A 288358-nucleotide genomic window follows, 5' to 3' on the forward strand; every position below is an offset into this window, starting at 1 on the left:
TTCCTATCCTGAGGTATCATGAACCAATTCACTATTCTAAGATATTCTCCATTATCTCTAACAAAAAGATGCAGAGATTGTTGTTGGATGGTCTGCTTTGTCTATTTAACATGCAACCTGGATCTGAATCTTCAACTTGTCCTGACGATGAACTACACTCGTTGGTTCGAAACTCGTCGACAAATGCATTCAAATGTGATTTACGTCCAAAAATCCTCTCAAAAAAACTTGATATGGATCACAAAAGCTTAAATTCAACAAATCAAAACATTTAATTAAATGTATTAATGATACATCTAATATTATTAAAAAAAACATCAAAACTAATTAATTTATAACTTTATTTTATTATTATTATTTTTACTATAAAATTAATTAATATATAAGTTAAATATATATACATTTAAAAAAACATAGAATACAATTTTTAATTATGATGGTTTACATTAATTTTGTTATGGAGATTATTAATTATTAAATATGTTTTGTTAGAGTACCATGGTTTATCAATACGACATACCCAAAAACCACAACTTATTTCATTTATATGGTTTTTTTTACTTAGTCAATTTAATTACAACTACCAACTACTTTAAAGATAAATTTCAATCTTTGATTTGTGTAACTACTAAGAATATTCTAGAATATTTCATAGATGTTAAAGCCCTTCCATTCATATAACAATTATTGATAATTAAATTAAAATTCAACCCCATTCGAAAATAGATATGCTTATTCACATAATTATAACTCTATTTAAAATCATCATTATTATTAATACTAATAAAAAATTGATAGATAATTTAAACATATATATCTTTTAAAAAACCCACTTCCACTTAATAATTTGACTACTAAATTTACCAAAATTTAGTAGAACAATTTCTATATTGCAATTTCATAATTTTAATCATTTTTTTTTTTTGTTTTTTTTTATATTTCCACTAGTGTGTAAGGTGAGAAATATTTGGAATTGACGTATGCTTGAGCTTGTTGATTGTTTTTATATTTGATGTTTCATCATAATATATGGTGGTTTTGGTAAGTTCAGCATTAACTATTTTGACTTAATTAATGTAGTTTATTTTTTTATCTATTATTTTGATTTCAATAATGCACTACCTCTATTGAAATCAATAACATATTTATTTTTAGGAAATATAAACTAATTCCTATCCTGAGGTACCGTGAACCAATTCACTATTCTAAGATATTTTCCATTATCTCTAACACTTCCCCTTAATGGAGAAGGGGTTCACAAATATGCCTAACATCTCCCTAAACATTTCAAACTTAATTTTGCCAAGAGGCTTGATGAAAATGTTTGCAACATTATCACATGTATTACAATATACAAAATGGATTTCTTTTGATTGCACTTTCTCCCTGACAAAGTGGAATTATGTATCGATGTGTTTAGTGTTCTTGTGAAACATCGGATTATTAGCAAGTTTGATTGAACTTTGATTTTCGCATCTGATTGTTGTTGCATCTTTCTGTTCTTCCCCAACATCCTGGAGAAGTCTCCACAACCAAACTGCCTCACATGTTGCTGCACACATGGCTTGATACTCTGCTTCTGCTGAAGACAAGGAAACTGTGTTTTGTTTCTTGCTGCTCCATGTAATCACCCCAGATCCAATGCTGAATGCATAGGCTGTTATGGATATGCCGTCGTCTACGTTTCCAACCCAGTCGAAATCTGTAAATCTTGTCAATCTAACATCAGAGGAATCAGTATAAATAATATCATAGTCTATAGTACCTTGTAGATACCTCAAAACACATTTTGCTACATTACAATGACTCTCAAGTGGCTTGGACATGTATTGACTTCGCACACTAACTGCATAAGCCAAATCTGGTTTAGTAGTGTTTAGGTAGATTAGGATACAACCAGTTGTCTATAAAGTGTCGCACCGGCCTCTTTAGAGCCATCCTCACTCTGCAGTTTGATGCTCTCTTGTAGTGGTACTGTTGTAGGCTTACACTAATCCATCCTGAATCTTTCCAATAGACCTTTGACATACTCACCCTGGGACAAAAATGTTTGCCCTGAATCTCTCCAGATCTCAAGACCCAAACAATATCTTAATTCACAAAGGTCTTTCATTTCAAACACCTATGACACTTGTTGCTTAATTTATTTGATTAGAGCAATAACATCAGCTGTAATAATTAAATCATCTACATACAAAGAAATCAACACTATTCTCCCCTTTTCATCTTGCATGGTATACAGATTAGGGTCGTTTTTACTTCTGTTGTAGCCAAGTTGCAGAAAAAATGAATCAATCTTTTCATACCCGGACCTGGGTGTTTGCTTTAGTCCATAAAGAGCTTTCTTTAATGTATAGACTAAATGATATTTCCCTTTTTGGACAAACCCCTCAGGTTGCTCTAAATAAACCTCCTCTTTCAATTCTCCATTTAAAAATGTAGACTTTACATCTAGTTGGTGAATCATCCAATGTTTCTTAGTAGCTAAAACAACAACATTTTGGTGGTATTTAGTTTATCTACGGGGTTAAAGGTTTCTTCGTAGTCAATGCCTTCTTTTTGTGAATACCCCTTTGCTACCAATCTAGCTTTTACTTTATCTATGGTTCCATCTGCATTAATCTTTGGTTTATACAACCATTTGCAACCTATGGTTTTTTTCCCTTTAGGAAGTTCAACCAGCTCCCAAATTTTGTTCCTGATTATAGATTCATATTCCTACTCCATAGTTTTTTTTCCATTTACTACATCCATTTGTTTCCTTATAAATAGAAGGTTCAACAACATTCGTCATACTAGTTATAAAAGCATTTTCCCTATATTTTGTAGGAAATTGAGCTTTCCTACCTGATCCCCTGAGTGGTGGGATAGCTTCAGACCTTGTCTGATCATCATTTTCTAGACTTGGCTTGATAGCTACATCATCTTCTTTTCCTTCCTTCTTTTGTTGTTGCCGCTGTTGTTGTTGTATCTGTTGCTGCTCATTTTCTGCCTTTGTCTGCTGATCCTGATTGTTTCATGTTTCTTCGCTTTCTTCCACCAAGAACGGAATATCCTATTCCTCATTGTGCTTATCAGATTCTTCATGATCCTTCTCATGGGATATGACATCTCTACCGACAAAAATCTTGTGAGTAGAAGGATTAAATAATCTATAAGGTTTACATTGTGAACAATACCCTATAAAGGTACATCTGATGGAATATGGGTAAATGCTTTAGACCCAAACACCCTTAAATGTTTTACTGCAGGTTTAAATCCATATAATGCTTCATAAGGAGTTTTAAACTCAAGATTCTTTGTAGAACTCCTATTTTTCAAATAAACTACAGTATTCAATGCTTCAACTCAAAAACCATTCGAAAGATCCTTACCTTTCAACATGCTCCTAGCACATTCTACCAATGTTCTGTTCTTTTTTTCTATTACTCCATTCTGCTGAGTATGGGGTACTGTGAATTGCTGTAATATCCCATGGTCTTTACAATACTTGATAAGCTCATCCTTCCTGTATTCTCCCCCTTGATTGGAGCGGAGAATTTTTATATGCTTTCCTCTTTGCTTTATAATCATGTTTCTAAACTGCGTAAAGTATTCAAATGTGTCACTCTTCTTACTCAAAAAATATACCAAAAAAAACTTTGTGCAGCCACCAATAAACAGTAAAAAATACAGTGCACCTCCTAATGACTTTGTTTGCATGGGTCCACAAAGATCTGTGTGCACTAATTCAAGTATGTCTCTATGTTTCTTCTCTACTCGAACATGGAATTCTTCTCTATGAATCTTTCCTGATGTACAAGCATCACAATCATCATGCACTTGTTTTAACATAGGAAGATCTCTTACCATTTCCTTTTTCTAAAGTAATAGCAAATCATTGTAGTTGATATGACCAAATCTTTGATGCCACAGCTCTTCTGTAGTCTGACTCATTGTTTTCAAAGCTCGAACTGGTGCTGGTCTTACATCCAATTTGTACATACCCCCTGTTTGAATTCATGTACCAATAGTCTTCATGCCATCTAATAGATCTTTGATATAACAGTTAGATTTAAAAAATTCAACTTTAAGATCTTGATCTGTAATCATGGATATAGAAATCAAGTTCTTTGTTATACCAGACACATACATGGCATTATGAATTTGTCTTATAGTACCATTAGGTAAAATGACAGAAATTTTCCCACACCCTTTGATCTTATGACTTCTATCATCACTTAGGTAAATTTGTCCTCCGTCGTCGATTTCTTTAAAATCTTCGAACCATTGCTTGTTCCACGTCATATGTGTTGATGCTCCCGAATCTACATACCAGATGTCTACATCAACATTCTCATCAAAGTCTGCCATGAACAATCTGAAGTTCTGCTCATGATTATCATTCGTGAGATGACTTGCATGTTGTTTCCACTTCTGTTGTTGTTCATGATATATCTTCTTACTGCACTCCTTAGCTATACGACCAAGTTTTATACAAGTTTTCTCTCTGCAGACCTCGGCCTCTAGGCAGCCTTCTCTCAGCAGCCACCGCCAAGACATAGCCCCTTCTTTTTGTTTGCATAGTCGGCGCGAGTTAGCACCATGGATCTGCGAAGGTCGTCGCGACTATCCAGGAGTATCCAGCAACGGTTGTCCAAAATGGAATGAACAGAAGGTCACAGTGGGATCGGCGTGATTAGCCCTCCAAACCACGCAAATATTTTGCCTTTTTCGCGCCTTTCAAATCCTTCACTCAGCGTTCAGGTTCCTCCGTCCTGTAGCTCTAATACCATGTTAAAAAGTGATTTTGGAATTAATAAAAAAGAATGCACTGGTCAGCTCTACGAAAGAGAGTCTGAACTAGGAGAGTCTGGCTCTGCAAAACACTCTACATTTTCCATGTACATTACACATTACATAGCAATCATAGATTTAGGGAAGTTAGAACCATACCCTAGGAAATAGAAACTAATTCCTATCCTGAGGTATCATGAACCAATTCACTATTCTAAGATATTCTCCATTATCTCTAACAAAAATATGCAGAGATTGTCGTTGGATGTTCTGCTTTGTCTATTTAACATGCAACCTGGATCTGAATCTTCAACTTGTCCTGACGATGAACTACACTCGTTGGTTCGAAACTCGTCGACAAGTGCAGTCAAATGTGATTTACGTCGAAAAATCCTCTCAAAAAAACTTGATATGGATCACAGAAGCTTAAATTCAACAAATGAAAACATTTAATTAAATGTATTAACGATACATCTAATATTATTAAAAAAACCATCAAAACTAATTAATTTATAACTTTATTTTATTATTATTATTTTTACTATAAAATTAATTAATATATAAGTTAAATATATATACATTTAAAAAAACATAGAATACAATTTTTAATTATGATGGTTTACCTTAATTTTGTTATGGAGATTATTAATTATTAAATATGTTTTGTTAGAGTACCATGGTTTATCAATACGACATACCCAAAAACCACAACTTATTTCATTTATATGGTTTTTTTTTACTTAGTCAATTTAATTACAACTACCAACTACTTTAAAGATAAATTTCAATCTTTGATTTGTGTAACTACTAAGAATATTCTAGAATATTTCATAGATGTTAAAACCCTTCCATTCATATAACAATTATTGATAATTAAATTAAAATTCAACCCCATTCGGAAATAGATATGCATATTCACATAATTATAATTCTATTTAAAACCATTATTATTATTAATACTAATAAAAAATTGATAGATAATTTAAACATATATATCTTTTAAAAAACCCACTTCCACTTAATAATTTGACTACTAAATTTACCAAAAGCATACATACTCACCTCTTAAAATGAAACACGTGCTCTTAACCATTAAGCCCACTCAAATTATATAAATAATAATAATAATAATATCAACCCATTCGAAAATAGATATCCCTATCCACATAATTATGACTCTATTTAAAATCATTATTATTATTAATACTAATAAAAAAATTGATAGATAATTTAAACATATATATCTTTTAAAAAACCCACCTCCACTTAATAATTTGACTACTAAATTTACCAAAAGCATACATACTCTCACCTCTTAAAAGGAAACACATGTTCTTAACCATTAAGCCCACTCAAATTATATAAATAATAATAATAATATCCATTTTTAAGGTCACAACGAAGCGAGACACCAATTGGTGTATGAGACCCCCTTGTTTGTGGGACAAGGGACCAGACACCAAATTGGTGTATGAGACCCCGTTGTTTGTGGGACAAGGGACCAGACACCAAATTGGTGTATGAGACTCCCTTGTTTGTGGGACAAGGGACCGACCTTGCGCAACTATTTGAGTGCTAAGTCTACGAAGGCATACATACTCTACCCCCTCTGATTTTGAGCCTGTGACCTTTTAAGAAGAAACACATACTCTTAACCATTAGGTCCACTCAAACTGTATATAATAAATACATCATAAAAATTAAATAAATTATAATTTCATTTTAAATTATTATTAGTAATTATAAAAAGAATTAACATGTAAATTAAATTTATACACTTATAAATATAAAAATAAAAATAAATATATACACCAAAATACCCTGGTCGTAATACTATAGTTGTTTGTCAAATCTATACACGGAATATACTCTTGTTTTTCCAAGACAGGCACGAAAAATGTCAGACTAGACCAACCACTCGGTCAAGCTTAGCGTTATCGAATCACAGCACGCCTTGCAGTTAAAGCAAGTCAAAGAGTGAGACGTGAGAAGAGGAGTGAGAAGAGGAGTTAAGTGGGGATCAGGGTCAGAGTTTCAGTAGCCGACAGTTAATCAAAAAAGCCGTTTATTAATTAGTTTAGTTGGAGGAATGGTTAGGAAAGTTATGGAAATTTCAGTCATATTTAGAAAAATTCGACTAGGATTTTTGTAAATCCAAGTTATTAAACTTCAAAATTTTAATTGTCTTAAACTTTTTTGATAGTGCTGAATCAATTTCCACCATCAAAAACACAATTCAAATACTGCCTTTATGAGATTTTTTGAAATTTTTTTACCCATATTCCTTAATAGAAACATCTCAGCACCACCTGTTGTGAGCGCAATAATTGAAACATCCACTTCTATGCTGGCTGACGAAGTCTTGGAAGAGGTATCTCTAATCACAGATTTCAAAAATAATTTTGAATTTCTGTGTGACGAACTCTTTTCTGTTAAATTACTATTGGACGAGGCGGAATAGAATAGTACCTCCCGTTCAATTTCTAATTGGCTAGAGAAACTTTTCTGATCGAAGCTATGGACATAGTGTGAAAATAATGCAGAAATAGATTTAGTTAGATTTAGTTATGAAGCAGTTGAACAGAATTAGTTATGAGCAGTTGAACAAGAATTAGTTGTGAGTGGTTAGGAATTGGTTGCATAAGTTTTCCTATATAAGTGTGATGTAATTAAGCAATTGAATTAATGAAGTGGTGTGTCTTTGATATAGTTTGTGTTTTTAAGTTGGTATCAGAGCGTCAGGCAAGCAGTGGATTGAGCTGCTATGCGTGTGAGGCCACTGAGTTAGGCGAGCGCTGTGTGCAGAGCTTGTTCCATTATAATTAACCAAACACAGTGTTTGTGAGATCTTACCTTTGTGTTTACGGTGGTGCAATCGGGCGTCTGCTGCCCTAGTAACAGTAAGGGACGCCGAAGGTGTTCGTTCCACAAGTTTGAAGGAATTTCAATCGTTGTTGGTACCGCTACAGAACCCACTCTGTGCTGTCAAGAAGCTGCCAGAACTGAGAACCGTCGTCGAGAAGCTGTCGAGAACCGGCGAGAAGCGAGATCTGCCGGTGCTGTCAAGAAGCTGCCAGAACTCCGTCGAGAAGCGTGCTGTCAAGGCTGCCAGCCATCCGTTGTGCGTCCAGAAAGGCTGCGTGGAGTCCCTGTCCAGAACGTTGCCTGGTGCTGTCGAAGACTGTCGAGAAGCTGTAGCTGTCGAGAATCGTTTGCTGGTGTTTGTGCAGACTGTCGAGAATCGTTTGCTGGTGTTTGTGCAGATTCTTCGATTTGCGGTGCTGCCAGAACTTTGCTGGTGTTTTTTGCAAGTTTCCGCCGCTGATACTACCGTGGTCATATTCTTTTTCAGTCGGCCCGGTTTTCTTTGTTTTGTTATAATCCCTGCAGCTATTTTCTTTGGTATTCTGTTGAAGCATTTCTCAGGCAGTGAGGCCTGCAGTATTATTGTAATTTGCAGAGTTGCATTTCTCAGGCAGTGAGGCCTGCAGTATTCTTGTAATTTGCAGAAGTTTTCTTGGTCCAGGGATTCTGTTTTGCCATTGAGGATTCTTTCTTTTCCTGAAAACCAGTATCGGTAGACACCTCAGTGAATGATGGATTTAAAAATCTTAAGTTATTTCTTTCTGATGCTGCATTGTCTGCTGAAACTGATGATGAGAATACTTGGTTTATAGATTCTGGTGCCTCGGCACACATGACTTGTAATAAAGAATGGTATGATAAATATTATGAGAAATCTGATGGTACACACATTTACCTAGGAGATGATAGGTCACTTAAAGTTCAAGGCTATGGCATAATAAATGTGTACTTACCTAATGGACAAATGCGACAGATTCATAATGTGATGTATGTCCCTACTCTCAAAAAGAATTTTCTATCTGTTTCCACTATCACTGATAATAATTTAAAAGTAGAATTTGGTAAACTGGGGTGTATAGTGAAAGATGTTCAGGACCACTACAAGGTTGTTTCTACAGGTACCAGGGTTGGAGGATTATACAGATTGGATGTGACAGTCAAGCGCCATGTTGCATTGACATCCCAAGAGACATCAACAGTAGAATTATGGCATCACAGGTATGGGCACCTAAATTACAATGATTTATCGTTGTTACAAAGGAAATCAATGGTTGAAGGTCTTCCTGTTATGAAGTGTGAACATTTACCATGTGAAGCTTGTGCACTTGGTAAGCAGCATAGAGAAGAGTTTCCTGTTCATACTGAGAAACAGAAGTATGATATTCTTGAATTAATTCACACTGATGTATGCGGACCTATGCAAACTAGGTCTCTTGGTGGTGCTTCATACTTTGTTATTTTTATTGATGATAGATCTAGATATACCTGGGTCTATTTTGTTAGAAGGAAAAGTGACATATTTGAGTATTTTAAAGAGTTTCGAAATATGGTTGAAAAACAAACAAGAAAGTGAATCAAAATACTCAGATCTGATCAAGGGGGTGAATATAAATCAAAAGCATTTAACACCTATTGTAAATCTAATGGAATTCAACAACAGTTCACAGTGCCACATACCCCTCAGCAAAATGGTGTTGCAGAGCGATGGAATAGAACCTTGGTGGAATCTGCTCGTAGTATGCTGCAAGGTAAGAACACCTCTAATGGTTTCTGGGCAGAAGCCATTAACACTGCTGTTTATCTGAAGAATCGATGTCCCACTAAGAAATTAGTTTTTCAAACTCCTTTCGAGGTTCTTTATGGTTATAAACCTGATGTGAGTCATTTCAAAGTCTTTGGATGTACTGCTTTTGCTCATATTCCTGAAGCTAACAGAAAAAAACTTGATGCCAAGTCCATCAAGTGTATTTTCATTGGATATTGTACGGATCAGAAAGCCTATAAATTGTTTGATCCAAGTTCCCATAAACTATTTGCAAGTCGTGATGTATTGTTTCATGAGCAGACTGATAAAAATAATACAAAGAATGATACATGGCATATTTCTAATGATGCGCATATCAAGCTTGATACTTTGATTAAGCAGGAACGGGAACAGGTCCAGGTACAGGTACAGGATCAGGATGATAGCAGCAGTACGAGCACATCTAGCAGCAATGAGTCATCACAAGGAGGTGATACACCTCAAAGCCAACGAATCATGGATGGAACACCCACACCAAGAAGGTCGTCCCGACAGACTCGGCCTCCTGCAAGGTATAGAGACTATGCCTTAATGTCTAATATAATGAATGTTGAAGAACCAATTGATTATGAGCAGGCTAAACAACATGAACCATGGATTAATGTTATGAATGATGAGTATGCTTCTATTATGAAAAATCAAACATGGGAATTAGTGGAACTTCCTCAAAATAAAGTTCCAATTGGAAGCAAATGGTTGTATAAAACAAAATTTAAAGCAAATGGTACAATTGATAAATTTAAGGCAAGATTAGTAGCAAAAGGATATGCTCAACAGGAGGGCATTGATTATGAAGACACTTTTGCACCAGTAGCTAAGTTGAATACAATTATATTACTGATTGCCTTAGCCACAAAACATAATTGGAATATACATCAAATGGATGTCAAATCTGCTTTTCTAAATGGTGATTTACAGGAAGAAGTTTATTTGGTTCAACCTGAAGGGTTTGTCAAACAGGGACAGGAGCATCTGGTTTGCAGGTTAAGAAAGGCATTGTATGGTTTGAAACAGGCACCAAGATCATGGTATGTAAATATTGATACTTTCTTTCTTCAGAATGGGTTTGTGAAAAGCAAAAATGATCCTAACTTGTATGTTAAGAAAGATGAAAAAGGACATGTTGCTTTAATATCTTTATATGTGGATGATCTCATTATAACTAGCAGTGCTCACAAGTTAATTGAAGAAATTAAAGTTCAGTTGTCACGGGTTTTTGAAATTAAAGATTTGGGTGAAATGCATTACTGTTTAGGCATTGAGCTATGGAGAGAAACTGGTAAAACATTGATCACTCAAAGCAAATATACAAAGGAAATTCTTAAAAATTTCAATATGACAGATTGTAAAGCTATGTCAACTCCCTTAGAACAGAATGCAAAGTTGTACAAAGAAGATGGTTCGAAAGAGGCAGATGGAACATTATATCGTCAGTTAGTGGGAAGTTTGAACTATCTCACCACTACCAGGCCAGACATTGCATACTCAGTCAGTATCCTTAGTCAATTCATGGCTAAGCCTTCAGGAAATCACTGGAATGCTGCAAAGAAAGTTCTCTGATACTTAAAGGGAACAGTGAATCTTGGTATTATGTATACTGATGTATCTGATGTTGCACTGACAGGTTTTTCTGATTCAGATTGGGCAGGAAATCCAGATGACAGACGATCTACCTCTGGCTATGCATTTCATATTGGATCAGGGGTCGTATCTTGGAGTAGTAAGAAACATCCAACTGTTTCTTTATCATCAACAGAATCAGAGTACAAAGCTTTGACCAATGCCACCTGTGAAGCTATTTGGTTGCGGAGAATTCTTGCAGATCTTGAAGAAGCGAAAAGTGGTGCAACATGTATCAATTGTGATAATCAGAGTGCTATCAAATTAGCACATAATCGAGTTTACCATGCTAGAACAAAACACGTTGAGTTACAATACCACTTTGTCCGTGAGAAAATTGAGTCAAATGAAATTGGATTGATATTTTGTAACACCAAGGATAATGTGGCTGATATATTTACTAAGCCCCTTGGTAAAATCAAATTTGAAGTTTTTAGAAGTCAGTTAGGTATTGTAGAGAATCCATTTCTCCATTAAGGGAGGATGTGAAAATAATGCAGAAATAGATTTAGTTAGATTTAGTTATGAAGCAGTTGAACAGAATTAGTTATGAGCAGTTGAACAAGAATTAGTTGTGAGTGGTTAGGAATTGGTTGCATAAGTTTTCCTATATAAGTGTGATGTAATTAAGCAATTGAATTAATGAAGTGGTGTGTCTTTGATATAGTTTGTGTTTTTAAGTCATAGGGGATGAATGACATGCAAGCAACTTTGGTAACTCGATCTTCTCCAACTTTGAAAAACTCATTTTCCATCATAAGATGGGCAAGCAACTTTGGTAACTCGATCTTCTCCAACTTTGAAAAACTCATTTTCCATCATAAGATGGGCAGTAGGATGAGGACATTAAGGAATAGAATCAACAACATTCATGGGAGCGCTAAATATTTGTAGCATCTCATGTCAGTCCTTCAAATTAATGCATTGAATGTCCATAATTTAGAAGATAAATCGGAAAGTGCTCCTCTCAAAGAATCACATATTGTTGCCATCAAAGATGACATTGCTGAGATTACTAAACTTATATTGACGGAAAACGACCCTCATGTCATTGTCATTGTGGGCATAGGAGGGATGGGCAAAAAGTGTGTTCAAAAGCCAAAAGGTCCAGGAAAGCTTTGATCATGTGGTTTGGCTAGCGGTCTCTCAGAATTTCGACGTGCAACCTCTGTTACATCAGATTGCAAGAAGGATGAAATTTCCACGGGCTAAAAATCAAAATGTGACCACTGAAGAGGCTAGTGTTTGAGATAACGAGATTAAAAAGAAAAATTATTGAAGATTTAGAAAGAAGTATGGTCTATTTGTTGTAGATGGACTATGGAAAAATGATTGGTGTAAAAATTGAGTGGCTATCAGTTGGTAAAACTAAGATTGTAGTCACTACACGTCATAAAAGTGTTGCAAACAGCTTGCAGCCAGGATCTCACGTTCACAGACTGTGTATGACTAAATTATCACAACAAGATAGCATTAAATTGTTCTGCCTCTATGCTTTCCCTGACATTGGAGATACACAAAAGAGTACTGAAGACACAGATATTAGCCTTCAAGACCAGCATTCAAAGGAGGTTACAAAACACAGTGTTGCAAACAGAAATAATGATTTTCCAAACTAGATTCCCGAAAGTCTCAGGAGTCTCACCGAACTCACCGAACAAATTGTACAAAAGTGTGATGGATTACCCTTGGCCCTTAAAACAATAGGAGGAGGAAGGACGCTTCTTAATGAATGTGAAAGGATCTTGGAAAGTCTAAATGAAGCACCAACAATGAGTGAGCAAGTCTGGCCTTCTCTGACATTAAGTTATCAGGCTTTGTCCAGTCATTTAAAGCTTTACTTTGATTATTGCTTTCTTTCCCTAAAAATACTCCAATAAAGTCCAAGTATATATCCAATATATACTCGGACTTTATTGCAGTATTTTTAGGAAAAGAAGAGCAATAATCAAAGAAAAGCTTCAAATAATAGGGCAAAACCTGATAACTTATCCTCAGAGAAGGCAAAACTTGGTCACTCTGCTTCATTTAGACTTTTCAAGATCGATTCCCAGTCCTTTTGTCATATACACTCCTATTGTTTTAAGGGCCAAAGGGTAATCTGCCACACACTTTTGTACAATGTGTTCTGTGAGACTCATGAAACTCTTTGGAAGCTGGTTCGGAAAACCAATATTTGTGTTTGCAGTACTGTGTTGTGTGACCTCCTTTGGATGCTGGTTTGGAAGACTAATATCTGTGTCTCCAGTATGCGTAACAATTTAATGTTATCTTCCTCTGATAAGCAAGTCATTTCGTGGATGTGAACCTGATAGGGTGACATGCTGTCTGCAACACTTCTGTGGCGTGTCGTGATTACAATCTTAGTTTTACCAAAGGCCACTGAATTTTAAAGAACTCATCTTTCCATGGTACATCTACAACAAATAGGCAGAAGTTTCATCTTTCCATAGTCCATCTACGACAAATAGGCAGCAGTTTTTTTCAGAATCTTCAGTAATTGTGCTTTTAATCTCCTCCTGAGATTATTTCGAACACTAGCCTCTTCATGGTCACATTTTGATTTTTAGCCCGTGGAAATTTCATCTTTCTTGCAATACGAAGTAACAGATGTTGCGACAAAAAGATCCAAACTTTGCTGAACCATTTGAGTTTTGAAACACACGTTCTACTAGGAAAGTTTGTCTGATCCCTCCCATGCCCACAATGGCAATGATGTGAGGGTAGTTTGCCGTCAACATAAGTTTAGTAATCTCAGCAATGTCATCTTTGATGCCCAAAATATGTGATTATTTGAGAGGACCACTTTGATATTTTCGGCTTAATTTCTATACTATGGATATGTTAAATTGTTAATTTGAACAGCACGGCGGTGGTTTTTGAAAACCATCCCGGTCTCCTCGCACCACTCTTGGCAAAGACTGTACGAGCAGGAGGAGGCTCCGAACACATTCACTCTCCGCCACGCGTCCCATGTACGAACGCCCCAAAACCACTTTCCCCGGATGGTAAAAGTCGTTTGGTTTGCCGAAGGAGGGTGTGCGAACCACGTTGGATCGGCTCAGCGATTTGATCGCGTGATCTCCGCCGTTGACTTCCAGAATGTGCTGTCCGCCCACGTCACATCAAATTTTGTCATTTTCTTGTTGACCGTCGTAGGTGGAAACTTATGGTTTTTAATGCCTGTCGTATTTTCTTTGGTGGAGGCTTCAATATTGTTATGGGCACGTATTTAATATTGTTATGGGCATGCTTTTAATTTTGGTTATGGGCATTGTCCCATATGACATACGATTTTTTTATATTTTTTTTGTATACGTTGTCATATGTTAAAAACAAGCCTACGTGCTGTAGTAGTAAAGTGTTTTTTTTTGTTTTTTGAGTGTAGTGTGTGGTGGTTACGCACGTGAGTGCGATTGTCTTTGTAAAAAGCACAGCAGTGCGTTATAGAATTGGGAATGTAATGTTTTTTTTTTATCCATTGAAGAACCGAGGATAATTTTTTGTAATATCCACAGCAATGGAAAATCTGTGAGAGCAGCAGAGTTTTTTTTTGTGATTCCCTCTTTGCACAGAGGAAGAAATATGTAACAGAATGCTTGTTTTAAATTAATAGAAATGCTTTGTGACTGTGTAATGCTGTGTTCTGAGTGAGTTTGTTCTTTAAGAGGTTGTCTGCAAAAGATCCTGGACAGAGTAAACAGAGCATTGTCTCTGTGGTGAATTTTTATTTGGTTTTTGGTATTTTCTCCATTTAAAAATACCCAACAGTGGTATCAGAGTAAGGCTTAGGCTCTTTAAAAAAAAGTTAAAGAAGCTGAAGGGAGAAGGTTGTTGCTGCAGTAAGACCTCTCAGGCAGATAGAAGACTCAGACAGCGAAGGATTCAGGTATTCCCCAAAAGCATTTCTCTTGTTATTGCTGAAGACAGTCAGTTGTTTTTTTTTTTTAAAAACACAGTCAAGGATTTAAAACCATAGTTCAAGATGCAAGGAATGGCAAGCACAAGCATGGGTATGTTCAACACCCAGCTCCCACACTTTAATGGGAAGAACTATGACTACTGGTCTATAACCATGAGAGCTTTGTTCATCTCTCAAGATATATGGGAACTAGTAGAATATGGGTTTGAGGAACCAGTAGATGAAACTGAGTTCAATGCATTAACTCAGGGAGAGAAGGATCAGCTGAAGCTCAATAGGAAGAAGGATGCAAAGGCCATTGTCTTGTTGTATCAAGCAGTGGACCAGAGTATATTCCCAAGGATAGCAGCAGCTACAACATCACATGAAGCATGGCAAACTCTCAAGACAGCCTATCAAGGCATGGAGAGAGTGAAGACAGCAAAATTGCAAATGCTGAGAAAGGATTTTGAAAACTTGAACATGAAGGAGTCAAATAACATTGACTCATTCTTCACTCATGTGATTGGTGTAATCACACAAATGAGAACTCATGGAGAAACAATTGAAGATAGAAGAATAGTGGAGAAAATATTGAGGGTCTTACCCTCAAGGTTCGATGCCATAGTCACCACCATTGAAGAGACAAAGGATCTCTCAAAATATTCAGTTGATGAGCTACATGCATCACTGATAACTCATGAGCAGAGGTTGAGTAGGAATGAAAACTCATCCCTTGAGCAAGCCTTCAAGACCCAGATGTCCCTTGGAAGAGGAAGAGGTCAAGGAAGAGGCAGAAGCCAGAACAGAGGTGGAAGGAACAGCCCATCAAATGCACAAGGAAGAGGCAGCAATCCAAATCAGAACCAAGGTCAAGGCAGCAGCCAACAAAGAGATCAGTATCATGCTCAAGGACAAAGGTATGATAAATCTAATGTTCAATGCTATTATTGCAAAAAGTATGGACATTATGCTAGTGATTGTAGAAAGAAACAGCATGATATGAACAGCAGACAAAGTGCAAATGTTACAAGAGAAAACAGCAGTCAAGAAAATGTCCTGTTAGCTTGTAACATGGCTGAGACACATAGTGAAGACATTTGGTTTTTAGAATCAGGTTGCAGCAACCATATGACAGGGAATATAGCCCTCTTTTCAGCCTTAAATCAGAACTTGAAATCAGAGGTCACACTAGGAACTGATAGTAAAGTGTCTGTTATGGGAAAAGGGGAGGTAAAAATATTTACAAAGCAAGGAGAAAGGAAAACCATAACAGATGTCTACTATGTCCCCGGAATGAGATGTAACCTATTGAGTGTTGGACAGCTTATCCAAAAGGGTTACAATGTTTACTTTGTAAATGATGTGTGCACCATCATGGACATGCCACCCAGCAAAAGATGCATTGCTGAAGTGAAGATGACAAGGAACAGGATGTTCCCTCTCCGGATCAGGGCAGACTTGAAGAACAAGAAGGAAATGGCAGCAGTCACCCAAGAGGCCTTCCAAAGCGTGCCAAAGGATGAGAACTGGTTATGGCACTTGAGATTCGGGCATCTAAATTTTGGAGGTCTAAACTTATTGAGCAGAAAAGGAATGGTAAAGGGATTACCATTGATAGAGAAACCGGACAGCCTATGTGAAGGTTGCATTTTGGGAAAACAACACAGAGAAAGTTTTCCATCAGGGAAAAGCATAAGGGCAAAGGCACCCTTAGAGATTATCCACTCAGATTTGTGTGGACCAATGCAAGCTCCATCATTAGCAGGCAGCCTATATTTCTTGACATTCATTGATGATTTTACAAGAAAGACTTGGATATATTTCCTCAAGAACAAAAGTGAAGTCTTTGAGAAATTCCAAAACTTCAAAGCACTTGTGGAGAACCAAAGCGGGATGCACATAAAAGTATTGAGAACTGATAGAGGAGGTGAGTATATCTCCAATGAATTCCTAAAGTTTTGTAGAGAAAATGGAATACATAAACAGTTCACAACTCGGTACACCCCACAGCAAAATGGAGTTGCTGAAAGGAAGAACAGAACCATCATGGAGATGGCAAGGAGCATGTTGAAGGCAAAGCATTTGCCAAATGAGTATTGGGCTGAAGCTGTACATTGTGCAGTGTATATTTTGAACAGGTGTCCTACAAAAGCAGTCATGAACAAAGTGCCAGAAGAGGCATGGAGTGGGAGAAAACAAGGAGTCACCCACATGAGAGTTTTTGGGTGTGTGGCCTATGCACACATTCCAGATAAACTAAGGAGGAAGTTGGACAGCAAAGGGGAGAAATGCATCTTCATTGGATACAGTGATGAATCCAAAGCCTACAAGCTGTACATTCCATCTACCAAGAAGTTCTTTGTCAGCAGGGATGTTCAATTCATTGAAGAGGAAGCTTGGGATGGAAGCATAGAGAAAACAGTGAACATTAAAAACTGTTTGTCTCATGATGAGGATGAAGAGGAGGTGGCTGAAATGAATCCCCAAACAGCAGCACCAACACAAGAACAGCAAGGTACACCATTGAGGATCAATGAGAGTGCTTCTCCAAGCACACCACAAGGAGGAAACTCAAGTGCATCTTCAAGCACTTGCACACCAAGTGAAAGAGGTAAGAAGTTTAGAAATCTAAGTGATATTTATGATGAAGGAATGAATTCCTTATTTTCCTTGTTTTGTCATGTTGATGATCCTATCCATTTTGAAGAAGCTATTAAAGATAGGAAATGGATAGAAGCTATGGATGAGGAGATGAATGCCATAGAGAGAAACAAAACATGGGATTTGGTTGAATTACCAAAAGGCAAAGAAGTCATTGGTGTGAAATGGGTCTACAAGACCAAGAGCAATGATGAAGGCAAGATTGAAAGGCATAAAGCAAGACTGGTTGTCAAAGGGTATAAGCAGCAGTATGGGAGAGATTATGAGGAGACTTTCGCCTCGGTTGCAAGAATGGAAACCGTGAGAGCAGTGCTGTCCATAGCAGCTCAAAACAAATGGAAAGTCTACCAAATGGATGTGAAATCAGCATTCCTAAATGGAGTGTTAAAGGAAGAGGTCTATGTGGAACAGCCTCTCGGATATGAGAAGAAAGGTGAAGAGCACAAAGTGTGCAAATTGAAGAAATCTCTTTATGGGCTGAAGCAAGCGCCTAGAGCATGGTACAGCAGGATAGATTCATATCTATTGGATAATGAATTTGACAAATGTGAAGGAGAACCCACAGTCTACATCAAGGAAAAGGATGGTAAAATTTTAATTGTTGTCTTGTATGTAGATGATGTTATTTTCACTGGAAATGATATTTATCTTATTGAGAATTTTAAATCAGCCATGAAGAATGAATTTGAAATGACTGACATGGGTTTGTTGAGATACTTCTTAGGCATAGAAGTAGATCAAAATGAAAAAGGAATTTTTATATCTCAAGCAAGATATGTAAATCAAGTTTTGGGCAGATTTAACACGCAAGAGTGCAAGGCAGCAATCACTCCCACAGTGATGGGATTAAAGCTCAGCAGAGAGGACAGCAGCAAGGATTTTGACCCTAGCTTGTATAAAAGCATTGTGGGCAGCCTTATGTACTTAACAGCAACTAGGCCTGATTTAATGTATGCTGTTAGTTTAATTTCCAGGTTCATGGAGAGGCCAAAGGAGGCACATTGGCAGGCAGCAAAGAGAATTTTGAGGTATGTCAAAGGCACTAAAATGTTTGGAATTCTATATCATGCCTCAGAACATTCAGATTTGGTTGGATACACTGACAGCGATTGGGCTGGAAGTGTAGATGATCGGAAGAGCACTTCCGGTTATGTTTTTAATATGGGTTCAGGAGCCATCTCATGGGCTTCTAAGAAGCAGTCCATTGTAGCATTGTCTACAGCAGAGGCTGAATATGTGGCAGCGACAGCAGCAGCATGCCAGGCAGTTTGGATGAGAAGGATGTTGAGAAGCTTAGGCCAAGAGCAGGCAAAAGCAACAGTGGTCTTTTGTGACAATAGCTCAGCTATTGCTTTGTCAAAGAATTCAGTGTTTCATAAGAGAACGAAACACATTGATACAAGGTTTCACTACATCAGAGAATTAGTGAACAATGGAGAAATTGTCCTAGAACATTGCAGGACCCAGGAACAGGTTGCAGACATCTTGACAAAGCCACTGGTTCAGAAGAGTTTCGAATTTTTGAGAAAATGTTTGGGAATGACCGAACGCGCAGCTGTTAAAATTAAAGGGGAGTGTTAAATTGTTAATTTGAACAGCACGGCTGTGGTTTTTGAAAACCATCCCGGTCTCCTCGCACCACTCTTGGCAAAGACTGTACGAGCAGGAGGAGGCTCCGAACACATTCACTCTCCGCCACGCGTCCCATGTACGAACGCCCCAAAACCACTTTCCCCGGGCAGTAAAAGTCGTTTGGTTTGCCGGAGGAGGGTGTGCGAACCACGTTGGATCGGCTCAGCGATTTGATCGCGTGATCTCCGCCGTTGACTTCCAGAATGTGCTGTCCGCCCACGTCACATCAAATTTTGTCATTTTCTTGTTGACCACCGTAGGTGGAAACTTATGGTTTTTAATGCCTGTCGTATTTTCTTTGGTGGAGGCTTCAATATTGTTATGGGCACGTATTTAATATTGTTATGGGCATGCTTTTAATTTTGGTTATGGGCATTGTCCCATATGACATACGATTTTTTTATATTTTTTTTGTATACGTTGTCATATGTTAAAAACAAGCCTACGTGCTGTAGTAGTAAAGTGTTTTTTTTTGTTTTTTGAGTGTAGTGTGTGGTGGTTATGCACGTGAGTGCGATTGTCTTTGTAAAAAGCACAGCAGTGCGTTATAGAATTGGGAATGTAATGTTTTGTTTTTAGCCATTGAAGAACCGAGGATAATTTTTTGTAATATCCACAGCAGTGGAAAATCTGTGAGAGCAGCAGAGTTTTTTTTTGTGATTCCCTCTTTGCACAGAGGAAGAAATATGTAACAGAATGCTTGTTTTAAATTAATAGAAATGCTTTGTGACTGTGTAATGTTGTGTTCTGAGTGAGTTTGTTCTTTAAGAGGTTGTCTACAAAAGATCCTGGACAGAGTAAACAGAGCATTGTCTCTGTGGTGAATTTTTATTTGGTTTTTGGTATTTTCTCCATTTAAAAATACCCAACAGATATTCAATACATTAATATGAGGACTCACATGAGATGCTTCACATAGTTAGCACTCCCATGAATGTCATTGATTTTCTCCTTAATGTCCTAATCCTAGTGCCCATCTATCTTATGACGGAAAATGAGTTTTTCAAAGTTGGAGAAGATGGAGTTACCAAACTTGCTAGTGGGACTTGCATCCACTATGTCCACAGCTCAATAAGAAGGTTTTTCTAGCCAGTTGAACATTGAACACGACATACTATTCTTCCACCTCGTCCAACGGTACTTTAACATTAAAGAGTTGGTCACAAAGAAATTCCAAAATCAATTTTGAAATTGGTGATTGATTAGCCATCTCTTCCAAGTCTTTGTTAGCCAGGATAGAAGTGAATGTTTTTCTCCACCTTTTGATTCCTCGCATGCACCTCTGATCCGGATGGCCACTTAACTCCCCTTTTCACCTGTTACTCTCCCACTCGCTTATCTGCAATGCGTGCTACGGGAGCAGGTAACAAGGTATTTAAGACGTGCCAAATCAAAAAATTGTCGCTCAAGGGTTGCCCATCTCCTTAGATAACTATAAGCTTGACTTCGTGGTTGGTCAAGTACGAAATATTTCACATCTCATGTGGAAAAACAAGGGTATATTCAGTGTACAGATTTGACTGGCACTCCAATGTTTTGTTTGTGATGTTTAATTAATTTAAATATTTACATAGTAGGTTTTTTTATATTTATAATTAGTATGACTAATATATTAATGAAAATTATTTTTATTTATTAGTACAATTACATTAGTAAATGTGGATGATATGTTTTGGTGTTATTTTTATAGTAAATGTGATTGATATGTTTTGGTGCTATTTTTATAGGTGGAGTGGCATATAAAGGTAAAAAATAATGTGAACCGGCATATATCAACCACATGTACTAATGTAGTTGTGCTAGTTGATGGTTAGAATGCATTGGGAGAAATAGGACATGATGGTTAACTATTGTTGACTATGCTTACTATGGTTAATCGAAGATGATCATGCTTACTCATGGTGAACTGAGATCAATAATGGTTGACCAAATACATGAATATGATCAACTATTATAAATCTTTGACAATCATGATCGATCATGCGTTGATTTTTGTTTATTACATTACTATATCAAATACTAAAAAAACCTTAAAACTTATTAAATATAAATATTAAACCTTATTCACAAACCATAATCGTTCTCAATCAATATAAAATTTATTAATATTAACACAATTAATTATTAATATTAACACAATTAATATTAATATACTCAGCCTTAATAACAATAATAGTAATATTCTTGGATTAATATTGCAAATTTAAGGATAAATTATAGGATGATAAGATGCTAGAGGGAAAAAGGAAGTTAAGGCATTATAAGGAGGCAATCAACCCCACTCTTGCTAACCATAATTACCTTTCTATCTTGACCAGTGCTAAGAAGAAAATGAGCATTGCAAAGATAAGAAGTAAGTCTCATGAGCTCTGAAGTGAAACCGAGTGTCAGTCGCTTCCCAAAACACCTTGGGATGAAAAAAATTGTGGTCTTTGCAATACTAACAAGGTTGAAGACGAAAACACTTTCTCTTGGATTGCCCGACTTTTACACACATTTGTTCTCTTTTCCCTAACATTTGGCACATTGACAACCTTCTTGACCTGCTAAGTTAACAAAACTATAGTGACCTGAAAACGCTTCTTTCCATTCATTTTTATCATAGAAATAAAAATGTAAAGCCTCAATTAATCTCTTTCTTAAAGTCCGATAAACCGCATTAGTCTTCGTGGACGTTAATCATCCCCGTTATCATCATTATTATTAATAATATATTTAGTCATATAAAAATAATAATAATGATAATATTATTATTAATAATAGTCAACTTTAATAATAATAATATAGGAGGGACTAAGTTTGATTATGATCAATTATTAATAACATGTTTAATCATATAATAATATAGTCAATTTTAATATTAATATTAATAGTAATAGTCAAATGATGATTTTTTGTTTGTTACAATGTGAGATTGATTTTTTGGTTGACACATTGCAACATTGATATTAATGTCATATTGCGGCATTTATTTTTGTTCATCAAAATGCAACGTGAAACATTTTCCTTTAATTATGTTTGAGTATGTTAGCATGTTGTGACATTGTTATTGGTTTGTTGTAATGTGGGATCATTTTTTTCATTGTCACATTCCAATGTTGACTTTGGTTCATTGTATTGAAATGTTGTTTTTTGTTTGTCGTGGTGCAGAGTTCAATTTTTGTGTGACATTGCAACATTTATTTTTTAGTTTTCATATTTCGATATGTATTTTTGTTCATGTGAATTTTTTGCCATGTTAGATACACTTTCATTGTTGAAAAAGATTATAAAAGTTATATTAAAAATAAATATTGAAAAGAATTAAACATTAATTAAACCTTAACTAATAAAAATCTTAAAACTTATTATATATAAAATTTAAACCTTATTCATAAACATTAATATTTAGTTGTGAAATAGGTCGTAAATCTAATGAATAGTACTTCAAATTGAGTGTGATATATAGAAATAGTAGATGATGGTCAATAATTCTTTAAACCTAATAAATCTAGGCCAACTAGTAAATTTAGGTTAACTTACTAACCCTAGGTCGAAGGTTGACTAAAGATAGTTGACTATAATTTGGATACAATAACATAGATTTACTATGGGTGAACATTATTAATCACGGTTATCAATATCTATTATTCTATAAATAGTGACTCATAGTATAATATGATCATGAGGCCGTTATTATTCTACACACACTTTTTTTACCTTCATTTATCCACCACCATGTAACTTATGTTTCTACCATGAGCAATATCCTCTACTACCATAACATTCCTACAAGGATTGTCACCTGCTACTCTTAGACCAATCTCTAAAAATTTCTTTATTGTATCTATCATCCCTCTGTCCTCCTTGCTACAAACTCACCATTCCTCTCCCAAAATTCAGCCTGCAACCAACACTTGGTTTTTCAAGAAAAAATGATGCGACTCACTTCCACCTTTGAAAGTGTCCATGCTCCTCCCTTTATTTGAAAACCTATCATCACATACCATTTCAACATAACATTGATACCTCAATTTAACTAGGAACCTATTGTACTACAAGGACGAACATCAATTTAACCATGAAGACTCATTCATTGACCATCTTATGGGCTTACTTCCATTTACCAAAATACATGAGTGTCATATGCTATACTTGTTAGTTATTTAGGGAAGTAGTCTAGATACATAATGTGTCCAACCTAGTCTTACATTCTCTTTGCACCTGCCAATCAAGACTTATAATGCACTACTAGACAAAGAGTTCACAAAAAAAAATCTCATAGCTAAAACACCATTCTTGCTCTATAACACTTCTTACATGTACACTAAGGAAGATCTTACATAACAAAACATAAACATTATAGCACTACAATACACCAAAATGAGATACATGACACAATCACAAAAATATCATTTTCTTTTGTAGCCATTCACATATTGAGCATTTTGATGTTTCATCTTGGGAATTTCCATTCAATCTTTGTCTCAGATACCCTGACTTCATCTATCATTGGTTAGAGTAGCTAATTCTAATAGAATAAACACATCTACATATTGAGTTACCTAGGATCAATATGTAAATTCAAGACAATATTACTAAAACAAAGTTCACCTCCTCCATGTTGTCCAAGGAACCATTTAATGCTTAACATAGACCTACAATTTGTGGGTCCCATCACTATAACTTTTGTTTGTTTTCCTCAAAGTGTATGATTTTGCCTCGACCTAATCAATTGATCCTCTCATCCTTCAAAGAAAACTCCACAAGACTTCCTCTATGGTAAAACATGGGTTGTCACAACGACAAGCTATGCTAGATGTTAAAAATGGGACACACCTAACTACCTCTTTGCACTTGGCATGCTTCTGTTGTGCAATCTAGCTTCATATATTTATTACAATGTGCCAATTATTTCCAACTTTCTCATCACCTTCACCTAAATTAAGGGCATGTCCCTCCAAGTCACCACGATTTTTCCTACTCTTATTTTCCCTACAATGGCAACTAGTGTGCTCCTTTCCCCTTAGGGAGTCAAACCCATACAAAGTTATTCATTGAAACACACAACCTATTCCCACAGACATATGACCCTACAACCCATTGAAAATCCCTCGTATTAATATCAAAAAACACTATATTGTGATTTTCACATCGATCATTGGGATCTATACCCTCAAATATCTGAAGAAATTGAACATAAGATATATGATCCCCTCCACAATCCATTATAAAGCACATTTCCTACCTCATAGCCATTGATTTGTAAATGTAGTGATCACAGTGAAGATTAAGGATAAATGGGTCATTGGAATTTATTAATGAAGACCATACAAGAAAATTCATTGCACTTTCTTTTTTGTTGAGATCAAATCCTAGATGTTTTTCACAAGATATAGATACCAACATAGGTAAATAGGTATCCACATCAATAAAGTTAATGAGTTTGGGATTTTCATTTCCTATTAGAGGCTCACAAGTAGGTTGTTTTAACATCACCTATATAAGTCTAGCATGATCTCCTTTTAAATGTTCTAGATTAATCGTTATCCAAGTTCTAGGCCAATGAGTGCCATTGGCCATCCATATGGCTTTTGAAACCTTTATAACTTTTGTTGGATTAGTGCCATTTTCCTTGACAAGTTTCATAGCCTTCATTTCTTCCTAGGCACTATAAGCACCTGATCTATGCTGAATTGAATCAGGAATTCCATTGAATATGATACCATCATATTCCCTTTTAGCCCTTCTACAGTCTCTAGACACAATTTGTTCTTAGTAGGGTCATGTGTACCATTGTTGACTTAGCCTCTTTGCAAGTTGTCTCATTTTTAAGACGTCATTTTCAATTGATGTCATCTCTCTCTAAAAATGATGGACAAACAACATATTCCAATACTTAGATTATCTATTCTACTCTCCCATATTTCCAGGCCTCCCATGAGGGACTCATCCCAAGCCTACTATGATACCAAATTAATATTTTACAAACACACTTTTCTTTTTTTAACAAGGTCGGGTAGTTTATATATTACCAAAAGCTTTGGTGGAGCAAGCTCCTATTACAAAATATTGTACCATGAAAAACCTCTAAGCCATGAGATAGGAACACAGTCTCTTCTCCTAGGCTTGTGTTCAGGACTTCATGAATTTTTATGTGAATTCTAGTGTACTGCCTAACAAACTAACCTACTAAAAAGAGAAATTTGCTTGTCATGGGCTCTCTGACAGCTTTTCAAGGCTTGTAGCCTGAATGCTCCTGATTTGACTGGTTCTTCTTGTCATAATTTTCAAAGTTCTCTCCTTCATTGGGTTGAATTCCATGTGATTTGTTTGCTTGTTTTGCCTTTGTCTCTACTTTCTGCTCCGAATTTCGTTGTGCATCTTTGATTTTGTGTTGCTTCTAGTGCTTCTTCTTTTGCTGCTGTTGTCAACTTTCCTTTTGGCATAAATGGGAACCATTGGACGTGTCAACATACGAGGTTGTCAAGAGATTAGCGATCAAGATTAGATCGCAAAGATTGGGATCAGGGGATGTACTGTGGGGGTTAACCAGAGGCGCAAGAGGAGACAGGAGGAGTCATCGCAACCGACGATGGTTGAGATCTACGATCATCGAGAGTGAACAAATCCGCATGTTAACCAAGGAGAAAGGTTGGATTAAAAGCGGAGATGGTATATCGGGCATGTTGTAAACCATAAGTGGTAAAAGGGAGGGGTCGCCCGATTCCATTGACCGAGTGACACGTAGCATCAGAGGAGAGAGATAAAACCGCTTTTCGGGCAGGTAATCTTTGTGCTTGTTGTCTGCCCGAAATCGGTGTAAGTCGTTCGATCCTATGTGTACAGATCAATGGTGGGGATGGCTCGTGCAGATTTGAAAGGTTAGGCTAAACAACGACCGTCGAATTGAGCACCCAATCAACGGTCCTGAATTGATCAGAGATCGGAGAGAGGAGGGAGCGGCGCTACAGAAAAGGTTTTGGACAACGGGCCCAACGATAATAATAGATTCAAATGAAATATTTTTTGAAATCTGGATAAGGGGCACGAGCGAGCTTTTCATTTGTAAACCGATAGAGTTAAAATCCTTGAGAATGACAAATTTGAAGGGGGGTCAATTTCTGGATATATCAATCAGGAAGGAGGGCTGATATAATGAAGGGTAAACACTGTTGGCTATTAGGGAGGTCAGGGAGGATCTTTGACACCAGAGAGTTACTATAATAACCTGGAAAATGGAGATTTCCTCATTGAAATTGCTGTTGCGATTTTTGTGAATGTACCCTTTGTTCTTATAGTGCTTTATCTCAGCCCGAAACCTGCCTTTGATGAGATAGATTGCAACGTAGTTCTTGTCTTCATTCCTGTTGTTTCTCATACAAGAGTCTGAAGTTTCATGCTTTTTCCTTTGCTTTCCCATGTTTTCCTAGTTGTTGCTGCAGTGTTGTGTCCTTTGTTGGTTTATAACTGTTGTTTTTGTATTTATTTCTTTTCTCATTGTGATGTTTCCCTTAGAATTGGCTAGATTGTAGCTTGTGGTTTTCGCTGGTTATTAAGGGACTGAGCTATGGTATTCCTCTTGATTTTCATGAACATGCCCTTCATTTTTTTCACTGCTTGGTTTGAAAAATAATCTGCCTGTTGATTGTGAATTCTCAAGACATGTCTGTAGATTACATCGCCAAAGCCTTCCAAGTTCTTCCTGATTCTTCTAAAGATTCTGTTCATGTGCTCATTGCTTGGTTTTTTGTTTCTTGCCATTGCCTCTATTATTATGGCTGAGTCTCCTATTATGATGGGATTTTGGATTTCTCTTTTTTTTATTATTCTTGTTCCCATCAACAAGCTGTATGCTTCTGCCTTATTATTTGAGATTTGTCCCAAGCCCCATTCATAAGTGACATTTTCTTTCCCATCAGGATCTAGGATTATTCCCCTGCCCCTGCCTTTCTCGAGTTATGCTTTGAAGCCCCATCAAAGTATAGACAATATCTATTCTAATTTTTCCTCCAATTTGTTAGTTCCTCTTCACTCATTCTTATTTTCCATATAACTCCTGTGCTTGTCTTCCTCTGTCCTCTTTGCCCAATATTATTTATTATGGCTTTGCTGAGCCAATCTCGCTCTTCCTGTTGAAGAATTTGATAGTTTGTTGGAGTTGTTCCTTTCACATTGAGTATTTCAAAGGTTAGACCCCATGTTTTTGAAAGGGTCTTCCCTATCCTTGGAATTTGATTTTTGAAAATGCACTTGTTTCTTGTCAACCAAATTTGCCAACATAGAACCACTGGAATGCATTTCCATATCCTCTGAATTGTGGCTTTTTTCTTTGTTGTGTATGGATAGGCTTTCTCTCAAAGGTATGAAGAAAATTCGACAAGGGCTTTTCGAAATTTATTCTTATTTCCAAAGGACTTATCAATTACTGCCACCATTCTTTGGCGAAGATACATTCTTGGAAAAGATAATGAATATTTTCTTCAACCTGCATGCATAATGGACATCGTATTGGACCTTGAAAGCCTTTTTTTCTTAAGTTCTCACTGCTCAATATTCTTCCTTTTAAAAGAGTCGAGATGAACATTTTTATCTTAGGCAAACTTTTTGATTTCCATGTTATTTTCCAAGAATCCCACTCTTGTTGATTTAGTTGTTCTTGAAGGATTTTATATTCAGTATTAACTGTATAATGTCCACCGCTTGGGTTCCATAGATATTCATCTTCCTCATCATGGTGGATTGGTGCTACCCCTTTTAAGTGCTGCCTGATTTTGCTCCATTGCCCTTCCATGTCTACTGGAATTGCTAAGATTTTCCAGTCTTGCCACTCCTTTTGGTTCCATAGAGAGATTGAGTGTAAAGTATTGAAACCTTTACCTTTCATCCACTCTTGTATGTCTTCAATTTCTGGATAAGTTTGAAGTGGTTCTTTTCCCATGATTCTGTCCTCCCATATTGAGATTGTTTTTCCATTGCCTTGGATTTTAGAAATGTATCTACTCATTAATGTAATTGTTTTTTTACAAGCTTCCAAACATGGGTACATTGTCTTATTGAGATATTTCCATTAAGCAATCTTTCCCTGGTGCCATCCATATATTTTGATAAAAGAGTCTTTTTCCACCAGCTCTCTTTTCCTATTATTAATCTCCATAGTATTTTCATTCCCAGTGTTGCATTCATGAGCCCAGGTATCTGAATTGATAGTCCTCCTTGTTCATAAGGGAGAACTACTTGCTCCCACATAACCAAGCTATATTTTTTGTTTTCTTGCTTCCCCCCCGCCACAAGAAACTTCTTAAGATTAACTCCATTTGTTTGTGGGCACTTGCTAGAGCCATGATTATTGCATATTGGTAGATAGGTAGAGCTGCAAGGAGTTATTTTGATTACTATTACCCTTCTTGCCATGTTCAGCCACATCATACCCTAGCTTTGTATTTTGTTTTTCATTTTTTCAATTTGTTTAGTCCCAGATAGAAGAAGTGTGTCCATTTTTCCTGTACATGGATGTCTAAGATTTGTGAGATCCTTTGCATAGTTATTGGGGGGTATTCCATCCATATATCCTGCATTTTGCATTATTTAATAGCCCTCCTGAAACTTGTAAAAATTCATCCATAAATTTTTTGAACCTCCTTGTTATTATTGTTGAAGCCCCTCCCAGCGGTAATGTATCATCAACAAATAGTGAGTGGTTTATTATTTTAACTCCTTTTGCTATTCTGATCCCCGTGATGTTTCTTTCCTTTCTTTGGTTTTCCAAAACCCTGCTTAAGGTTTCTGCCATTATAATATATAGGAAGGGAGAGAGAGGACAACCTTGCCTAAGGCCTCTTGTGCTTTGAAATAAGTCACTAGGCCTTCCATTTATGAGGGGGGCAATCCAAGGAGTAGAAATGCATTCTTGTATGACTTCCATTATATCTCTTGAGAAGCCAAGTTTCTGGAGGACAGCCATTAGATATGGATGGTTGACCCTGTCAAAAGCATTAGCCATATCTAGCTTGATTATGAGGCCTTTCTCTTACCTTAACATACTAGAGTGTACAACTTCCTGTACAATAATTACATTATCTATGATTTGCCTGTTGGGCACGAATCCTCCTTGGTTTTCAGATATGATTATTGGAAGTACTTCCTTGATTCTATTTGCAATTATTTTTGGTATTATCTTATAAGAAGAATTTCAAAGAGAGATAGGGTGAAATCTGTTGAAAGTTGAGGGGTTTGATTCCTTTGGGATTAGAGCAAGATAGGAAGATTTTGTGTTGCCTCCTATTTTTCTTTTGTTGGAGACATTCTTCACCATTCTTAAGAAATCTTTTCTGACAGTATACCAATGAGATCTGTAGAATGCTATTGTGAAACCATCTGGCCCTGGGGCTTTTCCTGGATGCAGGCTCCAAATGGTCACCACTACCTCTTCTTCTGTGGGATCCTTCCACATTGTAGCATTTTGTTCTTTTTTTTTATTTTTATTTTTTGTGTGCTTTAAGAAATCTTCACTCTCACCCATTTCTCCATTGGCTAAGAGAGTTTTTAAAGTGCTGATAGGCTGCTTTTTTAAGTTCCTCCGCACCTATGGCTTCTTAGCTTTCGACTTGAATTTTTTCTTTTTGGTTTCTTGCCCTTCTTATTTTCATTGTGTTGTGGAAGAAGGATGTGTTTTTGTTCGTTGTCTTGAGCCACAAACTTCTGGATTTCAATCTCGCCTCTTCTTCTTCTTTCCTATTTTCCCTATATATTTCCCAGAAGATTTCCTTCTCTCTTAGGTAATCTTGCTTGCCTTCTTCTCTGTTTTCTTTTTCAGTTTGCATGCTTTCCATTCTCTGCTGTAACTTTCTTCCTTTTTTTTTTTTAACTTCATTTGCTCTTGCCCTTTCCTTTAATTTGGTTCTTGCAGTTTTTAATTTTGTTTCCCAAATAAACTGAGGTGATCATGTTACTCTTGGCTCCCACGCTTCCTTGACTAGCTCGCTGATTTCTATGTTGTTGTCCCAAATTGAGTTGTATCTAAACAAGAGGGGACCCTAGTTTTCCATTTTGCCCATGATTATTGTCACCGGTTTATGGCTAGAAGCGGTGGTTTGCAAGATATTTTATTTTATGGAGCTATGCACTGCTACTATGTTTTCTTGTATCAGAATTCTATCCAGCCTTTCTTTTATGTTGCTTTTTCCCACTCTTTTATTGCTCCAAGAGTATTTCCCATTGCTTGGCGGGATGCCTATTAAATTGTGTTGTTCCATTATTTCTTCTAGAATATCCTTGGATGAGTCAGTGTGGTATATTCCTCCAAAATTTTCTTCTATACTTCTTACCAAATTTAAATCTCCTCCTAGAATTATTTTCCCAGCTTGTATTTCTTTTAGTGCTTCTTTTATGGTGGCCCAACATTGCTCTTTTTCTTTGTAGTGATTTGGGGCATATATATTTATAACACTGTACCTCTCTTTTGTGCTGATTTGCATTAGATCCGTTTGGATCCAATGCTGGTCTTTTTTGTATTTTATTAACTCCCAGGTTCCTTTTTTCCATATTGTGCAAATACCTCCAGATGCTCCTGTTGCCTGTATTGCTTCCCCTTCATAATTTCTAATTTTTTATTTTTTATTTTTTATTTTAATTTTTTAATTTTAATTTTAATTTTTTATTTATTTATTTATTATTATTATTATTTTTATATTTTTAGTTTCTTGATTGTTTGTTTTTGTCTCTTGAATCATAAGGATATCTGGATTTTCTTTTGTCAAAATGTCTCTTGTGGCATTTTCTTTGACGGATGATCCCATTCCTTTGCAATTCCAGGAGACCACTATCACTACTTACTTGGTGGGTGGTACATGGCTCCTTTCCCTCTTTGCTGGCTCTTTTCGTTGTTTCCTGTACTCCTTCCTAAGAAAGTTTCAATAGGTTTCTGCATTCTTAATGCCATTTCCTTTGCTGTTGCTTCATCCCTAATTTCTTTGTTTGTCTTTCTTCCGTTTTTTTTTTTTTTTCTACATTTGGGGGTGCTTCCTTTGACTGTTTTCTGGTTAGAATTATGTCTACTGAGGGGGAAGGAGGGGTGTGAGAGTTTAGAACCAAAGGGGATGAAGGTGGGTTAGGGGTATGTTGTGGAGATCTAGATCTTGGTCTAGGGGATGGGGGCGCTGAGGGATCTAGAGGCTCAAAAGGATTAAGGCTAGCAAGAGTATTATTATTTTCTTTGGGTGATGGAGCATGGAGATCAGAGGATGTGGAGGGCTACGAGGAAGATAGATTTGGTTGTTTGTGGAATGTCTTCTTTCTTTTAACCTGTTCCCATTTGTTTTCCGAATCTTCACTCTTTTCAATTTTATTTTCTTTTTATGTACATCTATTTGCAAAATGACCATATTCGTGACATACCTTGCATTTGAAGGGGATTTGTTCATAATCCAGCTATTGTATGTGCATCCATTGGTCCACTTTGATTTTAATAGCTTCTGATAGCCCTTTTCCAAGATCCACTTCTAGACATATTCAGGCGCATGCATGCATATTTTCCTTTGGCTCACATTTGTCTATATATTTCCCAACTGTGTTTCCTATGGCTTTGACTGAATCATCCCCCGAGCAGTGAAGGGGAAGGTGTGGCAATCTAACCCAGACGGGGACGGCATTGGGAACATCCATTTCTGGGTCGAAATCCAGCGTCCATATGTTTAGATACAAACCCCTTGTATCCATAAAATAAGGACCATTCCTGAAAATCAGATCTCGATCCTCCTTGGTTTCAAAATGAAAGGTATAGTAACCTCTTCCACAAAACCTGATTGAGATTTTTCCATCTATTGACGCGGTCCAGTTCCTTTCTACCCATTTTTGCACAGTTTTGGGCGATGGCCATAACCCCGTAAACTGCCCCACTAGTCCACGCTCTACCAAAGAAAGTGCTGCTTGACGGGGAAGGGTAGGAGGAAGTGAGATTTCAGGAATGTCTTCCAATCTTTTAACAAACTTGGTGACTGATGGTTTGTTCTTTGCTAGGCCCATTGCAGAGATGAGAGAGGCAAAAGCTTTTGTTGTTCCTTCATTTTCTTGTTGTTGATCTGAGAGAGGCTCTCCATCCTCTGATGCATCCATGGTGCTTAATCCCAGCAGCAGGAAGCCGTTGAGGCGCCGCTGTGAGCTTCTTGCGGTGTTCGCTGGCTAGGGCTGCGTATCTCCCTCAGCAAGCAGAGCGTGTTTTTTCCAATATTTTACAAGCACACTTTTATTAGTCAAATAATGTAACAATATAAATACATGAATGTCTTCAAATTAGAGAAATTATCTTGATTGCACAATCAACTAGTTGAGTAAATCTCTCAACCTCACACCAATGTAGGAATCTAGTTAATGAAGTTTATCTCTGATCCTAGCTAGATTTAACAACCTACTAAAGACTAAGAACAGGCTCTTTAGAAAGTATCACACCTAAAACAAGTAAGAGTCATATCTCTAACATCAAGTGCCTAAGAAATGTTTGAAGATGTTGAATTCCTTTGTGTATTCAAAATACATTTTAAACATTTTCACTTAACATTATATAATTAAAATCCAAGAAAAAAACATTTTCCAGAATATATTTTTTTAATCAATTTTCTTTTAAATTTGACAAAAATGAATTAAAAATATTAAACATTATAATTTACACAATTGAAATTTTTTTAAAATATTAAATACATTTATATAATTAAAATACATTTTAAATGATAAAAAATTATAATTTACAACCAAAAATAAAAGAATATATATATATATATATAATATCGGCGGAAAATGATGAAACACTGAGAAAAAGTTTGGCGTAAAATGCAAAAGGACAAATTTAAGTAACACTCTCAAAGAAAAACACAATGTACACAAAAGAGAATTTGTAAATGCCGTGGCAGCCGATGGGTAGAATGCATTTTGAACACTTTCCATATAAATTCCAGTTTATAGATATTGTAGTTAATACTACATCTTGCTTAAGGATCCGTGATTGCTAATAACACTAATACTAATAGAAAAGCAAATATGTTGACCATCAGTTCATCTCACTGGTATATAAGTCGAATAATGCATTCTTCAAAAACAAGAACCAAGAGAGAATATTTTCAGCTTTCTGTTCTCGCTGCAAGATTAAATAATCATCAAAGCACATCCACGACTCGGCTGCTATCCGATTTCTGCAAGATAATTAAACTTTTTTCTAATGCAACCTAGGATTTCCATCACAATATGACGAATCAGACGCATTTAAAACTGTTATGGAAAAGTCATTTAAAAATAGTTGAAACCTAAGAAAAAGTTGCATCGTAAATAACAACATTTGCTAGGTGACACCGAACAAACTTTTGGAATACAGAAAACATAAGCGTAAAAGTATGGTTTTGCTAATTTTCTAGAGCCAAAATAGCTAAACCTCTCGTCTGTACATTATGCAGCTGCAACTCTCACTTTATGATTGAAAATTGCCATTTAATTCTCGTGGTGACGAGACTTGTTCTTCATTCATCATGCCCGTGACGTTTGCCACCTTTTTCTGATGGGGCCAGCCCACGTGGTCCCGCCACTCCTAAGCTGATGTGTAACAATTCTATGAACCGGACAGTATACGTTTGATTTGGTATTAATTTCAGATTGATTTACAATCAACTTGGCATGTACTGGGGTGGTCTTATCGGTGGACAACTGTCCTCCTCGGGATCCTGGAAAGTTCTCGCTTGGGTTTTACCCTGTTCGCGCCCTTTGGGTTATTATTGTTACTTGGTGGTTTGGCTCTACAGTCTCTGCGATTTTTCCTTTGTATTTGTTGTATGGTCTGCGGTGAAACACAATGCGGTCCCTGCCTGCTCGGTTTACTGTATGGCAAACGTTTGGTTGCGGTTCTGTTGCTCCTGGTCCGGCTTGTATGCCTCGACGGTCTGGTGTCGCTTTGGTAAGTTTGCTACTGTTTCGTTTGTATGCTTGTCCCTCTGTCGTTTGGCGCTTCCCACTGGTGTTGTTGTTTGTCACGGTGTTGTCTGTTCATTTCTCTCAAGAGTCCATGGTTATTTGAGCATTATAAGTTAATGGCATTCTGGTTACATTCTCGGTTCGTCAGCCTCCAAGTTTGATGGATTTCGCGGCTTGCCCTGTTCGGCTCTCGGCTATTTCAACTGGTAAGCTCTCGTTCCCTGCCAGATTTCTTTACCACAGCTTATTTAGACTCTAATGGCTCGGCTCCTCTGTGAGCAGGGTTTGTTTGTTCGAGGGTTTTGCTTTGCAGTCGTGGCTCACCTTCAGGTATGGTTTCTTGTTCATGCTCTCTGCATTTTCCCTTTCAATTTCTCTGTTTTCCGCTTTTCTTCAAGGGTTGGAAATTAACCCTTCCTCCTTTCGTCCCTATGCAGGTGGAGCCGTTCACTGGGTCGAATGCATTGGGCTTCCGGCTATTCTGGATATCTTCCGGGTAGATTTGTTTTTGTTTCTTGTCTGTAATGGATTCTTGTATGGGTCGTTGGTTTGGTTGTTGGCTACTGTAGTGAATAGTTCTCGCCGCGGCTTTTGTTCTTGACCTTTGTCAAACCCTAGGCTTGTGAACTAGGTAGGGTTGAAGCTGCGTTGAACACTAATTCGTATGCTGAGATGGACTGTTAATATTTGTATTTATGCTGAGATGAATTGTTAGTTATATGCGGAAAGAAAACTTGTATCACCTTCAGTTTCGTTTGCATACCTTGTAACTGTATTTGTCTGGGCGCTGTAACTCGTGACCGGTGCTGGTTGGTGTCACCTCTCGTTTGGTTGTTTGTCCTTCTGCTGGTTCGAAGTCTGTCAAGAATTTATAATGGGTTTTGTACATGAAAGAAAAATGAAATATAAACACAGCATGGAATTGTACAGTCTCTATTTTTCTGAGGACGCACGTAAGAGTTGTTTGTGCACTGAAAAACAAGATGTATATATATTTATTTCTGTTCCTTCTTTTCTCTTCTTACTGCTGAACCCCTATGGGCTTGCTTTCCCTCGTTTTTGTACATTGTTTTCAGGCAGTTAGATAACTGCTGTCAGTTGTTCAATTATCAGTTACATCAGTTATTTCATATTTGACATTTATCCATGGCTAGCTTGTTTCCCTTTGTCTGTTTTTACAATAGTAAATAACTGTTCAACGACTAATGATTCTAACTAATATTAATGTTCCTAATTAGAACTCGTTACAGTATTCTAGGCATTTTAAACAGAAACAAAAAACAACAAATAATTAAAATAATTAAAAATAAAGACGAAACAGACATGCTGTCCGTTCTGCGAAACCATGTCATCCTTCTTTCTATCTTCGCCTGCTCCTGCATCATTTTCTCTTTGTTTTCATCCATCTGCTGTTGCTCACATTCAACGCTGCAAAAGAGGATAATCAAATATTTAACTTAGTAAAAAGTAAATGCGGCTGATATATTCAATAAGCCGGTTTAAATTTAATGAAGTCGATATATTCAATCAATGGAGAGCGTTCTAACTATCCCTGGTGAGACAAAGATGGAGCTAACGATATCTTGAATCAAACTTTTCTCCAGTACCAGAAATCCAGCAACGCAGAAACTGAAAGTTAGTGAGAATCCAGCAATATAGAAAGTGAAAGTTGCATGACTATAAAAACTTCAGTTGAATTTCGCTAAGTACTTTTTAACCATCCACATATGTTGACTATTTTCAAAATCAAATACTGCCTAAATTTCTACCCAATACTTGTAAAAATTATCATGACGAATAAAATTCATTTACTACAAAATTAGGTCCCAAAAGCACCTATTTAAAATAAAATCAAGGAATCAATCATAGAACCAGGAAGATACTACCATTTTTGGTGGCAAGGAGGTTTGGGATCCAACAACAAGGTAGAGATCACAGCTGCAAAGTGGTTAGACTATAGAGATTGAAGGTCTTTGGGGATGCCAAAGGCATTATTGACTGGGTAAAAGATTATACAAACTTCTCTCTTCTTGTCGAATTAGATGAAAAAATTCAAAACATTGATAAACACATGTCAGGACATTCAATTTCAACATATCTATAGGGAACAAAACTGGAAGCAGACCTTTTATCCAAGCGTGGCGTAACAAAAGAATCTGTTAAATTCTTCTTTAATACATTTGAACAAGGAGTTAAAGTTAATGCTAGAAGCAGAAACGAATTAGTAAAAGACCATCTTAGCACAAAGACACAGGACTCTGAGTCAGCATATAAAAGTTATAGGTAAAGTATTTTATGTATGAAAGAACAAAGAAGCCAACTAAAAGCAAAGTCAATTTTTGTTTTTTTAATCAACTGTTTCGTAAAAAGAAGTAACAGAAGATTTACGAAAAAAAATAACAGAGAAAGTAAGATTAGAATGAACATTCATAGACAGAATAGAGAATACAGAAAATGTTCTATCTTTATTTATTTTTTTAGGAAAAAAGAAATAAAAATAAAAATGAAGGAATCAATCCTATCTTGCACTTGAGCTTGAGAATCAGATCGCAGAGGACATTTAATGTTTCGAGCATGGCAGCAACTGACTGATCCGGCGGCTATGTCTTTGGCTGCAGCCTGACATTGCTTAAGCATATCTGCAAATTCCAACAGCTTCGAGATTTGCTACCCAGTAAAAACTCAAAGCTACATTGAGCTCATGCTTCTCCCTAGAATTGTTGCATATTTCTGGAATACAATCATTTAGTAAATGGCAATCATCTTTATAAGTTGTAAGTAAAATTATTAATTCTTCGATTAATAAACAAAAACATATAGTAAAACAATTAAACCAAATCTAGCCCAACCATAGTGGAAACCATTGGGTAAATACCTGATTGCAACCAATCAAGTATTTACCGAATGGTGCCAACTATGGTTTCGATTCAGTAAAATAAATATTTGACTGCAACCAATAATGTAGTATTTACTGAATGGTGTCAAGGTTTGGTTAGATTTGGTTTGCCAAATTTATGGTTATGGATGTTTTATTTACATTTATTCACAAGGTCCGTTGTATTATAACTTAACTTTCCATTTTCAGGGTCCCTTGTATTATCAACTTCCCTTTCCATTTTTCTCTGGATCGTTGGAAGTTTATAGATCTATTTATTAGTTTTGTATAGATGACCATATCACCTCTTTAATTTTTTGTCTGGAAGAATCTCATCGCTGTGGAATCCTGGCTTTCTGAGCAATAAGTTTCTATGTTTCTCTATCTAAGATTGAAGTTTCTCTTATTAACATAGTAACATACTCTGCTTTTAGTCGAAGTCCTGATACAAATTTTCTGTTGTAATCACTTTCTTTAATAGGAATAATTTTTTCTGATTGGAAAAAAAAAATTTACTGGATTGCAACATATAATTTACCGTCTCAAACGCCCATTATGCACCCACGATACTCTTCTTGGAGGGGAAAGAACTAGACTTACGCGGAGTCATTTTGGAGGGTCCTCTGTTCAACCACGCCTACTGCTGATGAGGTGCCGGCCTCCATGAAGAGAACCGCTGTTCGTTTGAAATTATCTGTGAATCTTGAATTCGTAACTTCATCTAATGCCCAGGAAACTGTATAGCCGTCTATTGTCAATTTGATGCGACGACCTTCCAAAAGTTGCCATGTATCCCTGTCCGTCCAGATGCCGAATTCCCATATTGGACATTTTTTCACCCTTATTTCTTCAATACTAGTCAGACTCTGCAATGCTTTGGTGATGTCTTTCAACCGTTGGCAGTACTTCATTTGGAAAGACTTCAACATTGGGAATGCTCCATCCTTCAAGGAGGGAAAGTTTTCCAAACTGTTAAAATGTTTGATGACGAAGTATTCCAACTTCGGAAATGCCCCATGTCCTCCAAACTCCTGTGGAAATTCAACGCACTTGTCGTTGCTCGATAATTTTAGCTTTCTCAAATTAGGAATACTTCGGAGCCTTATATAATCTGAAGTTGAGCCGTTATCCCCGTGTAACTCCAGCTCCATGAGGTTCTGAAGCCCAAAGATCCAGCCCTGGGCTACGCAACCTTTTAGATGAAGGATTTCAAGGCGGTGCATGACTTCAATGTCCCTGGGAAGCTCAAGGACGCTACCAGAACTTTTAGAATTAATATATTTGAACGACAGGAATCGCATATTTGTCATGCTCCCAAAAGTGCCCTCCTCCAGTCGAATAATACCTTCGGATGAAGTTGCCTCAAGTGTCAATGACAGGTGTTGGAGATGGGTCAATCGTTTCAGATCCCACCATTGCAAGGCCTTGGCATTTACTCTCTTTCCCCTTTTCAATTCAGCCCTCCATTCCAAGGCCTTTGCAGTGTATGATTTTTCCCTTTTGAATATAAACCCTTTCAACGTGTGTAAGTAGGTGAGCTTTGATATCCCCACAGGCAGCGACTCCAAATTGTCAGAGCCCTTCACATTCAAATGTATCATAGCTTTATGCTCACCTATTCCAGAATGCATCTCCCGTAGATCTTGGCACTGACTAACGTCCAGAAATTGGAGGCTTCTAAGTCCAGCCAATGACTTAGGAAGCTTTGTTATTTTTGTCTGGGACAAATTCAGGAGCTTCAGATGCTTTAATTGCCCTACAGTTTCGGGCAATAAAGTAATGGACGTCTTGCTTAAATCTAATACAGCGAGGTATTTCATATTTTCAAAAAAACTTGCGGAAATTGATTTAAGACAGACATTTTTCCATAGCAATAGACTGCGGAGTCCTGGACACTTGATGGGTTGCGTTATCGCTTCTATATTGTTTTCAATCAGTGAAATTCTAGGGAGGCCCACAGAGTCGCGCACGGGAAATTCATTCAATTCATTTCCGGGCTTTAATAAACATTTAGTTTTCTTGTGAGATTCTAAATTAGCTAACTCATGCAGTAAATCATGCATTTTGCAATACCGCACTCGTCCATCCCCACCAAGCTTTGAAACTTCCAGCAGGCAACGATCAATAAGTTAGTTAATGTAGGAGAGGCCTACATCGTATGGGTGTTCAGCTGTTCGTGGGATAAATCCTTCATCAATCCAAGCGTTCACTAGAAACTCGGATTTTATTGGAGTATTTATGGGAAAAACATGAGCAATAATCAAAGCAAAGCTTTAAATGATAGGGCAAAGCCTGATAACTGAACCTGAGAGAAGGCCAAACTTGGTCATTCATCGCTTGTGCTTCATTTAGATTTTTCAAGATCGATTCCCAATCATTAGGAAGCATCCTTACTCTTGCCAAAGACGCTCCTATTGTTTTAAGGGCCAAGGGTAAGCCGTCACACTTTTGTACAATTTGTTCTGCGAGACTCATGAGACTCTTTGGAACCTGGTTTGGAAAACCAATATTTATGTTTGCAGCACTGTTTTGTGTGACCTCCTTCGGATGCTGGTCTGGAAGACAAATATCTGTGTCTTCCTGTGTATCTCCAGAGGCAGGGAAAGCATAAAGGCAGAACAATTTAATGCTATTTTCCGGTGATAATTTACTCATATTCTTCTTGTAAACCTGAAGCCATGACGGAATGGTGTCTACAACACTCTCTTGACGTGTGGTGACTACAATCTTAGTTTTACCAGCTGATAGCCATTCAATTTTACGGAAATCATTTTTCCATAGTCCATCTACAACAAATAGACAGGAACTTTTTTCTAAATCTTCAATAATTCTGCTTTTAATCTCGTCCACCGGGGAATCTCGAACACTAGCCTCTTCAGTGGTCAAATTTTGATTTTTAGCCCGTGGAAATTTCATCTTTCTTGCAATCTGATGTATCAGAGGTTGCAAGTCGAAATTCTGAGAGACCGCTAGCCAAACCACATGATCGAAGCTTTCCTGGACCTTTTGGGTTTTGAACACACTCTGTACCAGAAGAGTTTTGCCGATCCCTCCCATGCCCACAACAGCAATCACTGGATCTTTCCCGCTTATCTTCTAAATTATGGACATTCAATGCATTAATTTGAAAGATAGACATGAGATGCTTCAGATATTTAGCACTGCCATGTATATGATTGATTCTCTGTCTTAATGTCCGAATCCTACGGCCCATCTTATAACGGAAAATGAGTTTTTGGAAGTTGGAGAAGATCGAGTTACCAAAGCTGCTTGCGCGACATTCATCCACCGTGCATCAATCAGAAAATATTCAAGTTTTTCCAGCCAATTAGACATTGAACGCGAGGTACTGTGCTGCCCCGCCTCGTCCAACAGTAATTTAACAGAAAAAAGCTCGTCACACAGAAATTCAAAATCATTTTTGAAATCGGTGATTAGAGATACCTCTTCCAAGACTTTGTCAGCGACCATAGAAGTGAATGTTTCAATTAGCGCGCTCACAACAGGGGGTTCTGACATGTTTTTCTCCTCCTCTTGATTCCTCTGCACCTCTGAGCCTGATGGCCACTCAACTCCTCTTTTCACCTCCCACTCTCCCACTTGTTTAACTGCAATGCCCGCTGTGGGAGCAGGTAACAAGGTATTTAAGATCAAGAAATTGTCTTCAGCATTCGAACCCCATTCGATAACTATAAGCTTGACTGGGTGGTTGGTCTAGTCCGACATTTTTCTGATATTTTCCGCGTTGTGGGGAAAAAGGGCATATTCAGTGTATATAGATCTGACATTTTTCTGATATTTTCCGCGTTGTGAAAAAAAGGGCATATTCAGTGTATAGATCTGACCAACATAAGCCGGACCGTCTGGCTCTTTCTGACATTTTTCGCGAGTTGACCAATACGCTTTAGGTATTTTTTTAATATAAAATTTAAATTATTTTATTATTATTTAAATGGTATGTTTTTCTATAATATTTGTTATTTATATAATTAGTATGATTCACCGCATTGCAATAAAAAATAATTATGATTATTCCACCATAATGCACTAAACATATGAATAAAACTTATCATCCTATTCAATATCCTTTCAAATTCTCAATTATTGAAGATGAACCTATGTGTAAATGGATTCATTTGTCCATCAAATTGAATGTTTAATTTAAATAAATGTTAATAATATTTTTTATATTTTAAAATAAAATTAAAATTATCAATACCTCACGAATAAATAATGAAATTATAATAACATGTTATTTTCTATTATTATTATTATTATTATTATTTTAACGTTGTTTTTTATTATTTCATATTAATATATTAAGTATTATATATTCAAAAGGGGTAGATAAGTTGGTTTGCTTGGGATTTAGTCTTTGTTAGGTCACAAGTTTAAATCTCATGGGAGGGGTTGAGGAATGGAAGCCAATTTGGGGTGATTAAACTTCTCAAGGGGCGTCTAGGCTTGACCAAAGCCTCACACAATCTTGATGATAAGTATCCTATTATGGGGTACAATTCTACTAATAAGCATCCCATTATGGGGCACAATTCTGGTAAGAAGCATCCCACTGTAGGTAGATCAGTCTTCTACATGTGAGCTAGTTTGATAGGGAAGTGGTCTCAACTTGCCCTACATGAAATCAGAGGTTTTTGACCACTTGTGTATATAAGAATTAGTCCAAATTTTCAAAAATATTAGCCACAAAATCATTACTAAAGTTTCCCAAACACAAAAATATCAACAACCATTAAACAACCTATGAATCTAAAGATGTAACCAGAGCGAGATCCAGAGCACTAGATCTCAGGGGAGCCGACGAAGCTGTGATACATGGAATATATCTCTCGATACAAGCTAAATGATCATTTATTCTCTCAAGGCATACTTTCTCATTTCTTTGAACCCACTTCACATATGCAAGGGTTGCGAATACATTATAATTCTCAGTGCGCTTCTCATTGAGAACTATGCCAAATAGATTTTCCATTTTCCAATACAAGATTGAGGCAAGGAAGCATTGCATTTTCTTTCCCCTGGTATGACTATGGTCAGGAACCCATTGACTAATACCCTCTAGAATCTCCAAGTCTAAGAAAGCTTTCCTTTCTCCAACTATCAAAGCTTCCATATGTCAAATTTCATTTTGGGTTTCTAGGGGGACAATCGAGAGAAAAGATTCAATGTCATCTCGGGCTTGCTATTGGGCCTAGTTTTGGCCTTGTGGACCTTGGCCTCCCCCACCCCCCCCCCCAACTATTGGGCATGTGTTGTTGTTGCATACTGCCAAACTGGAATCTCCACCAAGTAACCGCCCAAGGTTGACTAATGAAGGAGAGTGTAGATAAATGACAATCATGGACTCAAACAAAGAAGAGACCCAAGACAATAAACCTCAAAAGAGCGTGACCTTATTCTTGGAAATGAAAAGCCACATGCACCCAACCAATACAAATGAAACTTACAGGGCCTCACTATAAATGCTAAGGCAATTTTATGCCCTAGGCTTATAAACTTAGACTATCACCAATTAACCATAACAAATAGTGTACCCTTATTTTAAATTATTAATATACTACCATTTAAAAAAAAAATTAAAATTTTTTTATTGATAAGTATGTCTATTTTAAAATAGAGTTTTTGAAATTTTAATTTAATTATTCATAATTATTAAGTGGATGGTAAAAAATTAATCTCCATATAATATTCTAAAGATTTATCTCAAGAGTGGTTATGCCCTTTCTACCTGTCAATAGTAAATTCATGAATTAAAAAAAAATGCCATATAAATATGTGTCATATATGAGTTATCGTTTTTTAGGCATGTGGTAATAGTAAATCATGATAATTGAATTTAAGCTTATGTGATCCATAATCTGAGTTTATAGAAATATTTTCGGAAAAAATCACATCATAAAATCTTTGTCAACACCTTTCGAACCAACGAGTGTAAAAGGGCTAAATTAGACTCAAATGGACTCTGGTCATAATTGAACAAAAACAGTTATATGGGTCACACACACACACACATAGATATAATGCCATTTAATAATTATTGGTTTTAGAAAGCATGTTTATTTTGTTCATTTTCCATAGTGACATAGTTAAAGCATATGCAACAGCATCTACAATATGTAATTTTTCTTACTTAATGAAAAGTTACAGATTTTTCCAGGGGAAAAAAATATTGGTTTTAAAAACTAGTGGATATAATAATATTAATGTTTATTAAATTATAATCATTATCTAATAAGGTAATATTTTTATCCTTATAAATTATAAATCTAAATAATAATCTTATAATGAGTGATATTAACCCATTTAGTAAGTTATAATAAAGACAATTTGAATTATAATAATGTTATTAAGGAATATCATTAATGTTTAATATTATAATAGTCTTAAATATTATTATTATTAAAATATTATAATGTTATAGTAGTAATAAATTTCCTATTTAAATAATAATGTAATATTAACTCATTTTAGTTAGTTATGCCAATAGTAATCTTACTAGAATTATCAATGTATAACATTAATATAATTATTAATCTGAGTCAATATTAATAGTATTACTTTAATATTATCCTTAAATCATGACTAAGCATTGTTAAATTATTATTATCATATTATAATAGTAATATTTCATCTATAATGGTTCTGGGAAACATTTTAATGTAACCTATTCAATAAGAAATCAAAAGAGAACCAAACTAATTATTAAAAGGGCTTTCGGTGATCTTATTGCGCTTGCCTTTATATATAGGTCTGACTCCGATCCTTCTTTCCTTGGTGTCACATCAGCGGAATACTCTTATAGAGGGAAAGTGCATTTTTTTTTTTTTTTTTGACTCTGTTAGATTTTTCTTTAAAGCCCAGCTGAGTCTTAATTCTCATTTGTTGTTCAACGGAAGAGTAATTTAAAAAATTAATATTTCTATACACTCAGTAAATCATGATATTAGATTATATTATTGTAATAAAATTTATTTACAAGTTAAAATTTTATATAGTAAGTAAGTATGAATATTTATATTTAAAAATCTTCAAATATTTTTTTAATGTATATATGCTAAAAACATATTTTAACTATTTTCAATTTTTTTTAATAGTAATAATAAATTTAATTTAATTAATTTTATAGTGCTAATTTAGTTCTTAAAGTTTTTTGGACATGTTAAATTTGAAACATATACAATGAATCTTTCTTATTCATATTTTACCGAGAAAAAATATTGTCTGTCTATACTTTTTATTAAGATGTCTTGTCTGTCTATGCTTTTTATTAAGATGTCTTAATCGTTCAATAAATCATGATATTAGATTATATTATTGTAACAAAATTTATTTACAAGTTAAAATTTTATATAATAAGTAAGTATAAATATCTATATTTAAAATCTTCAAACATCTTTTTTTAAATGTATATATACTAAAAACATGTTTTAATTATTTTATTTTTTTAATAATAATAATAATAAACTTAATATTTTTTTAATAATAATAATAAACCACTTAATTTAATTAATTTTTATAGTGCTAATTTATTTCTTTTCGGACATGTTAAATTTGAAACACATACAATGAATCTTTCTTATGCATACTTCACCGAGAAAAAGTATTGTCTGTCTATGCTTTTTATTAAGATGTCTTAATCGTTCACGATGGTAAGAAATAATTAACAACTTTTCCTTATCAGTGGGTCTATGTGGTGGAACCCATATTTTTAAAGGTGTTTTGAGGTGAGACAAATGACTAATATATTATATTTTGAAATAGAAAGTTAACATTGGTTTACAATGGTATAATATTGATAATAATGTACAAGTGAGCTTTTTATGTTTATGTCTATTTTATATTTTAAGGATATTAATATTATCACTAGGTTTTTGAATTAGTAATATTAAGAATATTGTAAAATGCGTGTTTGTATTTTTCAATTAAAATTTTGTGAAATGTAAAATAATATGAGGTTAGATTTCAATGAAATTGTCGATGTATTTTGGGTGTAGTGTAATTATGGTTATTAAAATGTTTTATAATTACAAATTGATCATGATATAAAGGGAACTCTACTCATTTTGTACTCAGAATAATGTTATTGGTATTGGTTTTCTAAAATAATTTAAGTCAGCTTTGATTTGGTTTTTTTTATTATTTTTTAAATTGTTAGTTTAGAGTTGTAATTTTGTATTATAAGGATAATTTAATATTTAATTAGGTGTAATTATCAATTTATTATTATTTTTGTTGTGGTTAATTATGGGATTTAAATTTGAGGAAGTTGTAGAGCTATGAAGGATTTATTAGATGAATTTCCAAAGTAGGTCAAACTACAAGTTTTTGTTTTTGAATATTTAGTAAGAGTGTTTTACTTTTTTGAATAATTATGAAAGAATTCTTTTATTTGTAATACATCGAATGTAAAGTATATTTGGTTGTAACATATTGCATCACTTCAAATATTGATTTGTGGTGAAATATTATATTGAGCCAACGTTTATTTCTCTGAGATAAGTCAAACTCATTAAAAGGGTTATTTGGTTGCAACATATTGCATCACTCCAAATATTGATTTATGGTGAAATATTACATTTAGACAATGTTTATTTCCATGAGACATGTCAAACTCGTTAAAAAATTCCATCATTGCAATATAATGTGTATCATATCTAAAACACCTTTGGTGATCCAGGTGGTTATTAGTGGCCACCCGCCAAGTCCACTTGGACCCCACCATTGTTTATTTGAGCTTTTCAGTTTCCTTAATTGTAGCGTGGTTTACTATTTTTAGCATTATTTTCGGGTCCTAAACTTTCGAAGCTGTTTTGAGGCCCTAAACAACGTTTTTTGGGAAAACTAGGAGCAACATGGGTCCTTCGATCGATGTTGCTCTTCAGAAAGTTGTAGTTCTCGAATAGATCTTTCTAACGAGATATTTTGATCATCAAACGAAGATCGTATGCCAAAGTTACGACCCCGAGAAGTTAATGTACCAATTTACCCAAACAGGGTCCACAGTTTGGTGTTTCATATTCTGGGGTTAGATTTTTGGATGTTTAGGGTTTTCCATTGTTTCTCAACAATAAATAGGCCTTCGAACCTCATTATAACACAGTTCAGAGGCATGTAGCGGCCACATATCTTCTCAGAGATAAGCTACCATCGCCCTAGCTAGTTTATTTCCATTCCTATTTGTAAGCATATTTCAGTATTTTACAGTAATGAAATGAAGTATTATTTCTACTGCATCTCTATATGTATGGTTATATTTGTAATTTGTTGTGTTCCTGTTTAAATCCGGATCAGTAGTATCAGAGTGGTCTGTTCTTTCTCTGTCTTTCTTTGCATGTCCCCAACGAGGTCGGGATATAAGGAGTTAGGGCTTGAACTGGTCGAACCTTTGCAAGACCAGCCTCACAAATCCCGATGGCCTCCCATGGCGGATAAAAAGAAAGAAGAGGGGGAATGAGATCCTATCAAAATCTTGGTCGAAGAGACCCTCGAGCGACAAAGGAATGCGATGATGGACAACTTTTCCCAGATCCTTGAGCGGCTACCCAAGGGTGACACATCTACTTCCAACAGCTACTCTAGAAACGCCACACCCTTTAAGGTACAAATTAACTTTGACATTCCCATATTTGAGGGTCAGATAGATGCAGACACCATAGATAAATGGTTAAATCTGCTAGAAGGGTATTTTTTGTTCATGATTTTTCCGGCCGGGAAAAGATTACTTTCGCTCTTCTCAAAGCCACCCTCCATGTCAAAGACTGGTGGGAAACCTACTGCGAGCAGAAGGATGAAAGTACGGCCTCACTGTTTTCAACCGCACCCACTTGGAATTCATTCCAAATTGCCATCAAGGAGCAATACTACCCTGTCGGAAGCTATGAGGATCAATAGATAAAGTGGACCACGCTACAGCAGGGAAGAGACCAAGATGTGCCAGAGTTTACCAATATTTTCCATACCTTTCGCACAAAGTTGGGTATTAAGGATTCAGAGCAGCATTTGATACTCAAATACCGTGGCTGCCTGCATAGGTACATCCAGGAAGAAATATGACATCTCCTCACTTGGCATGGCATACTGATATGCCGTCAAAACCGAGCAAAAGTTTAAACAGAAGAACCGAGACTTTGGATCTGCGAATCCGAAGCAAGGGAAAGGTGCCCCAAAACTACAGAACAAAGGATAAAGCCAAGGCGGGGTGGCCCAAGACAATTTGCAAAAGTTGCAAGCAAAGAACAATGTCACAAAGCCGAAAAAGGACACGGGAAAGTGGTGTGAGTTTCATAAGAGCTCCACTCACAACACAGGTTAGTGTCGGGCCAAGCAGTCAGTAGTGGCCGAACTAAAGGTTTCAGAATCAGATGCATGTTCCAACTCTGAGTCAGAAGCCAACAAGAGGAATGACAAAGGGAAGCAGATTATCGATGCAGAGCCCAACTCCACCGTTGCCACCACAAAGATCCAGAAGGAGGAACTCGAAGATCCAGAGGAGGAGGAGCGTCTCTTCCACTCTCAGGTGTGGGTAAAGGGCTCCCCACTACAGTTCATTGTCGACAGCGGGAGCCAAAAAAACCTCATTTCGGCAGAGGTCATGAAGTGTTTGGGCTTACTGACCACAACACATCCACAATTGTACACCATCAGGTGGCTTCACCAAGGATGGGATCTTCATGTGAGCTAGCAGTGTCGCCTTCCATATAACATCAAGCCCTTCACGAATGAGGTATTGTGTGACGTTGCTCCCCTTGATGTTTGTGATGTATTATTAGGACAACCATACTTCTGGAAGTGAGGTTTTGTGTATGAATCAAGGCCCTGAGCTGTTATTGTTGCTTTGGGAAATAAGTTGTACAAGATACCGGAGGTAGCACTGCCTATTGCCATCTCTTTGGTTACTGCAAAACAATGCATTAAGCTCATTTCCAAAATGGGAAATTTGTTTTCCTGATGATATTCCCTCAAGAAAATAATAAGACGGTGGCCACGACCTCCAGACAGGGCCCCTCCGCACAACAACTATAGATGGACAAGGTTGTGGAGGAGTACAAGGACATCTTTACCTCCCCCGCAGGGGCTCCTCTGCATTATCAGGTCAAGCACTCCATTGATCTGACCCCAGGTGTGCCATTGCCCAATGGACCAATCTATCGGCGCTCCGTTCTGGAGAACGATGAAATCAAGAGGCAGATTTAGGAGCTACTACAGAAAGCTCACATCCGTTCGAGTTCATCACCCTGTGGGAGCCCAATCATGTTGGTACAGAAGAAGGATGGGACTTGGAGACTCTGTATTGACTATTGGGCGCTGAACAAGATCATTTTCTGTAATAGGTGCCCGATCCCACGGATTGGTGACCTCCTGGACCAACTAAAGGGGGCAAAATATTTCAGAAAGATTGATTTGAAGTCAGGATATCACCACGTACCAATCGAACCCTCTGATGTGTGGAAGACTGCCTTCAAAGCCAAGGAGGGCCTTTTTGAATGGTTGGTTATGCCTTTCAAATTGACGAATGCTCTTGGAACCTTCATGAGGCTAATGGATGACATCTTGCGGCCATTCACCAACTCATTTATAGTGGTATACTTGGATGACATCCTGATCTTCAGCCAGAGTTGGGAAGAGCACCTCCACCACATCTGACAGGTTCTACAAATACTGTGACAACACAAGTTATGTGCCAATTTGCAAAAATGCACTTTTGGCATGACCCAGGTTTAGTATCTGGGATATATTATTGATGAATGGGGGGTGCATGTGGATCTAGAAAAGATCCAAGTCATTCAGGATTGACCATATCCAACCACTCTGATAGAGTTCTGCAACTTTCTAGGTCTTGCCAACTTCTACCGCAGGTTCGTGTTGGGATTCTCTCATATCACTTGGCCCTTGAGTCAAGTCACCAAGGGAGGAGTGAAAGAAAAATTCTTTTGGTCTGAATCTCAATAGAAGGCATTCACAGAGTTGAAAGATCGCCTCTGCTCGACACCAATGCTCGCATTACCAGACTTGCAACAACCATTTGAGGTCAAGACAGATGCCTCTGACTATGCTATTGGGGTAGTCCTTACTCAACACGGGCATCCAGTGGCATATCACAGTGAGACACTTTCATACACAGTCTAGAAGTATCCCACTTACGACAAAGAGATGTATTCCATTGTGCAAGCTTCCCGACAATGGAAGCATTACATTTTGGGGAAGGAAACGATCATCCACACAGACCATTGACCCTTGCAGTTCATACAGACCCAAGGGAAATTGTAGAATGATCGCCATCAGAAGTGGTCCACATACCTGCAACAGTTCCATTTGAATATCAAGTATAAGAAGGGCAACACCAATAATGTTGCAGATTGCCTCAGTCGACCACCGATCATGGCGTTAACCACCGTGCTCAATTATTATGGGCATGAGACTTTTGATTGGCCACTTCTCTACAAAAGCAACCCAAAATTCAACCACACATACTAGACACTCTTGGAGGGTGAGCATGTTCCAGATTTCCACCTCCAGGATGCCCTGTTATGCCACCTAGGTCACCTTTGTGCTCCTTCAAGCGAGCATTCCAAGATGATTTGGGAAGCACACTACAGTCAAGCTGTTGGGCATTTCGAGTTCGAGAAAACAGTGGCAGTACTGCAGAAGTATTTCTATTGGCTGAATCTTCGACAGGATGTCGGGAAGTACATCAGATCATGCACTGCCTGCGCCATTAGCGAACCGAACAACAGGAAGTAAGGCCTCTATACCCTGCTACCTACCCCTAGTCGACCTTGGGAATCCATATCCATGGATTACATGTCAGGCCTTCCTTTTAATAAGCATGGAAATGATTGTGTTTTTGTGGTTGTCAACAGGTTCTCGAAGATGGCCATTATGGCGGCTTGCAAGAAGAATATCACAGCAAAAGCCACTTCTAAACTCTTCTTTGAATGAGTGTGGGTACACTTTGGGTCCCACAGTCTATCATCTCAGATTGGGACAGCAGGTTCCGTAGTACATTTTGGTCTAGTCTCTGGTTGATGCTTGACACCAAACTCACTATGTCCACAACCTTCTATCCTCAAACTAATGGGCAAACAGAGGTTGTCAACAGGATGATCATACACATTCTGCGCATGTACAACTCAAAGCATCCACACACATGGGATTAGAGCCTCCCTTATGTTCAACACAGCTACAACCGGGCTCTCCACAGCTCGACTAGCCACAACCATTTTCAGGTGGGCTTGGGATTCCAACCACTATGTCCCATTGATGTGGCCATGCCATTTGCAGCTACTCACACAAATTCAGCGCATGTCTAGCACGAAACAGATAAGGCAAACAGCTTCATTGAGCACATCCAACATATTCGCCAGCAGGTCCATGAAATTCTGGAGAAATCAAATGCCAAGTACAAGCAACGACATGATCAACATCAGGTACCACACAAGTTTCAAATGGGCGACAAAGTCTAGTTGCATTTGTAAAATGAACGCCTTACCGGAGCCTATCAGAAATTTAGACCACTCTGATATGGTCCTTACACCATTACCAAGGCTGTGGGAGATAATGCATTTGATCTCAACATTCCCCCATTCCTTGGCCTGCACCTAGTGTTCAATGTGAACTGCCTTCAGCCATACTTTCCACCAATACTAGACACATCCGACATTACAGAACAACTCACACCCATAGAGTTAAATCCAGATTGCAAGGAACAAGCTGCAACTGATCGGATCATGGACACACAGATCAAGCACACCGACCAGAAAAAATCCAAATATATTGAGTTGTTAAAGCATGCCAACTCCTTCACCAGGACAAGTGGCTCACCAGGGACCAAGTTCAGCATAATTTTCCTCATCTCTTGGAGGAACTCAACGCAATGGGGACCATTACTTCCTAAGGAGGGAGGAATGATCCAGGTGGATATTGGTGGCCACCTTCCAAGTCCACTTGGACCCCCACCATTGTTTCTTTCAGCTTTTCAGTTTCCTTAATTGTAGCACAATTTACTATTTCTAGCAGTTTTTCAAGTCCTGAACTTCTAGAGCCGCTTTGAGGCCCTAAACGAAGTTTTTTGGGAAAATTGGGACCAACGAGATATTTCTCGAATATATCTTTCTAATGACACATTGTGTGCATCAAACAGAGATCGCATGCCAAAGTTACGGCCCCAAGAAGTTGATGTACCAATTTACCTAAACGGGGCCCATAGTTTGGCATTTCATCTTCAAGGGTTAGGTTTTTGGATGTTTAGGGTTTTCCATTGTTTCTCAACAATAAATAGGCCTTCGAGCCTCATTGTAACATAGTTCAAAGGCACCCGCCACATCTCTTCTCAAATATTAGCTACCATCGCCCTAGCTAGTTTATTTCCATTCATGTTTGTAAGCATATTTCAGTATTTTACAGTAATGAAATGAAGTATTATTTCTGTTGCATCTCTATATGTATGGTTATATTTGTAATTTGTTGCATTCCTATTTAAATCTGGATCATTTAGTCACGAAAACCACATAACTCCAAAATTTCCTTTGTCACAACATATCACATTGTATTAAAGATTCTATATGTGGGAGACATCAAAATTTCTTGTGTTTTGATGTAATGCATATTAGACCTAAAATGTCATTGGGCATTAGATAGCACATCATTTCACCCTTGGTTTTGTCATAATATATTACATCATAGAAACATATCTTTCTACACATCACATTAAACTTTCAAGAACTTTCCTTGTGACATATCACATCACTTCAATGTTTTCATTGTCACCACATTCTACATCAAGATGAAATTTCTTTCCATGTGGAAGATCAAAGTTTCACAAGGTTTCCTTTAGCATATTACATAGTCCATGTCCCATCTAAAATGCCTTTGTTATGACATAGTGCAACATTCTAAACTTTTTGTTGTCACAATATATCACTTCAAGAAAAAGATTTTGTTTGTGCAACTCATTGTGCTTTCCCAAACTTTCCTTCAATATAATGAAAGGAAAATTTGAAAATGATATTAGTAAAGTGGTTTTAATTATAAGAGGAAACCAAGATCGTGAACTAATAACATCGGCCACTTTTTCATCCACAAGCCACCAAGATACATGAAAGTTTTTGGATAATCTTAGTTGTCACATTTTGGTAAACTTGCAAAGAGTCCAAGAGGAACTTTAATATATTGATGATCCAACAATTTGAGCTAGTGTAGTTCTTTAAGAAAGCTTTGAAAGATTATAGTATAAAGGAGCTCTTGATTTAAATGTATTTCATTGGCATGATTATTGAAGAGGATTTGTGTGGCATTTTTATTTGGATTTTTTGTCTTGCCTCGTACCTATTAATGGTCGTTCTAGTGGCATTTCATTATCACATCTCACATCCATAATTTTTCATCTCCCCTTTATCATATGTGTAACAAACCACCCCACCTTACTTTCCCAGTGGGATGGTTGTCTCTCCTTATCCAACCCCTCTGGTATATTTAGAGGAATGGGGTAAAATATACATTTTTTTTTTTTTGTTTTTTTTTCTTTCCTTTGGTTCACCATGTATTCTTAAGTCCTTCTTCTACTTGTCTTAATTAATTATTTAAGTCTCAACTCCTCCTCTTATACACATTCATGAGTATCTATATGTATAAATATTCACATAAGGTTCATGGACCCCCTTAGCTTGAGCTCGGTGCCCCTATATATATATATATATATATATATATATATATAATGTTATGCTCCATATAACTATATAATTGTGTTGAATTGGTCGATCACCAACAATGTACCCACGTGGAAAGGTCCCAAGCCTTGTTCCAATTTCTGGAGCCTATATCCATGTGTCATGTCGCCCCTTATGGTTTGGATCTGTCGAGGCAGATCAACGACTTGCGCGGGGGTTCAACCCCACATTGGCGTCACCAATGGGGTCGTGATGTGATACCAACCATTGATCATGAAATGTTGATCGATAATGTGCGTGGGGGGTCCCCTCCCCGCTGATGTCACCTAAGGGGGGAACATAAACCGTTGGATCACCAGTAGTGATTCTCCGATGTTGATCCATAGCTCCACCCAATACCACTTAGAGAGTGTGATCCATAGGTTCCCTAATACTAGGGGAACTTGCATGGAAGATAAAAGGCAGTGACCCCCCAGAATGAGCAGTAAAGGGATACCATCGATCCTCGAATCAATGGTCCATGATCATTCCGAGACCCCCCCACCATATTTTGAAAACCATAGAAGGTGGGTGTTAGAGGCAGTATTTGGTTTTCCAAACCTGTCGACGGCTTTGCCGATGATGCATGCCATCAGAAGCACCCCGTCCCTCTGACCACCATGTCATCCTATTGTGCTTTATCCCAATGCTTTCCATAACTTCCCCCATAACATCTATGTGGTGGGACCTCAAGGACACATAATCCTAGTCCCATATCCCCAGTGACTCACATTGCTGCTCCTTTTTAACCAGTCAGGTGGGACCCTCTGAGACACGTCATCTCCCTCGCAGTGCCCCAGTGACTCACCTTGTCGCTCCTCTTTAACCAGTCGGGCGAGACCCTCCGAAACATGTCACCCCGGTCCGTCACTCCAACACTTCCATACGTGGACCTTTCATCTTCCAAGAAAAATTCCCTGAGTCTACATGGACTAGAAGACTGCCCTTTTGTAGGGTCCTTATTACAAATCATTTTTTCACATCCACTCAAAAGGCCTGAAAACCTGGATCAATCAACATCCTTGACACCTTGTCATTATCCCTTTGTAAAGCCTTAATCATCATTTCTCCAAAAAGTTCGAGTTTCTAGGTCAATCAGTTTAAAAACTATGTTTTTAGCCCCAACAAACCTTGCACTCTAGCTTACCTATGTTGACCGCATGTTGCATAACTAATCACTTTCACTTATTAGTGCATGTTTCTATACTCTGCAGGTGCGATGATTCTAGAATTTCAAGAAAAATAAAAAATATTTATGAAACTTCTTCTTCCAAAATCTTCTAAGGTGGCTTTAGCCATTTACCATGGATAGAGATCTCAAATTCCTATCATATCCTATCTTGGATACCTTATCTATTATCCCTTGAGCTTATCCTCCTTCATATGTGGATCTTAAGCATGGATTGGTAAATCCCAAACTACCACTTTTACCTTATAAATTTACTACCTCCAATAAAGTCCGGTTGGATTTTGGAGATTATTAGTGCCTTCATGCTACTGCCTTGAGCTTAAAAGGTCATCAAATTCATCCATTAGGGTTGATATTGGAGGTTTTCTTAGTGGCAAGGAAGGACAAGACAATTGGGGAGACATCTACAAAGTCAAACGTTTATTAATGGTTGTAACTCTCTCCTTTATTTATCAATACAGAAATCACTTTGTTTTCCTATACCTGTGTCATGTTGATGCTTATGTATTTCAATGCCATTTGACTCGTTTATTAGAGATATTGGATTATATTATGTGTATGTTGTAGTTTCTTTGCTTGTTTTAGTCATTTGTGCAGGTTCTCGTTATAACACTTGGAGTTAGAGTTGGAGCTTATAAGAAAGGAGGAGAGGAAGGGTTACTACAGATTCCAGGTAGGTCTCTTTTCTGTATTCTAATCTCTCTAACGAAATCATTGATCTTTTTTCCCTTGTTGTTTCTAGATCATGCCACTAGATCTAGGGAGTTCATTTTTTTCTGTAGAAGTGAATTTTCCTCATAATAGTCAATAACTCCAAGTGGACCACTTGTTACAGAAACACATCATCTTGTGTTGAATCATCCTGATAGTTCCCCATTTTAACTAAATTTTACTACCAGGAAGAGACTTGTGGGCTAAGTTATGATGTGGGACCCACCCCGACCAGTGAGAATTCTCCTTACCTCCAGGCGGTGAGCACAACTACCCTGACACCCAATCTTCTTTTCGACTTCCTTCCGAATGAAAAAACATGCCCCTAGAGTGTGGCCTCTGGGCCACATCATCCTCCTTCCGCCCAATCCTAATAAGGTGGACTCTGGGCACCCAATCAAGAGCTTCCATGACTAGGGTTTCATCACTTTAATAACACAAGTTCCTCCAATTAAAATTTAAGACCACGTCCTCGACTAACCTTGTTGCAATGTAGATTTATGCTGAACTTCACCATTCGGCATGGATTTACTTACGTCCTGGTTGCACTATAACTACAGACATCTAGATCTGTACCAATGATCCATCATGGGCACTATGGATCACTAAGGCTCCTACAATGTTATCCTCCCGAGCTTACGACAGAGCTACTCCTATTGAGTCTACGAGAGTTATTAGATACCAAAAGGGTCGTGAGGAGTTCAGTACTCCTCCATGATTTGCAGGCACAAGAACTCCTTAAGGCTTGCAGTGTCGTGACCAAGAATTTTGTGTTGCTTGTCGAAGACCTCTAGGACTGCTGAAAATGTAATGTTGGAGTGTCTTCAAGTAAGGATCATAGATCGTTAAGATGAAGAGATGATGAATCCTCAACTTTGATACTATGCCACATCATTGTAATATGGCTTATAACCAATAGATGTACATAAACCTTGTATAATAGGATTTTCTTTTTTGTACCCATCTAATTGTAATAAAGGTTTCTTATGTTAAATATTGTGATGGTTGGTCTTGGTTCTCATCAACCATTCTAATGCACTTAGGCATTGCACATTTTATTACTCCTTATGTATGTTCACAACACAATCATGAATTTCATAAAGCATCCTACTTCAACCAACAATGTAGACACATGTTTATTATATTTATATACACCATTCTAGACTAGAAATGCAACGACATAATAGTTACAATCATCATTTCAACCCAAAAATGTAACCATGTATTCATTAACACTGTAAATAAATAGGAGTACTTATCTTGGAATGTTTGGGGAAATTGAGTTTGGGACGAAGACTCTCCACCCAACCATAGATAGTTGTAGCCAAGCAAACTTACAGTTATCACCCCTGAGGCAGATTCTAGTGACTGAGGGGCTTACTTCAGGGGATCAAAACACCAATTGCGAGCTTAAATAGGGACTCCATAGGATCTCCTTCATCCACCCACCAACTACTCTATAGTCAGATAAACATAAAAAATCTAGAGGCTAGTTGCGTCCACCCATAAATATCAAGGGAAAATAGAGAGTGGATCTCCACCCTTAAACCAAAACACAATGGTTCTATCCACTTAAGGGAATCCAAAACCCACTATAAATCTAATAACAGTAAGGTTTCATAGGTTACCCTCCAGGAATATAAGGAAACAATACTCTACCCACACCACCAAGGGAATCCATAGAAAACCATCTCCACCCTCTAGCTTTATAGGAACTCCAGAGGCATTACTCCTCACCAAGGAGAGACCATGCAAATATCAATCTTGTCCACCGAATTCCAATAATTTTCGCTACTTCTCCTCTCTTCTATCACTTCCTTTGTGTCTATTTCTAACATGAATTTCTAACTTCTTATTCTCTATTGCTACTGCTACATGAGTTCGAATGCCTTATTTTTATTCCTGTTGTCTACTTTTCTACCCATGCACTAGCTTCCCTATCCTTTCTATCAGCACAATCAGCTTTCATAAATTCTACCTGTCTTCCTTGTGAGTGTTTTTTATTAGGAAACATGGGCTTGCATACTTCCCTTATAGCCCAATCATTTCCTTCTCAATTCATTAACAACTCACCCACTAGCCTTTAATGGCTACCAACCAGTTCATATTTTCTGCACAACAAACTTCTACATCCCAAGCAAGCATCCTCCTCCTCAGCTCTGGAATTTGTGTCCCTTGATTCAATATCATTTTTTTTTTAATTGCTGTGCATTTTTATGAGAGAACCATGGTTGGGGCTATCACGAATCCCTCCCCTTTAGGGAACACCGCCCCTGATGTTCTTTATGCTCATATACATCACATAAAACAAAATACAATCACATACCATTTTTATGGAACTTTATATACACAAACCTTATACAGTATTCACAATCATATACATTTGATTCAACTAGAAAACAATGAAGGAAAAGTAGTCTTCATGGCATCAACCATTTCCCAAGTTTCCTCCTCTTTCCCAAAGTGCCTCCACTACACTTTGCCTTTCTCTATGGCTCGATTTTGGAGCATGAGACTCCTCTGATATAGAATGCACAATGGCTCTGTATGGAACTTGTGATATACCCTAGTGCAGACCCCAGCGCAGTGATATACTTGGCTACATTTTGATGAGATCAAAGGCAATGATGTGAAATTTCGGTCATAATAGTGACTGTTCAAATCTAGGCATACCTATTAATGAAGACATAAAGTCTTGATGGATATCATAGTATTCGGATCTGCCTCATAGTGATCTCGATATATATCTCATTACAACACTACTATAGTCTTGGCATATTTAAGAAGATTCAAGTGATATCTCTGTAGTGGTCTCGGTATAATGAGAAGCAGTGAAAATAATTACTGTCTCGACATAATAAGAAAAAGGGTGACAAGGATCATCTTAGTTTTGCAATACACTCTCGACATGATCACAATTACTGTGATGATAAGCTCAGCTAGAGTATAGTGATGGAGGTATGATGAATTAGTAATCATAGTGATTGTCACGATGAAGATCTAAACAAACCTCGTTGACATAATGAAGCAACAAGGATGATTGCAGTCTTGGTGCAAGCAGTGACCGAATTTAAATACTAGAAGTACATCTGAAATGTAATAAAGAAGGTCAAATTCATGTGATCTCAATTTGGAGATCTGAGAAAGATGATAGGAAGAAGTCATCCGGGACAAAGGAAGCATTTTCTAGATGGGGATATACAAGATCTTGAAGATTCACTGATGAAAACCTTAGTGGAGGATCCCCTAGTCAGGAAAGTCAACAAGTGTATGAGGTCATTGAATTCAATTGAAGAACTCTAAGAGCTCCTCGGAATGAAAGAAACGAGGATGAAAGAGATCATGAAACATGCAACCATGACGAAGGCAGTCAACATCCAAAGGACTAGGAAGACTTGACCATGAAACCTCCTAGAATGATGTATAGAATTTGATAGAAGTTTAAAAATATGAGGAACCTTGACAATATATATCATTGGGAGATGTGTCAACATGTATGTAGGATGATTGATACCTACAAGAAGATGTCACTGGAAGAAGGCCATCACCAAAAGGTAATATGTGATTTGTTTTTGGTGTCTGACATCTTGGAAAAGTTTGGGTATGTGTGCAGGATCAAGGAAAGGAGAGTTGTGAAGGATGTCACAACTATGTACCTTGTGATCCAGAGCAATCATTGTTGAAGAAAAGTGAAGACAGATGAGCTTATGAAGGAAGCCCCAGATGTAAATCCAAGGAGGATACTTTCTAGGAAATGAAGGAATGACATGACGAAGGAAAGTGATGGATGGTCGAGCCCTACATATGAAGGAATCGATGACATCGAAGTCTTATATCGTCAGTCAACTAGAAGACCCTATAAAGCACTGATGATAGAGTCCATGGGTAAGAGGGAGCTCTGGGAAGTTCCTATGAACAAAGGAACTCAAGAATTTTTCTAAGTAAAGAGAAACTTGGATTTCGTCCTTGATTAAGAGGGAGAGTTAGACATGACATTCTTATCTTCAGTCTGGATGAAAGAATGAATGGTTTTGTAATAATTTGGTATTTGACACTCTTTGAGGATGTGGTAGGGCATCCAAGACAAGAGTGGACAAAAGGACCCATATTCTTGACGGTTGGGAACCTAAGATGAGAATAGTCCTAGTAGAGCATACTCGAAGAACACCCAGGTGGGTATGGCCCTAAGAGAGACAATGATGATGTGTGTCTATTAGTCATTGATCTTGCCAACGTTGTGTGCTATGATCTATTTGAGAGATAGAGTTGTTAGTCAAGGCCTTGTTAAATGGAAACAATGTTGGTTTAAATGATGCTATAACAGATGGATTGCAAATCCGATCTTCTTATAAGAATTCTTCTGTGAACTTGAAAAATTGTCCAATGATCATGTATGTATGAATACCTCCCTAGTTAAGAGGGAGTGCTGAAGAAACTGTAACTAGGTTCGGTCTTCATAATGACACAAGTCAATGATGTAAAATATTTTTGTAAAATATGAATCATGGATTTCATGATCAAATGTATTTGTGTATGTAGCTCTCATTATGAGCAATAAGTCATAGGATTGTGTCATTAACCTTTACACATGAAATGTACAAATAAGACTCCAAGATCAAAGGTAGAATCATGTGACAAATCTCTCTCAAAGGAAAGATCAATGGGCTACTAAAGGATCCCTCTAAACGCATGCAATAAATGTATTTTTTGGCATAAAAATATATTTATAATTGAATGATCAAGTCGGCTGAAAGTCGGTTAATAGGTAGTTCATGTCGGCTTGAAATAGAGACCTCAAACACTATAAATAGCCCTCCTCCTCAAGCATTCAAAGATCATTATTTTTGGGTCTTCTCTCATATGCGAGAAAGTGCGAAGTGAGGGTCTATGGTTATGCGAAGAAGAGTGAAGGAAGGATATGCTTCTTATGCGAAGGCACCTATCTACAGTGCAAGATAAGGGTCTACTCAAGCAGCCACAGGCTGAGAAGTATGAGGACTGTCCAGTGAAGTTAGGGCATCATCATCACCTCGGAGAATAGTATTCGATCCTTAGTCTACTTGAAGGGCAGATACACTTGAAGAATAGAAACCTCTAGATCGAAGATCCAGTAAGCTAAAAGGGCCATGATTCTGTCACACATGCGAAGAGTATGTTCCTCATTAGGGTTGTAATGCAGTCCTAGTATATCTCTGTAGTAAGGGTTGACTCTAGACTTAAGAAGGTTTGGATATTGGTCTAGAAGGGGGCCACCACCATAGCGAAGTAAGAGAAGGAGTATAAGGTTAAGTTGTTCACTTACATGTGGAGAACCTACGGTATTTTTAGGACTGCAGTAAGGGTTTCTAGACAGTCACTTGAAGATATCAAATTATCCTTGCGTTGAAGTGCTCTTCTTGCCCAACAAAGTACCTTAGGCAATAGAAGTGTGGAGGAATGAAACAACGAGAGAAAGAAGCACGATCTTTCAAGGTTGGTAACAGATAAGATCCTTGTTGCAGTAGGCAATTGGACAACAGTAAGAGGAGATTCTTGCCTTTTATCTTGGAGTCATTTGGTCTCAAGGGTCTTGTATTGGTCTTGGAAATTTTGTCAAGAGAAGAAACTATAAGAAAAATTATCGTGGGTTTTCATCTCAGGTTTGGAGAGGTTTTTCCCTGGTTTCTGCCTATATCTTGTGTTATTGTTCTTTTGATTATTATGCATGGTAGCTGGTTGATGAAATTAATATTGACTAACATATAAAAGTTCATGTTTTGAATTATCTAAATATTGAAATCACTTCACAAGTGGTTATCAAGTTAGAGAAATCATTAACAAATCAGCCCTTAGATTTCTCAACAAAAACATGAAGATGAAGAAGAAGGGAATTTTTTATCAAGGAAATCGATTAGAGGACGATTGGTTCACTCACCTCAGTTGGAAAGAGAGAGATGTAAAGACCCTGATGAATATGATAATAATTAAAGTTTTCAGTGGATCTGCTTGTTCTAGAAACACATTGGTTCATGATTAAAAGGGCATGAAGTAAAATTTTGTCGACCTCAAACGGACAAAGTAGCAGAAATTTCCATGATAAATCACACACTTTGAATAGAGGTTATTATGATTTTGTAACTCAGATGTTAAAGATTTGTTTGGGATATAATTTGGCTCCTTAGAAAGACATTTTGTAGAAGTATGCGTAGAAAATAGAATGAGAGCTTGTTTGATGATAACAACTGTTTAATTCGTTTTGAGAGCACATGGATTGAGTGAACAAGCAATGATGGGGGGGGACAGAGTTGATATTTGGAAAGCTAATATGACTTATTGAAGATTATGAGGCAGAACTTTGTTATGAAGAAGATAAGGTATGTGATAACAACTGTTAGAAAGTTTGACTCCTTAAAGATGAGAGATGAACCATTTGATGATTGATAAGATCTGAGAAGTTTGAAGTCTGATATGCTATGATGTTGTTTAGGAGTCGAGAAACCTTGTCTTGAGACATTTGGTAGAAGTATGCGTAGAAAATGGAGTGACAACTTGTTTGATGATAACAATTGTTTAATTCATTTTGAGAGCACATGGATTGAGTGAACAAGCAATGATGATGGGGACTGAGTTGATATTTGGAAAGATAATATGACTTATTGAAGATTATGAGGCAGAACTCTATTATGAAGAAAATAAGGTATGTGATAACAATTGTTAGAAAGTTCGACTCCTTAAAGATGAGAGATGAACCATTTGATGATTGACAAGATCCAGGAAGTTTGAAGCTTGATATGATATGATGTTGTTTAGAAGTCGAGAAACCTTGTCTTGAAGATGAAATGTGAAAGAATTTATCTGCATAAAACGTTTGACATCCAAGAAAGTCGAAGCCTAGGTAAGATGCGAAAAGGGAGCTTTGCAGCTATAACTAGATATCCATGAAAGAACAAGTAACTAATGTATTAATGAAGTATGAGACCAACTAAGAATTGTAATGATGTCTCCATGACTGAGAGGGAGTAAGAAATCTCCTCCATGTTTAATAATGAGTAAGGACCTCCTCTATGATTGAGAGGAAGTGATGGTGGACACCATATTCTCCATGTGTGATGCAGTAGGCTAGGACTAACCGTCATACATCTAGTGAAGACACTAGGAGGGAGAATGGAGGATTAGATAAGAATTTGGGACTAGTACTTCGTGAGGATTGGGAATCTAAGATAGGATTAGTCTGGTAGACCAAGACTCTTTGAGGATTGAATAGGGTATCCAAGACAAGAAGGATCGAAAAGGACCGATATTCTTTGAGGATTGGGAATCCAAGATAATAATAGTCTTGGAAGGACATACCTGGTGAACATTCGAATGGGGTATGTGTCTTTAGAGACTATGATGGTGTCCATATGTATGCCTCCCAACATTATGCTCCAATATTGTGGAGAACTAGAGATTGTTAGTGAAGGCCTTGCTATGTTGTTATTTGACAATGTTGGTTATGATTTTGATACTTGAAGATGGCTTATTGATCTGACTTTTCTTATGTGAATATTTTAATTTGAGAGTGTCCTTGTACCGATTATGTAATTATGAATACCTCCCTAGTTAAGAGGGAGTGTTGGAAAATGTAACTAGGTGCAGTCTTCATAATTGTCATTATATTTATATCATTGTATATTTTATGTAAAAGCAAAAGAGAAAAAATAAAAAATTATTTTCAAGCATGGGTTTCGTGCTCAAGTCAATTTGATATTTAGGTTAAGTGTGTTCTTCATGCTTCCAGGTTTTATTAAGTCAAAGAGTCAAATTCATATTTGGACCTTTTGTAAAGAAAAAGAGAAAAATAATTTTTAAAATGTATTTTTTTGGATAAATCTATGTAAAGAAGCCAAGTCGACCCTTCTAGATGTCATGTAGGCTTAATGAAATGACATGTCTTTTCACATGTTGGAACAACTATATATTGGTATACATCCTACTCCAATTCAACCAAGCAATTCAATGCTTTTTTTACAATGACTTACAAGGTAAAAATGTGTGAAATTCTCGAGGCTATACTTTTGAGAAGAAACCTAAGCTTTCTTAGGTTGTGATCTGAAATAAGTGCGAGCTTCCATGGGTACAAAAGGTACAAAAGATTTGAAACAATGCAAGTCTCTTGGGTTACACAAGATGTGAAACATGTGAAAATTTTCTGTGAATTTTGGAGGGCTAAGTGTGAGCTTCCTAGGGTACAAAAGATTTGAAACAATGCAAGTCTCTTGGGTTACATAAGATGTGAAACATGTGCAAATTTTCTGTGAATTTTGAAGGGCTTGACTTGGCCTCTTAGAGGATGGATTTGGTTCTTGGATTTCTCATTTTTATTTGATTCTATAAGAAGAAGAGATTTTGCAGGTTTTTCCCTTTGGAGAGGTTTTGACTTGACTTGAAGCCTATATCTTGATCTTCATGCTTACATTTTGGTAATCATTAGATGAAAAAAGAACATAATAGATATTAATAAGAAGTCAACAAACTTTACAAGCAATTATAAAAAAAGACATCTAATTTAATTTGCAAACTTCATGATTTCTCAACACTTTCCACTAACCACATCATATATATATATATATATATATATATATATATATATATACTTGCAAAAAGATGTGTAATTGATTCAATTAATATGTAATATTTAAAGAGAAAATTACTATAAATTCATTACCATCTATCACTGAATAAAAAAATGCAATTTTGTTTGCATTTGTCTATAACGTGACTTTTTGAAAGTCTTTCTGGCGGGTTTTTCTAGTCCGGCAAGAATTTATTGGAATCGCAAGTTTGATAGCTAGTTTCTACACAATGAAAGCTTCCCAGGGGTTTTTCGTGCTGAATCCAAATATGCAATTAAAAAACCATTTTAACTGCAACAAATCAAGATTTAACCTCAATTTCTTACGCCTGATTCCTTCACCAGAATCTCCAAAAAGTCGCATTATAGACAACTCCATTTTATTTTACAATTAAAAAAAATAAGAAGAAAATTAATTCCTCTCATTAAATCCATAATTAAAATGAATTTATATTAATAAATATTACCTTATATATAAATATCATTATCGGTCAAGAATGGTTACGGCGGATGACTCTTTTGGTCGGAAATTTTTGTTTGTAGTGAAACGATACTATTGCATAGTCGATGTAAATATGTTGTAATTATTGCAAAGTCGACGTAAATATGTTGTAATTATTGCAAAGTCGTCGTAAATATGTTGTAATTATTGCAAAGTCGTCGTAAATATGTTGTAATTTGGACGTATGATAATTGAAGGAGAAAATTAGGTTAGTGACTTTTCATTATAATGCTTTACTTGACTCGGATATCCAAGAGCTATCGAGATACAAAAAACTTTCTTCACGTGCACGGCCTCTTTGTTAATAATTTTGAAGTGATAGCATGAGCAAGTTGAACCCAATCGGGAATCTAAAAAGTAAAAGCTATCGAGATACGACAAACTTTCTTCACGTTCACGGCCTCTTTGATAATAATTTTGAAGTGATAGCATGAGCAAGTTGAACCCTAAAATTTTGGATAGTTTCATTTAGAATTTGTGTCAAGCACCTGTCGAGATAGGTTATTTTTATTTCAGATCCTAGTGTAAAATAAATGTTACATGGGTTTGATATAACATTATATAACAGGCCGTTTGGGTAATGAGAGAGAAAAAAACACACCGCTTGTTATATGATGTTATATCAAACCTATATTAAGGGACATTTATTTTGCAATAAAATCTGAAATAAGAATAGCCATCAAAATATAGTTGAAAACATATGATTCGCCTAACACAACAATAAGACTCTTCTTCGATAATTATTACGCAACAATATTATTTCTTCTTTCAAGTAGAAGGAAGTTGTTAAGTGAGAGGGCTCTATCAGAAAATTTGTGGATCTTGTGATTTCACTCTCACATTGGGCGAGTAATGGCATTCTGCCAGAATATTTGACGTGATGGCATGGCCTACTGTGAAACATTTTGACCATTGTCCTTTCTATAACTTTTCAAGTGATAACAACGGGCAAGTGACAGGGTGTGCCAGAAAATTTTGAATGAAAGTTTAATGAGATGATATTTTCTGTTTTTTTTTCCTCTTGTCGTTTTTATTTGAGTATCTTTATTTGAGTAGATATTTTTTATTTTATAAACTTGTAATGTGTACAATTTCATATATATTTTTAAATGAATTTATTTTATATTAAAAATACAATTTAAATAATAAAATATTATAATTTTTTTCGGAATATTGTCATCAAATTTTAATTAAAAAATAAAAAATACAATTTGTAATAGCAGTATTGGGAATCATGATTGTCATTACACTAAAATCTAGTGGTGAGTAAATGGATGTATAGCAATAGTTAATGGATTCCTCAAAGATGGTTAAGCACATATCATGAAACACACGAAGAGCTGGTTTATCCAATGTGCAACAATCGCATTGGAATCTCCCTCTAGTGTGATTAGAATTCAGACCTTGACTACTTATTAGCAATCTTGATTATCATTATACCAAAATCCACAAGTGTTAATAAACTAACGCATGGCGAAAATTAATAAACCCACGAATGACAATTAAACATATTTCAGGAAACACACAAAATATACTAATTTATCCAATATCCAACCATTAAATTATGTTAATACTCATACACAGTACAAATAATAAAATTACCAAAACTTTTAAAATAACAACTTGGGGAATGAGTACTTTGTGAAGCAATTGTCTATAATGCGACTTTTTGGAAGCTTTTCTGGTGGGTTTTTCCGGTCAAAATCCGGCAGCAATTTATTGGAATCACAAGTTTGATAGCTAGTTTCTGCACAATCAAAGCATCCCAGGGGTTTTTCAGGGTGCTGAATCCAAATATGCAGTTAAAAAACCATTTTAACTGCAACAAATCAAGATTTAACATCAATTTCTTCCGCCGGATTCCGTCACCGGAATCTCCAAAAAGTCGCATTATAGACAACTCCCTTTGTGAAACGAATGTCCTTTCGCTCGCAAACAAAGAAAGACCGACCCACACTACCAACCCTTCATAATCAACCATAATGATTGTTACGGATTGAATTTCCATTGAGCAGTGTGTACTGAATGTGTCCAATAAGTTTGGACATCGACCTCTCTAAATTTTGATAGTGTCATCGACCCTACTTTTATGGATTTTTTTGTTTTTGTCCTTAATCATTCGTCTAGAGTTGAAATAGAATGGTTTTGAATTCAAAGGTGTGGTATAGATCTTTATTATGTTTGGTAAGAGGTGTGGATATTACAATAGTTGGTTAAATCTATATTAATTTAGATTTTATTATATATATATATATATATATATATATATATATATATATATATATATTTTGAAATATATGATTTTTTAAATATAATATAATTTATTTATATTTAATTTGATTGGCTATCAAATTAAACATGTTAATGCTTTTTGCCTTTATTAATGTGTCTATTACTTCTATCAATTAACCAGAAGTACATAGATCACATCAAGGTATGATGGTCATTTATGATACAATTTGTTTTGGGAAAGTGATAAAATTTTTGCCTATGCTAAAAGGATTATATGTCTCGAATTCCATATGCTAATGTAGTAGGGTGTTTAATGTATGTGATGGTGTGTACGCGACCAGATATTTCACATGCAGTTGGGGTTGTCAGCAGGTATATGGCAAATCCGGGTAAAGAACACTGGTCAACAGTGAAATGGGTGCTTCGGTATTTGAGAGGCACAATTAGTTATTGTATCACTTACAATAAGAGTAGTGAATTTGTTTGCGAATATGTTGATTCCGATTTTGCAGGTGATTTGGATAAGAGAAGGTCAACTTCAGGGTATGTCTTTACTCTTGCAGGTGGAGCTATAAGCTGGATGTCAAAGCTACAGAACATTGTTGCTTTATCCACTACTGAAGCAGAATACATTGCTGCTTCACATGCTTGCAAAGAGGCGGTTTGGTTGAAAGGTTTGCTTGGTGAGTTTGGTAGGTTACAGGACAACATCAGGTTACTTTGTGATAGTCAAAGCGCAATACATTTGGCTAAGAATCCGGCCTATCATAGTAAATCAAATCATATACCGATCAAGTACCATTTTGTAAGACAGGTTATCACTGAAAGGGGAGTCTCTCTTGAAAAGGTGCATACAAAGGAGAATTGTGCAGACATGTTCACGAAACCAGTTTTGTTAGAGAAGCTACGTTGGTGTTTGGATTCTCTTGGCTTGCAGAAAAGATAAAATAATAATAACAGGGCATCAGGCGAATTGTTGTCAAGGTGGAGATTTTTGAGATTTTCTGTTTTGAATAAAATAGGCAAAATCTCAGTAGATGACAACAATAGGAATTAGTCCCTAAATTAGCTCCAGTTTGTTGGGAGGGAGTTAATGCATCCTAAATTTGAGTTGAGAGGATTTATGAGGCAGTTAGATTCTCCTTGCTATATAACAGGTATCCATACGGATGGTTTGTGAGTAGTGTGAGAGTTTGTGAGGATTTGATTTATGTAATCTCCTATTTGATTAATAAGAATTGTCGATGCCTATGTTTGGTGGACGTAGCCCAGATTGGTTGGGTGAACCATGTTAAATTCCTCTGTGTTTTGTGCTTGATTTGTTTGCTGAGTATTTTAGTTAATTGTTGTGCATCTGATCTCCAACATATCCAACCAATAAATTATGTTAATACTCATACACTAAATTATGTTAATACTCATACACTATACAAATAATAAAATTACCAAAACTTTTAAAATAACAACTTGGAAAATGAGTACTTTGTGAAACGAATGTCCTTTCACTTGCAAACAAAGAAAGACCGGCCCACACTACCAACTCTTCATAATCAACCGTAATGATTGTTACGGATTGAATTTCCATTGAGCAGTGTGTACTGAATGTGTCCAATAAGTTTGGACATCGAGCTCTCTAAATTTTGATAGTGTCATCGACCCTACTTTTATGGATTTTTTTGTTTTTGTCCTCAATCATTCGTTTAGAGTTGAAATAGAATGGTTTTGAATTCAAAGGTGTGGTATAGATCTTTATTATGTTTGGTGAAAGGTGTGGATATTACAATAGTTGGCTAAATCTATATTAATTTAGATTTTATTAAAAAAATATTTTTTTTTTCTAACATTATATATTGGAATGTATGATTTTTTAAATATAATATAATTTATTTATATTTAATTTGATTGGCTATCAAATTAAACATGTTAATGCTTTTTGCCTTTATTAATGTGTCTATTACTTTTATCAATTAACTAGAAGTACATAGATCACATCAAGGTATGATGGTCATTTATGATACAATTTGTTTTGGCAAAGTGATAAAATTATTGCTAATGAGTATAATCATTTTATATTCCTATTTATAAAAATAGCTAATGATTAATATAATCTAATAAAAAATATATGATATAATTGACCTTTGATTTCTAAACAAGGGAACAACTCTACAACTTGAACTAGGGTTAGGGTTTTGACGTTGGGCACCATGGCGAGACGTGCAGAGGGGAGTGTTGCTCCCTCTTACAGTCAAGTAGTTATGGAAAGAAGCAAGGACGTGAGAAAGCAACGTTTCAAGAAGCCTCTGGAGAAGGTAACATGAGCAAGTAATATGGACATGTTGGGAGGAAACAAACCTCATGAACAAGAATATAAGCAGGAGGAAGCTAGGAAGGAAAAGGAGAAAGGGGATAGCAGTCAAAAACCTACTTCTGTAAGAACATATGGGGTCCACAAACCTAAGTCGAACACCATCCCTCGGGTCATCTTGAGCGACCGTGCGCTACAAGCGCATAGGGATCATATGACAGAACATGCGATTATCTGCAAATTCATAGGAATATGGCCAACAGAGAGGGCACTGCATGTCTGGATAAGAAGCCACTGGAAGCCAAAGGGGGAAATAACCCTTCATCTGGGATCCAAGGGCTTTTTCACAATAGTCTTCATAAGCTTAGAGGATAAAGACAGAGTATTTGAAGGAGGACCATATTTCTACATTGTTGCAGACCTCTACATGCGGCCTTGGATAATGAACTTTGTTTCGGAATGCGAGACATTTTCATTGGTACCAGTATGGATCAGACTAGACTACCTTCCTCTGGATTATTGGTTACCAAAATCACTGAAAACAATAGGCAACAAACTGGGGCATTTTCTAAAGGTCTCAGATGTGACTTTGAAAGGAAATACACCTCCTTTGCTCGGATCTGTGTGGAAATGGACTTATCTGGAGCACTCCCAAATGTGATAATTTTATAAGTATATGATGAAGAATGGGTACAGGCAGTGGACTATGAGCACATCCCATTTAGGTGCCGCAAATTCCATGAACATGGGCATCTATATAGAGATTGCTCAACAAACAACATCGAGAGAAATGTGAAAACCATTGTGGATAAATATCCTGAGGGTTTTACCAAGGTTGGGGGCAAAGGGAAAGGCGGAAAGAGGCTGCAAAAGAAGATCAATGAGGAAAAAAACCAAGCCACAATAGCTTTAATATCCTTGAAGAAGAAGAAGGAAACAAAGAAACGAACCAGGAAATGGAGAACATTATCACTGAGAAGGAAAGAGATGAAAGCATGGAAGAAATCATAGAAACCATGATGGAGATAAATAAGGACCATGAGATGACTCCAAGTGAGGCGGGAACGGAGGACCATGAACTGTAGGAGATTCTAGAGAGGGAAAATATAGATCTAGAAAAATTTCTGGAACAAGGAACGACCAAAGGAGTGGACTCCCTGCCAAAAGAGGAATATGACAGGGTTCAACAACTATTCCTATGGAGATCACAATCGAAAGGAAATGGAATCAAAATAAATCATGAAAGCCAGGAATACAGAGGGGTCAAAATGATGGAGGAGACACAAGCACTATCTCTGAAGAACCCAGGCAGGAAAAGAGGAAGAAAAAGACAGAAGGAGCTGTTGAACGAATGTGGAAAACTATTGATTAACTTAGGTAAGATGAAAGAGCTTACCAGCTACTCCTTTACTAATATTTCTTAATGAAGCTCACAACCTGGAATATTAGAGGCTTAGGAAGTAGAAGGAAACAAAGAAATCTCAGTAATAGAATAAAAGAAGAAAAACCAGATATGGTGTTTATTCAGGAGACAAAATGATCGATGGATAATATTAGAGAAATACATAATAAATTGCTAATCAAGTATGAATATATAGAGGTTAAAGCAAAAAACTCAGTGGTGGTGGGGGGGGGGGGATTCTCACGTTGTGGGATCCACAAAAATTTGGAATACTAGATGCCGAGGCATCTAGGAACTATCTTTCTTTGGTATGTCAACCTTTAGGGGATAAGGAGATATACATGATCACAAATGTATATGGCCCTCAAAAGCAAGAAGATAAATTCAAACTTCTTACCTCCCTTGAGGAACTAAGAGCAAGATACCCTAATATGCCTTGGATCGTTGAAGGTGACTTTAATATGATAAAATATCTTACAGAGAAAAAAGAGGGTAACAGGCAGCTAAGTAGAGACTCCACGGCTTTCCAAAACTTTATAATGAATATGGGGCTAGTGGACACGGAAACAGTAAATGGGACCTTCACCTGGAACAATAAGAGGGGAGGGGCTTCACAAGTTGCCTCTAAATTAGACAGATTTATTATCTTAGAGGAACGTTTTCTCTCCGGCCCGGCCATGACAACTTTTATTCTTCCCTTTGGAGGTTCGGATCATTGGCCTGTTCAACTGGAAGCCACTTTTATGGGCATATCAAAAAATAGGCCTTTCAGGTTTGAGAATGCCTGGCTCTCTCATCTTGAATTCAACAATAATATTGACAAATGGTGGAAAGAGGATCTAAACATTCAAGGCACCTAAATGTTCATGCTCCAACAGAAACTTAAACATATCAAAGCTAAGCTTAAAATCTAGAACAAAAAGGAATTTGGAAATATCTTCAAAGCCAAAAGAGAAGTTGAGCAGAAACTCTAGGAAATCAATAGGAACAACATCACAAAGGAATTTATCGAGGAGCGGAAAAAGCTAGCTGAAACTTTGCAGGAAGAATGGGAAGATCAGTGCTTACAAGAGGAGATTTTCTAGAGGCAGAAGTCAAGGATACAGTCGATAAAAGAGGGAGAAAGAAACACGAAGTTCTTCCACAAATCCACCATGGATCACAGGGCACACAACATAATTACAAAGCTCAAAGACTCTCAAGGGAGAGAAATTTTCTCTCACAAAGACATGGAATCTCTCCTTGTACAACACTTCCTCAGTATTGTAGAGGATCCCCTGGAGGACGGATCCAGGTTCATCAACCATTTCACACAGTACATCCCTCAGTTGGTCACCAGAGAAGATAACCACAGTCTTAAGAGGCCATTGTCGGAAGAGGAGGTCAGTGAGGTGATCAATAAAATGAAAAATGGAAAAGCTCTAGGCCCAGATGGGTTTAGTGTAGACTTCTTCAAATCATGTTGGAAAACAATCAAACAAGATATCCTTGAGGTGGTGGAAGACTCAAGAAGATCTAAGAGGGTACTGAGGGAATTTAATGTTTTCTTCATAGCTTTGATCCCAAAAAAGGAAAATTCCATGACTCCAGATGGCTTTAGACCCATATCCTTATGTAATGTGGTGTATAAAATTATTTCCAAGGTGATAGCCAATATACTCAAGCCACTTTTACCAGCTCTCATCTCAGAGGAGCAAACAGGATGTGGAAGGGAGACAAATCCTCAATAATATTATCCAAGCTCATGAGGTGGTACACTCTCTCAAAAGAAGCAAATAAGCTAGTATGCTCATTCAATTAGACAAGCTAAGTTGGTCTTATATAAGGGCAGTTCTAAAAGCCTATGGCTTTGACCACAATTGGATAAGATGGGTTATGGCACTAGTCACCACGACTAGTTTCTCCATACTGTATAATGGCGCTCCTTTAAGACTCTTCACACCCTCCAAAGGTCTCAGGCAAGGGGATCCGCTCTCACCCTTCCTCTTTTTTCTCATGATGGAAGGGCTTAGTAGAGCATTCAAAACAGCTAATGCTTAAGGAAGAATCCAAGGCATCAAACTCACCTTGGATGGAGCGGCAAATACACATCAACAATTTGTGGATGACACAATGCTGCAGGGCTTACCCACTATCAGCGAAGCCAAAACGATCAAACAAATTTTGAACGATTTTGCTATGGCTACTTGCACAGAGGTAAGCTCAACAAATCAAAAGTTTTTTCCTTTAACACTGACATTGCTATTCAACGTAATATCACTAGAATTCTTGGGTTTCAAAGGGACCAGATACCTTCGAAGTATCTGGGCATACCTCTCACAGATAAACCTCTCAGCAAGGAAGTGTGGGAGCCAATTGTAAATAGATTGTAGGACAAGATTCGAAAATGGACATGCAGGTCTTTAAATTTGGCAGGGTGCCTTGTGCTCACACAAGCTGTACTGCAGGCCATTCCCATATTTATGTTCTCAACTCTTCCTGCTCCTAAAGGAGTCAAGCAGTAGATTAGGAGCATAGAAAGGGACTTTCTATGGGGCAAAGGAGAGGTAAAAAAGAAATGGGCTTTAGTAGCATGGGACAAGATCTGTAAACCCAAGAGCCATGGTGGCTTGGGGCTTCATGATCCAAAAACCATTAGCAAGGTCTCGGGAGCCAAACTTTGGTGGAGATGGATCAAGGAATCGACTACTCCCTGGGCTAAGCTATGGAAGGAAAAATACACAAAGAATTGGCAGGAGAAATATCACATCAGAATGTCTAGGCGCATAAAGGGATCCCACATTTGGAACCATGCTTGGGACAATAAAAGTATTGTTCAGCAACATAGTTTCTGGGAAATTCGAGCTAGGAACCTAGCACGATTTTGGGAGTATAACTGGTAGTATGAACCCAACTTGTACAAGGATGAATTAGCAGCTATCAAGAATGACACAGATAACAAAGGTCTACTTATGGTAAAAGAATTTTGGGACCAGGAAAGGAACAATGGAAAATGGAGAACTTGGAAGGATCTAGGTCACAATGAAGAGTGTCCTATGAGGGCCCAGGCAGACTCTCTTACCCAGGATCTAGAGCATAGGAGAATTCTGGTATCTTCTTTGCGTGACCAACTAAGATGGGGAAATAACAACGAAGGAGACTTTAATCTCAAAGAAGCTAAACATGTAGTAACATGTTTTAACTATCCTAATCCTGATCAAGTTTGGAAGAATCTTTGGCAGAACCCCCATTGGATGAAAATAAAACTATTTATTTGGCTAGTTCATCATAGGAAAATCTTAACTTGGGAGAATCTCCTGAAAAAAGGATTCATTGGACCTTCCAAATGCTACCTTTGTGACTCACAAGAGGAGACGATGGATCACCTTCTTAACCTTTGCACGTTCACCTCCATCATGTGGGAATGGGTGGTCTCAATCTTTAAGAAAACTGATAGGGACAGATTCAGCATCTCCAATACTTTGAAGAATTGGAGGAAAAATTTCTCAGGTAATGAAATTATTAATAGAGCCTGGACCCTGGTTCCAGGATTTTTCATCTGGAATGTCTGGAAAGAGCGCAATAGTCGAATCTTCAAAAACAAAGCAAGCAAGCCACAATACATAATTGACCAATTTTTAAGGCAGCTCAAAGACATAGTCAACAACCTGTTGAGGACACTTCCTAAGGACCCTCCTTTGCCCCAAGATGCGAGTATTATTCTACATTTGGGTCTTCAATCCATAAGCCCATAGGGCATTATCAAGGGAGTGAGCCAAATAAATTCAGATATAAAAATTTGGAAGCCTCCTCCATATGGTTTCTTAAAGGTCAATATAGATGGAGCATTTAAGGGCAACCCAGGGTTAGCTGGTTTTGGGGGTGTTATAAGAGATGAACAGGGTCAAATTAAGAAAATATTTCATGGCCACTTGGGAAAGGAAACTAATAACATGGCAGAACTCATGGCCCTAGAGCAATGCTTGGAAATATTGATGGATTCAGATTCTCATAATGTCATCATTGAAGTAGATTCAGAACTGATTATCAGAGCAGCCAAAAATATGTAACGGTACATCACCAGATAAAGTGTCGAAACACTGGAGGCTCTCAAAAATATTTCATCGTATCTACTCCCACCTGCAAATCCTAAAAATTGTAAGCTTTGTCCATGTGAAAAGAAAAGCTAACATGGTAGCAGATTGTTTGGCGAATGAAGGTGTGATTAAAAAGGAAAGGGACAACTGGTACGTCTGAGAGCTGATACCCCCAGGCAAACTGTTAGAGCATTGTCTAGGTTAGGTTGTCAAAGATATGGAACCATGGGAAAGGTCGAGATTAGAGGAGGAAAAAAAAGGAAGCATAGGCGTAAGGACAGATCCTAGAAGTGTGGCAGGCTCGTCACAGTGATTCAATGGATTAGTGGATACAGAGTGATTCAACGAAAAGTAGAGAAAATGGGGTTTAAGCACAAATTCATCGTAAATCCATCCAAGGAGCAGGAAGCGTCCGAAGGGGGGATCGATGGTCATCGCTCGGTGGTAAAGCATGAAAGTCCTTTCGCGAGGAAGTGGTTTCCTATACCACAAGTGGTATTTCAGAAGGGGCATAAGCGAGAACTAGTATTCAGAGGATGGCTTCCGATTCCACTCGGAAAGCAACACGTAGGAGCGGGAAGGAAGAGGATACCACTTTTTGGACAGGAATTCCTCAAGCTACATGTCCACCCGAAATACGTGTAGATCGTTGGATCCACGAAAGGATGATCAACGGTGGAGGGTCAGATGCACCGAGAATGCGGACCCGCATTTTTATGGTCGCGAATGTAATTATTTTGAATTCTGAACTTTTAGGTAGTGGGGTCAGGTGTTTTTTATATTATTTTACCTGGGTTGGCCATATATACAGATTGTGGGGGTTGGTTCCAAGTGTTAAAGTTTCAAGCCAATTCTGCGTCAGTGAGGTCATGTGGGCCATTTTTTGGTAAACGCAAGGAAGTTTGGTTTACCTTGTAAAATATGTAATGTAACTATTTCAGTTAATAGATAGATCCACTCTTATTTGACCAATATATATATATATAATTTAAAATGATTATTTAAAATCACATATGTAATTTAAAAAGATTTATTAATGGTATGTGAGAGATATATTTTTATTTTTACATTATATTTTTAAGGGGTAGAGGTCACTTAGGTTTTTGAACGAACTTAACCATATATGATACATTTTACACTATTAATGAATGAATGATATTCAAAATAATAAGATGTTTGTAATATGAATAAATATAACATTTCCCATATTCACAAACCAAGGTATAATAGAAATTTATGATAAGACGGGTCTAATAATAAGATTTTCATAAGGCCATATCCACAAACTATAAAAAACAAATGTAAACTATTAGTAATTATTTCTATGTTGCAATACAAATAATGCTGATTTACAAAATTTATTTATGTATTTAATTATAAAGGACTCATTCCACCATACAATCACAAAAGATTTGAACAAAAGAATCATATATCATTATTGGTCAACATTGACCAACAAAGTCTTATTCAACTATACACATGCAAATTTTTGAACAAAGAATCATTTACCTTTTCTAAAATAATACCAAATATATATATATATATATATATATATATATATATATATATATATATAATTATTTATTTTTTATTTAAATAATACATTTTTTTAATTATCAATAAAAAATATCATATAATTTATTATATTATTTATCACCACTTCCCATAAATATATCGCTTAGCTATCATGTCAATCTTAAACGTATACCAAATAACTTGCTTAATAATATTGTTAAAAAAAAATTCATATTTTTCAAAGAAGAAAAGTTATTAACAAGGGCTATATAGTAATTAGTCCATGTCAGTTAGTTTAAATATAGCTAAATTAAAGTAGAAAACAATAAAAATACAAAAATTTAAAATGTTAAAATGCTATAATTAGATTAATTTTAAATTATAATTAAATACATAAATAAATTTTGTAAATCACCATTATTTGTATTGCATTATAGAAATAATTACTAATAGTTTACATTTTTTTTTTATAGTTTGTGGATATGGCCTTATGAAAATCTTATTATTAGACCCGTCTTATCATAAATTTCTATTATACCTTGGTTTGTGAATATGGGAAATGTTATATTTATTCATATTACAAACATCTTATTATTTTGAATATCATTCATTCATTAATAGTGTAAAATCTATCATATGTGGTTAAGTTTGCTCAAAAACCTAAGTGACCTGTACCCCTTAAAAATATAATGTAAAAATAAAAATATATTTCCCACATACCATTAATAAATCTTTTTAAATTAAATTATATCTCTCAAACATACCCTTAGTCATACCACCTCTTTATCTAGGTACTAGATAGTAATCTTCTCGAGTGTTATTCTCTGTGTCACTATAGTGGCCAAATGGTCCATGAGATTACTTGAGTCAAGTTTCAAGAAACCTGGAGGACCTCTAATATACCCAAGGTTATGTGGAAGTGAAATTCCATTTATAGGTGTTGTCTGATGTGGTACTACACAAAGGGGTAGAAAAATAGATTGCAAGGGTTTCCAACTAGGTGAAACCTCTTGTATTTCCTATGTGTATGGTTACCCTACAATATTTGTACACATTGGACAATAGATTAATGTGTTATTTATAGACACTAGAACACATTTCAAGATTGAAATTTTTTTTTCTCTAAAATATATTCTTAGGAATGTGCTTTGAAACCACCTAATGGTGTTCTTTATTAGCAAAGTTGAAATATACAGAGCAAAAATATTAGATTTTGACCATTTTTATAGTAGAAAAGATGGATTGTAACGATAAGAACCAAATAAAGAACCATATAGCAAAAACATATTATACCTTTACCACTATAAGCAATGTTCACATGCCTCTTGGAGTGGGAAACCCCCAAATGAGTAAAGCTCCAATTACAAATAACTTCACAAGACATATTTTACATTACTTCTACATCTTTATATAGTATTATCTACTTCTTAGAAACATTCTAAAGAAGGAGCTTTCTAGTAGGTAGAATTTTTTAGTAAATATTCTTACATTTATTGCTTCACACTACTACATGGACTTTATTTATTAGAGAATGTCTCCATACATAACAATACATAACAACATATCTATCCACATAGGGGGTTAAAGAGGTTAGGACCCTAACATTATCTCAATAAGCGATTGACATAAATTCTCCATAAAACTAGGTTTGGTTGAACCATTGAAAATTTTCAAGTTCCACTTATCCAGATTATCACTTCAAAATTTGCTCTGATTCTTGTAAAAGATAATTTTTTTGTTATATCTCATTAGATATTCCCTTTTTTATTATTAGTCTTACCATTCAAGTAAACTACTTCACATTATAATCTCAACCATTAAAACAGGGACTCAAGTAAGTTCATGGACCAGTTGGCCACTATAGTGACACACAGAATAAAACTCGAGAAGATTACTATCTAGTACCTAGATAAAGAGGTGGTATGACTAAGGGTATGTTTGAGCCTTCAGAAATTCGGTCAAGAACTACAATTGGAACTCACAGATATATTAAGGAGATATAGTAGCAAGCACTCCCTTCATCGAAGGACCTATGAAATGATATTCCTTTCTGCCAATCCTAGAAACTTATAGAAAAGGATTATTCTATCAGATATATGCATTTAGTCATTAGAAACCCTACTTCTTATGAACAATGAATGGAATTCCTACATGATCTACAATTTTAAGAAAATTTTGAGCATTTCGTTAGTGAAATGTTATTTATGTGCGAGCATTAAAAAATATTTGGGACTTGATCACACCCTTATTTGGGACATATCTATGTAGAGTCCTTGTGTCATACTAATTAATGTTGTACCACTTTCAAGTAAGCCTTTTTTTTTGGGTGAATCCACTCACCCCATTACTTGGTAACTATCTTGATAACCTCATAGAACCCCCTATTCACGATGTTACCAATGGTACCACTCTATAATAAGCCACTTTTGGTGAATTTTCTATCATCATTACCTAGCAATTATCTGAATAGCCTCAAAAACTAAAATTAAATACATTGGTACCCTTATATAATAACCTTTTTCTTGTACTCTCCCATAGCTATGACTACCAGAAAGCATAATATAACCAACCAAGTCAAAATCTTAGAAATTATGTATGAGGAGTTACAACACCAACTAAATTGTACCCACTCCTTCATCAAACACAACTTTTCTTCTATTAATTCTAAGAAATTAAATACATTGGTACCCTTATATAATAACCTTTTTCTTGTACTCTCCCATAGCTATGACTACCAGAAAGCATAATATAACCAACCAAGTCTCAATCTTATAACTTATGTATGAGGAGTTACAACACCAACTAAATTGTACCCACTCCTTCATCAAACACAACTTTTCTTCTATTAATTCTAAGCTCAAGAAATTGGAAATATTCCCAAAATATTGGCCCAACTCATGACAATGTACAATATTTTCAAGTTGCAATAATTCCAACCAGAGGAAGCTGAATCATCCAATCTAGTGGGGCCCAACTTTTACCATTTTATTAGTGATTTGAGACTCCCTAAAGTTGACCTAAACAAAGTTGGTTCCTCTAACCTCTGTTGATGTGTTTTCATGTCACACATCAAATAGAGTGATATTGAAACAAAAAGATTTTATCCTATATTTATATTCTTCATGCAAGGATAGCAAGGATGGTTTCCCCTTTTGAATAGAGAGAAGAAAATAAAATCCATCGAAAAGACGAAATTTTTTGATATTCATATTTTCATTTGATAAACCCTATTTCTCAACTTTGTATAGCATTTTGTAGAATAAAAAACAAATATCGTATGCCAAGATATCACCATTTTACCAAAACATATCCATTACTTACTCTTTTATCATTATTGCCATTATTAATGTCATTTATCTATTTTCCATTTTTCCAATTAAATGTTATTTTAGTGTGGAATTACCTTACCTCCTCTTCCATTTTTACTTATTCATTTTCCAAGTAATATACTCACACATATTATCCTTCTACACATAACCATCTACTATATTCCACACATACCTCACTTCCACAATATATTATTTCTCATATTATTTTATCCTTAGTTCCTTTGGCATATTTCCTTTCGACACTTGGAAACTAGCTAGACATATCATAGGGTGACACTTGGAAGGTATTGGTTGGACATAGATGATTGGGAAATAACTTGTCATGATGATGGGGAAATGATATGACAACCAAAAAATAAACTATGTGTGAGCTACACAGGGTCCTGTCATTCTTTCTACTTCACACACAAGTAATATGAGGAGCCCATTTCTCCATAAATTGTTGAGAATTCTCTCTCGTAATGCATGTGGGGTGAGTAGGAAGGAATTATAAATCAGAAAGGAAACATTTACGTGGAGTAGATCAATGGTTGCTGAGTCACTTCATGCAAATCAATGGTGGTTGAGTCACAAACTTTCGGAAACCATGAATTGAGTTCTCGATGTCTAATTTTGGAATATGAGAGCTTACTATAAATATAGAAGAATTAAGAACACATTGGGAGGGGTTTTCAATGAATCAAATCATCTCACATGCCCAAAAAATTAAAAAATAATTGTGAATATTTCAATCTTGGCAATGGTTTATATTTTGAAAATTAATTTATTAAAGGAATTTCTGAACTTCTAAAGTGTTGCCTAGTTTGGAGGATAAGTATCTAATTTCACATGTACCAAAATAATTTTAATTTTTACACAAATGGGTAGAAAACCTGACCCTAAAAATAGTCCAAGAAGATAAATAAATACTATAAAGGAGATGGCTAGCATATTGAAAGTAGCTCCTATTCTTGGCTCTCGAGTTTTTAATGTTAGATTTTCTGTAGGAAATATTTATCTTTCAAAGAATTTTGTGAATTATCTAGCTTGACTTTCCTTTCCATTATTTCTTCTCATATTTCTTCGCAATAGATTATTCTATGTATACTGAGCAACTATATTAATGTAGGTCTAATTATGGTTTTCCCATTCTTTTGAAACCTTTCATAGCATTTCAAGTTCAAAGGAAGAAAATCCATAACTTGCAAGAAAATGTAGTTTAATTATGGTTTATCTAATAGTCTCAAACATTGTTAAACTTATGACATCAAGATTTTATTGAAAGAACTACTTAAGCGTTGTCTTGCATTTTTTAATTGACATGGTGATATATCAATTGATTCTTATGTATGCAATTTTAAGGGTGATATTTTCTTTTTAAAGGAATTCCTTTTCCATCTTAATGAATTGTTTTATGTATTTATAAAGTCAATCCCTGACTACAATTTCTCTCATTCTTCTAGATTACTCTTATCATTTGGTTCACAAGAGTCCAATTCCAGTCCCTTGGCAACAAAGTTTGTAGTATTATTCTTTTACTCTCACAAAGATCTATTTCTAAGAGGACATGTCATTTGTTGTCTCTAGAACTTTTTTAAGCAGTGAAATCTCATGAATGTTTATCGATGCTCTTAAGATCTTTGAATGCATGAAATTATTTTAGAGTTATCTAACAAAATGGATCATCTCTTTACTTTATGTCCATTGTTTTGCGTCAAATATATCTCCTCATAAATGTAAAATGGATGTGTACCATGAAATGAATCATTGATTTAACATTTATTTTTGTTCATTAATGACCTATCCCTTTTAAATCTACTTTCTTCTTGTAGAGTCATAGTTGATTCTAGAATCACACTATTTAAAAGGAGGGGAAAAATATTTGTTGAAGGAAGACCTAGTAGATGAAAAATATTCATAATCATCTTTATTTGTATATATCTATTATTCCTGCACTTAAAATGAAAATATGCTATATGAGATACTTGTTGGAAGATTTGTTATGGTTTCTTATTTAACACTCATCCATTTCATTCATTAGAACGCATATAGAATAATCTTTCACATATTGAAAGAGAAGTACCACATTCATAAAAACGAGGAGAGTTTTTCTTGTTCCCGAAATTTTTTTCTCTTAATGTTGGTCTCTTTTCCCTTGATAGAAAAGGTGATCAACATTTTTGGTGAACATACCAAGGAAAATTAATTCTTAAGAAATCTAGTACATTATTTTAAGGATTAGATATTATTGAGAAACTATAATTTATCTAGTCCAAGCTCTAATAGTTAAAGATGAAGCGGATTCTTCAAAACTTTGTTCAAACGATATCAAATAGTCTTCAAGTTTTTGTATTTGGAGTTTTGGGCAAAAATTAATTATTGCAATTCAAGACACTCAAGCATAGTTGGAGTAAGAAGAGTTGGTTATGTACATGGCTCCATTGGAAGTCAACTTATACTTGAGAGTATCCCCTACTCTCCTAGTAAGTAAGTGTAGGAAAATTGTGTTTCTCAGATATATGATTTTTTTTTTCTTTCAATAAATTTTGTTTGACGAGCATTTTTTGGATTGAGATATTTCTTTGGGATGACCCCATGCCTAATGGAGAAGACAACTAGTCAGATTCTTATGTTCTCAACAACCCACAAGGAGTCATTGTCCCACAATTAGAGCCAAATGTTGTTATGTTTTCATATCACACATCAAATAGAGTAATTCTGAAACAACAAGTTTTTATCTGGTCTTAATCTTCTTCACACAAGACTAGCAATGATGGTTTCCCTTTTTGAATAATAGAAAAAAAATAAAATTATTTTAGATTTATCTAACAAAATGGATCATCTCTTTACTTTATGTCCATTTTTTTGCTTCAAATATATCTCCTCATAAATGTAAAATGGATGTGTACCATGAAATGAATCATTGAGTTAACATTTATTTTTGTTCATTAATGACCTATCCCTTTTAACTCTACTTTCTTCTTGTAAAGTCACAGTTGATTCTATAATCACATTATTTAAAAGGAGGGGAAAAATATTTGTTGAAGGAAAAACCAGTAGATGAAAATTATTCATAATCATCTTTATTTGTATATATCTATTATTCATGTGCTTAAAATGAAAATTTTCTATATGAGAGCCTTGTTGGAAGATTTGTTATGGTTTATTATTTAGCACTTACCCATTGCATTCATTATAACACATATAGAATAATCCTTCACATATTGAAAGAAAAGTACCACCTTCATAAGAATGGGGAGAGTATTTCTTGTTCCCAACAAAATTTTCTCTTAGTGTTGGTCTCTTTTCCCTAATAGAAAAAGTGATCAACATTTTTGGTGACCATACCAAGGAAAATTAATTCGTAAGAAATCTAGTACATTATTTTGATGATTAGATATTATTGAGAAACTATAATTTATTTGGTTCAAGCTCTAATATTTGAAGATGAAGTGGATTCTTCAAAACTTTGTTCAAAGAATATCAAATAGTCTTCAAGGTTTTTTATTTGGAGTTTTGGGCAAAAATTAGTTATCGAAATTCAAGATTCTCAAGCATAGTTGGAGCAAGAATAGTTGGTTATGTACATGGCTCCATTGGAAGTCAACTTATACTTGAGAGTAGCCTGAATCTCCTAGTAAGTTAGAGTAGGAAGATTTTGTTTTCTTAGATACATGATCTTGTTCTTTCAATAAAATTTATTTGACGATCATTTTTTGGATCGAGATAATTCTTTGGGATGACCCCATGCCTAATGGAGAAGACAACTAATCAGATTATCATGTTCTCAACAACCCACAAGGAGTCATTATCCCACAGTTAGAGCCAAATGTTGATATGTTTTCATATCACACATAAAATAGAGTGATTCTAAAACAACAAGATTTTATCTAGTCTTAATCTTCTTCACACAAGGCTAGCAATGATGGTTTCCATTTTTGAATAACAGAAGAAAATAAAAGACATCACATAGAATTGAATTGATCATGTTCATATTCTCATTTGATAGCTCTATTTCTCAGCTTCATCAAACATTTTGTAAAATTGAAAACAAATATCATATGCTAAAGATATCATCATTTTCCCCACATATCTCCATTAATTCCTCCTTTACTATTATTTCCATTTTTCATGTCATTTATATAATTTCCATTTTTCCAATTAATTCACATATTATAGTGCGGAATTATCTTACCTCCTCTTCCATTTTTACATAGTCGTTTTCCAATTATCCAAACTATCCCTACACACATAACCATCTACTATATTGCACACAATTTCACTCAACACATAGCCATGATCTACTATATTCTACAAAATGTTAACTTTCACACAAACCTTTTCTTCACACACTTCACATCCATTTTTTTTTAGTTAGTCATTTTTTTATCTTTTTACTTTCCTAAAATCCTACACCCCATTTCTCCATTATATTATTTTTCATATTAGTGTATCCTAATTTTGTTTGGCATATCACTTTATGACACATGGAAGCTAGCTAGTCATATCACACTGTGTCATTTGCAAGGTATATCACACTGTGTCATTTGCAAGGTATACCAAACTGTGTCATTTGCAAGGTATTGAGGTATATCACATTGTGTCATTTTCAAGGTATATCACACTATGTCATTGGCATATCACTTTATGACACATGGAAGCTAGCTAGTCATATCACACTGTGTCATTTGCAAGGTATATCACACTGTGTCATTTGCAAGGTATATCAAACTGTGTCATTTGCAAGGTATATCACACTATGTCATTTGCAAGGTATTGAGGTATATCACATTGTGTCATTTTCAAGGTATATTGTTATGAAACCAGCTCAAGAAAAGATAGAAAAGATAGATCAACGCCTTAGAATTCAGCCTCTTCGAGGGGGCAACCTCCTTTACATTACATAAATGAACAATTCTTGGATGCTTCAAATGAAAAAACCTCCTTTCTATATATAGGAGTCTAAGGAGTCACAATATAATCTAGCTGACCTAACAATAATAATATAAAGCCACAAAAATAACAATAGAGGGATTTTATGGGCACATTAATAACAATATGGGGGCAATGGGGGCACAACAATATCAATAAGGGGTATAACTACAATACTAATGGGGTAATCACTAGTATTATAGGGACCCAACATGCCCCTCTCCTTCAAAAAAGTGTTGTCCTCAACGCTTGAGTAGTTCTGGATATTTCTGCATAAAATTCTCATCCTCCCATGTGGAATCTTCAGCGGATAAGTTCTTCCACTTGATAAGGTACTCTGAAATTGATCGATTTCGTAGCTGTCGAGTTCTTGTTTCTATAACTGCTTCCGGTTCCAATATAATTTTTCCTTCCTCGTCAAGTTCTGGCAATATTGTTTGAACTGGGAGCTTGTCGCCTATAACCTTCTTTAAGCATGAAACATGGAAAACTGGGTGCAATCGAGAAGCTGCAAGAAGCTCCAATTTGTATGCCATAGTACCAATCTTTTGCAACACCTTGTACGGACCATAATACTTTTGTGATAATTTATTATCCTTCTTAGCTTGCTTGAGGGACATTTGCTTATATGGTTGTAGCCGTAGGAATACCCAATCACCTACATCAAAACTTCTTTCACTGCGATGTTGATCTGCCTGTTGTTTCATTCTATTATGTGCCAACACGAGGTTATCCTTTAAGAGTTGGAGGACTTGTTGTTGATGTTCGATGTGATGTTCCACTGCCTGAACCTTAGAATTTTCTCTTAAATATGATGTGATGGATGGTGGTTGATACCCATAAAGTGCCATAAATGGGGTCATTTTTGTTGCTGTATGAAAGGAAGTGTTATACCACCATTCAACCAGAGGCAACCATTTGACCCATTGTGTCTGTTTATCAGATACAAAGCAACAAAGATATCCTTCCAAACATTTGTTTACTATCTCAGTTTTCCCATCAGATTGAGGATGATAAGATGAGCTATGAGCTAACTGAGTACCAAGATGAGAAAATAATTTTGTCCAAAAATTTCCAGTGAAAATGGGATCTCTGTCACTTACAATAATCTTTGGGTTTCCATGTAGCTTTTGAATTGTTTCCATAAATGCAGTAGAAACTGTACTGGCTTTAAATGGATGTGATAATGCACCAAAGTGTGCATACTTGGTAAGTCTGTCAACTACCACCATGATGACACTCTTTCCCTCAGACTTGGGTAAACCTGTGATAAAATCCATTGATACCTCCTCCCAACGTTGGCTTGGAATGGATAAAGGTTGTAATAGACCCGGTTTCTTAATTGTTTCAACTTTATTTTGTTGGCAAACCAAACATTCTGCCACAAACTTTTGAATATCTGATTTAAGGCCATCCCAAAAAAATTCCTTCTTAACCTTGTGGTAAGTTTTTAAAAATCCTGAGTGCCCTCCTAAGGGAGATGTGTTCAATTCCATAAGAATCTTTTGTTTTAGCTGGGAATTATTACAGAGTTATAAGCGATTTTTGTACCATAACGAATCATTTTTCCAGCTAAATGTATCATACGTACTGGAATCTTGTTGTAGCTTTCGAATAAGTGCCCACACTTCTTCGTCATTCTTCCATTCCTCCCTTGCTTCATTTATCCAATCTGGTTGGATGATAGAAATAGTGCACAACAATGCTTCCACATCCTCATCCTTTCTTGAGAGTGCATCTGCCACCACATTTTGCTTCCCTTTTTTGTAGATGATTTCAAAGTCATAACCCAACATCTTTGTGACCCACTTTTGTTGCTCTTCAGAGGATAATCTTTGTTCTAAAAAGTATTTAAGGCTATCATGATCCGTTTTTACCTTGAAGTGTCTTCCCATTAGGTAGGGTCGTCATTTCTTAAGTGCATGGAGTATTGCCAACATTTCCTTCTCATAAATAGCTTTTCTTAGAAACTTTCCCTTGATTGGACGACTTTCAAAAGCAATGGGTCTTTCATCTTGCATTAGAACAACACCAATTCCATTTCCTGAAGCATCACATTCCACAATAAAGGTTTTTTTGAAGTCCGGTGTAGCTAAGACCGGTGCTTGGCACATTGCCTCTTTAAGATGTTCAAAGGCCTTTGTTGCTTCCAGAGTCCATGAAAATGCATCTTTCTTCAATAATGTTGTTAGAGGTGCTGCTATTCTCCCATAATTCTTAAAAAACTTGCGATAATACCCTGTCAACCCAAGAAATCCTCGCAAATGCTTTATGGATGTGGGGATTTTCCATTCCTTAATGGCTTTAATTTTGCTAGGGTCTACCTTAACTCCTTCATGAGATACAATATGACCCAAATATTCCACCTCCTGGACTCCAAAAAAACATTTGGATCTTTTGGCATATAATTGTTTCTCCTCCAATAGTTGTAGCACCCTGTCAACATGTTCAACATGATCCTTCCAAGACTTGTTGTAGATTAGTATATCATCAAAAAATACTAACACAAATTTTCTAAGGAATGGTTTGAAAATTGAATTCATCAAACCTTGAAATGTTGAAGGTGCATTGGTAAGGCCAAAAGGCATGACCAAAAATTCATAATGACCCTCATGAGTTCTAAATGCCGTTTTCGGAATGTCTTCAATCTTCATTCTGATTTGATGATATCCTGAACGAAGATCCAACTTGGTGAAGTAAATTGATCCATGCAATTCATCCAGTAATTCATCAATGACAGGAATGGGGAACTTATCTTTAATAGTGAGCTTGTTGAGCTCCCTATAATCCGGACACATGCGCCATGATCCATCCTTCTTGTGCACCAATACTACTGGAGCAGAGAAAGAACTTTGACTCGGTTGAATTATACCAGCCTCTAGCATTTCTGCAACCATACGTTCAATTTCACTTTTTTGGACATAGGGATATCTGTATGGCCTGATGTTTGGAGGAACACTTCCTGGAATCAGATGAATAGCATGATCATGATCACGCATAGGTGGGAGACCTTTGGGAGTCTCAAATACCTTGGAATGATTGTCCAGGACTTTTTGGAGATCTGGAGAAATAGATGATTCTAATGTGGAAAAATCTAGCGAACATAATTGTGCAATTACACCCCTTTGCTCCTTTTTTAGAAGCTTTGTCATACCATTAGAGCTGATTATCTTTCCTGGTTTCCCTGCAATACCCCTTAATTCAACTTCCTTTCCTTCCATAGAAAATTTGATGAAAAGTTCTTGAAAATTAAAAGCTATTGTACCCAAGGATTGTAGCCATTGGACTCCTAGTACAACATCAGCACCTCCCATTGGAATGGAAAGCATTGGGCTAGTCAATACATATTCTCCCATGGATAGCTTGATATTATGGCACTTTCCAGAGAAATTTATTGTTCCTCCATTTGCAATCATCACTTGACACTCTGGTGCTGGATATAGGAAGCAATTCAATTCTTTTGCTACCCTACAATGAATAAAATTGTGGGTGCTTCCTGAATCAATCAACACTATTACCTTTTTCTTCTTGATTTGTCCTTCTATCTTGATGGTTTGAGGAGTGGTAATTCCCGCCAATGCATTACAAGATATGGTCGGATTTATTTGTTCTTCATCTAGGCTTTGTTCCTGGAGCATATCATGTTCTTTTGACCTTTCTTGCTCCTTTTCTTCTTCCTCTTCACAATCTATGTAGAATAATTTCTTCTCAACACACTTATGACCTTTAGTGTATTTGCTATCACAACTATAACAAAGCCCTTTTGCTCTTTTTTCTTCCAATTTTTTTGGTGTCAACCTTATAGGTTGTGGAAGACTAGGGGCAACTGCACTTCCGTCTTTATAGTTGTGAGTGGTATGCTTCCTGGTTGCCATAATTTTGCTTTCCATTTTTCTTGCTAACCAGAATGTCTTCTCTAATGAATCAGGTTCTCAAAGTCGAACATCATGTTGGATATTATCCTTTAAAGACCCTATGAACACATCAATCCTATGCTCCTCTGGAATATCTTTTACCCTTATGTTCAATTTTTGGAACTCCTCAATGTGCTCCATTATTGAACCCTTTTGTTTGAGACTTATCAATTGGCTAAAAAAATTGTTGCTTTTTGTATCCTCATAATGTGCTATCAATTCTTCTGTAAAATTTTCCCAAGTGATAAATTGTTTACGAGAGCAAAGCCATTGATACCATACAAACCGATTTGGTTCCAAATATAAATTTTCCATACGTACCTTTTGTGTGTTTTGCACATTATTGAGATTGAAGAACTGCTCCATCTGTAATATCCATGTGGCGGGATCCTTGCCATCAAAATTCCTCATATCGATTTTTGGAATATGGTGGGCCTTCGATCCAACATTAGAGTCTATGGAATCATGATTAACATTTCTTTTGTTCACATCATGAGTTTACTTTACAACCTTTTCACCATTAGTAAGTGTTTCTTGTAGAAAATTTGTCAAATTTGTCTTCAAATCTGCCATGTCTGTCTTCAAATCTGTCCTCAAATCTGCCTTCAGATCATCCATCTTAGCTTCCATGCCCTTTATCTTAGATTCCACGCCATTTATCTTAGCATCTGTTAGCTTTTGTGAGCGTGACATTTGTTGCACTTGTTCTTGTAATTTTGATATATCATGTAGCATTTCTTCCTCTTCTTCATGAGTCATGCTAGAGCTTTCAGGTTCCTTACTAGGTGTTTGCATTTTCTTTCCTCGGGGCATCAGTTACCGATAATAATGCTTTACTATGCCCTTTTAATTCCTTCAAACCAAGCTTATGCAAAAATAAAAATAAAAACTACACACCTTTTTTTACTTTGTAGAAGCCTGATATTGAATCTGATGTACCTCTGTAATTTCGAATCATCCAGTTCTAAAATTGTGACCTGTAGTAGCCTTCTATGTCCTCTTTCCAATGCCACTAGTCTGATCCAAATTGGATTCTCCAAGAAAGCGTTATGCACAATCTCCCGCAGTGACCTGATTATAGACTAGTTCAGTAGAGTGAACTTATATGAAGTGCCACGTGTCACTGTTTCAACCTTTGACTCTAAAAAATATATAAAAGAAAACTACAGTCCGTCCTATTTCTGTACCTTCTTACGAAATTTCAATCCGATGCTCAGAAAGAAAGCTATGACGATTTTCTCCAGGTCACCTGTTTTGAGTGTAATTCAGGAGTCTGCAAAAAGACCAACTTCCTTAGATCATATCTCCGACAATATCACGCGAAAAGCTCTGAAATTCGAACCCAAGGTTCAACGCGATTTCTTCTCAAATAGGTTTTTTTTGCGACTTTTGAAACGTCACAGAAAAAAGTTATAACGAAAATGCCACGATGACCTGTTTGGAGCAGCGAAACCCTAGAATCCAAAGCTATGATACCAAATGTTATGAAACCAGCTCAAGAAAAGATAGAAAATATAGATCAATGCCTTAGAATTCAGCCTCTTCGAGGGGGAAACCTCCTTTACATTACATAAATGAACAATTCTTGGATGATTCAAATGACAAAACCTCCTTTCTATATATAGGAGTCTAAGGAGTCACAATATAATCCAGCAGACCTAACAAAAATAATATAAAGCCACAAAAATAACAATAGAGGGATTCTATGGGCACATTAATAACAATATGGGGGCAATGGGGGCACAACAATATCAATAAGGGGTATAACTACAATAGTAATGGGGTAAGCACTAGTATTATAGGGACCCAACATATATCACACTATGTCATTTGCAAGGTGTTGATTGGATACAAATGATTGGGCAATGATTCAGTATGATGATTGGGAAATGAAATTTCAACCAAAAACTACACTATGTGTGAGCTACACAAGGTCCTGTGACTCATTCTACTTCACACACAATTAATATGAGGAGCCCACTTCTTTATAAAGCATTCACAATTCCCTCCCACAATGCATGTGGGATAGTAAAGAAGAATTATAAATAAAAAATCTAATATTTATGTGGAGTAGATCAATGGTTGTTGAGTCATTTCATGCAGATTAACAACAACTAAGTCATGAACTTTTAGAGGCCATAACTTGAGTTCTCAATGTCCAATTTAGAAAATGAGAGTTGTTGGAAATCTAGAAGAATTAAGAACACATTAGGAGTGGTTTTTATGACCAAAATCATAGTTATCACACCAAAAAAATTAAAACATACTTGTGACTATTTCAATCTTGGCAACGATTTATATTTTGAAAAATGATTCATTAAAGGAGTTTTTAAACTTGCAAAGTGTCTCTCAATTTGGAGGATGAATATCTAATTTCACATTTACTAAACGAATTTTACTTTTTACACAAATGGGTAGAAAACCTAACCATAAAACAATACCAAGAATATAAATGAGATCCCGAGAATAATGAAAGTGGCTCTTATTCTTGGCTCCTAAGTCCTTAATGTTCAAGTTTATATTTGTGGGTTTTTTGTTGAAGGCAATCTTTTCCTTTCAAATAACTTTGTGAAGTATCTAGCTTGACTTTCCCTTTCATCTTTTCTTCTCATATTTCTTTTTGGTTGGTTATTCTATGTATGTTGAGCAATTGGATTAATCTAGGCCTTGTTATGTTTTTTCCATTCTTATGAAAAATATCATGACTTTTCAGGAACAAGGGATTAAAATAAATAGCTTGTAAAAAGAAAATGCAATTTAATGTCAATTTAATAGATAGTCTCACACATTGTTAAACTTGCCATATCAATATTTTATTGAAAGAACTATTTAAGTGTTAATTTTCATTTATGAATTTATATGGTGATGTATAAATGAATTCTTGTGTACACCTTCCTCCTACAATTTTGTGGATGTTAATTATTTTTTTATAAAGAAATTACCTTTCTCCTTCTTAGTCTCTTATCATCCAACTTTATGAATTGTCTTATATATTTAAAATCTAATCTTTGGTTGTATTTTCTCTCATTATTTAAGATAACTATTATCATTTGGTCCACAGGACTCCAATTCTAGTCCCTTAACGACAAATTTTATATTATTATTCTTTGACTCTCACAAAGTGTTATTTTGAGAGGGCATGTCATTTGTTGTTCCTAGACTTCTTTCCAAAGTAGTGAAATATCATGAATGTTCAGTGACACTTTTAAGATATTTGATTGCATGAAATTATTTTAGTGTTCTTTAACAATATGGATCATGTCTTTTCTTTTTGTTTATTGTTTTGCTTCACATATATCTCCTCATAAATATATGAATAGATTTGTATCATGAAATGAATCATTTAGTTAATATTTATTTCTATCCATTGTAACTCTATTTTATTCTTATAAACTCATAGCCAATTCTAGATTCACATTATCTAAAAGGAAGGGAAAATTATTTGTTTAAGGAAGACCCACTAGATGAAAATTCTTCACGTTCACATTTATTCGTACATGTCTACTCTTCATGTCCTTAAAAAGGAAAATTTCTATATGACAACCTTCTTGGAATATTTGTTGGGGTTTTCTATTTAGCACTCACCCATTTTATTCATCAAAATACATATAGAATAATCTTCCACATGTTGAAAGAGGAGTACCACCTCCATAAAAACAAGGAGTCTTTCTTGTTCCCCAAACTATTTTATCACAATGTTGGTCTCTTTTCCATTGACATAAAAATGATAAAAAACATCCTATCATAGGTAACTTAGATGGAAGACTATTTTCCTTTGCATGGAAATACTAATGATTTAATGAAACTTCATGTGGAATTCTTATACTTGGATCATGGTAATTGGAAATGTTGGAAATAACATAAGGGACTATATTTCTTGGACTCAATTTGTAGTGTATGTCTACGAATGTTTTGAACTATACACTCATTATTTAGGATGCTTGACCAAGATTAAACAATCAAGTACAATTGAAGATTTCGTCTCCTCTTTCGGGAAACTTGCTTTTTGCAAGAAAGTCATGTTAGAAACCTTCTCGAGAGAATGATTTATTAGTTGATTGAGGGAAAAGATACATTATGAAGCCCTAATGTCTCATCCTATTACTTTTCTTATAGCCTCTCCAAGAACTAGGGAAGCATAACAAGTTGTGAATTCCCAAATAAAAAAGCCATCATTTATTCCCCATCCCTGTCCCACCAATACCTCTCCTCCTTTAAAGATCCACAAATTATCCCACATTAAAATGTAAGAGTGACAACTTGTTGAAAATGCAACAAGAAAAACTCAGTTTGACTTTATTGACGCCAAACTAGAGAAAATTCGAATTTCCACACTAGCAGAAATATTGGAGGTAGATAACTAAGTTTACATGACACTTGTCACCCAGTTAACTCAGTTAATTCGAGTTGGAGAGCTTGAGTTCTGTTAAGCATGAGTGATTCCTAATTTGTAGAAATATATTGTATTAAGTTGTGTTCAGTTAAACTAGTTCCAACTATTGGAGGAACTAGTGGAAGGTCAGTTATATAGTGTGACTTCAGTCTAACTCAGTGATAATCTAGTTAATTGATCAATCAACCCAAAATATCTAATGCATGCAGATAATTTGATTTTCCTAGTTGAGGTGGAGATTCCAAGGTAATGTAACATCAGTTGTGGACTATTCTGGAGTGTATAGGTGTTGCATGCAACCTGATGATCAACCTGAAGAATTGCTCAATTCATTTTGGAGAAATTGCTAAATAATAGGGGTCTAATTTCTCAAGGAAGCATGCAAGGAAATATGGCCTCAAGAAGAGGAATAAATTGAATAATTTTGGATCATATCTTCTTATTGAGTAGAGAGATAGGTTGTTCACTTACATGGTGTGCTTAGTTGAGCAAATCAATTGTAATACATCTCTATTCATCAGATTAATGAAAGCAGACATAGGGGTTTTTAGTAGATTTCTTTCCCTGAGAAAAATATTGTGTTCATGTGTGTTATTCATGTTTGTAATTGATGTTCTAAATTGTGAATTAATTTCTGCAAAGCAGTAGAGTAGGTTTGTGTCTTGTGATTTTGATTAAAACTTATTGAGAAGTTGCAAATCTACATCAGAATTTCTACATGGTATCAGAGCAAGATTCACATTAGAGAAATAATTTTTAAGTTTTTTATGAGGAGGTTCTAATTTGCAGTTCAATTTAGCAGGATCTCTTCAGAGTTGGGAAGATGAGCTTCAACAGGTTGAGGCTAGAATGTGCCTTGGAAGGAAACTCTAATTTTCGCATTTAGGCAATATTGGATGACAATGGATTGCTAGAATACATCAATACAGATGTTGTAAGACCAATGAAATTTGATTCCCATAACCTAGCCCAATGGAACAAAGTTGTAGCCAAGGTGAGGAGAATAATATTGGAGGGAGTACGGGACCACATTGTCACCAATATCGAAAAGAAGGAAACTCCTTATGCAATGTGGTAGGAACTAATAGATATGTCCCAAGATAAAAATGACCATAGGAAACTAGCACTCAAGGATACACTTCAAAATATCAAGATGCAGAAGAATGACACTATTCAATAGTATTTGAGCAGGTTCACACAAGTTCGTGATGAGCTTGCAGGAGTTGGTGTTACTATTTCAGATGATGATTTGGTAAGCGTAGCCCTTCTAGGACTTCCCAAAAGTTGACATAACTTCCAAGATTCAATGAACAGGAGGAAGAAAAAACCGAATTGGGAACGTTTATGGTTTGATTTGGTACAAGAGGAAATAAGGCAGAATACTTGAGATGAAAGCCATCGCGATTGCCAAATAGCATACACGATGACCATGGAGGCAGATTTGAAGCCGAAATTATAAAGGAAAGAAGTTGCACCGGTTGATTACAGCTGGATCCAAAACGCAATCAACATTTAAAAACAAAAATAAAAAGGGAAGTCGCTCTAGGTTTCATTACTTTTGGTTTAACATGACTAATTATTTTCACTTTCGTTTTTAGTTAAAAATAGGTTGAATTTGATTTCTATTTCTGGTTGTTAAAGTAACTTATTTTGGTTTAATTTTAATTTTATTGGTAATTTAAAATTAGTTTAGGTTTTATTTTTATTTTAATTTATATTTAATTTTGTTATCCATTTTGACTTAATTTAGTTTGTGTTTAAATTAGAGTTAGGTTATTTTAATGTTGTACTTTAATTTAGTTTTTTTTTTTTTTTTTAATTTACTTGATAAGGATGTTTTAATTATGCTTTTATTAGTCCCTGCCATCTGGCATCCGGCAGGGACTATAGTAATCGATCGGGTCCGACTTAGCATTAGTTTCAAGTTTTAGTCCTGTGTTATACTGTGATTATTACAAAGTTTTCAAACGCTCTCAAATGCGCTGTGCCGGATAACCAAAGTTTTATTTGGAACTTAACTTTTGCCATCTTATTTGGCCTCTTCCCGAGGCGGAAGAGGCCCGACCATAGCTTAAAAGCAATAAGCCCGGTGCATTTTCGCTAACTGTCACCGGTGTGGTTTTAATGTTAACATTACTTTGATTGCTATTATCTGCCGGGGTATGCGAAGCTTTCCTAAGGTTTCCTGTTCGCTGTTACAGGGTTGTGCATTGGCAGCTGGTGCATGCGGTGGTTCAACAGCTGTTATTATAAGAGCGCCGTCCATCAAATATTACAGTTCAAGTCTGCCGGTTTCAGCAAAGGCGTAAAAGAGTAAAGGGTTAGTGCCCGGTAACAACCTGAACCTGGTCCTCTCGCTGCGCTGGAGTTTGAATGAAAACCAATGCTCTGTTTGCTATCACAGATGCGCTGCGGAATGAACGACAAGGCTGCTCTGTGGCTGGACTTGGAAGCTTTCTCCAGATATTCTCCTTGTGGTAGTATTTGGCCCTGCCTCGGTTTTCTGTCGGGGGAGCAGATCGGGGAGCTCGCACTCGGACTGGACGACAGCGGGCAGAGCGAAGCCCTCATGGTCCTTTTCTTCCGAACAACGGTAAAATAAAAAAGAATCAGTCTTATAGCATTTCAATTTTCTTTTCCTTTCATATATTGTCGAAAGCAATTTGGATAAACAAGCTGTATCGGGTGCTAATTGGTAGCCAGAAAACAGGGAAACAGAAGAATCACCTGCTTAATAGCGTCCTTCGATGACGTAGAATCGGCGTATATGTGTAATAGCAAAGCTTGAACCAGAGAAACGGCTGGATCAGGAAAACTGGTGCCCGTGTATCCGCTGTGCAGAGTCCTGAACTTCTCCCAATGGTAACAGCGTGAAAACAATGCATTGACGCCGACGGTGTCTACGCGTCTATGCCCTCTCGCCGTTATGTCGTGTTCCATCACAATTTCCCAGAGACATTCAATGGAAGAAGTCGAATCTTGATTGCAATTTCAGGCAGCAATTTTGCGCCCAATTTGACGGTTTCGCCAGATAGCAACGGCTTTGCCCTATTAATAGACAAGACATCACAACTGCACGTTTGGACATCCAGCTGAAGTTTAGTAGTTTTAGACAAAATTTGAGCTGGATGGAAAGGTCAGGGCTCCGGCAAAGTACCAGTAAAGTAGACGCCCTGGGCCATGCAGGATGACGAGGCGCCGGGATGAGTGAATTTATGTGAAAAAGGTAAATCCTAATCGTTTACATGCGACAATGGTGCGATGAGCGAATGTGCCTGAATCATTCGAGCTGTCGCCCGGTCTTGCGCAATGCTTCGGCGTCGGCTCAAGAACACCCAATTGTGCTCAAAGGACACACAAATTTGATCTGTTGATTTCTTTCTGTGTGATAGGAAACTTAGAAAATCTCTTACCTCTGAATTTTTTTAAGCAGGGTTCGAAACTAGCTGCTCCTCCTCAGAATCAACCAAATTATATTGCCATGCCAAATGTAGCATGTTGGACCATATCCAACCTACAATTTCTGCTACGCAGTGATCGTGTATAGTCTCGGATTTGCTAAAACAAACATATGGCATTTTCACTACGTAGAGGTACCTTTGTGGATTTGTTGAAACGAACAAATGGCAGTTTGACGTCATGACGGCTTGCCTGATATCTTCCCGTGAATTGCGTGATTCAAGGAAGTCTTCCCTCACTAAAAAGTGAAAAAAATATATTTTATAATATTTATCAAAGTCTTTTCTGTGTGGTGAAAACAGTGAAATCTTTACTAATAATTATATAACAGTATGTCAAGAAACATTATTAATTTAAGACGGGGTTCGGTGATGTCGCCATCGTTGTAATAAAGTTTGATAACTTTTGAAAGCAAGCGCCAAGTGGGTCTAGTGGCCTGTACAACTGGGTTTGGTTTCTAATTTGTTTTTAGTGAATTCTGAATAGGATTGATTTGCTGCCCATTTCTAGTCTTTGTCCTTTCATTCTGCTGCTGCCCAAGTGCTGAGAAACTTTTGGGCCTTCTGATTGTATCTGGCAACTAGAGGACAGTGTAATGAAAGGAAACTCTTTGTGGTTTTAGTTTTTTAAATGGTGGCTCTACGTCTTACTCTTGGGTCAAAGATTGGTTTCTCTGCAATCTAAGAGGTGAGTTTCAAGACCTTCCATAAAAAAATCTGTTTTGGTTTCATTTTTAGTGGTGTTTTCTTTCACATGATAGTTGTTTTACCCAGGAAGGGATATTCTGCTTTGTCTTGTTTGGCTTCACTTTGCTTTCTGCCTCTGCTCATGTTTGAGATGGGTTCATTTTTAAATATTTGGTTTTTTTTTTTTTTTTCATTGATGTTTTCTTCTGTGTGAAGGTCGAAGGGAAAATAGCTTTTATGTTGTGGGTTTCAGGATTAAAAATCTATATGTTTATAGACTTGAATCTAATTAGATTCCCCTGATTATTTTTTTGTGTTACATGACCTTAACATGGACTTTCTGTGTTCTTTTTGTTTTTTCTAGTGGTATTTTCTTGAAAATGCTTCAAGAAAACACACCTTGAAAGGTTGCTCTGCAAAGAATAGAAAATTTCTTCAAGACAACACATGTTCAGGGACTTCACTCGAGCTAGATTCCCCTGATTTTTTTTGTGTTACTTGACCTTAACATGGACTTTCTGTGTTCTGTTTTTTTTTTTCCTGGTGCTGTCTTGAAAATCTTCAAGAAGACACACCTTGAGAGGTTGCACTGCAAAGAATAGAACAATGCTTCAAGTAAATGCACCTTGAAATATTTCACTACAAAGAATATACTTTCTTTGGCGCTGAAGACATCTCACAGGTTAACTTTTCTGCCCAAATTGTTTGGTACTTCAGCTGAGCTTAATTCCTATGAAACTCATGTTGTACAGGTCGGGAGACCAAGGGAAATGGAACGCTGGTGGATTTCTTAATACTCTGTCAACCTCATGAGTGAACCAATGCCCACCTTATATGGCTTTTAAACTACTAGGATAATAATCTTGATACTACCTTTCCATGGGTTTTGTCATGTGCATGTCCTAACTTTCGAGACCTCCATTATTAAGGCATTGATATGCGTCGCAACACCATATTTATGAGAATGACGGATAGATAGGAATAATCTATTATTTGTAGGTTGTGGTATGAGTGAGATCCATTGGTTGGGGTTGCATCCTTTCTTGCATTTTGGAACTTCTTTCTCTCTATGTAAGTGCTCTGGGCCTTGGCTATCTCAAGGATGATTGTGTTGCGTTCTTCATGCCCGTAACCTATAGTGATACTAGTATGTTTCAACCGAACTCATTACTCATATAAAACACGTATTCTCCATATAGAGATGATATCATGACATATTAGTACTAATTCTGTTGTGATGATTACAAACACTGTTGACATGTACTATATTGCTAGCTGCTTGTATTTGCATAATGATTGAGTACCACTAATCACCACTTCTATTATATTGATTGCTATGAACTATTGTTTACAGAATACACTATTTTGAAATATGAACCTTATTTTATTACATAGAAAACGTGCTTAGTTGTGCCGATGATATTGGAACTAATCTGCCCTATTACTGATCTGATGGTATTGTATTGACATAATAAGTATGGACTCCAATGTGTATCATATCCAGTTTTATGCTATTGTTTATTCCCATAGTCAACACGACCACTGTTGAAAGATCAAGAACTTTCCACATCTGTCAGCCTCACGAAAAGTTTTGGTATTTATATGTTGAAGTGGGACTATATAGCAGATGTTTCATATGACATTGACAGTTTCGGTGATATTTTTGGGGATTCGGATGAAAGGAATAGAGATTTGAAATAATTTGAAGAGCTTGTAAGCTTCACCTGTTATTCATTGTCATATCAGTAAGCTTAGATTGCTATTATGGTTCCACATTCAGTGTTGACGGGTATTATATTCACCTAGAAAGAAACTGGTATGTCGTCTAAGATTTTGTGGTGCACAACAAAATTTTTGCTTTCACACAATAGCTGCAGTTTCCATCTGTTAGTCCTGTTTCATAAGGATTTCATGCGGTAACTACTCATTGTTTTTTAATGTCCAATTATAAAAAATGTTAATGCCAAGTTTGCTTCGTTTCCTTCATCAGGAAATTCATCAAGTATTAAGTACACATCCATGCCTGTTAGATGAACATTTTAGGGATAGCTTATTCTTTACTGGGCTAGTTTTTGGAGGTTTTCTATGAGATCATATTGGTGAATTACTTTTGGTCCCTAAGCTACATGGCAAGTGTAAAAATTTATGCCACTTTTACCAAAATTCTGTGCTATAATATGAAGCGTTTCATTTTTTTATATGAACTACTTGCTTTATAGATGTCTAGGGTGCATCTGTAGGTGAGACTGAATTCTAATCTCATTTTGTTATTGGTGGATTGAACTGATGGTATTGCCTTACTATATAAGGCCATTGTAATTAGTTATTGTTTTCTCTTTCTTAGGAGGAGAGATGCTTGCCTGGAACAAGCTAGAACCAAATTAGCAGAGGGAGATGTTAAAGGTGCTATACTCTTCCAGGTATTTTTTCTTATCAGAAACAAAAAATCTAGATTTGAAGTGCCTGTGAACCACATTCGTTTTATTGTCACTGTTTATGAAAACTATATCTTTCTTGTGCTGAAGTTATACTTCCCAGGAAACAGGAAACCTAGATTCTTCCATCAGAAAATAAGAGGAGACCAAGGGAAATGGAACGCTGGTGGATGTCTTAATACTCTGTCAACCTCACGAAAATCGCCATCAGAAAGTAAGATTTTTAGAGCACAATCAACAAAGTGAATATTTTTTTCGTGGTTTATAGAAGATTTTTTGTGCTGCTGGCATTCTTTTTCAAATAATTTGTGATTTCTTTCAGAGCATCATAATATTTTGGTCACTATTTCATTTGGGTGTTGAATTGCAGGAAAATCGAGAATTCACCAATTTTTTGATGGTTTTTGCAACATTGACCCCAAATATTCTATATTTCTTGGGTTTTGTTACACATGTGACATAGCGATTAAGGTTCCATACCCGCATAATTCATGCATCGATATGCATTGCAATGCCCAATTTCTGAGAATGAGGAATTTTGGTACTTATTTTCTGTATATATTAGTGCTTTGGCAATCTCTGGACTGCCTCTGTTGCATTGTTCATTCCATCGATCAAGTTATTAGGCTGTGAGAGACATCAGGTTTGATGAGAAACCTCGGGCTTAAGAGCTACATGTCAAAGGGTTCCAATCCGCCAATATTACCTTGGACTTGCTCTGGCATGTATGGCTGCACTGGCTCTGTAAGGCTATGATTGGCTGTGTCTGGCTGTACTCAGGCGTATGACCCTCAAAAGGCGAATTGCATATAACAAGTCTCGGAAGCTAAACGGGCTAGATAGAACTATGTCCATGTGTCTGGCTGTATGGCTATGTCAGTTACTTATGTGCATCTTGTATGACTCAAGCGTATGACCCTCAAAAGGTGAATTGCATATAACAAGTCTCGGAAGCTAAATGGGCTAGATAGAACTATGTGCAGGGACTAGCTGCTTCGCAGCCTTCCTTGTTTGATTTTGTTGTTTTTATTTTTATTTTCAATATCTTTACGGTTAGTCATTTGTTGTTGGATTGATTTCTATTTTATTAGATTTTAATTTGATGGGTTAGTTTTGTTTTAATTCTAATATAGATTCAATAAAATCATTTTAATATTTATTTATTTTCATTTAATTTTAATAATATGTTCTTAATTTTATATTGTTTAACATTTAGTTTATTGTATTTAAATTTTAATAGTTTAATTTTTATTTTTGTTTAACTTTTATTAAGATCAAAATTTTGTTTTTAATTTTAGTTTATATAGTTTTATTTTTTAATTAGATTTTTATGAGTTTTAATAAAAGTTTTTGGTTGAGATTTTGCAGAAATTTTTGGAAATAAAAAATCATGGAATCTGAAGATGAGGGATAATGGAGGAGTTGAAGTATGAAATATGGGAGACCAAACAAACTCAAAAGGTCTATAAAAAAAGTAGGGGTATACATGAAAACTGGATTCGAATTCCCGCTCCTAAAGGAGTCAAGCAACAGATTAGGAGCACACAAAGGGACTTTCTATGGGGCAAAGGAGAGGTAAAAAAGAAATGGCCTTTAGTAGCATGGGACAAGATCTGTAAACCCAAGAGCCATGGTGGCTTGGGGCTTCATGATCCGAAAACCATCAGCAAGGTCTCGGGAGCCAAAATTTGGTGGAGATGGATCAAGGAATCAACTACTCCCTGGGCTAAGCTATGGAAGGAAAAATACGCAAAGAATTGGCAGGATAAATATCACATTAGAATGTCCAGGCGCATAAAGGGATCCCACATTTGGAACCGTGCTTGGGACAATAAAAGTATTGTTCAGCAACATAGTTTCTGGGAAATTCGAGCTAGGAACCTAGCACGATTTTGGGAGGATAACTGGCAGTAGGAACCCAACTTGTACAAGGATGAATTAGCAGCTCTCAAGAATGACATAGATAACAAAGGTCTACTTATGGTAAAAGACTTTTGGGATCAGGAAAGGAACAATGGAAAATGGAGAACTTGGAAGGATCTAGGCCACAATAAAGCGAGTCCTATGAGGGCCTAGGCAGACTCTCTTACCCAGGATCTAGAGCATAGGAGAATTTTGGTATCTTCCTTGTTTGACCAGCTAAGATGGGGAAAGAACAACGAAGGAGACTTTAATCTCAAAGAAGCTAAACATGTAGTAATAGGATTTAACTATCCTAATCCTGATCAAGTTTGGAAGAATCTTTGGCAGAGCCCCCATTGGATGAAAATAAAACTATTTATTTGGCTAGTTCATCATAGGAAAATCTTAACTTGGGAGAATCTCCTCAAAAAAGGATTCATTGGACCTTCCAAATGCTACCTTTGTGACTCACAAGAGGAGACGATGGATCACCTTCTTAAGCTTTGCCCGTTCACCTCCATCATGTGGGAATGGGTGGTCTCAATCTTTAAGAAAACTAATAGCGACAGATTCAGCATCTCCAATACTTTGAAGAATTGGAGGAAAAGCGTCTCAGGGAATGAAATTATTAATAGAGCATGGACCTTGGTTCCAGGATTTTTCATCTGGAATGTCTGGAAAGAGCGCAATAGTCGAATCTTCAAGAACAAAGCAAGCAAGCCACAGTACATAATTGACCAAATTTTAAGGCAACTCAAAGACATAGTCAACAACCTGTTGAGGACACTTCCTAAGGACCCTCCTTTGCCCCAAGATGTGAGTATTATTCTTCATTTGGGTCTTCAATCCATAAGCCCATAGGGCATTATCAAGGGAGTGAGCCAAATAAATTCAGATATAAAAATTTGGAAGCCTCCTCCATATGGTTTCTTAAAGGTCAATATAGATGGAGCATTTAAGGGCAACCTAGGGTTAGCTGGTTTTGGGGGTGTTATAAGAGATGAACAAGGTCAAATTAAGAAAATATTTCATGGCCACTTGTGAAAGGCAACTAATAACATGGCAGAACTCATGGCCCTAGAGCAATTCTTGGAAATATTGATGGATTCAAATTCTCATAATGTCATCATTGAAGCAGATTCAGAACTGATTATCAGAGCAGCCAAAAAAAAATGTAATGGTACATCACCAGATAAAGTGTCGAAACACTGGAGGCTCTCGCAAATATTTCATCGTATCTACTCCCACCTGCAAATCCTAAAAATTGTAAGCTTTTTCCATGTGAAAAGAAAAGCTAACATGGTAGCAGATTGTTTGGCGAATGAAGGTGTGATTAAAAAGGAAAGGGACACCCGGTACGTCTGGGAGCTGATACCCCCAGGAAAACTGTTAGAGGATTGTCTAGGTCAGGCTGCCAAAGATATGGAACCATGGGAAAGGTCGAGATTAGAGGAGGAAAAAAAAAGAAGCATATGCGTAAGGTCAGATCCTGGAAGTGTGGCAGGCTCGTCACATTGATTCAATGGATTAGTGGATACATAGTGATTCAGTGAAAAGTAGAGAAAATGGGGTTTAAGCACAAATCCATCGTAAATCCATCCAAGGAGCAGTAAGCGTCTGAAGGGGGGATCGATGGTCATCGCTCAGCGGTAAAGCGTGAAAGTCCTTTCGCGAGGAAGTGGTTTCCTATACCACAAGTGGTATTTCGGAAGGGGCATAAGCGAGAACTAGTATTCAGAGGATGGCTTCCGATTCCACTCGGCAAGCAACACGTAGCAGTGGGAAGGAAGAGGATACCACTTTTTGGGCAGGAATTCCTCAAGCTACATGTCCACCCGAAATACATGTAGACCGTTGGATCCACGAAAGGATGATCAACAGTGGACGGTCAGATGCACCGGGAATGCGGACCCGCCTTTTTATGGTCGCGAATGTAATTATTTTGAATTCTGAACTTTTAGGTAGTGGGGTCAGGTGTTTTTTATATTATTTTGCCTGGGTTGGCCATATATACAGATTTTGGGGGTTGTTTCCAAGTGTTAAAGTTTCAAGCCAATTCTGCTTCAGTGAGGTCATGTGGGCCATTTTTTGGTAAACGCAAGGAAGTTTGGTTTACGTTGTAAAATATGTAATGTAACTATTTCGGTTAATAGATAGATCCACTCTTATTTGACCAATAAATATATATATATATATATATATAAAAAAAAATTAAAATGATTATTTAAAATCACATATGTAATTTAAAAAGATTTATTAATGGTATGTGAGAGATATATTTTTATTTTTACATTATATTTTTAAGGGGTAGAGGTCACTTAGGTTTTTGTGCGAACTTAACCACATATGATAGATTTTACACTATTAATGAATGAATGATATTCAAAATAATAAGATGTTTGTAATATGAATAAATATAAAATTTCCCATATTCACAAACCAAGGTATAATAGAAATTTATGATAAGACGAGTCTAATAATAATATTTTCATAAGGCAATATCCACAAACTATAAAAAAACAAATGTAAACTATTAGTAATTATTTCTATGTTGCAATACAAATAATGTTGATTTACAAAATTTATTTATGTATTTAATTATAAAGGACTCATTCCACCATACAAACACAAAAGATTTGAACAAAAGAATCATATATCATTATTGGTCAACATTGACCAACAAAGTCTTATTCAACTATACACATGCAAAATTTTGAACAAAGAATCATTTACCTTTTCTAAAATAATACCTAATATTTTTTTTTAATTATTTATTTTTTATTTAAATAATACATTTTTTTTTTAATTATCAATAAAAAATATCATATAATTTATTATATTATTTATCACCACTTCCCATAAAGATATCGCTTAATAAAAAATATCATATAATTTATTATATTATTTATCACCACTTCCCATAAAGATATCGCTTAGCTATCATGTCAATCTTAAATGTATACCAAATAACTTACTTAATAATATTGTTTAAAAAAAAATCGTATTTTTCAAAGAAGAAAAGTTATTAACAAGGGCTATATAGTAATTAGTCCATGTCAGTGAGTTTAAATATAGCTAAATTAAAGTAGAAAACAATAAAAATACAAAAATTTAAAATGTTTAAATGCTATAATTAGATTAATTTTAAACTATAATTAAATACATAAATAAATTTTGTAAATCAGCATTATTTGTATTGCAACATAGAAATAATTACTAATAGTTTACATTTGTTTTTTTATAGTTTGTGGATATGGCCTTATGAAAATCTTATTATTAGACCCGTCTTATCATAAATTTCTATTATACCTTGGTTTGTGAATATGGGAAATGTTATATTTATTCATATACAAACATCTTATTATTTTGAATATCATTCATTCATTAATAGTGTAAAATCTATCATATGTGGTTAAATTCGCTCAAAAACCTAAGTGACTTGTACCCCTTAAAAATATAATGTAAAAATAAAAATATATCTCTCGCATATCATTAATAAATCTTTTTAAATTAAATTACATCTCTCAAACATACCCTTAATCATACCACCTCTCTTTATCTAAATACTAGATAGTAATCTTCTCGAGTGTTATTCTCTGTGTCACTGTAGTGGCCAAATGGTCCATGAGCTTACTTGAGTCAAGTTTCAAGAAACCTGGAGGACAACTTTTCCATATCAGTGGGTCTATGTGGTGAAACCCACATTTTTAAAGGTGTTTTGAGGTGAGACAAATGACTAATATATTATATTTTGAAATGGAAAGTTAACATTGTTTTTCAATGGTATAATATTGATAACAATGTATAAGTGAGGTTATGAAAATTATCACTAGGTTTTTGAATTAGTAATATTAAGAATATTGTAAAATGCGTGTTTGTATTTTTCAATTAAATTTTTTTGAAATGTAAAATAGTATGAGGTTAGATTTTAATGAAATTGTTAATGTATTTTGGGTTTAGTGTAAATATGGTTATTAAAAAGTTTTTTAGATTACAGATTGATCATGATATAAAGGGAACTCTACTCCTAGTGTACCAAGAATAATGTTTTTGGTATTCGTTTTCTAAAATAATTTTAAGTTAGGTTTGATTTTTTTTTTTTTTCAATTGTTTGTTTAGATTTGTAATTTTGTATTATAAGGATAATTTAATATTTAATTAGGTGTAATTATGAGTTTATTATTATTTTGTTGTTGTTAATTATGGGATTTAAATTTGAGGAAGTTGTAGAGTTATTAAGGATTTATTAGATGAATTTCCAAAGTGGGTTGAGCTACAAGTTTTTTTTTGAATATTTAGTAAGGGTGTTTTATTTTTTTGAATAATTATGAAAGAACTCTTTTATTTGTAATACATCGAATGTAAAGTATATTTGGTTGCAACATATTGGATCACTCTAAATATTGATTTGTGGTGAGATATTATATTGAGCTAATGTTTATTTTTATGAGATACGTCAAACTCATTAAAAAAATTATTTGGTTGCAACATATTGCATCACTCCAAATATTGATTTTTGGTGAAATATTACATTGAGACAACGTTTATTTCCATAAGACACATCAAACTCGTTAAAAAATTCCATCATTGTGATATAATGTGTATCATACCTAAAACACCTTTGGTCACGAAAACCACATAACTCCAAAATGTCCTTTGTCACAACATATCACATTGCATTAAATATTCTATATGTGGGAGACATCAAAATTTCTTGTGTTTTGATGTAATGCATATTAGACCTAAAATGTCACTGGCCATTAGATAGCACATCACTTCAAACTTGGTTTTGTCCTAATATATTGCATCATAAAAACATATCTTTCTACACATCACATTAAAATTTCAAGAACTTTCCTTGTGACATATCACATTACTTCAATGTTTTCATTGTCACCACATTCTACATCATGATAAAATTTCTTTCCATGTGGCAGATCAAAGTTTCACAAGGTTTCCTTTAGCACATGACATAGTCCGTGTCCCATCTAAAATGCCTTTGTTATGACATAGTGCATCATTCTAAACTATTTTTTGTCATAATATATCGCTTCAAGGAAAAGTTTTTGTTTGTGCAACTCATTGTGCTTTCCCAAACTTTCCTTCAATATAATGAAAGAAAAATTTGAAAATGATATTAGTAAAGTGGTTTTAATTATAAGAGGAAACCAAGATCGTGTAAACTAATAACGTGGCCACTTTTTCATCCACAAGCCACCAAGATACATGAAAGTTTTTGGATAATTTCTCACATCCTGAAGATGAAACATCGTTGCTGGTTCGAAACGTCGATGGAAAAGAATCCTTATGCGATGGATCCGGAAGAGAATCTAAACAATAATCATAGTTGTCACATTTTGGTAAATTTGCAAAGAGTCCAAGAGGAACTTCAATATATTGATGATCCAACAATTTGAGCTAGTGTACTTCTTTAAGAAAGCTTTGAAAGATTATAGTATAAAGGAGCTCTTGATTTAAATGTATTTCATTCACATGATTATTGAAGAAGATTTGTGTGGCATTTTTATTTGGATTTTGTGTCTTTCCTCATACCTATTAACGGTCGTTCTAGTGTCATTTCATTATCACATCTCATATCCATAATTTTTCATCTTCCCTTTATCATATGTGTAACAAACCACCCCACCTTACTTTCCCAGTGGGATGGTTGTCTCTCCGTATCCAACCACTTTGGTATATTTAGAGGAATGGGGTAAAATACACTTTTTTTTTTTTGTTCACATGTATTCTTAAGTTCTTCTTCTACTTGTCTTAATTAATTATTTAAGTCTCGACTCCTCCTCTTACACACATACATGAGTATCTATATGTATGTCTATTCACATAAGGTTCATGGGCCCCCTTACCTTAGGTTGGGCGTCCCTATATATATATATATATATATATATATATATATATATATATATATATATATATAATGTCATGCCCAATATAACAAAGCAACGGAAAGAAAACACAGAACCAAGAGACAAAATCAAAAGACAAGAGAACAAAATGACTAAGAAAACATGATGTAGAATAAGAAAAGGAAACAAGGACATACTATGAAAGACAAGTGCAGAATGAGTGCAGGAAAGGGACATCTAATGATGCAACTAATCCTTCACCTAACCTAACAGCTAGAATGTCAGGGTTACGCGTAATTAAATTTCCAGTGAAGCCACTATAGTCGTTCTCGACATGCATCCAAAAAGATTTGAACAATAAAATAGATAAAAAGTGATGTGCAACATAAGATATAAGAACTTGCAAAACTTGCACAAGAAAAGGACGGTCTTGCCTGTGGGAAGAAAGATGGGTCACAACCACTACTTTCATCCAATTAACATGCTTACCTTCTTGATGAAAACCATTTTTCAACAAACCTTGGAAACCTCTTGTGAATGTGTCCTCATCTGCACCGAGCTTCTTGGCAAGCGCGACGAGTGATTGAAACATACTACCTGCAATAGAGCTTTCCAAGTAAGATTGTTCCATCCACTCAACAATTGAATCATAAGACTCATGATGGTCGTCCGGAAAACCTCATGATCTTTGAAAGGATGAATTTTCGATTTGAGAGACGGGATCATGCTCGGAATCTTGTATGGGAAAATGGATCTGATCATTCTCAACAATCATGCCAAGACAGTGAGGACCTGCCATAACCATCAGCGAAGGTCGAGTGCTTCGCCTGTTTGACGAAAATCTGAAGAGAGAGATGTTAAGAAATGAAGATCGGAGAGTGTGAAGCAACTGTCGTTGGATGTGCTGATGGGAAAATGATAAGTCGAATGACAGTCACCCAAGATAGAGAATTGCTTAGGTGAGCTGATTGAAAAAACAAATTCCTAGTTTGCAATGAACAAAGAAAAATAAGTTTGAACAATCTTTCGAGTTCTCTGAACAATCGAACCAAGTTCCTTGCGAGCCAGATATGATAGACCACCTTCCTGCAACTGGTGACCAATTGTACAAGCATTAGAGTCATCAAAAGAGTTCAAAAAGGATGTTAGCACTGTGAATGCATGAAACCAGTTGGGGTATGGTGAATGGAGAGGAACTTGATTTGTGTGACAACTTGTGTTTTCATCATCACACAGGGAGATTCTTGGTGTGATGGGCGAACAAATGTGCAGTACAAGATTCACAAGAGGACCAAGGAGCTGACCATTAAGGAGGAAATTCAATAAGTATGATTAAAGGAAAAGATAGACTTTGAGATGATCCACTTCAAAATTCCATGAATTCGTGAGAGATGGACATTCCCAACCCGAGTTTGACGTGAGAGATTTGCATGAAGATGGATTCACTGTAGTAGATTCGTGAATTCGGTCATAAGTGAAATTTTGAAAATTTGAGATATCACACACAGAATACCAAAAATTGTTTACACAGTAATTCACATCGAGTGAAACCATGCATATAGAAGGATTGTGCCAGAGAAACCATATTTGATCTAGTTCAGGGGGCTTACCAGAGTCGCAAGATCATGACATAACCATCAACCGAAGTTGAAGTGCCTTGACTCCCTCGCAGGTCCCAGAGCTTTCCATAATTGTAGAATCACATTTTGAAGCTTGAATCATATCATGCATGGTTTGAGGGTGGTTGCTATTGCTAATTTCAAAGCTACTCTCTAGATTTTTCATCTTCAACAACAATCATATTACTCAATTGAAGAGGCTCTTCTGATAGTGCATTCAAATATAAATGAATTTGTGATATCTCATGAGGAAGTTGATTTGAAGAGTTGTCTTCATGCAAAACAAGAGATGACGAGGGATGGGAAGGATACTCTATGATTAGACTATTTTCAACTTCATCATGGACAACCTCATTGCCTTGTGTCAATTGAGGAGATAGCTCATCAGATGAAGAAACAAAAGAGAATGGAGTATCTCTTCCGCATGTAGATGCATTGCGAATTGTAGGACACACGGGAAAGTGATGTGAAGAGGAAGTTTCGATATGTGAGTCTTGTTTGACCGAAGCATATTCTAGATCTAAATTAGAATCTTCACGAGAAACCAGAAGATCACATGATGTGCTTAGGTGTTTTTCACAACATACGGAAATAAAGTTATCATCAATGGGATGACTACCACCCAAGGCTGGGGGTTGATTGAAAGAATTGATTGTATAGGATGTTCCACCAAGACAAGAAGATTGAGAATTTTTCAAGAATGGAAACTCATTGTTTTGATGTGGAAAATTTTGAAACATAGAGGAAAATTTGACAGTGTCTTCACCTTTCTTCCCCTCTACCTACGTAATGTGATTGCGTTGCACCTGATCACAATTTGAGACAGCCGCTTGAGAATCAAGAGAATGTGAAAAAATGGCTGGTGAAGTAGATTGATCAAGCGATTCATGATGTGGAGAAGATAGAGGATGATAGAAATCTGAATCATTCTTGAGATTAGATTTATGAATGGTGACATCCTCTTGCGGAATGGAGGAGTGAGTCTTTGTTGTAGGCTTCCTTAGCCATTTTGGAATTTCCTCCATTAAAGCAGGAGATAGATTGGGGACTTGATGTGTAGATTTCTCACCTCCATGATCACCATAAGGGGGAACACACATCGGGACCAGAAAAGGAGGAGGACAAGGAACAAATGGGGTGGTGGGCTCCTCCTCTGTAATATAGGTGCCTCATGATCCGCAAGAGTTGGGGAGAAGGGAAATCAGGAGGTTCACCGTATTGGGAGACATGAACCAAGTGTCTAAACTCTTGTCTCAAGAAATCTGAGTTCAAAAGTTTGTCAGGAATTTCACAACAAATGTGAAGGAACTGATCAATAAAGTCCTCAATTGATTCATCAGGCTCCATTCTTAAACAACATATTTTTTCACAAACATCCCGGTGGCTATACTTATCGAAATCTTTAACCATCATCTCAGAAAGCTGGCTGAATGAACTGATAGAAGAAATGGGTATTATATGGCACCAATGTTTAACACAACCTTCGAATGTGATTGTGAGTAATATAGCCCAGACATCTTCAGACTTTATTTCATGATGATGGAAAAGAGTCGTAACTTGAAGCAGATGTACATGAAAAGGTGATTCACCCTCACCATTGAACTTCAACTCGGGTAGGTCATGAATAACTTTCACAGGGATGGTACAAATAATATTTTTAGAAAAACATATCGAGATTATGATTTCAGGAAGAGCCACTTTAAATAAGAGATTCAAACCAAACTCTACGAGCATATCCTATCGTCTGGTCCTCCTTCTAGCACCATTTTGTTGGCGATGATGGAAATCACTCAACCAAGGGGATCTCCCTGATATGAAGTCCCAACTAGACTTCACATCGTTTGGTGTAGGAGTCCCATCTAGTATAAAGGATCAATTGCCATATACTCAGAGACATACCTTGGCTCTAACTGTCAGTACATGAGTGTTACACTGGTATCTTCAAACAACAAGGTAAGTGTGCCTGGTGAGTGTATACTGTAGCTGTGACAGGGTTCTCTTACTAAAAAATGGGGAGAAAAGTGAGCCTCTAAGTGAGAGGTAATAGTACCACCCAGGAAGAGACACACGCGAACCAAGAATGGTTTGTCCAACATCCAGTGAAATAGTCCATAGAGGACGTGGCAGTCGTTAAAACCAAATTACAAGGGAAGATTCGTCCACCATCCAGTGGAGTAGTCCACAATGGATGTTACGGTAATTATAACTAGTAAGCGAGGAAAGTTTGTCTAATATCTTGCACAGTAGTCCATAAGGATGAGATAGCAATGATAACCAATACAACACATTCCAAAAAAGATAAGTACTAAAACAACCGAAATAGTTCAATTATCTTAGTACATGTGAAACGCACATGAATTACAAATTCGGAAAGAATAGTCTTACAAACATCTACTAAACATGCATGAAAACGTGCTGGCTTGAAAAAGCTTACAAACTAAGAAAAAGTTCCAAGAAACATATGTACATCATACATCACTAGCCCCAATAGTGGGACATTGGATCCACTCCTCGCTCCTCAAAGAACTAACTGAAAACTGTATGTGCTTCATGGGAGGAGACAAGGTGAAAAGTCCTTGGTCAAATAATGGGAGGGTTATATATAGCCAAGGGTAATTCTTGACCCTTGTGACTCTTGGACTACCCTCATGACTGTTCAACTTCCTATGACTTTTCAACTGACATGACTCTTCATCTTCATTATGTGTGCATTGGACTTTCACTTTACATTACATTCGGTTACAACAAATATGGCCCATGGTAGTGATGTGGCCTTGACAACTCATGACACAAATTGACATGACACTGCTGACATGGACTAGTTGGTTGTGGTGGCAATGTCAAATTGTTGTTGCTATTGAGTGATGGATGCTTTCTTGGATGTGCTCTGTCTTCTCCTCCGCATGGCTTGATGTTGCGGGGTCTTCAATGATCTTAGCCTTGCAAGATGGTTACATGCATATGTTCCTTTTGCTTGCTCTTTGATGAGCTTCTTTTGTCCATCCAGTTACAAGTGAGTCTTCTAGCATGTTCACTCCTTCTTCATCTCGTTTTTCTTCTCGATATGATCTATCAGTGTATCTGTTATTGCAATTCAGTCATGAAAAAACGACATCATATCCAAAAACCTCCTAGTCTAAGATGATGCATTGTTTTCCATGGATCGGGCTGAGAACAAATGACAAGCTAGAGAAGAGGGCCTAGTAAATTCGCACTACGCGATTCCAGGTGACAAGGAGGGAGAATAGTCACTGAGACTCTACAGAGCACATCTCAGGCTTGACTGAGGAACTCTGAGGCACAATCTTCATTGTCATGGAAAACTACGCAGTGGCCACTGGGAGGTAGGATTGTACAGTTGAGGTAACCAATGGTAGTTGCAAGGTGGGACCCTGGGGCACCTCTACATAGTTTTCTAAGGGAAGACAAGATAGGGTAGCAGAGGGACCAGAGAGGACGTTTTTGCGAAGTTTTTGGGAGCAGCCAGTCCTGGCTAAGGGAAGACACTAGGAGGACACCTTTGGGAAGTTCTGGGAGGAAACATAGGTTCAGGTCTCTGTGCATTGCAGGGTTCCAATAAGTAGGGAGCAGTCTAGATGAATGATCTTGCAAAGTTCACAATTCAAGTCAGGCTTTGAGGCATTTTCTACGCAATTCTGGGAAGGAAGGAAACCTGCTCACCTCTAGGATTGTGCAGTGCAATTGTCCTGGGGGGCAAGCTCAAACACTACACAATTCGAGGAAGCATAGCAGCATCATTGAGGGTCGAGACTGCATATTGTAGCTCAGTCAAGGTCCAGTGAATCGGAGTTGTCTGGTCAGAAGGATTTTTATGAAAATGGCTAAGTGTGGGAGGCAAGTGAACTCATGAGGAACTTGACATTGTGATCACACAATTAGCATACTTTGACAACACGACAACATAGACCACCGGATCGACAAGACAAATCATTACCCTCTGTGAGATTATCTAGAACTAAAAGCGACAAGTGTGATACTTGAGATAGACCTTGGGATGATTGTGATGACACTTGTGCGACAGTGCTTAAAACTTTGTGTATGAGTGTGATAGTTGTTTACATGGCTAGGACAACTCGTATACACAAATACCAACCTTCAAGGTGACGAGAAAGGTTCACAAACATGACATAATAACCAAACATGCCAAAAGATGACAATTGATCCAACAAGTGAAAGGGGGCAAGACACGTAGAGGAAAACCATGGAATGACTTTTAGTGCTTGCAACCATGCATGCCATTGAAGAAAGAAGTATATGACAATGTTAAGCAGTCCTTCAAGCTACACTAAGAGGTGTATATCAAAATATATGCTTTGTTTTCCATACCTACCCTCTGAAGGGTTACGCATCAAATGGAGTCTTCATGCGGTCCCGATCTTCTAACATACCTTGGGTTCCTTGGTCTACTTATCTTTCTCCTCAGCTCCTTGAGAGTCATCTAGCATGTCATCCTTCTTCGTGTCCCATGAGAGACAAAATTGCGGAGTTTCAACGGGTAGTGACTGTTCCGGGATGAGGCCATGGGAGGACACCTTTGCATAGTTTCAGGATGCAAGGCGAACTATGCCGCTGAAATCCGTGAGGGAAAAACTACGCAGTTTCTGGAGATAATGGGTTCCAGCTAAGGGAAGGACACTGGACAAAACCACTTCATAGTTTTGAATGCTTTGGGAGGCTGGGATTTCTATGCATTGCGCAGTTCCAGCATGCAAGGGAAAAACTTGAGTGTTAGATATGTGAAGTGCATAGTTTAGGAAAGCTAGACGAGGCTAGGTTGCTAGGGAAACTCTAGAGTTTGGCTAAGTGTGGGATCATTGGAACTGATGTGAACAGTGATAGAACTTGACTACAACCATACACTTGAACACTTAGTAATACAACATAGACCATCTAGAACATATAACACATACTTCGCTTAATGCAACAACCTTTGTGGCAACTTACGACAAATGCAGCTCCGATGATAGATTTTGGGAAGATAAAGCCGACACTTGTGTAAGAGTGTGTGAAATGAGTGTGAAACATGTCTATGTGGTGAGGACAATCATTATCAACATGTTGACATCCATTAAAAGAGACAACTATCCACCATAATTCATGGGTAACTCACTATTTCAATCATCGATCTACTAGGATGTCTTTCATGTACATGGTTCATTAAACCATCATATCTTCATACTTCTATATGTACTTTTACATTTAATTCCCCCTACCATCTTCATCATCTTGGGTTTCATTGGCTTACGCATAGCCATGTTATGGATTTTGTTGGCTTATGCTCAACCATGTTATTGATGTTCCTGCATTACACTCTCAAGGAAATAAAACAATCTACAAACATCCTTGTCCAGTTATTCCTTGTCTGTCACAAACTTCATCACATACACAAAGTGGTTTCGTCTTACCACAAACCTAAACTTACAAAGTAGTTTTTAGATCACCAATAACTACATAGAGGTACGCATGCCTTATCAATATTAAATCACTATTGATTCAAGTACATTCATTGGTAACTCCACTCATGGAGATACTAGGTACATACATACTCAAGGACCACTACGATGTGTGACTCGTAGTACAATATGATCATGAGTTTGTTATTATTCTACACACACACACACACACACACTTTATTTTACCTTCATTCGTCCACCACCATATAACATTCGTTGCTACCACAAGAAATATCCTCTACCGCCATAACATTCCTCCAAGGATTGTCACCTGCTACTCTTAGACCAATCTCTAAAAACATCTTTGTTGTATCTAGGATCCCTCTATCCTCCTTGCTACAAACTCACCATTCCTCTCCCAAAATTCAGCCTGCAACCAACACTTGATTTTTCAAATGAGAATGATGCAACTCACCTCCATCTTATAAAGTGTCCATGCTCCTCCCTTTTTCTAAAGAACTATCATCACATGCCATCTAAAAACCAGCATACCACTGATACCTCAATTTAACTAGTAACCTATTGTACTCCAAGGATGAACATCTATTTGATCATGAAGACTAATTCACTAACCATCCTATGGGCCTACTTCCATTGACCAAGATACATGAGTTTCATCCGCTATACTTGTTAGTTATTTAGGTAAGTAGTCTAGATATATAATGTGTCCAACTTAGTCTTACATTATCTTTGCACCTACCAATCAAGACTTATAATGCACTACTCAACAAGTAGTTCACAAAGCAAAAGATCATAGCTAAAACACCCTTCTAGCTCTACAACACTTCTTATATGTAGACTAAGGAAGATATTACATAACAAAACATAAACATTATAGCACTACAAAACACCAGCAAGAGATACATGAAACAATCACAAAAATATCATTTTCTTTTGTAGCCATTCACATATTGAGCATTTTGATTTTTCATCTTGGGAATTTCCATTCAATATTTGTCTCGGATACCCTCACTTCATCTATCATTTGTTAGAATATATAATTCTAACAAAATAACCACATCTACATATTGAGTTACATAGGATTGATATGTAAATCAAGACAATATTACTAAAACAAATTTCACCTCCTCCATGTTGTCCAAGACATCATTTAGTGCTTAACATAGACCTACAATTTGTTGGTCACATCACTACAACTCTTGTATATTATCCTCAAAGTGTATGATTTCCTCAACCTAATCAATTGAGCCTCTCATCCTTCAAATAAAACTCCACAAGATTTACTCTATGGTCAAACATGGGTTGTCACAACAACAAACTCTACTAGATGTTAAAAATGGGACACATCTAACTACCTCTTTGCACTTGGCATGATTCTACTATGCAATCTGGCTTCATATATTTAATTACAATGTACCAATTATTTCCAACTTTCTCATCACCTTCACCTAAATTAAGGGTATGAACCTCTAAGTCACCATGATTTTTCCTGCTCTTATTTTCCCTACCATAGAAACTAGTGTTCGCCTTTAACCTTAGATCGTCAAACCCAAAAAAAATAATTCATCAAAACAAACAAATTATTCCCACAACTATAGGACCCTACATCCCATCAAAATCCCTTGTATTAATGTTGAAATACACTATATTATGATTTGCATATCGATCACTGGAATCTATACCCTCAAATATCTGAAGAAATTGAACATAGGATATATGATCCCCTCCACAATCCATCATAAATAAAATTCCCTACCTCATAGCCAGTGAGTTGTAAATGTAGTGATCACAACCAAGATTGAGGATAAATGGGCGATTGGAATTTATTGATGAAGACAATAAAAGGACATTCATGACACTTTCTTTCTTATTGAGATCATATCGTAGACATTTTTCACAATATATAAATACCAACATAGGTAAAAAAAGTATCCACATCAGTAAACTTAATGAGTTTGGAATTTGCATTTCCTAGTAGAGGCTCACAACTAGGTTGTTTTAACATCATTTATATAATTCTAGCATGATCTCTTCTTAAATATTCTAGATCGAGCACTACCCAAGTTCCAGGCCAATGAGTTCCATTAGCCATCCATGTGGTTTTTGAAACCTTTATAGCTTTTATTGGATTAGTGGCATTTTCCTTGACAAGTGTCATAGCCTTCATTTCTTCCTAGGAATTATAAGAACCTTACGCTGAACTGAATCAGGAATTCTATTGAATCTAACACCATCATATTCCCTTTTAACCTGTTGACGTTGCTAGAAGTCCATCAACTAAGGGGATCTCCATGATATGAAGTCCTAACTAGACCTCACACCTTTTGGTGTAGGAGTCCCATCTAGTATAAAGGCCTAGTTGCCATATAATTAGAAATTTTCCTTTTCTCTAGTTGTCATCACATGAGAGTGTTACACTGGTATCTTTAAACAACAAGGTAAGTGCGCCTGGTGAGTGTGTAATGTAACTTTGTCAAGGTTATCTTACTGACAAAAGGGGGATAAAAGTGAGACTCTAGGTGAGAGGTAATATTACCGGGCCCGGGACAGATGACAGGTTGGGGAAGAGAGCCTAGTAACTACACATTACGCAGTTATAGGTGACAAGGAAGGAGATTGGTCACTGAGACTATGTAGATCACAACTCAGGCTTGATTGAGGAACTCTGGGGAAAAATCTTCACTATAAGGGAAAACTACACAATGGCCACTGGGAGGCAGGATTGCGCAGATGAGGTCACCAGTGGAAGCTGCAAGGTGGGTCCCTGGGGCACCTCTATGCCATTTTCTAAAGGAAGACAAGATAGGGCAATAGAGGGAACAAAGAGGACAATTATGTATAGTTTATGGGAGTAGTGAGTCTCGGCTAAGGGAAGAAATTAGGAGGACACCACTCTGCAGTTCTGGGAGCCAAATAAGGTTCATGTCTTTACACATTGCGAGGTTCTAGTAGGCAGGGAGGAGGATTGATGACTGATCTTGTGAAATGTGTAGTTCAGGTCGGGCTTTGAGGCAGTTTCTACTTAATTCTGGGAAGGAAGGCAAGTTGCTCACCTCTGGGATTGTGTAGTACAATTGTCCTAAGGGGCAAGCTCAAGCACAACGCAATTCCAGGAATCAAAGCAACATCACTAAGGGCTGAGACCGCGCAGTGCATCTTAGTCGGGGTCCGGTGAAGCAGAGTTGTCTGGTCAGGAAGGATTTTCAAGAAAAAGGCTAAGTGTGGAAGGCAAGTGAACTCGTGAGGAACTTGGCATTGTGATCACACACTTAGCATACTTCGACAACATGAAAATATAGACCACTGGATCGACAAGACAAAGCATTACACTCTATGAGACTGTCTAGAACTAAAAGTGACAAGTGTGATACTTGAGATAAACATTGGGACGACCGTGACGACACTTGTGCAACGGTGCTTAAAACTTTGTGTATGAGTGAAATAGGTGTTTACATGGCTAGCAAAACTCATATACACAAAGACCAGTCTTCGAGGTGACTAGAAAGGCTCGCAAACATGACATAACAACCAAACATGTCTAAAGACAACAATTGATCCAACAAGTGAAAGGGGGCAAGACACTTAGAGGAAACACATGGAATGACTTTTAGTGCTTGTAGCCATGCATGTCATTGAAGACAGAATTATATGACAATGATAATCATTCCTTCAAGCTACACTAATAAGTGTATTACAAAATATGTGCTTTGTTTTCCATGCCTACCCTCCAAAGGGTTATACATCAGATGGAGTCTTCATGTGGTCTCGATATTCTATCATACCTTGGGTTCCTTGGTCTGCTTATCTTTCTCCTCAAATCCTTGAGAGTCATCTAGAATGTCATCCTTCTTTGTGGCCCCTGAGAGACACAATTGCACAGTTTTAGCGGGTAGTGACTGTTGCAGGATGGGGCCTTGGGAGGACACCTCTGCACAGTTTCAAAATGCAATTCGAACTGGGCAGCTGAAATGCCTAAGTGACAAAACTGTGTGGTTTCTAGAGACAGTGGGTTCCTGTTGAGGGAAGGACACTTGAGGAAACTACTGTGTAGTTTTGAATTTTATGGGAATTCAGGCTTTCTATGCATTGCATAGTTCCAACAATCAAGGGAAAAGCTTGAGGGTTACATATGCGAAGTGCGTAGTTCAGGAAATTTGGATGAGGCTAGGTTGATATCGAAACTCCAAAGTTTGGATAAGTGTGGGATTAGTGTAGCTGATGTGAAAAGTGATAAAACTTGACTATGATCACACACTTGAACACTTAGTGATACAACATAGACCATCCAGAACATATAACACATACTTCGCTTAATGCAACAAACTTTGTGGTAGCTTACGGCAAGTGTGGCTAAGATGATAGACTATGGGAGGATAAAGGTGATACTTGTGTAAGAGTGTGTGAAATAAGTGTTAAACATGTCTATGTGGTGATGACAACCCATTCTCACAAAGATTTCCCCTTGAAGCAAACAAAACTTCCTTTTACACAACAAGTGATAATCCCCATGTCCAAAGATGACACATACTATATAAAGATAAAAGTGTGAGCGACTCTTAAGACCGAAGAGGGAAGCTTGAGGTCATGAGCTTACCAAATAAGTGACTAAGGAACGATCGATCACAGGATCCACAGTAGTCTCTGAAATTTAAGCATAGGCCAAAAGTTTGGAGGGTGTTACATCCACTACAACACTTGGGGACACACTGGTTGAATACCATCTTCTCTGTCTTGGTTCATTGTAGTGCAGGGCCTTGGTCCTTCAGGGAATATTGATTCAACTTTCATATTACTTGGGCTTCCCCACTCACCCCATGGGAAGACATGGTCCCCTTTGTACCTTCTCACTTGAACACAACATAAGGTTCATCCAGATCACAGTGTTTCGAATAGGGAAGGGTAGTTTAGATTGCAAGCTTAAGATTTTTAGAGTATAGTTTTTCATCTCTGGTGTTGCTCCACTACTAGCAGGCTTAGACAATACCTCGAAGGAGTCATGCAGGAACACAAGCATTTTTCCACTTTCAGCGAGCCTGGACAATACCCCGATGGAGTTTCCTGCTTCACCTTTCTCAGCATGAATCCTTTGTCTTCTTCTACCTTTGCTTATTTTTTAAAAAGAGAACCGTGCATTGAAACTTATTTATTTTGGGGTGGAAGAGGGATCCCGACTTATTGAGAGCAGGAGAGGTTGTTCCTTCAAATAAGCATATAAATACTTCTGATTTAGGTTTGCTCATTTATATTTTCCCCTTCTCCATTTCTACTAGATAGATAAGCTTGAAACACCGAAGCAGAAAACTAAGTATAGGCATGAGGTTTCCTAGCTTGGACATAGGTTCATGGTTTGACCAAAGCTCTCCTTACGGATGGATCGTATTTTCCGTCAAAACTTCATCAGCCAAAACATACAACCTATTCCAAGGAAGATGTACACAGGACTGGTCAAATGTTGAAGTGTCACAAGAACCTTTGAACTTCAACCACATACACACTTGGATGCCCAACAGGTCTAGGAACAACACTTATTCTCATAATGGAAACAAAAGGAAAACTCAGCAAGGAAGAAAACAAAGCAACAGAAAGAAAACACAGAACCAAGAGACAAAATCAAAAGAAAAGAGAACAAAATGACTAAGCAAACATGATGTAGAATAAGAAAAGGAAACAAGGGCATACTATGAAAGACAAGTGCAGAATAAGTGCAGGAAAGGGACAACTAACGATGCAACTAATCCTTCTCCTAACCTAATAGCTAGAAGGTTAGAGTTACATGTAATTAAATTTCCAGTGAAGCCACTGTAGTCGTTCTCGACATGCATCCACAAATATTTGAACGATTAAAAATAGATAAAAAGTGATATGCAACATAAGATATAAAAACTTGCAAAACTTGCACAAGAAAAGGATGGTCTTGCCTGTGGGCAGAAAGATGGGTCACAACCACTACTTTCATCCAATTAACATGCTTACCTTATTGATGAAAACCATTTTACAAAAAACCTCGGAAGCCTCTTGTGAATGTGTCCTCATCTACAACGAGCTTCTTGGCAAGCGCGACGAGTGATTGAAACCTACTGCCTGCAACAGAGCTTTCCAAGTAAGATTGTTCCATCCATTCAACGATTGGATCATAAGACTCATGATGGTCGTCTAGAAAACCTCGTGATCTTTGAAAGGATGGAATTTTGATTCGAGAAACAGGATCATGCTAGGAATCTTGTATGGGAAAATGGATCTGATAATTCTCAACAATCATGCCAAGACAATGAGGACCTGCCATAACCATCAGTGAAGGTCGAAGTGCCTCACCTGTTTGACGAAAATCTGAAGAGAGAGATGTTAAGCAATGAAGATCGGAGAGTCTGAAGCAACTGTCATTGGATGTGCTGATGGGAAAATGATAAGTCGAATGATAGTCACCCGAGATAGAGAATTGGTTAGATGAGCTGATTTAAACAACAAATTCCTAGTTTGCAATGAACAAAGAAAAATAAGTTTGAACAATCCTTTGAGTTCTTTGAACAATCGAACCAAGTTCCTTGCGAGCCAGATATGATAGACCACCTTCCTGCAATTGGTGACCAATTGTACAAGCATCAGAGTCATCAAAAGAGTTTAAAAAGGATGATAGCACCGTGAATGCATGAAACCAGTTGGGGCATGGTGAATGGAGAGGAACTTGATTTTTATGACAACTTTTGCGTTCATCATCACACTGGGAGATTTTTGGTGTGATAGGCGGACATATTTGCAATACAAGATTCACAAGAGGACCAAGGAGCTAACCATTAACGAGGAAATTCGATAAGTATGATTATAGGAAAAGATAGACTTTGAGATGAACCACTTCAAAATTCCATGACTTTGTGAGAGATGGACATTCCCAACTCGAGTTTGATGTGAGAGATTTGCATGAAGACGAATGCACTGTAATAGATTCGTGAATTCAGTCATAAGTGAAATTTTGAAAATTTGAGAGATCACACCCGGAATACCAAACATTTTTTACACGGGAATTCACATCGAGTGCAACCATGCATATAGATGGATTGTGCGAGAGAAACCATATTTGATTTAGTTCAAGGGGCTTACCAGAGTCGCGAGATCCTGACATAACCATCAATGGATGTTGAAGTGCCTTGACTCCCTGGCAGGTCCTGGAACTTTCCATAATTGTAGAATCACATTTTGAAGCTTGAACCAGATCATGCATGGTTTGAGGGTGGCTACTATTGCTAATTTCAAAGTTGCTCTCCAGATTTTTCAACTTCAACAATAATCATATTACTCAATTGAAGAGGCTCTTCTGATAGTGCATTCAAAGATAAATGAATTTGTGAGATCTCATGAGGAAGTTGATTTGAAGATTTGTCTTCATGCAAAACAAGAGACGAGGGGGGATGGGAGGGATACTCTATGATTAGACTATTTTCAACTTCATCATTGGACAAACTCATTGCCTTGTGTCAATTGAGGAGATAGCTCATCAGATGAAGAAACAAAAGAGAATGGAGTATCTCTGCGGCACGTAGATGCACTGCGAATGGTAGGACACACGGGAAATTGAGGTGAAGAGGAAGTTTCAATATGAGAATCTTGTTTGACCGAAGCATATTCTAGATCTAAATTAGAATCTTCACGAGAAACCAGAAGATCACATGATGTGCTTGGGCATTTGTCACAACATACGAAAATAAAGTTATCATCAATGGGATGACTACTGCCCAAGGCTAGGGGGTTGATTGAAATAATTGATTGTATAGGATGTTCCACCAAGATAAGAAGATTGAAAATCATTCAAGAATGGAAAATCATTGTTTTGATGCGGAAAATTTTGAAACGGAGAGGAAAATTCGATAGTGTCTTCACCTTTCTTCCCCTCTACCTACGTAATGTGACTGCCTTGCACCTGATCATAGTTTGAGCCAGCCGCTTGAGAATCAAGAGAATGTGAAAAGATGGCTGGTGAAGTAGATTGATTAAGCGAGTCATGATGTGGAGAAGATAGAGGATGATAGAAATCTGAATCATTCTTGAGATTAGATTTGTGAATGGTGACATCCTCTTGCGGAATGGAGGAGTGAGTCTTCGTTGTAGGCTTCCTGAGCCATTCTATAATTTCCTCCATTAAAGCGGGAGATAGATGCGAAGATGGATTGGGGACTTGATGTGCAGATTTCTCACCTCCATGATCACCACAAGGGGGCACACAGACATCGGGACCAGAAAAGGAGGAGGACAAGGATCAAACAGGGTGGTGGGCTCCTCCTCTATAATATGAGTTGCCTCATGATCTGTAAGAGTTGGGGAGAAGGGAAATCAGGAGGTTCACTGTATTGGGAGACATGAACCAAGTGTCTAAACTCTTGTCTGAAGAAATCTGAGTTCAAAAGTTTGTCAGGAATTTCGCAACAAATGTGAAGGAACTGTTCAAAAAAGTCCTCAATTGATTCATCAGGCTCCATGCGTAAACAACATATTTTTTCACAAACATCCCGGTGGTTATACTTATCGAAATCATCTCGGCAAGCTGGCCGAATGAACTGATAGAAGCAATGGGTATTGTACGACACCAATGTTTAACACGACCTTTGAATGTGATTGTGAGTAATATAGCCCAGACATCTTCAGACTTTATTTCATGATGATGGCAAAGAGTCGTAACTTGAAGCAGATGTACATGAAAAGGTGATTCACCCTCACCATTGAACTTCAACTCGAGTAGTTCATGAATAACTTCCGCAGTGATGGTACAAATAATTAGAAAAACATATCGAGATTATGATTTCAAGAAGAGCCACTTTAAATAAGAGATTCAAACAAAACTCTACGAGCATATCCTGTCATCTGGTCCTCCTTCTAGCACCATTTTGTTGACAGTGATGGAAATCCGTTAACCAAAGGGATCTCCCCAATATGAAGTCCCAACTAGACCTCTTACCATTTGGTGTAGGAGTCCCATCTGGTATAAAGGATCAATTTCCATATACTCAGAGATCTACCTTGGCTCTAGCTGTCAGTACATGAGAGTGTTACACTGGTATCTTCAAACAGCAAGGTAAGTGTGCTTGGTGAGTGTATAACGTAGCTGTGTCAAGGTTCTCTTACTGCAAAAGGGGGAGAAAAGTGAGCCTCTAAGTGAGAGGTAATAGTACCACCCAGGAAGAGACACACACAAACCAAGAATGGTTTGTCCAACATCCAGCGAGATAGTCCATAGAGGACATGGCAGTCGTTAAAACCAAATTACAAGGGAAGACTCGCCCACCATCCAATGGAGTAGTGCACAATGGATGTTACGATAATTATAACCAATAAGTGAGGAAGGTATGTCTAACATCCTGCGTAGTAGTCCACAAGGTTGAGATAGCAGTGATAACCAATACAACACATTCCCAAAAATGTAAGTACTAAAACAACCGAAATAGTTCAATTATATGAGTACATGTGAAACGCACATGAATTAAAAATTATGAAAGAATAGTCTTACAAATATCTACAAAACATGCATGAAAACGTGTTGGCTTGAAAAAGCTTACGAATTAAGAAAAAGTTCCAAGAAGCATATGTACATCATACATCACTAGCCCCAATAGTGGGACATTGGAGCCACTCCTCACTCCTCAAAGAACTGACTGAAAACTCTCTATGCTTCGTGGGAGGAGCCAAGGTGAAAAGTCCTTGCTCATACAATGGGAGGGTTATATATAGCCAAGGGTAATGCTTGACCCTTGTGACTCTTGGACTACCCTCATGACTGTTCAACTTCCTATGACTTTTCAACTGACATGACTCTTCATCTTCATTGTGTGTCCATTGGACTTTCACTTTACATTACATTCGGTTACAACAAATATGGCCCATGGTAGTGATGTGGCCTTGAAAACTCATGACACAACTTGATATGACACTACTGACATGGACTAGTTGGTTGTGGTGGCAATGTCAAATTTTTGTTGTTGCTGAGTGATGGATGTGCTTTGTCTTCTCCTCTGCATGGCTTGATGTTGCGGGGTCTTCAATTATCTTAGCATTGTAAGATGGTTACATGCATGTGTTCCTTTCGCTTGCTCTTTGATGAGCTTCTTTTGTCCATCCAGCTGCAAGTGAGTCTTCTAGCATGTTCACTCCTTCTTCATCTCCTTCGTCGTCTCGATATGATCTATTAGTGTACCTGTTACTGCAATTCACTCACAAAAGGATGACATCAAATCCAAAAACCTCCTAGTCTAAGATGATGCATTTTTTTCCATGGACCAGGCCGAGGACAGATGACAGGCTAGAGAAGAAGGCCTAGTAAATTTGCACTATGCGATTCTAGGTGACAAGGAGGGAGACTAGTCACTAAGACTCTACAGATCGCATCTCAGGCTTGACTGAGGAACTTTGGGGCACAATCTTCATTGTCATGGAAAAATGCACAGTGGCCACTAGGAGGCAGGATTGTGTAGTTGAGGTAACCAGTGGCAGCTGCAAGGTGGGACCCTGGGGCACCTCTCTGCAGTTTCCAAGGGAAGACAAGACAGGGTAGCAGAGGGACCAAAGAGGATGATTCTGCGAAGTTTCTGGGAGTAGTGAGTCTCAACTGAGGGAAGACACTAGGAGGACACCTATGGGAAGTTATGGGAGGAAACATAGGTTCAAGTCTCTGCGCATTGTGGGGTTCCAATAGGTAGGGAGTCTTGATGAATGATCTTGCAAAGTTCAAAATTCAGGTCAGGCTTTGAGGCATTTTCTACGCAATTATGGGAAGGAAGGAAACCTGCTCACCTCTAGGATTGTGCAGTGCAATTGTCCTGGGGGGAAAGCTCAAGAACTATGCAGTTCCAAGAAGCATAGTAGCATCATTGAGGGTTGAGACTGCATAGTGTAGCTCAGCCAAGGTCTGGTGAAGTGGAGTTGTCCGGTCAGAAGGATTTTCAGGAAAATGGCTAAGTGCGGGAAGCAAGTGAACTCATGAGGAACTTGACATTGTGATCACACAATTAGCATACTTTGATGACACGATAACATAGACCACCGGATCAACAAGACAAAGCATTACCCTTTGTGAGATCATCTAGAACTAAAAGCGACAAGTGCAATACTTGAGATAGACCTTGGGATGATTGTTATGAGACTTGTGCGACAGTGCTTAAAACTTTGTGTATGAGTGTGATAGGTGTTTTCGTGGCTAGGACAACTCGTATACACAAATACCAATCTTCAAGGTCACGAGAAAGGTTCACAAACATGACATTACAACCAAACATGCCAAAAGATGACAATTGATCCAACAAGTGAAAGGGGGCAAGACACTTAGAGGAAACACATGGAATGACTTTCAGTGCTTGCAACCATGCATGTCATTGAAGACAGAAGTATATGATAATGTTAAGTAGTCCTTCAAGCTACACTGAGAAGTGTATTCCAAACTATGTGCTTTGTTTTCCATACCTACCCTCCGAAGGGTTACAAATCAAATGGATTCTTCATGCGGTCCCGATCTTCTATCATACCTTGGGTTCCTTTGTCTACTTGTCTTTCTCCTCAGCTCCTTGAGAGTCATCTAGCATGTCATCCTTCTTCGTGGCCCCTGAGAGACAAAATTGTGTGGTTTTAGCGGGCAGTGAATATTCCGGGATGAGGACCTGGGAGGACACCTCTGCATAGTTTCAGGATGCAAGACGAACTATGCAGCTAAAATGCTTGAGGGACAAAACTGCGCAGTTTCTGGAGATAGTGGGTTCTCGCTGAGGGAAGGACACTAGAGGAAACCACTGCACAGTTTTGAATGCTTTGGGACGCTGGGATTTCTATGCATTGCATAGTTCCAGCAAGCAAGGGAAAAGCTTAAGTGTTAGATATTCGAAGTGCATAGTTTAGGAAAGCTAGATGAGGCTAGGTTGCTAGGGAAACTCTGGAGTTTGGCTAAGTGCGGGATCATGGGAACGGATGTGAACAGTGATAGATTTGACTACGATCAAACACTTGAACACTTAGTGATACAACATAGACCATCTAAAACATATAACACATACTTCACTTAATGCAACAACCTTTGTGGCAACTTACGACAAGTGCAACTCTGATGATAGACTTTGGGAGGATAAAGCCGACACTTGTGTAAGAGTGTGTGAAATGAGTGTGAAACATGTCTATGTGGTGAGGACAACCCATTCTCACAAATATTTCTTGTTGAAGCACAACACACTTCCCTTTGCATAACAAGCGATAATTCCCATGCCCAAATATAACACATACTATATAAAGATAAAAGTGTGAACAACTCTTAAGATCGAAGAGGGAATCTTGAGATCACCAGCTTACCAAATAAGTGATTAAGGAACAATCGATCATAGTATCCACAGTAGGCTATGAAATTTAAGTATAGGTCAACATTTTGGAGGGTGTTGCAGCCGCTACAACATAACCTTTCTACGATCTTTGAACACAATTTGGTCTTAGTAGGGTCATGTGTAATATTATTGGCTTAGCCTCTTTGCGAATTGTCTCATTTTTAAGACGTCGTTTTCAATTGATGCCATCTCTCTCTAAAAGTGATGTACAAACAACATACTCTAATACTTAAATTATCTATTCTACTCTCCCATATTTCTGGGTCTCCATGAGGGAGTCATCCCAAACCTACTCTGATACCAAATTAATATTTTATAAGCATACCTGTATTAATAAAATAATGTAACAATATAAATACATGAATGTCTTCAAACTAGAGAAATTATCTTGATCGCACAATCAACTAGTTGAGTAAATCTCGCAACCTCACACTAATGTAGGAATATAGTTAATAAAGTTTATCTATGATCCTAGTGAGATCTAACAACCTACTAAAGACTAGGAACAAGCTCCTTAGAAAGTATCACACCTAAAACAAGTAGGAGTCATATCTTTAACATTAAGTGTCTAAGAAATGTTTGAAGATGTTGAATTCCTTTATGTATTCAAAAATACATTTTAAACAATTTCACTTAAAATTATATGACTAAAATCCGAAGAAAAAAATATTTTCTAGAATATATTTTATAATTAATTTTGCTTTAAATTTGACAGAAATTAGTTAAAAAAATTAAACAGTGTAATTTACACAATTCAAAAAAAATTTAAATATTAAATACATTTATATAATTAAAATACATTTTAAATAATAAAACAATTATAATTTACCAAAAAAAAAGGATCATATGTATATATGTATATATATAAAATCTGCCACAAAGATGAAACACCGAGGAAAAGTTTGTCGTAAAATGCAGAAGGACAAATTTAACTCTCTCATAAAGCCAATCTCTGAAGATGAACTTCTAAAGGCCATCAAATCCTTCAAAAAGGATAAAAGCCCGGGGCCCGACGGCTGGCCAATTGAATTTTTCCTTCATTTCTATGACCTTTTCAAATCAGATCTGCTACGCATGGTTGAAGCATCCCGGATGTCTGGAAACATTCACTCGGCTACCACCTCAACCTTCATTGCGCTAATTCCAAAAAAGAATAGGTCTGAATCCTTTCACGATTTTCGGCCTATCTCACTCTGCAACATCATGTTTAAGATAATCTCAAAAATCATTGCGGAGAGAATGAAGCCTATTCTAAATTCCTATATTTCCAGAGACCAACATGCATTTTTAAAGGGTCGTTTCATCTTGGACGCGGTTGCCATGACACAAGAAAGTCTTTTTACAATGCTGTCAAAGAATATGGATGCGGCTATCCTCAAGATTGACTTGCAAAAAGCTTATGATTGTGTAGATTGGGGCTTTTTGAGAGTATTGTTGGCTAAGATAGGACTGAAGTCCCAAAGTGTCAATTGGGTCATGTCTTGTGTGGAGAATGTAAAATATTCGGTGATTGTAAATGGAATTCCCTCGGCTTTTTTCCAAGCAGAGAGAGGACTCCGACAGGGATGTCCCCTTTCCCCATTGCTGTTCATTCTGGTGATGAACTCTCTTAGTCTGCAGATAAACAAAGCAGTCAAGGATAAGAGATGCCGTCCGGTTAAGATTTGTAAGAACATCTCCATTTCACATAATCTTTTTGTCGATGATGTTCTCATCTTCGCTATGCTCTGCAGGGCCTCCTGGGCTTGCATAAACGATATCCTTTCAAAATTCCAGAAAGCTACAGGTTTGTTTATAAATAAGGAAAAATCTTCTCTGTTTCACAATGATGTGAATATGGAAATTGTTCATTGGATATCAGACCTGATGGGCATAACTCCTTTTTCAATTCAACAAGGGTTCAAATACCTGGGCTTTACTTTAAAGGCAAAAGGATACTCAAAAAGGGATTGGCAATGGCTATTGGACAGGTTTTATAAGAAGATTGCAGGGTGGGAATATAAATTTCTTTCTCTAGCTGGCAGACTTATTTTAGTTCAGGCTGTCCTATGCCAACTTTCAGTCTACTGGGCTCACATTTTCTTTCTTCCCAGCAGTATTATAAAACAGATGAACAGACTGGTTGCAAACTTTCTGTGGGGAGGTCACGCATATCAGAGCAAAATACATCTTGTCAAGATGGCCTCTATTACAAAACCAAAAAGGATGGGTGGATGGGGTTTGATAGACATTCGCACTTTTGGAAATGCCCTTCTCTGCAAGTCTCTCTATAGAGGAATATATGATGACGGGCCATGGAGCAAGATTGTAAAGACGAAATATCTAAAAGGAAAGAGCATAGAATTTTGGTACAGGAGGCGGTCTTTTGGCACCAGAAGCGGCTCGATGATATGGCAAAGCCTGAGAAAAGTCCATCCTTTTTTCATAAAAAACTTTTGCTAGAACCTTTATTCCGGATCAAATATTTGTATTGCTTTTGATTATATTTCACCTACCCGGGGTTTCTCGTTCCCCCATCCACTGTTATGCAATCTTCATAGGCTGGGAGTTTTTACGTGGGATAAGTTGATAAAAGAATGGTCTGGCTCTTCTCCGGTTTGGAAGGATGGGGAGGAGTTGCATTTACCCCTTTCGATGCTTCCTCTTTGGATGATGGTAAAAGCGAGACTTGATAGTTTGGGGATCACCCGAACGGGTTCAAAGGATCGTCTAGTATGGTCTCTCCATAAACCTGTGAGCGTAAAGCACATTTATGCTGATATGATTTCCGTTATTGCTGGAAGTCCTCCTTCGCATTTCCCTCTCTGTTTTTGGAAAGTTGCATGTCCGCTGAAGATGATTATTTTCTCTTGGCTGCTATTTGGGAACAAAAATCTCACATGGGAGATTCTTCAAAGGAGAAGCTGGCAGGGTCCAAGTAGATGTTCCATGTGCCTCAACGACACATAAACAAATTTGCATATGTTCTTTCAGTGCCCCTCATCCCTTATAATCTGGTACGCTTTGTCTACATATTTTGTTTACCCTCACAACATTTTTTCTTCTGTTCAGGAAGGTTTTATTTGGTGGAGTAGACAATCCTCATCTTGGAGATCGTTGTTCATTATCACATGCCGGTATATGTGGAACTGGAGGAACGCACACATTTTCCAAGACTCTAAGGAACCTCTCCAGGCTATTCTTTAGCGTATATTGGCTTGCTATGATTCCTATCATCAGAATGCCACTATGCCAAACATGTCTGCCATATGATGCTGCGGGGTTTTGCTCCTGCAAGAGGTTTTATCCCTCCAGATCGTCAGTATCTTGTCTGTTGGATCCTCTTCTCCAAGGCCGGGCGTATCTGCCCCTTCTTTCTTATATGTTTTTGTATGAATCTGTATATGGTACAGCCTCGTCAAGTATTGACATGTCTCTGTCGAGCTTTTTTTGAACATCTGGTCTTGTAGATGTATAGTATATGTCACTTCTCTCTTTTCTGTGTGTTTAGATCTGGTCTATCTGACATCTATCTTTTGCTAAGGATGATAGGCATATATTGCCTCTATGGATTATCTGTATGCTTTTTATGAAAGGGAGACTGGGCATTTCTATGCCTCATCAGTATCTCGAATTATGTATTGATGATCTTTATATACTCTTAATATAAAGCTATGTTGGTTTTTTTCTCTGAAAAAAAAAAGAAAAACACAATGTACACAAAAGAAAATTTGTAAATGTCGTGGCAGCCGATGGGTAGAATGCATTTTGAACAAAAGGGAAAGAAGACGACGCCGGGAAAGCTTTCCATATAAATTCCAGTTTATAGATATTGTAGTCCGAGTTTATAGCTTAAACTGAGAGTTTATAGATCAAGTTTTAAAGTTGGATTTTAGGTGCAGTCTTACTGTCATATGCTTTTGTTTTATTGATGGTAATTGAATGATATAATTTGTGTAATTATAACTTTTTATAATATATAAGTAAATTTAGTGTTTTAAAATTATATAGAGTATTAAAATTATCGTAAGATTCAAATTTATAATTAATATAGGATATTAAAATTATTAATATATAATATGAGTTTACAATATATTTATCGTTAATAATGTTTATAATATATTTATAATTAATAAAAAAATTAACAAAATTATATATATATATTAAAAAAAGTTATGGTAAAACTGAACACCTAATTAGTAGATGAAATATTTTTTTGGTAATAAAAAGTTTTTAACCTAGCTATTTCATTACCGATGTTTTTGACTTTATTACCTAATTTTAAATTTACAATTTTTTACAAATACATTTTTCATCTTCACTTATTTTAAATTTATAACCACTTAAAAATTCATAAATCACAAATCTCAATTTAACACTCGTTATAAATTCATAAACTACATACCTCAATTTAACATTGTTCTTTAATGGGTTGAAGTAGTCAACGTTACAAGCTTATTTACGAATATAAACCATAATTACCCAATACGTCCGTAAGAATGCTGAAATTCCATAAATTGATTCGTACATGGAATTATTCTTTAGGAAATCGAGTCGGAATTGGTAGTTTGTGCTTGGAATGGTAAGTGAATTGTCTTCTAAGGTAGTTTGCGTGCCTCTAATGGAGTCGGAAATGGTACTTTGTGCTTGGAGTGGTAACTGAATTGTTTTTTAATGATTGGTAGCTTGTGTGTTTGGAATGGTAATTGACTCCTTGGAAATTAATTGTGAATGGAAATTTCTTAATTTTAAATTTCAAAGTTTTTTCTTAAAGTTTTAAAAAAATAATAAAAAAGAAAGATCTGAACGTAGACCTTGAAATTAATAATAATAATAAAAGATTTAATCATAATCTTGAAATTTATAATAAGAAAAGAAAGGTTTGAACCTAAATTTTGAAATTTATAAAAAATAATTGAAGTGTAACTAATTTTATAAAAAAAATACTTTGAAATTTATAAAAAATAATTGAAGTGTAACCAATTTTATAAAAAAAAATATTTTAAATAAGTTTATATTCAAATGAATCTTGTAAAAATAAATTTTTAATATTTACTTTTTAAATATGTATTAATTAAAAAGATTTTAGATAATATTAATATTTTAAATATGTTTATATTTAGATGAATTTTATAAAAATAATTTTTATTTAAAAAGGTTTTAGATAATATTAATATTTTAAATATGTTTACATTTAGATGAGTTTTATAAAAATAATTTTTTAATATTTAATTTTTAACATGTATTAATTAAAAAAGATTTTAGATAATATTTGAAATTAGAAATTAGGAAGGGATCTAGTTTCAAATATCAAAAGATTTTAGATAAGATAAGATATGAAACTTGGGAGGGACATAGTTTTGAGTTTTGAAAAGCAGTGAGATTTGGAAATAACTAAATTTTTTTGTTTTAGTGAATTGCAATTTTAAAATTGTTATTAAAATTATTGAAAATTTTTTGAATTTTAGAATGAACCAGAAGAATATGAATAGAAAATATTATTGTTATAACAAAAACAATATATATGTTTAAGATGTATTCAAATTTGAATTTAGTAACTAGGATATAAACTACACCCAAATTCAAATCTACAAAAAAAATATTAGTTCGGTTCCGCCTTAACTTAAGTTGTGCAGATCAACACAACACCTTCAAACATGGGTAATTCTGGATAGCCCATCATGCAGACATGTGATATGGTTTATATTCTTTTAGCACCTCATCTTCGTGATATAGTTTATATTTTCCTGTCTTCTTGTACAGTGACAGATGCAGATGCAAAGGCATTCTTCTGGATATTGAATGAATATGCGTAAATCAATGGATTTTTTATTTTATTTCTCAAATTTGAAATAGCCATCATTGTATTCATCAAAAACATATAGGAGCACATCTCTCCTTTCATCTAACAACGAAGATTCTTCAGCCTCCATTTCAAATTATAAAATATAGAAAATCATAAATATAGCAAAACTTACAAAAATAACAAAGCTATATAAGTATAAAGATATGAAAACCATGGAATGAAATTCAACTAAGTATAAAAATAGGGAAACCATTACATGAAAGTCAATAATCCACGTTGCAACTAATACTACACTAATACAACAAGTTGCAACTAATACTACACGTTGGTGAATAAAGTTGCAACTCAGACTGGGGATCTTTGTAAAAGGAATAAATTGCAGTTAATACTACATCTTGATTAAGGATCTGCGATTGCTAATAACACTAATACTAATAGAAAAGCAAATATGTTGACCATCAGTATATAATGGATTCTTCAAAAACAAGAACCAAGAGAGAATATTTTCAGCTTTCTGTTCTCGCTGCAAGACTAAAGAATCATCAAAGCACATCCACGACTGGGCTGCTATCCGATTTCTGCAAGATAATTAAACTTTTTTGTAATGCAACCTAGGATTTCCATCACGATATGACGAATCAGACGCATTTAAAACTGTTATGGAAAAGTCTAAGAAAAAGTTGCATGGTAAATAACAACATTTGCTAGGTGAGGGCCGTCTACGCCCCTCACACCGAACAAACTTTTGGAATACAGAAAACATAAGCGTAAAAGTATAGTTTTGCTTATTTTCTAGAGCCAAAATAGCTAAACCTCTCGTCTGTTCATTATGCAGCTGCAACTCGCACTTTATGCTTGAAAATTGCCATTTAATAACGAGACTTGTTCTTCATTCATATGCTGTTACTCACATTCAACGCTGCAAAAAAGGATAATCAAATATTTAACTTAGTAAAAATTAAATGCGGCTGATATATTCAATCAAGCCAGTTTAAATTTAATGAGGTCGATATATTCAATCAATGGAGAGCGTTCTAACTATCCCTGGTGAGACAAAGATGGAGCTAACGATATCTTGAATCAAACTTTTCTCCAGTACCGGAAATCCAGCAACGCAGAAACTGAAAGTTAGTGAGAATCCAGCAATATAGAAAGTGAAAGTTGTATGACTATAAAAACTTCAGTTGAATTTCTGTAAGTATTTTTTAGCCATCCACATATGTCGACCATTTTCAAAATCTAACACTGCCTAAAATTTCTACCCAATACTTGTAAAAATTATTATGACAAATACAATTCATTTACTACAAAATTAGGTCCCAAAAACACCTATTTAAAATAAAATCAAGGAATCAATCATAGAACCAGGAAGATACTACCATTTTTGGTGGCAAGGAGGTTTGGGATCCAACAACAAGGTAGAGATCACAGCATTGTGGAGAGTCTTAATAGCTGCAAAGTGGCTAAGACTAGAGAGATTGAAGGTCTTTGGTGATGCGAAAAGCATTATTGAGTGGATAAAAAATTAAACAAACTTCTCTTCTCCTATTTTGTCGAATTAGATGAAAAAAATCAAAACATTAATAAACACATTTGAGGATATTCAATTTCAACGTATCTGTAAGGAACAAAACTGGAAGCAAATCTTTAATACACTAGCCTCTTCAGTGGTCAAATTTTGATTTTTAGACCGTGGAAATTTCATCTTTCTTGCAATCTGATGTAACAGAGGTTGCAAGTCGAAATTCTGAGAGACCGCTAGCCAAACCACATGATCGAAGCTTTCCTGGACCTTTTGGCTTTTGAACACACTCTGTACCAGAAGAGTTTTGCCCATCCCTCCCATGCCCACAACAGCAATCACTTGAGGGCCATTTTCCGTCCATATAAGTCTAGTAATCTCAGCAATGTCATCTTTGATGCCCACAATATGTGATTCTTTGAGAGGAGCACTGGATCTTTCCCGCTTATCTTCTAAATTATGGACATTCAATGCATTAATTTGAAAGATTGACATGAGAAGCTTCACATATTTAGCACTGCCATGTATATCATTGATTCTCTGTCTTAATGTCCGAATCCTACGGCCCATCTTATAACGGAAAATGAGTTTTTCGAAGTTGGAGAAGATCGAGTTACCAAAGCTGCTTGCGCGACATTCATCCACCATGTCCACAGCATCAATCAGAAAATATTCAAGTTTTTCCAGCCAATTAGATATTGAACGCGAGGTACTGTGCTGCCCCGCCTCGTCCAACAGTAATTTAACAGAAAAGAGCTCGTCACAGAGAAATTCAAAATCACTTTTGAAATGGGTGATTAGAGATGCCTCTTCCAAGACTTTGTCAGCGAGCATAGAAGTGAATGTTTCAATTGGTGCGCTCACAACAGGGGGTTCTGACATGTTTTTCTCCTCCTCTTGATTCCTCTGCACCTCTGAGCCTGATGGCCACTCAACTCCTCTTTTCACCTCCCACTCTCCCACTTGTGTAACTGCAACGCGCGCTGTGGGAGCAGGTAACAAGGTATTTAAGATCAAGAAATTGTACTCAGCATTCGAACCCCATTGGATAACTATAAGCTTGACTGGGTGCTTGGTCTAGTCTGACATTTTTCTGATATATTCCGCGTTGTGGGAAAAAGGGCATATTCAGTGTATAGATCTGACCAACATAAGAGCGACCGTCTGGTTAGGCTCTTCTGACATTTTTCGCGATTTGACCAATACTCTCAAGGTATTTTTTTAATATAAAATTTAAATTATTTTATTATTATTTAAATGGTATGTTTTTCTATAATATTTGTTATTTATACAATTAGTATGATTAATACATTAATCAAAATGAAAGTATATTTTTCTCGTTCAGTTGGGTTGATTCACTCACATTGCAAAAAAAATAATTATGATTATACCACCATAGTGCACTAAACATATGAATAAAACTTATCATCCTATTCAATATCCTTTCAAATTCTCAATTATGGAAGATGAACCTATGTGTAAATGGATTCATTTGTCCATCAAATTGAATGTTTTAAAATCTAAATAAAGGTTAATAATAACCTTTATATTTTAAAATAAAATTAAAATTATCGATATCTCATAAAAAGATAATGAAATTATAATAATATGTTATTTTATATTATTATTATTATTTTAAAGTTGTTTTTATTATTTCATATTATTATATTAAGTATTATATATTCAAAAGGTGTAGATAAGTTGGTTTGTTTGGGATTTAGTTTTTGTTAGGTTACAAGTTTAAATCTTATGAGAGAGGTTGAGGAATGGAAGCCATTTTGGGGTGATTAAATTTCTCAAGGGGCGTCTAGACTTGACCAAAGCCTCACACAATCTTGATGATAAGTATCATATTATGGTGTACAATTCTACTAATAAGAATCTCATTATAGGACACAATTCTGGTAAGAAGCATCCCACACTATAAGTAGATTAGTTTTCTACATGTGAACTAGTTTGATAGGGAGGTGGTCTCAACTTGCCCTACATGAAATTAGAGGACCACTTGTTTATATAAGAATTAGTCCAAATTTTCAAAAATATTAGCCACAAAAGCATTACTAAAGTTTCCCATAACACAAAAATATCAGCAACCATTAAACAACCTATGAATCTAAAGATGTAACTAGAGCGAGATCCTGAGCACTAGATCTCAAGGGAGCCAACGAGGCCGTGATACATGGAATATATCTCTCAATACAAGCTAAATGATCATTTATTCTCTCAAGGCATACTTACTCATTTCTTTGAACCCACTTCACATATGCAAGGGTTGCGAATACATTATAATTCTCGGTGTGCTTCTCATTGAGAAGTATGCCAAATAGATTTTCTATTTTCCAATACAAGATTGAGGCAAGGAAGCATTGCATTTTCTTTCCCCTGGTATGACTAAGCTCAGGAACCCATTGACTGATATCCTCTAGAATCTCCAAGTCTAAGAAAGCTTCCCTTTCTCCAACTATCAAAGCTTCCATATGTCAAATTTCATTCTGGGTTTCTCGGGGGACACTCGTGGGATAAGATTCAATGTCATCCTGGGCTTGCTATTGGGCTTAGTTTTGGCCTTATGGACCTTAGCCTCCCCCACCCCGCCTCACGACTACTGCGCATGTGTTGGTGTTGCATACTGCCAAACTAGAATCTCCACCAAGTAACCCCCGAAGGTTGACTAAGGAAGGAGAGTGCAAATAAATGACAATCATGGACTCAAACAAAGAAGAGACCCAAAACAATAAGTCTCAAAAGAGGGTGACCTTATTCTTGGAAATGAAAAGCCACTTGCAGCGAAACCGATACAAATGAAACTTACAAGGCCTCACTATACATGCTAAGGCAATTTTATGCCCTAGGCGTATAAACTTAGACTATCACCAATTAACCATAACAAATAGTGTACCTTTATTTTAAATTATTAATATATTTAATAAATTATATTAATAAATATGTCTATTTTAAAATAGGGTTTTTGAAATTTTAATTTAATTATTCATAATTATTAAGTAGATGGTAAAAAATTAATCTCCATATAATATTCTAAAATACTCTTAAAAGTAATCAAAGATTGAGATTTATCTTGAGAGTGGTTATGCCTTTTCTACTCTTCAATAGTAAATCTATGAATTAAAAAAAATGTCATATAAATATGTGTCATATATGAGTTATCGTTTTTTAAGCATATGATAATAGTAAATCATGATATTGAATTATATTATTGTAACAAAATCTATTTACATGTTAAGTTTTTATTTAAGTAAGTATGAATATCTATGTTTAAAAATCTTCAAACTTTTTAAAAATATATATATGCTAACTCATATTTTAATTTTTTTGGATTTTTTTTAATAATATTAATAATTAATTTAATTTAATTAATTTTTATAGTGGTAATTTATTTCTTATATGTTTTGAAGTTTTTCGAACGTTTTAAATTTGAAACACAGATAATATCACGTCTCTAGTCTGGATTCTGGAAACTTCACCCACTGTAATACTGAGCTGCGATTCCGTCCATATCACGTCTCGGTAGAAATACAATGAATCTTTCTTATGCATACTTCACTGAGAAAACGTATTGTCTGTCTATGCCTTTTATAAAAATGTCTTAATCGTTCATGATGATAAGAAATAATTAACAACTTTTCCGTATCAGTGGGTCCATGTGGTGGAACCCACATTTTTAAAGGTGTTTTGGGGTGAGACAAATGACTAATATAATATATTTTGAAATACAAAGTTAACATTGTTTTTCAATGGTATAATATTGATAATAATGTATAAGTGAGGTTTTTATGTTTATGGCTATTTTATATTTTAAGGATATTAAAATTATCATTAGGTTTTTGAATTAGTAATATTAAGAATATTGTAAAATGCGTGTTTGTATTTTTCAATTAAAATTTTGTGAAATGAAAATAATATGAGGTTAGATTTTAATGAAATTGTTAATGTATTTTGGCTCTAGTGTAATTATGGTTATCAAAAAGTTTTTGAGATTACAAATTGATCATGACATAAAGAGATCTCCACTCATATTGTACCAAGAATAATGTTTTTGTTTTTGGTATTCGTTTTTTAAAATAATTTTAAGTTAGGTTTGATTTGGTTTTTTTATTATTATTTTTCACATTGTTTGTTTAGATTTGTAATTTTGTATTATTATTTTTGTTGTTGCTAATTATGGGATTCAAATTTGAGGAAGTTGTAGAGTTATTATGAATTTAAATTTGAGGAAGTTGTAGAGTTATTATGAATTCATTAGATGAATTTTCAAAATGGGTTGAACTACAAGTTTTGTTTTTGAATATTTAGTAAAGGTATTTTACTTTTTTGAATAATTACGAAAGAATTCTTTTATTTGTAATACATTGAATGTAAAGTATATTTAGTTGCAACATATTGTATCACTCTAAATATTGATTTGTGGTGAAATATTATATTGAGCCAATGTTTATTTCTATGAGATACGTCAAACTCATTAAAAGAATTATTTGGTTGCAACAGATTGCATCACTCCAAATATTGATTTGTGGTCAAATATTACATTGAGACAATGTTTATTTCAACGAGACACATCAAACTCGTTAAAAAATTCCATCATTGCGATATAATGTATATCATACCTAAAACACCTTTACTCATGAAAAGCACATAACTCCAAAATTTCCTTTGTCACAATATATCACATTGCATTAAAGATTTTATATGTGGGAGACATCAAAATTTATTGTGTTTTGATGTAATGCATATTAGACCTAAAATGTCATTGGCCATTAGATAGCACATCACTTCAAACTTGGTTTTGTCATAATATATTGCATCATAAAAACATATCTTTGTACACATCACATTAAAATTTCAAGAACTTTCCTTGTGACATATCACATCACTTCAATGTTTTCATTGTCACCACATTCTACATCATGATGAATTTTCTTTCCATGTGGCAGATCAAAGTTTCACAAGGTTTCCATTAGCACATGACATAGTTCGTGTCCCATTTAAAACGCCTTTGTTATGACATAGTGCATCATTCTAAACTATTTTTTGTCACAATATATTGCTTCAAGGAAAAGTTTTTATTTGTGCAACTCATTGTGCTTTCCCAAACTTTCCTTCAATATAATGAAAGAAAATTTTGAAAATGATATTAGTAAAGTGGTTTTAATTATAAGAGGAAACCAAGATCGTGTAAACTAATAACATGGCCACTTTTTCATCCACAAGCCACCAAGATACATGAAAGTTTTTGGATAATCATAGTTGTCACATTTTGGTAAATTTGCAAAGATTCCAAGAGGAACTTCAATATATTGTGATCCAACAATTTGAGCTACTGTACTTCTTTAAGAAAGCTTTGAAAGATTATAGTATAAAGGAGCTCTTGATTTAAATGTATTTCATTAACATGATTATTGAAGAAGATTTGTGTGGCATTTTTATTTGGATTTTGTGTCTTTCCTCGTACCTATTAATGGTCGTTATAGTGTCATTTCATTATCACATCTCACATCCATAATTTTTCATCTTCCCTTTATCATATGTGTAACAAACCACCCCACCTTACTTGCCCAGTGGGATGGTTGTCTTTCTATATCCAACCCCTCTGGTATATTTAGAGGAATGGGGTAAAATACACATTTTTTTTTGTTTTTTTTCTTTCCTTTGGTTCGCCATGTATTCTTAAGTTCTTCTTCTACTTTTCTTAATTAATTATTTAAGTCTTGACTCCTCCTCTTACACACATACATGAGTATCTATATGTATATCTATTCACATAAGGTTCATGGACCCCCTTACCTTAGTCTCGGCGTCCCTATATATATATATATATATATATATATATATAATGTCATGCTCCACATAACTATATAACTGTGTTGAACTGGTCGATCACCGACAATGTGCCCACGTGGAAAGGTCTTAAGCCTTGTTCCAGTTTTTGGAGCCTATCTCCATGTGTCATGTCGCCCCTTATGGTTTGGATCTACCAAGGTAGATCAATGACTTGTGTGGGAGTTCAACCCCGTGTTTGCGTCACCAATGGGGGCGTGATGCGATACCAACCATTGATCATGAAATGTTGATCGACAGTGTGCGCAGGGGGTCCCCTCCTTGCTGATGTCACTTAAGGGGGGCACATAAACCGTTGGATCACCATTAGTGATTCTCCGACGTTGATCCATAGCTCCACCCAATACCACTTAAAGAGCGTGATCCATAGATTCCCCAATACCAGGGGAACTTGCATGGAATATAAAAGGCGGTGACCCCTCGGAATGAGTAGTAAAGGGATACCATCGATCATCAAATCAACGGTCCATGATCATTCTGAGACCCTCCCTCCATATTTTGAAAACCATAGAAGGTGGGTGTCAGAGGCAATATTTGGTTTTCAAAACCCATCGGCGACTTTGCCGATGGTGCATGACATCACAAGCGCCCCCTCCATCTGACCACCATGTCATCCTGTTGCACCTTATCTCGATGCTTTCAATAGCTGCCCTCCATAACATCTATGTGGTGGGACCTCAAGGATACATAATCATGGTCCCATATCCCCATTGACTCATATTGTCCCTACTTTTTAACCAATCAGGTGGGACACTTAGAGACACGTCATCTCGGTCGCAGTGCCCCGACGACTCACCTTGTCACTCCTCTTTAACCATTCAGGTGAAACCCTCTGAGACATGTCACCCCGATTCCGTCACCCCAGTCCTGTCACTCCAACACTTCCATACATGGACCTTTCAGCTTCCAAGAAAAAATCCCTGAGTCTACATGGACTAGCGGACCGCCCTTTTGCAGGGTCCTTATTACAAATCATTTTTTCACATCCACTCAAAAGGCCTGAAAACCAGATCAATCAACATCCTTGACACCTTGTCATTATCCCTTTACAAAGCCTTAAGCATCATTTCTCCAAATGTCTGAGTTTTTGGGTCAATCAGCTCAACAGCTATGTTTTCAGCCCCAACACATCTTGCACTCTAGCTTACATGTGTTGACCGCATGTTGCATAGCTAATCACTTGCACTTATGAGTGCATGTTGCTATACTCTGCAGGTGTGATGATTCTACAATTTTAGGAAAAATAAAAAAATATTTATGAAATTTCTTCTTCCAGAAGCTTCTAAGGTGGTTTTAACCATTTACCATGGATAGAGATCTCAAATTCCTATCCTATACTATCTTGGATACCTTATCTCTTATCCCTTGATCTTATCCTCCTTCATATGTGGATCTTAATCTGGATTGGTAAATCCTAAACTACCACTTTTACCCTATAAATTTATTGCCTCCCATATAGTCTGGGTTGGATTTTGGAGATTATTAGTGCCCTCATGCTACTGTCTTGAGCTTAAAGAGTCATCACATTCATCCATTAGGGTTGATATTGAAGGTTTTCATTGTGGCAAGGAAGGACAAGACAATTGGGGAGACATCTACAAAGTCAAACATTTATTAATGGTTGTAACTCCTCCTTTATTTAACAATACAAAAAGAACTTTGTTTTCCTATACTTGTGCCATGTTGGTGCTTATGTATTTCAATGCCATTTGACTCATTGATTAGAGATATTGGATTATACTATGTGGATGTTGTAGTTTCTTTGCTTGTTTTAGTCATTTATGCAGGTTCTAGTTATAACACTTGGAGCTAGAGTTGGAGCTTACAAGCAAGGAGGAGAGGAAGGCTTACTACAAATTCCAGGTAGGTCTATTTTTTGTATTCTAATCTCTCTAAGGAAAACAATGATATTTTTGCCCCTGTTTTTTTCTAGATCATGCCACTAGATCTAGGGAGTTCATTTTTGTCCGCATAAGTGAATTTTCCTCATAATAGTCCATACCTCCAATTGGACCATGTGTTACGGAAACACATCGTCATGTGTTGAATCATCCTGACACTTCCCCATTTTAATTCAATTTTACTACCAGGAAGAGACTTGTGGGCTAAGTTGTGATGTGGGCCCCACCTGGACCAATGAGAATGATCCCTACCTCTAGGTGGTGAGCACAGCTGGTCTAATAGCCAATCTTCCTTGACACTTCCTTTGGAATGAAAAAACAGGCCCTTGGAGCGTGGCCTCTGGGCAAAATCATCCTCCTTCCGCCCAATCCTAATAAGGTGGAATCTAGGCACCCAATCAGGAGCTTCCATGACTAGGGTTTCATCACTTTAATTACACAAGTTCCTCCAATTAAAATTTAAGGCCACGTCCTCAACTAACCTTGTTGCAGCGTAGCTCTATGTAAAACTTCACCATTCGACATGGATTTACTTACGTCCTAGTTGCACTAGATCTACAGACATTTGGATCTATGCCAATGATCCATCATGGGCACTATGGATCACTGAGGCTCCTACAATGTTATACTCCTAAGCTTACTATAGAGCTACTCCCATCGAGTCCACGAGAGTTGTTAAATACCAAAAGGGCCATGAGGAGTTCAATACTCCTCCATGATCTACAAGCCAAGGAACTCCTTAAGGCTTGCAGATCTGTGACCAAGAATGTTGTGGTGCTTGTCGAAGACCTCTAAGACTACTGAGTGTCTTCATGTAAGGATCATAGATCGTTAAGATGAAGAGAGGATGAATCCTCAACATTGATACAATGCCACATCACTGTAATATGGCTTATAACCATCAGATGTACATAAACCTTGTATAACATGATCTTCTTTTTGGTACCCATCTAATTGTAATAAAGGTTTCTTATGTTAAATATTGTCATGCTTGGTCTTGGTTCTCATCAACCATTCTAATGCACTTAGGCATTGCACATTTTATTACTCCTTATGTATGTTCACAACACAATAATGAATTTCATAAAGCATCCTACTTCAACCAACAATGTAGACACATGTTTATTATATTTATATACACCATTCCAGACTAGAAATGCAACCACATAATAGTTAGAATCATCATTGCAACCCAAAAATGTAACCATGTATTCATTAACACTATAAATAAATTGGAGTACTTATCTTGGAATGTTTGGGGAAATTAAGTTTGGGACGAAGACTCTCCACCCAACTATAGATAGTTGTAGCCAAGCTAACTTACAGTTATGACCCCCGAGGCAGATTCTAGTGACTGAGGGGCTTACTTCAGGGATCAAGACACCAACTGCAAGCTAAAATAGGGACTCCAAAGGATCTCCTTCCTCCACCCACCAACTAATCTATATTCAGATAAACATAGACAATCAAGAGGCTAGTTGCATCCACCCATAAACATCAAGGGAATACAGAGAGTGAATCTCCACCCATAAAACAAAACAAAATGGTTCCAGCCACGTAGGGGAATCCGGAACCCACTGTAAATCTAACAACATTAAGGTTTCATAGGTTACCCTCCAGGAATATAAGGAAACAATACTCCACCCACACCACCAAGGGAATCCATAGAAAACCATCTCCACCCTTTGGCTTTATAGGAACTCCAGAGGCATTACTCCTCACCAAGGAGATACCATGCACATATCAATCTTGTCCACCGAATTCCAATCATTGTCGCTACTTCTCCTCTCTTCTATCACTTCCTTTGTCTCTATTACTAGCATGAATTTCTAATTTCTTTTTCTCTATCACTACTGCTACATGACTTCGAATGCCTTCTTTTTCTTCCTGTTGTCTACTTTTCTACCCATGCACTGACTTCCCAATCCTTCTTGTCAGCACAATTAGCTTTCATAAATTCTACCTGTCTTCCTTGTGAGTTTTTTTTTTAGGAAAAATGGGCCTCTGTACTTCCCTTGTAGCCCAATCATTTCCTGCTCAATTCATTAACATCTCACCCACTAGCCTTTAATGGCTACCAACTAGTTCATATTTTCTGCACAAGAAACCTCAACATCCCAAGCAAGCATCCTCCTCCTCAACTCTAGAATTTATGTCCCTTGATTTAGTCCCCTTTTTTATTTTTATTTTTATTTCTGTAAAAATATTTACAATGCATTTTTATGAGAGAACCATGGTTGGGGCTATCACGAATCCCTCCCCTTTAGGGAACACCACCCTCGATGTTCTTTATGCTCGTATACATCACATAAAACAAAATACAATCACATACCATTTTTATGGAGCTTTATATACACAAATCTTATACAGTATTTACAATCATATACATTTGATTCAACTAGAAAACAAATAAGGAAAAGTAGTATTCATGGAATCAACCATTTCCCAAGTTTTCTCCTCTTTCCCAAAGTGCCTCAACTGCACTTTGACTTGCTCTATGGCTTGATTATGGAGCATGAGACTCCTCTGATCTAGAATGCATAATGGCTCTGTATGGAACTTGTTAGAACCCTATAAATTTCTCTAGGTTGAGGAGAGAAATCCCAGAGGTAACCAAAAACCTCTTTTAGGCTAAGGTCCAGCCCCTTAGCCTTAGAGAGGGCTCTCTCACTAGGTTTCTTCTATCAATCAACTAGATGACTAATAGGATCTAGATTTTAGGCTAGTTATGATGACCAGAGGATGATTTTGAGTTTTATTTACTGAAGGTGGGAGTAGAGGGCAAGATTACTTAAAATCATAGCACTGTTATAGGTCTGAATGAATCAGGGATATGGTGCAATCCACATAGGGGAAAGGTAGGAAGACCTATGGGTAATCGATCAAATTCGTTGTAGTAGTAGTATGAATGGAGTAAAGAGAATAATGACAACCTGAGCATCCATACAAGGATGAATTCAACTTGAAATGGAAGAAAAATTGCACACATATAATGATCAGTCGAATTTGTCAGAGAAACCCATGAATTTTGAGATTTTTTTCAAACTGAACATGAATAAATTTAAGATATGAATTAAAAAACTATAAGAAGATCTTAAAGAAACATATATAATGCAACAAGAGAAACAAGATACCAATAAGCCATATGCATGTATCATTGTCTAATTATGCACCTGCCTTCTTCAATTCATTCAACAAAAGATACAATACTTGCATAAATGTAGCCTAGCCTCTAACACTCTTAACGAGAACCATTTTAGATGTCTTTACCTCATTAAATACAATAAGTAATTCAAAATTACCACTCTAGGTGGTCAAATTCATTACAAAGAAGTCTAATAGGCTAGATACAATGTATCTGTAGAAAAATAGGTACTACCATATCGAAGCTACCACAATTTAGAAACATCCTTGATTTAAAACTTAAAATAGTTTAGAAACATCATGTCTGGAAACTAAAATAAACTAACTTATCCACACTTATCCGACCACTAAAATCGGTTCTAAAAGGTCCCAAAATATAGATTTGTAAAATCACCATGACTGATATACTTGCGCAACAGAGTGAAAGAGGTTTCCAACTCAGCATGGTTGCAGGTTGTACTGGATAAAACTGAGCATATGGGTGTGCTTGATATGATGTTGTGTTGGTGTAGAACCTCTGAGATACCCTCTTCAGCCTTTGCAAACCTCCCAACTAACTGGACGCAACTTGCACAACAAAAGTGAAATTATGAATTTGTATTGACAACTCCTGCTCCAAAATTATTATAATGGCCAGTCAACCATCTCATTCACTTTGCATTACCCAACATACTTCAAACCTTCCAAAACTTCAAATTTACAAATCGAATTTCAAAAAATTTCATAATTTTGTTAGCAAGAAATTGTGGAAAATGGGTCTCCAAGTGACACCTGTAATTCCCAAACCGTAATACCTACGCACAAACTGGGAGAGGTTTTGTTATTTGGCCTATGCTCACCAAAAACCTCTTTTAGTTTTGGAATAGGAAGAAAAATACAAAATTTATTTTTTGAAACATAGGCTTCCAAGAGCGTTTCATATCTCCAAAATATTTACACCTGTATAGAAACGGAAGGAGTTTTTTTTCTTTGGCCTGTTCTTGGAAAAAACATCTTTCATTTTTTAGAAATTATTTTCCATTTTGTCAAAAACCTCTTTTGAAAATGATGACCAAAACAATCGGTTTCGCAGCAAATTCGTAGCAGTGTGTAGCAAACCTCCATGGTTGATATGGTTGCAGATGTTTATGTGAAAATATTAGTATGTATATGTGCTTGAGATGACATGGTGATGATGTAGCACCCTCTGAGTGCTTCCCTCCATGCTTGCAGACCTCCAAAATGGTTGTTCTCAGTTTGCGCAACAGAAGTTGAAATTTGAACTTGTATTGAATTCCGCTGCTCCAAAATGATTATGAGTAACCAACAACCATCTATGTTCACCTTATATCACCCAACACACTTTCAACCTTCCAAAACATTCACACTTTCATCAAAACATGGCATCATGGAACTTTACATAGCACGCCCTTAGTTACACAGATTCAAACTTCAACAACATGGAGCAAAACATAGCATATAGGCAAAACTTAAAAAATGACAAAATGAGCATGTTTATAAACTATCTAAGACTCAAAAGGAACTAAAAATTGCATGGAAACCCAGGATATGGCAGAGTTGTATGAGTTTAAAAAAGTGGAAATTAAATGGATGTGCCATTATAGTTTGGCAATTTATCATGGACCTTTGTTCACATTATAATGATTCTCTCTCAGCTAAGGATGATTTATGTGAAACTTGTGATTCAATGGCTTCTGAAGTTGAGGGCAAATGACCATAAAGAAGAAAATCCATTCTCTTCTATATATGGAGATTTGAACTTGCTAACATAAGTTGAAAAATCTGCATCTTTGGATTTAGACATGTCCATCTCTTTAAATTTGTCACTGCTTTTAAAAGTTGCACTCCCATGGGACTGACTATGGGGGAGGAACATCACAATTTTGTAAATGTTCTGCACACTTCACATCAACAATAAAAGCCATCTCCATTTGATCAGATCTACGCCACATAATTCCACCCTTCTCATAAGATTTTGCATTTGTACAGTTCAGATAGTGGTTTATGGAACCTTCAAGCCCAATACCATCCATCAATTTATCCATTTTCCATGCTTGATCTTAAAAACCATCGAAAACAGAAGTTGCATGATCTTTACTTTCATTTACTTTTTTTTACTTTTTTAAAGTCAGAGTTTTCCTCATTCACTTCCCGAGGACAACATGTATCAGTTTTTCTTTGTCCACATGTTTGTACATTAGAACAATTACTCAAATTTGAGTCTGTACATGAGGGTAATTGAGACCTTCCTCATACAGACAAGGCATCACCATTTTGGCTCTCCATATTTTTCCGTCTCATCTCCTCCATCAGCAAGGATGAGACTATTTCATCAAACTGCAAGGCAGTTGCATTGCTACCTATTGCAACAACCAGAGTATCCCACAAATCTGGTAGAGAACACAACAAACTAATGGACTTATCTTCATCTGAAATTTTAATATCAATCGATAATAACTGCTTTACCACATTATTAAATGCGTTTAGATGCTCTGTCACTGAGTCTCCATCTTTCATCCTCAGGTTATACAAGTTTTTCCATAGGAACAATTTATTCACCAAAGACATAGATTGGTACAAAGAACCTAACTTGTCCCACAAAGCCTTTGCCGTAGCTTCCCCTGATACATTAAGCAATAATGAATCTGAGACACACAATCGTATTGTGCTTTTTTCCTTTCGATCTGACTGCTTCCAGTATTCATCGGATATTGTCGTTGGTTTAGTACCTGGATCTACCACAATCCACTGATCTTTATCCACCAACAGATCCTCCATCTTGAGTTTCCACAACTAAAAAATCTGACCAATAAATTTCTTGATCTCTATCTTTCCACTCCTCGTCATCTTCTTTCACCACAAGAATCGATCCCGTAAGTCTCCCACTAAACAAGGTCTACCATAGGCCCGATTAAAAACCCCTCAGCAACAAAGGCATCCCCTTGAAGCCAAAACAACTTTGATACCAAACGTAGGTTTTAACCGCGTACATAAATTACCCGCATATGAATTCTAAAAGCATAAAATAAAAAATGGCGAGAGAATAACACATAAAACAAATATACACAGAGAATTTCCCCAGGATCCCAAATCTAGGACTACTAGATTGATTTTTCATTATGTTCCTTTTAATGTTAAAATACATATATATACATGTTGAAGCATCCATAAACCCCAATCCATTATCCTTGGATTAGAATATAACTATAGTTCCCTTGATCGGATCTACAAAATACCATGGACCGAAAACCATTGCGCCCAAAACCATGTGCGAAATCCATGCAAAAAACCATAAGTAGGTTTGCCCACCTAATATAGGGTCCAAAAAAAAAAAAATCCCCGAGGCGCTGCCCCGGACCCTGTAGAAGGGGGCTACTGCCCCCCTATGGCCCCCCCACTGCACCTAGCACAACAAAGCGGGGGGCTCCACCCCCCTCTAACCCCTTGGTTTAACTACTGGGGCTAGTCATGGAAAGAATATAACACAACCCAACAGTGACACAAGTCATGCCACACAAGTTAACTACATCCAAGTTGTATGTTGATGTGGAAATCCGAATTTTCTCAATTTGACCAAGGCAAAATCAAATTGAGACTTTCTGGCTGCATTTTCAACACTCCCCCCTCTTAACAAGAAAGAGACTATCAACCACTCCTATCCTGCACCTGTGGAAACTGAACTTCCCTCTTGACAATGCCTTTGTCAAAATGTCAACATATTGTTCCCCTGTCAGAATGTATTTAACAACATTATCCACTTCTGCAGTCCCGTAAATGGTGATACTAGATATCTATATGTTTGGATCGATCGTGAAATATAGGATTCTCATAGAGCTTGATGCCAATTTGATTATCACAATAGATCACAGTTGGATCTTGTTAAAATTGGAAACTAGGGCCAAACTACATGTCGGTCATCTTATTTATGGCAGTTGATATCTTTCTTAGATTCCTCTCGTCGAGAGGTGTAGGATTGATCTAAAGATCATGCGATTCCAACATGTATTCATGAAGATATGAATTTATTTATGTTATGGGACAATTCGTCAAGGTCAGCCAACAACCAAATAACCCCCACTTGTCCTCCATGTTTTAGTATAAATAGAGATGCCTTGAAATTCATTTGTAACTCACCTCTTGTGATATCTTCTCTCCACTGTTTTTGGTTTTAGTGGAAGGGAAAGTCCCCAAGAGGATACGTTGTCTAGAAGAGGTTTGCGATGCCCTAAATTGAAAGGGACTAAGACACAGTCACACAAGGGACTAGGATGCAGTCAAGAAAGTGACTAGAATATGATGGTTACAATAGCCTTCAATGTTGAGATGAATCTTCCCTAAATGCAGTCATGGTGAAGACCTTATTCTAGTCTAGAAAAAGCCCTAAACATGGAAGGAAAAAGGGTCCTCTTGAAGATCCTACAACAACACTAATAGCAATCATAACGAAAGCTCGGAAATTTCCCTAACTGCAGCAAGAGAGGGAGGCTCTAAGACAGCGTGGAGGAGACCTAAGTTCCTCGTTGGGGTCGACTTAACTATTGGAGCAATAGTTTATTTTTGGGTCACTTTAATGGAGGCCAAGAGGCTGTCATGGATGCCACAGGCTATTCTTGAGGGCCGAAGGCATGAGGAGTTGTTTCATGGGATTAGAACCCTTGGAAACGGCTACTGCAACAAGGGATACGCTTTTTGTAGCAAGTCGCGGTCCTTTATACACCTACAGGTCTATTTTAAGGCCAAGAAGGAGGGCGTAAGGCCTGGTTGTGACTGGTGGGGTATGAAAAGCCAACATGGGGTTTAGGAGTGCTGGAGAAGGGTGACCGTAGCCTTAGGAGGGATGTTGCAAATGATGTGTGAGGGCTGGTAGGACTGTCATTGATGCCCTAACTAGTCCATGACCATATTGTGAAGGCTATCCAATCTGGTTAGAATGTTGTCCAGCAATGCAACAAACAAAGAATCCCCTAATAGTGAACTAATGTAGTGCAACAGCATGATATGTGTAGCATGATGTTGAATATTGTTACATGATGATGGGCATAGTGATGAAGTGTAGCATAGCATGATGTGTGCAACACAAGTGTAACAAAGTGCAGCATAATGATGATGAATGCTGCAATGAGATGCAGCATGATGGGCACAGTGAGGTGCAACATGATGATGCAGCACAATGAGGTGAAACATGATAATAAGGTGCAGCAGTATGATGGGTGCAACATAATAATTAGGTCCAGCATGATGATTGGGTGCAGCTCAGTGAGGTACAACACAGTGAGGTGCAACATGGTGATGGAGTCACCTTGGAGGATCAGTTGAAGCAATATGCCTTCACATGAGTTCAGATCAACTACCTCATGTGTTATCTTCATATAGAATATCTTTGCTCTTATTTTGATAAGTCAAAATGTTGACTTTTGATGTATACGTACTCTCTCTCTCTGCTGAACTATTGAAGAATATAGAAGAAGAATTGATCAAGGGTTTCCCCACATTGGGGTTTTTCCTTGGCTGGTGCCACATATTGTGTCCTCTTGTCTTGGCTTGTTTTCTGATGTTTATGTTTATGTTCTATCTGCAATTTACTATCATGCTGATGTGATTGCTAATGTGGAATTAATATTGAGCTAAATTAAAAATTGAAATAAATTACTCTAATCAATGAAAATACCAAAAATTAACATGGTATCGGAGCTGAGGTGAAGACAAAGCCCAAGCAAGAGTGAAAGAGAAATCACCAAAGATAGTTGGAAAGGACAAAAAGGCTCAATGGGTTCCTCATCCCTCGTTAAATTCACCAAGGGTGAAGTTGAAGCAAAGAAGATAATCAAGGTGGTGCAGTATGGTGGCCTACCTAAAGGTCACTTCAATGGGGAGTCAAGATCTAAGGATGAAAGGATAGATAGATTCCTTGCTTGCAATGAGTTTGGCCATTATGCGAAGGAGTGTCCGAATAGAAGGGACACATCACTTGATGATGATAACAATAATTCCAGGGGCATCTTCAATGATTAAAGGAATGATAGGTACAATGGCAAAGGAAAAGGGAATGTAGGTCATAAAGGAAATGACCGACTCTTCAAAGAAAGCAAGGAACTCTAGGTATGAAGAATCAAATTTTGTTTCTGATAAGCTAAAGAAGTATTATCTTATATTGGCTCTCTCCACTACTTCCCCGGACTCTTTTGGAATCTTGCTTATTGATTGTAGTGCTTCAAGGCACTTCATCGGATAGAAGGAAGCTCTCTCTAATTTGATAGAGAATGAGACAATCGTGGAGATTATATTTGGAGTCAATGCCACCTATCCCGGAAAGGGTGTAGGGAATGTTACCCCTTAATTGAATGAGGGTAACACGATTCATTTACAAGAAGTTATTTATGTACCTGATCTCAATAAGAACTTGGTGTCCATTTTGGCAATGGAAGTCAAAGGTTTCAAGGTGGCATTCATCAATGGAAAGGTATGTGTGTGGATAAGGAATTCTTAAATATGCTTTTGAGTTCAGGGTTGGAAATTTGTATCAAGTTGCAAGAATTCCATTGGGGACCATGTCATTTGACACATCTCTTCTATAGCACCGAAGGTCTGCTTATTATGGGGCCCTACATGATGTGAGTCAGATGGTGACATGGATGCTTCAATTCAAGAAGATCATGAAGATACATGTTCGAGATGTACCGAGGGAAAACTTACAAGGGGACCATTCTCCTCATGTAGCAAGACCTTAGATGTGGAACAACCTGAGGGTTTTGAGATTCATGATTGGGAATCTCATGTATGCAGGTGGAAGAAAGTTGTCTATGTTTTAGAGAAAACACCTGGGGCTTGATATGAGAGGATTGATCGCTGTCTGATGTAGCTGAGATTCACTAGGAGTGAAGACGATCCAAACCATTGCTTAAAAGTTGTGGATGATAGACCTCTCATACTAGTACCTTATGAGGATGACCTCTTTCTGACAGGTGCATACCCGCTCATTTGCAAAAGTAAGAGGGAGTTGGATTCCACATTTGGAATGGTAAATTGAAAGCCCATGACTACCTCGATGGAGCTTAACTTTCACAAGTTATGTGGTAGTGATGCCCGACTTGATTTGGGAAATGCCTCTAAGTCTCATAAACTCATTCTAGCATTGATGTTCTTAGTGAATTCCCGTCTGAATATATGTTTTGTAGTTAGCATGTCGAGCTCATATATGGTTGAGCCTCACTAGATTGGTGCCAAGAATCTTATGAGATATCTTCGGGGCATAATATCTCATGGATTGAGATACACTGTCGGAAATATGAACATGCATGATTATTCGAATGCTGATCGGGGCAGGCAGTGTGGAGGATCTCAAGAGAACTTCTAAGTGTTGGTTCCCTTTTCCCTTCTTTACCTTTCCAACCAATGCAAATTTTTCTTCACCCTCTCCCTTGGATGAATACTCATCTCACGTATTCTGCCTTATTTCCTCTTGTACCAAACCAGACCATAATCATTCCCAATTTGGTAGTTTCTCCATCACATTCACCGAATCTTGGTAGCTGTGCCAACTCTTGGGAAGACCTAGAAGGGCTAAGCTTACCAAGACATCTTCTGCAAAATTAACACCAACCCCACCAACTTCATCACGAACTTTTGTAAATATGCTTAGATACTGTGAGATAGTGTCATTCTTTTACATCTTGATATTTTGAAGCTTATCCTTGAGTGCTAGCTTCCTATGGTGACTACTATTCTTGAACAATTCTGTTATTTCTTTACACATTGTGAATGGAGTTTCTTTCCCATGGATATTTGAGACAATGTGATCTCGTACTCCCTCCAAGATTATTCTCCTTGCCTTGCCTAAATATTTCTTCCATTGGGCTAGGTTTTGTGCATCAGATGTCTGTGGTTTTGCAACATTTGTCTTGATGTATTCTAGCAATCCATTGTCATCCAACATTGCCTCCATGAGATCCTTCCATGCAATGAAAATAGAGCTTCCTTCCAAGGCATACTCTAGACTCAGCCCATTGAAGATCATCTTCCCAACTTTGAAGAGATCCTGCTACATTGAACTACAAATTCGAACCTCCTCAAAAATAAATTCAAAATTCTTGTTCTAATGTGAATCTAGCTCTATTACCATGTAGAAATTACGGTGTATATTTGCAATTCTCATGAAATTTTAATCAAAATCACAAGACACAAACCTACTCTACTGCTCTATGGAATTCAATTCATAATTTAGAACATCAATAAAAAACATGCAATGAGAAATAACACACATGCACACAATATTTTTTCCAGGGAAAGAAATCTACTAAAAACCCCTATGCTTGATTGCATTAATCTGATGAATAGAGATGTATTGCAATTTCTATCTCAATTTGAGCTCAACCTGCAAGTGAATAACCTATCTCTCTTCTCACTAAGAAGCTCTGACCCAGACTTAGTCAATTTCTGCCTCTGCTTGAGCCTGCAATTCCTGAGGAAATTAAGCCCCTATTATTTAGGAATTTCCTCCAAAATTATTGTGCAATTCCTAACGTTGATCATTTTACTACATGCAACAAATGTACACTCAAGACTAGTCTACAATTGATGTTACACTACCTTCGAATCTCCACCATAGCCGAGGAACTCGAATTCTCTGCATGCACTAGCTATTTTGGGTTGATTGATCAGTTAACTATATGATCACTGATTTAGACTAAAGTTCCACTGCACAATTGACCTTCCACTAGTTCCTACAACAGATAGAACTAGTTTAACTAAAAACAACTTGAAATAACTAACCTTGATTGCTACAAATTAACAATCACACATGCTTAACTAAACTCCAGCTCCCCCAACTCAAATTTACGGAGTAGATTGAGTGACACAAGACATGTTACATAATTTAACTGCATCTAAGTTGTTTGTTGACGTGGAAATTCAATTTTTCTCAATTTGACCAAGGAAAAATCAAATTGAGACTTTCTTGTTGCATTTTTCAACACATAGGTTATGGCTAGGACAACTCATTGTTATAGAAAAGATTGGTCCTATTATGTTTTGTGTCCAAACTCTGGAAGGGTGGTAGAACCTCTTATGGTCAATGGATAACTTTCGAAGAAGCATTTTTCTTGAGTCCCTTATGGGATTCCATCGCTCCATACATATTAACTTTCCTTGTATTTTTCAATGTGGTTTTTTTTCTTTTGGATTGTTTGATGTGTTCCATAACCTGAGTGTAAATAATCATGTAAAATCTATTTTAATGAAATATAAAACCTTGTATTATATATTTATGCTCTAATTATCTAGTTTGCTTTTTGTTGTGTTAGTTGAATTTTTATTCAAAATTCCTAATCAATTTAAGTAGCACTACAAAATATCCTTGTGTTATTTGATCCTATTCATTAAGAGACTCCTTGACATTATCAATAGACTTCTTTTACTAAAAGAGTGTAATCAATGTGAAGTTGGTGAATTTTACACTTTTAATTCGATTCCATCTCTTAAGGAATTTATATTTGCGTCCCTATTAGCTGGACTATTCTAGTAAGGAATGGCAAGCAATTACTCATGGTTTCACCTAAATTTCTTGTTTTGTTTTACTAGGATAAAAAAACTCATGTAGAATTGGTAAAAAGATATCCCTAGTGAGGCTATGGATTCATGTTGGAAGTAGTGGCTTTGTCTGTGACATCTGGGATTCCAAATTTAAATTTTAATTAAAATGTAATTTAATTCTTCAAGATCTGCATGTCATCCTTTCCCTTAAGAGGCTTTTGAGCATACTTCAACAACAATTCATAATATGAAAGTTGAACCATGAATTCACAATCATTCAGATAGGATCCTAATATCTAAGTAAGATTAAAGGGTATCCCTATCGATGCTATAGAACCCTATGGGTAGTAGAGGCAATACCAATGGTATTATAGCCAAAACTACATCACCAACTTGGTTACCCACTCTATCTTTCACTGTATTGGTTATTGGATTATTTGAAAATTAATATGGATTTTATTTATAAATTTTAGGTTGTTATTTTTATTTTAATAGGTTTTATGAACAGATTAATTGTAATCAAGCAAGGCTACAGCAATCACTCTTAGATTATTGTGGGATTTCAATTTCTGAAAGCATTTTATCTATGTCTTGTTCTCAAATTCATTTCAAGACAGAGATAACTAGTTCATCCAATGAGTCACCAATTATTGGCAGCCCAACTGACTCCCCTATCATTTTAAAATGATATGGGGACCCTCCTCAAATTTTCCCTTTGGGTTTTAGTTTTCATCTTTGCCTTTGATTTTGTATGACTGAAATGGCTTTGTTATGAAACTTTCTTTTATTTTCTCAATGTTGATATGACATGCCATTGGCCATGCTAATTGGTGTGTTATTGAATTTGAAAATGATTTGCTTTCGATGGTAGGTTGATGCATTTTTTCTCTCATTTAGTAAAAACATAAGAACCACCTCTCTTTCTGCTATTTTAATAAGTTATTAACTGGCTTTGACGTTATACAACATATGAATGTTAGAGTGAAAATGGTTGCTACAAAATCCTTGATTCTGTAGTAGTCCTATCTTATTTCGATTTCCATATTATAATTTCCTCATCTTCATTTCATATGTTTGATTGAATTATGTATAAGCCCTAACATCTGCATGTGATTTGGATCAATGGATGGTTATTATAATGGATCATAAACTATGTGATAAATTGCTCTTGATTATATTTACAAATGGTTTATTTCCTATATCTGAGTATGTGTTATACAATGACTTTCCCATATGAGACTTGGTTTAAATTTGTTATTGATTGAATGACAGCCTTATAATTATTGTGAGTATATGTTGATGTGTATGGAGATTTTCCTTTCAAAAGTTTTGGATTTGCAATTTTGAGAAATGAGTGAGAATGGTTGCTACAAAATCCTTGATTTTGTAGTAGTCCTATCTTATTTCGATTTCCATATTGTAATTTACTCATCTTCATTTCATATGTTTGATTGAATTATGTATAAGCCTTAACATCTGCATGTGGTTTGGACCAATGGATGGTTATTATAATGGATCATAAACTATGTAATAAATTGCTCTTGATTATATTTATAGATGGTTTATTTCCTATATCTCAGTATGTGTTATACGATGACTTTACCATATGAGACTTGGTTAAAATTTGTTATTGATTGAATGACAACCTTATAATTATTGTGAGTATAAGTTGATGTGTATGGAGATTTTCCTTTCGAAAGTTTTGGATTTGCAATTGATGGTTCTCGGGCTAAGGGTTATTGTTTTGAGATTTGTATCAAGGTTTTATGAGTGATTTAGCATTCTTATCAGGGATGTTAATCCTAATTTGCGCCAACTGTCTAAAAATCTACTGCCCACAGTCACCATACCTTACAAACATTACTCTCTTTGTACCATATTCCCACCTATTGAATTTTGAGTTAATCTCTTGAGGTTTTAGGTTACCAATGCTTTACCATTTCATTATTTTTTTGCATACTTTTTAGACTTCTTTGCAAGCAAGGGTTTGGTAACCCTATTGTTGTGTGTTTTCCCCTATTTTTCACCTTGATTCCTAGATGAAACCCTCCTGTATTATGTACATGGCACACTCTATTAGGGATGAATCCATTGGAGTCGAGATGGTGGAGTTGTATGACGAGTGTGCACCCCTATTCTGGCAGGTTGGATTGTGGGATTTCCCTTAGTTGATTTTATTGTAGAAGTTTCTCATCTCCCTAATGGAAAGATTTGGTCCAAAAACTATGAAGTATGTGATATTCCATAGAAGAAACTTCTCGCCAGTAAATATTATGCTTATCATGTGAAAGGCATGGCAATTTCCTTTCTGAAACCGAAATGGCATAATTTATTGCTTTTGTTACATCAATATTTACGTGTGAGGGTCGATATAGTTTGGTTTGTATTTATCATACTAGACTGTTAATGGATTTCCTCGGCCATAAGCTTAATCTACCCTTTTATCTATATAAAAGATTAACTAAGATGTCCCAAACATACCAGTCACACTGCAAGAAATCAGAGAGATCCCTATTTCATCATAGTCTCATTTGTATTCTAGTGAAACACTAGTTGGAAAATGAAGGAGATGAATGGGAGTGTTTCCTTGATTGAAATGGTTTTGAAAAACCCCAAATTCCTAAAGACTCTGATTCCTCAGGTCTATGTGTGCCTAACCCTCCATTGGATAGTCTTATTGAGTCACCATCTCATCATTCATTATAGAATGACTGTGAAGAATCATTTCATGAAGCAGACCCTTATGTTTCAAATAATAACAAACGTGAAACCTTGGGACCTACTCGTGTCTGCATCATTAAAAGAAAGACCAAAGGTACCCCTATCCGTCATGAGGATTAACACATGAATTTAAGGATAAAGCATATAATAAATCCTCCAAGGTTAGTCCTCCGTCCAAACCCTTGCGTACAAAACTCGCACATGAAGAAGAAACCAATCAGAGAGGAAAAAATCCTTAGTGTAAAGTTAATATTAAACAAATGCAGAGGAAAATCACCCAAGCAAAATGAAGCAGTCAGAAAAATACTTCGGAAAATGTTGTGTTTTTCAATCTCAAGGCTCATCTTGAGCCCTTTCCCAAAAGAAATAAACACCAAGTCTAAGATTATTCAAAAGTGTTCGTTGGTGCCGCTTGTTGTGATGAAAGTTATCCAAGCAATTCCCATTCAAATGAGCCAATTATGAACATGTATTGGCACCAACAATACTTACTTACTGTCCCACATCTTGTACAACATATCAACCAACTTGTGCATAAAAATAATCAACTCAATGGTTCATTTCAAGCTAGGGAAATATAAAGGGAACAAAAATCCCCAAATAAATCTCAAGCTAAATATACACAAATTGTCATCAAGTCATTTAAGGTAAAAATAGTCATATCTTTTGATATAGATGACTGTGGTCTTGATAAGTAATGATTTTATTGTTCCATAATTGGGATTTTTTAAGTTTTCGAGGTAGTTGTCTATTTGATTTATTTTACTAAATTTATAAAGAGAAGCTACAAAATCTTTGATTCTGTAGAAACCCTATCTTGTTGTCAATATAATGTTTAATTATGATTTGTTTGTTGCAATAGGTCCTTCATGTTTATTGAATGTTGGCTTTGGATCCTACAAAGGAGGATATGTTTGTTGACGTGTACCTGTTAGAAGTCGTGCATGGGTGCATTGTTAGTCATTTGTCTTCTTCTTTTACCTTTTACAATTCAAGTAGGTGGCCAAGTAAACAATTTGAATTATTTTTGTAATACGCAGTTAAAGACTTTCAAGGATTATTTTGGATACAATGAATTCTTTGGCACTGTATATAAACTATGTATTTTCTATAGTATGAGGGGGGTACCTGTAGTATTATAGAAGGAAATTTTGGAGAAAATAAATGCTCGTTAACTCTATGTGACCATGGTATGTATATATATATATATATATATATATATATATATATATATATTACACTCTGACTCTTTTAAGACTTCGTTTTATTTAGTCGACTACTTATTGTGCCTTCAATCATTCTGTAGTCATTGGTTCTTATCGTCCTCTAGCTTCTATGTTATTTAATTTCTCAGGATACAGTAGACAACAATTTACTATTTATGTGATTTTATTTTGTAAATAATTAGAATTTCATCACATTTATTCTATGTCTTACATTGATTCAATTTGTATAGGTTCTTAAATTATCAGTGTCGCTCTCGAATAAATTGTGTCCTAAAATCGATAGTTGATTTGAGCAGATATTTGATCTAGGCTCCTGTGATTTTATTCTTTTTTTTTCAGGACAGAAAAAGCATAATTGTATTTATATAAGAAATATAAAAGAGTCAAAATGTACATTCATTCGAACATAGAATATGTCCCAAAAGATCTGAAACTGCACATAAGAAGAGCCATATTTAGAAATAGCGAGATCAGGCCTATAAAAACCACGGAGATAGAGCAAAAAACATCTGCGCCATGATGAGACCATATCAAGAGAAAACGATAAACAAAAAACAAGATCTGGACATAATATCCCGCAGCCTGCTTTCGGTGAGAAACATATGCAACCATGATGCGCCGAGAGATTGAGATGAAGCCTGCTCAGCCGAAACACGAAACATAGAAACAACATCATATATAGAAAAAGTAGAAAAGACAAGGAGAAATATGAAACAGAAGAGAAGACCCGAGAGAAACCAACGATCTGCAATAGAGAAAACTAAAAGTCAGGAGGGAAGAATTCCTGTATGGGAAAGGTTTTTCCTCCAGAGGAAACCTGAAGATGCCAAAACCCCGGAGCCGCTTGGAGACCCTTTTTAGATAAGGAGTCAGCCTTTTGATTTTGATCCCTGTTGATGTGATTGACTGTGCCACCTGTTAAAGAGTTCCAAAAAAAACTGATCCTATCTAGCCACCCCACTAGATGAGGCCTGGAGATGGAATTTTTCCCAGAGACATAATCCACCAAAACTTTTGAGTCTCCAAAAATAGAAACATCTTGAAGATTTAAAAAGAGACAGAAGCTCAAGAGACCTGCGAGAGCCATCGCCTCAGCCAACATATTTGTACCCCTCCCCCCATTCCAATGAATAGAGAAAAGACTGTCTTGATTTGCTAAAATATGAAAACCACAGCCACATAAACCATTCTGCTCAACATCGACAAAAAACGCCCTAGGCAAAGAAGAAGATACCTGTGAGAGATTTTTACCAACCTGCTCCTTCTGCTTGGGAGAGGATTGCGGAATTTCATCATAGTGAGCATTAATGATGAAAAAGATTTCCATAAAAGGGACCCTTTTGTCATTGAAGATATAGTTGTTCCGCCACTTCCAAATGCACCAGAAAGTAATGATAAAAATTGATCTCCATGAATCATTTTGTTTGCTACACCATAGAAATGCTTCATTTATTGAAGCATGAGACATGTGCTGGATACCAAAACATTTCTCCAAGAGCAACCATAATTGATGAGATCCCTTGCAATTTAGAAATAAGTGAAAGTTATCTTCCTCTGTTGATCTGCAAATGGGGCAAATACCCAGACCCTGCCATCCACGCTTTTTTAGATTCTCCCACGAAAGATTCTTATTATGGAAGGACAACCATGCAAAAAAGACCATTTTGGATGGACACCCAGATTTCCAGAAGATACACAGGAAGGAGATTTTGCATGAAGACTGATTTCGACTAATCAAATTCTGATAAATGTCTTTTACTCGAATGGAACCCATCCCATTTGAGTTTCTCCATATAAGACAGTCATGCTCGGACGAGCGAAATATGCCACAGTTCCGGAGCCTTGTCCTGATATGATCCCATATCAGAGCGATTTCAGCCGGCATTTGTAAACTTTCGGCATCACACCAGATAGGGATTGGGCCTTGCCATCTTGTGATCGTCCCAAAAGAAGATGCCCTTCCTGTGAAGAAAAGTCAACAAGGATACAGGAACGCTGATCTCCTCTATGCCACTCAGAAAAATGTCTTTTCCTATAAGAATCTTTTTTCCAGATTGAAAGCGCCATATTAGATTCTTCAGGAACAGTCTTTCGATTTTACAGAGGCTTAACCAAATTGAAGATCCATGAGAGGATCCTATCCTTCCTTTCCTGAACCAAAAAGATATGTTCTTTCTGCCCAGATACTTTTCCTTGTTTGTATTGCTCCAAATCCCTTCCTCATATATACCCCTCCACATAGTCTTGCATAGAAGGGCCTCCCGAAAGACCTCAGGTCTAACAGACCCCATCCACCCATGCATTTTGGCAAAAAAAATATAGGATAGCTTCGAGAGGTGATATTTGCTTTTTCCCACCTGACCACCCCAGATAAAGTTTGTGGTGAGCTTGTTCATTGATTGAATTATGCTCGCGGGGGGAAAAACAGATGTGCCCAGTAAACTGCCAACTGATTTAGAACCGATTGCGCCAGAATAACTCTCCCCACCAAAGAAAGGCATCTATACTCCCAAGCTGATATCTTCTTGAAGTATCTCTCAGGTATCCATTGCCAATCCATCTTTGAGTATCCATTTGCTTTTAACATAAAACCCAGGTACTTGATTCCATTACTGATGGATTGCGCCTCAATACCGAAGAGATCAGATAACCAGTCCACCTCTTCCTGGTTTATATCACTGTGATAAATAATAGACTTCGAGCTATTTATCTGCAAACCAGATGCCTTTTGGAAATTTTGAAGAATTTCATAGTAACACAGCCATGTGAATCTGCATAAAATTCCGAACATTATAACATCATCGACGAAAAGATTGTGAGAGATTGATATGTTCCTACATATTTTCATCGGGAGACACCTATTTTCTTTTACAACCTTGTTGATATGGAGACTGAGGGAATTCATAGCCAAAATAAATAAAAGCGGGGACAAGGGACAGCCTTGGCGAAGGCCTCTAGACGCTAGGAAGAAAGCAGATGGGATCCCATTGACAATGACTGCATAATTCACCTTTTCTACGCATGCCATGACCCAGTTTATCATGTTAGCTCTTAATCCAACCTTTGCTAGCAAACATCTGATGAATGCCCAATCCATGCAGTCATAAGCTTTGCAGAGGTCGATTTTTAGAATGACTGCATCACTTTTTTTAGCATGGATGGCAAAAAGACCTTCTTGAGTTGTTGCAACCGCGTCTAAAATGTTCCTCCCCTGTAAAAAAGCATGCTAATCCTTTGTTAAGAAAGTAGATAAAGTTCCTTTGATTCTTTCTGTGATAATTTTTGATATGATTTTGTAAGAAATATTACACAGAGAGATTGGACGGAAATCCGTGAAAGAGATTGCATTTCCTTTTTTTGGGATGAGTGCTATATTAGTGGATGATGTTTTCTGGTTTATGTTGCCTGACATCCTGGTCCCTTCCACCATTTTTAGCAGGTCAGTTTTGATGATATCAAAAAAGTGACAAAAAACTCTATTGTCCACCCATCTGGGCCAGGGCATTTGTCCCTTTTAAAAGCTTTTATAGTTCTCAGCAATTCCTCCTCGGAAACTGGTTGGAATATTTGATTATTTATATCCTCATCGAACATCTGAGGAAACACTTCAATGCCCCACAGAATATCCTGTATCGACCTGTTCTCCGATCTCTTGTACTGCCTTTCAAAGAATCTCACTGCCTCTTTTGAGATTTCCTATTGGGAATATAAAAACCCCCTCTTCCATCACTTATTTTCCAGATTGAGTTTTTTTCCCTCCTATGATTTTATTCTAGAAATTTAAAACTAAGATAACGTTTTCTTTTGCGTATAGATTGAATTAATGTCTATATTGTAACAATTCCCAAATTCATATATACTCATTTTGATTATTCCTTTAGTGGTTTGATATATAAAAAGGTTATTGAAGGGCTATCTTTTTGGTTGAGATTCCTCTGGTTTCCCTTTATATGCACCAGTCGAGAAATAAGAATTTTAATGCATTAGTTTGTTGCATTTATTATTGATGTTAATCATTAAAACAAACACATTTTGACCTTATGTCTTTAAAGAATAAGGGATTTGCATTTTAGTAGTTATCTATCTTTTTATATTTGCATTACGGATTGGTTTATTTGTAATTTCAATTTATAAATTTAAATTAGATTATATTCCCTCGATATCTGCGTATATTCCTCTTTTTAAAGGAGTTATAGTTTGTTAGGGTATTTCTTCATATATTTCTCTTTTTAAACGAGTTATAGTTTGTTATGGTATTTCTTAGTCTGGTACATTTCTTGTATTATAACACCTTGCTTTAGTTATCTTAACATAATTCTGGGTATTTCTTAGTCTGGTACATTTTTTATATTATAACACCTTGCTTTAGTTATCTTAACATAATTCTGTAGCATATTTTTCTGTAGTAGGTTGTTATGTAATATTTTAATTCACAGTATTAATTCTAATTTATAAATAGAATATATAAATTAGAAGTAAGTATCATTATTTTTTAACAACTATACTTTTTTATTTATGTTATTTCATTTGTATATTTTTTCGGTATTATATTTTATTAGTCATTAATTCCTATTTTTAGATATAAATAACAATAGTTTAGGTTTTATTAGATAGTATAAGTTGGGAAAAGAACATAGGAGGAGGAATCCAAAAGCTAACAGAGCTTTAAAACCCATGCAGTGACCACACCAAACAATTAGGGCTATCTAAAGAGGTCTAATTTGAATCACTTCTCCCTTATTAACTAGGGTGCATAAAACTCAAGGCACTCCTATAAAAATTATAGTCATGAATAAAAAAATCTTTTTAATTTTAAAATCTACCTAGAACGAAGTACACATGTAGAAATTTTTTTAACTATTTTAAAAAAGACTATAAATAATTAATCATCTTTTTTTTTATAAATTTCATAATTGAGAGATGTTTAATTTTGTTATTTTTATGGAGTATACTTCTTGTATAAAGTTTATTTTTGTAATTTTCCTATATGATTATGTCCGAGTACAAATTTGTAATATAAATTTATATATTATAATTTAAAAATATATATATATATATTTTAAAAGTCTGCACAGATATGAAAACATCAAACACAGGCGAAAAGATTTGACCAATTCCCCACACTTTCATGCAAGTACTTTTCCCACAACACAGGCGAAAAGAATTGACCAGAATTGGCACACTATGTTCGTAAAAACTTTAATAATTAAGTCTAAGTTGTTTTTCCACAATAAAGGTAATAATCTTTGACTAGAGCCGCCGCGAAATCCTCGGTTCCGCGGTACAGACACATAAAGACATTCATAATTTAGGGCAATTAGTTTTTGCCCAACTCCACCGAAAATATTACTTTAATAATTAAGGCTAAGTTGTTTTTCCACCATATCAGTAATAATCTTTGACCAGAGTCGCCGCGAAATCTTCGGCCAGCCTTATTTTTTTATTTAATATAACAATACCCGTTTCGAAGTAGTAGAGGAATTGCCTGGTTTCCATCGCTACCCGGAAAAATGTCCGGCTTCAGCCATGGGCAATTCCTCCACCACCTTTTGCGAACTTCGCTACCACCTTTTGCGAGCTCCGCTACCCTCCTTTCCCGGTCGCTTCGTTCCCACCTGTCAGACTGCTCCGTTCCAACTTGTCAGACGGTGGATAAGGCAGTGCACGATACTCATTCAATGCAACTTGGGTGCCCAAAATTTCAAAATTCAAATGTTATTTCCGCGCCCAAGGTGCCCACAAAATTTCAATTGAAAAATTCATCGAGCAGAGATGGATTTGTATGAATCGTTCATATCTCTCGGCCGAATCATGGGAGGGGTGAGCTCGCTCTTGTCTTCGATCCCTACTTCGGCTCTCGAACTTGGGGCGGCCGTGATGTCTGCGCTGGCAGTGGGAATAGTTTGGCACATTCATAGCCAGAGGAGCTCCTGCGTTACCTGGTGGCGTTCAGCTGCTACACGCCCCCGGAAGACCGAAAAATGGTTTCTTGAACACGCTATCAGTTTTTCCTCCAAGATTCACGTTCGACGATCTGAAGAAAATCGCGGACGACTTCAGTCGGAATCCTGAGAGATGGAATCATGGTTGGTGTGAAGCAACTGGAAGATGCTTCCCAGGGTTATGACAAGTTTCGAAGGGAGATAGCCAGTCTGGGAAACCTGAGCCATGCCAACCTCTTCCGACTTCGGGGGTTCTACGCGGAAGAATCCCATCACCTGCTCGTCTATGAATACATGGCCAACCGCTCTTTGGATGGTTGGCTTTTCTCCATAGACGACAGAAAGCTTCTGAGTTGGGGTACCTGGATGAGCATCGCAGTGGACGCAACCCATGGGATGGCGTTCTTACACGAAGAATGCCGTGAATGTATTGTGCATTTCGATGTGAAACCCGAGAACATTCTCCTCGACGACAAGTTCAGGGCTAAGTTATCAGACTTCGGTCTGTCGAAGCTCATCGACCGGACTGATGAGCATAGCCGAGTTCTGACACGGATGAGAGGCACGCCGGGCTACCTGGCGCCTGAATGGCTCATGGAGACAGGAGTCGGCAGCAAGAGCGACGTTTACAGCTTGGGCATCGTGTTGCTGGAGCTCGTATCCAGGCGGCGGTGCGTGGACCTCTCAGCTCCAGCAGAAGACTGCTATCTTCCTGCCGCGACCATTCGGAGGTTTCAGGAGGGGAAATTAATGGAAATCGTGGATCCTCGTTTGGTAGATGGAGTGCCAGAAGAGGATGAAGCGAGAAAAGTTGTGATGGTGGCACTTTGGTGCATACAAGAAGATCCTGCCATGAGACCAGCGGCCAGTGCTGTGAGCCGAATGCTAGAAGGCCACATACAAATTCACGAACCACCCATGGCTTCTCTGCAATCTGCTCTTTCAAGGCAACGACAGATCTGGATCACTGCGGTTTCTGCCGGAAATCGGGATGCTCAGAATTAGCGGTGGCTGTCGTGATTTCTTGTTCGATCTCTCGGCTGAAGACGGTAAGTCACGTGGGTTCGTTGAAGATCTGGCAGGCAGCCGGCACGAGATGGTGCCACGACAACTGACTTTGATACTCGTCAGCACATAATAAATCACCATAGGCATAATTAAATTGCATAGGAAAGGGAAGAATCTTCTCATTTTGAAATAAAACGAGCAATGTGTCTTGGAATATTAAAACAAAAATAATCAACTCTTAGAAATTTGGTATATCGCATAAATAGAATTCTCGACTACTAAAAATTTAAATTTCCCAGACTGGCTATACCGGGCTACCTATGTATATATTGTATTTACAAATTTATGACATTATATCTATGTATATATATTATTCAATTAATTTGCATTACTTCTAAAAAAAATAGATTATATTTTTATTTTCTTAAACACAATACATAATGATACATTTACATTTTTTTAAAATTAGATCTTGGGATTCAACATGGGTCATTTTTCTTTCTTTCTTTTTTATGTACATTTATGTAATCCAAGGGATTGTTAGGAGTAGATGAGACAATGATATCATTTCCTTGAGACACTTCCCTTGTCGAAGCTTTTGGCACATTTGTAGTTTCCTTGTCAGTATCCAAGTGGTTTGATTCGTGGGTACGTTTGTGCTCACTCATTGGCAGAGCCAAAATTATGGCAAAACCTTTTCCTGGTTCGATCAAGAGGTGAACTTCCTCTGTAGAGGGATGCAATCATTGTACATGAGGCTAAGTTGAGTTTGAAGGAGTTGCTTTCGTCGTAGGTGTCTTTTGTGATTTGTAGTAGTCTTATGTCCTTTTGATCCCTTCGAATCTTGCAAGCCATGGTTCGTTTTCTTAGGATCCTGGTGGGTATTGGACCCTTGCAAAAAGCGGCAAGCATTCTAGAGATGTCTAGGCTATTGACAAGTCCTGCAGTGAAAAGCAATATTCTCATAATCCACTGGTTGTGAATAAACCCTACCCCTCCAATTCAGGAGGATTTTATATGATAATCGTTTAGTGAGGTCCACTTCAACACATATGCGAACAAATGTGATAATTCCTTTAGCCATCCTATCATTGCCAATTTTGATGTAGTGACCTATTACATTACCCACATTTTCCAAAACATATGGATGAGACAAATGGATGGGAAGGTTAGGGAGACTTACCCAGATAGGAGTTACTATTGTTGATATGGAAAGATGATTAAAATCAGGGAACCATGGTTTAAAAAAGAGGTCGGAGCGACCCCAAAACCAGGGTCCTTGATCCAAAACCTTTTGTCAGTCCGCTAGATTTTCGAAGAACACAACAACGAAGCCTTTTGAGAAAAAATGTAGCACAATATTCTGATATAAATTATATTTCACCCACTCCTGAAGGGCAGATGTTGAGGGCCAAAAGCCATTAAATCAACAAATAAGCATTTGTCGTTCATAATCTGCAACCAGGAATCTACATATCACGTTGTCCACTTTAAGAGATAGCGTTTATGTTACCTGATCTTCCACAAATGTCGGTCCTAATAGACCTTTAGGGTTTGGTGGTGGACGTCCAAACTTATGAACATCCTTGAAGGACTTGGGTTGGGATGAGGAGGACACACCCCAACCTTTAGCTCCACCCCTTACTCTTGAAACCAAATAGATCATAGTGTCCCTAGTTATGCCATACTCACTGAGGGTTTTCTAATCCTGAAGTTGTCAACCTTCATATATAAGAGCTGAAAATTGTCATGGGGTTCTCACCCAATCCTGAATCCTAGTTGTAAGTGTGGAGATGAGATCTGTGGCTTTGACCTATAGACAAAGGGAACCTCCTAATATTAGTTTCACAAATATGGTAAAATTTGCTAGATCTCGGGTAGTGACCTCCTCCTAGGAATAGAAAAACCTTGCAGAATGGAGGTCCTTGAGAGTTGAGGTTTCCTCTAGCCCAGTGAAGGCCTTCCAACGCTCCCAACAAAATCATTTAAACATAGCTTCGAGTGATCCAACAATGGCACAACACTAGATCCAATTTGAGCAGCAATGGCGTTCTCTTATGAATTTTGGGTCAATGTTTCATAATCAAGCCCATTGCAACTTTCGTGTTGCATAAAGCCAAGATCTCTACAAGGGTGTTGATCTTCAAAGACAAGAGCCGCCTTGTGGCCATCCCACGCACCTGCAGGTCTTGTCCTATAAACAAATATTGTGGTATTGCATTCAACAACTCTAGCAACTATCGTCGGCCTCCCACGCTTGTTTGCAAGCATTCAACAACATTCAACTTCAGGGGTCCATTCCTTGTCAGCGTGAAGGAGCCCTGAACAACTTACATGGTTGCGAAGGATGAGTTGAAGCATAGAATTATCTAGGGTTTTCAGAGCTTCATCCTAGTGGAAATTTTTTGTTTATACTTTGTACAATTTATTTTATTTTATTTATTTTGGTTAGGTAAATATCATTTTTTACAGGTTTTGAATTTGTGAATGAGTGTTTTAACTATTCAAAGTCCTATGTGCTAATAAAAAATATTTTTTAATTTTTAAAATTTTATATCACTCTTTTGAATTTTTTTATTATAAAGATTAATAGTAATTTTCCAATTAAGTTTTTAGAATGTTATTGAAGAATTAATTTCTTATTGAAATATAGTATTTTTGTGCAGTACCTAATTTACCACTACCTTCCTCTGGGGGCAAGGTCCATTAGTGTTGTGTTCATCTTATCTTACGATGGAATATTTGATTCTTACAATCTACATTACATGATAAGCATTATTGTCCTACTTTGATGCCAATGTTGCTTGATTTTATGCAAACCAATCATTTGTGCCATCATTTGAAGACAATTTCTCACAAGATTGTTAGTATTTGAATTTTGGTTTTTGTCATTTCTTTTTTGAGCCTTACTCTTAGGGACAACACAGATTCCTGCTTCATTGGAAAATCCAACACCAAATGTTTATGTTCTCACAATCAAGACCCTGAGCCGGAGAGAACACACAAAATGTGTTTGTGTGAAGACGTTTTGTACTAAAATTGTGGACTTTGAACAACCTTTTGCCACCTACTCACATTCTACAAGTGAAAATGTTGGATAGAGAAGGAATTCATGGTCAAGTATATTGTTGATGCATGTAGGTCTCTATCTCTTTTCTCAAACCTCTATGCTTGAATAACCTTTTGCCACCTACTCTCATTCTACAAGTGAAAATGTTGGATTGAGAAGGAAGTCATGGGAAGGTAGATTTTTTATGCATGTAGGCCTCTATTTCTTTTCTCAAAGCTCTATGCTTGTAATCTCTCTTGGATTCAAATACCAAACCATAGGATTCTACATTATATATACTCCAAATGACATTAAAGGCCAAGAGGCTCTATGATAAAGTTCAAAACAAGGCCAAAACAATGTTTTTATTCTCACCAAATTCAAGCATGACTACCATTTCCATCATGGTCCCTAAAGCATTGAACCCCTTTAGTTGACCACCTTCCATTGTTTGCACAACTAAAACCATTTTCCTTTCTTTCTCTTCTTTCATTTTCTTTCTTTCTTTTTCTCTTTTTCTTTCTTTATTTTCTATTTTTTAGTTAGGCATTTTCCCAATGTTTTTCATTTTCTAGCATGCACGTTTCATTTATGTATTAATTCTAGGGAAGTTGAAAGCTATGCTCTTTTTCCTTTTCTAGAGTATATCCAATAAAATGGTATTGGAAGAATGTCGATAATTTAAATTTTTAGTAGTCGAGAATTCTAGTTATGCGATATACCAAATTTCTAAGAGTTTATTATTTTTGTTTCAATATTCCAAGACACATTGCTCGTTTTATTTCAAAATGAGAAGATTCTTCCCTTTCCCATGCAATTTAATTATGCCTGTGGTGATTTATTATGCGCTGACGAGTATCAAAGTTGGTTGTCGTGACACCGTCTCATGCCGGTTGCCTGCCAGATCTTCAACGAACGCACGTGACTTACCGTCTTCAGCCGAGAGATGAAACAAGAAATCAGGACAACCACTGCTAATTCTGAGCATCCCGATTTCCGGCAGAAACCGCAGTGATCCAGATCTGTCGTTGCCTTGAAAGAGCAGATTGCAGAGAAGCCATGGGTGGTTCGTGAATTTGTATGTGGCTTTCTAGCATTCGGCTCACAGCATTGGCCGCTGGTCTCATGGTAGGATCTTCTTGTATGCACCAAAGTGCCACCATCACAAATTTTCTCGCTTCATCCTCTTTCGGCACTCCATCTACCAAACGAGAATCCACGATTTCCATTAATTTCCCCTCCTGAAACCTCCGAATGGTCGTGGCAGGAAGATAGCAGTCTTCTGCTGGAGCTGAGAGGTCCACGCACCGCCGGATACGAGCTCCAACAACACGATGCCCAAGCTGTAAACGTCGCTCTTGCTGCCGACTCCTGTCTCCATGAGCCATTCAAGCGCTAGGTAGCCCGCATGCCTCTCATCCGTGTCAGAACTCGGCTATGCTCATCAGTGCGGTCATTGAACTTCGACAGACCGAAGTCTGATAACTTAGCCCTAAAATTGTCGTCAAGGAGAATGTTCTTGGGTTTCACATCGAAATGCACAATACATTCTCCTCGGGTTTCACATCAAAATGCACAATACATTCGCGGAATTCTTCGTGTAAGAACGCCATCCCACGGGTTGTGTCTACTGCGATGCTCATCCGGGTACCCCAACTCAGAAGCTTTTTGTCCTCTGTGGAGAAAAGCCAGCCATCCAAAGAGCGGTTGGCCATGTATTCGTAGACGAGCAGGTGGTGGGATTCTTCCGCGCAGAATCCCCGAAGTCGGACGAGGTTGACATGGCTCAGGCTTCCCAGACTGGCTATCTCCCTTCGAAACTCGTCATAACCCTGGGAAGCCTCTTCCAGTTGCTTCACGCCAACCATGGTTCCGTCTCTCAGGATTCCGACTAAAGCTGTCCGTGATTTTCTTCAGTTCGTCGAACGTGAATCTCGGAGGCAGAACTGACAGTGTGTTTAAGAAACCATTTTTCTGTCTTCTGGGGGCTTGTAGTAGCTGAACGCCACCAGGTAAGCTCCTCTAGCTGTGAATGTGCCAAACTATTCCCACTTCCAGCACAAACATCACGGCCGCCCCAAGTTCGAGAGCCGAAGTAGGGATCGAAGACAAGAGCGAGCTCACCCCTCCCATACAAATCCATCTTTGCGCGATGAATTTTTCAATTGAAATTTCGTGGGCACCTTGGGCGCGGAAATAACATTTGAATTTTGAAATTTTCGGTACCCAAGTTGCATTGAATTGGTATGGTGCACTATCTTATCCATCGTTTGACAGGTTGGAACGGAGCGGCCGAGAAAGGAGGGTGGCGGAAGCTCGCGAAAGGTGGCTGAGGGCGGAGGAATCGCCGATGGACGGAGCCGGTTAGACTACTACTTGTTTTTGAGATCTGACGATTGATCGGTGAGCGCGTCCATGTTGACGTCTTTTTCGCTCTCGTTTTAGGTAGCAGCTAATCAGCCTGTCATAGGGCATTAAATGCCCGGGGAGATGCAGGCTGGATAGCCTGCTAAGACGCGAATTCGAAAACTAAACACTAAATAAAAAATGCGAATTAACAGACTATCCAACCTGCATCTCCCTGAACATTTAATGCCCTCTTGCAAACTAGTTAGCTGCTGCCCTCGTTTTATGTTTTATTAAGTCAAGATGGTAGGCTTGTACTCGGTCGGCGTGAGATAGTGGTACGATTATTTCGATATTTTATTTACACCATGGAGCCACATCAGGCCTGGAATTTCAAATATCTTTTGCCTGTCAAATGAAAATTTGGAGACGGGTGTTGGTTTTCCATGCCCGTTAATTTAAGGTTTCATTAAATTGATGACGGTCAAATTTTTTGGTGTTAAATGTTAAAAAAATTACCAAGAATTGTTGCAGATTGACATTTTCGTAATGAAAAAATCTTCCATCATGGCCACCAGAACACCAAATTTCTCCCTGTTTGGCAGTTTGTGTCTCATGCTCATCCTTACAGTCCTGAGCCCAGTGTTAAGTTGCAACAACTACATCCATCAATCTAAACTCGCCTATCATGCTTACTCAGAGCTGCTCTGACAATGGTATTGTAGAATCGATCAGACTAAATTGGAACACTATTTTAATAGTGGTAATAAAATTATCCTTTCAGTGGCGTAATTACTTTGTTCAGTTTCATTATTGCAGTTAAATTGGAATACTATTTTAACACCGGTAATAAAATTATCCTGTCTGTGGCGTAATTACCTTGTTTGGTATTATTATCGCAGTTGGGCCGCACACTAGTCATTTGCAGCAAAACTCTATGCTGGGAATGTGGGAGCTGCTAGTTTCGATCTTTACCGGAATGGCGGAATGGCGTTGGTTGTAGCATATTAGGTGCTTTGGCATATTTGCAGTCTAGATGGTGTGAGACGTACAGAAAAACCATAGAGAGAACATTTTCGTATATTAAAAATAAAATTGTTTAAAATTTGAGTTGCTATGATCTTGTTACAGAGTTAGTAGTAATAATATTTTATAATCAATTAATTTTCAATTCAATAAAAATCCCATAATTGCATTTAAATGGTCTTTGTTGTGATGGTTCATATTGAATATTATTTCTTTCTTAAAATGTGCTATTTACGAAAATACTAGTCTCAAAAAAATCATATACTTCTCTAGATTGAGTCATTTAATAAGATAGTCGATCAGAGTCGAGGAAACTTATTTCTTCCAGTCGCATTATCTTCTTATACAGAGTGACAGGTTGAGAGTCAGGCCTGCAGTTGGGCAGAGTTAAAGAAGAGTCTGTGTGGAATAAGAATTGAAAGACTATTGTTTTGTTTTCTAACACTATTACTTAATACTATTCTAAGCATACAGAAAAAACCAGCCTAGACCGCATCCAGAGTTCCACGGATTCATTCAAACCCTTTATTTATTTGAATTCTGATAATACCAGGGGGAAATACCACGAAAAAGCCGCTACCCTTTCACCAATTCATGAGCCATTAGAATTTTAATCCCCTCATTAGATTCCCTCCCTTCCATTTAAAGTTTTCCCCTTATTATTTAATGTTACCCCTATGCTTTTCCTGGCATTGTTTTTCAAAATATTTATCCCAATCACATCTAAACCTTACCCCTTCCAAAAATTACAACTATCACTAAAGACAGGTGTGCCACATGCCGGAATGCAACTTAATACTCATGAGTCAAAATATGCAATTCATGACAGATGTATTCGAGGAATTTTACAGGAAAAAACTGGTGTGCAACCATAAAGAGAAAGCAAAATTGTGGTTTTTAGTTTACGTCAAAGATGAAGGGCATAGTTGAAAGTATCTGTTATGAAGAAATCAAACAGGAAGGGCATAGTTGAAAGTATCTGTTATGAAGAAATCAAACAGGTGTACCTGGAAAGTACCAGATTATATTAAACGAGCCGGTGACTCAAATCCAGGCTTGCTCGCAAGTTCCAATCCAACACTTTCAATCCGCCAGGGAGGACAAAGTCGCATGCCCAGAACTCAGATTACACTTGATTTGTTGCGGGGCTGCAACAGTCCGGTTTTAAATAGCTTTTAAGTTCAAACTGTGTTATACACTGGTTTCTAAGTCCTGACTCTTACGAAATAGGGTATTATATATTTTTACGTTTTACATCTGGAATTAGACGTCATTTTGACGGGTTAGAGAGGTATATCGCACGTCAGGTTTGACGTGGAACATTTTTCCCCTGCCGTCAAATACGTTCTGAAATCAAAAATACGTCCTCTGGGATTCCAGGCCTGAGCCACATGATTATTACTAGCACCATGATCGTACTATTGCGTGTTAATTTAATTTATGCTCGGTATATTGTAAATACTATATTGAAAAAAAACATAAAAACAAATTCATTGCAAATCAAATATGTATAATATTTTTCAATAAAAACAATTCTGACCTCTATTTTATTCAAGGTATATATTAAAATTAAATAAATAACATGTGTGGCAATCAAGGGTCATTGAAACAAATTTGACGGTCGTATGCAAGTTTTTGGCCTTTTTACACTTAAAATGCTATTTATTTCAAAATTTAAACATCGTTTCTAACTTGCCCATAATTTTCAAAAAAGTCATTTTGACGGGCATATTAAACACTGACAAGTATTTATATATATAGCTTGGCAGAATATTAGAGGTGCCAGTAAATATCAAGGAAAAGTTATCCATCTGGAACAATAAATCTCAAATTTAGTTATAAATGCTATGGTACTAGTTTATATATATATAGTTTGGCAGAATATTAGAGGTGCCAGTGAATATCAGGGAAAAGTTATTTGGGAACAATAAATCTCAAATTTAGCTATAAATGCCATTGCACTTCTCCACGCATTATTGATTGGTTTAATTAATTCGGCCGGTGACCTCCCATTTACCAAGTTTTGTACCTCCAAATTGCAATTATGTTTTACCTTGGTCGGCTCAAACAACAAATTATTAGATTTGATATGAATTCTCTTGTAGAGTAGGGGCAAATTTGCACAGAGAGTGTCACACATCTACAAAACATAGAACTTGAAAAGTTGGAACGCTACAAAACGTTGTAACTCAACAAACTACTAAAACTCATAAATGCCTGACTCTGCACATGTCTCTCTAGCCCCTTTCTAACATCCCTTCTTGTTATAATATTTTATTTTTTTTCCATCTCTTACCAGTCGCCTACTCTTTTGATCAGTGAGGGTTTTGACTCCACTGTTACTTACCTCACATGCATCATAATGTCTCTTTCCCTCGCCACCTCGCTCCTTTTTGTTTACATTCAGTCTTACGGTTTACCTGGCAAAGCGTTGTGAGTAGGAACTTGGAAGTCACAAAGTTTGGGTGTAACATTACAGATTGGAAGGGAAGTACCTGCAACTATTTTCTGAGGTATGCATAATGTAATCGCCAAGTTATATTTTATGTCCAGTAATGGCAGAAACAAAAGAAAAGAGAGTCAGTCTAGGTTTGGTGTCGAATTGCATTTTAAATGGTCATATCTGTATTTATTTTGAATTTTTTTCCAGATATTCGCTTGTGGGAAATTATGATTATGAAATGTCTTATATAAAATCGTTTATAGATTATATTTATAAACAAAAATCATATAAATTTAAATTTATAGATTATTTGCCTTAAAATTAGTTTAAAATTAAACTGTAATTAAATTATTCAAGTGTAGTATTAAATCGTAACTAAATCATAACAATAACCAAAGTTTGTTTTTGTTAACTGTCTGCAATGGACATCATAACCATGTCAACTTGCAAAAATCATAACCATAATCATGTCAGTGTGTGTTTGTTAAACCTCATTATCAAAACCAATTGTATCCCCTTTGACGGAAATAATAAGATAAGGTGGAATTTACAAAGAATTGGGACAGGTCTCACTGTCTTAGCCCCTCCCTGGCCACATCAGCGCCTACGTGGCCACTAGGGATGGCCAAATTTCACAGCTTTTATCCCCATTCTTATCGTTGTTTTTGGTTTCTCTTGATAGCTAGTTGGGTTAGTTGTTCATGACTTGGTGGAACTGTAACTTCTTCCATCTAGTGTAATTTTAAAATGTTAGGTTTTTTTCCTGAGATGTTTCACTGTTCACAGAAAACTTTACTTTTAAATCCTAAAACATTGGAATTTTTAGGCTAAATATTTCATATTTTGGATGCACGCATCATAAGTTACAATATCTCTTGTCAAGCTAATCATCTCAAACTTTGAAAGCAAGCATCATAGGTTTCAATACCCTGTCAAAGATTACAGCAAGAAAATTACAATCGTTTTTCTTAATCTCAAATGCTACAAGAATGCCAAGTTTGGCTCTCATTATGAGTTTTTCCAATCTGTGTTAGTTTAGCTTTGTTCAATTTTAATGCTTGATAATTTGTTTTGGATTGTATTTTCGTATTTTGCTTTTTTCTTCCCCGAAAGTGTAGAATTCATGTAAACAATTTCTTAATTTAATTATGTATTATTATTCAAATTTAGCCTCTAGCTACCATTGTCAGTGATTTTCTACAACTGGGAGGGATGAATAATTTACATGCCATAAATACCAGCACTGAATATCAACATTATTTCACAGAAATTACTATTTGTGATTCATATCTTAAATCTTTTGAGTAACAACAAGTACAAAGGTGTTCAAGAAATACAATTGGATCATTCACCTTTACTAAAACCGAATCCCACAATCCACCAAAGCTCAATCTTCCTCTCACGGTTTCTTGGTCCTCCCACTTTTAACATGAGGCCAATACCATTGCTGCTGTTATTTTCCTCTAAACTGGTGTTAGTTGATAATTTTTTTTAATAAGATATCTCTTCTATATTGTAGTGGGATGGGATGGGAGTAGCGTTCTGTTTTTATGTATCAAAGAATATTGTAAATGTAATTTCAAAACCCAAAATTATGGTGTAAATATTGGCTTGTTTTTAGATAATTGTAGGATGAAATTATACCCAAAAAAATAGCTGAACATTTCAACGCCCAGGTAAAATCATTAAAAAGTTTCATTAAGATGTTTAAAAAGAAAGTATAGCGATGATATTTAAGTGGAGAGGTACAATAAAAAAATGAAATTTTGCAACAACTATGAATACAATTAGTAGAAATTAAATAAAACTTGTACAATAAATTATAAATGGATTCTGGAGAAAAAAAACAGAAGATTTTAAAAGAAGAAGAGCTTTCTTGGAGGCTCAAAAGTCGGGCATTATGGCTCAGGGAGGGTGACCATAACACCAAGTTTTTCCACAGGTATGCAAACAAGAGAAGGGAGATCAACGCCATATGGGAGATCAAGGACGAGCATGGGATTTCTCACTCCACTCAGGATGCTATTTCTAAAGAGGCTGTGAAATACTTCAAGAAGGCATACAGTGAAGATTCGGCCTGCGATTTTGCAGATATATTATGGGGATTAGACCCTTATCCCATCATGTTTGATGAAGATCTGAACAGTGCCCTCTTTGCTGCAGTTTCGGAGGAAGATTTATTAGCTACGATGAAAAATTTCCAGAAGGACAGATGCCCCGGGCCGGATGGTTGGACCATCGATTTCTTCATTCATTTTTTTGAATTATTCAAGGACGAAATCCTCAAGTTGGTTGAGGAGTCGAGAACACAGGGCATCATCCACCAGAATATCTCCTCTACATACATTGCCCTCATCCCTAAAAAGAAGATCTCTTCTACATTCTCAGACTCTCGGCCCATCTCTCTATGCAACGTTTTATACAAGATCATTTCTAAGACTATTGCTCTCCGCATCAGGAACACCCTATCTCTTCATCTGTCCACCGAGCAACATGGGTTTCTTAAAGACAGAAATATCTCTGACGCTGTGGCCCTCACGCAAGAATGCCTTCATACAATACACAGTCGAAATATCCATGCGGCCCTCCTGAAAATCGACCTTAAAAAAACATATGATTGTGTGAGTTGGGGCTTCATTAGATGCCTTCTGTCTAGGATTGGTCTGGATGTCAGGTGCTCTCGATGGATCATGGCTTGTGTGGTGGATATAAATTTCGTTGTCCTTATCAACGGCGTACCTACTCCCTTTTTCAAGGCGGCCAGGGGTTTACGACAGGGCTGCTCCTTGTCATCGCTCATTTTCATATTGGTTATGGAATCATTGAGTTTGCACATTAAGAATGTTGCTCAACAGGGAAAAATCAAACCTCTCCCCATATGCAGGGGTATCTACTTGTCCCATTCCCTCTTCGTTGACGACATTCTTTTGTCGGCCCTCCTGTGCAGAGCATCATGGTTATGCATCTTTAACATATTGGGGTGTTTTCAAAAGGCCACCGGCCTGATCATCAACGACCTCAAGTCTTCGTTTCATGTCTTCGATGTTAGTTGTGATATTGTTGCTTATATTTCTGAAATTTTTCACATCAAAGCTCTTCTTATTAAAGAGGGCCTCAAATATCTTGGCTTTTATTTGAAACCTGTGAGCTATAAAGTGGCGGACTGGGCATGGATACTGGATCGAATTTACCACAAAATATCTTCATGGGAATTTAGAAGCTTATCGATGGGTGGGCGTGCCATCCTCACCCAAGCCGTATTGGTACAATCTATGGTTTACTGGGCTCTCCTGTTCTATATCCCTGCATCTATCATTAACAAATTAAACAGAATGATAGCATGTTTCATTTGGGGCAGTCAGAAGGAGAAACACAAATTCCATCTCTGCAAACTCCCGAAGCTGACTCGGCCAAAATATATGGGAGGCTGGGGCATATTGGATCTTCACTCATTTCGAAGAGTGCTCCTTTGCAAATCTATGTGCAAGGCGATTTTGGGGTCTTCCTTCTGGAGTTATGCTATCCGTTCCAAGTATATGAAAGGTTGTGATATTACATATTGGATCAGACAACGATCCATTGGATCTGCAAATGGCTCGTTCATATGGAGGGGCTTTAAAAAATTGGAATCTTTTTTCAAGGAAAATTTGATTTGGAATTTTCAAACAGGGGCCTCGATCATTATAGGTATCGATGATTTTGCTAGTACGGGTGAACCGATCCATATCCCCCCACGACTTCTGAATTTTTTACACTGGAGAGGTCATTTCTTCTAGGCCAGTGTTATCAAAAAGTGGGAAGGTGCCATCCCTGTCTGGAAATCCGCCGTGGAAATAGGATTGCCTGATGTGCTTTCATCACAATGGAACGATATCATTTTGGCCTTACAATCACGCGGCTTATACCGTTCGACAGACAATGACTACATCATATGGAATGGACTTGGTGGCTCTGTGGAAATACTTGCAAGACAAATCTATCAACAGATACTTCACTCAGATTTTGAACCTCCAGACCACATCTTTCCGCTTACTTTCTGGAAAACTGGGTGTCCTATCAAAATAGTTATTTTTGCCTGGCTGATATATTATAACAAGAATCTCACCTGGGAGAATCTCCAGAAGCGCCAATGGAGTGGCCCTGCAATTTGCCCCCTCTGTAGATCGGATTCTGAAAACAATTTGCACATTTTCTTTCAATGTCCTCAGTCCCTAATAATCTGGCAGCGCTTAACTTCAAAATTTGGTTTCAACAATGTCTTCACTCCCACCATCCAGGAGACTTTCTATAAATGGAGCACCATGAGCTGCACGTGGAGGCCGATATTATTAATTACCATCTGGATCATCTGGAAATGGCGTAATCAAATTATCTTTGAATAAAAAAGGGAACCATATACATATGTCTTTGAATCTATTCTTTGTTTATATGGAGCCCTCGACCGATCCCTTGATCGCCATTAGAGACCCAAGGACGTTCAAGGAATGAATCAACAGGCAAACATTGTCTATGGATATCCCCGCGCATATTTCGATGGCGCTGCCCAGAACAACATATGCGCCTGTGGTGTATATATTATTACTCAAGAAGACCAAGCTTTTGAATTATATTGGAACGGAGGTCCCGGAACCAATAGCAAAGCTGAAATTATGGCTCTCGCCGGTCTCATCTATTTCTCCGACTTCCTGGGTATCCAAAACCTCCATATCTACGGAGACTCCAAGGTCACCATTGACCATGTTCAGTCCAGAAACAACATTAAAAATATCCACCTATCCGGCTGGTTGAGCAGGATCGAGAAATTGTGGCATAACAGGAAGGACTTCTCAATCTCTCACATTGGCCGGGAAAAGAATAGAAAAGCTGATGCTTTGTCAAAACTGGGGCTTTCCGCGCCTCAAGGAGTATGGAGGATGCAGGTTATTTTGGACAACATCTCCTTCCAGATTCATGATTTTCTGTTGCCCGGTGCATAATCATCTTTTCTGGGCCGCCTAGTCTGGTATCTATTTTGTTTCCCATCCTATTCGTCTTATTATGTTTTTGTTGTTCCCACATACGTTATTTTAGGCTCATGGTGCTGTTATTTTGGATCTGATAGGTAGATATATCTAACATACAATATTTGTATTTTGTTTGAATATTGGACCACATAATATAAATATACTGCTTTTTTTTCATGCTAAAAAAAAAAAACCTGTCAAATTTAACCTTAACCCCCTGATTGAAACTATCACTTTAGAATTTATCATGGGTTTTATTTTCTTGGACTCCTCTGTACTTATGATGTATTTAGTCTTTTCCGGCCATGTGATGTGACAAGTTAATTCTCTGGTTTATCAAATGTATTATAATCGACCAGTTGAATGTACTGTAATTAAGGAGCTTAGGCGACATATATTTTATTAAGATTTAATACTATGTTATTTAATATACTTTTTAGTTGCAGCTTTTTGGAAGACATTTCATAATTTGGCCCATTAAAGCTAAACTTAAAACATATTAAAATCAATAAAAGTGTGTATGTAATTAAGGAGCTTAGGCGACATATATATTTGATTAAGATTTAATACTATGTTATTTAATAGATCTTTTAGTGCAGTTTTCTGGAAGACGTTTAATAATTTGGCCAATTAAATCTAAACTTAAAACATACTAAAAGCAGTAAAACTGTGTATGTGGATCTGGGATATCAAATTTTTCAAGCAAGCAATACAGGTATTTAAATGGTGAATTCTGTCCATTATCATAGTGTGTATATGTACTCGGGATATCACAAATAGTTTCATAAGTTTTTCAAACAAGCAATATAGATATTTTTAAATGGTGAATTCTATCCATTGTCATACTAAAATCAGTAAAAGTGTGTATGTTCAGAGGTTTTTCAAGACAATACTAGTATTTTTTGTTGAAAAACATTGATAAATCCAACCACCAGCATTAAAATCAGAACCTAGTGTCTTCTAGAGAAGTCGGCGGAACTCTGAAGAGCTGGATAGCTTCCTAGAGAAGCCACCGCCCCACCGACTCCAGAAACTTCCTCTCTGTGTATAAAAATATGTTCAGTCATCAAATGGAAATAAGCTCAAGTTACAAGTTCTGAGTTGTTTGTGTGTGCATCTCAGTAGTTCTACTCTCTCTAATATGGTATCGGAGCTATATCTAAGTTGGTATCAGAGCTTAGGTGAGGTGAGCCGTGTTGAGAGTTTGTTGCTGCAAGCATTGCGGCTGTGAGAGTCCATTGCGTGATGGTAAGAGAGGGCCGAGACCTAAGTGAAGTGTGTGATGTCCACTAGCTGTGAGTGGCTGTTGACAGTAAGCAAGCCGTGTGAGGTTGAGTGCTGGTAAAGAGCAGTAAGCTCTGTGGGGTTGAGCAATGTGAAGATGCAGTGAGTCGTTGTTGTGTTCGAGTCTAAACGACTACGTTTCCACTCTTTTTCTGAGTAAAAGGAGTGTTCTGAGTGTAAGCGAGAAAATGGCTCAGGAGAATGTGGCGGCCGTGGCAGAGAACGGCAAGGGACAACGGTGCTGAAGATATCTGAGTCATCGCGTTGGCTGCTTATGAGAGACACGCCTTGAAAAGTCTTGTTGAGGACCTCGATGGACCAAGCGAAGGCGTGAGGCTGTGCGACGGTAAGTCAAGTGTTAAGAGGTTTGTTGCATTATATCTGTTAAGAGGGTTGTTGCATTATATCTATGTTGTGGTTTGTTAAGAGACTAAATGCTTGTGAATTGGAAGTTCATATGGCTTGTTGTCCTTCTATTTGTGGGTTGTGCAAAGAAAGTGTGAGCTGTAAGGTCAATTTGGAGTTGTGCCAACGGAAGTTGGAGCTAGAGGCGCATGGGCCTGAGAAAGTTTGAGGTGTGAAGATTGTGCATGCCGAACATCGAGCATTGGATTGTGTGCATAATGTTTGTATGGCTAGTGTTGAAACGAGGAATTTTATGAGGATTGTTGCTGATAATGTGCCAAGTCCAGTCGTGTATGGTGATATAGAGTACAAAGATCAGAACTACTTTAGGTTGCTCAAGAATTGTCTGTCATAAAGTTTATAGAAGTTCGGTGCCTTCTATTTATGCAGTTTTTCCAGTGATAGCGTTCAAGATGAGCTACATTCTTCAGCCCTTGCGATGCGATGTGAAAGTGTGCATAGTGGCCAAGAAAGTGTGAGAAGCCGCCAGCATCAAGTTTTTTGCCAGCATAGGAGCTTGTAGCGAAGCCTCAACTGCAAATTATTTTGAATTAAACTCTATGGTAGAGTGATGGGTCAACAGAGGAGATAGTCTTAGAGAGAATTGAAATAGGTGAGGAGAAAGAATGAAATGGCAATAGTTGCAGAAGAAGATCTGAATCAGATAGAAGAATTTGAAGACACTGATGCAATACTGAAACGATTAATGCCAGTTCTGCCAATTTTCTCAGGTAAAAATTTTAAACTTTGGGCAATTAAAATCAAAGGATTTCTTGGTTCAGTAGATTTATGGAAATTTGTCCAAGAAGCTTCTAAAAATTTTGATGACAAGCGTAGAAATGCAGTAGCATTGTTTCTCATCATATCAGCTTTAGATGAAAATATTTTGTCTAATATTTTGTATGAAATTGGTGAAATACGTGATGCAAAAATATTTTGGGATATTCTTGAAATGAAATACAATATGGAGGGTAGTGAGAAAGCTGAAGTTGATGAATGTGTTGTTGCTAAAAGTGATTGTGTTGAAAGCATCATAGCTGGGATTAAGGTTGAAAGTATGTCTTTAGCTGACAATAGAGTAGTATGTGATATTAAGGAAACACCCTGTGATGCAGAGATTTATGAAGTCAAATTTGATGACAATTATGTATCCCATGATGAATGGTTAAATATGATGCATGAAAAACATCTTATTGATGAGTTGTTGTTTGGTGAGAAGAGTTGCCTACCTCCACACACAAATCAAATGCAGGACAACATATTTGCAGCAATAGAATTGGCGAAAGAGGTTGAAGACATGAATCCACCAACTATGTCAGCAAAGAAAAATGAAGGAAGCAAAGCTCTTTCCAAAGAGCATGATGACAAAAATCAATATGGTTTTGTTTATGAATCCAACGTTGCTTTTGAGTATGCAGATATTGACAATTAGGAAGAAGCAACAAAACTTGAAGAAATTTCAAGCATTAAGGACAAGTACAAGTCTCAAGAACGTGAAGCATGTTGAATACAAAGAATGTTAACCTGCAATCAAGAAAGGAGAAACTCAATCACCATCTTATGACAATAAAGGTGAAGATGAAACTGCACCAGCAAAGGAAAAGGAACAAGCATGGACCCTTTAATAAAAAGACAAAAATGAAATGTTTTGTTGTAAGCTTAGCTGAGACTTAGACCAGAAGGCATGTCAATTAGGAGTTTGTTTACAGTGTCTTATATATTGTATGGTTGTCATATGGTTGGCTTTAAGGGGGAGTGTTGAAAAACATTGATAAATCCAACCACCAACATTAAAAAAGAACCTAGTGTCTTCTAGAGAAGTCGGCGTCTTCTGGAGAAGTCGGCGGAAGTCTGAAGAGCTGGATAGCTTCCTAGAGAAGCGATCGCCCCATCGACTCCAGAAACTTCCTCTCTGTGTATAAAAATTTGTTCAGTCATCAAATGGAAATAAGCTCAAGTTACAAGTTCTGAGTTGTTTGTGTGTGCATCTTAGTAGTTCTGCTCTCTCTGATAATTTTAAATGGTGAATTCTATCAATTGTGAACATGAGGTTTTCAACTAAAGTAAGAGTAAGAAGATGCAATTTGCTTAAGTGTTTTGCTAAAATTCATGTTGAATGTTTTTGAAGTTAATTTTTTTAATTTAAAATTTTAAAAGGTTGTATATTTTTTTATTTAATTATTTTGTATTTTTGAATTTTTATTTAATTATTTTGTATTTTTAAATTTATATTCTATTTCAATTTTTAAGATAAACAATTATAAAATTACTATATAAACTATCAAATAACATATTACATTATATAAAATAATAAATTACATCATATAAAAGATAAATTATCAAATATCAAATTACATCATATAAAAATAATATCAATTAATATATATTAACCACATTTTCTAATATAATAATATTAATTTATTATTAATCAGGTTTTGATTTTGTTTCCCACCAACTTTGATAGAATTCACACCAAATTGTTACAAAATTAAATGTTTTTATTCAAAAGTTATAAATGGAATCAAATTTGTTCATTATGAGAATCTTAATCATTAAATACTTGAAAATAATCAAATCAACTTAAAAATAAACAAAAATTCCGCCTAATTGTCATGCAATACTACGATGTAATGGTGGGAAAAATTACAATTATACATTATTTAAATTACATTTTTAAGAATTTCCCAAAATTCTCCCATTAAATGCAATGTTCCACTTCGAAATATATGTATATTTTAAAAAATTTCACTAAATTGTATTAATGAAACGTTCCATTTTGAGAAATATGAAGGTAATTCAAAAATATAATGGTTAGTTAAATTATTCTTTTACTTTACTTAGATTACATCATTTTTAATCTATCCATTTGAAATACTCCTTTTCACATGGAAAGTCTTTAAAGTTGGTGAGATAATGGTTGGTTAAATTATTATTTTATATTGTTTAAATGACATTTTTAATATCCGTCTTATTAAATAATCTATTCATTTTGAAAGCCATAAGGTAATTAATGCAAATGTAAATTTTTTATATCTTTTTGACAATACATTAGAATGTAGCTATGTAAGTGATGGTCAAATTGTTACTAGTCAATTTTGCCTAAAATGAAATAAAAATTAATTGAAATATCTTCAAATCATTATACATTCAAAAACACATTAAAAAAAAAAAGGGCAATTTTGTTAAAAAATTTATCACCTAAAATAAATAATGTAATTGTGCCTTTATTACATAAAGCATTACAACATCAACATTTTCTTAATTTATTAGTTCATTTATTGTGCTTGATAAAAATATCTTCTTGAGCATTCGTTTCACTTGTGTAGAACATATACTTTTGTTCATGTTTATATTTGTAATGTTTATCTTTAGCATATTCTAATGTATTAGTGCAAGTGTAATATTGTCTAAAAATAGAATTTGATGAGAGGTAATATATATATGCAGCTCTAGTTAGCAGATTTCCAATCCAACATAGCAATATTCTTTTACCACTTTTTCATATTCTCTGGTTGTAATAAGGTAGAAACATTTTTTGGTTTGGAAGTATGGTTCTAGGATTTGGTTTCAAAGTCTAGACACTATAAGTCCTAGGTCATTAGAATTATTGTATGGCTATTCAAAAACACTTTGTTCATCCATTCAGTTATGTCTTCATTGTTTTTTACTCTAATTTAACTATACTTAAACTAAGAAAGAGTATCTACAATGTAGCCCTTGTTCAATGTGGTCTTTCAAAGTTCAATAGTTAAACTAAGTGGCAAGAATCAAAATAATATTTACAATATAACAAGATTTTTAACCATAGATACTCACCTAATTTTATTATGAATATTAATAACCATACCTCTCCTCATTTCACAATTATATATATATATATATATATATATATATATATGCCAAAAAACCCCCTCATTTCATATATATATATATATATATATATATATATAATTTTATTTTATTTTGGGCTGATGGACACCCTCCATCTCAATATGGAAGAAATGTTGTAATATCTTATTATATTATGTTATCTAAACATTTTGACTTAAGATATGAAAATCACGTGCTTAATAAATCTAGAATTAAGATAGATCAAAGACTAAAAAAAAAAAAACTTATCTCAATACAAAACAAAATATAAAAATTCAACTATTTTTATAAAGATATGAAAATCATAACATAAAAGTAAAATACTTCACCACTAAAGAAATAAAATAATTTACGAAATCCGGATACATCAATGGAACAAGTTGCAACTAATACTTCACATGTTAGTGAATAAGTTGCAACTCGCACTCGGGATATTTGTTAAGGAATAAGTTGCCATTAATACATCTTGGTTAAGGATCTCGTGATTAAAGAATCATCAAGCACACCCGCGACTCGGCAGTTATCCGATTTTGCAAGATAATTAAACTTCTTCCTAATGCAACCTAGGATAAAACCTTAGATATAGCAAAAATGTTATGGAAAAGTCATTGAGAAATAGTTAAAACCCAAGAAAAAGTTGCATTGTTAACAACCGCATTTGCTTGGTGAGGACCGTCTGCGCCGCTGACTCCGAACAACCTTCTGGAAGTTAAAAAACACAAGCATAAATTATAGTACGCAATCCTTTGCTAATTTTCTAGAGCCAAAATAGCTAAACCTCTCGTCCGTTCATTATGCAGCTGCAACTGTCTCTGTTTATGCTTGAAAATCGCCATTTTTTAATTCCCCTGGTGGCATTCTTACTATTCCACGTGAAACAAAAGAGGAGCTGGCTAAATCTGAAAGGAGACAAAAGAGGAGCTGGCTAAATCTCAAAGGAATTGTTTATATGTGAGATTTTTTTGGAGTTTTTTCAGGGATGGGTTGGAATTGGGTAAAAGAATCTGGGGATTGGTTGTAATTAGATAGAAGAATTTGTGGTGGAATTCTGATTTGTATATTTAAATTAATTTTTGATTTCATATAGAGATTCGACACTTTCTAAAACATTTAGATTGTGAAAAATTCACCTTTTAATAAATTCATACTTTTACACGAATTAAATTTAAATATAGATCGAAAACTAATTAGGTTTAACTATAAATAAAAAACTTTTCAAAAATTCTTACAGTCTGAGTCAAACTTTTCTCGCTAGCAAGAATCCAGCAATGCAGAAAGTGGAAGTTAGCGAGAATCCAGCAATATAGAAAGTGAAAGTTATATGACTATAATAACTTCAGTTATATTTCTGTTTAAAAAACCATCCACATATCTTTACCATTTTCAAAATCTATTACGGCCTAAAAACCTGCCCCATACATATAAAAATGACGATGTCGAATAAAATTCATTTACCACCAAAGTAGCTCCCAAAAGCGCCTATTTAAATAAAATCAAGGAATAAATCTAATATCAGTGGATCAATCCTATCTTCAACTTTATTTTGAGAATCTGGTCGCAGAGGGCATTTAGTGTTTCGAGCATGCCAACAATTGACAGATCGTGTGGCGATGTCTTTGGCTGCAGCCCAACGTTGATTAAACATTTCTGCAAATTCCAATGACTTCGAAATTTGTTACCCTGTAAAAACTCTGAAAACTACATTGAGCTGATGCTTACCCCTAGGATTCTTGCATATTTCTGGAATGCATTCATTTAGCAAATAGCTCAGTCATGCCCAGCATTGATTTTCAGTGTTGGAATGGCAAAGATCTTTATAAATTGCAAGTAAAACTATTGATTTTTCAATTAATAAACAAGAACATGTAGTAAAACGATTAAAGTAAATCAAACCAAGCCATTCATTAAATACTCGATTGCAACCATATAATCTACAGTCTCAAACACCCATTATGCATCCACAATACTTTTCTTGGAGGGGAAACAATAGACTTACTCGGAGTCATTTTGGAGGGTAGTCTGTTCAACCACGCCTGCTGCCGATGATGTGCCGCCCTCCATAAAGACAACCGCTGTTTTGCATACCAGCAAGGAGAGTCTTAGCCTTTCTCTTTCTTTGAAATGAAGTCTGTATGTTGAATTGTTAAATTGATCTAATGCCCAGGAGATTGTATATCCGTTTATTGTCAATTTGATGGGACGATCTTTCAGAAGTTTCCATGTATGCTTGTCCTTCCAGATGCCGTCTTCCCACTCTGGACATTCTTTCACCCTTATTTCTTCAATATTAGTCAGACTCTGCAATGCTTTGGTGATATCTTTCAACCGTTTGCAGTATTTCATTTGGAAAGACTTCAACATTGGGAATGCTCCATCCTGCAAGGAGGGAAAGTTTTCCAACTTGTTAAAATGTTTGATGACGAAGTATTCCAACTTCGGAAATGCCCCATCTTCTCCAAACTCCTGTGGAAATTCATCGCACTCGTCGTTGCTCGATAATTTTAGCTTTCTCAAATTAGGAATACTTCGGAGCCTTTTATAACCTGAAGTTGAGCCGTTATCCCCGTGTAACTCCAGCTCCATGAGGTTCTGAAGCCCAAAGATCCAGCCCTGGGCTACGCAACCTTTTAGATGAAGGATTTCAAGGCGGTGCATGACTTCAATGTCGCTGGGAAGCTCAAGGAGACTACCAGAACTTTCAGAATTAATATATTTGAAGGACAGGAATCGCATATTTGTCATGCTCCCAAAAGTGCCCTCCTCTAGTCGAATAATACCTTCGGATGAAGTTGCCTCAAGTGTCAATGACAGGTGTTGGAGATGGGTCAATCGTTTCAGATCCCACCATTGCAACGCCTTGGCATTTACTCTCATTCCCCTTTTCAATTCAGCCCTCCATTGCAAGGCCTTTGCAGTGTAAGATTTTTCCCTTTTGAATATAGGGCCTTTCAACGTGTGTAAGTAGGTGAGCTTTGATATCCCCACAGGCAGCGACTCCAAATTGTCAGAGCCCTTCACATTCAAATGTATCATAGCTTTATGCTCACCTATTCCAGAATGCATCTCCCGTAGATCTTGGCACTGACTAACGTCCAGAAATTGGAGGCTTCTAAGTCCAGCCAATGACTTAGGAAGCTTTGTTATTTTTGTCTGGGACAAATTCAGGAGCTTCAGATGCCTTAATTGCCCTACAGTTTCGGGCAATAAAGTAATGGACGTCTTGCTTAAATCTAATACAGCGAGATATTTCATATTTTCAAAAAAACCTTCGGAAATTTTTTCAAGACAGACATTTTTCCATAGCAATAGACTGCGGAGTCCCGGACACTTGATGGGTTGTGTTATTTCTTTTATGTTGTTTTCAATAAGTGAAATTCTACGGAGGCCTACAGAGTAGCCCACCGGAAATTCATTCAATTCATTTCCAGGCTTTAACAAACATTTAGTTTTCTTGTGGGATTCTAAATGAGCTAACTCATGCAGTAAATCATGCATTTTGCAATACCGCACTCGTCCATCCCCACCAAGCTTTGAGACTTCCAGCAGGCAACGATCAATAAGTTCGTTAATGTAGGAGAGGCCTACATCGTATGGGTGTTCAGCTGCTCGTGGGATAAATCCTTCATCAATCCAAGCGTTCACTAGAAACTCGGATTTTATTGCAGTATTTTTATGAAAACAAGAGCAATAATCAAAGCAAAGCTTCAAATGATAGGGCAAAGCCTGATAACTTAACCTGAGAGAAGGCCAAACTTGGTCATTCATCGCTTGTGCTTCATTTAGACTTTTCAAGATCGATTCCCAATCATTAGGAAGCATCCTTACTCTTGCCAAAGACGCTCCTATTGTTTTAAGGGCCAAGGGTAAGCCGTCACACTTTTGTACAATTTGTTCTGCGAGACTGATGAGACTCTTTGGAACGTGGTTTGGAAAACCACTATTTCTGTTTGCAGCACTGTTTTGTGTGACCTCCTTCGGATGCTGGTCTGGAAGACAAATATCTGTGTCTTCAATACTCTTTTGTGTATCTCCAGAGTCAGGGAAAGCATAAAGGCAGAACAATTGAATGCTATTTTCCGGTGATAATTTACTCATGATCTTGATGTGAACCTGAGGCCGTGACTGCATGGTGTTTGCAACACTCACTTGACGTGTGCTGACTACAATCTTAGTTTTACCAGCTGATAGCCACTCAATTTTACAGGAATCATTTTTCCATAGTCCATCTACCACAAATAGACACAGACGGTTTTCTAAAACTTCAATAATTCTGCTTTTAATCTCGTCCACTTGGGAATCTCGAACACTAGCCTCTTCAAGTTTCATCTTTTTTGCAATCTGATGTATCAGAGGTTGCAAGTCGAAATTCTGAGAGACCGCTAGCCAAACCACATGATCGAAGCTTTCCTGGACCTTTTGGCTTTTGAACACACTCTGTACCAGAAGAGTTTTGCCGATCCCTCCCATGCCCACAACAGCAATCACTTGAGGGCCATTTTCCGTCAATAAAAGTTTAGTAATCTCAGCAATGTCATCTTTGATGCCCACAATATGCGATTCTTTGAGAGGAGCACTGGATCTTTCCCGCTTATCTTCTAAATTATGGACATTCAATGCATTAATTTGAAAGATTGACATGAGATGCTTCAGATATTTAGCACTGCCATGTATATCATTGATTCTCTGTCTTAATGTCCGAATCCTACGGCCCATCTTATAACGGAAAATGAGTTTTTCGAAGTTGGAGAAGATCGAGTTACCAAAGCTGCTTGCGCGACATTCATCCACCATGTCCACAGCATCAATCAGAAAATATTCAAGTTTTTCCAGCCAATTAGATATTGAACGCGAGGTACTGTGCTGCCCCGCCTCGTCCAACAGTAATTTAACAGAAAAGAGCTCGTCACAGAGAAATTCAAAATCACTTTTGAAATGGGTGATTAGAGATGCCTCTTCCAAGACTTTGTCAGCGAGCATAGAAGTGAATGTTTCAATTAGCGCGCTCACAACAGGGGGTTCTGACATGTTTTTCTCCTCCTCTTGATTCCTCTGCACCTCTGAGCCTGATGGCCACTCAACTCCTCTTTTCACCTCCCACTCTCCCACTTGTTTAACTGCAATGCCCGCTGTGGGAGCAGGTAACAAGGTATTTAAGATCAAGAAATTGTCTTCAGCATTCGAACCCCATTCGATAACTATAAGCTTGACTGGGTGGTTGGTCTAGTCCGACATTTTTCTGATATTTTCCGCGTTGTGGGGAAAAGGGCATATTCAGTGTATAGATCTGACCAACATAAGCCTGACCGTCTGGTTAGGCTCTTCTGCCATTTTTCGCAATTTGACCAATACTCTTTAGGTATTTTTTTAATATAAAATTTAAATTATTTTATTATTATTTAAATGGTATGTTTTTCTATAATATTTGTTATTTATATAATGAGTATGATCAATACATTAATTGAAATGAAAGTATATTTTTCTCGTTCCGTTAGGTTGATTCACTCACATTGCAATAAAAAATAATTATGATTATACCACCATAATGCACTAAACATATGAATAAAACTTATCATCCTACTCAATATCCTTTCGAATTCTCAATTATTGAAAATGAACCTATTTGTAAATGGATTCATTTGTCCATCAAATTGAATGTTTTAAAATCTAAATAAATGTTAATAATAACCTTTATATTTTAAAATAAAATTAAAATTATTGATACTCACAAATAAATAATGAAATTATAATAAGATGTTATTTTATATTATTATTGTTATTTTAAAGTTGTTTTTATCATTTTATGTTAATATATTAAGTATTATATATTCAAAATGTGTAGATAAGTTGGTTTGCTTGGGATTTAGTCTTTGTTAGGTCACAAGTTTAAATTTCATGGGAGGGGTTGAGGAATGGAAGCCATTTTGGGGTGATTAAATTTTTCAAAGGCATTTAGACTTGACCAAAGCCTCACACAATCTTGATGATAAGTATCATATTATGGGATACAAATCTACTAATAAGAATCCCATTATGGGGCACATTTTTGGTAAGAAGCATCACACACTGTAGGTAGATCAATCTTCTACATGTGAACTAGTTTCATAGGGAGGTGGTCTCAACATGCCCTACATGAAATCAGAGGTTTTTGACCACTTGTGTATATAAGAATGAGTCCAAATTTTCAAAAATATTAGCCACAAAAGCATTACTAAAGTTTCCCATAACACAAAAATATAAGCAACCATTAAACAACATATGAATCTAAAGATGTAACCAGAGCGAGATCCTAAGCACTAGATCTCAGGGGAGCCGACGAAGCCGTGATACATGGAATATGTCTCTCGATACAAGCTAAATGATCATCTATTCTCAAGGCATACTTGCTCATTTCTTTGAACCCACTTCACATATGAAAGGGTTACAAATAAATTATAATTCTCAGCTCGCTTCTCATTGAGAACTATGCCAAATAGATTTTCCGATACAAGATTGAGGCAAGGAAGCATTGCATTTTCTTTCCCATGGTATGACTAGGGTCAAGAACCCACTAACCAATATCCTCTAGAATCTCCAAGTCTAAGAAGGCTTTCCTTTCCCCAACTATCAAAGCTTCCATATGTCAAATTTCATTTTGGGTTTTTAGGGGGACAATCGAGAGAAAAGATTCGATGTCATCTCAGGGTTGCTATTGGGCCTAGTTTTGGCCTTGTGGACCTTGGCCTCCCCCAACCCCCCTCACGACTATTACGCATGTGTTGGTGTTGCATACTGCAAAACTAGAATCTCCACCAAGTTACCACCCAAGGTTGACTAAGGAAGGAGAGTGTAGATAAATGACAATCATGGACAAAGAAGAGACCCAAAACAATAAGCTTCAAAAGAGGGTGACCTTATTCTTGGAAATGAAAAGCCACTTGCAACCAACCAATACAAATGAAACTTACAGGGCCTCACTATACATGCTAAGGCAATTTTATGCCCTCGGCTTGTAAACTTAGACTATCACTTAGACTATCACCAATTAACCATAACAAATAGTGTACCCTTATTTTAAATTATTAATATACTACCAATTAAAAGAAGTTAAAAAAAATTATATTGATAAGTATGTCTATTTTAAAATGGGATTTTTGAAATTTTAATTTAATTATTCATAATTATTAAGTGGATGGTAAAAAATTAATCTCCATATAATATTCTAAAATACTCTTAAAAGTAATCAAAGATTGAGATTTATCTCAAGAATGGTTATGCTCTTTCTACCTTTCAATAGTAAATCGATGAATTAAAAAAATACCATATAAACATGTGTCATACATGAGTTATCGTTTTTTTAGACATGTGATAATAATAAATCATGATATTAGATCATATTATTGTAACAAAATTTATTTACAAGTTAAAATTTTATATAATAAATAAATATGAATATCTATGTTTAAAAATCTTTGAAATTTTTTTAAAATATATATATATATACTAAAAACATATTTTAATTCTTTTTAATTTTTTTAATAATAATAATAAAAATTAATTAATTTTCATAGTGCTAATTTATTTCTTAAAGTTTTCGGACATGTTAAATTTGAGACACATATAATATCACGTTCCTAGTCTGGATTCTGGAAACTTCACCCACTGTAATACTGAACTGCGACTCCGTCCATATCACGTCTCCGTAGAAATACAATGAATCTATCTTTGTTATGCATACTTCAGTGAGAAAAAGTATTGTCTGTCTATGCTTTTTATAAAGATGTCTTAATCGTTCACGATGGTAAGAAATAATTAACAACTTTTCCGTATCAGTGGGTCTATGTGGTGAAATCCACATTTTCCGTATTATAAGGATAATTATGGGATTTAAATTTGAGGAAGTTGTAGAGTTATTAAGGATTTATTAGATGAATTTCCAAAGTGGGTTGCATTATAAGTTTTTGTTTTTGAATATTTAGTAAAGGTGTTTTATTTTTTGAATAATTATGAAAGAATTTTTTTATTTGTAATACATCGAATGTAAAGTATATTTGGTTGTAATATATTACATCATCCTAAATATTGATTTGTGGTGAAATATTATATTGAGCCATTCAACAAACTTGTTAAAAAATTTATTTGGTTGCAACATATTGCATCATTCCAAATATTGATTTGTGGTGAAATATTTGTGGTGAAATATTACATTGAGATAATGTTTATTTTCATGAGGCACGTCAAAATCGTTAAAAAATTCTATCATAGGCCCTAAACGATGTTTTTTTGGGAAAACGAGAAGCAAGTTGATGTACCAATTTACCCCGTTTCATCTTCTAGGGTTAGAGTGTTCATAAATCTAAGGTGACTTATGGAGTAAATATAAAAAAATGTTTTATTTATTTACCATACCTCTCATTTATTTATATTTTTATTAATTTACCACATCTCTTTTACAAATATGGTATTTGGCCCAAAGGATTCACTTAAATAAAAACAGTTTTTTTGAGCCTTCATAAATACAAAGAGGTTATGGACTAAATATAAAAAGAGGTTTTATTTATTTACCGTGCCTCTAGTTTATTTATATTTATATTTATTTACCTTTTGAGTAAGTATAGAAAGAGGTTTTATTTTTTTACCATACCTCCACTTTATTTATATTTTTATTTTTTTACAACCTTGCATGTATATAAGGTGATTTATCGAGTAAATATAAAAAATGTTTTATTTATTTACCATACCTCTCATTTATTTATATTTTTATTAATTTACCATACCTCTTTTACCTCTTTTATAAAATTAGGGCGAATGGAACATTGTAACTCCTAATTTCAAGGGCTAAATTTACCTTTTTTACCCTCTCCCTTAAAATAAGGTGGGCTAACCTCCATACCTAATTTTTTTATAAAATAAATTTGAGGTGATTTGTAAAAATGTACTATGATACAAACTATTCGCCTACTAAAAATTTAAAACCCCTTAATTTCGCCAAAGGGCGAAAATTCGCCCCTAAAATTTTCCATGTATATCTCATTACAAGACTACTATAGCCTTGGCATATTTAAGAAGATTCAAGTGATATCTATGTAGTGGTCTTGGTATAATGAGAAGCAGTGAAAATAATTACTATCTCGACATAATAAGAAAAAGGGTGACAAGGATCATCTCAATTTTGAAATACACTCTCGACATGGTCACAATCAGTGTGATGATAAGCTCAGCTAGAGTATAGTGATGGAGGTATGATGAATTAGTATTCATGGTGATTATCACGATCAAGATCTCAACAGACCTCATTGACATAATGAAGCAACAAGGATGATTGTAGTCCTGGTGCAAGCAGTGACCGAATTGGAATACTAGAAGATGTACTCTCTAAAATGTAGTAAAGAAGGTCAAATTCATGAGATCTCAATTTGGAGATCTGAGAAAGATGATAGGAAGAAGTCATCCAGGACAAAGGAAGCATTTTCCAGATGGGGATATACAAGATCTTGAATATTCTCCGATGAAAACCTCAGTGGAGGATCCCCTAGTCAAGAAAGGCAACAAGTGTTTTATCAGGAAACCCAACCTTTGGAATTCATGAGACGATGGTCCAATAACATGAGAAATGTAGCAGAGCAAGGGATTGAAGATATTTTCAATCGAGGAAGCTGCTAGAAGTAGCAAAGGTAAAACAAGATGTGTATTTTTATGTTTATATTTAATATTGTAAGTTCATGATGTATTGTAAGTATCAAAATGGAATATATCTCCTCCTCTGAAAGGATGTGTAAAGACATAAGTTTAACTAGATGAAATCAACATAATATGTCCTCATATGAAGTATGAGGTAGTTGAATTCAATTGAAGAACTCTGAGAGCTCTTGGGAATGAAAGACACGAGGATGAAGGAGATTGTTAAACATGCAACCATGAAGAAGGCAATCAACATCCAAAGGACTAGGAAGACTTGACCATGGAACCTCCTAGAATGATGTATAGAATTTGATAGAAGTCTAAAAATATGAGGAACCTGACAATATATATCATTGGGAGATGTGTCAACATGTATGCAGGATGATTGATACCTACAAGAAGATGTCACTGGAAGAAGGCCATCACCAAAAGGTAATATGTGATTTGTCTTTGGTGTCTAACATCTTGGAAAAGTCTGGGTATGTGTGCAAGATCAAGGAAAGGAGAGTTGTGAAGGATGTCACAACTATGTACCTTGTGATCTAGAGCAATCATTGTTGAAGAAAAGTGAAGACAGATGAGCTTATGAAGGAAGCCCTAGATGTAAAGCCAAGGAGGATACTTTCCAGGAAATGAAGGAATGACATGACGAAGGAAAATGATGGATGGTCGAGCCCTACATATGAAGGAATTGATGACATCGAAGTCTTAAATCGTCAGTCAACTAGAAGACCTTATAAAGCACTGATGATAGAGTCCCTAGGTAAGAGGGAGCTCTAAGAAGTTGCTATGAACAAAGGAACTCAAGAAATTTTATAAGTAAAGAGAAACTTGGAATTCGTCCTTGATTAAGAGGGAGAGTTAGACACAACATTATTATATTCAGCCTGGAAGAAAGAATGGAGGATTGTGTAATAATTTGGCATTTGAAACTCTTTCAGGATGTGGTAGGGCATCCAAGGGAAGATTGGGCAAGAGTACTGATATTCTTGAGGGATGGGAACCCAAGATGAGAATAGTCCTATTAGGGCATACTTGAAAAACACCCGGGTTGGTATGACCCTAAGAGAGACAATGATTATGTGTGTCTCTCAGTCACTGGTATCGCCAACATTATGTGCTCTGATCTATTTGAGAGATAGAGTTGTTAGTCAAGGCCTTGCTAAATGGAAACAACCTTGGTTTAAATGATTATATAACATATGGATTGCAAATCCGATCTTCTTATAAGAATTCTTTTGTGAACTTGAAAAATTGTCCAATGATCATGTATGTATGAATACCTCCCTAGTTAAGAGGGACTCTTAAAGAAAGTGTAACTAGGTTCGTCTTCATAATGACACAAGTAAACGATGTAAAATATTTTTGTCAAATATGAATCATGGATTTCATGATCAAATGTATTTGTGTATGTAGCTCTCATTATGAGCAATAAGTCACAGGATTGTGTCATTAACCTTTACACATGAAATGTACAAATAAGACTCCAAGATCAAAGGCAGAATCATGTGACAAATCTCTCTCAAAGGAAAGATCAATGGGCTACTAAAGGATCCCTCTAAACGCATGCAATAAATGTATTTTTCAGCATAAAAATATATTTATAATTGAATGATCAAGTCGTCTTAAAGTTGGTTAACAGGTAGTTCATGTCGGCTTGAAATAGAGACCTCAAACACTATAAGTAGCCCTCCTCCTCAAGCATTCAGAGATCATTATTTTTGGGTCTTCTCTCTTATGTGAGAAAGTGCGAAGTGAGGGTTTATGGTTATGCGAAAAAGGGCGAAGGAAGGATATGCTTCCTATACGAAGGAACTTATCTATAGTGCAAGATAAGGGTCTACTCAAGCAGCCATAGGCTGAGAAGTATGAGGACTGTCCAACGAAGTTAGGGCATCATCATCACCTCGGAGAATAGTATTCGATCCTTAGTCTACTTGAAGGGCAGATACACTTGAAGAATAGAAACCTCTAGATCGAAGATCCAATAAGCTAAAAGGGCCATGATTCTGTCAGACATGCGAAGAGTATGTTCCTTGTTAGGGCTGTAATGTAGTCCTAGTCTATCTCTGCAGTAAGGGTTGACTCTAGACTTACGAAGGTTCTGATATTGGTCTAGAAGGGAGTCACTGCCATAACGAAGTAAGAGAAGGAGTATAAGGTAAAGCTGTTCACTTACACGTGGAGAACCTACAGTAATGTCAGGACTGCAGTAAGGGTTTCTAGACAGTCACTTGAAGATATCAAATATCCTTGCGTTGAAGTGCTCTTCTCACCCAACAAAGTACCTTAGGCAATAGAAGTCTGGAGGAAGGAAACAAGGAGAGAAAGAAGCATGATCTTTCATGGTTGCTAGCAGATAAGATCCTTGTTGCAGTAGGCGGTTGGAAAACAATAAGAAGAGATTCTTGCCTTTTATCTTGGAGTCATTTGCCCTCAAGGGTCTTGTATTGGCCTTGGAAATTTTTTCAAGAGAAGAAACTATAAGAAGAATTCTCGTGGGTTTTCCTCTCAGGTTTGGAGAGGTTTTTCCATGGCGACTACCTATATCTTGTGTTATTGTTCTTTTGATTATTATGCATGGTAGCTGGTTGATGAAGCTAATACTGACTAACATATAAAAGTTCATGTTTTGAATTATCTAAAGATTGAAATCACTTCACAAGTAGTTATCAAGTTAGAGAAATCATTAACAAATCAACCCTTAGGTTTCTCAACAAAAACATGAAGATGAAGAAGGAGGGAATTTTTTATCAGGGAAATCAATTAGAGGACGATTGGTTCACTCACCTTAGTTGGAAAGAGGGAGATGTAAAGACCCTGATGAATATGATAATAATTGAACATTTTCAATTGATTTTCTTGTTCTAGAAACACATTGGTTCATGATTGAAAGGGCATGAAGTAAAACTTTGTTGACCTCAAAGTGACAAAGTAGCAGACATTTCCATGATAAATCACACACTTTGAGTAGAGGCTATTATGATTTTGTAACTCAGATGTTGAAGATTTGTTTGGGATATAATTTGGCTCCTTAGAAAGACATTTGGTAGAAGTATGCGTAGAAAATGGAATGAGAGCTTGTTTGATGATAACAATTGTTTAATTCGTTTTGAGAGCACATGGATTGAGTGAACAAGCAATGATGGTGGGGACAGAGTTGATATTTGGAAAGCTAATATGACTTATTGAAGATTATGAGGCAGAACTTTGTTATGAAGAAGATAAGGTATGTGATAACAACTGTTAGAAAGTTTGACTCCTTAAAGATGAGAGATGAACCATTTGATGATTGACAAGATCCGAGAAGTCTGAAGTTTGATATGCTATGATGTTTTTTAGGAGTCGAGAAACCTTGTCTTGAGACATTTGGTAGAAGTGTGCATAGAAAATGGAGTGACAACTTTTTTGATATTAACAATTGTTTAATTCATTTTGAGAGCACATGGATTGAATGAACAAGCAATGATGGTGGGGAATGAGTTGATATTTGGAAAGATAATATGACTTACTGAAGATTATGAGGCAGAAATTTGTTATGAAGAAAGTAAGGTATGCGATAACAACTGTTTGAAAGTTCAACTCCTTAAAGATGAGAGATGAACCATTTGATGATTGACAAGATGTAGGACATTTGAAGTTTGATATGATATGATGTTTTTTAGGAGTCGAGAAACCTTGTCTTAGAGATGAAATGTGAAAGAATTTAGCTCCATAAATGTTTGACATCCAAGAAGGTCAAAGCCTAGGTATGATGCGAAAAGGGAGCTTTGCGGTTATAACTAGATATCCATGAAAGAACAAGTAACTAATGTATTAATGAAGTATGAGACCAACTAAGAATTGTAATGATGTCTCCGTGATTGAGAGGGAGTAAGAAATCTCCTCCATGTTTAATAAGGAGTGAGGACCTCCTCCATGGTTGAGAGGGAGTGATGGTGGACACCATATTCTCCATGTGTCATGCAGTAGGCTAGGACTAACCATCATACATCTAGTGAAGACACTAGGAGGGAGAATGGAGGATTGGATGAGCATTTGGGACTAGTACTAAGGGGGGATTGGGAATCTAAGATAGGATTAGTCTCGTAGAACAACACTCTTTAAGGATTGGATAGGGTATCCAAGACAAGAGGGATTGAAAAGGACTGATATTCTTTGAGGATTGGGAATCCAAGATAAGAATAGTCTTGGAAGTACATACCTAGAGAACATTCGAATGTGGCATGTCTCTTTAGAGGCTATGATGGTATCCATATGTATGCCTCCCAACATTATGCTCTAATATTGTGGAGAACTAGAGATTGTTAGTGAAGGCCTTGCTATGTTGTTATTTGACAATGTTGGTTATGATGTTGATACTTGAAGATGGCTTATTGATCTGACTTTTCTTATGAGAATATTTTAATTTGAGAGTATTCTTGTACCGATTATGTAATTATGAATACCTCCCTAGTGAAGAGGGAGTGTTGGAAAATGTAACTAGGTGCAGTCTTCATAATTGTCATTATAATTATATCATTGTATATTTTATGTAAAAGCAAAAGAGAAAAAATAAAAAAATTATTTTCAAGCATGGGTTTCGTGCTCAAGTCAATTTGATATTCAGGTTAAGTGTGTTCTTCATGCTTCTAGGTTTTATTAAGTCAAAGAGTCAAATTCTTATTTGGAGCTTTTGTTAAGAAAAAGAAAAAAATAATTTTTTAAATGTATTTTTTGGATAAATCTATCTAAAGAAGCCAAGTCGACCTGTCTAGATGTCAAGTTGGCTCAATGAAATGACATGTCTTTTCGCATGTTGGAACAACTATATATTGGCAGACATCCTACTTCAATTCAACCAAGCAATGCAATGCTCTTTTTACAATGACTTATGAGGTAAAAATGTGTGAAATTCTTGAGGCCATACTTTTGAGAAGAAATGTAAGCTTTCTTAGGTTGTGATTTGAAATAAGTGCGAGCTTCCTAGGGTACAAAAGATTTGAAACAATGCAAGTCTCTTGGGTTACATAAGATGCGAAACATGTGCAAATTTTCTATGAATTTTTGAGGGCTTGACTTGGCCTCTTGGAGGATGGTTTTGGTTCTTGGATTTCTCATTTTGATTTGACTCTATAAGAAGAAGAGATTTTGTGGGCTTTTCCCTAGAGGTTTTGACTTGACTTGAAGCCTGTATCTTGATCTTCATGTTTACATTTTGGTAATTATTTGATGAAAAAAAACATAATAAATATTAATAAAAAGTCAACGAACTTCACAAGCAATTATAAAAAAAAAGACATCTAATTTAATTTGCAAACATCATGATTTCTTAACACCTTCCACTAACCACATCATATATATATGTATATGATAATAGGAAAAGATGTGTAATTGATTGAATTAATATAAAATTAATATGTAATATTTAAAGAGAAAATTATTATAGATTCATTACTATTTATGGATAAAAAGAATGTAATTTTTTTTACGGTTAAAAAAACTTTACACAACAAAAAAAAATTGATTCTTCTCATTAAATCCATAATAAAGATGAATTTATATGGTAAATATTGCGTTATATATAATTATCATTATCGGTCAAGAATGGTTACGGTGGATGACTCTTTGGGTCGGAAATTTCTGTTTGTAGTGAAACGATACTATTGCAAAGTCGTCGTAAATATGTTGTAATTTGGACGTATGATAATTGATGGAGAAAATTAGGTTAGTGACTTCTCATTATAATGCTTTACTTGACTCGGGAATCTAAGAAGTAAGAGCTATCGAGATACACAAACTTTCTTCACGTGCACGGCCTCTTTGTTAATAATTTTGAAGTGATAGCATGAGCAAGTTGAACCCTAAAAATTTGGATAGTTTCACTGAGAATATCGGTCAAGCACCTACCGAGATATAGTTGAAAAATGAATGTATCAACGTACGATTGGTCTCAGAATTTCTGGTTCATCTACCGAGATATAGTTGAAAAATGAATGTATCAACGTACAATTGGTCTAATGTAATAATAGGACTCTTCTTCGAAAATTATTAGGCAACAATACTATTTTTTATTTCAAGTAGATTGAAGTGGTTAAGTGAGAGGGCAAAGAGCACGGACTGCAGTGAATTAATGTCATTCAATCAGGGTGCAATGAAGGGTATCCAAGACGCTGACGAACCCTGCCCACCGCTGATACGGACGCTGGAGAGCACAAAGGGCACGGACTGCAGTGAATTAATGTCATTGAAGCGTATCCAGACGCTGATGCTTCCAATCCATAGGTCCATTAATATACCTTAAGGACAGTCTTGAGGAAGGACTCTGACATGGATATATTTGGCTTGCAGCGCCTTCTAACATAATCTTCTGGCTTATAAACATCCATACCCAGATTCATGCAAAACTTGCAAGCCTCAAGGACTCTGACATGGATATATTTGGCTTGCAGCGCCTTCTAACATAATCTTCTGGCTTATAAACATCCATACCCAGATTCATGCAAAACTTGCAAGACGCAGCCTGCGAGAGGAGGTTATCACCAAAAAATGAAAAGGGCCGAGCTGCTATAAAAGGTTAATTAATTAAAAGCACCAGATATTGCAATAAATAAGATAGCGCTTTTCGAAATTCAAATTTGATTTCACTTCAAATGGGTTCTCAACATTAATTTCGCCAGACTGGATTACATACTGTATGACTGCAAACATTGTTTATTGGCCATCATGCCCATGGAAGTCAGGGAGAAATTATGTAAAAGCAGATGTCAGAATTCTCTGCTGTCACGGTCATTCTCAAGGCATTCAATACCCTATACCATAGGAAGTATGCCTCGCTGAATTCAACCATTCAAATCCGGTAAGCCACCATAATGGCATTTGATGTCTTATGGCAAGTTGGTTAGTTCTTTCCTTTTCTCATGGTAAAAACAGAGCAGGTTAAATCTGATCAACGTAACCCTGTCGGTCTATATAGGTTCTTCAGACATTTTTCGTGGCTACCATTTTTCGCAATTTGACCCATACTTCTTAGGTTTTTTTAATATAAAATTTAAATGAAAGTATCTTTTTCTCGTTCCTTTAGGTTGATTCACTCACATTGCAATAAAAAATAATTATGATTATTCCACCATAATGCACTAAGCATATGAATAAAACTTATCATCCTATTCAATATCCTTTCAAATTCTCAATTATTGAAGATGAACCTATGTGTAAATGGATTCATTTGTCCATCCAATTGAATGTTTTAAAATCTAAATAAATGTTAATAATAACCTTTATGTTTTAAAATAAAATTAAAATTATCGATATGTCACGAATAAATAATGAAATTATAATAATATGTTATTGTATATTATTATTATTATTTTAAAGTTGTTTTTTATCCTTTCATATTAATATATTAAGTATTATATATTCAAAAGGTGTAGATAAGTTGGTTTATTTGGGATTTAGTTTTTGTTCGGTCACAAGTTTAAATCTCATGGGAGGGGTTGAGGAATGGAAGCTATTTCGGGGTGATTAAACTTCTCAAGGGGCGTCCAGGCTTGACCAAAACCTCACACAATCTTGATGATAAGTTTCCTATTATGGGTACAATTTTACTAATAAGCATCCCATTATGGGGCACAATTCTGGTAGGAAGCATCCCACTGTAGGCATATCAATCTTCTACATGTGAACTAGTTTGATACGAAGGTGATCTCAACTTTCCCTACATGAAATCAGAGGTTTTTGACCACTTGTGTATATAAGAATTAGTCCAAAATTTCAAAAATATTTGCCACAAAAGCATTACTAAAGTTTCCCATAACACAAAAATATCAGCAACCATTAAACAACCTATGAATTGAAAGATGTAACCAGAGCGAGACCCTGAGCACTAGATCTCAGGGGAGCCGACAAAGTCGTCATATGTGGAATATGTCTCTCAATACAAGCTAAATGATCATCTATTCTCTCAAGGCATACTTGCTCATTTCTTTGAACCCACTTCACATATGCAAGGATTGCGTATACATTATAATTCTCAGCTCGCTTCTCATTGAGAACTATGCCAAATAGATTTTCCATTTTCCAATACAAGATTGAGGCAAGGAGGCATTGCATTTTCTTTCCCGTGGTATGACTAGGGTTAAGAACCCACTAACCAATATCCTCTAGAATCTCCAAGTCTTAGAACACTTTCCTTTCTCCAACTATCAAAGCTTCCATATGTCAAATTTCATTCTGGGTTTCTAGGGGGGCAATCGAGGGAAAAGATTCAATTTCATCTCAGGCTTGCTATTGGGCCTAGTTTTGGCCTTGTGGACCTTGGCCTCCCCCAACCCTCCTCGCAACTATTGCGCATGTGTTGGTGTTGCATACTGCCAAACTGGAATCTCCACCAAGTAACCACCCAAGGTTGACTAAGGAAGGAGAGTGTAGATAAATGAAAATCATGGACCGAGACAAAGAAGAGACCCAAAACAATAAGCCTCAAAAGAGAGTGACCTTATTCATGGAAATGAAAAGCCACTTGCAGCCAACCAATACAAATGAAACTTACAGGGCCTCACTATACATGCTAAGGCAATTTTATGCCCTAGGCTTATAAACTTAGACTATCATCAATTAACCATAACAAATAGTGTACCCTTATTTTAAATTATTAATATACTACCTGTGCATGTGAAATTTCGGTTATAATAGTGACTGTTCAAATCTCGGCATACCTATGAATAAAGACATACAATCTCGATGGATATCATAGTATTCATATCTGCCTCCTAGTGATCTTGATATATATCTCATTACAACACTACTATAGTCTTGGCATATTTAAGAAGATTCAAGTGATATCTCTGTAGTGGTCTTGGTATAATGAGAAGCAGTGAAAATAATTACCGTCTCGACATAATAAGAAAAAGGGTGACAGGGATCATCTCAGTTTTGAAATACACTCTCGACGTGATCAAAATCAGTGTGATGATAAGTTCAGCTAGAGTATAGTGATGGAGGTATGATGAATTAGTAATCATGGTGATTGTCACGATGAAGATCTCAATAGACCTCGTTGACATGATGAATCAACAAGGATGATCACAGTCCTGGTGCAAGCAGTGATCGAATTGAAATACTAGAAGATGTACTTTCTAAGATGTAGTAAAGAAGGTCAAATTCATGAGATCTCAATTTTGAGATCTGAGAAAGATGATAGGAAGAAGTCATCCAGGACAAAGGAAGCATTTCCCAGATGGGGATATACAAGATCTTGAAGATTCTCTGATGAAAACCTCAGCGGAGGATCCCCTAGTCAGGAAAGGCAACAAGTGTTTTATCAGGAAACCCAACCTTTGGAATTCATGAGACGATGGTCCAATGACATGAGAAATGTAGCAGAGCAAGGGATTGAAGATATTTTCAATCAAGGAAGCTGTTGGAAGTAGCAAAGGTAAAACAAGGTGTGTATTCTTATGTTTATATTTAATATTGTAAGTTCATGATGTATTGTAAGTATCAAAATGGATTATATCTCCTCCTCTGAAAGGATGTGTAAATACATAAGATTAAATAGATGAGAACAAAATAATATGTCCTCATATGAAGTATGAGGTAGTTGAATTCAATTGAAGAAATCTGAGAGCTCTTGGGAATGAAAGACACGAGGATGAAAGAGATCGTGAAACATGCAACCATGACGAAGGCAGTCAACATCCAAAGGACTAGGAAGACTTGACCAGGAAACCTCCTAGAATGATGTATAGAATTTGATAGAAGTCTAAAAATATGAGGAACCTTGAAAATATATATCATTGGGAGATGTGTCAACATGTATACAGGATGATTGATACCTCCAAGAAGATGTTACTGGAAGAAGGCCATCACCAAAAGGTAATATGTGATTTGTTTTTGGTGTCTGACATCTTGGAAAAGTCTGGGTATGTGTGCAGGATGAAGGAAAGGAGAGTAGTGAAGGATGTCACAACTATGTACCTTGTGATCCAGAGCAATCATTGTTGAAGAAAAGTGAAGACAGATGAGCTTATGAAGGAAGCCCCAGATGTAAAGCTAAGGAGGATACTTTCCAGGAAATGAAGGAATGACATGACGAAGGAAAGTGATGGATGGTCGAGCCCTACATATGAAGGAATTGATGACATCGAAGTCTTAAATCGTCAGTCAACTAGAAGACCCTATAAAGCACTGATGATAGAGTCCCTAGGTAAGAGGGAGCTCTAGGAAGTTCCTATGAAAAAAAGAACTTAGGAAATTTTCTAAGTAAAGAGAAACTTGGAATTCATCCTTGATTAAGAGGGAGAGTTAGACACAACATTATTATCTTCAGTGTGGAAGAAAGAATGGAGGATTATGTAATCATCTGGCATTCGAAACTATTTGAGGATGTGGTAGGGCATCTAAGAGAAGAGTGGGCAAGAGGACCGATATTATTGAGGGATGGGAACCCAAGATGAGAATAGTCCTATTAAGGCATACTTGAAGAACACCCGAGTTGGTATGACCCTAAGAGAGACAATGATGATGTGTGTCTATCAATCATTGGTATCACCAACATTGTGTGCTCTGATCTATTTAAGAGATAGAGTTGTTAGTCAAGGCCTTGCTAGATGGAAACAATGTTGGTTTAAATGATTATATAACAGATGGATTGCAAATCCGATCTTCTTATAAGAATTGTTTTGTGAACTTGAAAAATTGTCCAATGATCATGTATGTATGAATACCTCTCTAGTTAAGAGGGACTCTTAAAGAAAGTGTAACTAGGTTCGTCTTCATAATGACACAAGTCAACGATGTAAAATATTTTTGTCAAATATGAATCATGGATTTCATGATCAAATGTATTTGTGTATGTGGCTCTCATTATGAGCAATAAGTCATAGGATTGTGTCATTAACCTTTACACATGAAATGTACAAATAAGACTCCAAGATCAAAGGCAGAATCATGTGACAAATCTCTCTTAAAGGAAAGATCAATGGGCTACTAAAGGATCCCTCTAAATGCATGCAATAAATGTATTTTTTGGCATAATCAATATATTTATAATTGAATGATCAAGTCGTCTTAAAGTTGGTTAACAGGTAGTTCATGTCGGCTTGAAATAGAGAACTCAAACACTATAAATAGCCCTCCTCCTCAAGCATTCGGAGATCATTATTTTCGGGTCTTCTCTCATATGCGAGAAAGTGCGAAGTGAGGGTCTATGGTTGTGCAAAGAAGGGTGAAGGAAGGATATGCTTCCTATACGAAGAAACATATCTATAGTGCAAGATAAGGATCTACTCAAGCAGCCGCAGGCTGAGAAGTATGAGGACTGTCCAACAAAGTTAGGGTATCATCATCACCTCCGAGAATAGTATTCAATCCTTAGTCTACTTGAAGGGCAGATACACTTGAAGAATAGAAACCTCTAGATCGAAGATCCAGTAAGCTAAACGGGCCATGATTCTGTCACACATGCGAAGAGTATGTTCCTCGTTAGGGTTGTAATGCAGTCCTAGTCTATCTCTGCAGTAAGGGTTGACTCTAGACTTAAGAAGGTTTCGATATTGGTCTAGAAGGGAGCCACCACCATAACAAAGTAAGAGAAGGAGTATAAGGTCAAGTTGTTCGCTTACACATGGAGAACCTACAGTAATTTCAATATTGCAGTAAGGGTTTCTAGATAGTCACTTGAAGATATTAAATTATCCTTGCGTTGAAGTGCTCTTCTCGCCGAGCAAAGTACCTTAGGCAATAGAAGTCTGGAGGAAGGAAAGAATGGGAGAAAGAAGCATGATCTTTCATGGTTGGTAGCAGATAAGATCCTTGTTGCAGTAGGCAGTTGGACAAAAGTAAGAAGAGATTCTTTCCTTTTATCTTGGAATCATTTGGTCTCAAGGGTCGTGTACTGGCCTTGGAAATTTTTTCAAGAGAAGAAACTATAAGAAGAATTACCGTGGGTTATCCTCTCATGTTTGGAGAGGTTTTTCCCTGGCAGCTGCCTATATCTTGTGTTATTTTTCTTTGGATTATTATGCACGGTAGCTGGTTAATGAAGCTAATACTGACTAACATATAAAACTTCATGTTTTGAATTATCTAAAGATTGAAATCACTTCACAAGTAGTTATCAAGTCAGAGAATTCATTAACAAATCAACCCTTAGATTTCTCAACAAAAACATGAAGATGAAGAAGGAGGGAATTTTTTATCAAGGAAATCGATTAGAGGACGATTGGTTTACTCACCTCAGTTGAAAAGAGGGAGATGTAAAGACCCTGCTGAATATGATAATAATTGAACTTTTTCAGTTGATTTGCTTGTTCTAGAAACACATTGGTTCATGATTGAAAGGGCATGAAGTAAAACTTTGTTGACCTCAAAGGGACAAAGTAGCAGAAATTTCCATGATAAATCACACACTTTGAGTAGAGGCTATTATGATTTTGTAACTCAGATGTTGAATATTTGTTTAGGATATAATTTGGCTCCTTAGAAATACATTTGGTAGAAGTATGTGTAGAAAATGGAATGAGAGCTTGTTTGATGATAACAATTGTTTAATTCGTTTTGAGAGCACATGGATTGAGTGAAAAAGCAATGATGGTGGGGGCAGAGTTGATATTTGGAAAGCTAATATGACTTATTGAAGATTATGAGGCAGAACTTCGTTATGAAGAAGATAAGGTATGTGATAACAACTGTTAGAAAGTTTGACTCCTTAAAGATGAGAGATGAACCATTTGATGATTGACAAGGTCCGAGAAGTTTGAAGTTTGATATGCTATGATGTTGTTTAGGAGTTGAGAAACCTTGTCTTAAGACATTTGGTAGAAGTATGCGTAGAAAATGGAGTGACAGCTTGTTTGATGATAACAACTATTTAATTCATTTTGAGAGCACATGGATTGAGTGAACAAGCAATGATGGTGGGGAATGAGTTGATATTTGGAAAGATAATATGACTTATTGAAGATTATGAAGCAGAACTTTGTTATGATGAAAGTAAGGTATACGATAACAATTGTTAGAAAGTTCGACTCCTTAAAGATGAGAGATGAACCATTTGATGATTGACAAGATGAAGGACGTTTGAAGTTTGATATGATATGATGTTGTTTAGGAGTCAAGAAACCTTGTCTTGAAGATGAAATGTGAAAGAATTTAGCTCCATAAAATGTTTGACATCCAAGAAGGTCGAAGCCTAGGTATGATGCGGAAAGGGAGCTTTGCGGCTATAACTAGATATCCATGAAAGAACAAGTAACTAATGTATTAATGAAGTATGAGACCAACTAAGAATTGTAATGATGTCTCCGTGATTGAGAGGGAGTAAGAAATCTTCTCCATGTTTAATAAGGAGTAAGGACCTCCTCCATGGTTGAGAGGGAGTGATGGTGGACACCATATTCTCCATGTGTCATTCAGTAGGCTATGACTAACTGTCATACATCTAGTGAAGACACTAGGAAGGAGAATGGAGGATTGGATAAGCATTTGGGACTAGTACTCCGTGGGGATTGGGAATCTAAGATAGGATTAGTCTCGTAGAACAACACTCTTTGAGGATTGGATAGGGTATCCAAGACAAGAGGGATGAAAAAGGACTGATATTCTTTGAGGATTAGGAATCCAAGATAAGAATAGTCTTGGAAGGACATACCTAGTGAACATTCGAATGGGGTATGTGTCTTTAGAGGCTATGATGGTGTCCATATGTATGCCTCCCAACATTATGCTCTAATATTGTGTAGAACTAGAGATTGTTAGTGAAGGCCTTGCTATGTTGTTATTTGACAATGTTGGTTATGATGTTGATACTTGAAGATGGCTTATCGATTTGACTTTTGTTATGAGAATATTTTAATTTGAGAGTATCCTTGTACCGATTATGTAATTATGAATACCTCCCTAGTTAAGAGGGAGTGTTGGAAAATTTAACTAGGTGCAGTCTTCATAATTGTCATTATACTTATATCATTGTATATTTTATGTAAAAGCAAAAGAGAAAAAATAAAAAATTATTTTCAAGCATGGGTTTCGTGCTCAAGTCAATTTGATAGTCAGGTTAAGTGTGCTCTTCATGCTTCTAGGTTTTATTAAGTCAAAGAGTCAAATCTTGTTTGGAGCTTTTGTAAAGAAAAAGAGAAAAATAATTTTTAAAATGTATTTTTTGGATAAATCTATCTAAAGAAGCCAAGTCGACCCTTCTAGATGTCAAGTTGGCTCAATTAAATGACATGTCTTTTTGCATGTTGGAACAACTATATATTGGCAGACATCCTACTCCAATTCAACCAAGCAATTTGATGCTCTTTTTACAATGACTTATAAGGTAAAAATGTGTGAAATTCTTGAGGCTATACTTTTGAGAAGAAATGTAAGCTTTCTTAGGTTGTGATCTAAAATAAGTGCGAGCTTCCTAGGGTACAAAAGATTTGAAACAATGCAAGTCTCTTGGGTTACATAAGATGTGAAACATGTGCAAATTTTCTGTGAATTTTGGAGGGCTTGACTTGGCCTCTTGGAGGATGGATTTGGTTCTTGGAGAGGTTTTGTCTTGACTTGAAGCCTATATCTTGATCTTCATGTTTACATTTTGGTAATTATTTGATGAAAAAGAACATAATAGATACTAATAAGAAGTCAAGAAACTTCACAAACAATTATAAAAAAAGACATCTAATTTAATTTGCAAACCTCATAATTTCTCTACACCTTTCACTAACCGCATCATATATATATGTATATACTTACAGAAAAAGATGTGTAATTGATTCAATTAATATAAAATTAATATGTAATATTTAAAGAGAAAATTGTTACAGATTCATTACCATTTATGAATACACAGAAAAAGAATGTATTTTTTTTTGTTTACGGTTAAAAAAACTTTACACAAAAAAAATCATTATTCTCATTAAATCCATAATAAAGATGAATTTATATGGTAAATATTGCGTTATATATAAATATCATTATCGGTCAAGAATGGTTACGGTGGATGACTCTTTTGGTCGGAAATTTCTGTTTGTAGTGAAATGATACTAGTGCAAAGTCGTCGTAAATATGTTGTAATTTGGACGTATGATAATTGAAGGAGAAAATTAGGTTAGTGACTTTTCATTATAATGGTTTACTTGACTCGGATATCTAAAAAGTAAGAGCTATGGAGATACGACAAACTTTCTTCAAGTGCACGGCCTCTTTGTTAATAATTTTGAAGTGATACCATGAGCAAGTTGAACCCTAAAAATTTGGATAGTTTCACTGAAAATTTCTGTCAACCACCTACCAAGATGTAGTTGAAAAATGAATGTATCAACGTACTATTGGTCTAATGTAACAATAGGACTCTTCTTCGATAATTATTAGGCTACAATACTATTTCGATAATTATTAGGCTACAATACTATTTCTTCTTTCAAGTAGATGGAAGTAGTTAAGTGAGAGGGCAAAGAGCACTGACTTCAGTGAATTACTGTCATTGAATCATGTTGCAATGAAGGGTATCCAAGAAGCTGACGAACCCTGCCCACCGCTGATAAGGACGCTGGAGAGCACAAAGAGCACGGACTGCAGTGAATTAATGTCATTGAATCAGGCTGCAATGAAGGGTATCCAGACGCTGATGCTTCGAATCCAGACGCTATATTCGCATCCATGGAGGCTGATGCTTGGGAAAATATCAGTAGGTCGCTCTTGTATATTTGCGGCAAGCCTGTGGAAACCATTTCCGCATTGGATTCCAACGAAGAAGCGCTGAATTATAACCAGCTAGGTCTTCGGCATTTCTTCATATTATTGTGTTCTTTAATGAGATTCGAACCTGGGCCAAACTGACTAGTCGATGGCAACTTCAAGTACATAGTTGATCGATCTTACCTTAGCGCTAGCTTTGGTAATGGATCGAGATTGTTTCCGTAGCTGCGCTTTCAGCAGAGCGGCAATTCAACAGTCAAGTCACATAGGAAGACGGCGCAAGGAGAAGGAGAACGAGTTTGCGTCGTTGGATTGAGCAAAGGAGGGTCACGATTTACCGTGGAAAAAACAAAGGGAACTGTTTTGAAAATCAAAGTTATTCTGACATCATCAACAGTGGCTAATTCACGTTGAAGTGTAGCTAAATTCCTTTGAAAAGGTGCGGTGGGTTTTTGTTATAAATTTCAGTGTAAAAATAGATATGAGTCTATAGGTGTATGTATGTTTTCCCAACAATTAAAATGATCGACTGGGTATGTTAAACAATAGGAAGCCTGAACTTGTATTGGCTGATTAATTGATCTTGGACTATGTTAATTAAATCTTATGTTTGAAATAAATTTTGGAGATCTGTTATTGTTAAAAGACCATTGGTAAAGCATATGGATATAGTTTCAAGGTGAGGAAGTTATCTTTGTCGGTATCACACTTCTATTAGTAATCAGAGCTTTAAGTTTTAGTATTTTTGAGGCCTATTGACTGAGCACATCTGCCGATCAAACTATGAAAATATTAATATTATTGATATTTTTCATTTGAGATTTTATGTTTAGATTTTTTGAACTATGCTAGTGTAATTTCCATTTATAGCATTTTTATGAAAATATTAATATTATTGATATTTTCCATTTGAGATTTTATGTTTAGATTTTTTGAACTATGCTAGTGTAATTTCCCTTTATAGCATTTTACTTTTTGTTAAAGTGGGAATTTGGAAAATGCAAAATTGTTTAAAAATATTCTTTCGTAATAAGTTGCCCATATTACTTAATGGTTAAGGATTATCACTTTTTATTAGTATTACAATATTATTTGAATTTGAGTAACAAATGAAATAGACTAATTTCAATTGACCTAGTTAACCTAGATTTTAGGAATAAAGATAATAAATAAATGCTTCAGTGATAGATTTTGCCACTTTTTAATGAAGTAACGTGGTTCAACTATTTATTGTGATACACATAAATTTAATAAATAAGTGATTTAGTGATAGATTTTTCCACCTCGTAATGAAGTAATGTTATTCAACTATTTATTGTGATACATAGAAATATAATGATAACAAGTAAATGTCAAAAGTAAATGAGATAATTGGGTCATATCAAGTTTATTTTTTCCAAAAACAACTATTTAAATATGTGATAAGCAATTGTTTTATGTGCATTAAGTAATGTCATTCAACCATTTATTGTGATACACATAAATATAATAAATAAGTGATTTAATAAATAAGTGATTTAGTGATAGATTTTTCCACCTCGTAATGAAGTAGTGTTATTCAACTATTTATGGTGATACATAGAAATATAATTATAACAAGTAACTGTCAAAAGTAAATGAGATAATTGGGTCATATAAAGTTTAATTTTTCCCAAAACAACCATTTAAATATGTGATTAGCAATTGTTTTGTGTGCAATAATTGAAATATTTTGTTAATAAAATTACTAAAATATTTACTTTAAACAATATCTACATATTATTTAAAAACTATAACAGTGACCCTTTTTCAATGATGAAAATAAATTTTCAAAGTATAAAATTAAATTATTCTTTGTTAGGCCATTTAGAATTTCTTTCCCATTTTCATGATTTTTTTAATAATGAGCTAGATAAACTAATTATGAAACATAGTCATAAATGTCGGTGTTAAAAAACTACTTTTAAAAACAAGGAAATCCCATAATACCCGATGTATTTAATTTAATATTATCAATAATGTGGATTTAAAATTATTTTATAATTTTCTTGAGTAATTAAATATTTCTTTTACTTGAAGATTTATATGATAAAGTGAATATTGCTTTTAACTAGTAGAGACACACACACATATAGGTAGAAGTGAATTACATAAAATTTTGATATTCAAATGATGTTGAAGTAATATTTAAATAAAAAAAAGGAAGAGTAGAAGGCAAAATAAAAAACAAATTAATAATATGAAGATTTTAAAAGTATTTAAAATTTAAACATATAGATAAATTTACAATATTATATTTGTTTATTTACTTTTAATTTGTTAGTTGATATTTCACTTAAATGTTTTATGTATAATAAAAAATTCCTTTAAATTTGAATTCTAACTATTAAATATAATAAAAAAAGAAAATTTCGTTCATATATATATAAAAAATCCATTTTAACCCCTAAATGTAAATGCATACTAGTCTAAAAGGCCCTCCAAGATGAGCACAAAATAAGTCTGCAAGCAAAGCAAGTTAATAAGATAGTCATGTTGGCCTAAAATAATTAAATACACTTATGGCAGCTCAAAGAAATAGTCACAACACTTCATGGATACACGTTGACTTAATAAAAGGGACTAACTACTATAAATATGCGTGGAAAGTATCTTCATTATAGGCAGACAGAACTTCGGATATGCCTGAAGTTTTCATTGGTGACTACAGTAAGTAATCACAGTACTAAGATCTCGCAAAACTCCAAAATCATTGTTCTTCAAATGGTATTATCAAGATGAATGTACTCAGTCTCCTCCCTGTCTCGGTGATCACAGAAGCAACATTACAGTCTTAACATACATATGGAAAGAAGGACACTCTTTGTCTCAGCCTCCTCACATTCACTACCTCAGTATTCAGTCATAGTCTCAGCATACATGAAGGATCTTAGTCACACTCTGTTTCATCATATGCATTACTTGATGATCACTATCTCAGAAGCCTCGATGATGATATCGGTAGTAGTGCAGCAAGGTATAACAAAGATGTCACAACAATGATGACATAATAGAGATAATCTCACAAGGAAGGAGCAGCGATGGTGCAACAACAATGATTTCATCATTATGGTGAAGTTCTCCATGAAGGTCCAGCAATGATGTTATAGCCATGAAGATCTTGATAGTGCAATAGTGATGGAGCAATAATGATGATCTCAACAATGAAACAAAGGAGGATTGGTGTCTTGGTCTTGGAGGAGCATATTAGGTCAAGGGTCAAGGTCTTGGTATTTGTCAATTGGAATCTATATAAGAACAATTTAGTGTGGGCTTTCCTCTCCAAGAGGGGATTTTGGCCTTAACATAATGCCAAATATCTTGTGTTCTTGTCTTTTTTTATAAGATATTTGATAAACTAATGAAAACACACTCTAATAATGTCAAAGAGAATATTGTGCTATATGAAAAATGAAAAACACCTCACAAATAGCTATCATGATAAGAAGAATCACTATAACTCCAACTTTCCCTAGGTTTTTCAACATTGTATTAGAGTTATGGTTAAGGAAGGGAAGAAAAGGGACACACAAAGATCTGTCTTCAAGGACATCAAAACAAGTTGGAAGGTTTGAAAGATAAATTCTACAATAGTACATGAAGTATCAACTTCAATGATTACAGTCATGCACTCAACTCATGTTCAGTTTGATAGAATATATCAATACCATTCTTAGCATCCTCATTTCTTGATCACTGAATCTTCCCTATGAAATAAATTATAGTCTTGGCATATATGGAAGAATTGATCCAAGGAGTGCCTCTCACAATCCATATTATACCACTGTCTCAATATAGTCATTGCAAGAAGGCAGTTTTGGTGATAAGATAATCTCTCTATTTGGTGCCTCTCTACACAAAGACATCACTATCTCGGTACAATTTCATAAATACTTCGCAGTCTCGATGCTTCCAATGATGAATGGCTTAACGTAACAACAAATGATACTTCACAATAATTCTACATGATCCCAGTACACAGGGATGCTTTATGTCTCAGGCTCACAGAGATATTCTATACTACTTCATGATTTAGGGATGCCACTATTGCAAGAACAATAATAGTCTCGGATCTCCTCAAGAAAAATTCAAATAAGTGGCATTATAATCTCACTTCGTGGTGTCAAGATCACAAAATACAAATATCTCACAGAGTTCAGTTTCTCATACTTACAACATATCTTGGTTTTGTAGCACATAGTCCTGTTGACATCATAGTATGTCGAGTATTGCATACTACCTCGGTAAAGTCACATTTTGGAGATGATGTTGTTAAGAAAAACTAGGATAAATCTACTTGGGATATAGAAGTGTTAGCTCCTCTATTTTGGGAAAGAAATTCTAAGTGCCATAAAGAGATGATTAATATCTACACACTGCTGCTAATACTCCACAATATATTTATGTTTCAGAAATACAATACCACATATCAATAACCATAAAGAAATTATAAGGAGTCAAAGTGCCTTAGAAGTTAAGATGATGAAGCAGTTTCAAAAATCATAATAACATATAGGCTGGAGCAGGCTTTGTCATGCTTGGTGTTGGATAGTGCAAGGAGTCTTGAGGTTTTAAATAATTCTCTAGCAAAGAATATCATTCAAAGAAGCATCAAGGTAAGGATGCCCTCTTCATGTGCCAAGTAAGTATCTTTCACGGTTATGATCTATCTTTGATTTAAATGACTTTGTTTACAAATCGATATGTTGGTCCTTGCATAAGGAGGATAGTCTTAGTCCTTATAGATAGGTGAAGTCATTGAAATAGGTCTCCTTTGAATTCATGAGATGAAACTTTTAAAGCTCTATCACATAGATAATATTGGAGACTTAAAAGAAGCTGGAAGAAGAAAAGATGGTCCTTAAAGGGCAATATCAAATAGAGGAGAAAAATAAATTCATGCTACTGGTTAGGATGGAAGGACCTGAATGGATTCCATGATAAGAGGGAGTAGAATTATTTAAGTTAGCCTCTCCCTATAAGTCTCTTTCTAGGCTCCTAGATCCTGCATAGAATAAGACTACAATATGTTATAAGATGTTGTGTAACATTATGGAAGTATTAAAAACAAGATGACATCATCACGAGGGTGACTATGGTCATGAGGATAAGTAAGATGCCTTTGTCAACAACTTAGGGTTTCTATGAAAGAAGGAAAGTTGCAAGCAACAACTTTGCAGAACTCAAACATCTGAAGAATGCTCATCATGCAACAAAAAGGAAACATCTGTTGGATAGGGATCTTTAAGATCCTCAAGATTCTCTGGTGGAATCTTCACTAGAAGATTCAGTGATCCAGGGATGAAGCAAGTGTTTCAATAGAAACTCCAACTTGTGGATTTCATGAATAATGATATGATGACGTGAAAGGCTTTCAAGGAGTTGAAGATCTTTCAATTAAGGAAGCTGCTAAAAGAAGCTTGGACAACCTAAAGGTAAAATGAGGTACGTATACTTGTATTTAAGTTTTATAATGTCATGTCATATGGTTTCATATCAATACTTCTATCTTGAGAAGCATGATCGAAGGAAAAGGATCTCCTCCTTTTAAAGGACGCAAAAAGACATAAGTCACACCAGATGAAATCAACATAATATGTCCTCATATGAAATATGAGGTGGTTGACTACAATTACATAACTCTGATTATAAAAATCTAAAAAGACACCTAGGAATGGAATGTGTAAGGAAGAAAGAGATCGTGAGATAGGAAACCCTGATGAAGATAATCAACATCCAAAAAGATCAAGAAGACTTGACTAGAAAATCTTCTAGAAAGATATGAAGACTCTGATGGAAAAGATGTAGACCCTTGACAATGGATATCTTTGGGAGATGTGTCAACATGAATGCAGGATGCTGATACGTACAAGAATATTTCATAATGAAGAGCCATCTCATAAGTTATGATTTAATTTAATATGATGTTTTGATTTCTTAAATAATATCTGGATGAGTTCATGCAGGGCTACTAGAACAAGGCTTATAAGTACAAGTACAACCAAAATTCATGCAGTGGATGGAAACTCCTGAAAGAAGAATGGAGAGAAAAGAAGTAGTCATATAAAGAAGGTTCCAGATATGTACCAAGAAGGCCACCTTCCATGAAGAAAGGACTGACATGATGGAATAAGAAGCAAAGTGATTGATGGTTGTTGTCCTACAAGGAAGAATCTCAACTAAATTTCATGACATCAAGGAGAGAAGTTGATTAAGAAGCTAAAGGACCTAGGAATAATAATTTGTTGATGTATAGAAGAATCCTTAGCTAAGAGGGAACTCTGACAAGTCCCTGATCAAGAGGGAGCTTGGATTGGATCACCCTTGGTTAAAAGGAGTGATAGTCGTGTTTTTCTATTTCATGTGTCATGCACTATAGCAAGACTAACAGTAGTAAGTCTAGGTGAAGGCCATGAAGAAAAATGAAGACACATGATCTATCCTCCCTAGTTGAGAGGGAGAGATAAACACAACATTATTGTCTTCACTTTGGAAGAAAGAATGGAGGATTGGGTAATCATATGGCATCTAATACTCTTTGAGGATGTGTAGGGCATCCAAGACAAGAGTAGGCAAGAGGATCAGTATTCTTTGAGGGTTGGGAACCCAAGATAAGAATATTCCTAGAAGGTCATACTCAATGAACACCCAGGTGGGTATGTACCTTGAGAGACAATGATTAAGGTGTCTATAATCATTGGTCTCACCAACATTGTGCTCTGATCTAATGAGGGATAGAGTTTTCAGTCAAGGCCTTGTTGTGGAAACAATGTTGGTTACTATGATGCTATACAGATGGGTTACCAATCTGATTCTTCTTATGAGAAATTCTTCAGATTGAGAATGACCAAGTACCATTATAAATACCTCCCTAGTTAAGAGTGAGTGTTGAAGAAAGTGTAACTAGGTTTGGTATTCACAAATGTAATTTTGATCTTTGTACTTATCAAGAAAAAGAAATATTATTATTTTTTTAAATTATAAGAATGATTTTCTTGCTCATTCCATAGGTCTAGGAAAGTCAAAGAGTCAAAGAAATGTAAAGAGCGTATATGTGAATGTATACTAGTATAAAAGGCCCTCCAAGGCAGTCATGTCAACTTAAAAGAATTAAATTCACTAATGTCGGCTCAAAGAAATAGTCACAACACTTCATGGATACACGTCATCTTAATACAAGGACTAACTACTATAAATAGGCATGGAAAGTATCCACACTACAGGCAGACAAAACCTCGAATATGTCTGAAGTTTTCGTTGGTGATTACAGTAAGTAATCACAGTCCTAAGATCTCACACTACTCTTAAATCATTGTTCTTCGAATGGGTATTATCAAGATGAATGTACTCAGACTCCTCCCTATCTCGGTGATCATAGAAGAAGAGTTACAGACTTAACATACATATGGAAAGAAGGACACTCTTTATCTCAGCTTCCTCACACTCACTGCCTCAATATTCAGTCATAGTCTCGGCATACATGAAGGATCTTTGTCACACTCTGTTTCAGCATATACAATACTTGATGATCATTGTCTCACAAGTCTCAGTGATGATATCAGTAGTAGTGCAGCAAGGTGTAACAAATATGTCATAACAATGATGACATAATAGAGATAATCTCAAAAGGAAGGAGTAGCGATGGTGCAGCAACAATTATTTCATCATTATGGTGAAGTTCTCCATGAAGTTGTAGAAATGATGTTATAGCAATGAAGATCTTGATAGTGCAACAATGATGGAGCAATAATGGTGATCTCAGTAGCGACACAAAGGAGGATTGGTGTCTTGGTCTTGGAGGAGCATATTAGGTCAAGGGTCAAGGTCCTAGTAATCGCCAATTGGAATCTCTATAAGAAGAATTTAATGCGGGTTTTCCTCTCCAACGGGGAGAGGTTTTGGGCCTGGCATAATGCCAAATATCTTATGTTCTTGTCTCTTTGTTTTCATAAGCTATTTGATAAACTAGCGAAAACACACTCCAATAATAACAAAGAGAAGATTGTGCTATAAGAAAAGTGAAAAACACCTCACAAATAGCTATCATGATAATAATAATCACTCTAACTCCAATTTGCCCTAGATTTTTCAACAATTTATGCTTAGTGTAACCCCTCTTGTGACAAAGATAGGGAAATTTTGGGTTGTTATCTTTAGGTGTTATAGAGAGTTTTAGCTTACAAGAAAAGAGATTCCCTAAAACGGAGAGGAGAGAGGAAGAAGAAAATGAGTTTTCTAAGAATGACTTCCCTCCTTTACTCATCCCTCTCATCATTCTTCATAGGAAGAGAAACACCAACATAGCTAGAGTTCTACAAAAACATAAGGAAAAATGGAAGAATTAGAGAGTTGGTAGAGGGAAAGAGAACAAAATTGGAAAAATGGAAAAGTTGAGTAACAAGTAGAGGAAAAGAGAAAAAAAATTCAAGAGGACCATATTTTGGAGGAGGTGAAGTGCACCCAATTTGATGATACAAGTGGGAAAAAATTCTTTAATATTGTTGAAACCTATTACTGAAAAAAAAAGCATAGTGGCTAGGGTCTTGGAAAAAATGATAGTGCAAGCTGAGGCCAACCATCCTTGAGGATGAAGACCAACTCCCAAGGCTAAAGAGATACTAACCTCAAAATAAGTTGAAGAGAAAGTGTAACCATCGCTTCTTAATTAAATTAATTTAAATATATATTTTTTAATAAGAAGTATTAAATAATATTAATAGCTACATAGAAATGCTTTATTTTCTCCCAAACCTTTTGTAACTTATGGTTTTCTAACTCACACCTAGTACTGATCAAATTATTAACGTGAAGTGTTGATCTGTTTGGTTTGACCCAATATCAAAGTAGTTATATTGTTAATTTTTGGTATATATATATATATATATATATATATATATATATATATATATATATATATATATATATATATATATATATATATATATATATATATATATATATATATATATATATAACATCTATAAAAATAAATAAATACATTTAACTTTCATACATTATAACTTACATTAATAAAAATTCATGTAAATATTGTATGTGTTGCAAAAATTTCAAAGACTTTCCAGAGGAAATCTTCTAAGAAAATTAGTATACACCATGATTATTCTATAGATATGATAGTGAAAGATGGAGACACTATTTTCTTTAATGTAACCTTCCCTGTGGTGTATTGAATCAATTTCAACAAAAAATTTCAATTCCAATAATAACGACAAAGGTTTTCATCACTGCAACAATAAGTAATTTGTTACATAGTAGTACACATTCTTAAAGCTTATGTGCCAAAGTTTTCGTAGGGAACTTCAATTTAAATATCTGAAATCACATAATAAAAAATGGATCGCCCAAAGTAATGTAGATGTTGGATATCTATTGCTGTGAATTTTTTTCTAGAAGGTATGTTTTTATATTTTCATCTCACTACCGAGAGATTACACCAGCCAATGTTTCAGAAAAAATTTCCTGATCCGAGGAAGAAGCATCCTCTCATAGAATTAATCTCTCGGGCACTGAGATTCTGATAGAATGAGCTCATTGGATCTTAGATATAGGACACACAACTATACGATTCAACCAATACATGAAAACTATAGACCTTTACTGGAATATTAAGTTTTTACTTGGATAGACTATCTTGGATTGACACGGGAACTGTATGGGAATCCTGGACTAGAGAATGGGGAGGATTGAACGACACCTCAACATTCCTCCAGTGGCGAGTGTTATTATATGCATATATGGAAGATATGTGATAAAAAAGATGTTCATATATAGAAGTTGTGTGACTTCCATATATGCAAATTTTTCGTATATGCACATGTTTTTTGTATATGCTCTTTTTCGGTATATGTGCATATCAAAAAGTTGTGGATATACAATAAATGCACATATACAGAAGATATGCGCATATAGGGACAATAAGCACATATACAAAAGTTGCGCATATACTGAAGATATGCACATATACGAAAGATACACATATATGTATATATTCACAACTTCCGTGTATGCGCATATCTTCCGTATATAAACACATCTTCTGTATATGTGTATCTTCCATATATGCGCAACTTTTGTATATGTGAATATCTTCCGTATATGCATAGCTTGTGTGTATGTGTATCTTATGTATATGTGCATATCTTCTATATATGTAGCTTCCGTATATGCACAACTTTCATATATACGTATTTTCTGTATATGCGCAACTTCTGTATATATGGAAGTTGTGCATATACGGAAGATATGCACATATATGGAAGATACATATATATGGAAGCTACACATATACGGAAGATACACATATACAGAAGTTGCTCATAAATGGAAGATAAGAATATACGCACAAAAACAAATGAAGAAAATGATAACTGCCACCCCACATTACCATTATAAAGAACATTGTACAAATTTCAAGCGGGCCTGGATTTTGACATCTCACATGACGTATTGTACATTTAAAATCGTATGAACATGGTTCAGTAACTGGCATCTAATTCATCTTTGTTATTCTACGTTTTATGTGAATTTATTAGTGTCAAATTATTTTCTGCTATATATATATATATATATATATATATATATATATATATATATATATATATAAATTATAATAGCCAGAGGTGAACCTGAAGATAGTTATCCTTCAAAGAAAGCATAGTAACTTGACACCCTTTTTCAATCACTTAGGTTATTATGCTTTACTAATAACCTCACAGTCTCTTTTTTTTTACCAATTGAAGTGTTTTTGTTATAAATATTTTTGACTTAGGAGTGAGAAGTCATGATTTCAGACTCATGGTTCTCTAAGTCATGAATCTAGGAAAAATTCAAGGATTCATTATCCTGCATAGTGTGGCAAGACCTGGTAACCAATGCAACTAAAGGATTTTGTTCCTTTCATTGGATTTTTTTGAGTAGGGTGCGTTAGAATAGGATGAAGATGTCATTCTAGGGTTTTGCGGTTTTTCCAGGGACATAAGTCCTACAAGGTCTAGTAAGCCTATCGTGTGTTATGCAACAATAAATAAGGCCCATAACATGACTCAAAAATTTCCATACTAGAAACACAGTTCTCCAGGTCACGGATCTAGAAACCAATCAAGGATTAATTTTCTTGCACAACACGACTTGTCCTAGTAACCAGCGCAATCAAAGGAAAAAATTACAATTGCCGCATCTGAAGGAAATGGAACTAGATCTCGGGACTAAGTTGGGTTTGGAGTTGGGGGATGAAGCTTTTTGGAGTGACCCTAGTGTAGAAATTCGATATAGAATGCAACTACTTAAAATTTTGAATAGAAAACAAGAGACACAATTATACTTTACTAATACGTGGAACAAGAATCACAATTTAGAACAACATGCATAGACATGCAATAGGAAAAACCATAAGTACACAGTGATTTCTAGGGGAAACCAACTAGGAAAAACCCCTTAAGTCTCTTCCATTAATCAGTTGAATAGATAAACTATTAAAATAGCTTGCTCTAGCTCAGAGCACAACCTGCAAATTCAAAATTGTTCTCTGACTGTTGAATGAGAAACTCTACCCAACACTAAGCCAATTTTTTGTTCCTCCGGCCTCTTATTTCATTGTGAAAATCAAGGCTAATTTGAGCTCCTAAACAATAGGGAATTCCCTATTTCCTTGTGCAATTCCCAAGGAATTGATCTGCTGAATGCATGCAATAACTGTAAAATCAACTAGTATACAACTGATGTTACACTGGTCTTTGTCTCCTCCACTCCAGCTGAGCAATTCGAATTCCATGCATGCATGAGCTATTTTGGGTTGTTTGATCAGTTAACTAACATATCTCTAAGTTAGACTATTGTCTCACTGCATAATTTACCTTCAGTTGACTCTATTAATTGTTAGAGGTCAGTTAGCTGAGTACAATTAAAAATAACTGAACTAGATTGCTAAAATTTAGCAATCAAAACATGCATGACTTAATGCCAAGCCCACTAACTCAAATTTTTTTATCTAACTGAGTGGCAAGGGACATGTCACACTACTTAACTGCCTCCAAGTTTTCTTGCTAATGCGAAAATTCAATTTACTCAATTTGAATAAGGCTAAAGTCAAATTGAGCCTTTCACTTTACATTTTCTAACACTCCCTCTTAGGAAAAAAGGGATTTTTCACCGCCTATATCCTGCACATATGGAATTCAAATTTACCTCTTGACAATGCATTTTTCAAGATGTCAACATCTTTCTCCTCAGATGGAATGTATTGTAGCAACACAATTCTCCTTTGCACATAGTCCCACAAATGATGATACCAGATATCAATGTGCTTGGACATATCATGAAATACTAGATTATTGGAGAGCTTAATACAACTTTTATTATCATAATATATCACTTTTGGGTCCATCTCTTGACTACAAAGGCCCACGGATTATTTTCCTCATCCATATGGCCTCACTTGTTGCTTGACTCGTGACCATGTATTCAACGTCTTTTGAGCTAAGCACCACATACCTTTGCTTTCTGCTATACCAAGAAATAGTTGTGGACCGAACACTGAAGATAGCACCTGAAGTAATTTTCTTGTCTGATGGACTCCCTGCCAAATTTGCATTGATGGAGCCTTGGAGCTTCACTCCCTCTATCCTCCTATACCATAATCCATACTCGGTAGTTCCTTTGAGGTATCATAACACATGATTTGCTTCCTTCCAATACAACTTGGTAGGCCTCACCATAGCTTGACTAAGTTACTTTACAGAATAGCACATGATAGGTCTTTTTTTCACAAATACATCAAAGACCCCACAAGTTGCCTGTAAATGGTAGCATCAACCTCTTCACCTGAAGTTGCTTTCTCCTTCCTCCGGTTTGTAGCTAGAGGTGTTTCCATAGGCTTGCAATTCTCCATGTGAAATTCCTAAAGTATTTCAGAGGCATACTTCTCCTTAGACACAAAAAAATCACCATCGCCTTGCCATAATTTCAGCCCGAGGAAGTAATGCATTAAGACCATGTCTTTCCTCTAAAATTCCCATGCAAGAGTGGATTAGTTTCTCATCATCTATCAATATTAATTCATCAACATACAAGAAAAGAATAAGAAACTTATTGTCTACCATAATGTGATAGAGGTTCACATCTACTTCACTTTTGGTGAAGCCCAAACAACAAAGATAATTGTCGATCCAATTGTACCATGCTCGAGGTGCCTGCTTGAGACCATATAATGCTCTCCTGAGTCTACACACATGCGACTCTTGATCATATGTCTCAAATCCCTTTGGTTTCTCTATGTAAATTTCCTCCTCGACAACACCATTGAGGAAAGTTGGTCTTCACATCCATTTGGTGAATCTTGTAGATTCTTACATGTAGATTCAACAACTTATGTGATATGCTAAAACACAAGACAAGAATATACTCTACTCTTTAGTGGAAACCAAAATTGATCGATGAAAACAATAAGTAGAAAAGGAAAAATATCAATCACATATAACACAATATTTCTCTGGGGAAAGAAAATGTTAAAAACCCCGACTATCTATATTGCATTAACCAGAAGATCTGAGAAGAAAATACAATGCTTGTTCAACCCAAACAATTCCTGCATAAGTATAACCTATCTCTCTACTTCCTAGGCTGACTTTGGCCAACACTTAGCCAATTTCCTAGCCTTCGAAGCTCCTACTTCCTTGCATAATTTCTAGAGGAATGAACACATATTTATTTGGGAAATCCACTCCCCATAACTGCGCAATCCAAATATAGGTCCTAAATTGATTGCATGAATAATCTGCAAAATTCGGAAAATTATACAATTGATAGTAAATTTTCCCTAAACTCTAATCCCAACTGGGTCTTCATCTAAACTAACATGCATGAATTATTTGTGAGTGAAAATTCAACTAACTGGTGTGGTATTGGTGATGCACTCGTGCACTACTCCACTATTAGACCTGTACTAGTTCCTCCAACAGTTAGAACTAGTTTAACTGACTATAACTCAGTTAGACTGAGTTATCTAATTACAACTCCAAAGAGGTAATTCCCTATTTAATCTTATCCTGCAAATTTTACAAAGTGTTAAAATTTCCTTAAAATATGGACTTATAATTATCAAGAAATATTGGTACATACCTACATTGGTGAAATTGTAAATTTGGTATTGATATAAATTTTGTTATTTACCTCCCCAATTTTTTAAATTTTGAGAAGACATAGTCCTCTCCAATTCATTACCAAATTATATATATATTCATACCTCATTACCAAAATGTTCTCTCAGATTTACTTGGGAGAAGACATGTTCCTATCCAATTAATTACCCAATTTTATATTCATATCACATTCCCAACTGTCCTCTCAGATTTACTTGGGAGAAGACATGGTCCTCTCCAATTAATTACCAATTTATATATTCATCTCTCATCCTCAAAATGTCCTCTCAAATTTACTTGGGAGAAGACATGGTCATCTCCAATTAATTACCAAATTATATATTCATCTCTCACCCCAAAAATATTTACTTGGGAGAAGACATGGTCCTCTCCAATTAATTACCTAATTTTATATTCATATCACATTCGCAACTGTCCTCTCATGTTTACTTGGGAGAAGAGAAGTCAAATGTAAGGATGAGGGATAAGTTATGACATTAATGAGAGGTTGTTGAGGTGGAGAAGAGAAGGGGGCATAAAAGGGGAAGGATGAGGGGAGGAAGGGGATGCTGGGTCTGGCTTTTGGTTTTGGTTTTTCTGTGGTATTGGAGGAGTTGTTTGAGAGAGAGGAAGGGATTATTATTCATCTTGGACACACTACATTTGGTTGGACTTGGGCTCAGAGGGCTAGGGAACCTGTGGAGGTTTCCTGGACTAGGAATTACTTCCTAGTTGGCTAGGAGGTAAATCCAGTCGGTAGTCAAGAGGAGCGTTCCAGCAAGAGCAGCAGCTCAAGGGCATCTCCACCGGGCTATCGGTACAGGTATTTCTCTATGCATAGATTACTCATGTAAATGATTGAAATGAAATGTTCACTATTTAAATTGTAGGAATTATATTTAAATGGTAAATTATCATCGTTTAAATGTCTTTTCAGAAAATAAATTATTGCCCTTTTATTGCATTTAAAATAGGAGAATATAGATCTGGTAGAGGACCCTAGGAGGGGACCTTATACGTGGTATTAGAGCCGGTTTCAAAATATAGACCTGTTATCACTCCAAGAAACTCTCCTAGGTTGTAGCTCGGAGATGCCTGGTAACATATAAATTCAACTTATTGTTGCAATGGATGAATGGAAGGGATGATGCTTGTCCAAGCCAGATAACCACTTCTACTTTGTTTCACTCCAGACATGCGTGAACACCCCCAGACTACAAGGCTTTAGACCACCAAATACTCACAATTTAGAGATTGGGTGAATATGGAGAATACTAACCACACCAGCAGATGCACAAGACCATGTGATGGTCGACTGCAACCAGTAAAGAAGCCTGTAAATCTAATTAACTAATGCACAGACAGGATGACAACTCTCTGGCACTAGATAGAAAGAAACCTAGATAACCTATTCAATGATACATTCAACAATCTAACACATAGATAGGATGATAGCTCTCTAGCGTTAAACCTTAAAGATCAAGAATACAGCATATTAGGCACAGCTTAGAACAAAGAGAAAATGTAAAGTGAGTAGTTAACAACAAAAGAAGCTTGTATTAGCTGAAAATGAAGACGAGATGCTACAAGTGGCAAAATATCCACAGTCTCCAGAAGTTGAACCTTACATCAAAACATCAACCATCAACCTTGATTACATCTTTCTTCTGGGTATTTATAGATATTACATTACAAGGGCACTTAGCCATTTAGGTATGGGGGGGTCATAATTGACCACCAACTGCATTTAACTACCTGATGGAGTCTCTGACTGTGTTTGCTTGCTGTAGTGGGTGAATCCGATCCTTTCAGGTGTTGTGCTGTCCTCTTAGGTAGTTGGAGTGCTCGTCTAGTGAAGTTCCATAACTGATAAATTCAGTTACAGGGTCGTGCCTGTCCTTTTCTCCTCTGGCCATGCCTTCTGTTAAATGTAGTTGTTGAGGCTTTACTATTATTGGTACTGGCAGGCTGGTCGCCTTCTTCCTTCAGACAAATGGAGTGGTCAAAGGACGTGGAGTGCATGGGCGAACGGACGGTCGAGATGATAGGGAAGGATGACTGTCGGATAGGGAGAATAGACGACAAAGATGGCTCGTCGGAGTCTGTCGGACGAGGTGGGAGTGGGTGGATTTTGGGCCATTGGATTAGCAATGGATTGATCAAACGATGATCAGGTGGTGGACTTGCGCGGTAGTTATCGGGAGGGGTGGATAGGTTAGGCGATAAATGGTATTGATCGCACTGCCTTCAGGCATAAAGCGGTAAAAGGACAAGACTGAGTGATTCCACTCAGCGCTTGACATGTAGCAGCAGATGAGAGAGAAAAACCACTCTCATCATGCGCTGTCATTCAATCACTTTGCTGGCACGATAAGTGCGAAGGTCATAAGATCTCAGCAGAGATGATCTGACAGTGGGGATTTGATCGCGTAGGTTGCTTCATCGGGCATGATGGGAGCCATTGGATCGGCGGGAGGAAATCAACGGTTGAGATTAAGAGAGGGTTTTATGAGCGTGCGGGGTTATAAGGATGAGGTTCTATGGTGGTTTTAGGCCTTTGCGCTCGGGGCTTAAAGTAAAATGGGTTTATAGTGGGTTTAGAGGAAAAACAGAGGAAACGGAGGTGAAGGAGAATAAGCGGAGTGAAGGAAGGAAGGGAAAATGACTATTATGAGCTTCCTTTTGAGCAGAACCAAGCAGATCAAGCTCATCCCTGACCTTGGAAAATCCTTGTTATATAGCTGAGCTAACAGGACCTTGAAGCCTACCTATTAAAATAAATAAATAAATTGTAATTTCAAATTCAAAATTTGGAGCCAAACCGGTCAACTTAATCATAATGAATTAAACCCTTTTTCTACGTTAATATATACATTTGCTCCCAACCTGCCACTGTAACCTTCTTCTAATCCTTCGCTGAAGTTATTTTCTAAACTCTCACCACACGTATTTCCAAACCCTCAATAATTTTTCTTCCACTGAATTCTCATGGCCAATAAGATTACTGTTATTTTCAAGCAGAACTGAGCAATCAAAATAAGTTGTTCTCGGGTCTGGAGATTTGTTCATTGTTTCAACAGATGGAAGCATGCCAGTCCTATTGTTTTTTGTATTATGATAGATTTCTTTCTTCTCCTTCTCCCTTAAATACAATCCAAAAGCTTCTCGTGAAATAGATTTCAGACAAATTTTCAAAAGGACAAGGATATGGTGAGTCATTGGCATATCAATTATGACCCCGTAAGCAGGAGAATTCTGAATAATCCATTTGAGAATCTTAGACCCCTTAAGCTTCACTAAAACTAATGAAGTTTCAAGTACTACCAGTGAATACTTTGAAGGGAAGTCATTCCATCCTGCCACTTCTGTCTGCAGAGCCCAGAATTCAGAAGGGAGGAGGGTTATATCATGTTTTCCTGGTGACACAACTTCTTCACTTCTAGAGTTGGAGTTCACACATTCCATAGACAAAATACTAGGTAAGATAAAAGTTCTATCGATCCCATTTTGTTGAGTCGCATTAACAACGCCGAGGGCATCCTTGTAGAATAAGTTTCCTTCGAGTAATCCTTCCTCTTCTATAGAAATGAAAATATCCGATTGAGGGCCCTCAAGGGGTTTAAACAACTGGGTTTCTGTATTTAAATCTTTGTCAGATTTTAAAGAATAAGGGTACCTGAGTGAAGACAAGATGTCCAAGTCCACCATTGCAGGCGATGAAGGACATCTCAGATAATGGCGAACATAACTTGTGGTGGCATTCGATGTTGTGGATTGAATGGGCACGATGATAGTTCTAAGTTGCTACTTGATGAACCAGAATTCAGTAAACCTGGATCGCTGCTACATAAACTTGATTTTAGTAAATCTGAGATGTCTTTAACCCTTGCTTCTGCGTGCAATACTAATTGTCTGAAAAGGGTTATGGAGTCGTTTAAGTTTATTTGGTTGTTTTGTTTGGTATACTGAGATGAATCCCTGTTACCGCTGAGAGAAGGGGGAGCTTTTACAGTGTTTGTGGGCAAGGAAGAGTATAGGGGAAAGGTGTTATTGTTGTTATTATTCAAGCTGGCATTGGGTACAACAAAACTGAATGGAGAGATAAAGGAGGGAGTCTCACACGTGGTATCCTTCTCTGATAGGATCGGTTCGTGTATGTTATTCAAGATGCTTAGAGTAAAACCCTTCTGAAAGCTTTTTATTCCTATTGGACCTTGATTGGAAAAAAAAAGGGGGTTCTCCACCATTATTTATAAAATCAATATATTTAGCACCTGAGGTGTTTACATAATTTGGTGAACCTCTGTATGAATTATTAGAAGACATGTCTGAAGCCCTTGGGAGGTTCTCCTCAAGTTTCTCTGATAGTTGTGGGTTCAGCTGAGTCGACATGCTTCCTTTGCAAACCCTGCTAAAATTCTTCAATATGGTCTCACGAACCTCATGCACATTTATTTGGACTGTGCTTGGAAGAAAATTACCATTTGAGAGGCCTTGAGTAGCATGCCCTTCATAAGAGTTGCTACGATCAACTGGATAATTCCATGATTGTGTATTTCTTTCTTTCACTGTGGAATTATCCATTCTATATGATGAAGCATTCTCCTTTTCCATATTTTGTGAGCTAGTACTCTTGTATTTCATAGTTCCATTTTTAGTTACTTTCATTTCTGCAATTAGATATCATGTTCTTCATGTTATTGACTTTATCTCTAGAGCCATGGCTTAACCCCGAAAAGCTACTTAGCGAGCTATCGGATTATAAGTGAAGTGACTTGACTTTACTTTCATTTGCAAGTAGGTAATTTAGATATCAGGTTCTTCATGTTATTGATGTTATCTCCAGAGCCATGGCTTAACCCTGAAAAGCTACTTGGCGAGCTATCAGATTATAAGTGAAGTGACTTGATTTTACTTTCATTTGCAAGTAGGTAATTTAGATATCAATTCTTCATGTTATTGACATTATCTCTGGAGCCATGGCTTAACCCCAAAAAGGTAATTGGCGAGCTATCGGATTATAAGTGAAGTCAATTGATCTTACTTTCATTAGTCTGCAATTTTTGGCTTGTTTGAGTGCAATAGTTTAATTTTCATTTCTATATTTAGATGAGCAACAAAGACAATGATTTCATGATCAATATTTCATCATTTGTTTGATTTGAATAGTTGCACATTTACATTGTTGTTCAAGTACTCATTTTATCACTAGTATGTTTTAAGATCCTTTGAAGTGTTAAGCTCTGGAAGTTATCAAAAGGGACATAAAACCTTGTCTTGAATCTATATCCATACTTGCCTTATAAAGTATTCTTAAAAATTAGGGATAGGATTTCCATTGACAATATTAGACAAACAAAGACAAACCCCCAAAACAAAATAAAATTGAAAAAGTAAGAAAGAGGTTATCTCGCACATACAGTGCGTCACACTTCATCAGTTTACGACTCCCGGATTGATAATTAATGTAGCAATTTAGGACATACTAAATTGACTAAACAATCTTCTCCATCCTTTCCTTTGTTTTCGTCATCAAAATGTCGAGTTTTTCCTCTACAGTGTTGTTTTCCTTTACTTCTGCTTTCAATTTTTCTCTTCTAATTTGCAGATTAACTTGTACATCTACTGCTATGTTTTGCATATGTTCCAGTGTTGATGGGTTTCTTTCTCTTAGCTGAAATTCTATCTCTGGATCAAATGCTCTTGGGTAATGCAAAAGAGCTGAATCAGGGGGAGGTCTTATATTTGATGGCATTGAGTAATAGGCTTGATTAAATCTATCTGAAAATTGTTGTATTGTTTCATCTGGCTGTCTTTTTAACTAATTATATTATTCTATGATTACAAGAAGATTGACTTTGATTATCCATATATCAAGGAAAATTTTGACAAAATGTTGGAAATTTGAGATGCTTGCAATAGGTAAATTTTTGAACCAACTCTTTACTCTACTTTGCAAAGAAAGAGAAAAAAGCCTGATAATAACATCATCTTCATCAATTTCAAATAAGTCTAGATAATTCTCAAAACCTTGAATATGTTTTTGAGTAGTGATACCATTCTCTCCATCAAACCTAGGGAGATACTTGTAATAATTGTTAGGGAAAGCATGGAGTGTAGGAGGTAAGATGAGTGGCTTATATCTATCAGGAACTTTATGAGGTACTAGAATATGTACAGGGATTGTATGATTAGTCTTGATTGTTTGATGCTCCTCAATTGGAAAATGATCTTCATAAGAGTTAGAAGATTGTTGTTCAAATGTGTAAGGAGAATTTATATCTACACTTTTCAAAGGGAAATAATAAAAAATTAATCTAAAATCTTCTCTAAAATACAATATACATTGAAAAATTTATCAATGAGAAAGAACATAATGTCTTGGATAACAACCCAAGTTAAAAGCTTGATATTTTCACATAGTTCTTTCAGGTTCATTCCTCCAGTGGAGTCTTGATTGTGAAATTGATTTGGAGTTGCTAGGTGGATGATTTTAACCTTTGTGTGCCGGATCGCTATCCACCATCATAGATCAAATCTAAACCTGTCAAAGTTTTCTGAAGAAAATGTTAGTTCTCCCCATTAGAGTCGCCACTATGTTATCACCCAATAATTTCCCAAGGTTAAAGAAGGAGATCACCAGGGTAACGACAACCCAACCTTTTAGGCTTAGGTTTTAGCCAACCTAAGTCCAGAGAGGGCTCTCTCTTTATAATTTAGCTTTGTTTTTATGGGATTTTGGGCTAGTTCTTTGTTCATGGGGTTTTGATTTTGGATTGAAGGTTGGGTGGTGGAATTCTTGGAGTAGATGGATAGAGCTTGGTCTTCAAGTCATTGGGCCGTGGATTCAATAAATGGATAGCATAACTAGACCAAATCATTAAAGGGAATGTTCACAGGGCAGGCTGGAAAAGCAACATGCAAATATTTAGGCCTAATGGGTGAAGTAATTCTAACCAGGGTGAAAGGGCACTTAAGAATCCTTGGACTGGGATCAGAATGAAGAACAAAGGGTGATCATGAACAAAGGGCAATTAAGAATCCTTTGCTATAGACCAGAGGAGAAACTACGGAAGCTAAGGAGCAGTTAAAAATTCCCTAGCTAAGATAGTTTAGGAGAAAACATTTAGAATGTAAAACAATCAATACATAATACATTTAAGCAATTTATGAAATATCATTCCTTGTTATACATTTAGATTTTAGAGAAACAAATAAGATTATGGAAAAAACATAAGGAAAAACAACATTGAACATGAGAGAATACTTATTTGTATTTCGCTTTACACAAGAATCCTGTAAAATATCTGATCTTTATTCCTTGATCCAGCAAGCCAATCCAGTCATTGATACAATAGAACTCTGATTTGAGAGAAAAAGTCTATAGAAATGTCTTGGAATCCACACCAAGATACTTCAAATGAAGAAGTACTTATACAAATTATAAACTGAAATATCTTGAAAAAATATCAAGATTGGTTTTACAAATATCTCAAACTGTTTTACATTAATAGAACTAAAATAAAGGACACTCAAAACTACTGAATATATTTGGAACTATTTTTATGGATTGATGGTGACAAAGAAGAGAAATTTGAATTTGATAGCAACTCTTAATTGATGATGAGGCTTCCAAGTCACCAACTACCTCCTTCCTTTGTGTGTTCTGCCCCAGAAATTTTGTAAAATTAGGGTCCATTGATACCTTTTTATATCTCCATCTGAGATAGATATGTAAAATTTGAAAGAGGTTATTGTAGATAAGTATATTTTTAAGATAAACCTCTCTCCATTTCCCAAAATTCAGCTCCAGCTATTCACAATATTCTCTGTAAAAAGATGTTCAAAAATAAGACTTTACACTGTCCGAAAAATAGGTTGTGAAGACATGAATTTATCTCACTTTTGATAATACCTGTGTAAAAAGTGAGATAGGTTTTTGTATATTAGCCTTTTAGGAACATAAAAATCCTCCAGTTTCGCAAAATTCATCTTGGATTGGATGCAATAGTTTATGAAAACTATGACTTAAACAGGAAATTTATGAAGAATATACCATTTCTGCTCTGATTTCATCTTTTAACCTTAAATTTATTTAAAATGTTTTTCACTTTTACTTTGGATAAACTTAATTGTTGCTGGCGAAAGTGTTTTCATCTTTGTTTAACCCTTACTGCCTCCATGTTTACTTTTACTGTTTATTTTTACTATTTACTTTTACCACTTTGTTTTTTCATCTATCTTCACTTTCACATGAATTTGTATGCTTTGTAATGGTCTTCCCTGTTGTTTGTCTTTATGCTGGTTGTTTTACTTGACTTGATCTTCAATATGATACTCTTTAACCCTGATACACTTTGACTATTCTTCACTGTGTCCTTTACCTTCACTGTATATTTTAGGTTTTTACTGTCTATTTCAATAGTAAATCATTTAATTTCATGTTTCCTCTGCTTGTCTTTTTGATTGTATGTTTATTTTCCATCTCTGTTTGAATAGATTTGATAACAATTTCAGAGTAAACAGGTCTTATGACTAGTATTAATATTGTTTATCCAAGGCTGTGGTCTTTTGATCACCTGTAAAATAAAACAAACTGTTAGGAAAATGTTGGGTTGACAGGGAGGGTCATTAATGGCTTTATCGAGCTTTATAGGTCTATGGAGTGAGTCTAAAGTGCTTTCGGGAGGTAAACCCTGCTTGAATTGGTTAGCAGAGGCTTCAGGTGGTGCAGAAGGGTTACACAGGGTTTTATTGCACAAACAGGTGAAAACGAGCAAAACTAGGGTTTTCGTGTTTAAACGGGTAAATGTTTGATTTTTTTGAATTTTAGCGCGAAGTGAACGGGTCTGGCCCCTCCAGAAGTCAGAGAACTTCTCTGAGCCTATTTGACTTAAAGGATTTAAGTACTTAGAATTTATTTATGGGAAATTAGTAACATAAAGTGGTGAAATGAATGGGGGAAGTTAATTAATTGACTTTGTAAACGTTATGCATGCTTAATTTTCCATTCTCATTTGAAATACATGTTGAAAGATGATAAATGTGCCTTTGTCTAATCAATCATCATACTTCTGCAACCTTTTTTCTACTTACCCATCTACTCATCCTACCATTTTTCTTCATTTTATTTGGGTGCATTTAGGCTAGCAAACCCTTATCCATTTTCTTTTAAAGAAGGAAACTATCTAATTCTAACCTTATATCATCCAAGGGCTTAGATTAAACTGATGAGCTCCTTTTATTTACTCTACCTATATAATGATTTGCTAAGATTAAACAGTTTGGTCAGATTTTATTCTCTAACTATCAACATGAAATTTAAAGCATGACATAATTAAGATTAAATAGTTTGATTACCATGGATTGTGGCATGAATAAAAAGTTGCACACAATCATTATTATGCATAAAAGTAAATAGTAGTGGCATTTTTACTTGCACACTTTCATGGTCTTTTGTTTTTGGGGTTCATATTTTTCACTTTTTTGGACCTTTTCTTATTCTTTTTGTCCTTTGATTTTTCTTTTAGGACATATCCTCTTTTCATTTTTTGATTTTTTAGTTTGGAAAACATTTGCAGAAAGAAAAGATATGTACATATTACAAGGGTTAACCTTTATCCATTCAAAATTATGACTCCTATTGGTATAGGAACCTAACATATGCATGTAATTTGAATTTCTCAGCCGGAATGGAGGAGACAAAGGCCATTGTAACATGAGTTGTATACTAGTTGAGTGTACAATTATTGCATGCAGTGAGGAGGTCAATTCCTTCGGAATTGAAAAAGGAAATAGGGAGTTCCGTATTGTTTATGAGCTTGAATTAGCCTAGATTTTCACAATGAAATAAGAGGTTGGAGGAGTATAAAATTGGCTAAGTTTTTGCTAGAGGTTCTCATTCAGCACAAAGAACAATTTTGCATTTGCATGTTGTGCTCAGAGCTAGAACAAGCTATTGTAATAGTTTCTCTATTCAATCGATTAATGAAAAGAGGATTGAGGGGTTTTTCCTAGTTGGGTTCCCTTAGAAATTATTTTGTACGTGTGGTTTTTCTTGTTGCGTGTTTATGCATGTTGTTCTAAATTGTGATTCTTATTCCGCATATTAGTAGAGTAGAATTGTGTCTCTTGTTTTGTTCAAAATCTTGAGCAGTTGAAATTTATATCAAATTTCTACACTAGGGTCACTCCAAAAAGCTTCATCCCCCAACTCAAAACCCAACTTAGTCCCGAGATCTAGTTCCATTGCCTTCATATGCATCAGTTGTAAATTTTTCCTTCAATTGCGCTGGTTACTAGGACATGTTGTGTTGTGCAAGACAATGAATCCTTGAGAACCGTGTTGCCAGTGTGGAAATGTTTTAGTCAGGTTATGGGCCTCATTTATTGTTGCATAACACATGATAGGCTTACTAGACCTAGTAAGGACTTTTGTGCCTGGTAAAACCCCAAAACCCTAGAATGACATCTTCATCCTATTCTATAGTGCCCTACTCAAACAAATCCAATGAAAGGAACAAAATCCTTTAGTTGCATTGGTTACCAAGTCTTGTCACACTATGCAGGACAATGAATCCTTGAATTTTTCCTGGATTCATGACTCAGACAACCATGAGTCTCAAATCATGAGTTCTCACTCCTAAGTCAAAGACATTTAGAACAAAAACATTGCAATTGGTAAAAAAACAAGATTGTGAGGTTATTAGTAAATATAATAACCTAAGTGATTGAAAAATGGTGTTAATTTATTATGCTTTATTTGAAGGATAACTATCTTCAAGCTCACCTCTAGCTATTATAAAAAAAATAGATATAGAAGAAACGAATTTGACACTAATAAACTCACATAAAATGTAGAATAACAAAGATGAAAAATAAATAGCTATCACCAAATTTTTACTTCATACACAATATAAATTTGAAATTCAAATCTTAATGAATCCACTGTCAAATTTTCCCTTTGAATTCCAAAGTATGATTGACTATCAACCACCAAAAAACATATTGAAAACAATGCGTAGCCCACTTAAATGATCCTTAAGAGATGAGTGTATTTGTCATTACTTTTCCTTTCAAGGTGGACAATATTGAGAAGAGATCTAATCCCTCATACAATGTCACTGTGCAAAATTATAAGACCTTCAATTTCATGTCAGACAATCATGATAGGTGATCTAACCACCCGTACAAAATCTTAGTGTAGAATTAGATGCTAGAAATTGAACTATGTTCATACGACTTTAAATGGACAATATGTCATGTGATACTTCAAAATCGAGGTCTGCTTGAAATTCGTACAATGTTCTTTATAATGGTAATGTGGAGTGGAATTTATTGTTTTTTTCGTGTATAAATGTATCTTCCGTATATGCGCAACTTTTGTATATGTGTATATTCCATATATGCACATATCTTTCGTATATGCGTAGCTTCAGTATATGTGTATCTTCCATATATGTGCATATCTTTCGTATATGCGTAGCTTCCGTATATACAAAAGGTTCACATATACAGAATATATGCATATATGAAAGTTGCGCATATACAAATATGTGCATATATGGAAGCTACACATATACGGAAGCTACGCATATACAAAAGATATGCACATATACAAAAGATACACATATACGTAAGTTGTGCATATATGAAAGATATGTGCATATACAAAAGCTGAACACATACCTAAGTTGCGCATATATGGAAGATATACGCATATACAAAATTTGAACATATACGGAAGTTGCACATATATGGAGGATATGCGCATATATGAAAGGTATGGATATAAATAAGATGTGTGTATATATGGAAGATATGTGCATATATGGAAGTTGTGCATATATGTGTATCTTCCGTATATGTTCATATCTTCCATATATACGTAGCTTCCATATATGTATATCTTATGTATATGTGCATATCTTCTATATATGTGCATATATTTTGTATATGTGCATCTATTGTATATGCACAACTTTTTGATATGCACATAAATGGAAGAAGTGCATATATGGAAGTTGTGCATATATGGAAGAATTACATATATGGAAGTTGTGCATATATGAAAGAAGCACATATATGGAAGTTGTGCATATACAAAAAACATATGCATATACGAAATATTTTCATATATGGAAGTCACACAACTTTATATGCACATTTTTTGTATCACATATCTTCCATATATGCATATGTTACCACCCACCGCTGAAGGAATGTCGAGGTGTCGTTCAATCCTGTCCATTCTTTGGTCCAGGATTCCCATACTGTTCTTGTCTCCATCCAAGATAATCTATCCCACTAAAAACTTAATATTCCAGTATAGGTATATTGTCTGCATGTATTGGCTAAATTTTCTAATGGTGTGTTCTATATCTGGGATCTAATAAGCACATTCTATCAGAGTCTCAGTTTCTGAGAGAGTAGTTCTATGAGAGGATGCTTCTCCCTCGAATCAGTAGAGTTATTCCTAAACATTGGATGGTGTAATCTCCTAGTAGTGAGATGCAAATATAAAAAAATACCTTCTAGAAAAATTCACGGCAATAGATATCCAACATCTACATTAATTTGGGCGATCCATTTTTTATTATGTGATTTCAGATATTTAGATTGAAGTGCCCTGCAAAAACTTTGACACATAATCTTTTAAGAATTTGTACTACTATGTAACAAATTACTTCTTGTTGGAGTGATGAAAACCTTTGTCGTTATTATTGGAATTTAATTTTTTGTTGAAATTTATTCAATACACCACAAGGAAGGTTACATTAAAGAAAATAGTGTCTCCATATTTCGTTATTATATCTATAGAATAATCACGATGTATACTAATTTTCATAGAAGAATTCCTCTGGAAAGTCTTTGAAATTTTTGCAACACAAAAAAGTTACATGAATTTTTATTAATGTAAGTTATAATGTATGAAAGTTAAATGTATTTATTTATTTTTATAGATGTTAATTTAAAATACATTATATATATATATATATATATATATATATATAACCACATCTATATGTTATAACAGATATTGTAAACAAAAATGAAAAATATAACTACTTTTATGTTGGGTAACTCTTTCAAACTAAACAGACGAACACTTCACATTAATAATTTGATTAGGTGTGAGTTAGCAAACCATAAGTTATGTTATCACTTAGAACTATAAAAATTTGCATGTAATCCTTTGTCCTAAGTTCAATGTCAATAGTTGGTGTCAAATTGTTTTTGTTTTATGTTTCTTACTTAGGGTTGGAGCTTTAAAGGTGTTTAATTTAAATTATACTCTAATCCTATTGGTCGTCCTCCACCATCATGGTTTCATAAGCCATGTCTTGTCATATCCTAGTCACCGGCTCTTTCCGTGATTTCGCAGCGCAGTCTCTTATTGGTCAGTTTCGCAGCGTAATCATTGTTCAGCCATTCCGCAGCGCGTCATCATTAAGCCGTTTCGCAGCGCGTTATGAGAATTCAAAACTAACCGCGCTGCGAAATCATAGATTCGTGCGTTTGGCAGCGAATTTTTCCCAAAGTGTCAAGTCTGTTGATGAGTCATCAATTCCGTCCTCTCATGTCAGTCATTAACCACAATTCCACCAATAGATTTGTAGACATGCACAGAAATATAATTCAAATGGATTTTACCGTGCATGGATCTTTATGATGATCGTAAACGATGCATAAGTGACCAGCTTGTGTGATGATGTATTTGAGTTTTCAAGCGAGACTGTTTCCAAGTGAGCCTGATTACAGGCGAGGCCGAGTCAAAGAGAATTGAATCACCATTTTAACTGAAGCTGTTGGTCATTGTCTGTGCGAAGATTTCAAAAGCAAAATGGAGAGGAAAGAACATAGATCTGGAAGATGTCAAAGAACAGAACCTGAAGGTTTAGACCTCGCATTAAGAGATGAAGGCGTGAAGAAGGCATTCAAAGATGCTGGGTGTTGGAATTTCTGTAAGAAGCTGCAAGGTGGCCATGCTCAGGTAACAAAAGATTTTGCTTTAAACTTCACTGGTTTAAATTCTAAAATAGCTATGTTGGAAGTTCAAGTGTCTCCGGAGGCAATAGTTGCTGTAACTGAGATCCCAAGAGGGGGGCAAGAATGGTTTAAGAATTTTAAGTTCGATATGAATCCATGCAAAGAGTTTTTAAAAGAGGCACATGTGAATGAAGACCTAACAAAAGCAGTGCCTAGAAACTATGTCAAGGAGCATTATGCCCTTCTTCTCACCTGTATTCAGAAGTACTTGACCTGTGAGGGAAGATACAATAAGGTATACTCTTATCACTTCAAGTTGCTGTTACATTTTACTGGTAAAGCATCCATAGACATTCCCTTTTACTTGTTTCGCAGTCTAAGCAAAATGTGTGACAAAGTGCAATTAAGAAAGGAAGACTGTGAAACATCTTTGTTTCACCATGGTTTGGTTAAATTGTTAGTTTTGGATGGTCTCCAGAAAATAGGTAGAGACTGGAACTCGTTCATTTTCATGGCTGGTTTCCAAAGTAAAACAGGTCTTACTCCACAACCAGTTAAAGAAAAAGAACAATCAGTCAAAGAACTCACGATAGCTGAGCTTCAAAAGGAGGCAAAGGATAAAAAGCAAGCCAAGTCACAGTTGAGAAAGTCAGTGAAGCCACTGATCATTAAAGAACAACCTCAGCCATCAGCAAAGGAAGAAGCTCAGCATAAGAAGACTGTACCCGGACCAAGTGGATCTGAAACAGTGTCAAGAGTTAGTACAAGGAGCCAAATAAGTAAAGAAAAGGGTAAAGCCTTAGCTGTTGAAGAGAGCCCGGTATCTAAGGCAAGCTTGAGTGATTTGTTGGAGGCCATTGAGTTTGAGCAAATTGAACCGGTGCACATTGAACCAGTGCACATTGATTTGACACAGTCATCACCAGAAAGCACCAAGAAGTCTAGGGCTTCAAAAAGACTGAGGTTTGATGAACCAGGTGATGAATTCATCTTCAAACCAAGAAGACCTATTACAAGAAAGCAAGTAAGGGAAGCCGAGAAACTGCTTAGAAAGGAGGTAGCTGAGGAATTGTCCAGAACAGAGGAGGCAGAGAAAATCAAGCAAAAAGACACAAATAGAACAGTCATCATATCCCAAGGAGGTAATATTATAGCTATAAGAAACCAGTTAGAAGCAGCTAGAAATGAAATTGCTAAGGTGAAGAATGCCACTAGGGAGTCTGCAGTCAGGTATGCAAATTATCGTAAAGCTGTATTGAAAGGAAGTGAAAACCTAGTAAACCAGGTGGATTCAGTAGCTGATGTTTACACATGGACGGTCCCAGCTCTCAAAGAGGCCAAATTCATCAGAAATATAAATATGCATCTTAGAGCTGAAAATAAAGCCATGAGGAAGAAAGTTGCAGACTTAAAGGCACAACTAGGTCAGTTAGCTACTAAATGAAGTTGCTGTTCAAAGAAAGGTGTTGTTCCAAATTTTGTTAAATTTTTCTTAGTTTTCTTGTTTTGAGGACATGTAGATCCCTGCCATATGTAAAGGTGTTTTAGTAATTAAAGGTCTAAGCAGTAAATACCTCAGGGCAAATACAAGCTGTTTTAACAAATTCAGCAGTTTCGTAGCGCGCTACGAAACTGCTGAAGGTGGTGTTTTTTAAAGCAAACAAACAGTTTGGTAATATGTGCGGGATTTTTTCCAAAAGGGAACACCTAAAGGATATGTAAAGATCAAATGAAGACATCCTAGCCATTCTGATCAAGACAGGTGTACCTTCAAAAAGGTGAAATGTTTAACTCAGGTTTAAAAATTTTTCGGTTATAAAGCCACTTTATTACTGGTCATAGGGTATTGAATGAATTGCATACATGGAATTTTGGCTTGCACACTTGGCTATCGATGGAGCATCCGATTCATCTGGAAACATGGTGGTGTTCTATATTTTTGGGTTATTAAAGGGACTAAAAAGACATGCTGCTGCATATTCGAAGTGATGGGGGACCAGAACCGGAAAGCAAGGGATATTCCCTAACATCGCTGAGCAGTTAAAAGCCTTAAGTATCCAAAGCTAACATGGAGCATTAACTGCTCATCTCAGCCATCTCAGCCAAACGAAAAGGAAACCAGGTGTCAAAGCTGCAAGGAGGAATCATTCTACGAAGGAGATAGAGTTAGAGTCATAATCAGATTAGAACTCTTTAGAATTTCAATTATCAGTTATTGTATTTAATAGTTTGTTACAAAGCAGATAGGTGTCATTAGTGGCAGTCATCGAGCTCCCCTCATGCTGGAGGAGGAAGCTCCAAGTAGTTAGAATTACGTTTCTATATATAGCTGAATCATCTATGTAATGAGGGTTGGATATTTGAGAAAACAGAGTATTATTTTGGCTTGTGTAAAAACTCAGTTTCAGTAATACAATTTGCTGCTTTTCTTCTCAGGATTCATACAGTGTTTCAATGCTCAATATATGTGGTTTTGCTTTATCCTTAATGTTTTTACAGTTGTATAAATACACAATCACTCAGAATTCACTTATGCTGCTCTGATTTCCTGTGTGTATTTGTAAGCTGAGGTTTTCTATGAGATGTGTTTTGAGTATTTAAACATCACATGCCCTGACTTCTATGTATGAGTAGTGTTATAGTTTACTGAAGTATGATTAACTCCATAAGCGCAATGGAAGTCTTTGTAATGTCTGTCCAGCCAGCATGTTTGTTAAATTCACCTTACAAGAGTTAGCCATCTTATCAATAGTCAAAATCAATAACCTTTTGAGAGAGCCCTCTCAGGCTAGGGAGGCTAATCCTTAGTCAAAAGATTGGTCTGAAGCAGTTACACAGAGTCTACCTGATCAACAGCCCTTCAGTGCTTGATTTTGTGATAACAAGTTACAAAAGGTTTAGGAGAAAATAAAGCATTGCTATGTAGCTATTAATATTATTTAATAATTCTTATTAAAAAATTATACGTAAATTAGTTTAATTAAGAAGTGATGGTTACACTTTCGTTAACTTCTTTTGAGGTTAGTATCTCTTTAGCCTTGGGAGTTGGTCTTCATCCTCGGATGGTTGGCCTCAGCTTGCACTGTCAGTTTTCCAGGACCCTAGCCACTATTTTTTCTTTCAATAATAGGTTTCAACAATATTAAAGAATTTTTTCCCACTTGTATCATCAAATTAGGTTCACTTCACCTCCTCCAAAATATGGTCCTCTGGAATTTTTTTCTCTTTTCCTCTACTTGTTACTCAATTTTTCCATTTTTCCAATTTTGTTCTCTTTCCCTCTACCAACTCTCTAATTCTTCCATTTTTCCTTATGTTTCCATAGAACACTAGCTATGTTAGTGTTTCTCTTCCTATGAAGAATTATGAGTAAAGGAGGAAGGTCATTCTTAGGAAACTCATTTTCTTCTTCCTCTCTCCTCTCTATTGTAGGGAATCTCTTTTCTTGTAAGCTTGAACTCTCTATAACACCTAATGATAACAACCCAAAATTTCCCTATCTTTGTCACAAGAGGGATTATACTAAGCATAACTAACCCTTTATCTAAAATCTCAAAAGACCGTGTATCTTGGCACATCCAATAACCAAACTATGATAACTGAAGATATGAAGCAAAACATCCAAAGATAGAAGGGAGAAAATAATAACCATAGACCCCACACATAATGTAACTATTGAACTCTACATATAGTAACCATAGATCTCCTATCTACTTATTTTTTATCAATTAACATATAGTATTATTAACAATTAACATAATATCAAACATTTAATTAATGTATATAAAACATAGTAATATGCATATATCTTGATTAAAAATATTTTATATATCTAAACATTTATATGTTAATTATATAAAATCTTTTCAATAATTAGATGTAAAAAATACAAATAAATTTGCTACTATATAGTCCACTGGGTTTTGGATAAATGGTGGTAGTCCTAGGCTTACAAAAAAAATTACCACTATATAAAATTATGGATATTATTATATTCATAATCTTTAGCATGGCATACTAACAAAATTAGGGGTTAAAATGAATTATATGGAATGAAATTTTCCATTTTTATTATATTTAATAGTTAGAATTCAAATTTAAAGGACTTTTTTATTATACATAAAACATTTATGTGAAATACCAGCTAACAAATTAAAAATAAATAAACAACTATAATATTGTAAATTTATCTATATGCTTAAAATACTTTTAAAATATCCATATTATCAATTTGTTTTTTATTTTCTCTCTGTCTCTATAAATTTAAATATTACTTCAACATAATTTGAATATCAAAATTTTACGTAATTCACTTGTGTGTGCTCTACTAGTTAAAAATAATATTCACTATATCATATAAATCTTCAAGTAAAATAAATATTTAATTACTCAAGAAAAGTATAAAATAATTTTAAATCCACAATATTGATAATATTAAATTAAACACTTCAGGTATTATGGGATTTCCTTGTATTGAGGATAGATCTAGCCCATTACTAAAAAAATCATGAAAATGGGAAGAAAATCTAAATGGCCTACCAAAGAGTTGAATAATTTAATTTTATATTTTGAAAAATTATTTTCATTATTGAAAAATGGTCATTGTTATAGTTTTTTAATAATATTTAGATATTGTTTAAAATAAATATTTTAATAATTTCAATAAAAAATATTTCAATTATTGCACATAAAACAATTGCTAATCACATATTTAAATGGTTGTTTTGGTAAAAAATAAACATTTGCTTGCTATAATTATATTTCTACTTGCTATAATTATATTTCTGTGTATCACAATAAATAGTTGAATAGTGTTACTTCATTAAGAGGCAATCCATCAACCAGAAGGAATAAATAGTAAGGATGCATCATCGCCTAGAGTTAGCCGTTAAAAATTATTTGTTGGTGAATTAGTTAATAGGTAAAGAAAATAATTATTTTGGAATTAGTAGTAAGGAGTCATTTTATTAAAATATTCTATATTTAGTTAAAAATAATTGTTAAGGAATAATAAATATACAATATTGTATATAAAGTAATTAGGGGTTGACTTATTCATATTAAATAAAATGTATTTGGTAGAAAAATAACTGTTAGGAATTTAAAATATATAATTCAATAATTATTAATTAATAATATCAATTTCTATATTAAGATTAATTATTAATAATATCAAGTTTATATTATTTGATAGAGGGACGCTTAAATTCCTCAAAAAGAATAGCCATGATACATTAGATAAAACTAGAGTCAAAGATTAACTAGAAAAATATTACTAGTTATTTTATGTTGTTATGCAAACATATTTTAGTTAAAAAATAAATAATAATAATAATAATAATAATAATAGGGGATAGGCTAAAACCAGAAGACAATAAATTGGAAAGAAATTAAAGAGGAGAAAGGAGAAGAAAGGGATGATGAGAGAGCTCGAATCCAGCTCTTACTCAATTTCCAACCATTATCCCTATTAATATTTTTGACATGCCTTTGGATCTCAATCGCCTCCCTAAGCTTCTTGCGGTGGAAGTGATCTACCTTAGCAATAACTTTGGATTCTTCATTACAGACTTGGTGCTTCTATTGTTATGCATGTTCAGCTAAGGTTGATGAGCGGGAGCAATTGTGTCTAATGTCTGTTGCGTGCTCATTGATTCTCTGTTTAATAGATCTACCTGTTTCTCCAATGTAGGGGATACCACAGGAGCAGGGAACAAGGTAGACCCCTTTCGAGTCCTTAGGGTCAATAGGGTCTTTAACAGATCTAAGAGAATTTTTAATGGTATTGAGAGGTTTGAATGAAGAAGAGACATTAATCTTCTTAAGGATATGGGCAATCCTATTCGTGGTTCCTTGGATATACGGGAGATGAACCTTAGAGATAGGATCATCACAAGCAGGTTTAACTCTAGGCGCTTTGCAAACTTTGTGAAAGGCCTTGAGGCTTTGAGATTTGCTATACCAATTACGAATTTATTATATTTCTATGTATCACAATAAATGGTTGAATAGCGTTACTTCATTAAGAAGTGGCAAAATCTATCACTTGAAGAACTTATTTATTATCTTTATTCCTAAAAGCTAGGTTAACTAGGTCAATTGAAATTAGCCTATTTCATTTGTTATTAATGTTCAAATAATATTGTAATACTAATAAAGAGTGATAGTTTTTAACCATTTCGTATCATGAGTAGCTTATTCCAAAAGATTATTATAAGAAATCATCTAAAATTTACTATTTAAAAACTTGTAATATATTACAAGTGCTTCATACTAAGCATATGCTCCCTACTTGTTATTAAGTGTATGCATTTAATTTCAATTATCTATTTTTTGAAATGATTTAAAATATAAAAAATTTAGCTATTCAAATAAAAGTAAAACTTTAAACAAATTCAATTATAATAGTGGACTATTCCATTAAATCGGAGAAAAGCATTTTAGATTTTCCATTTTGAAATAAATAATGAAGAAAGTATTTTTAGATTTTTCATTTTGAAATAAACGAGCCTCAGCTTACTTTAAACAAATTAAATAATAAAAAACCTTAACTTACTTTAAACGAATTAACTTAATAATAGAATATTCCATTAAATTTGCGGAAAATTGTTTTTGATTTTTCATTTTGAAATAAATAATGTGTGACCTCTATATTTGAACAAACCTGAAAAAAACATATCCAGATTTTCATTTTCCCACCCGACTTAATAAAACTAAGGCGATATAAATGGAAAATAATGCGATATAATTGCAAATTACACTTGTACAGTTCACAGAATGTAAACATAAAATCCCAAATGGAAAATATTCATATGTTAATAATTCTCATGGTTTGATCGGCAGATGTGCTCACTCAACAGGCCCCAAAAATATTACAACTTAAATCTCTGATTACCAATGGAAGTGTGATACCGACACTTGGAGAAAATTTGGTTTATCATTCTTTGTCTAAGAAGACTTCCTCACCTTGACACTCTATCCATATGCTTTAAAACTAGTCTTTTAACAATATCAGATCTCCAAAATTTATTTCAAACATAAGATCTAGTTAACATAGTCCAAGATCAATTAATTAGCTAATACAAGCTCAGGTTTCCTCTTGTTTACCATTCCCATTCCATCGTTTTAATTGTTGGGAAAACATACACACACCTGTAGACTCATATCTGTTTTTACACTCATATTTATAACAAAAATCCACCGCACCTTTTCAAACGAATTTAGCTACAATTCAATGCGACTTAGCCATCGTTGATGATATTCATATCTACGATGAGAATAACTTTGATTTTCCTACAGTTCCCTTTGTTTTTTCCACAGTAAATTGTGACCCTCCTTTGCTGAATCCAACAACGCAAACGTGTTCTCGTTGTGTCGTCTTCCTATTTGACTTAACTATGGAATTGTCGCTCTGCTGAAGGCGCAACATAGTTACAGAGATTGAAACAATCTCGATCCATCACCAAAGCTAGCGCTAAGGTAATATCGATTAGCTCTATACCTGAAGGCTTCATCGCCCAGTCAGTTTGGCCTGGGTTCGAATCCCATTAAAGAACACAACAATATGAAGAAATTCAGAAGACCTATTTGGTTATAATTCAGTGCTTCTTCATTGGAATCCAATGTGGAAATGGTGCCCATGGGCTTGCCGCAAATATACAAGAGCGACCTCCAGAGATTTTCCCAAGCATTAGCCTCCATGGGATAAGAATAAAAAACCGACGTTTGGATACCCTTCATTGCAGCCCGATTGAATGACATTAATTCACTGCAATTCGTGCTCTTTTTGTTCTCCAACGTCCTTATTAGTAGTGGGTACGGTTCATCAGAGAGACTTTTTTCGTCCAGAGATAGACGTTCCAGTCTGATTACTGCCCTGGTTTCCATCGACGAGGTGGAAGCGAGAGTGGAGTTGAAGAAATTGGGAGCAAAGAATTCCATAAGCTCTTCCATTGTTTTCCATCTTCTTCAACCACTACCACAATAGCCACCCACCATTTCATTTGAATTTTGAAAATTTACCGTGGAACTTCTTGACCTTGAATTCTTGTGGCATTCAATGGATCATCTACATTAACTACATGACAGGTGTTAAGTCGGAATGGTGTAGCCTTTCGAGAGAGCGTCGGTCGGAAAATGATGGGTTATATATGAACATACATACCCATGGGGCCATAATCTTTGCCTCAGGGGCATCTGTGGAGAAGAAGAAGAAAATATTTTAATGTCCATGAGGCTAAAGATAGCCTATGGGACAGATTGCTTCTTCATATGCTTGATGTATTCCGCCCTTTTTCTATGGAGCTTCACAATAAATGCTCCCAGCTTCTCGACAAAACCCTCGCTAAATAGATTATCCCAAGAACTAGCTACCAGCATATATGCATAATTTTCCCTATTGTCTTTGAAAGCCTCACATTCTAAAATGAAATGTTTTTATGTTTCCACTTTTCCGGAAGAACAAAAAAAGCATACCCTTTCCTCCCACATTTCTTTTGGCCTTTTCCAGCGCCCTATTTCACAAGGGAGTTGATGAGAATTAGTCCTTAACTGAGCAATAATAATTTTGGCTCTCCAAGAGATATTGGCCTCTATGTATGCTTTTGGTTAATGATTATGAGTGGGATTAAACACTTCAATATAGTACTTTTTCTTTATTCCTGACTCCTTATCCCAAGTATGCTTGTGGAATTTTTCCATAACAAAATCTTTTATCTCTTTTTTGTTTATGGGACACACGTTCAAGCAAATACCCCATTTACTAAACCATTTGTTATTTTGCTGCATCCAATATTTTTTTTCAGTTGCACAATCTGTCATTAAGGACAACCTTAGGCCATCTACCCTCTCCATTTGCTGAATTTCTTTTAAATACCTTATGACTCACACCATAGAAATTTCTTCAATAGGAGAAGCATGTAGAAATTTCACCGTAGATTAAACTGATTATGCAATATACTAAAGCAAAATACTTGATCTACTTCTACAAACAAACTTGTGGAAGCTTAATCAATTTTGAGCAAGATCAAATAGATCACATATAACAGAGAATGAGAAATCAATCACACATGAACACAGAAGAATACTCTGGGGAAAGCCTCAGCTAAAAACCCTGATATATGTATTATCATACAAGTGGAAAATATCTCAGGATTACACAAAGCTTTAGCTCACAAGCTATCCAGCTCTCAATACAATCCCTCACTTCTTCTCATAGACAGAATAGACAACACATATGCCTTCCTTCCGTCCTCCAAGCCTCTTATTTCCTTGCGCAGTTTCTCCTGGGTCTTCTGCCTGCCACCTGTGTGAATTATCCTCTCACACAACTCACCAAACTCAGAAGTAACTGTGCAATCTCCAAGGAATGAATTCCCTCTGCATGCAAGAGATATCCTCAATGGAATATTCCTGCAACTAATAGTACACTGTCCCATCCTCTGATCTCAACTGGGTCTCTGACTAAACTGACATGCATGAGTTATTTATGAGAGAATATTTAGTTATCTGAAGTACACTAGTTACATGCATGCATGCATTAACTAACTGAACTCACAATCAGTTCCACAAACTGTTGGAACTAATATAACTGGACTTAATTCAGTTAACTGAGCTAACTAATTACAACTCAAAGTACAACTCATCCTGATCTCCTTAATTAAGGGATAAGTTCCTCAATCAAAGGGATAACTGTTGCATGTCTTCAAATAGACTTCATGTTTGATTTAATCCAACTAATTAACTCAAGATGAATTAATTAATTATTTTTCAAATAGCTGCTAAGATCAAATTCGAATTTTAATTCTCAATTTTAGTTTAGGGACTAACTAAAATTGGAATGTATCCCGAAATGCTATTTATAGCAATGCTATTTTTAGCACTTTTATATTTAGCATTTCTTGTTGCTATTTTCAACACTCCCTCTCAACAAGAAAGGGATTATCTATCACCCCAATCCTGTCTTTGTGGAACTTGAATTTGCATTTTGACAATGCCTTAGTCAAAATATCTGCATCCTACTCCTCAGTCGAAACATACAGCAACAACATGATCCTATTCACCACACAGTCTCGAAGATGATGATACCGGATATCGATGTGTTTGGACTTGTCATGAAATACTGGATTCTCAGAGAGTTTGATACAACTCTAATTATCACAATAGATCACAGTTGGATCCATCCTCTAATCAAACAATCCAACTAGAATTTTATGCATCCAACTGGCCTCACATGCTGCCTGATTGGAAGGCATGTATTCAACCTTTACTGAGCTAAGTGAAACTGACCTCTGTTTCCTGCTGTACCAAGAAACTGTAGCTGAACCAAGGTTGAAAATTCCTCCTGAAGTGCTCTTCCGATTTGATGGACTCCCTGCCCAATTTGCATCTGTGAAGCCCTGAAGCTTCACTCCCTCTGTCCGTCTGTACCATAATCCATACTAAGATGTGCCTCTAAGGTATCTCAGCACATGCTTCGCTGCCTTCCAAAATAGCTTGGTAGGCTGAACCATAGCTTGACTCAGTTGGTTCACTGCAAAGCACAAATTTGGTCATGTGTTCACTAAATACATCAATGAACCCACAAGTTGCCGATAAACAGTAGCAACTACTACCTCACCTGAAGTAGCATCCTCCTTCCTCCAGTTACTTGCTAGAGGAGTCTGCATGGGCTTGCACTTCTCCATGTGGAATCTCCTGAGTATCTCATTGGCATACTTTCCTTGAGACACAAATACTTCCCCATCCTTCTGCCACACTTCCATGCCTAGAAAGTAGTGCATGAGACCCATGTCTTTCATCTCGAACTCTCTTGCAAGGTCCTCCTTACAAGACTTGATCAACTGATCATCACCTGTCAATATTAGATCATCAACATAAAGAGCAATGATCAATGGCTTACCTTCTACCATGATGTGGTAAAGGTTCGCATCTGCTTCACTCTTTGTGAATCCCAACTCGGTGAAATAGTTGTCGATCCTAGTGTACCAAGCACGAGGTGCTTGCTTCAGCCCGTACAAAGCTCTCTTGAGTCGGCACACATGCGACTCATGATCGAAGGTCTCAAATCCTTCTGGCTACTCTATCTACACCTCTTCCTCAATCTTTCCATTAAGGAAAACAGTCTTCACATCCATTTGATGGATCTTCCAACCCATCTGTGTTGATAGTGCCAACATCAATATGATAGATGAGTACCTTGCTAAAAGAGAAAAAGTCTCATCATAGTCGATCCCCTCGACCTGTGAGAAACCATAGGCAACAAACCTTGCCTTATGTTTCTCCACACTGCCATCAGCTGCTTTCTTTACCTTGTAAAGCCATCGGGAACTCACCACTAACTTGTCCTCCAGTCTTGGGACAACATCCCAAACACTGTTTCGAACTATGGAGTTGTACTCCTCCACCATAGAATCAACCCAGACTGGATTCTACACTGCTTCCTTGAAGGAAGATGGTTCAGAATCTACACACTCCCTAACTAGGGCCTTGTAACCAGTTTACCGCTCAGGTGACCTCCTCTATCTGCGCTGAGAGGATGGTTGTCCCACATTCTCTCTCGCATCCATCACCAATTTCTCAGCTTCCCTTGAGTGTTTCCGCCCATCTCTGGAAGATTCTGCATGAGTGGATGTCTCCACTCCAGAATCCTTTGCATGCGGCTGCTCCACATCAGTCTGAGGCTCCTCATCCTTAGGAACCAAAAGTTCCTCCTCTGCATGCAACTTGAGCTCCCTCTCAAGGGAAACTCTCATGGCTTTCTACTTGTCGAACTTCAGATCTCTGCGTACCACTATCCTCTGACTGGTAGGCAAGAACACCAGATAGTTGTGGGGTGTATCAGTGTACCCCACAAGTATCCCCAACTCAGCTATTGGCTCTATCTTCTTTTGGGCATGTTTGGTCACATGGCAATAAACTGATGATCCAAAGATCCTGAAGTGACTCACATCTGGTCTCTTCCCGGAGAAGGCCTCCACTGGTGTCTTCATCTCCAATATACGATGCAAGCTTCTATTCTGCATGTATATTGCTGTATTGCATGCCTCAGCCCACAAATGAAGTGGTAGGCCTTGGTCATACAACATTGCTCGAGCTGCTCCCACAATCGTTCTGTTCTTCCTTACGGCCACCACATTCTACTGTGGGTTATGGGGTGCTGTTAACTCCCGTTTAATTCCTTTTGCTGCATAGAAGTCCTTAAACTATTGAGAGACATACTCTCCACCATTGTCGCTTCGCAAGGCCCTTATTTTCTTTCTAGATTCTTTCTCAATCAAGGATTTGAACTCACAAAACCTTGAGAAGGTTTGATCCTTCTTCTGCATGAAGTAGATCCAACATCTACGAGAAAAATCATCAATGAAAATAACATAGTACCTTTGTTTAGTGGTGGAGGCTGTTGAGAATGGTCCACACACATCTGTATGAACTTGCTCTAGGATTGCTCCAGCTCGACTGTCTCGATCCTAAAAGGAAGATTTTGCATACTTACCCAAGGTACAACCTTTGCATGTATCCACTTGCTCCAGTTTACCCTTGGGAAGTCCAGTAGAAATCTGATGCATGATCTTCAAGGCCCCATGGTGCAAGTGGCCCAATCTTCTATGCCATAGCTCGCCAACATCTTGGCTTTGCACTAACTCTTCTTTGGAACTTAATGAAACACAGTCATCTACCTCTAGCTTGTAGAGATTCTTTACTCGAATCCCAATCCTCTTGGTCTGTCCAGTGCCAATGTGCCTCAAGAATGCCTTTCCTTTACTAGAGACTACATCATAGCCTTTGTCTTCCAGCATGGTGACGGATACCAGGTTCTTCTTTAGACCAGGAACATAATTTACATCAATCAGGGTAAGAGGAGCTCCATGCCCCTCTGAAACACAACCGTACCTTCACCTGAAACACGGTACTTTCCATCATCGCCCATCTCTATGCGTATTTGGAGGTCCTTCTCCTCCAAGGTACTGAAAAGACTTTTCTCATTGGTCATGTGGAATGAGACTCCACTATCCAGGTACCAAACAAAACCCACCATCGATGAAACCATGCATGTGATGAAGGTGAAATCCAATTCGAACTGTGAGGCCAGTGCCTCACCATTTGATCCTTTCGAGGATCCCTTCTTGGATTTCTTCTATGGACAATTCGTAGCATAATGGCCCACCTCATGATAATGAAAGCATCGCACTTTCGATTTGTCAATCTTCTTCCCACCATGGGAAGAACTCGATTTGGAATGGGACACCTTCCCCTTCCCTTTCCTCGCCTTACTAGCTAAGGCTAGATTTTCTTCATCATCATGCTTTGATGAAGATCCATTTCTAGTGCTTCTCCTTATCTCCTCCTGCATCAGATCCAACCACAGTCATTCCCAATCTGGTAGTTTCTCTCTTCCATTTACCGAGTCTTGGTAGCTATTCCAGCTCTTAGGAAGACCGAGGAGAGCAAGACTCACCATGTCATCATCGACTGTCATGATTCCTACACTTCCAAGCTCATCCTTGCAGGTGGTGAGCTTGTTCAGATATGTAGAGATCGTGTTGCTATTTTCACACTTGATTTTCTGAAGCTTGTCTTTCAACGCTAGCTTCCTCTGATCGTTGTTGTTTTGATATAGATCCTTCAATGTTTTCCACATTGAAAATGGTGTCTCCTTCCTATGGAGACTTGAGACAATGTGGTCTCGAACTCCCTCCAGAAGGATCCTCCTCGCTCTAGCCACACATTTCTTCCATTCCGCTAATTCTTTGGCATTAGCAGCTTCTAGCTTGGGGACTTCTTGATCAATGAAGTCCTTCAAACCATTGTCCTCTAATACCGCTTCAATGCGATCCTTCTAGGCTATATAATTCGAGCTACCATCTAGGGCATACTCGAGTCTCAAACCGTTGAACGCCATTGGTGAAATTTGAGATGCGATAAGAATTCGATTTCTATAATCAGGGACTTCAAACTTCAAACTTCTCCCTTCTTTGTATATTGTTCTCTGCTTTCATCACCTTTACTTCGATACCATGTAGAAATTTCATCGTAGATTAAATTGATTATACAATATACTAAAGAAAAATACTTGATCTACTTCTACAAACAAACTTGCGGAAGCTTAATCGATTTTGAGCAAGATCAAATAGAACACATATAATAGAGAATGAGAAATCAATCACACATGAACACAAAAGAATACTCTGGGGAAAGCCTCAACTTAAAACCTCGATATCTGTATTATCATACAAGTGGAAAATATCTTAGGATTACACAAAACTTTAGCTCACAAGCTATCCAGCTCTCAATACAATCCCTCACTGTTGCTCATAGACATAATAGACAACACATATGACTTCCTTCAGTCCTCCAAGCCTCCTATTTCCTTGTGAAGTTTCTCCTGGGTCTTCTGGCTGCCACCTGTGTGAATTCTCCTCTCACACAACTCACCAAACTCAGAAATAACTGTGCAATCTCCAAGGAATGAATTCCTTCTGCATGCAAGAGATATCCTCAATGGAATATTCCTGCGACTAATATTACACTGTCCCATCCTCTGATCTCAATTGGGTCTCTGACTGAACTAACATGCATGAGTTATTTATGAGACAATATTCAGTTATATGAAGTACACTAGTTACATGCATGCATGCATTAACTAACTAAACTCATAATCAGCTCCACAAACTATTGGAACTAATCTAACTGGACTTAACTCAGTTAACTGAGCTAACTAATTACAACTCAAAGTACAACTCATCTTGTTCTCCTTTATTAAGGGATAAGTTCCTCAATCAAAGGGATAATTGTTGCATATCTTCAAATAGACTTCATGTTTGATTTTCTCCAACTAATAAACTCAAGTTGAATTAATTAATTATTTTTCAAAAAGCTACTAAGATCAAATTCGAATTTTAATTCTCAATTTTAGTTCAGGGACTAACTAAAATTGGAATGTATTCTGAAATGCTATTTATAGCAATGCTATTTTTAGCACTTCTATATTTAGCATTTCTTGTTGATATTTTCAACAAAGCCCTTGTTTCACTTAACAAGATAGCATAAGGAACTGCACTTTTAATCTTGAATTTGTTTGTAACCAAACGCTTCTGAATTTTCTCAATTTGTCTCCACTGCATGTCGGATATACTGCTGGACCATAGTTCACAACCATAAAGAATCATTGGAATCACTAAAAGCCAAAAAAGAGTTTGAGTGGTTTTCTAGTCCCATAATTCTATGTTTTCCAGTGGTTTTCTAGTCCAATAACCCTAACTGTTGGCCCTTTTGACAACAACCTGCATAGCGCAGGCGACACTCTCACCCGAAGCAGTATTGGGGGATGCTAGAAATAGGTTTCTGCATCCAGGGACAATGTGATAAGTGGTCCGAAGTTCTTGTAACTCACATTTTCCTTTTCGCAGATCGGTATCCTTCTAGGGCTCGCTACTAAAACTCTAAGGAAATGGCTTCTAGACCTTGGCGAAGGTCTGTGATCCGATTTTAAAGAACCTAAGGAAGTAGTCTATCTACTTCTGCGAACTAGTTAATAACCCTAGATCGACCTTCCCACCAATCTACCCAATTCATCAGAAATCATAGCATATTCAACATTTATCTTCGTGGAAACAAATAATCACTTAATTCATGCATAAATATTATAGATTCAATAGATTCACACATTATTTGCACATTGTTTCATAGAAAACACATTATTAAGCGACATAACATAACATAAATAGAATTAACAATAATACTCAGATGCAAGACACCTCTTCAAAATTAGTCTTTATTCAGTTCCAGCATTCAATTTACATAATTCTCCGCCCTGCTCACTCAACTGCAGGGGTCCGCATACTCAGCTGCGGACTTACCAAGGCCTCCTGTTCACTCAGCTGCAGGAGCCTTCCCCTTTCACCTAAGTACATGAAACAAAGTTTTCCTACCTTAGCACTTGCCCAAAAAAACAATCTTCATTCCAAGTTAACTAATTACTTCCTCTAGACTTGCTATGACTCAACTGTATATAGTTTTTTCCAATAAAATACCATGGTCCGTGGACCATGGGTGAGTCTCAAAATTGACCTATTACTTACCCAAACAAGTGGCTAAAAACCCTTTGACTCCTATCTAGTTGCGCGCTCTGCATCCAAATTTCGCAAAGACTTTACATTCTTTACAAAAAATTTACAAAATTGGGTTAAACTAACCCCAAAACTGACCCTAGGGACCCTATCCCAACAGGCCCCCAACACAAATATGGTGACTCACCCTCGATTCACTTAGCTAGCATCTTGATCTTGCTGTGGAGACCACCTAGCTCGACCTATAATGGCGCATTGTCAACAACACTCAACATTGCGACCTGTTGCACTTCCTCGACCAACTTCTCCGTTGTTGGGCCTTCCACTGCTAGGTGCATTGTTCTCTATTTCTGTTGCAATACCTTTAATTTTTCCTGAAGCGATAGAATAAGCTGGTAGACTTCCTCTATCCATGGCTGTAAGCTAGCCTTTAGAAGGGCCTCTTTCCACTATAGCTCTTCCATGTGTGCTTGCAGTTGCTTGCCTTCCTACAATTTTGTGAGGCGTTGTGCTGGCACAAAAGTGCGCGTAGTTGCTTGGACTTCATCATACTTGCATTGTGTCTCCCTGATGTCTGTGTTCATCCTCTGCAAGTTCGTCTACAACTCCATGGCTTGATCAAACATCATTGCACAATCTGTGACTATGTTATCCACTGTGCCCATATTTTCTTTGATCGCTGCTCCGCATTGTTCATGGACATTTGGCGGAGTGGTGGGTTGCAACTTCAGCTACAGCTCTGAGATCTTCATCTAGAAATACAACGTTACTTTGTCGATCTCATCCTTCAATGCACGAACTGCAGCAGCCAAGTTTCTGAATTTTGTTGTAGCTACGACATCCTCTGGGATGTTCAACTCAGGAACTATTTTGTAGACCTGCTCTATTGCTGTTTCCAATCTCTGACTTTGCACTTGCAGTTCCTCCTTTTCTTTTAGCACCTGAGATTTCTCCACGAACATCTTCTCATTATTCACCTTGAACTCACTTATGACGGCAAGGGCGCTCTGCGCTCTGATCCTTAACTCATCCGACACACCTTGATGTAATGTGTGGAGGGTTTGAAGTGGTAGCACAGCCAAGTTGACTCCCATATCCTTCACTGTACTTAACATGGTGCAGTCCTCACTGACTCCACAGGAACAGACACTTCCGTTAAAGATATGACTCTGAGGTCTAGAGTTCGTTCCAACTCTGCTACTGTCCCACTTCCTTGTGTTAGGCTCGCTTGCACCCCGCTCGCTTTCCAAATGCTCACCTAAATCCTATTATTCTAGATATGCAGAGTGCATAGATCCTTTTGGACGCTCCCTAGTGTCTACATGTATTGTTTCTCAAACTGCTGCCACAACTCTCTTGTGGTATCTTTGACCTTGCCTCCGATCTCACCGAGATCCCCTTCTGTAAGGACCATCGGGTCGATTCACATCTGCTTGTTGGATTTATACTTCTTTTGGGGCCCAACATTATGCTCCTTTCTTCACTTCTTCAAGGGGAAGGGAGTGCTTTGCACCTCTCCACGGCCTCCTTCCTGTCCTAAAAGTTCCTGCTCATTTGTGTGTTACGAAGTCGATTCTTCGACTTTTTCTGTATCCGTGCGTTCTTTCTCAACATGCTCTTTTGCAGCATGCTCTTTCTATACATGCTCTTTCTCCATAGCTACCTTAGCAGTAGCTTCTTTCCTCTTCTACTTAGTCAGAGCATGCGCTACCTTCTGAGCTGCTTATTTTCACTTCTGCGCAGCAGAACTTTCTGTACCTTTGCTGATACCTACACCAAACTTCATGGGTTCGCACCACTCCGCTAGCAAACTCCCCACGATTTACTGTACATTTGTTGTTGATACTAAGTATGGAAGCTTGTGCCGTAGGTGCTTTGGGTCCTTCCATGCCTTGATTGAAATGTTGTGCAAATCGGCCTTTTATTTTGCAAAGGCCGTTAATTTCTCGAACAAGGTTGGGGAAAACCTTGGCCTTTGACTGATAACTGTTCTAAGGTCCATCTCCATCAAGATCCAGAAAATTTTCGACTCCTTGATCCTTTCCAGATCCTTTGTTTCCCACAATGAAGCAAACTTCGCTACCTCTGGTAAATCTTATGCCTGTGGAGGAAACTAGCTATCCTCTGAAAACTTCCATGCTACTAAGACTATTGATAGCAAAAGCCTCACATAGTGGAAGGGTTTGTTGTCCTCCTAAGCTTTGCAGTAGTTCACCAGGAACTCCTTGCACAGATAATTCACCCAGTTGTATTGAAATCCCTTCGCGCACTGCACAGCTAATGATACTACCAGCGTCAGAGTTTTGTCTGCAGGACATTTCCTCATGATTTTCCTTGCAAGAATTTGGGCGGCGAACTGCACCACTTAGTCCTGAATGGAGTGATAGAATATCCACATGACTTCTTAACGAGATCATATTTTGCCTTCATCTTATCTGCAAACTCTTTTTCTCCACTTTTCCCTCCAAATGACTTGGCAAGGTCTGCCCCATTGTAGGGAAGCTTCGTGATCTAATGAATTAACATGTCAATGATCGGGATGGGCTCCCCAAGCCATAGGCACCCATCGTGCACTAGTGCGAGAAGTTGACGCACACACATCGTTTTGATTATGGATCTGTGAAAATGCAGCACGCAAAGCATGTGCAGCAACCCCCTGCTCAACACCTCTGACCCACTTAATGGGTTCCACCCACGTAACCCCAATATCTTCATAGTAAATTCTTGTCATGTACTTGCTAGTTGCAAAATGTGGGAATTTCTCGTGGTCTGTGAGGTCCCAATATTCCATCTTTAGCACTGGAATGTGTGCTAAGGTTGTGCCTTCAAATTCCACCTATTCTGGCAACAAGGGTGTTGAGACTGTAAACTTCCCGGAATCAGGGTCTTTCATAACTTTGGCCTTCCCTTTCCATGAAGGGATATACTTCGGGAGGCGTGTGATAGGCTTGACCTCTTCATCATCCAATTCCTCTACGCCTTGGAATTATTCTTCCTCTAGATCTACCACTTTCTCTGGTTGTTTATCTTTTTTCTCCTTTTGTCATACCTCCAGATTCTTCCTCGGTGAATGTCTCACTGGCATAGGTTTATTTTTCTTCTCCTTTGTAGCTGATTACTTCGGCCTAGATGACCTCATTGTCACAGGAATAGTGGTTGTAGCTTCCATACTTGATACCTCAGGGGTCGCCACGTCAGAAACGACAACTTTAGAACTCATAGCTTCTACAACGTTTTTGGCAGTCATTTGCTGGAGAATGACCTTCTGGTTCCACTCAGGTAAGGCTACAAATGTTGGGCTTGACATGAAATCTTCCCAGAATTGACGACTCATAGACTGCAAACAGAAAAGTGCCCAAACAACTCTTAGAATGAAAAGTGTTCTTCGGCGGACAAACATGCTCAATTTATAGAGGGTTTTGAGTTCAAATTTGACTATTCCTCCCAATTTCTTACCATAAATGTGTCTTTGGCAGCAAATCTTCAAATATGTTCTCCATAAATGGTGTTTACCCACTCCTCTTAATGGAATTTTAGCCATCAAATCATGAATAGTAACTCCAATGGATACTTTGGACTCCTCTATGCAACACCATCCTCCATGGCATGGCTCATCTAGCGCAGCTTCACCTGTTGCAATCCTATCTTCTGTCACACAGCCTCCCTACTATGTGTTTCTCTTCTTCGGGCAGTGTAGTTTATAGTCCCGCAATCTCTTGCAAATTTTTGGATTGCTAAGACTATCCTGCTTCCACATATTCATTGCGCAAGGGATGGATCCCCTGTGTATAGCTTCAGCCTACTGCCATTCACTTTCCTAGGGAATGGTTCCCCATTCAGCTTCGCGAGCTAAAATATGCCACCATCCATGATCTCTTTAATAACATATGGTCCCAACCAGTGCATTTTAAATTTCCCTGGAAATTTAGTGAACTTGTTGTCGTATAGCTGCACTAAATCACCTATCTTAAAAGTGTGCAACTTAATATGCCTATCGTACCATGCATTCTCTTATTCCTTTTGCACTTGTTGGTGAAATCCTGCAAGAAAATGATCCTCTTCTAACTCCATGATCTGCACGAGCCGTTCCTCCAAGGTCTCGCAATTCGCCATTTCTGTCAATGTTGCAATACATAAACTTGGCACAAAATACCCGAAAGGCATGACTGCTTCAATTCCATAGACCAACCTAAATGGTATTTGGCCTTTCAACTTCTTGCAGGTCATCATATAAGCCCATAAAATTGTGAGGACGAACATGTCCCAATCATTCCTCTGCGTGTTTCAGACATTCATCAATGCATTCCCCAAAATTCTGTTCAAATCTTCCACCGCACCATTCGTCTATGGCTGATAAGCTATGCTCTTCTGATGATACACCTCGAATTCTTCAAGCATCGCACTGATCGTTTCATTCAAGAAATGTGTACCCCTATCACTCATCAATATCTTAGGGCTTCCAAACCGTGTTAAGACGTATTCAAATAAAAACTTCGCGACAATAACAATTGTACAATCCTTTACTGGTTGCGATTCCACCCATCTAGTTAAATACTCTGTGGCAGTAATGATATACCGCACACCCGTCTTCTTTCCTAGTGGTTGTATTAGACTTATGAAGTCAATGGACCATTTATCAAATACTTGCAATGAGACCTAAGGATTTAAAGGCAATTCATCCCTTCGCGAAGGCTTCCCCATCCGTTGGTAAGCATCACAAGCCTTGCAATATGGCTTAGAATCCTTGTGTAATGTCGGCCACCATAACCCAACACATAAAATCTTCTATGTGGTCACTTTCCCTACATAGTGACCTCTCGCCAATCCTCCATGGGCTTCAGCTAGGATACTAGCACGTTCAAACTTTGAAACATACCTTCACAGTATCTCATTTGTTCCCATCTTATACAAATGACTTGTAATCATTGAAAAATTTGCAGCGTGAACTACTAACTCCTTCTTCTGTTGAGTGGAATAACCTTCCAGATTTGTTCTCGTTGTTAAAAAATGAATGATATCGGAAAAATTATCATCTACGATGCGCACCACAAAGAGTTGCTCATCTGTGAGTCCTTCCTCCAAACTACTTATTTCTTCACCCATTTCAATCCTTGATAGAAGTTCAGCACGATCTGATACCTTTGACATGTATCCATCATAAGGCGCAGACTTGCAACATGGTGCTTCACTAATCCAAACACAATCCAATCGTCAAAATACACCTCCAAGAATTTATGAATAAACTCTTTGAACACTGCGATCACAACCTGGGAAAAGATTGCAGGCGTGTTCTTCAATCTGAATGGCATAACTTTATATTGAAAGTAACCCCATTCAATCACGAAGTTTTTCTTGCTTCGATCTTATAACGTGATATTTATTTGATGATATCCCAAAAAACCATCAATAAACGAATACACCTCCTGTCCACCAACATTCTCTAACACTTCGTCAGTAAACGGTGTTGGAAACAGATCATGCACGCATGCATCATTCATCTTTCTTAGATCTATGCATATACGAATCTCGCCTTTCTGTTTCTTTTCTTGGACCACCATTGGGCTTACCCAATATGATTCCTTGACTGGCTCAATAATACCAGCATCCAACATCTTATCTAGTTCTTGGCACACCTTCTCTTTATATTTTGGATTTAGCCGATAAGGCCTCTACTTAATGGGCTTCACATCTGGCTTCAATGTGATCTTCATAACACCTAAATCTCCGATGATTCCTTTCAAATCTGAAAACTTTGTTGGGAATAAATCCTGGTACTCGCGCAACAACTCAACTACCTTATCAACTGTATCTTTGTCCCAATAGTCTTCGATCTTCGCGAACTTAGGCTCTGCTTCAGAGCCAATGTTTACTTGTCGATTTTTCAAAGGTTCTGATACATCCGAGTTCGCCACCTTCGGTCCTTCGACTTGTGTTATCCTTTTGTTTCTGGAATGGTGATATTTCGCGGATCATCTTCTTCTTCTTCAGCAGTCACATTGTAACATTCCAATGCATGGCGCAGCTGTGTACTCCAATCTGGCTGAGCCCATTCTACCAATTCCTTCAGCGTTCTGAATATAGCTACTTTTATCTCTTGTAGCGCCTCATCAATGCTCTCAAACCCATCCTCAAAGTTGAAAGTTAATAGAAAACTCTCCCTTAATATGTCCCACTTAGTTGTTCCATGGCAAAGTTCCGTCTCCAGATACCAGTTCATTGGGATGGTATCTAAGGTGTGACAAAAAAGGTGCACCCATTTTGGTTATGGTTTGGTTCCCCAGGCCTTAGTCCATCATGCTAAATGATCGCATAGATCATCCTTCCCATTGTATTTTTTTTTCATTCTAATATTAGTGTACCCAAACCTTAACTTCATCATTCTTTTGTATTCCTTCCATCCAGCAAATTTCTCCTTGTGTGTACCCCACTAACGGGCAGGCGGAGCGCGCAGTGCCAATTCCAGTGCTTGGAAGCGATGTTCTTCAGGTACTTCCCTTTCAAATTCATCCAGAAACCTATCCACCTCCTTCAAACCATCATAATGGAAAATATTTATTACCTTAGTAGAGACACAGCGTAACGACTTGGTCATCGTATTGCAACGAAGTGTAGAAACTTCATGTAACTGATTCAAGCTCTTCATCTAAATTTGAGGTGTAGGAGTTATCCCTATCCCATGCAATTCGTCCATCGGCTGTAGGATTGATCCAATCCTCATCTCATGTTATTATCTTGTATATCTGATCGAGAGCATCATCACTTTATACATAGTCACGAACAGGTTCATTATAACGCACTCCTTCGGCAGGGTCTAGTGGCACTACAACCCTGGGCGACTTCTTCTCAAACATCATCTTCTACTTCTTCAAGTTGATTACGCGTTCATATCAATAACATAGTCAATCCCTAGTAGCGCAGGGTATGGGTTACTATCATCCACTATTTCAATGACCTCAATTTCAGCCAACACGCTTGCACCCTCAATATCCACCATTACACCATATAAGTGCCCCATTGGAATAATTTGTTGTTGATTTGCCATGCGCAAGTGAATAGGAGACCACTGCAGCACAAGTATCCCCATCCTTTCCCATATCTGCTTAGGCAGGATATTTGCATCAGACCCTAAATCCAAGATTACCTGGTCCATTTCATATTCGCCTATCTACACGGTCAGCCTCATCTCGCGCCCCATTCGCATCTTATGCTTACTAATATCTCTCATTGTGCATTGTTCAATAGGAGTATTTTCCTTATTAGCGCACTTGTCTATTAAATCTTGCAACCCTTCTACTACTTTCTGATCACGCAGAAGCTTCATACAAGTCTTCAGAAAAGTAGCTAGTACTGAAGGATCTACTTCTTGTATCGCACTAGTCTCTGGCATTTTCTCATGACTTCTTGAGGTAGAGGCCTCAACGAAGTTCTTTTTGGCTCCATGAAGGTTTCTTTAGCGCGATTAAGATCAAAATATACTTCCTTCTCAGCAGCCTTGCGCACCCATTTGTCTTCCTCAGGCTGCTTACCTTTATTTGCACCAGTCACCATGCCACTTCTCAGTACGATATTTATGCTTTGATCTTCTTCGCGGGGCTCAGCCCTCATCATTTGAATGTTTTACATAGGCTGCTGGGGCTACGCCTTCTTTTCTTGCATATTTTTCATAAGGATCGGGCATTCCTCTATGACATGGTCAAATTGTCGATAATATTGACTCAAGGGATGCATGGGGTTTGTACAATATCACGTGAAGTGCCCTACTTCACCACAGTTATAGCAGATTACCTGCCCACGCCCTCGACCTGGTCTAGCGCCTCTTCCTCATCCTCGGTCTTGGAATCCTCCATGTGCAGCTCCTGCACCCTGATCCTAGGGCCGGTTCTCTGCTTGCATCCTGTAGGTAGGGGTTCTATCCATCATCAACTCATAGCTCCTACAATGGCGTTCATCGTGTCCTACAAACTTACAGAAATTGCAAAGCAACTACTGAGCGGTCTGTACAAACTTCTGTAGTAAATGGAAGTTATCAGTAGCATGATGTCCTATAACCTAACAGATAGAGCACCATAGCATGGATCCCACTCTTGTCTCAAAATTATTCTCTGGTTTCAGGGGAACATGCCCTCCCCTTATAATATATTTCTTATAGACCGCGCAATGATCCTTATCATGTCCATGGCTCTTACACTTCAGACACCAAACCTCAGCGTGCACCTCCGGTTGAGTTTCATTTCCTTTCTTCAAGCTCTGCAACTCTAAGTGCAGGCTTTCCAGCTGTGAGTGAATCTGTTGCACTCCAAGGTTTGTACCTTGTATAGGAGAGGCATCCAGCCTCATCGCGATCTCCAAGGCTTCTGCTTGCGTTTCTCTCTTCTGCTGTGACATAGGTACTCTTAAATGTGGCAAGAGTGACGCTATAAACTAGTCGTGATGCTGGGAATCTGTGATTACCATATTGGCCTACCTAATCAAGCACTTCAACCTCTGATCAAAGTCCCAAGGTGTCTCATATATCTTTTGTTGGATTTCCTTAAATTCAATTATCGACTATGCCTCTGACTTAGGCTTACTGAACTCCCGGTTCAGAGAAAGTTGGGTATTTGTCAACATCATGTTGGGGTTATGTTGGACGCTTAATCCTCAATGGGTTAGTGTGGAAGCTGAAGAGACAAAAAGAAGTCCAAGAGACCTTGGGATGTGAAACCCAACGGTTATACCGTGTACTATAAATGTATATCTCTTGTTAATAAAAATGTACTCTCATGTTTTATCCTTCAAATTCTCTTGCTGCCCATGTGTGTTTAACATGGTATCAGAGCGGGCGATTGCTGGTCCTGCTCCAATTTGAACCACTTGTTTTGTGGTCTCTATATATATGTTAGTTCTGCCTTTCTCCTGATCAGAATTGCCACCTTATAAAGCGTTTTGTTGTGTGCATTAAAAACTCTCCTTGCTCAGACATGCCATTTCTGCCCATTACCTGTAATGCTCCATTAATTCATTGTCTGCCAGAAATCCGCTACCTCTCTTGACTGAAATCTCTGTAACTGTGTACATTTTTGCTGGTAATGCTACTCCTGACTGACATCTCTGTCACTGTGTACATTTTTGCTGGTAACGGTCTCTCACTGACAACGCTGTTTCATAAACTCGGTTGAATTCTCCATACGTTGCTGCTCTCTGCACGATAATCTCGGCGTCAAATCCATAATTAAACTGATCCACCGGACTAAGTGTCTGACTTTCGCTGGACCTCAAAACAATTGTCTCTTGGATGTTACCGGCTCGAAGTTCCCTCCTCGATCTTACAACCGTTGAACCATTAGACTCTGCAACACTGCATTCAACCTCCTCAAATTTCTGCTTAGTCAATACACATCTCAGCTGGGCTGATGGCAGTCTCATGAAATCTCCCCACTCACGATTTTAATTTTATCTGCGGTGAACAGGCCTCCATACGCTACAGGCCTCTGCTCTCTCCACGATGTTGGCCTCCATATCCCCTCATCATTGGAGAGATATATACACCGCTGTTGACCAGTTCTCAACCCATTTCATTAATTGCACGCACTGTTCATCGATCAAAATGCCAGGACATGCGATACACTTGGTTAGTTAAATAAATCACGAAATCCTGGTGAATGAACGAAGGGAATGTGCAGCAAATAGAGGCGATGTGGAGCGAGCTTCAAGTATGTTTGTAGTTAGTTGATATGATTCAAATTGACGAGATTCACAGTTCATATAAAAACTGTTTTGGCAATCTAATCCTCTTCTGAAACAGGACGATTTCAGGATGCAGTTTTGAACTCCAAGGAAGTTCCATTTTTATATATTCTATTGGCTACCATATATATTATATTGCTTGATGAGTAACTATGTATATACATTTATGCTGTGCAATAAAATGTTATCTAGCAACTCCTTCCTCGGCTGCAAGCAAGGGTGAATTGCTGTTAAAGAGCAGGGTATTCACTTGTATGACGGTGCATTGTATGTCTTGAAACTTCGCTGGTGGCGCTGCCCAGGCGACTGATAAAGTAGATTTCTTTCCCTTCTGGTGGCTCTCCGACATACAGTGGCATTTGAACCTGTTCTCGTCCCTGCATTGCTTCTGTAAGCAATGTCGCATCCATCGTTCCTGATGGCAACTAAGAGATTTGAAAGGTAGTCCCTATGGTAATCTATTCACTCGGTGTCCTACAGTGCTTTGTCCAAGGATATTAAAGGACTATTCGGATCATCAATGCTATTCTCTGCGATAATAATTGGAGGGTTGTCGTATCTTTGTTTTATGTATATCATCAAACTACGGATTCCCCATGGAACCACATAGAGCCAACATGAGGCACCTCGTTCTCAGATCATAACTCCTTTCCGAAAAGTTACGGGTTGTAATGACGGTAGATTCTGCGTATGCGTGGTTCAGCAGTCTCTTGCGAATTTGAAGTCTGTCATTTCGGGCATATAGGGTTCGTAACGGCCCTCCATGTCATTAGCAAGCTGTATCGTATAGGTTCGGAGGAGCTTGAAGAGGGCTTCGGAATCTGCATCTCTTTAAGGTGGTGGTTCTCATAAAATCTACCAATTGATTATTTTCCTTCCAGTCCTTTTCATCAAACAGAAAGGAAATGTATATGCTTTGCAATTTTAGTAGGGAGATGGTTTTAGAAAGACGAATCAAGTATTTTCCTTCCGAATTTTACTCACAACATTTCATTACGGTAATGATCCCTTGAAAATAGTTATGTTCCTTTTAAGTGTATATCTTGGGGTTTTGCGGTGGTAGATTTGCCTTTATCAACTAATCAGCTTTCAGGATTATGGTGGGACCATAATCTTGGTATATATATATATATATATACATATACTTTTTATTTAAAAAAGAAAAAAGAAAAAAAAAGAACAGGACTCTTTGCGGTTTTCTCTTAGTTATTCCAGTTGGGTTTTCTACAGTGGACTATTGTTTTCTTTGAAGAAAGTGGCCAGATCAGAGAATATTTGTTTGTACCCTAGTCAAAGCATTTATATATGAGCATTCAAGTCTTGTCCATGACATGGTGCTATAGTTGTTGAAGTTTTGATAGCCATCATTTTTGCTTTGAAAGTGAAGGAGTATTTGAAGGATCCAAGCAAGTTTGCAGTTGCTGCTGCCCCAATGTGGCATTGTATTTAAAACTCATTATAGTGCATTGATTCATTGATTCGACTATTGCATAAAGAGTTTGGTGGGCTGATTGTAATCTTTTATGGAGAAAACTTTAGTCGGTTGTATGGTCAGAACATAATGATGGTCATGAGTAAACTCTCATTTTTATGGATTGTAATTGGTGCTTGCTGGTTGCACATTGATCATTTGCTGCACATTTATAAAGGATATTGCTGTGTACTGTGAATAGGTATTACTTCTCTGCATTGAGTATTAGTTGTGATCAGTTTTTTAAGGTGTAAATCAGACATTGAAGAAAAAATGGCTAGAATCAGTGAAGTATTAGAGTTCCTTAAAACTCTGATATTGTCTACTAATCATGATACATTAAAAGTCAGCAAAGTTTCTCTCACAGACATTTAGGTCTGTCTACAAAATGCACAAGAGAAAATTGATTTTTTGCAACTCGAATCTCAGCTACAGCAAGAATAACTAAAACAGAGGAGTCATTCTGAACATGTTTCTGTTTAGAACATTGAGACTGCAACCCATCAGAAGAAAGTCAATAATGTTACAGTTGGTTCAGATTTAGTACCCAATAAAGCAGCAGTTGTACATGCAGATGCAAAAACTCAGTCTGCACTTCCCAAACCCATCATCAGACCTTGGGAATAGCTTGTCCACAACAAGCACAGAACTGGTCTTGGATATGATAAGGACTTGTCCTTTCATATTCCAGACTACTCAAAGCCCATTCAGTTTCAGAGTGTTGGATTCATTCATGACAGTTCACCTCCAGCTGTTCCAGATTTTGCTCCTCTTCCACAACAACAACAACAGATTGTAAAATGCCAACACTGTGACCGAGTTGGTCATTTGAAAGATCACTGTTTTGATCTTCATCCATGTAAGCACTGTCATAAAACCACCCATTCTTCATACAGATGCTTCAGAAACAAACGTCCTGCAAGAACAAAGATTCATCTTGGATGGATCGCTTCTTGGCAATGGGCATCAACAACCAAGAAGATATTTTAGTCACATGTCAAAACTTGTTCAAGAGTATTAAACAGTCTTGCAGTTGAGTTTTCTCCATCATCTCACCTTGTATCTGACAGGGGGGGAAATGATGGTCATCTACAAGCTTCAAAGTCACATAAAGCGAGCCTGAGCCATAACTTGCCACAACAGTTTCAGAGTTGTAGCCAGAGACAAAGATGCCCCTGAGCATGCCTTCAGTTGGTAATTTGGGACACTTCCTCTAGCAGAAGACTTCAGCTTCTTGCCAGTTTCGGAAGAATTCTAAGAACAAAATTGAGAACACTTCCTCTAGCAGAAGACTCCAGCTTCTTGCCAGTTTTGGAAGAGTTCCAAGAATTGCATTAAGCATTCTAGAGTTGTTGGTCATCCTTAAACCATCACAGGTTGATACTTCCCTTTTCAGGTTGAAGTTCTCCCTTTTATGCGGGGTGAGACCTCCATTTCATGGTTGAAGGTTTCCCTCTTCAAAACAATAAGAGCACTTCCTCTAGCAGAAGACTTCAGCTTCTTGCCAGTTTTGGAAGAGTTCTGGGAACTGCACTAAGCGTTCCAGTGTTGGTGGTCATCCTTAAACCACTGCCCTTTATACCAACATTTCAGAGAGCACATTCAGCCTAGTGTTGCCATGCATTTTTGCACATTTTGTATTACAACTCTCTTCTTGGACTCATACATAACCCTTCGGATTAAGGGGGGAATGTTGGACACCTAATCCTCAATGGGTTAGTGTGGAAGCCGAAGAGACAAAAAGAAGTCCAAGAGACCTTGGGATGCGAAATCTAACAGTTAAACCGTGTACTATAAATGTATATCTCTTGTTAATAAAAATGTACTCTCATGTTTTATCCTTCAGATTCTCTTGTTGCCCATGTGTGTTTAACAGGTTATTAGTGCAATTCTTGATATACCATGTTAATGCGCGAACTTGTAAGGTTGTAACCAGTTGCACTTTCTTAATATTATCATCCATAATATGTTGTGTTGTCCAAATAGCTCCTGCGACAAACCAAAAATATTCTGGATCTTTATTCCCTATTCCTTTAAATATTGACATCTTCATCACGTTCACCATGTTGAATGGTGTAAATGGAAGTTGGGTGGTGGGGAGTGAAGGTGTAGGTGTATGAGGTGGGGGTGGAGGTGGAGGTGGAGTGGATGGATGAGGTATCCTCGGAATACCCTGCGTAATTAACTGAATTTCACTTTGCGACGTAGTCAGCACCATCCCTTCGTCGTCGCTTGAAGGGGGTTCAATGAGCGGACTATATTCTGGGTTGGATCCTTTGTTTCTTCTAAAGAATCTCACACTTCATGTAGCCCAAAACATCAAGGTAACTACATAACCCTCTTTTCACATAACATCATTTTAATCACAGCCTTTAATGATTTCAGATACTTACCTCGCGGTCCTTTAAAGAGCCTTCGTTCCACTTCGCTATAGCTGATATTCCTATCGATCGCGAAATAAGTCACAAAGCTTCCCAATGTGTGATCAATCCAGTGATCCACAACCTGTGCGATATTTCTTTCTGATGCTTCCAAACGTTGCACCAGCTCAGGATTCCACACTATAGGACCATTAAGCCTCCACGTCCCTTGACTATCAGCCAATTTAGACAACCACTCATGTAGTTCTTCAGGGAAGAAATAGAAGAATGTGTCGGTCTCGTCTATGTACAAAATATCTGCAACCACTGCTCCTTAGACAATTTAGGGCTCCTGTTCTCTTGAGCCACAAACGCATGCACGTTTCAATCAATCCACTTGTCAATCTCTTTCTTCTTAGGAAACCATTTATTGCACATCTCTTTGATAGATCCCGGTCTCGGCAACGAACCATTTGTTGGCTTAAGGGGGGCTAACCTAGATTCAGAGTTGTTTGCATCAACCAAAAAAACCCTAACTGTTGGCCCTTTCGGAAACAACCTGCATAGCACAGGCTACAATCTCACCTGAAGCAGTATTGGGGGATGTTAGAACCACGTTTATGCATCCAAAGACAGTGCGATAAGTGGTCTTAAGTTCTTGTAACTCAGATATGCCTTCACACAGATCGGTATCCTTCTAGGGCTCGCTACTGAAACTATAAGGAAATGGCTTCTAGACCTTCACAAAGGTTTGTGATCAGAATTTATAGACCCTAAGGAAGAAATCTATCTACTTCTACACACTAGTTAATAAACCTAGATTGTCCTTTGTGCAGATCTACCCAATTCATCAGAAATCATAACAGATTCAACATTTATCTTCGTGGAAATAGATAATCACTTAATTCATGCATAAATATAATAGATTCAATATATTCGCATAGAATTTTCACATTATTTCATAGACAACACATCATTAAGTGACAGAACATAACATAAACATAATTAACAATAATACTCAGATGCAAGATATCTCTTCAAAATCAGTCTTTATTCAGTTCCAATGTTCAATTTATAGACTTCTTCGCCCTACGCACTCAGCTACAGGAGCCTTCCCCTTTTGCCTAAGTACAAGAGACATAGTTTTCTTGCCTTAGCACTTGCCCAAAACAACAATCTTCATTCCAAGTTAAATAACTACTTCCTCTAGACTCGCTATGACTCAACTATATATAGATTTTTCTAATACAATACCATGGTCCACAGACCATGGGTGAGTCTCAAAAATAACCTATTACTTACCCAAACAAGGGGCTAAAACCCCCTTTGACTCCTATCTAGCTGCGCGCTTTGCATCCACATTTCGCGGAGACTTTACATTCTTTACAAAACTTTTAAAAAATTGGGTTAAACTAACCCCCAAACTTACCCTAGGGACCCTATCCCAACACTCTACCCCTCTACACGTATTTTTGAAAGCAAAAGATGCTTTCCAACCCCCCAAAGTTCTTTTCTTTCTATAGCCATTCCAACTTAGATTTTTGTTGAAGTCAATTCCAAGGTATTTGTAATCCGCAACTTCTTCCAGAATGTTGCCTTCAAAGTAGAACTTATGTTGGTTATGTTTTCTTTTCTTAGAGAAAACCACTACTTTTGTTGTGCTGATATTGACTTGCATCCCCACACTTCTACAAAAATTCTCAAGGGATAATAAGTGCTCTTGCAAACCAAGAGCCAATTTAGCAATCAGAATAAGGTCATCTGCATACAAAATAAGCCTTATAACAAACTTTCCCAAATAGATACCATCACCCCCTTGCGAATTTAACCAATCCTCAAGCTTGTCGATATATAAACCAAAAAGGGTAGGAGATAGTAGGAAACCTTGCTTGACCCCGATATCACTTCTAAGACTTTCATAAATGCCTGTTGAAGTTCTAATTTTGACTTTCACCTCTTCATACAGCCTATGCATAGCTGCTCTCAAATGTTTAGGAACCCCAAGTTCCTCCATTTTGTGCCAAATCTTATCCCTAGGAACCTTGTCAAACGCTTTTTTGAAATCAACAAAGAAACAAAAGACTTATTCCTTTTTCTCCCAAACTTTTTCAATGATGTGTCTTAAATTTATACAATGATCAACTGTGGAATGTTTAGGTCTAAAACCTACTTTCCCTTTAGCACACTTATCTCTTTCTTCTGCGCACTTGCTAATTTTATTTTCTAGCATGCTTCCAAATAGCTTTGCAATCAAAGGGTCTATCATGATGGTCCTATAATTGGAGGGATTATTGACGTCATTGCTCTTGAAAAGAGGTATTTCCATACTAGTTGTCTAATTTGTGGGGAGCCCCTGTTGTATGATGTCGTTGAAAATTTTTGTAATGTGAGGTGCAAGGATCTTTGAGCCCCACTTTAGATATTCTTCTTGGATTTCAGCTAAGTCTTTTGCTTTTCCAACACCAAAATTCTTGATACCCATCTCTACCTCTTGCACTGTGAAGATTTCAGTATCAATGTTGACCAAGGGGGGAGGTTCAACCTTGGGATCCTGCTCATAGAGTTGTCTTGTGTAGTCAAACCATTTAGAAGTTGCAATACTATTTCCAATTTGTATCATTTTTTATTGGAGTTCCTTCCAAATAATTTGGGATTATTTTTCCCAAGGAATATTAGTTCTTCCCTCTTTGAAACCATGAAATCGACCTTTTTCTTACTTAATAACTGCTTGTAAGCTTTGAGCTTTATGGTATCCTTATTTGACTCTTTCCACATTCTCCTTGCATTTTTGCATTCCTCGTCAAACCAAGCATTAACCGGAAAGCAATTTGTTTCAAACTTCTTAATTTTTTCTCTTTTGCACTTTGCAAGTGCACATTGAATTAAATGTGTTAATTCATGACTATGAAGGTTGTGAATTGTGATTTTCTCCTTCTCGAAGAGCCTCTCTAGCGTCATTTTGAAGGTATTACAATTTTCTAGAGTCAAAAGAATTCTGCCTTGTGGGAGGTTCTGTTTGACATGCTGAGTTTTTAACTCTAATTGTTTCTTTCCAGTCCAAGAGAAACATAAATAAATTAGCTTATGATCTGATTTTAAGTCCCATAGTTGATCTCGAATCAAAACTTCCTCCATTTTCTCACACAAACCATGCGATAAAATTACATAATCTACTACACTTGCTCCATTGTAAGTATTGCAAGTGAAATTACTGGACTTTTCCCATCTAGTCAACACATTACAAATGACTAAATCAAAGGTCCCACATAGAGTAAGCAATTGTTCACCAAAGAGATTGCAACCCTTGTTCTCTGAAATTCTTTCCCACTAATGATTACTCTCTTTTGTAAGCCAAATAGGCTCGTAATCATCTTTACAAAAAATAATGCTAGCTTGCTCACTTGCAGTCCTAGCATTGAAATCACCCACTATAAGGAATTCACCTAGTTGTGAATTGCGATATCTGCTTTTAAGGCTGCAAATGGATCTTTGTGGTCAAGTCCTCTACCTTTGTAGATTTTTGAAACTTGTGGCACAAAATAGTATGCTGCAATTCTGATGTGGTTTCCATTTTCTGATATTTTAAACCAAATGAATTACTTATTTGAGTCTTCTTTTTCTAACTGAATGAGACAAGCTTCTTTCTCCCTTACTAAAACCATGATACCTACGTGCCCTTTGTCATTCCCTGCTGCCTTGTTCCACACTTCCATCTTCTAGTATCATTCAAATAGAGGTGTCTTCCACCCTTCATGCTCATGTGTTTCTATGAGGCAAATTATGTCTCTATATTCCGCAATAGGCCCTAACCCAGGTCGTCATCTCCATGGGTAACCTCTGCAGTTCCAATAAACTAATCTTAAGGAAACATGGGTATGACTTGATTTCTATTTATTTTGACATGCCAGATTCACATTTGAGTCTTTGTCCCTGCTTTCCCATACTAACCTTACTTCTTGATTTCCTATTGAAGAGTGTGTTGCCTCTTCTTTATTACCATCTTGTTGCTCTGTTTTGGAAGGAGGTCCAAATCACGCTATCACAACTTTGCCTTTATAAATCCATGCTCTCTTGCCTTCATCCCTTACTGCCCTAACCTTTAACATTTCCCCCCTCCTCTCCTCCTGTTGTTTTACAGTTAAATCTTCTTCTAGGAAAAAGCGAGAACCCCTCAAGAGATGCTTCTTGCTTAGAATGATATATCTATCACACAAGCTAGGGTTGTCACGTCAGGCTCTTAGCATGCATTAAATATTGTATAGCGTTGGAAATATTGGTTGCAAAAATACAACCCCACTCATTTAATGCCTATTGTTAGGATATTTATTTTCAACGACAAGGCAAATGAGAGGATGGCTTACTTAGAATCACGTTTTCCTCTTGAGCTCTCCAGGGAAGTGGTACCAAGCTCAAATAAACCATCATCTTCCATCTCATATAGATTGGAGTTTAAATCTTTTATAAATAAATTAAGTTATGTTACAGGGTATTTAATATATATGTACCTAGCATAATTGGATTGCTATTGGAGTTACAACAACAACAAAAATTAAAATTAATTTTTTTATTATACTAATGCATTTTGCAGATAAAATTAGTTATTTCATTATCTTTATCCAATAAAAAAATGGGAATATCTATTAATGATCAAATATTTGTTTTAATATTTAAATATTTCAAAACTATTGTAAATCCATAAAAAACAAAATATACAAATTAATTAAAATTCAAGCATAGTTTCGGAAACTAGTTGCCTATCAAAAGATATAATAATAACAACAAACATGGAATTTTTGTTTTTATTATTTTAATTTGAAGCGATTTTTATTTTAATGTAGAGTTATTTTATTTGTATTTTTATTATTTGTGTTTACATAATATAATAAAACATAATATGATATTTTTTTTATGTTGAACTATATAATAAATAAAGTTATAATGTAATTATTTTTTATGATTTTTTAAATTTTAGCAATTTAAAATGTATAATGAATTAAGTATTTTGAGGTTTATTATGGATTAATACTTATCAACATTTACTAACCATTTAATTTATATAATTGTGCTAAAAAATAATAAATAATAAATTATATAATTTCAACATATTAAAGAAAAACTTCATAAGAAGTAACAAAATGTATAATAAATATTGAATTACAAATAATGAATAAAAAATAAAATCATGTAAACCAGCATCGATTCATCTTTACTCTCGATATACCAAGCGCAGAGATGGATCAATTTTTTTTTCACTCTATGCTAGTTTGCATATTAGGATATTTGCAGAGGGATCAATTTTTTTTTAACTCTATGCTAGTTTGCATATTAGGATATTTGCGCAGAGAGGGATCATTTTTTTTTTTCACTCTATGCTAGTTTGCATATTAGGATATTTGATCCCTCTTGGGGTTTAGTAGATCCAAAGTAAAGATGGGTCTATGCTCATTTAATTCCCCCTTTAAATAGGCTACATTCCACGTGAATACCATGGGTCAATAACGTTGGTTTTCAATACCATGGGTCAATACCATGTGTCATCTTTATTTTTATTAATATTAATATTAGGGTTAATAATGTTCTTTTGCATGGTATTAATAATAATTTGGCCCATAGGCTTCAGCTAAATAAAACCTCATTTTTTAGTGTTCGTAAATATAAAGTGAATTATGGAGTAAATATAAAAAAATGCTTTATTTATTTACCATGCATCTGGTTTATTTTTATTTTTAATTTACCATACCTCTTTTAGAAATATGGTAGTTGGCCCATGTATTTAGCCCATGTTATTAAAATAGTATTTGGCCCATAGGCTTCACCTAAATAAAACCTTATTTTTTAGCCTTCTTTAATATAAAGAGGTTTATGGACTAAATATAAAAAGAGGTTTTATTTATTTACCATTCTTCTAATTTATTTATATTTTTATTTATTTACCATACTTTTGGACTAAGTATAAAAAGAGATTTTATTTATTTACCATAGTTATTTTTTAGTGTTCCTAAACCTCTTTATATTTTCTTTATATATAATAATAATTAGATTGATTTCTAAATAGGGCCTACATTAGATTAAAAATGTTAAATGTTAAAAATTACATAGTAAATGTTTAAGCTTACATTTACATTTACGTTTACGTTTACAACTGTAAAACGCCTCTCAACACAAAAAAATATTAATATAAATGGGAAAAACGAACTTGCTCTATTTATTTCTTATTGCTGCTTTCCATTCAATGTAAATTGAATTAAAAAAATTTATGGGTTGATAATACCTAGAGTTGCCCTCCAACAATGTAATACTAATCTGAAAGGGGAGATCTTGATTTGGGTTGTGGCTTAAAAATAAACTCTATGCTCTCCATTTTAAGAGGTGATTTATAAAACATCATAAAAATGAGAGCAAGAAGTTTAGGATAAAGGAGCGAGAGAGAATTATTTTGCCTGGGCCTTTGTTTTGATAGAGAGTCTTACTTTTTTGAATTATTATATATAAAAATGAAGCATATCTTTTTTCAGTGAATACACAGAATGTTGAACTCCGATTTATACATTCACCCCCATTACTCACAACTTAAATCGTTCAATAACTCGGTCGAGGCTCTATGAGATGGAAATTTTCAACGTACAAAAGGAGTCGATAATTGAGTCAATGAGATAGACCAGCACGAGACCAAAAGGAGTAATGAAATTTTATACTTCTTTAATGAAAAACAAGTATGTGAAAGCTTACTCAACCAAAATGGCGCTTTTAATTCTCACACATCCAAATAGTAACAAAATGAATTATAACTTAGTGTGTCATTGAATTTAAATGTATCCATTAATAATGTTTAGAGAGCCCTTGAATCACTAGACATCTTATCCTCTTGTTCTTTTTTCATATCGTATTCTCTTGTTTTTCATAAACTTAACGGGCCATTGAATTTAAATGTATTCATTAAGAATGTTTAGATAGTCTTTGAAATCACTAAACACCTTGTTCTCTGTGTCATAGGATTTAAATGTATTCCTTAAAAATGTTTAGATAGCCTTTGAAATCACCAAACCCCTTGTCCTCTGTGTCATTGAATTTAAATGTATTTATTAAAAATGTTTAGATAGCCTTTGAAATCACCAAACGCCTTGTTTTCATGTTTTTTTTACAAATGGTAACCTTTTGTTTTTTCTTAAACTTAATGTGTTTAACCTTTAGGAACTTAAATGTATTCATTAAGAATGTTTAGAGAGCTTTGGAAATCACTATATACCTGATCTTCTTGTTTTTTTTTTCTTCCATATATATTTTTTGAATTATTGGTTTACTCATGAGAGTGTGTTTTATATAACTTATTTGTGGAAAATTTAAAAATGTATTTTCTCAAAATTTTAAACATATAAATAATATAGAAAGAGAGAGCGTAACTTATCACATATCAAATTAATGAAAAAAATGTATAACCATTTTATTACCCTGAGCCATAAACTGATATTTTTATATATTTAGAAAAGTAATGTATATTGTAATTGTTTTTGTCAAAATGGATTGAATCTCAATGAGCGAAAAGTTGTTATATACAAATTTTTATTGTTTTAATTTTTTTTCAGTAAAATAAAAATATATTTTAAATTTATGTGATCTAGATGTTTTAATTTAAATATTTGATTTTTATTTTTTATTTTTTTTTATTGATTGGAAAAAATGATAAAATATTTTTTGTCTTATTTTATTTTATTTAGCTGATTTAAAAAAATAATTTAAAAACAATAAAATTATAATTTAAAAACAATAAAATTATAAAAATTATAAAAACAAGTCACATTACTATTTAGTGTATATTTTTTTATAAATAGTTTATTTGGGGTAATTTAATTAGTAATGGCCATGGAAATGAAGTCTCACTCAATCTGGCCCACGGGGCTTTGGATTGACGGTGAATGGGTACACTGTTAAGGCACTTCTTGAGATAGGTCACTGGTTCAAATCCCACGTGGGTGCTTACCTACAAAAAAAAGAAGTCTCACCGAATTTGAAATCTTGGGTTCAAATCTTGTGTCATCCCCCATCAAGTGAGAAGTTGGACATGATGAAGATGTGGTCCAAACTTACAAAAGTAAAATATTCTTTATAAATAAATGCAATAGGTAAATACAGCTGAAACAATCTCTTTACATGCCCAATAAATCCAAAGTCTTGGGTTCAAATCTTGTGTTATCCCCCAATCCGATAAAAAATTTGACATAATGAAAATATAGTTCAAACTTAAAAAACAAAATATTTCCTTATAAATAAATGTAATAAGTTAATAAGTAAATACAGCTGAAACAATCTGTTTACCTGCCCAATAATCCAACAGTGCATGAAAATAATAAACTCCCATCTCATCAAATATATAATACATGTTACATCTAATTATCTAACGATATGTTGTCATTCGATTTAGAGTACCTTTTCTCATGGCATGCGTCATGGGTGACTTTCTCATCAAATACAAGTAATTTTTCTGTTCATTAAATACAATCAAGATCTTTTGTCAAAAGGGTCAAAATACATTGTAATGTAGCGAAACCATCAAATTTGATGGGTGTTTTACATTTGAAATTCCTATCAATCTCAATCATCAAATTTGATGAGTGTTTCAGATTTTAAATTCCTATGATTAGAAATTTGTTTCTTGTTTTAACATGTTTGAAATAGACATTACCCTAGCTTAAAGAAGTCAGTTCTTAGTTTGTAACATGGCTTAGAGAAGTGTGAGATTAAGAGCGGTCAAGGTTTCTACGAACATTAATTTCTTTTGGCTCCATGAATCCTCCATCCCAATGTCAGCACTTATACGAATAGGAGCTACTGTTTGGAATCTTCAGTTCCATGAAACGATTATGCAGTGATCATCCCTTTCTACAATGATGCAGACATAGTGTCCATTTCTTTGCCTCATACCTCTCTTAGCCCTCGCCAACAAATGCATGAAGAAAAGGAACAACAATACTCAGGAACAACAATACTCTTTTCATTACAGTGGAGTTAAAGACCCGGTCGACCGTGATAGTTGCACTCTCCCTCAGATTTACGTCAACCCTCCAGATGAGTGTCCCATCATTAGTCGCCATGAACAACAAAATCTCGCATGCGCTATTCCACCAGCTTCAACATTAGAAAAGATAAAACCCTCAACTAGAGAGACTTTCTCCACTTCTCTTGCAAACCCCCGGAAGATATGGTGCCCCTTTCACCAGACAAGCCCATAGATTTGATTGAATTTTGAAACTTTTACAACACTGCTAAGGTGATTTAAGGATCAGTTTAATCATTATCGACCATTGTCGTTATCAATATTATGTATTTGGTTAGTTTCTTGCATTTGATTAAACAATTTTATTAAAAATATGCCCACTACTATCATACAAAGGTTTCTTAATTTCTTGTAAGGATTTTGAATTTCATTAAACGCTTTATCAGGCTGGGATTTTTGTTAAAAATTATATTCAAGAGACTTGAAGTTATTCATTAGACTTGAACTTATAGGATTGTAGATTTTGGAATTTCATTAACATGAGTAAAGTTAATTATTTAATTTTGTTTTTCTTTATTATATTTCAAGAATATTTCAGAATCTTCTAGCAAAACTAAAACAAGAAGTGAATCTTGCTGCTAAAAAGTTTTCATGTTCATCTCTGTGTCCAAATTATAGTGCATCCCATAACATAAGGGATTTACATTAATTCCCCTTTATGAAATTGTTTGATTTCTTAGAAAGGCAAATGTAGAGTACAGTAGGCTAATCTGAGATCTTATGAGGATTTTATTAAGCACTATATTGGACAACTTGGGGCTTCCTTCAACATACATAAACGAGGTATATGAAAGCTATTTGCAGTACATCATACATGGCCTACAACTTCTTTCCAGCCTTGTCCAAATTTGGCGCAGACTTTGGGTTAGCCAGGTCACTCGAACCTCGAGGACCTCACCCTCTTAATGTAGGATAAGGTGGGTGTACTACAAGTGCTGCATGAGGATCATTGGGTAATGGTTAGGCTTGTACATAATACAGTTGTAATCAATATAGGAAACTAGTTATAGGTAGGAATTCATGATAATCAGGTACCTGGTCCTTTGATATATAGATATTTCAATAACTTCTAAATTTGTTGGTTTACATGTGTTCTAATTTTGAGAAACGACATTTACAATAGCGCAGAGCATCGAGCCATAGGGAATATAAATAAAGAACGAATCTCAGTGGAAATGAGTATGGACCATCAAGGAGCACGCTAATTGCTCTTGCTTAGTGACTCTATTAAAGAAAAACTTGATCAATTACAAATAAACCCAATATGATGTATTTATTCTTTCTAACTAATAACTTAACTGAAGCTCGCTCACACTAACTACTACATGCAAACTCACACTAACTTGACTTCTCTAAATTTAGACTAAACTCAAACTTACTCAGAATCTTTCTCTAGACTATTAATTACTTATTTTTATCACTCCGCTTTAATTATGACCGTTATACTAAGACATGACTCATCGTAACTTAAACATGCCTATTGGTCTAAGTCTCAGCAAGGCTTACAACTCCCAAGTTTCCTCTATGAAACCCAAATACATTTTTTGTTAATGTCTTAGTGAATATATTAGTCAACTGGTCACTTGATTTACAAGGATCTAAATAAAATTCTCTATTTCTCAGAAGTTCTCTTATAAAATGACATCTTGTATCTATATGCTTTCTCTTCTTATGGAACACATTATGCTTTGATAGTGCAATAGTTGAGGTTTTGTCACAATAGATTGTTGTTGATCCTTCTTGTATCTGTTGAATTCCATCCAAAACTATATGTAACCATACCGCTTGACAGGTTGTTGATGTCGCTGCTACATATTTTGCTTATGTTGATGAAAGTGTCACAATAGGTAGCTTCTTACATTCCCATGAGATTACCCGTGAACCAAGTTGAAACACGTAACTAGAAGTGTTTTTCCTATCATCCAAACTTCCTGAAAAATCACTATCTGTATATCCAACCAAATCTTTCTTTTCTATACTTGCATACAATATGCCACGTTTTCTAGATCATGTTATGTATCTCAAAATTATTTTTCCAACTTTCCAATGTAAATATTTTGGTGACTCTTTTGAATAGAGTTGAATATACATATGAACCTTCATCATCTTTACTTAACTTTGTACCTGTCACTACTGGCATAGGTGCAGGTTTACAACTTTCCATTCTGAATCCTTTCAACAATTCTTTTGCATATTTATTTTGACAAATACCAATCCTTTTATTTCTAAACTAATATGTCAAGAAAATATTTTGTAAGACCAAGATCTGTCATTTCAAATTATTTCTTCATTTCTACTTTAAATTGATCTATCTCAAGATCACCAGTATAAATCATAACATCTACATACAAACAGACAATCAAAATTTTCCCAAGTTGATTTACCTTTGTGTACAAGGTTGGTTCACTATCACTTCTGCTAAATCCATTCCTAATCATATAAGAGTCCATTCTTTTATACAAGGCTCTTGGAGCTTGTTTAAGTCCAAAGAGTTCTTTCTTCAATTTGTAAACTTTGTCTTGATGACCTTCAACTTTATAACCTAGAGGTTGCTACACATAGATTTCCTCTTCTATAATTCCATTTAAGAAGGATGATTTAACATCCATCTTATACACTTCCAACTTCTCTTGTACAATTATTGCAAAGGCTACTCTTATCGTATCCAACTTGGATACTAGAGCAAAAGTTTATCCAAAGTCCATTCCTAGTTGTTGCGAGAACCCTTTTAGTACAAGCTTTCCTTTAAATATTGCAATCTCTCCTTTTTCACTCAACTTCACCTTGTAGACCCATTTCACACCAATGAGATTATTATCTTTAGGTAATTCAACCAAATCCCAAGTATCATTTTTCTCTATAGATTCTATTTCTTCATCCATAACTTTCACCCAATTCTCGTCTTTGATATCTTCTTCAAATGATGAGGGTTGAAATGAGAATAATGCAAAATTTGAATTGATATCTAAATAATCATAAATATAATGCAAACTTCCCATTTTTCTCTTACAATTACTTGATTCATTACTTACTGATAATTTGGAGTATTTTGCTTTGTTGATATGCTTGATGATCCATAATATCGTGGAGTCCTTGTTGGCATGTCTCTGATTGGTGTCATTTCCTATGATCCTTGCTTCTCATTTTTTGCTACATCTTCTTCTTCTATGAACGATACTTTCATATCAACAGTTTTGTCTACACTCCCATTCCATGACTCTTGTTCTTTGAACACCACATCTCTATTGATTATAGTATTTTTGGTGATAAGGTTATATAATTTATATGCTTTTGAATGCTCACTATACCTAGTAAATATACACTTTTCACTTTTATCATCTAACTTTCCTCTTATCTCTTTAGGTACATGCACATATGCTATGCATCCAAACACTCTAAAATGAGATACACTACAAGGCATACCTGACCATGATTCTTGCATAAATTTATTCATCATGCTTTTTGTGGGATATCTGCTTATCATGTATGTTAGGGTCCTATAATTTATAGGATCAACTGATGATTGGATGTTTTCTTTCAGTATTTCAAATTGTAAATAATATTGCATATTACAAATGATTTCCAATAAAATATATATAAATGAAAAGAGGGTATATATATTAAAAAATAAAAATAGAAAAATAAAAAGAAAAAATGATAAAAGAACCCCACAAAAAAAGAAAAAATGTGAAAAGTGATGCCAGTTGAAGTGCCACCGATAGTACAAATGTTTTGAATAATAAATTCATGAAATTGTGCGCAACTTGTTCAAAATGCCACAATACTTCCTTTCGTTTGAAACATATTGCTTAATCATTTTCAAGAAATTTTAAATTTATGTTAATTAGATTAGAATGAATAAATTAGCCAAACAATGTAATCTTGGTTAAGATTAGATTAGGTAGATTAGGTGAATAAATTAATCCAATTGTGTAATCTAGATTAGTCAAATTGGTAAATTAGTTTTGAATAGATGTTTTTAGTCCTTTAAATGGAAAAATAAATGAGGGTTTGCACTCCTAAATGCACCCTAATTGGTTTCAGTTAGATTAGCTTAGGGGTAAATGGAAATTATCTTAAGGAAGAGTGTTATATGTAATAGTGTGATTTGTCCAAAGTTCCGACCTTAGGATAAAAATATATGCATGATATGACACAATTTGTTGCCGACATTAAACTTCCCACATCTCCCCACTCCTGATCGCAATATACTTTTCACCGGATAGCTCCCAAGACTTTTTAGACCCCCCCGCCATGTTTCCCTTTACTGGCGAGGGGGGGGGGGGTCCGAGAAGCGGTTTCCTTCCCGCGGGTCCCACCCCTACGTGTCATCACTGTAGAATTTCGCACCCCCCCCTCAATACCATAAACCACTCACACCCCCCTCCAAAAGTGGTTTTTTCTGCTCTCGCCATAATCCGCACTCTCGGTTACGTCACCCTCCACTTCTGCTCCACCTCCACTCCCCTACTGCCACGTATTTCCTTCCCACCAACAGTCCTACGCCCTCATCCGCCTATCACATGCCGCCACGTCAACCGACCATTACCCTTTTCCATTGCCACTTTTCTCCCATTGCGATTCGCCTCATTCTTAAGTAAATGCTTCTCCCAAAAAACCATTTGGCCAACAGTCCCACTCCATTTGCAAATCTATAAAGCTTCTCCCGAAAAACCGTTTGGCCAACGGTCCCGCTCCATTTGAAAATATATAAAGCCTCTCTCTCTTCCTCAATCACATTCTTTCCTCATTTTTATATTGTCACAGTGATATCAAATTCCTTCTTTCTATTTTCCTATCGACTATTACTAGCAGGGGAATTGCCTCCAAGCTCTCTTCCCGCATAATTAACAGTTGCCCTCTACAATTCCATTTGTCATCCTCTCCAATTTCATCTTGCTATCACGATGGCCCCTAACACCAAAACTGATACCATTGTGGTAAACTCGATGCTCTCTCCCTCTGTGGATATAGACCATATCCCCTTAGCTGACAGAGACTATAAAATTGCCAAAACACAGTGTGAATTTGACCTCTTTGAATTACATTGTTGGTTTCAAGATACCTATCTTGACCATTCTGATGAGATTGGTCTATGGAAATCTAGACTACCCCTATTTGTTTTTCCCCAATCCTATTATTTCCCTGAATTATTCCTCAAGTGCCATGCCTCTTATCTCTCGAGCAAAAGAGCCATCATTTCCCCTAATGGTGAAATCCTTTTCACCATTACCCCTGAGAATATAAATCAAATGTTGGAGGTCCCACACAGTGAATCCTTGACTCCCTTCTCAGTTGATGCTCTTCAAGAAATTTACCAAAGCTCACTTTTCACCAGAGAGCCAAGATTTTTGAAGTTTTCCTACCTGAAGATTCTCAATTGCCCAATAAAACCCCCCTTATCCCTCTTCTATTTTCCCCCAAAGAACTAGACAAATCATCTTTGTATTGTCTTGCCTACTTGGGTACTTCTCATATCAATGGGTAGATGAGCCTATTTTAGGTTTTCTATCCACCCTTTCCATAGAAGAAGGATTATCAATCATCTTTGACTATGGTCACTTTCTCACAGATGTAATACATGAACAATTCCTCCAGTTTTTAACTAAAGTAATGTTCAGATATTCTTCCATTCTTATGCATATGTTTATTTTCTTCCATACAGACAGGTTTTTGTTTGCAATTCAGAAATTCAAATAGCAGGGTGATCCTCACTCCATAATTTGTTGGACCTCAATTATTAGAAGACATTCATAGGAATACAGTTTCAAAGATTTTATAGATCAATTTGTATATCCAACAACTTGTTTGCTGAGTGGCCAACAGATTCCCAGGATCAGTGAGGACATTCAAAAGGTGTTGCATCTCAGTGAGCAGGTGAAGACAAGAGATTGGTATTTATACCAATCATTTACAGAAATTAGGGTTTATGGCTTCGAGCTGCCACCCTATAAACTACCAAAGTACCTTCCAATGAGGATATTTTCCTTGGAGTACATTAGGAAAATAATCCAATCAGACAACATTCATTTTGTGGCAGCTAAGAAGAAGTCTCAATTCATAATCAAAACACAGATAGGGCCATTCATCTATAATAGCAGAGCAGCAGGAGAGGAAGCATACCTCCTACTAAAGAAAATGAATTTCCCCCTAAGCTTTACATTGTCTTATGACCCCTTTGGGGTAATTTCTAAGCTGAGGGTGGAATAGAAGATAACCCCATATGTTCATACTCAAAGACCAGAAATTGAGAAATACATGAATCAACAATAGTGGGTAGAGAACACATTGCAAGAGGCCGAAGAGCAAGTGTTGTCCAGAACTACCTCAAGGACTCCTATCCCTAGAGAGAAGATTGAGAAAATACCAAGAGAGGAGGACTCCCCTTCAGTCACATAAGTCTCAGCCAAGGAATTCAAGATCCATTCAAAGAATACAAAGACAAGCTCCAAGGTAGATTTCCCACCATTAAGGGAAACACAGGGTACTATTGTGCTCTCTGGCCTTCAGAATTTGAAGTTTGGTAGCAGTACCACTGATTTTCCATCATCTTCAACCACCAAAGATAATCCAGCTACAACACCTCGTACACTAGAGTCAGTTAAAAAACAAAGGTAGTTAGATATATTTCAAAGATACAGAGAAATTAAATAGACGAATGAAGCCCTCAATGATAATATTTATGCTCAATTCAGGAAGCAGTCTTCCTCGATTCAAGACAGGCTCATTTTGGCCTATGACACAAAGAAAGGGAGAATGCATATGGCATTCTTACAGGCATAGGTTCCTCAACCTAAATCAGCAGTTGATTTCAAGAAAACTAAATTTGAGTTTGAGGCAAAGGATGTCCATCCTTTGGATCAGATGGACATGCACAAGAAAATAGGAGAAATGGTTTATTCAACCTTCACACAGACTACCCTTACTACTTCTAACCTGTAGTTGTCTTTGAAAAATGTTCAATCACAACTCAAACTAGAGAAAGTTTCCTCTCTTGCCAAAGACAACAAAATTAAATATTTAGAGGGAATGGTGATCAAAGCAGGTTTTGATGCTAGTAATTTAAAGGCTATGGAGGAGATTATTAATAAAAATAATGCTGACATAGCATCCTTGAAGAAGCAATTGAAATTTCCTACCATTGAAGACCCTCGGGAAAAAGAATTAGGAGAAACAAAAATAAAAAAAGAAGAAATGTTGAAGCTCCTGGTGGAACATAGCGCACAAATTAAGGAAATGGAGGCATAGATGGATAAGTTGATCAAAGAGAAATAACATAGTTATCAACTTGTTATGCTTCCTCTTGATGTAATGCCTATTTCATCACTACTTCAAGTGGGCATTCCTATAGAATCTACAACTGTAGGAATCCTCTTCTACAACACCTCTTTCTTCTTCAACTGCTGATGATTCAATTAAATTGGCTCAATCAATGGAAAATATGTCGATATAGGGAGAATAAATTAAAAAACTAGGAGCAGAGCAATAGATATGAGAATTCTCTCATGACAGAGATACAAAAATCCCAGAATCTTTCCTAGAGATTGCAACAGATGGAAAAGGAGACTACCATGGGTAATACCTAGCCCAAGCTAAAGAGAACATTTGGAAAAGGATAAAAGAAGCCATGGTAGAAATTTGGCCATCTATACTTATTATTTTTTAGCAAAAGGAATTGATTGAGATATCTAGTGAAGCTATTGAAAAAATCAAAATGCAGTTGGGTGATAAACCCAGTGAAGCTACAGAGCTCATCAAGTTCCTCAATTCTAAAAACAAGCAGGAACTAGAAGAACTAGAGGTTGAGGACATAACTAAAGGCATACTAGAGGTCAAAAAGGTGTTTACCAAGAGAAAATTGATCAGACAACTAGAAGAAAAGTGTCAAGTTCTAGACATTGGTGTACATAGATTCTTTAACAAGATGGAAGCTCTCTACAAAAAGGGACTTCCCAGTTTATTAGTAATTAATGACAAGCTTAACACAAGGTTAGATTACTGTCAGAAATTTCTAACCAAGGCTAAAGATACTTCTAAATTTGTAGGAGGAAGAATCAACATGACAGGAAAAGAATTTCTAGAGGCATTGGCATACGATTTGGACATCCAGTATGAAATCAAGCATATTTTTATCTCCAAACCAACTTTTGCCAAATACACTGAAGTGGATGAGGTCTACATAAAGTTACTCAAGACATCTATCCCCAGTGAACATTGTTGGGATAAATTGTGTGAGTTACTGGAGTAAGCAGATGACTTGGTTGTACAACTCAGCATCAACAACACAGTAGGATTCGAAGAGCCATATATTTAGCAATTCCACAAATCGAGTGCCAGCACTTCAGACAGTTCCAATTTTCCTAACTTTTTGTAACAGTTAGATAGATTTGATTTAGGAATTCCTAAAATACATCCTAGTCAATTTGACAAGATTTTTTGTAAATAACTTATAAATACTTCTCTTTTTGAAGTATCAAGGGTTGATTTTTGTGTTCCAGAAAGCTATTGTACTATTTTCATTTGATGGGTTGGTCAGTAATAAAAAGGACATTCTTCACAGGATTCATGTGTTGGACTATTTGGTGAAGTGCTTCTCTCACTTTCTATGTTTTTATTTCTTTGTTTCCATACTTATGCTTTCTTAAATCTGAATTAATTTACGGAAAGTGGATGAATAGAATTTGTTGAAAAATACACTATGATTTTGGTTATGGGTAGTTTAAATGTTTTCTTCTGATATCATGTTAAAGAATTAGTAACTGCTCTTTAACTTCAATTGAACCCATATATTTTCTTCTATTTCATTTCATTTAAACATAAAGGATCCAGTTAGTTCAACTACCTTTCCCTGTGAAACTCCTTTCAAAATATGAAACAGATCCATGTTAAGTTGTAGAATCCATAGCCCAATGGAAGTTTCATGCATTTAATCAACCAATCAATTTTAAAATCAAACTCCAAACTCTCATAACTAGCCTAATATCAAAACACAACAAAGTTAAATCTAGTAGAGAGATCCCTCTCTGAAGCTGGTAGGGCTAGATCCCAACTTCCAAAGTGGTTTTGTGGTTACCTCTTTGGTTCTCTTTTGCAACCTTGAAAAATTACAGAGTGCTAACAACGTAAACAACACATGCAACTGCTTATGCCCAATACTCTTTTGACAAATTTCTTCCTTTCAGCATGCTCCTTGCCATGTTCAAATTGTTCTATTATTTCTCTTTGTTACACCATTATGCTGTGGTGTATATCTAGTTGTAAAGTTCCTTTTGATTCCATGTTGTTTTTAGTAAGCATGAAATGCCTCAGAATTGTTTTCTTCACCATGATTTGATGTCAATACTTTGATCTAACGATCACTCTATTTCTTTACTAAGTCTTTGAATTCGTTGATTTTTTCAAAAGTCTTTGACTTCTGCTTCAAAAATAAATCCACTTCTTTTTGTTGAAATCATTAGTAAATGTGAGGAATTAATAACTTCCACCAATTGACTATGTTTGCATGAATCCACGCAAGTCTGTATGAACCAACACTAGTGGCTTCTTTGCTCTATATGCAACTCATTTCGGAAAGATTTCATGGTGTTTCTTTCCCCAAATACAACACTCGCAGGTACTAGAGGGTTCTTGGATGGGAGGTAATCCTCTAACCATCCATTTCTGTTGTCACAATCTCGAACCAGAAAAATGTGAAGTTCCAAAACAAAAGTGTCATAACCCATAATCATCAGTGCATGCAACATTAAAGAACTAACCTAATTTATGTAATTCGTGACCAGAGGTAACAATATGTTCTTCCTCATCTGCACCTTCACTATTAGTTTCTTGCTTGGAGGTTTGTCATAAATAATACAATCGTGTCCCTCAGAAATAATTTTGCATAATTTTTGCATTACTTGGCCAATGTTGATCAAATTATGTTTTAGGCCTGAAACATAGTATATGTATGAAATTGTCTTCAACTCCCCCCTACTTGGTCAATAAGTTGACCACTCCTCTTCCATCTAAATCCATAGTCTTGTCAGTCCCCAATTTTACCTCTTCTTGACTAATTCATCCAGATTTGCAACCAAATTCTTATTCCCAATCATCTAATTACTGCAACCATTGTCTAATAACCAAAATTTATCAGAGGATTCATCCATTTTATGGAAAGCAAGGAATATGGAGTCACCATTTTTTGTAGTTACATTTTATCTTTGCTTTCCTTTATCATATATCATCTTCTTGTAATCACGTGCATATTGACCAAATTTATTGCTATAATAGCATCACACCTTTGATTTATCAACTCTTTGATTGTTGTTGAAGCTTCTATTGTTTCTTACATTCTCTTCTTCTTGCTCTACTTTCTCGTCTCTCTAACCACCATTATTTCTACCTCGACCTCTGCCTCTCGATCTACCTCTGCCTCGACCTCTATCTCTTGAGATAGAAACCTAGCTTTTAAAAGCAATTTTTATGGAGGAATCCTTATTTTTGTATATCCTTGCCTCATGGGATAGAAACGATCCCATCAATTCATCAACTAACAGCGATACAAAATCCTTGGCTACTTCAATATTTGCTACTACAACCATGAGGGCTTCACTGGGGAAGAAATACCATACCATGTGCATTCATATTGGGGGATATATATTGAGAAAAAAATGACATAATTTATTGAGCATATATAGGGGGTAACAAGTTTTTATATAGGCGGGTATACAAAATGGAGCTCAAAGTTAATGGAAAAATATAAAGGGGTATAAAAAATGTTAATGAAAAAATGGATACCTACAATATCTAGTAAAAGTAGGGTTTTTTTTAATTTGGAAGGTGTATTGGGTTCATATTGGTTGGGGGTTAAATAATGTGATTTTTAGACGTATTTTTTAATATTTAGTCAAATTAAGGGTATTGTTTAGTACGCCATGAACTCACGTGATGTGTCAACAATTCATTTAGTGAAGCCCCCATGACTACAACATCAAGTTTAGTAGAGAAAGATCTGAAGACATTTTCAAACGCTATTTAATCTTTAATGTAATCACCAAATATCTTTAATTGGTTTGCAATGGTCAAAACCCAATTCATAAACACTGATCGATATTCTCTTTTTCTTTAATTTACAAACTTTCAAATTCTCTCCTAATATGTTGTAACTTAACAATATTTACTTTGGCCATACCTTGATAGATTGTTGCCAATATCTGCCACAATGTCTTTACCGAATTCGTGGTCATTATTTTATGAAATATAGTTTCACTTCTTATTGGATAAGTTGCAATGCATGTGCATTCTTCTTTCTATTTAACCTCAATTGGTCCTTCTATGCATATGTGAGAGCATGTTCTGGTGCATGATCTACAGGTTTAGCATATCTAGTATTGATGTAATCCCAAGCATCTTGAGCTCGTAACATAATATCCCTCTTAATAACTCACATATCATAATTATTCCCTGTGAATGGTGGAAGTTTTGTTTGAAAGCTCGTTGAAGCCATGCCCTTTTTTGAATCTCCCCAAAACAATTTCTTGATTAAGAAGATATGACTCAAAAAAACCCTTTTTTTAAATATAACTCACTTTATAATGATCTCCCAAAAAATAATTCTTAGATTAACAAAATATCAACTCCTTTTCATAAAATAATAATAAAATCAAAATCTCTACTTTATAGAGTTCTCCCAAAAATATATTGTAAAACACTTCTTTTTTATATGACTAAAAAAACCTTTTTAAAAAAAATATAACTCACCTTATAATGACCTCCCAAAACATAATTCTTGATTAACAAAATATCAACTCCTTTTCAGAAAACAATAATAAAGCAAAAAGATTTAATTGATAGAGCTCTCTCAAAAACATATTTTAAATAATTTTTTTTAATATACTTAAAACAAGCTTTAAAAAAAAAATCTCTTCATAAATCTTTATAAGGATTCTTTTTAATAGCCTCAAGGGAGCATTTTATATATTGGTGATCAAAGTAACGTGAAATCTAGGAAAATTGAGAGATTCAAAGTTCAAATCTTCTTAATTGTGACCTTGTTTATAAAAAAGAGAACAAGTCATAAATACCTAACTACCTGTAAAACGAATTATTGGACTCCTCTCGAATAAAAAAAATCCCATTTAATAAACCCTTTGTTTTTTTTATGCAATAAAAAAAAGCATTTTTCCAAAAAGAGTCGTCATTGTATTAATAACAAACTTTAATATCACTCAAAATCCCACGTGACTTTAAATGTTTAAACTTTCCCAACCTTTCGTTGAATTTTCGTGGTCCTTTTTTAAAGTTGGTCTGCCACACTTTTTGACAAGGTATCCCTGCGTAAAAAATAAGAATACTTTGTGGTAAGTTTTCCCAAATAGTCGCACTTTTACTTGTTGGAGGATGCATTTGTTTATGAAAATGTTGCAATGTACAGTGATTCAGGATTGTGTCAAAAATTGTAAGCCTTTTTTTCTTAATATAGTGGACTTTGCAGATTTCTCACTTCTTCTTAGCTCCATGAATCTTGTAACTCTTTTTTACATCTATTACTAA

At 36.3% G+C, this 288358-nt stretch overlaps 1 protein-coding gene across 1 annotated transcript; it reads right to left on the reverse strand.

The window, feature by feature from the left end:
• Positions 1 to 35265: 35265 nt before the first annotated feature.
• LOC149215286 (putative disease resistance protein RGA4) lies at positions 35266 to 188972 on the reverse strand. The gene is made up of 3 exons (XM_089389684.1): positions 185659 to 188972; positions 35517 to 35621; positions 35266 to 35284 (listed from the first exon to the last, which is right to left on the reverse strand). The coding sequence occupies exons 1-3, from the start codon at positions 188685 to 188687 to the stop codon at positions 35266 to 35268; spliced, it is 3153 nt and encodes a 1050-aa protein (XP_089245810.1). The 5' UTR covers positions 188688 to 188972.
• Positions 188973 to 288358: the final 99386 nt, after the last annotated feature.

The sequence above is a fragment of the Pinus tabuliformis genome, chromosome 1_1, assembly GCF_031772625.1.
Source record: "Pinus tabuliformis cultivar Carrire ecotype Pingquan chromosome 1_1, CPIR1, whole genome shotgun sequence".
NCBI lineage: Eukaryota > Viridiplantae > Streptophyta > Pinopsida > Pinales > Pinaceae > Pinus > Pinus tabuliformis.

Excerpts from the sequence above, each read along its gene's own strand:
- LOC149215286 (XM_089389684.1), bottom strand. The coding sequence starts at position 188,687 with ATGTCAGAACCCCCTGTTGTGAGCGCGCTAATTGAAACATTCACTTCT. Across the intron at positions 35,622-185,658 it reads ACCCTCCAAAATGACTCCGA|CGTTGAATGTGAGCAACAGC; the intron begins GTAAGTCTATTG and ends CCTCTTTTGCAG.